Source organism: Gouania willdenowi, chromosome 4 (genome assembly GCF_900634775.1).
Source record: "Gouania willdenowi chromosome 4, fGouWil2.1, whole genome shotgun sequence".
Taxonomy (NCBI): domain Eukaryota; kingdom Metazoa; phylum Chordata; class Actinopteri; order Blenniiformes; family Gobiesocidae; genus Gouania; species Gouania willdenowi.
Window position 1 is genome coordinate 32562952 of NC_041047.1, and position 261937 is coordinate 32824888.

General features: G+C 38.3%; 10 protein-coding genes across 16 annotated transcripts; 6 read left to right on the plus strand and 4 right to left on the minus strand.

Moving 5' to 3' along the window:
* The first annotated feature begins 10099 nt into the window (after window positions 1–10099).
* On the plus strand, window positions 10100–22744 carry ube3a (ubiquitin protein ligase E3A). 3 transcript variants are annotated; one of them, XR_003673915.1, is made up of 13 exons: window positions 10100–10340; window positions 12318–12363; window positions 13183–13460; window positions 13545–14713; window positions 14798–14942; window positions 15658–15863; window positions 16057–16221; window positions 16364–16519; window positions 16590–16663; window positions 16734–16877; window positions 20810–20882; window positions 21378–21410; window positions 21692–21833. XR_003673915.1 is itself a non-coding variant. In XM_028444745.1 (11 exons), coding segments are annotated over exons 2-11 (2460 nt in total). In that variant the 5' UTR covers window positions 10100–10340; window positions 12318–12361; the 3' UTR covers window positions 21813–22744. The 3 variants fall into 3 exon arrangements, 1 of the variants encoding a protein (XP_028300546.1); XR_003673914.1 differs by having other exon boundaries at window positions 20810–21410; XM_028444745.1 differs by lacking the exons at window positions 20810–20882; window positions 21378–21410 and having other exon boundaries at window positions 21692–22744.
* Window positions 22745–25393: 2649 nt separating this feature from the next.
* cnga3a (cyclic nucleotide gated channel subunit alpha 3a) lies at window positions 25394–36644 on the minus strand. The gene is made up of 10 exons (XM_028445452.1): window positions 36626–36644; window positions 33837–34054; window positions 31042–31166; window positions 30901–30936; window positions 29143–29316; window positions 28059–28118; window positions 27408–27602; window positions 27202–27303; window positions 26967–27073; window positions 25394–26890 (listed from the first exon to the last, which is right to left on the minus strand). Exons 3-10 carry the CDS (start codon window positions 31140–31142, stop codon window positions 25494–25496), a joined length of 2172 nt encoding a protein of 723 aa, XP_028301253.1. The 5' UTR covers window positions 31143–31166; window positions 33837–34054; window positions 36626–36644; the 3' UTR covers window positions 25394–25493.
* Window positions 36645–54668: 18024 nt separating this feature from the next.
* On the plus strand, window positions 54669–105097 carry tmem131 (transmembrane protein 131). The gene is made up of 41 exons (XM_028443915.1): window positions 54669–54916; window positions 62505–62566; window positions 62887–62930; window positions 67185–67253; window positions 68030–68150; window positions 69915–70031; window positions 70111–70233; window positions 70310–70390; window positions 71933–72083; window positions 72177–72233; window positions 72318–72379; window positions 72468–72576; window positions 72981–73089; window positions 73190–73343; window positions 73434–73604; window positions 74360–74470; window positions 76018–76152; window positions 78706–78810; window positions 78902–78988; window positions 79071–79223; window positions 79307–79382; window positions 82643–82748; window positions 82841–82979; window positions 83293–83402; window positions 83481–83553; window positions 83703–83854; window positions 83922–84064; window positions 85295–85481; window positions 95860–96045; window positions 96136–96291; window positions 96823–97262; window positions 97352–97539; window positions 97626–97756; window positions 97832–97953; window positions 98029–98181; window positions 98251–98407; window positions 102166–102281; window positions 102351–102432; window positions 102813–102916; window positions 102993–103147; window positions 104237–105097. The coding sequence occupies exons 1-41, from the start codon at window positions 54796–54798 to the stop codon at window positions 104501–104503; spliced, it is 5385 nt and encodes a 1794-aa protein (XP_028299716.1). The 5' UTR covers window positions 54669–54795; the 3' UTR covers window positions 104504–105097.
* Window positions 105098–105576: 479 nt separating this feature from the next.
* On the minus strand, window positions 105577–111763 carry LOC114461927 (probable uridine nucleosidase 2). The gene is made up of 6 exons (XM_028444428.1): window positions 111630–111763; window positions 110628–110820; window positions 110359–110541; window positions 107964–108075; window positions 107766–107902; window positions 105577–107701 (listed from the first exon to the last, which is right to left on the minus strand). Exons 2-6 carry the CDS (start codon window positions 110808–110810, stop codon window positions 107336–107338), a joined length of 981 nt encoding a protein of 326 aa, XP_028300229.1. The 5' UTR covers window positions 110811–110820; window positions 111630–111763; the 3' UTR covers window positions 105577–107335.
* A 585-nt stretch (window positions 111764–112348) lies between these two features.
* LOC114462513 (basic immunoglobulin-like variable motif-containing protein) lies at window positions 112349–125547 on the plus strand. 2 transcript variants are annotated; one of them, XM_028445403.1, is made up of 10 exons: window positions 112349–112596; window positions 114630–115157; window positions 116220–116349; window positions 118460–118555; window positions 118651–118755; window positions 118837–118931; window positions 121566–121698; window positions 124617–124700; window positions 124776–124872; window positions 124950–125547. In XM_028445403.1, exons 2-10 carry the CDS (start codon window positions 114686–114688, stop codon window positions 125253–125255), a joined length of 1518 nt encoding a protein of 505 aa, XP_028301204.1. In that variant the 5' UTR covers window positions 112349–112596; window positions 114630–114685; the 3' UTR covers window positions 125256–125547. The 2 variants fall into 2 exon arrangements, with proteins under 2 accessions (XP_028301204.1, XP_028301205.1); XM_028445404.1 differs by lacking the exon at window positions 112349–112596 and adding an exon at window positions 112605–112713.
* A 1324-nt stretch (window positions 125548–126871) lies between these two features.
* On the minus strand, window positions 126872–142755 carry LOC114462417 (homocysteine S-methyltransferase YbgG). The gene is made up of 8 exons (XM_028445225.1): window positions 142247–142755; window positions 140190–140257; window positions 137314–137471; window positions 137112–137224; window positions 132016–132177; window positions 131735–131937; window positions 129205–129287; window positions 126872–129119 (listed from the first exon to the last, which is right to left on the minus strand). The coding sequence occupies exons 1-8, from the start codon at window positions 142364–142366 to the stop codon at window positions 129034–129036; spliced, it is 993 nt and encodes a 330-aa protein (XP_028301026.1). The 5' UTR covers window positions 142367–142755; the 3' UTR covers window positions 126872–129033.
* A 61-nt stretch (window positions 142756–142816) lies between these two features.
* On the plus strand, window positions 142817–176794 carry nme7 (NME/NM23 family member 7). 4 transcript variants are annotated; one of them, XR_003673948.1, is made up of 13 exons: window positions 142821–143104; window positions 145960–146061; window positions 153593–153759; window positions 155458–155568; window positions 157536–157586; window positions 157712–157919; window positions 158017–158122; window positions 165933–165997; window positions 166929–166997; window positions 167568–167669; window positions 175869–175976; window positions 176267–176395; window positions 176503–176794. XR_003673948.1 is itself a non-coding variant. In XM_028445222.1 (12 exons), exons 1-12 carry the CDS (start codon window positions 143102–143104, stop codon window positions 176138–176140), a joined length of 1152 nt encoding a protein of 383 aa, XP_028301023.1. In that variant the 5' UTR covers window positions 142821–143101; the 3' UTR covers window positions 176141–176375. The 4 variants fall into 4 exon arrangements, 3 of the variants coding, with proteins under 3 accessions (XP_028301022.1, XP_028301023.1, XP_028301025.1); XM_028445222.1 differs by lacking the exon at window positions 176503–176794 and having other exon boundaries at window positions 176081–176375; XM_028445224.1 differs by lacking the exon at window positions 176267–176395 and having other exon boundaries at window positions 142823–143104.
* Window positions 148190–153112, plus strand: LOC114462415 (uncharacterized). The gene is made up of 8 exons (XM_028445220.1): window positions 148190–149295; window positions 149810–149924; window positions 150104–150387; window positions 151252–151415; window positions 151596–151739; window positions 151835–152069; window positions 152188–152486; window positions 152612–153112. Exons 3-8 carry the CDS (start codon window positions 150177–150179, stop codon window positions 153095–153097), a joined length of 1539 nt encoding a protein of 512 aa, XP_028301021.1. The 5' UTR covers window positions 148190–149295; window positions 149810–149924; window positions 150104–150176; the 3' UTR covers window positions 153098–153112.
* Window positions 176577–184423, minus strand: atp1b1a (ATPase Na+/K+ transporting subunit beta 1a). The gene is made up of 6 exons (XM_028445226.1): window positions 184038–184423; window positions 180620–180748; window positions 179212–179367; window positions 178799–178983; window positions 177946–178029; window positions 176577–177863 (listed from the first exon to the last, which is right to left on the minus strand). Exons 1-6 carry the CDS (start codon window positions 184129–184131, stop codon window positions 177606–177608), a joined length of 906 nt encoding a protein of 301 aa, XP_028301027.1. The 5' UTR covers window positions 184132–184423; the 3' UTR covers window positions 176577–177605.
* A 30814-nt stretch (window positions 184424–215237) lies between these two features.
* On the plus strand, window positions 215238–229490 carry dpt (dermatopontin). Its single transcript, XM_028444490.1, has 4 exons — window positions 215238–215608; window positions 228338–228463; window positions 228710–228817; window positions 229041–229490. Exons 1-4 carry the CDS (start codon window positions 215334–215336, stop codon window positions 229105–229107), a joined length of 576 nt encoding a protein of 191 aa, XP_028300291.1. The 5' UTR covers window positions 215238–215333; the 3' UTR covers window positions 229108–229490.
* Window positions 229491–261937: the final 32447 nt, after the last annotated feature.

The window sequence follows — 261937 nt, forward strand, 5'->3', positions numbered from 1 at the left end:
AAAAGGCCTCAACTTTGACGATATTGGTGTTGAGTCACTTGCACTTGAGTGTGAATAAATATGATCCCTTTGGTAAAAAAGTTAGTGTAAAACATTACCAATAGGTTGTGTTGCAGTCATAATTGTTCACCTATTTTAAATGATATTCACAGAAGTGTTCTCGTTCAATGTAAACCTTTAATGAGCACAGTATTAAGTACTTTAATACACTACACCATCAAATCTTAAGTGTTGGGTTTCAAGGAAATGTTAACAGTTCATCTGAGTTCAAGTCAGATAAAACAATCAGTGAACGTGATGTAGCCATTGTAGCATTTTCTCCCCCTAATGTTTGGATTTATATTTTCCCCAAGTTATTGCATTCAAAAAGCTTGATTACCAAAGTAAAGGTTGTTGAACCATCAACCCCAATTTAAAACCAACTGAAGGCAATAAGCAATGTTGCTCATCCATTAAAACTGATAAAGAAAAGACCCTGGCTGTCACTCTGTGAAGTCCATTTGACTCCTTATACCTGACACATGATTTTGGATTGTGGGAGAAACTGGCTTACCTGAAAAATACAAACATGCATTGGAAACCAACTGAAAAGCAAGCCCCAACTTAACACTAATATGCATATTGATCAGTAATCAAAAACATGTGATTGTATTAAGATGAATTTGTTCATCTTTAAACAAAGTCAGGAACCATTCTGATCCATAGGGGTTGATGTGAGCAGAGGCAATTTAATTTTTTTTTTTTAGTGTGAGCTCTTTTGATTTGAGTTCGAGTGAAAAATCTTTATCTTCAGACTTTGACATAGTCCCTTTAGGTGAATGATTGTTTAGTGGAATTGGTTTTGCCACTACAGTAGCCAAAAATACCAGTTTAAATGGCATTTTTATTGGTGATACAGCATTAACCTGTAACCTAGTGAAAACATCCCAACTAAATTGGTTTTATTCACACAAGAATCTACACTAATGCTAAAAATGCATCTTCTCAAGCACCTTCAGAAACAAACACCTCTTTGTTTCCTCAGACAGAGCTGACATTCTTACACCCACCTTGACCCCCTTACCACTCTGTTTGTTTTCCAAAAAAAAGCTCCACTCAATCAACCCTGACGTGCACGCATGCGATAAAAAGCCATCATCAATGGATCAGAGATGACTCGAGCTGCCATGGCAACCACTATGACAAGCAATATGAGCCTGTTCTAAAGGTGCATTCAGTCTTCAGTGATTATAGTGGTTTAAATCATCCATGATTAGTCACACTTTTTGGTCGCTTCATCACTTTATTGATTCAGTGACGTGACGAGCAGTGAATAATATGAATAAAATGTGTCTGAGGAGACGTGGCAGCAGCAAAGGATGGCTGCACAGAGAGCCCTCCTGTTACACTTGATATAAAGACAGTAAATGCCGGTTGCTATCATAATTTACATTGATTTTTAATGTGATATTGTTGCCAGAGTCATCTTGACGTCCTAAAAATGTCATATAAAACACTGAAGCAGGACGCGAACCCGCGACCCACCGTTTCCAAGAGCAGCGTTACAAATCACTGCACCATCATAATTTCAAAGATGCATGATCTACAAATTTAACTATAACAATATAAAACAATAATTGAGCCTTAAAAGTGGATTTATTTAAATTCTCATTTTCTCCTTTATATTATCCACAGGTTTGTATTCAGGGAATTTTAATGTTTTAATGCAGATCAACCTCTCAGACTTTCACTATATGCTCTGCATCCACAATGTTACAAAGAAAACTACCATTTCCACAAAAAAAAACGTAAAGCACCACAACATTAGTAATGATTGGCTTAAATTTGTGTTAGTGAGCACTTCTCCTTTGCTGAGATAATACATCCACCTCACAGGTGTGGCATATCAAAATGCTGATTAGACATCTCTAAAGTATGCAGTTAAATCACACAACACAAGGGGTGCATCTGAATAATCCCTCCTATCTCCTTTTCTATCCACTGTTCCTTCACCCCCGGAAGTGTTTAAGTGGCGGCCATGATAAAAATTGTTTTTAAGCTAAGGAATGGAGGCTCAATGCATTCTTTATAACCTTCTTTAGCCTAAGAAACACTGATGCATCCTTTACCAAAGGAGACGAGATAATGCTGACCCACAATTCCTTGCAGCGACAATATTTAAAGGGAAACACACGATGACCGAAAAAGGACAGAGTTCATGCAAGTTACCAAGACATATTATCAGATTATAACTGACATAAAACAGACTCTGTGGTTCAAGGAAAAGGAATCAGAGACATTTTTAGGCACATTGTTTTATTCAACATAATTTATGTTTCTGAGTGGAAGGTGAGTGTGAACAACCATTCTAAATGTGATGTTCTTTTAGTTTCACTTTTGTTCCTTGTAGCCTGGTAGCCTCTTTTCCTTTGATTTACATTCAAACCATGTGATATTTGAGATTATATCAGCAGAAAGTGTTATAAATGTGCTTTTAGTCCATTTTTGGAAATTTGTCGTTTGGATTATTATGTCACCTCTTGGAAGTGCGTCTGATTGTCAAAACAAATGTAATAGCCTTTTCCTAACTTCTTTAGGAAGTCCCCTAACACCTTTCCTTAACCCCATGACATCATCCACGGGGTTAAGGAAAAGTGGATAGGAAAGAAGATAGGAGGGACTATTCGGACGCACCCAATGCCTCAGATGTTGCAAGTGATGTTGAGGGATGTTGAGGGTGCATTTGGGCTGGAAACGGTCCTAGTTCCCCTCTTGAAATTTACATTTTACTAATTATTTTCCCTTTAAAAGTATCAATTCAAACAGGCATCAGAAAACCTGCCAAAAAATTGTGCTTTTTATTGACTTAATGTTGTACAACAAAAACTGTACGTCACGGTTTAAATTCATGGAAACTCCTCTTGCACCACATATTGTTTACAGCTATAGTATTGAACAACACATGGGTTGGCTGGTGATTCAATGCCAATATTAAATCAGATGTTAAATCTTGAGACAAAAGTTGGATCAGAAAAGCACATATTCATGTGAAATATTTGATTTTCTTACAAATAGGGCACAAAATGCATGTACATGTGTGTGACTTCTCTTTTTCTCCTTGCAAGAATGAATTTAATCAAAAGTTATCAAGACATTTTTCATGGTGAAGCTAAAGGAAAACTATGACATCAGTAAATCTGCCCATTATTTTCTGCTTGCACAGAGTAAAGTTTGAAAGCCCATGATAAGTAATCTAACACTTCTACCTCTAATGAGTATCCATCATATATTTGAGATGAACTTTGTAAATGTTGAAGTATAACACAGCTGAGGTTAAGGCTATTGGTCAATTTAAATGAGGGCACTGCAGAAAAATCTGCACCTCTGGATACCAGGAATATCATAACACAGTATACGACTGTATCTTATCATTTATCTCTCAACACTAACTTCCCATCATTGGTTAAGAATATCAGCATCTCAGTGACTGCACAAGTTATATCATCGTCACTGAGGACCATTGTTGGAGCCATTCTACCCAGTAGATGCTAAAATGGAAACATCAGGAGTTATCTTTAAACATTTAAATGTTTTCATCATTGTAAAAACACTGTGGCTGCTTCAATGAGAACTAGCAGTGAATTGGAGAAAATCTAAATTGATTCCTAAAACTATAAGAAGCATAGCCATGGTGACTAATGCACTGCAGTAATATAGCAGAGAAACATATTTTCCAAAGGGTACATCCATGCTATAAAGACCTTGAAGCATCAGCAGATTTCTTGTTTTTGCTTAGTCTAGTTTCTGCTTACTGAACAAATCAGAGGACAATTCACTGCAGTGTTGTGTTGCTGTCAACATTTCCCTTCTGTTGAAATATAAAAAAGCTCCTGGGATGATGTGCTGAGGTCACCAGCCAGATGTGAGATCTTCTTGTGAAAGCATCTGTTCCACACTGATTGGAACAGTGACCCTGCCCTGACGCTGCTTGCTGAAAGAGGCACCTCCAGGACGTACTTAAAAGAAGGGTTGGGTAATATGGAGGTATATAATGTGACCTAAAATAAGGTTGAGGGGTAGGAGGTCTATGTAAAGTTTATATTGTATCGGTTAATTTAGGAAATTAGAAGTTAAGTGGGCAATATTGCCTTGATATTGGATATTGCTACAAAGCTATTACGAACATATCTTCCTAAAAGCACACTTGATAATTCAAGGAAACCAACCAATCCATTATGAAAGCAATGGATGCAACAACTTCCACAGTGAACATTGATAATGATTCAATATTACGGACATGAGGTCTTGATGTACAACTACTGCCTGGGTTAGCAACGTATATGCAACAGTGAATGTTTGTGTCATCAGCCCATGTTATTTCTTTAGTTTCCTGTGCTGGTTAAGGTTTAGCTGGTATATTTATAAACCTATACAGCAATTATGCAGCGATCTGATAACAATCATGGTTGTATTGATGACTATTAAAGGTGCAGTCTGCAACATGTGAAAACTAGGACAATTTGAGCTAGCATGACCTTATTTAAACTCCACCCCCTCTTCCCCCTCCCATCAGTGCTCTATCCAAAACAAAACAAATATTTACCTTTCCAACATAAAGACAAAAACCTCTGCATTACTTTTCAGGCACTTCAGATCCTCATTTACTTCCACCCTTCAAAAGTCTGCTAAGAAATGTGGAAGAAGGGAGAACAGAGGGGGGCATCGGCAAGATGAGACATAAATGCAAATGATTGGTTCTTTCTATTCAAACCGAATGACAGGTAATGGCCAAGTTTTTTTAGGATTTCAGCTGCTACAGAGGTCTAACTCTTTTTGTTCCTTTTTCTGAATACTTAGGAGCGGATTCACTAAAGGTTTAGGGGTAATAAAACGTTTGCAAATGTCAGTCCATACGCTAATAAGTCGTACAAATCCCAGGGAATCAGGAGTACGCGTTTCCCTCTAATGTAAACATATATAGTAGGCGGAGCTCACAAGGGGAGCAAAAAATGGGAGGGGGAAATGCAAATAAATGTATGCAGGGAAAGCAATGCAATTCATCAAAGCAGTGCTGACAGTAGTGATATTTGTGAGGAGGCATGGCAGGGGAGAGGAAAGATGAATCTATCTCTCTATCTACAGTATCTATCTATCTATATATATATATATATATCTACAGTATCTATCTATCTACAGTATCTATCTATCTATCTACAGTATCTATCTATCTATCTATCTATATATATATATATCTACAATATCTATCTATCTATCTATCTATCTACAGTATCTATCTATCTATCTATATATATATATATATATCTACAATATCTATCTATCTATCTATCTATCTATCTATCTATATATATATATATCTATCTATATATATATATATATATCTACAGTATCTATCTATCTATATATATATCTATCTATCTACAGTATCTATCTATCTATCTATCTACAGTATCTATCTATCTATCTATCTTTATATATATATATCTACAGTATCTATCTATCTATCTATATATATCTACAGTATCCATCTATCTACAGTATCTATCTATCTATCTATCTATCTATATATATATCTATCTACAGTATCTATCTATCTACAGTATCTATCTATCTATCTATCTACAGTATCTATCTATCTATCTATCTATCTATATATATATATATATATATCTACAGTATCTATCTATCTCTCTATCTATCTACAGTATCTATCTATCTATCTACAGTATCTATCTATCTATCTATCTACAGTATCTATCTATCTATCTATCTATCTATCTACAGTATCTATCTATCTATCTACAGTATCTATCTATCTATCTATCTATCTATCTATATATATATATATATCTATCTACAGTATCTATCTATCTATCTCTCTATCTATCTACAGTATTTATCTATCTATCTACAGTATCTATCTATCTACAGTATCTATCTATCTATCTACAGTATCTATCTATCTACAGTATCTATCTATATATCTATCTATATATATATATCTATCTACAGTATCTATCTATCTATCTATCTATCTATCTACAGTATCTATCTATCTATCTACAGTATCTATCTATCTATCTATCTATATATATATATCTATCTACAGTATCTATCTATCTATCTATCTATCTATCTACAGTATCTATCTACAGTATCTATCTATCTATCTACAGTATCTATCTATCTATCTATCTATCTATCTATCTATCTACAGTATCTATCTATCTATCTACAGTATCTATCTATCTATCTACAGTATCTATCTATCTATCTATCTATCTACAGTATCTATCTATCTATCTACAGTATCTATCTATCTATCTATCTATCTATCTACAGTATCTATCTATCTATCTATCTATCTATCTATCTATCTATCTATCTATCTACAGTATCTATCTATCTATCTATCTACAGTATCTATCTAACTCAGGATATTGAGCAAGAGAATGACGCTCTCAATAATCCATGGTGTTTTGCTACTTGTACAAATTGTTTTGAGAAATGCACTTACTGTTTTGCAAACGTCGAGGATGATTCGAGAAATATACCAAAGCCAGTGAGAAAAACTGTACAATAAACACTAATCATTATTTCATATTATCAATAAAATAAAAATAGTGGAAAAGCAAAATGTTTTTTTAGAAACTGTAAACATTGGCAAAGACAAAAATGACATTGCACAAAAAAAACTGAAGTACAAATTCCTTTTTAAACAGAGAGCTGTAGTGGTGCATTCTAAGATCACAGTGTTAAATATAAATATTGGGCTTACTTTATTACGTATCTATTTATATACCGTATAAGGGATTTTGGGGTCTGTTGGTTGCTATTGGAGCTTAAACACAAATGTTCAGATAAACACACCCTTCCACATTCAATTAATATAACCCAATATATTTTGTACTGTGTGAAAAAACTTGGCTACCTGGAGAAAAAGTGTAATTGATATACAACAAAGTCAAACCCAGGGCATTCTTGCTGTGATGCCAAAGAGCTAATAATAATGAGTAATCAAAGTTTTTGCCTCTATGAGCTAGAGGCTAAAATGTGTCCATTAAATTGGATAAAAAATGCATTTTGATTAAAAATAACAGGTTTTAGAACATGACTTCAAGATACTTTTTTGTGGGTCTTAAAAAAAAAAAAAAAAAAAAAAAGTGAATGTAACCATGTCGGAAATAAACTGAATAAATAAATAAAAAATAAATCATACTTAAGTAGGGTGTTGCGTCACCCTCTTTAATCTCTACAGACTGCTTCAACACACAGACCGATATGGACCGGGATCGAGCCCTCAGCCTCACGACCCCGGGGTCGACCACTCTGCCACCTGAGCCACAGTCCCCCCACCCCCCTATCATCTTATAATAAACAATGCAAAGCTATCGAGTGCTCAGTGTGCAGACAAGGGAGAAAAAAACCAATATAATAAATAAACAATAAAAGACCGAGTTATACCAGAGTTACGACATTCCTCTTAAGGCACCACAGACATAGAAAGCTTTAAAGTTAAATTGTATTTTCTTTGCTGTATTTGCACGACCTTTGCATCCATGTAACCTTGTTTATCCTGAAATGTTCTTCAGCTGTGTCCTCTGCTTTAAAAGGCTTGTTCCACTTACTTTTGTAGTAGATGGCATTGGCGAGCACCAGCCTGGTCATAATGTCCACCACTACTTCAACCAGCATGTCCACGATTTGAATTGTTGAGAATTTATATGCAGGGAAGTTGCAATTCATTTTGATTTATATTGCACTTATGATGACACAGGCTTCTCATTGCTTTCGGGTCAAAACCCTAAAAAAAGATTAGAAAAAAACAAATGATTGACTGAAACACAACTCCACTTTCCTTCTTCTTAGAATAGAACAAAATTATTATTTTTCTTTATTTAACACATAAACAAAAGAACACAAACAATTGAAAATAAAAATAAATTAAAAAAATTCCAAAGAACATCAACAACAACAAAAAGAGAATGCATTCAATATTTGCAGGAAGATGCAGAAAACCCACAAGGGCTGATTTGTTTTAAAAATGACATGCATTTACAATCAGATAAATAGCATTAAGAACCTATACACTGTTACTGATTACAAGTTTTGGCCAACATATTTCTTTATATCTTTTTTTTTTTTCCATCATTGTAGATGAGTTATTATTAAGCAAATCAGAAAATTGACACCACAATTTACAATATCTATATATTCAATTAAACTGGGTTTTGGATGTCACACACTTTGGTAAATAAAAGTCTTTATTATGGTGAGTGCAGTATGAACCTTTGAAATAATCCTAAAATAAAATATTAAATGCTTAGGTATTGTGCTTTGATTAAACTGGATTTTATGCATATAAATACATTTTTGATATATAGTAATATTATAAATATTTAGAATACTGGGTTTATTAAAAATAAAAGCAAATGATGTCAGTGGCTTTGAATGAGTTACAGTTATTATGAAGCGCTTTTATAACAATTTAAATGTTGTTTAAAGTAGATGTCACGGGTAGCAGACAGGACCCAATTGCAGGACTCAGAGGCAGGATTGTGTTACAAAGTCTTTATTTTAACCACATATAGCACCGACTGACGTGAGGAACAGGGCGATCCTCAACCTGGGGTGTGCGGCCGACCTGGACTCCAGACTGACGAGTAGGACGGACCAGACGTGAAAGACTAACAGACCAACAAGGAAGATACACACAGACAGGATATATATAGGTGACGTGATTATAGCAGATTGACTACAGGTGTGGTGCTGACAGGAACGCCCAGAACATGTGACCCTCCCACTTGCTGAAGGTGATCCTCAGCCTAGTCCCTGACAGTAGATGGGTAAGTGCTAGCCCAAACTATATTACAGTATGAAATGTAAGGATAAATTAAACTGTAATATAGTATGAGGATACATTTGGACTATTTACTTTTCTTATTATATCAAATAATTTGTTAATCTTCCGAGTTAATTGAACAGAAGAAATTAAAAGTAGTTAGAAAAGTTTTTTACCACTAAAAATAATATAGTTTGATTTTTTAATGTTAATAAATAATTTGTTTAACTAAAAACATGTATCAAAAGCAGATAATTCCACATTGGCTTGGTTAATAGATGGTTTGAGTATTTGAATTTAAATTAGATATAACTAAAGCTGTATCATAAGCAATCATTATTGGAGACATTACATAAATCAAAATAATAATGGTCCTAATATGGATCCCTGTGGAACACCAAACTGTCCCACAGGGACAGAATTGCAACCGTTGATGCAAACAAACAGATTTATTACTAATGTAATTTTGTAACCATTTGAAAGCAATTCCCTGAAAACGATATTTTTTGAAAGAAGAATGTTATGATTTACAGAATCAAAGGCTTTTGACAAATCAAGAAAAATGCTCCAAACTAATTTATTCATCTCTAATTCAGACTATTTAGATTAACTAAGGCTATTTAAGTTCTATGATTTTTATGAAAACCATATTGATGCTTACAAAGAATTGACTTTTGGGTTAAATGTATGTCAGTCAAGTGTGTGTGTGTAATGTGTTTTGTTGTTTTTCCTTATGTATTTTGTAATTATTTATTGTCTGTTTTGCTGTATCTGTCATTTGTTGTAATCTTGAGGACCCCCTCGAAAATGAGATAATTGATCTGAAGGGGCTTATCCTCTAAATAAATAGATTTGAAATGAGAGAAAATCCTATTATAAATAACTTTCTCTAATACTTTTGAGAAACATGGTAAGACAGATATAAGTAGGTCTATAGTTTTTAAAAACTTCCTGTCATCTGCTTTAAACAAAGGAACAGCTTTTGCTATTTTTCCATCCTCAGGTATACAACTCCAGTGTTTAAAGAGAAATATTTTATTATTGTTATGATGATTATTATTATGATTAATATTATGATTATTATTATATATTTTATTTTATTTTTTTAATGCTATTTAAACTAAGGATAGAAAATAGAAAATGATCCATAGGTAACAGGTAAACACAACTAAGTAAATATATGTTTTCTTTTTAAACCATGGTTAAAACATGTTTCTTGCTGACAGGAGCGCTGTGCTGCGTTCACAGACCGCAGGCTCTGCTGTTACAAGGCTTCGCGCTGCATGCTGGGATAAACAGAGCTCTTGTTTACGGATTGTAGAGCAGTGTGTGTCTCGGATATAGAAACACTTATTTACTGTGCTTACACTGCAGTCTGACTTTGGCTCATTGCACTGCCGTTAGAGGCACCGTTTTGTGGGCTGGACGTGTCCTCTGCTGTCCCACAAACTGAGGACATTTAGTTTTTGCACCGTCACCGTCACACAGGACACAATCACAGGTTTGTACTCGACAGGACTGCGAAAACAACACGTGAACGCAACACTGCTCTAGTGAGCTTTGGAAGTTTTATGTAGATTACATTGTGCTTCTTTTGTGATTGCTGTTACACTTAAGAGTCTTTAAATGGGTTTAAAACACTTCAAACTGATTCAAATCATAGTGATTTGCTTAGTTTTTTCAGTCTCATGTTAATAGTTCAGGTCTGACAAATATAGCTCCTTTTTACATTATTGTTTTGTTTTTATGATATAGTTATTGCCTACCAGTAAACATAATTAATAATGTGATAATATAGTTAGAATTATTAATAATAATAAATAATATTTATTATTATTGTTATTATTATTACTAGGGGTGTGTATTGTATGGAAGCCAGTTTCCACCACTAAAAAAAAAAAAATCACCAAGGAAAGTCATAATTATGGAAAACAAAGTCATAATTATGAGAAATAAAGTCATAATTATGAGATGGAAAGTCATAATTATGAGTTAGTAAAGTCATAATTATGAGATGGAAAGTCATAATTATGAGTTAGTAAAGTCATAATTATGAGATAGAAAGTCATAATTATGAGTTAGTAAAGTCATAATTATGAGATAGAAAGTCATAATTATGAGATACTTAAAGACATTTACAGCAGCTTGTTCATGTGGTGAGTAGCTGACACTGAGCGATGGCTGATAAGACTATTAAAGACTACTTTAGACGGGGCTTTACAAATGATGAAATACTTTTGTTTGTTTGCAAATTCACATAGAAATATGCTGAGTAAACGCACCCTTGAAAATATACTAAGCAAAAAGAGTCTCTAGCGTTGAAAGGATAAAACTGATGTGGCTGAAGTAGAGCATGGTTTATTCAACAACACATGGAGATTTCTGGTCAGTGCCATGGGTACAGATGGATGTACCAAAAATGTTTCTATCTCATAATTATGACTTTACTAACTCATAATTATGACTTCCTATCTCATAATTATGACTTTCTAACTCATAATTATGACTTTCCTTGGTGATTTTTTTAATTTCTTTTAGTGGCGGAAACGGGCTTCCATAGTATTGCTTGGCATCTGGCGATATGATTCGTATATAATCTGCCTGTGGCTTTTAAACCAACTTTGACTTTAGTGCAAAATTACTTTAGTGCAACTTAACTGAGGTATATGCCTAGAACAACAAATACATGCAGAAAATTAGTACTTTCTTTTTAGATTTTATTAAAAAAAACACAAGCTGGTCAACATGCAAAGGTTTCAGAACACTTCTTTGTGCGGTTACAATGTCTCCTGCAGTGGAAAAGACTTTCCTGGTTAAATAAAAGTTAAAAAAAAAAACATTTTATTTTTTTTTAAAATAAAAAAAATTAAATAGATTAATTTAGAAACAATCCAAGAATCTTGCGACGTTTTATCATGGAATATCGCCGAATCAATTTTTTTCAACACCCCTAATTATTATTACTATGGTTGTTGTCAGACTATAAATATGTCAATTCATTTCATGTATTTATTTTAAGTTAAAAATTATTTTACTGTGACTTTGAACCTTGCTTTGGAGTTTGCATGTTTTCCCTCGCCTGTGTGGGTTTTTCTCCAGCTTCCTCCCACAGTTCAAAAACCAATGCTTTTAAAGTTGAACATAAAACTACAGAGCATGAATATGATGATTTGCATGCTGACATTTACATTTGTCAGTGGCTATCTGTATGGTTGCCGTATCAATATACCAACATTCTATTGTTGAACTATGTTATGGTGCTTGTAAAGCAAGAGGAACCACCACACTACTGTTTTTTTTTAGGTTTTGTTTGTTTTTTTTATCTGATTTAGCAAATAATACAAATGAATCACTATATTTTTAGATTATTGTAATAGTTATGGTTTGCAGCCATAGCGTATCACAATATTAGTAGTAGTAGTACACAATTGTTCCTATTGTATAAAACTCTAACAATTGTGTTTTAACTTTCTTTCAGAAAAATAACCAACACGTTTCAGGAAGATATCTTAATCCACCCGAATGTAAGTCAGTATTTTTAAACCTTTATTTATATTTATTCAATGTTCCATGCTGTTTTATACTTGTTCAGTTTTTCTTGGCTATTATTGATTATTGTATTGCCTCTTTTAAGTCATGATGTTTATTAAATAGGTGAAGGTGAAGCTCATTGTTTTTCTAGTTCCTTTGTTTTTCATTAGGTTTCTGCTCAATGTCATCGTAGATATGCATGAGCAGCCACGGGGCAGAAAGCAGGACATTTCTCACTGATTACAGAAAATGACAAGGAGTTGTGTTGTTAACTGCATAAACCAACAAAAGAATACATTGTTTAAAGTCCTGAGGGGATCGCTTCCCTTTGTTAAAAGAAGATGATTATGGTTTTGAGAAAATCTGAGGCACTCAGAGGGACTGTAGTTAAAAAGCCTTTATTCCATGAGGGCTACAGAATCATCTGCATCCCCTGAAAGTCAGCTGACGACAGGTCCCTAGCTATACATACATATCTGTCAGAGACTCAGGTAGTTCTGATCCAGATTCTGATGCTGTGTCTGAGTCTTTAGCTGTGTTCATTGATGTAATTTTATGGATCTATAGATTTATATTCATTCTGATTTGTGACGCAATGAAGGACAAAGAGATTTTTGAAATCTCTTTGTCTATGAAATTACGTTTTATTACATTTGAGTCAGGGAGAACTTACAAACAACCTACATCTACACTGATATCAGTAAAGTCTTTCACCCTGTGGTTGCGCGTGCACCACCTAGTATTGTTTGTAGACGAAAAAGTCATCTATGATTTTGAATCCGCTTTGACTCCTTTTTGAATGTCTTGTACAGGAACAGAGATACTGCAAAGCGTCTCATTGAGCGCTACTTTCGGCAGTTGACTGAAGGTTGTGGAAATACCAACTGCACAAATGAGATGTGTGCATCATGTCATGAGTTTCGACCTTTGGATAACAATTCAGCAGCTGCCAAAGCCCTGGAGCTGTTTAAGATGAATGCAGAGCTCTGTGACTATCACCCCTCCATCAGTCACACCATAGGTGGAAATACTGAGACAGATAATAAGATGAGCAACAAGGACCCTTGTTCCCCCACAGAGGACTTTTCTGGTAGCGTTGTATAAACTTTTTACTCTTAAAATCACTTACTTTTAACCAATCCCTAATCTCATTGTTGTCTCTATGTTGTTGCAGATGTTCGTTACCTCACAGAAGACACATTGTGTTTGATCCTGAAATTCTGTGAGGAACAAGGAAATTATAATGTTCTTGCTCGTGTCATTGGAAGAGTTTTTTCAAATGCTGAAGCTCTGATGAAAAGTTTCAGGAAGGATAATCCAAATACAAACCCTGATCTTGGAGAAGAGAATCATGGAACTTCAGCCACCTCCTCATCAGCTACTACACCTGAAGAGAATCCACACAAAGTGTTCGACCCCAATGAGGTTACAGTTGACGTCAACGCCATTAGAAGAGTGTACGACAAGCTGCTGTGCATTGAACAAGTGGAGAATGTTCTTGTAAATGCAATGACATACCTTACTCCCAACGTAGAACTTGATCTGGAATATCTTGATGTGTACGAATCAAATCCAGACTATCTGAATATTTTTATAATTGTGATGGAGAATAGTAACCTTCACAGCCCGGAGTATCTTGAAGTAGCCTTACCGCAGTTCTGTAAGGCAATGAGCAAACTTCCTGTGGCTGCTTTAGCTCGGTTAGCAAGGCTTTGGTCGGGGTTTGGTCTTCCGCACATCCGCCGTATGATGGAAACCTTCCAGCAGCTCATCACGTTCACAGTAGTTAGCAACGAATATGATTCAGATAACCTGGTTAATGATGATGAGACGGTGGTAGCTGCAACCCAGTGCCTAAAGATAGTTTTCTATGCGAGTATCCTTGGAGGAGAGTTGGATAGAGAGCACAATGAAGAAGAAGAGGAAGACTCTGATTCAGATGAGCTGACACTGCATGAGTTGCTTGGTGAGGAACGTCTCTATAAGACAGGACCTCCAGTCGACCCTCTCGAGAATGAACTGTGCATCCGGTCTGTAGATAGCAGGAAGCCTCTCATTCCTTTTGAAGATTTCGTCAATGATTCGCTGAATGATGTGGTGGAAATGGACAAAGATTTCACCTTCTTTAAAGTGAATGCTGAAACCAAGTTTTCTTTCCAAAGCTGCCCGTTTATTCTCAATATCGTGACTAAGAATCAAGGGCTTTACTATGACAACAGGATAAGGATGTATAGTGAGCGCCGCCTCACTGCCCTTTACAGCATGGTGCAAGGCCAGCAGCCAAACCCCTATCTTAAACTTAAAGTGCGCAGAGACCACATTATAGATGACGCCCTCGTGAGAGTGAGTTCACTTCACTGTCACATGTACTTGGGAATTAAAACAAAGGATCTGCCTTGTTTGAACTAAGTCTGTCCTCTGTTGTAGCTGGAGATGATTTCTATGGAGAACCCATCCGACCTCAAAAAGCAGTTGTTTGTAGAGTTTGAAGGAGAGCAAGGTGTAGACGAAGGAGGAGTTTCAAAGGAGTTTTTCCAGTTGGTTTTGGAGGAAATTTTCAATCCAGACATTGGTGAGGATTCTGGTTGCAATTCTAATAAACTTGCCATCTTGTTTCTGCAACCAAAAAATACAGAACATAAATGTTCAAAACACAAATTTACTAATGGTTTTGTCTACACACAGAAATTAATATGCCTTTGAAAACGGGAAAGCACTCAGAGAGCGCAGACCTGTGCCATGCCATGGCAGTCCCCTATATTGCATTGTCACCTAGATTTGGGATATTGATCTAGATCATCCCCAAAATTTAGTCACTTTTTTGAATCTCATTTAATATTTTTTCTAAAGATTTAATCAAAATGCATTTATCAGTTTTTCAGTTAGACTGTTCTCAGATAGAATAAACGCAGGCAAAAACATAGTCTCTTAGGTAAAGATAATGATGTCACTGCAGCATACTTCTATTTTATTTTCTGTAACCTTTGTACAGAAACAGATGAGTCTACATCTTGGTTTGTATAGCATATAGGCTAAAAACACATTTCAAATATATAAAAGCTATCTTGTATCTGTGTTTTTTAGTCAGATTTTCAGCTCTTTCCTTTATGAACTAAATCATGGCTTTTTGCGGTAGACAGGTTTACAAAGGTGTATCAAACGTTATCCCATGCTAAGCTATGCTAATAGCTGTTAGTTCCAACTAAATATATAATTAACTAATATGTAAATAACTCAAATGTTTGAGTAGTTGTTAATACCTGTTTTCTCATCATCTCTCTTCACAGGAATGTTCACCTATGACGATGAGTCAAAACTTTTCTGGTTTAATTCTTCGTCGCTGGAAAACGAAGCTCAGTACTCTCTTATTGGAATTGTTCTCGGACTCGCAATTTACAACAACTGCATCCTTGATGTCCACTTCCCTATGGTGGTTTACAGGAAGCTCCTTGGGAAGAAGGGAACCTACTTGGACCTATCAGATTCACACCCTGTACAGTAACTGTATAGTCTAATATTGCATATCACTTCAGTATTTGCAAAACGTGCATGTACACATCAGGAAACTCCATGTGTTTTGTATTGACAGGTCAAAGTATAAAGAAGTTTTGCACTTTTTTTTTAATACGTTGAAATTGTATCTTTTGAGGGCTCAATGGACAAGCTAAACACATCTGATGTTGCAGGTTCTCTACCAAAGCCTTAAGGGAATACTTCAACATGACGGTAATGTGAAGGACGACATGATGCTCACCTTCCAAATATCACACACAGATCTTTTTGGAAACCCAGTTTTATACGATTTAAAAGAGCACGGAGAGCAGATACCTGTTACTGAGGAGAACAGACAGGTCAATGTTTTTACTGGTATTGTACAATTAATGTAACAGCTTTTTACCTATTAACATTTAGAAAAGCACAGCTCGATCATAAGTAACTCTCAGGTATAAATGAAATGTGTTCCTTATATTTGCCTTAATGTTCCTTTTACAGGAGTTTGTGGATCTTTTTGCTGATTACATTTTGAACAAAAGTGTGGAGAGGCAATTCAAAGCTTTCAAAAAAGGTTTTCTGATGGTCACAAATGAGTCCCCGCTGAAACATTTGTTTAGACCAGAGGAAGTTGAACTGCTCATCTGTGGAAGCAGGGTAAGACAATTCATCTTACACATGATTCATTATTTAACCAGTCCCAGTGCAATCTTCTGTCACTTCACAGAAACTCGACTTCGAAGCTCTTGAAAAGACGACAGATTATGACGGAGGTTACAACAGAGAAACCCAAGTTATCAAGTAAGTGTGACCTAAGAGTTCAATCTTCTATTATCAGTGTCTCAGAATTTTTCTTTTTGCTCATTTGCAGAGACTTCTGGGAAATTATTCATTCCTTTGGAGATGAGCAGAGGAGGTTGTTTCTTCAGTTCACCACTGGCACAGACAGAGCTCCTGTTGGAGGACTCGGCAAATTAAAAATGATAATCGCCAAAAATGGGTCAGACACGGACAGGTATGGCTTATTATTCTTGCACACACTATAATTTTAATCTTTGGTTTTATTAAGAATGCCTTGGGCATTGTTATTAATAATATAATTATACATTGACAAATGATTTTAAGGTACTACCAATAAATAATCATAAACTATTCGAATGCTCATGTAAGCCAGTCAATTCTGAAATACTGGATCCAATACACAAACCAAGCTCTGGTATTGTGTAGTATATACATTTTAGAACACCCTAATTTTTCCAGTTATTTATTGCAATTCAAGTCAGCAAGTCCAATTAATAGCTTGAATATGTACAAAGGTAAGTGCTGAACAGCCAGGGGTAAAAAAAATAAAAGGTTTGGTTACCCAAAACTGAAAAATAATGTAACATTTCAGAATTATACAAATAGGCCTTTTTCAGGGAACACGAAGCTGTTGTGCAGCTGAAGGTTGAATCAACCTTAAAAGCTGGTGCTACTAATTCCTACAGATGTTCCAACTTTTCTTGATTACTTCCAACCCCCTCTGTCTGCATAAAAGCAGTGTTGGAACACACTGTGGTACCACACCCTCATGAGCATCAGTTGATTTTTCAACTCAAATTGGTTATTTGTTCTATGCTTTCATTTTAGACTGCAATGACACAATAAACTCAATAATTGTCAGTAAAAAACTGGAAAAAGTGTGGTGTTCTAAAACCTTTGACCGGTAGTGTATACACTATACTCCTGATCAAAATTTTAAGACCAGTTGAAAAATTGCAAGTATTTAAATTTTTCACTGTTGGATCTTAAGAAGGTTCTAAGTAGAGCTTCAAAATGCAAAGAGAAGAAATGGGAGTGAAACAAAAACAAAAAAATTGCAAGGAACAATAAAAATGAAACAGTCTGTTCATCGGTTGATCAAACGTTTAGGACTGCAGCCTTTAAAAGCCAAAGTTTGTGCAAAATGTGGATTCAGTGTCATTTTCTGTCAGTTATTCACACTGTGATGACCTCCTAATGGTAAAGGCAAAAAAGTGTTCTCTCTTTGAACGTGGTCGGATTGTTGAGCTGTATATGCAAGACCTCTAGCCACGTGTCATTGCTGCTGAGGTTGGACGCAGTCATTTTGAACTTCTTAAAAGATCCTGAGGGTTATGTAACAAAAAAGTCAAATGGTAGACCCAAAACATTTTCCCTGGGCCGGAGGATCCGTTTGGCTGTCCGTCAAGGCATGGGATGATCCTCTCCCCAAATTAAGGTAGTTACTGGTCCCGACTGCAATTCACTACATCAGACGGCATCTGCAAGGGAAGGAGGCACCATCATAATCTGGGGTGCCTTTTTCTTCATTGGAACAATGGAACTTTAGGTTGTGCAGGGGCGTCAAACAGCGGCTGGCTATGTGGAGATGTTGCAGGGGCTATTCCTCATGACTGGAGGCCCTCATCTGTGTGGTTATGACTGGTTTTTCAACAGGACACCACTGTCGTTTACAATCCCCGCCTGACAAAGGACTTTTTCAGAGGAATAATGTCACTCTTGGATCATCCTGTGTATTCCCCTGAACCCAATGAGAACATTTGGGGATGGATGACAAAGGAAGTTTACAAAAATGGACATCAGTTCCAGACAGTAAGTGCCTTCCGATAGCCGCTAGCCTCGTGGAAATACTATTAGCATGCCGAAACACATTTTTGAGGTGATTAACAAGAATGTGCAGCAACTCATTTTTGAGGTATGGTCCTAAACTTTTGATCAGCTGATGAACGGCCTATTTCAGTTCAATTCTTGTTTACAATAAATTGCTGGCTCAAATTTGTTTTTGTCTCACTCCCATTTCTTCATTTTGAATTTTGAAGCTCTACTTAGAACCTTCTTAAGATCCAACAGTGCAAAATGTAAATTTTTGAAATTTTTCAACTGGTCTTGAAATTTTGATCAGGAGTGAGGAAAACCATTGTTTTCACATTTACAAGCGTATTAGAAGTACTTCATAAGAAGAGGCACATGTACAAGGCCTTTTTCTTTTTTCCTGGTTCAGCCGATGATCAGTTCTTAGAATTGCTTGAACTACTTTGTGGTGCATTCTGATATTTGCAGGCTTGTTCAAAGCTGGGCAACGGAAGGTTTTAGTACCTGGTTCTATTGGTCAGAGTGACATATACCGTACTTTTCAGGTTCAAACATGAAAGTAATGCCTATTTGTTCTAAAACTGAACCTTGTGAAACTCCCTGATTAACTCTGGTGTACACAGAGATTATTAGCATGAACAAAGTGGTATCGTCTGATAAGTAGGATTTAAAACAACCTACTGCTGCTCATTTAACCCCAGTAGCCCTGGGCCGGAACTGGGACCAATTTTTGTCTGATGACTAATCCTTTGTTTGAAGACAGCAGGATGAACTGGGATTAGTTTTCTTCTGTTGAAGAGTAGAAATAAGGTTAAAAAAAAAAATTACAAAGTGTTGACAGAAGTGTTCCTCCACAGATACTAAAAGTTAGTTGAATGCAGCTGTAGGAAGCAGAAATCCCTGCGAGGCAGATGAGAAGTCAGGATGCAACATTTTAAAAGTTATAATTCAGTTTATAATGATGTAGTAGTACTCAACTGTCCTCATTTTAGGACTTACCAATGTTATCAATACTAAAGTGCGTCCTAAATCAAAGAAATTATCAATAAAAACATCACAGTGGGGATCACATTGTTGGGAAAAAAGTTCAAACCAGGATGATTACAGGGTGAATTATTTTAAAAGATATTTGAATAGTCTAAAAGAGAAAACTATTAAATAAAAAACAAGAAGGTATTAGTATGTAATAATATGCAGCAGTTGAATACTGCTAATAATGGGTTCAGACCCTTCAGTTGAGGACCCCCTGCAGTCACTTATATACTATTACTAGGGCTGGGCGATATAACGCTGTATCGATATTCGTTGAGATTTTTGCTTATATAAGTCTGAAAAGTCACAGAAAGCTCAAATGTTTTGTCACAAGTAGTCAACATGGTTTAAAAAATATGTGTACGGTAATATTAATACAAAAAGCTGTTGCCATTGCAGTGCACTTCTGTTGTCATTTTGTGTATAAATATTTATTTTTGTGTATTTTGAGTCATTTTTATATTTTTTGTTGTTTGTTTTTCTGTAATGTTTGTTTTATGGAGTAATTTTGTGAGTTTTTGTAGCCTTTTTGTATATTTTTGTTAATCTCTGTTGTTTTGTGTACTTTTTGTAGAAATATTCTTTAGTTTTTAGTTTTATTTTACTCATATAGTATATTTTTATTATAAATAGTGTGTGTGTGTGTGTGTCTACGTGTCTACATGTCTACCTACCTCCATCTCCTTCGTGCGTTATCTCTCACACACGTGTGCGCGTCATGCACATAATTTGTCGCAGGTTGTTGGGAGATTGAAAAAAAAAAAAAAAAAAAGACACACGGTAGTACCACAAAAAATAAACATTTTGCAACACCAAAGTCGCAACTCTCTCTCTCTCTAAACAGCTCTGTGTGAGTTCAGCATGTATATCCCGGTGTAGTGCACGCAGGTGCATCAGCCATGTGTTTACATTGTAGCTGCTAGCATCTTTCTTAACATAATAATAATATAAGAAGAAACACTCACCCTTGCGCAGAACAAACAACAATGATAGTGGAGCTGTGTTGTGGACCCATCCGCTCACAAAAACGTTACATTCCTCTGTTTGAAGAAGCAGAATGTTTGTGATATGGTCGGCTAATGGCTGTCAGCAAAGCCGCCGCCCACAGTCATGGAGACGGAATGTATATCACTGTAGCAAAACCAACTTAATGTAAATTTTTTCATGATACTGCTCCTTTATTTTCTTTTTACATTTTTTTTTTTTTAGCTTGGTTTAGTTTCTGATAATAAATGTAGCAGTCGTTACTTACCGAACTGTCTGCCTCTAAACTCCTCTCTGCACTGCCTCTCTCTCTCAAAGCACAAACTGCTCCCGCCCTCTCTCACAAGTTTTGCTGATACAACATGGCGACTGATAAAGATGGCACTTGGAGGTGTGTGTGCTTCTGTGTCTGATGTTGATGAGAAGGAAGTTAATGAAAAGGAGAAACTTGTTTGCAAGAAAAGGCACAACAGCTCACTTATTTGGATTTCAACTATCTCCAGAAAATGCCAAAATGAAGTTCCTAAATGTTCAAGCATCTACAACAGCTGCATAAGTTACAATAGAAAGAGTGTGGTTAACAGCTGCTGCAACCCAGACTTACGCTACAGAATATTCTCATTGGGGCTGTTCCTTATGGGGAATATTGGTGTCACGCGTTGACATTGTGCAGTTGACTTTTAATAAAAGATGCACAGTCATCTTTCTGGTAAGACTTTATTGAGCAAAAACATCAATGGATGTCGTATATCCATAGTATGATTTTTGGTTCAAATCGCCCACCCCTAACTAGATGCTCTCACTTTTTTTTTTAATAACATTAATAATTTAATTTTCCATTAAACCTTTCTGTTTGATGAAAATAAATGTTTCCTATTTTCTACAGCATCTGTTTGAAGCCATTGATTCCTCTGTGATTGTGAGTTCGTCAACACATAAAGAGACAGCAGCCTATGTGATGATGTTGTTAACCTGGTTTAATGATGTAGATGAGCAAAAATTACCATCAAGTAATGATTTTATTGTAGTCAGTAACGATAAGCTATATGATAAGAAATGCAATCAAGTGTTTTAACACACCATGGTTTTTTGTCTCATGACCAAACTGAAGTTACCACTTCCACCTCCTGATACTCAGTCAGCATTTTGATGGATCGTTGTAGTAATGCTCGGTCTGTATTTTTTGACTTTTTTTCACAGGCTACCAACCTCCCACACTTGCTTTAATGCCCTGCTGCTTCCTGAATACTCCTCCAAGGAAAAACTGAGAGAAAGGCTCCTTAAGGCCATCACGTATGGCAAAGGCTTCGGCATGCTGTGACACACCCACTCAGAAGTTTTCAGACTGCAGTAGAGTAACTGCCAAAAAGGAAGTGGCAGTCACCCCAGTGGTATCTGTCATTGTGTAATTGGGCAAGACACTTCACCCTCATTGCCTAGTTTGAATGTAGTGTGTGAGTGAGTGTTGGTGGTGGATGGAGGAGGAGCTGGTGGAGCACTATGGCAGCCTTGTTTCTGTCAGTCTGCCCCAAGGCAGCTGTGGCTACAATAGTAGTTTACCACCACTAAGTGTGGAGTGAAAGAATAATCCCTTAATTCTGTAAAGCGACTTTGAGTGTCCAAAAAAAGCACTAAATAAAATTGATGTATTATTATTATTATTATTATTAAGTATCAACAAATTCAAATGCCACACAGCAGAATGCTGCTGCACCTGTGCCTAAATTTAGTTTGACACGTGAGACTTCTAAGCACAAATGTGTGAAACTATTTGGGAAATGTTCGAGTGTCTTTGTGTGTCAGAGTTGAAACAGCAGCTCTATAGTAACATTTATTTTATGTTTTGTTTACAAGGAGCCTGGAAGCAAAGTCGGTCGGTATTTGAGCAAACTGTGAATCTGTTTTAACTGAACACATTTTTCGTAGTTTAGCGGGAGAAATTACAAACAGTAACAGCACTTAATCTGAGAAATGATTATAATGGAAGTAAGTAAAGAAATGATAATATAAAGAGATCAAACCCTCTGAAGCGGAGCACTGTTGTGTTTTGATGTGCATGCCTAAAACTGTGATAACCACAGTGTCAGATAATTTATACAAGTGTGTTGTTTTGTTTTTCAGTTTTTAAAATGCAACAGTTTTAACATCTCAGGCTTGTAGTGTGTTGTACTGATCAGTATAAGGCTTGTTTTCAAATGATATTTTAATGGTGGATTTTTAGTTTGAATTAAATAAATTTGAGCTTGATGTGAATGTGATTGGATTGTTTTGTTGCGACATAGAGGCTAAAAACCCTTTTCTTTTGTTGTTGGTTCGTTTACTGATGCCAAGTCGAAGTGTTACAGAAACTTTACTTAGTGAATTATCTCCATTGCACAGAGAATGTGCAGATAATGTGGAAATTCTCTGTAAAGATACTGTTATACACAAAAATAAAAAAACCTGAAGATTTGTATATTTTGAATCTTTAAACTTTTAACATCTAAGCTGCCCCACAACAAATAAGACACGATTGCAACACTTGCCAAGAGATGGTTGAAAACTAAACGTTCTATTAAAAAAGTTAAAGAGATTTTCATAAATAAAATGAAGAATAAACAAGTGTTTTCCCCCACACTCAGAACCAACAGAGGTTCATAGCAATGTGTAAATGTAGTTCACTGGTTAAAGCTGACCAGCTGTCATATATGGTTAGTGTGGGAAATTGCACTCTATATATCAGCTCTACATTAATTTAGGGCCAGCCTTAGAACATGTGCATCCGGACCACACTTGAAGCCAGCACAGAGCACATGGCATTATGACAAATTCTATTGTCTTTCTATTGGGCAGTCAACAGCAGTGCTCTGTGAAAATCTGTTTTCTTGGCCCAATTATAGAAAAAGTGCTTTAACCCCCTAAATATGTGAATTTAATCTACATATTTCAGTTTCCTCCAACAGGAAAATATTTATCTAAGTCTTCTATCGCCACAGACAGTAAAGTTTCGAAGGTGTGTTCACACTGAATGCTAATCTGGTGACGAGATTACATTCAAAATCAATGTCAATGACACAACGTCAAGAGATGCAGCTCGTGTGATTCCAGCGACTTAATCACGAGATCTGAGTCACTGGAAGTCGCTCAAAGTTGAAAGTTTTGAACTTTTTAAGCAAATTTGCGTGACGCTGTGTCGCAACATCCAATCGGCAATGAGTTTCTCCCCCGGTTGTCACATCACTGGGGTAGATGAAGCCAGCAAACAGCACGACTATGTTCAAGTGACTCATCAAGGGCGATTTAAGCAACTATAGTTGCTGAAGTCGCTTTCGGTGTGAACGCCATATCTGTCAAGTTTCCCGTTTTGGCTGGGAAACTACCATATTTTTTTTTAACCCCTCTTTCTCCTAGTATTAGTATTTTCCCCAAAATATCCAGTATTGTAATGTAATAATAAAACCTCTGCCTCTCCAAACTGAACGCTGTCACGAGCTTTACAAGAACTGCCAACCACAGTGGCCTGGGTTGCAAGATTAGTGCCGACAAACCCGGAAACAACTAAGAAGAGAGATGGATGGATGTGAAGAAGGTGTTCCTGCAGAAAAAAAGACAAGGAAGTGGTGTAAATTCCTTGAAAAATCGTACAGTGAATTTACTTTCTAAAAGAGGAGCAGGATGGGGCACAGTTACGCCTTCTGTAAGTTTTGTAACTCAGATCTTAGCGTCTCCCACAGAGGAAGGAATAAGGTTAAGTCAGCATGAAAAATCCACCAAGCACAAGCACCACAATTACACTCCTCCCAAAAAAGTGTTAGAGAATGTAAAGTCTTCAACAAATCTGTGTAATAAGTCATTAGTGAATACCAGTGAACCACACAAGTGAGCATGAGAAATTAAAATAAAATATGTAATAAAAAATACATTTAAATGTCTAACTTAAACAAACTATAGTAAATATGCAATGTGTTGACTTGTATATAAACATGTAAAAAGTAAGTAAAGTATGTAAAAAAAAAATTTAAAAAGTGCTTCATATACCGTTTTATGTTTTCATTCAAGCTGTATAATAATGTAGGAATGTTCACAGCTTTTCAATGTCAACAAAGGTAGGCCTCCCACATTCTAATCACCTACTGTAATTGTATTTAGTAAATGGTTGATGGGTAGGTGATTTAGATTTAATTTCTTGTATACCTCTTAAAATAAGGGATACTAGAGCTTGGTTGGGGTGGTGGGAAATTTCCCATATTTTCAAATCCAAAATTTGGCAGGTATGGTAAACACACCTTTAGATCGATCAGTCAGACAAGTCAGATTCAGAGTCCCAACCAATGGCATGTGATAGTAAATAGATGTTAGGTAAATAACAATAATTAAAGCTAATGTGGGATACCGCAAACTGCTGTTAATCCCTCTGACGTCCCGGCTTCTCTTTCTTTTGACAACTTTTGGTCAACAAAAAACAATCACATGAACAATGTTAGTTTAAATCCAGGGTCTTGAGTCATATTTTTTTTTAATTCCTCATCTGAAAAGGTGATATATACTAAATTCCATCTGTTTATAGTTAGTTCTCTCTCTCTCTCTCTTGCACAACCTTAATAGTGACCATTCAGCGTTTTCACACCAACAGTATATTATATTAACATTTTAATATTTTCTTAAGAATTACCACTGAAAGCAACTTAAAGGAGCAGGTATTTCACATTATTTACATTATCATACAGTATCAAATAAATGTTGCATTTTCATATAAGAGTTGTTCTTCATGCTTAACAGATGCAATAAAATCTCTGACAAAAATGCAATTACTGATTAGGAAAATAAAAACACATTTCTTTTCATATTTCTAAGGCTAATTTCTTTTTCTTTTTTTACACAGATTATTCTGCTTTAGCATTCTTGATCATGACAATTTGTTGCATGCACTGTAGACAATTTGACACATTAGAACATGTAGTAATAAACAGGGTATAAATGCATATAAACATGGGCTTGGGAAAAGTCCTTGTGTGGATCAAGTTCATTGGACCTTTTTGTCTTTGTCAGCCACCACCTCAGAAAGGTCTTCTGGTTTTATGGATTTTACTTTGGCTTCCATGTTGGTGACCCTCTGCTTCATCCTCATTTGACTTGAGGTGAATTCTGCCATTAGCTGAGCAAATTTGGATTGCATTACATCTAGATTACTCTGCAGTTTGACAATTTTCTCTTCCACGTCTTTTGGGTCAGCGCCTGCATTTGCAACAGCCTCATCAATGAGGTTATCTTTCATCAGAATGGCTTTACCTTTTTCCTCCAGAGCCTTCTTGGCATCTGGGTACTCAGTAAGAGCTTCCATTAGGTCGTCCTTGGAGAGAGCAAAGAGATCGGAGTAGCCTACGCTTCTGATGTTGGCTGTTCTTCGGTTGCCAGCTTTGCTTCCCTTGATACCTAAAATGCTAATTTCGCCAAAATATGCACCATCACTGAGCACTACAAATTGTGTGACCCCATCATCTGCTACCACTGCTAGCTTCCCCTCTTTGATGATGTACATCTCTCGACCAATATCTCCCTTCTTACAGATGTAATCTCCAGGACTGAAGACTTGTGGCTGGAGCTTGAGCACTAATTCAATCAAAAGACCAGCTTCGCAATCCTGGAAAATTCGCACTTTCTTTAGGGTATCTAGATGCACATTGATGGCAATTTCAGCCCTCAGTTTGTCAGGAAGGTTCTTCAACACTTCCTTTTCATCACAGGTCTTCTTCTCTGTCCAAAGGTAGTCAAACCACTTAATTACTCTGGCTTCAAGATCTTTGGTGACTTTTCGAAACTGCATGTACTGTTTAATGGAATCAATCTTTGCCTGGAACTCAGCACGGGAGGCATTCATATTAGAGATCATGGCACCAACGTTACCAACAATACTAGCAAAAATCAACACACCAGTGAGAAAGTCAGCAATGACAAAAAGGAATTCGACATCTTGGACTGGTGCTGGAGTCTCTCCAATAGTAGTGAGGGTCAACGTAGACCAGTATAGCGAGTAGATGTACTTTCTTGCTAAACGGCCGTGCTCTGGGTGGCTGATATTAGGGTATACCCAAGTGTCTGTCCCAAATCCAATGGTCTTTGAAATGGCAAAGAACATACAAGCATTCCAATGAATAATAACCAGGATGTAAAGTACAAGGTTGCTAATACGGAACATGTTTGGAAAACTGGTTCTGGTTTCAGTCCGCTCAAAAAACTCAAAAAGCCTCGCAATTTTGCAAAGCCGGTTGAATCTAAATTCTGGATTGTTGAATCCGTATTGCAGAAACAACAGATCAGTGGGGATCATAGAAATCATATCATATTTGAATTGAGATGTTGTTTTGTACTTTGCTCGGAGCTTGGCTGCGTCTTTTACCAACAGGCCTTGTTCCAGGTAACCTGGATGCAAACACAACATTAGAATTATACATTACAATGATAAACAATTTGGACCATTGTGTTTTTAGACTCTAACCTGTTCTTGACCTGACAAATGTGTCTCCGTAGTAGATTATGTCTGCTGTGTAGTCTAAGACTATCCAGAGTTTTGTGTAGGAGTTCTGGAGTTCATTAAAGCATGACCTAGGAAAACACAAAACGTGACTCTGAATGGTTTGCATCAGATAAAAAAAGTAAACTCTAGAATTATGCTTTTTGCTAAATGGTGAAACATCCTAAAAGAAAAGTAGTAGTACTAGTTAGGTTGTTACCTTGTCACGATCATCATCAGGTTATAAAAGACTGGGCCAGCGATGACTGTCAACCATCTATAGTACTGGTCTGTGGCTGGATCCATAATCCAAATTTCTTTCCTAAAAATAGATCATTATTAGTTGATTCTTAGTTGATATTATTAAAACTAATGTTTTATTCAAATGGACTCAGCCTGCTGCTATTAACCCAAGGAGCTACTCACGGGGGCTCCTCTTTTTTTTTCTCATCTTTCTTATCGTCTTTCTTTTCATCTTTTTTCTCATCTTTTTTCTCATCTTTCTTTTCATCTTTTTTCTCATCTTTCTTCTCGTCCTTCTCGTCTTTCTTCTCCTCTTCCTTCTTTTCTCCTTCTTTCTCCTCCTTTTTCTCCTCCTTTTGAATCTCTGTGTCTTTTTTGCTAAGGATCACAAGTTGAGTTTGGAGGGATTGAGGACATTAAGGGCTTTAATGAAGGACTGGTAGAAGGATGATAAACTGCAAGAAGGTAGCTACAGGAATGTCATTTCAATCCTTTGAAAAATTGCTGGAAGATGTGATGCAGGCCACACTTTTGTCCAGAGGGCAGCGCTATATTCCAATTCAGATACCCTCAGTTTGCTAGTTTGATTTTTTAATTTTTTTTAACTGTAATTTTATGGTTAAATCTATGTTCAACCCACATCATAACTTACAACAAAACATTTCATGTAAGGAGAGCAGCAGAAGATGTTTCTGCAAGGAGCATCAGGAACATAAAGTTGGGTTTTCTGGTATTATTAGCTATGCTAGCTGCTGGCTACAACAAAAGACAGTGATAACACTTTGACTGCTAGACATTTGCTAGGAGAATGTGTGTTTGTATGTGCTTACTTACTCATCTGTGTTGTTGCAATTATTCATGTTGTAAGTAGCAAAGGGCCACTTATTAGCAAGACTTGAGACAAAAACACAATACATACATTTTTTTTAGATGAAATATTTCCAATAAACAAATGTTTGGACTCTGGTTTAATTGGAAACCTTTAAAACAAATGTCATTGTTTTGTGTGCTGTTACAGTGACTTGATTTGCATATTGTTTGAAATTAAAACTGCAGTATGTAAGTTTTTTTGTTTTTTTGCATCATTTAGTCAAAAATATTGTTGCATATTGTAATCTAAAGTGTTCTGAGTGCACAGGGAATCTCTTCTCCTTCTCCTGGCCCTGTAATTGAAGTTTAGAAATCCAGGAGTGTGAAGCTGGATGTCAGCCAATCCAAAATCTTTCTACAAACGCGTGTGCTCCATGAGCTGTTTTTGGGCGTTACTATTGGCTGCTCGAGTTAAGTCAGGCACGTTCTTGTATCATTGGTAGTAAAAGTGTAACAGCGGATGTTCCAGCAGAAGTCTCCATCACGTCGTTAGACCCTAACCCTAACCCTAACCCAGCAAAGCAAGAAAGAGTTTAAAAGCTCAAACATGTTCCGGAGAAACGGACCACTTTGCGTCCTCACGGATCCCCGTGAGTGCAGAGGGTCTGCCCCACATTCTGGCATCAGAGAGAGTGTGAGAACAGATTGGATAATTTGTGTGCAAACCTAAGGAAAGCAACTTTAAGGTAAAATAATTTTACAGTCTAGATGCGGAGTGATGGTTGTCACTCTGCCCTTAGCGGCAGGCAGCTCTGTGTGCTTGTGGCTGGGATGAGCTGACAGCAGCAGCCGCTGTTGAGAGCAGTAACTACAGTGATATGTGCATTCATGTCAGAGTCTCTGAAACCCCAGAAAAATCTCCAATAACACAAAATAACGTCCATACTTTTGTCGCTAGTCTCTATTGTGAAAAAGATTCGAAGAGCATTCACAAAACATACCGGTAAGAAAGGCTAAGTTTCAGGTTCGGCTTCAAAACGGAGCAGAGACAGGATTCTACATACTGCAGCTTTAACTTCTTGCGTGAGCACAGCTACACCATGCTTACTTTGTCTTGCGAAGTGCGTCACTGTTGTCGACAGACTTGGCAATGCTGTGTCGACTGGAGGTTACTTTGAGCTCAGGGCCTCTGAAGCGTTCCAGAAAAGAGTCGTGTTGCTCTTCTTTGGGTTTCATTCTGTGTGATGCCCAGTTTTGCAGCATGAAGAAGAAGTAAGACACCCTAGAAAGTCAGCAGGAGGTAAAACAGTACAACGTGACACCCATCTACACTATGAACAGCCTGCTGGTCACATCAGGTCAGCTTTTAAGAAAATATCAAAAGTACAGGAATGGTTTGGATCATATTTGATAAAGAAATTAAAAGAAAGGGAAAGTACTCTATCAGGAACCCTGAGGATGGGGATCTAACTGCTAAGATAGTCTAAAGATTATCAGATTTTGTTTTGTGAAGGTCATAACTACTGTAAAACAAATCTGGCTTTTAATACTGAATCAAAGGAAGAACACTCAAACTTGCTTACAATCAATGTTCCCTTTTTCCCACAGCTGGTTTTTTCATTAATGCTCTGATCGAAGCACTCTTTACTCTGTTTTATTTTTGAAGGAAGTTTCAAACTGAGATTTTGACTGTGAAACAGCATGTGCATTGGCGCCTGTGCATGAGTTTTCCCTTTTTGTAATTATTAAATATACAATTATTTATTTGAAATATTAGGACCTATATGTTTTATATGTATTTTTATAATATTTGTATCGATATTTTATACCTAGAGAGAGCAAAGTAGGCAGTATTTTATGCAATATAAATTTACAAGGCTCTGGTATTGACATTAGTGTGGATGATAAAAGTCTAAACATTATAAAGGGTTAACTGGTTAATTGGTTAACATTAGGTTGCCATTTAACCCTAGAGGTCGTTGTAATTATGACGGCTACAATGGCGACAATTAAGTTAGTTATAAAGAGGACATAGTTTACTTTAACAATGTGTTGGATAGGTGTAACATTTGGGTTATAACATTTTAATCCAAAAGTCATTGTAGTAGTAAAGTGTGTTAACCTTTGTTGACAAATGGTATTGTTCATAGACAGATGTAGCTGGTTATGATTTACAGTCCGCATAAACAGGACTGAATCATAACATAACTTAACCACATAGGCTTGTCTATAAACGGTCACATTTACAGACCCTGGAGGCGCTGTTAGCTTACCAATAAACAGGAAGAGATTCATCACTTTTATAATAAGTATTGACTAGGTCACTGGGAATGAGGCCCAAGGCCAAGACAGGCTGACTTGATAGTAATGTTTTTCTGCAGTCAGTGCCTTCTCCGCGCCCTTCTCTGTTTCAGGTGTTGTGAAGCTGCGATCTGTGGTTCACGGCTCAAGTCTGAGACACTCTGATGTTCTATCTCTCTATCCTGTTCTGTTGGTCCTTCCATCCACGAGCCCCAACCAGTCGATGCAGATATCTGCCACCTCTGAACCTGGTTCTGCTGGATATTTATGAGTTGTTTCTTCCCACTGTCACTAAATGCTTGTTAATGTGGGTCTTGTTGGGTTTTTTCTTACTTATTATGAATTTTATATTTTGATACGCGCATTGAGATTGAGACTTTGTTGTAAATTGCGCTATACTAATAAAGTTGAAATAAATTGAATTGAACAGATATCATAACAGTAAACTCACAATGTGTTATATGTGTGTTACTTGGGATCCTCAAGTATTTGAGCAGCCACTCTCTAAAGCACTGCTGTAGTTAATACCTGCTAAGAACTTAGTGGGATTGCTACAGGCTTTTACCTGGCCATTGCTCCAGCACCTGTAAAAGAGTGTTCCCTATAAGAAAGAAGCAAAAGTTGTGACACAAATTACTCCAATCTGTCAAACTGTCAAATCAAAAACCAATAGCCAATACTGCCATAATCAGTAATAATATTGGACCTGTTGTCTCCATTTTCAATCACTGCCAGCTCGTCATCAGATGTGTTGGTGGACAGCCTCTGCCTTGGTGAAAGAGACTTTTCACTGCAAACTTTTGCCATTTCTTCCAGTGTGGTTTTGCTGGCCTACATGATAAAGGCAGAGAAAGGAGTCCTGCTATATCACATTGATCTAAAAAATACACAGGAAAAATGTTTGCTGTAGCTACACAATAATGGCCTCTTTAAATGAATCCTTGTCATGAATAAAAGTGGAGGTCAAAAGCTTTCTGTTATCATAGTGGTTTGAAAGATCATACCATGAACAGTACCATACTTTTTAAAGCAGAACATTTTTCTTTCCAGAGTCGATGTCTATGAGATCCCTTTGCTTTCTAATAGTTGAATAAAATACAGGCCTTGGGTCTGTTACCATCGTTATAGCCTTTGTACTTGATGAGGCTTTTGGTAAACATATGGTAAACATATGGTTCTTAGTTTGGTTTCCCTTAATTTCTTAACCTGGAAAAAAAACCTGGGAACCATTCCTGACATATTCTGGACTCAAAATCTCCTCCATTATTAAAAGAGCATGTATATGGTATATGGTACTAACTGTATGAATGGGCCAATTGTTATTTTTGTTTGTTTTTTGTATGTCCTGTTTTATTGTATTCTGTTTTCACCAAAATCAATAAATATATATTAAAAATAAATAAAAACTACTGATGGGATCCTGAACAAATCTGTTATTTTTTATTATGCTGTTATGGTTTGAGAAAGCTTCTGTGGTGTTGAGAAAAACATCTTATGGCGTGGACAGAGTTTTATTTTGATCTTCAAAACATGTGTATTAAATGTCAACACTAAATGCTCTTAATTAAACATTGAGTCTGTGTTTCTCCTCTTTATCAGTACTTATCATTGCATGTAGGCATTAAAGGTTTTAGCTAATGAGAAGGTTTCAGGTCTAACCAGCTTGAAATGCGTTTGTTGATTTTTAACAGCTCTCTGTTCAATTTTGTCCTTTGTTCAAAACCACTTACCACTGTATCTGAAACAGTGGCCAGATCTCCACCTCAGTAAAGTGTCCTGAGATGACTGTTGTTATTGGCAGCATAGTAAGATTGATTCTTGGAATTGTAATCAAAATGAAGATGACGTCTTGATCTTTGTTTGCATGTGTTCAATCGCTTGCACTGAGTTAGGTCTACGTACTCCAGTTGTCTCTGCACAATCTATAAACTTGTATGTAAGGTTCATTGTAGTTTGACTGAATCTGTGCAAGACATTGGTCATGTCTGCATTGTCAAAGGTATAGCCCAGTTGGCTGGGATTGGCTCCAACAACCAATAACCATGATCAGCATGATAACCAAACACAAGGTAGAATGTTTAAAACTTTTAATTATATTATATATGTTTTACTATTACAATAGTAGCTTTTCATTGCTAAGAATGTGTGACTGGGAGGACACATAAGTATTTTCTTCCCATTAATAAATGATGTACAGTGTGGGACCTGTGTCGTGAATTAAGCAAAAATTAAATAAACAATAACACTAGTGATTCAATAGAATTTTTTTGATTGCTCTCCAGAAGCCCTGATAGGAATGACCTTAAAAACCTGTATGATGGAGCAAAATGCCATCTCAAACCTGTAGGACCTGAGGCCTTTGAGGACTGGACTCTGGCACCTCTGGCTTAGGTGAAAGCCACATTAAACGGTGAGTCTGAGAGTAGCAACTAAAAATACAACCCTGATTATGTCCCTAAATACTAAACAGGATCAGAGGCCTCTCTGTCAACCATCAGCTGGCTTTAAAAGAACTAAGCTTACTGCTGCTGCACTGTGCTGTGCCTGGTGAACAGACACAGGTTAAGTCCATTAGAGCACCACTTAAAGAACAGGTGAATATCTGTGGCTGGTATAGTCTGGTAAAAAAAATAAAATGGTCCAAAATTGATGTCTCATTTGCATTTGACAGAAAGAAAGAAGCAAAGAAAGTTTAAAATCTGGTCGTTGATGTGTATGTGTGCGCGTTTGTCTGCGTGTGTGTGTTTTGACACTTTCAGTTTAATACCCACAACAATACACAACACAATAATGATAATTATTTTGATGTGAAGTCTTGTTGTTTTAGACCTGGTTCAGTGGTAAATAATGATTCACTGATCCCTGGGAGGCACCAGTGGTTGTAACACGTGCACTCCTGTAGATTAGAGCTAATACCAGGGAGTTAAGCAACCCCCACTAAATGAAAACACTCACTGATTGCTGGTAGGGTGACGAAAGGTAATAGCCAATGAGGTGTCTGGGTTACATCATCATCTGCTAGTCACACTGCACTTTTGCTGATTTGGAAGATGTAAGATATGTAAGCATGAAAGAGTGTTTAACTGAAGCCTCACAGCAATGGTACAAACAATGTTTGAAACAATGAACATGTTTTACCTGAACATAAAGTATTGGGGGAATTGAGTCCTGTGTTTGAATATAAAGTGGTCATTTAATCAAAACGTGTTTCTGATCTTTGTTTATAATGAAATAGCGTCATCATTAACCTACCTCTTGTGATAGATGGTTTGATTATTGTTATTGGATGATCCAAAAGACATTTGTTCTAGAAGGGCACAAAGAACCTTCAATGATTGTAAGAGCTCATATTAAAGCATTTCTAAATTGCTATGTGGTACATTGAGGATTTTTTGAAAATAATTATGTTTTTCTTAAAATTAAAAATCCCTTTGGTGCTGATTTTCCTTTACTTTCATTGTAAAACAACAGCAGAATGCACTCAGTCAGAGGAAAACTCACCTGATTGGAGCTCTTCTCACACTGAGTTTTTTGAGCAGATTAAAGCACAGATGCTCCCCTGATCACTCCGGTTAAATCCCATCTTTCCAAATGGAAGTGTAAGGTTAGAATTTAAGTGTTTTGTTTCCTTAAGATCCAGTGGGATATCTCCTTTAGTGCAAAGTCAGCAACAGGTAGGGATGCAGGCAGTCCATGTTTGTCTGCAGAAGCTCTGAATCCTGAATGTGGAAAGGGATGAGCTGAGAGCCACAGATCAGAAACAAAGGGGAGGAGCCCTGTGTGCACACACCAGCCTCACATCACATAGAGCCACGGTACCACAGCTGTTCATAACATCTACAGTATATCACAAACTCTTTTACATGTGTGGAACTTGGAGACTTCAATATTTATAACTAAATCCCAGAAAAAAATAAATGAAGTGTAAGTAGTACAAGTTCATTAAAGCTGCAGTTTGTAGAATCCTCTCTTCACTTTGAAACAGAAACCGAAAGTACACTTACCAGTGTCTTTGTGAGCAGGATTTGTGAAAAGATAAACATTCATTTTAAGTCTTTCAATGCTAATGAATTATTTTTTACAGTCTATGGTGATGAAGCATTCAAAACCTAAAAGAATCAGCCCACACACATACAGTATCTCCTGATTGCCTTTAACAGAATCAGAAAAGTTTTATTCGCCAAGTACAGTTTAAAACCAGTAGAAGGAATTTATTTTGGTGGATGGTGTAAAGAACAAAAAACAAACCAAATAATAATAATAATAATAATAATAATAATAATAATAATAATAATAATGATACTGAATATAAAGGATAAATATATACAAGTGCTACAGGTGATACTGCCTTTATGGAGGTGTAATGGGGGGAATTCTCGCAAAGCAGCCGCTTAATCTGCTTAGTGGGCCGGCTCTGATAGTAACGTAAGAAAGAAAATTGTCTCTTTTCATGAAGCAACATTATTTTTGAGAAAAATCTTTTTTAGATAATTAATTTTTTTGTCTTTGTGTTCCTGTATTAATAAGAAAAATTGGCAGAATCAAAACTTGTTTAATAAAACTATTTTTTGAAAGTTTTTTTTGGCCCCAATAAAACAAGTGGGGGGCATAGTTTAGATGGATGTGCATTTAGATCACCATAGAACATTTTACTAAGATGTTTGTAACTTACACAAAGACATCCATTCATTTTCAGACCCGCTTGTTCCTTTTTTTCAGGGTTGCGAGGATCTGCTGGTGCCTATCACCAGCGCTCATTGAGCGTTAAGCGGGGGTACACCCTAGACACGGTGCCAGTCCATCGCAGGGCAACACACAGAGAGACAACCACTCACATTCAGTCCTGTTGGCAATTTCAATCAACCTTAAATTGTGAGAGGAAGCTGGAGTCTCTGGAGAAAATCCTTGCTAGCACGGGAAGAACATGTAAACTTCACACAGAAAAGGACAAAAGTGTCCATCCAAGGGCATGAACCCAGGCGTGCTAACCACTACCACCGTGCTCCTTCAAAGACACGTGAACTTTAATGACATCCATTTGTTTGCTTGGTGGTGGGGTGGACTATTGTGGTGGACTATTACTTAAGTGAATACAGTATTGCTAAAGGTTGCATACCCCCAAAATAGGGTCCAATGAATAGGAGAGAGCGTTACTGGGGAAACAAACCTGGGAGGACATTGACGTGATTTAAAGTGGGAATAGAAAAATGTGCCAGAGAAATACATGTCGGCGGAGGCTCCGGCACAGCTACTGTAGGTTCAACAGCTTGACATCACTATCAGTAATGACCGCCATGTTCCCAATCTTGACTAACCAGGACTTTTCCCTAATGGCTGTTCTACAAGAACTTTTAAAGAAAGTTACTAATTGTCTAGTATAATCTTTTGATAAGCCTGTAATTAAAAATTACTACACGTACCCTTTTAATGTATGATGTCTTTCATAGATCAAATAAAAGGGAAAATGCTGACAAAAAAACTGTTGTAGGCGTTTCCCTAAAAATCAGGTGTGGTGTCGGCGTGCAGTCCATTATGCACCATGTGGTGTTACATGGTGGTAGTTGTATAAGCTTACGATGTTCAAGCAAAGCCTCATCTATCATCTTATGGTCACAGATTAGAAATAATGGTTCTTAATTTATTTCATTAGGTTTTCGACATACGATAACAATTTCTATTTTACTATGTAGAACACACTGACGTTTAAGTAAATGGAAAAAACAAAAAAAGCAAAAAACAACAAAAAAAATGCAAGAGTGGATTGATCATTTCCGCTTGAGTCAACATTTTTGAATAAATTCATTTAAAGGGCCGTCAACAAGCCTGGAACCAACAGGTCCTTGGACCGGCACCAGTATGTGGCACGGAGGTTGTTCTTGTGAGATGGCTGAATGAGCTATTACTGAGCTCCTTTTCCTCCCTGTTGTTTTTTAATGTTCATTTTGATAAATTTAATTGGAATTTAATATACAAAAATAAAACCGGCACTTTTATAATTTAAAAAGGCTAAACACTTTTCCATATTTTCATTTATCGCTATTCAAGTTTAGTTTTTTTCCCCAGCTAGTGTATGTGGCTCGTTAGTTGAAAATCATTGTGTTATAAGTTATGTTTAAGCAGATGTTGAGTATTTTTCTAAGTATGCTGAGGTTGTTTTGATGCCACTCCATGCATTCAGTATGTTCATTCACATGCTACATGATAATGTTATAGAGGACATAGACTTGATCTGAAAACAGCGTACTAACTTACATATCCATCTACCCCAAAACCCAAAACAAGTGCCTTACCTTTATCTTTAGAGTGTATTTCCTCCTCTGTTTTCTTCTTGTTGCATTTTTCTGCTTCTCGTGATAACTTCCAGCCTAGTCTCTCAAAGTTTGTGACGATGACACAAAATAGACTTTGTTCCCTAGAGATCGTGTTGTAACTTCTTTTGATAACATTATGCCTTTTCACATGAGTCTTCTCTCAAACATTAATAATCTATCTATCTATGTCTATAAAGCAAGGAACCTGTCTGTCTGTGTCTGTCTGTCTGTGTGTGTGTGTTCCTTAAATATCTCAGCGCACCAGGATCAAACTGACCTGAGAGTTTCAACATGGCTGCTGCTTGGTTCACGCCCTACTTCCTGAGTCGACGGACTCAGTGATGCATCAAAGCAATAGTCCTACCTCTTAAAAGCAAAGTTAGACATCAAAGCAAAGTTAGACATGAATGAGAGCAGACGAATTCATCAACTCTCAACAAAACATAATTTTCATTTGCCAATATTAAACTGAATCCTGTAATTTTTTTTCTTTTGCAGTCCAATTTTATTTTCACCTACCTGTGGATGTTAACATGCCAAAAGCCAATCATACAAAGAGAGAACAAAAAACATCAGGCAATGCACCGGGTGTGCATCTAAACTGACTGTTGTGGATTAATGTCACTAAACGAGTCTGTTCCGGTCTGAGGAGATCTGAATCCACGAGGACAACAAACTAAAATCAGAATAGATGGGGTTCAACTCCCTACAGTGTCTTTGCTGAAAGCCAAAATATATGAAAACACATTAGTTATCACTACACATTTCACAGCAAACCTAAATGTCCCTGACGTCCCACCTTCAAACACAACCTCATTTGGCCATCCATGAAAAAGCTACTTAACCTCCCACTTTTCTATAGCAATACATACTTCCTACGGGCACTGGTCTAGTCATTCCAATAATACATGTTGAATGATGTCACACAGCATGACTTGGGACACCAACATTTTCTTTTATTTTTTATGTCCTAAATACATTAGTCACAAATTATGCTAGCCATTTATTATATTCTGATAAAAAAAAATATATATATATTAGTTTTACAAACAGGTTTAAGTAATTTCCCTCAAATGAGAACTTAACTTTGGAGGCTTTGATCCCCGGGCTATACCTGTCTATGTGGACAAAACACTGAATACGGAGTTGCTCCCAATGATTGACTAGCACCTTGCATGGCAGGTCCGTCCATTGGAGAGTGAGTGTGTGAATGGATGAATGAGCGAATATTGTAAAGTGCTTCAATTTACCATTTTATTATGAATCAAAATTGTTGACATGATTCCAAATACACATGTAATCAGACTGTTAAATGTGTTCAGGTTACATTAAGTATTACGCAGTAACTTGATTAGCTATAATGTGAGCAGTTAAAATGAGAATCATCATTCATGCTCCCTCAGCCCCTCCCCTCTACATCACCTGCAGGCATAAGGTTAAAGAGAAATCCTTTGGCAGTATATGGAGCTCCAACACTAATCCCAGCTTAGACCTGGGTGCCTATTTCAGCCAGCTAATGCTCCCTCACTTTAAGAAGAAGAACATTGTCCATTTTATGTCAAAATTCTATAAAAACCTTGAACTGTCACACAATTGCAGGATCACCATGCCTGTTATAACATACTCATCAAATAACTTGCTCAGTAGTACAGTCATGAATTAATAATTGCCTTTGGGAGTGAGAGTTGAAGGCAATCCAGCTATAAGGTGTATTGACTGCTTCACATGATATTAATTTCATGCAATATACTTTTTGGCCTTTTTCATGCTTGAACACACGTTTTCACAATTAAACATAGCCGCCACAGAAGCACTGCTGTTGGAGTGTTATATTGACACGTGAGCCTTGAAAGTTCCTTGCTCTCAGACTAGTTCTTCCTCCAACCGCGGCTGTATGTCATAAAAGAGTCGAACTCCGGCTCCGGGAGTTTTACCACCTTAATAAACATGTGTTGCTTGCTCTCTTTGTGTCCAAGCTAAGGGTAATTTAGTTAACGGGTGGAGTCTGAAAACCCTGTGAAAGATATATGCGCTTCTCTCCTGATTTTCCTCAGAGTGTGATATGACCTCCGATGCTCTCACAGGGCCTCTGTCTCTGGTTGTTCTGTTTTTTGATTCTGCTTGTTTTAATAAACTTTGTATTATTTTGCAAGTCAGTTTCAACGAAGACCTTTTTTCCACACTAAACCTTTTTTACTATTTACATCATCACCTGGGGGAGTCACGACAGGTGCTTACACTGCACAGTAGGAGATAGTTTATTACACATGATGCTCTTTATGCACAAGGTTTCTCTGCTTTGAAATACTACGTTACCTTTGATTCAGCACTCAATACTGATGTCTCTTTCTGGAAACCACTTGGTTTTGAATCCCAGCTGCACATGAGTGCATAGAAAATGTCAAGCTGTAGGATTTTGATAATCAATGGATCCGTACACCTGGCACTCCACAAATCTCCTACAAGCCGGTTCGTCTAGTCAATCAGATGCAACAGCCTATTTCAGCTGTAACCACCACAAGGCACTCATCGATTCAGCAGCTGGCAGCAAACTCACTCTGAGCAAAGAGAGGAATCCACATGTATCGGAAAGTTTTTTAAGACCACTGACAATGGAGATCCCTTTTTGTTAGCAAAACCAGTTTTTATTTGTTTTAAGGAAAAAAAGTTATGTTAGTTAGTTAGCTTTAATTCTATTTATTTATTTTACGTTACTGTTCCACTGCACTGTCTACAGTGATGACCGTCTATCTAATTTTCTTCTTCACCACAAGCAAGATCTTTGGGACCAATAAAAAAAAAAATCTGTGCATCAGTGTAGCAATGACTTGGCAACCAGTGATTCAGTGTTTACTTTAATAACACTATAATTTAACACATTTAAAGGCTATGACAATGAAACATGTGGCTTATGAGTAATGTGCAGAGTAGATTATTACATGACATGACAGGATCTGATGATACAGAGTAATAATCAGCAATATCAGCTCTTTTCATCTATAAATATTTTAGATTCAGCTTTCTACAGTGTAACAAGAAACATCTCCCGGTAATGCTTGTTTTTTCCTCATTTTTTTGTTTGGGTTGGCTGACATTGGTTCTAACTCTTTACATATTGGTGACTGTAAAAACTGGATATTAGGTATGCACAGCTTGAGACACCTCTTCAACCTTTATAACTAACTCCCAGCACAAAATAAATTAAGTGTAAGTAGTACAAGCAAAACTAAACATTGCGGGGTTAAAGCTGCAGTTTGTAGAATCCTCTCTTTGCTCTGTTTTGAAACAGTAACTGAAAATTATCCTCTCTTACCGGTGTCTTTTTTTTTTTTTAGCACTTTTAGCACTCAGTAGAAACTAATAACAAATGTATGGACTTTATCTTGTGTTATTGGATATTTTTTCTGGTGTTTTAGAGACACTGACATTAATGTACATGACACTAATTCTGTCCTGTAATTTCTGTCCTGAACAGCGGCTGCTGCTGTCAGCTCGTCCCCGCCGGAGAGCTCACAGAGGCGGCTGCACTGATCCTAGCAGCCACTCAGCACAGAGTGATAACCATCACTCCGCAACCAGACTGTAAAATTAATTCACCTTGAATATGCTTCTCTTAGGTTTACATGTGATTTATCCTGTCTGTTATCACTCTGCCTCTGACACCAGTGTGTGGGGAAGACCCTGCACAGTCACAGGGATCCGCAAGAACACAAAGCGGACAATTTCTCCTGAGTATGTTTGGTTTGAGCATTTAAACTGCTTCTTCTCCACCCCGGTCTGCCTTTTTCCACTTGATTTGCCGTGTAACTGTTGTGCCTAACCTAATGATGATTTCTGCTGGAACTCACACCATTACAATTTTACTGAAGTTACTCCGAATGGTACATGAACGCGCCTGACTTCTGTTGATCAGTATCAATAGAAATGCTCAAAACAGCCCACGGAGCACACGTGTTTATAGAAAGATCTCTGATTGGCTGACATCTAGCTTCACGCTCCTGGATTTATAAGCTTCATTTACAGGGCCAGGAGAAGGAAAAGAGATTTACTGTCCACTCAGAACACTTTGGATTACAACGATTATTATGGATTTTTGACCAAATTATGCCAAAAACAACTTACATACTGCAGCTTTAACATAGGTTACTGATGAGATATCAGGTCTGCAACTGGCCTCTGATATGCCGAACATGCAGACTGACATGAGTAAGGGCAAAGCTATCATCTGGGCAAGAGGCCAAACGGAGCAGGTGATCAACAGTGATCAACATAAGAGCATTTTTTTGTTTTGGCTTAAAAATACATAAGAAGAAGAAGAAGAAGAAGAAGAAGAAGAAGAAGAAGAAGAAGAAGAAGAAGAAGAAGAAGAAGAAGAAGAAGAAGAGCAGTTATTATTTTTCTATTGTGCAGATACATTAAGTTTTAAATCCTGACATCTAAATCAGAATTGTACCCTGGAGATAGGCACCAATAAGGAGGTAGATGTGCAAGAGCAGCCAATGTAAGCTCAAGTGTTTCTGATGCAGCTGTGAGTCCTCTTGGACTGATGACTGATTACTAGCCTATTCTCCTCTGTCATCAACAGTGGAGGTGACTTATTCTCTGCCAAACACTTGACATGGTTACCATGGAAACCTGCATTGCAAAGAAAAAATAGAAAAAACAGAGTGATGTAAAGTGTTACCAGCAATCACTGCCGTTAGTTACTTTTCATTGATTTCAATTAGATTTCACTGGGGAGGCGGTTAGTAATTCTGCATCTCTGAGGGTTGGTTAAGCACCCAGCGTGTCTGCAATCTGTTTCATTCAATGAATGATTAGTGCGTTGATGTCACCGTGCACCAAGTTTGTCCCATTGTAGATTGATTGTAGCACATTTTACAGTTCATCTACATGCATCCAGCGACCCAACACTGGCGCTGTCATTTCCTGACGTCTCCTAAATGTTTGTGTGCCAGGGTCATAGTACATATACCTGTGCGCACATTTTCACGCTGTTTATTTTTATAAATCACAAAGTTTGTTGTGCACATCTTTTTGGCCATGTGCATGGTTAGAAATTGAGGTTGTTGGATATCCATCCCTTTTCTGACCTGCTTGCTCTTTTTCAGGGTTGCGGGAGTCTGCTGGTGCCAACCTCCAGTTTTGCTCACACCCTGGAAAAGGCACCAGTCTATTGCAGGGGAACACACACAGACAATCACCCACACTCCTACGGGAATAGACTCCATCAATCTAAAAGTCGTATTTTTGGAGTGTTGAGAGGAAGCCAGAGTACCCGAAGAAAACTCATGCAACCACAGGGAGAACATGCAAACTCCACACAGAAAGGATCCAAGTATTGAATCCGGGGTTTGAAAGCAGGACCTTCTTGCTGTGAGGTGGACGTGCTAAATGCTGTTTTTATTTGGATCGGTTACTACAGTTTATGTCGGTACCAGTGCCATAATTGCTACCCAATACTACAAAAGGCCATTTAGCGTGCAATGACAAACTACTGACATATAGGAGAAGGAAATGATGTATTGTTTCCTCACTCATATATGGAAGCTGTACACAGCATAACTCACTTTAAACAGTGTTTAAATGTGGGAATCTAAAAGCTCCCAAGTGTGCACCCTTGGTTGAGCTATGAAACAGAAAAAAGGAAAAGGTTATGTTAATTTCACTATACAGTTAAAACCGCTGTCAGAGGGCAAAGGTTTGATGAGTGTTGTGTCTGCCTCAGCGCTGTGTATATATGTGCCTATTTGTGATGCATGCTGCCAGCGGTCAGTGACAGACTCGCTCCAGCCCATTGCAACAGATGGAAGAATAAAAAGCAATTCACATGACACCAGATTTAATGCCAGTATTATTGACTTTTTGTCACCTCAAAGTAAAACAGGCTCATTTAATATTCAAACACCATAAGATGTATTATTTCTATTACGACTATGCATGGGCAGGCCAAGAACATAGCTAATGGTAGGATATACAGTAGAGACCGCTACTCCACAACTGGACATCTGTTCTGTTAAATTTCACAGTCTGATTAGGTTTTTTGAAAAAGTTGCTCAAAGATAACTGTTTAGCCCGTTTAGCCATCGAGCTGCTCCAGTAACCCGCGTTCTGATTGCTTGTGAACTTAAGTTTTGCCCCGACATCGGTCAATCACTTTAAAGATTAAGTTTGTTTTTGTTACCGGTCCCAGATGTGGCGACCACAATAACAAAAAGATTAAATCTGTAAAATAAAGGCAGAGTCACGGAGGAAGAAACACACAAACATGTTGCATCTCTTATTTCCTTTAAAACACAGTTACAATTTAACTTTTTTCAAACACATTTACAATTTATATTTTGTCTATAAATCTTCATAACATATATTCAAACCATGTATATACATACATTAATTAGCTTAGTTTTCTCAGTACATTAAATGAACAAAGAGTGCATATTGGGCTTTCAAGTCACATCAGGTAGTTTTAGGAATGAACTAGAGCGCAAACTGACGAACTCTCGCGATATCAGCGCCGCTCTGTTTTACTGCTGTTTTATTAAACCTCTACAAAACGGTCCAAAAGCTACATAAATCATCACTACATTACCTACAGCTTCTTTTAGACAGTTTTTCTCACATCACTATTGACCCTTGCACAGCAGTTAGTGTATTTCTCAAAACAATTAGTGCAAACTGCAAAACCTAGTGGACAATCTGCAAAAGCATACCACTTGCTCAAAATGGGTAGTCCATTCCTCAAAATCAAGTATTCATGTCAATGAAACTGCCAGTGTCATCAAAAAGAGAAGTCTTGACACCATCATTTATGAACAAAATAGTCAAATGGCTTCGTCAGGTTTTCATTATAACAGTTTATTCTCATTGTTTTCCAATGCAAAAAAAAAGGTCAGAACTCGGTGACACTATCTGAAAATGCTCAAGACAGCACTATACACTACTTGAATTTCTTTCAACCTTATTGCATTGTTTGCAATCACCATTGAACAAATGGCTTCCTCTTGCTGTGGGGTAAAAAGGGGTCCTCTTACACCTCTGCGAGGTTGTCTTTCAAACCTATGTGGTGCAGAATAAAATTACAGTAATGTACAGTAAGCATGACATATTATGAGATGTTGGATTACTGTCCAATACTACACATACCTGTTCTCCCTATGAGATGTTTAAATTATTGAATTCACAGTGGTTCTTCCAACATTTGGTTGTACCCTCCGACCAGCCTCAACCATTTTGAGGCCGTGATTGACAACATGGTCCATAACTGTAGCCCTAAATTAATTAGAAATCTGCCAATGTATTTGGCCACTTCTCCCTCTTCCCCTGTTTTGTCCCCTTCCCCTCCCTCTCCGCATCCTCACCCCTCTTCCACGATGCTGTCCTTCCATTTCTGTGTCACAGAATTGTAGAAATAGTACACACCAATCCTGCTCGGTTCATATATGCTTGCCAAGTGAGGGTTCATGGGATTCATTTCTAAGTGACTGTGAACAAGTGGCTTGTCACTGGTTACAACTAATACTTCACACATCTCCTTATGAGTGAAAGCTGAAGTTCACCTGAGAGCAATTGTTCAATTGAGGAGACATTTCCAGGAAAAAATGATGAAGAAAGGTACAAAATTAGCTTGCATAATTCGATAACAAGTTCAACAATTTTGTATGTAATAACTCAAGCAATGACATGAAGACTAGTAGTTTTAATGGAAACAACTATTCAGCATCCATAAGTATAAAGGGTTTTTCACGGCGCATCATCAACCCGAAAGTCACCATTTTGGAGGTAAGCAGCCGGTTTACAAACAGCACACGAACAAGCAAATCCTGAATTTTGAGAGGAAATGGTGAACTATTGCCATGTTTTTGGCTGTACTAATCGGTCAGACCATGAAAAACATGTGGAGTTTTATAGACTGCCAAAAGTTCTAACAGATCAGAGAAGAAAAATGCATTGCAATACATTTTATAGTCAGTAGTTCTACATCAGGAGAGCAGTGACATGAGATTAGCTCACCGTTGTTGCACCAGTTGTTATTGGTGTATATGCAAACACCGTCGGCCTCATCTCCCATTTTGCATTTAAATCCAGAACACAGTCTCCTCCGCTGGCGGACACCGCTGGTACTTGGCTCCGCGAATTTGCAGGCTGCTGGAGTAGCACAGCCTCATACCAGCGGTGTCTGCTGTGAAGTAACGGAGCCTCGTATCAACGGTGTCCGCCAGCGGAGGAGACGTAGGCAGTGTGATCAGAAGCAGGAGCGGGGATGCTGAGCGGGGCTAGCAACCAAGCTAAAAGCTAATCCTCAGAGAACGGCACTTCCTTCCATCCTGTGTTCTAATGGTTGCTCCCTGGAGAACAAACTAGACTACCTGAAGCTGGATTTAAATGCAAGACAGGAGATGAGAACGGCGGTGTATACACCAATAACAAGTGGTGCAACAACGGTGAGCTAGTCTCATGTCACTGCTCTCCTGATGTAGAACCACTGACTATGAAATACAGACATTGTTCTTCCTTGATCTGTTGTAACTTTTGGCAGTCTATAAAACTCCACGTTTTTCCACGATCTGACCGATTAGTACAGCCAAAACCACGGCAATAGATCACCATTTCATCTCAAAATTCGGGACTTGCTCATTTGTGTGCTGTTTGTAAACCCGCCGCTGCTTACCTCCAAAATGGTGACTTCCAGATAGTGAAAACACTCTATAGTTCATTTTGACTGACATGACATAAGCAAATGATAATGTTATAAAACAGCAGAGAATTATATTAAAGCAACTGATACATGTCCAAAAGCATTTGCTTTTTGTTCAGAGGAAGGAGAAATTGCTACAATGATGTGCACAAATGACTAAATGTTGTGGAGGTTGAACTCGTAGTTATGAGAATTTTCATTCTGATCTGAGAAAAGCACCAAAGCGACTGAGAAAAACTGTAAGTAACACAAAGCTTAACGCTTTCATTTATGGTGACTTTAACCAAGTACTGACCTGTGAAGACAGAGAAACACAGCAGGAACCAGGAAGTGCATCCACTACGGTGCTAAAGGTTACACTTACCATTCCACTCCTTTATTCTCCAGATTTTACATCGAAATTTGTCTAATAAATCTAGAACAAAGCTAAAATTCACAGAATATATTTTCACAAAATAGAATTATTATAATATTTTTTTCTATTTATTTTTTTCATGACTCTCACTGAGTGGGCAATCTGTCAATCTGGGTCGGCCTGTGCACATGCAGGTCCACCATAGTTCCGCCCCTGGGGCCATGCAAAGTTAAACAGGCACAATACACCCAACTGTGATTGGTAGGTTGTGCAACAAAGGGGCGTTCCACACATAGCGTCAAAGTGCCATTCACATAAAACTTGTGGGCCCCACTAACATTATATTTTCATATCAAGGTGGGGGCCACAAAATATAATGCGGCCTAGCCTGCGAGTTTGAGAGCTGTGACGTAAAGCAATAAAACATGACATATCACAAAATAAAATAAAAAGGAATATTTAAAATGTATTTCAAAATAACAAAAACTGCTAAATTAAAATCAAAAGGAAATAACATAAATCCAGCCTGCATTACTGTTCATCAATAGCAGTAAGTCATCTGTAAACGTAGTAAATACATATTGGTTTAATGTTTGTTGGCATTGAAAAATGCTTTTAATCCATGTTTTACCACTGACATGTTGTTATTTGTTTTCAAAACTTTATTGCAGTTCAACAGCATTGATAAATGTGAAAAAACAAAGCAAAGCAAAACAAAACATTTTAACATGGGGTACATACATTCAAATCACGGAGAGGATTTTAAAGCTACAAAAAAGTTTATAGTCTGGATGACTGACATATTGTTCTTTTTTTCTTCTTTAAAAAATAAAATAAAAAATAATGTGACTTTTGTATTGAATTTCAGTAACAAACAATAAATGGAAATATTTAAACAACAGTTAAAAAAGTGCAAGTCCTGACATGTTGTACTGTACGGGTGGTCCAAGTGTTGTGTGACATCAGACAAATCTCGGAGAATTAAGGTGGTGTCTTACAAAATCATACATAAATATTATCCAGCTAACCATTACATGCAAAAATTCAAAAAGAACATTAATACTAACAATAACTATTCATTATTGCTTATCTCTCCAAGTATTTTATTTCATACTGGGAAAATGTTGTCTTGGCTTTTCATACGTTTTCTAAAAATGAAGAAAAATTTTACCATTTAATAAACTTACTTTTGCTTTTAGTAAAACATTTTATCCATAAATGTAAATATACTAAGAAAATCTCTCCATTTGTTTTCTTTCAGAAAGATGTTGAACTTTATTTTAAATATATTGCAAAGTCACTTAATGGAAAGGCTGACAAAACATAGGTCCTTTGTAAAATGTAAAGCTGTTTGTGTGATGTGGAGGGGGTTGAGTTGTTGTTGTTGTTGTTGTTGTTGTTGTTCTCTATATACTGTTTGTGCAATGCTGTTGCATTTAAATAAATAAAAATGGCCAGAGTAAGTCTGTAATGGGTTGGTGCCCTGTCCGAATAAGCAGGTCAGAAAATGAATGAATTACAAGTCTGCTCTCTGTTGGATTTCTATGGTATTACACTCTAAATCAGGACTCACATGGCCCATCTCATTTGGGTTAGATTGGAACAATCTCTTCATTTTTTATTTTTTTTTTAGGAAAAGTGTGTATTTTCAACATTAATGTGCCCAATTTTTACTTCCATGGGTGACATTTACTCTAGTCACAGGAAGAGAACCACTGATGCCTACGAGCATTAATGCAAAGCAGAAGTAAAACGTGAGTGTGGTGCATACAGTACAAGGGTTTAGGTCACAAATAGACAGAGCATTTCTGTGTTCAACCTCAGCAGCACTATAGTTTGCTATAGCATTACTGCTTCAACATACTTACATCTGTTTATGTGAAATACAGTTACACCAAGAATCAAACAGATAATTCTCCTTCCTACTGGCCGCTGTTCTTCAGGTGCAATGAGTTTGTAAGGTTTTTATTTGTATTTGTCCTGCTTTGCAACATTCACCTTGACATACACAACAACCATGCCCCATTGCGACAAAATATCCACAAAAAGAGTAAAGAATTTAAACTTTATTTTAAAAATCAGAAATTGTGTAACTTAAAAACTAGTACAGTGCCCATAGGAAGTATGCATTCATGTGGGAGCTTAAGTAGAGTTGTCAATTATGGCAAAATGAGTGTGTTTGAAGGTTGGATGTAAAGAGGTGTACATACTCTGTGCTCTGTCGTGTTATAAAGGGGTATATCTGTGGGTAGTATTTATGATAAAAAATATACTAAATGAGTAAAATAAAACAACAAACTAAACAATATGTATACTAAAAGCACACAAAATGACAATAGAAATGCATAAAAATATACAAAAAGGCTCCAAAAACACACAAAATGACTCCAAGAAACCAACATTACAGAAAAATACACCCAATAAAAATATATGAAAATGACGCAAAATACACAAACCTAAATATTTATACACAAAATGACAACAGAAATGCATAAAACTACACCAAAAAACACACGACTGAGTAAAATACGCCAAATGAAAAAAATACAAAAATGACTAAAAAACAAACCATTTATCTTGCACATGTCACATAGAATTATACCAGAGAAATCGCGCACGCTATTTTACTTTGTACCCTCAAATATACCCCTTTATAATGCTACAGAGTATGTTAGTATTATTTTGACTATAAATGATAACTCTACTTAAGCTCCCACTATATGAATACATACTTCTGATGTACTAGTACTTAAAAATAACAAAATGTGCACATTAAATTAATAATACACTAGTCACTCACATCAGTCATACCAGTGGTGGTACAGACCACCACCAACATTCATCCACAATTAATACCCATTCACAAGAGGCAATGTGGGTAAAGTGCCTTGCCCAAGGACACACTGACAATACACACTTGGATAGAGCAGAATTCGAACACCCAACCTTTCGGTCATTGGACAACCAATTGGAGAAAATGCAATACTTTTCCAATAGCATTTGGTAAAATATTCCCTGATATACTACAAAAACTTTGGAAACAATTGATTCTTTCTGATCTGGGAAATTGTCTTTTACTCAATCCGGATTGTATTTCAACAAAGACATATATGCTGTAATTACGCTTATCTCTGTTTGAGACCAAAATAATCAAAACATTGTTGGAATTGTAGAACCATTTTTTTTAGCTGTGTCAACAGCCCATGTCTTGAGCCATAATCCCTGCTTCCCTAGACATCTCCTTGATCGACTGGTGTATAGAGATAGTACGTTGATGGCCAGGTTGCTCATCAGTTTTACAGTGGTTGTTGTAACAAATCCCCAACATCCAACTTCTACTCTTCAGCCTCTTTGTTCAGCCTCTGCTGTAAGTTTGTAATGATGGAGCTTTTTCCTTTCAAGGGCCTCATGCACAGCATCCTCCCAAGGAAATCTGAGCTCCACCAAGTATGCCCTGCACTGTGAGGTAGACTACAATACCAGAGGGGTATTCTATAAAGTGGGTTCAAACTCTGAGTATGTTCGGGCTCAAATGAGGGAAACTCTGAGTATCCCATTCCTTAACGTGAGGTATGTTCTTCTCTGAGTATGTTACCATGGCAACATTGTCCGTAAACTAAACCTGGTTGCTGGCAGGTTTTATCGAAGAAACCCTAGGTTTCTACCTGGCTCTGCCCACCTGAACACTTAAATGAACCTGAACCTTGACACTTTTCTCTGAAACACATTAGTAACATCACATACCACAGACGTGTTCACATCATTACTAATGTTGTGGTGCTTTATGTTTTTTTTTTTTTTTGTGCAAAAGGTAGTTTTCTTTATAACATTGTGGATGCAGAGCATGAAGTGAAAATGACTGAGAGGTTGATCTGCATTAAAACATCTACTGACGTCTGTAGTAAAGTTCCCTGAATACAAACCTGTGGATAATATAAAGGAGAAAATAACAATTTAAATGAATCCACGTTTTACAGTTTGATCTATAGATCACATACCTTTGAAGTTATGATGGCGCAGTGAATTATGACACCGCTTTTCAAAGCTTTAGAATGCGGGTTTGCGTCCCACTTTAGTTTTTTTTATGACACATTTTTAGGACGTTGAGATGACTCTGGCGAAAATATTACATTAAAAAATCAATATAAATTATGTGACATCAAGCGGCATTTACTGTCTTTATATCCAGTGTAACGGGAGGGCTCTCAATGCAGCCATCCTATGCTGCTGCCACGTCTCCTCAAACACATTTTATTCATATTATTCCCCACTCGTCATGTCACTGAAGTGACAAAGTGATGAAAATACCAAAAAGTGCATCTAATCACGGGTGATTTAAGCCACTATCGTCACTGAAGTGCGTGCACGAAAATAACCCATGGTTTACATACTCAGGGTTGATTGACCCACTTCATGCCAGCTGCAATGGAATCCGATACCCAGAGTTTCCCATCGCAGGGTATGCTGACCCAGAGTTTAAGGATAGACTCAGAGTTTGTGAACGCTCCTTTATGGAATACCCCTCAGGTCAGGCATCAGGTTTGTTGTTTTCTCAGGTGGAACAGTGAGTCGTTGGCCCTCCAGCATCTGTCAATCCCAAGCTGCCTCCAATTTACCATATCTGGCCCTTAACTGGAGCTTGTGATGGCCTTGTGCTTCACTTTGAACAAAAGCAATTGGTAGACTTTGAGCTTTTCTGGGTGGCAAAGCATTGATGGTGGTCCAGGGTTGCTGCCAGGCATTTCAGCACTTGGTTATATCTCGAATCACACAATCTTTTGAGTCTGAAATGGTCAACTTGAGCCTCACTTTGGTGCAATTGAATTCTGCTGTGAGGCCAGAGAGAGATGAAGTTGGAGTAGACCATTGCCATACAGAGCTATTCTACTCAGGTATCAAGCTGTTCCTAACCTCTTTCTCATATAGAAACTAACTTTCCCTTTCATCTTATCAAAGGTTATGAGGGTAATTTCATACATAATTAGGGGCCACGTGATGTGAGGTGATAGCCCAAACTGCAGGCACCAGACTTTGAGTTCGCCGGGCCTTGTTGCGGTTTAATTATCTTCGTTTTTGCCTTGTTTATTCCAGGGTCTATAGTCAGGATATCTGTCCATGAGCCTTCTTTTGCCCCCACTTTTGCTGGCTCTAGGGCATACTGTATGCACACTTCTATGAATGCTATTTTTGTTAATTAGTGCAATGTATACCCACACTTTTGCATGTGCATCTGTGTGTTATGGCCATGGCGACCCTGAATATAGTTAGTCAAATGGATACCTCACTTTCACAGGGGGCCACATATCTCTCTGTTTGACAAGTTTTCAGCTGGTTCCAGGGTGGACGAGCAAGACGTCGAAGGTGAGGGAACAACAGCCAACCTTTGCCACTCTTATCAAATGACTGCCATTGATTAGTCTTTTCACTACAAGTTGTGTTGAGCAACAAGGTTAACTACCAGGATCTAAAAATCTATCTTCTTATCTGCAATTTCAGTTTATATTAGCATCCATATCTTTAAACTATCCAAACAGAAATCACAACTCAAAGAAGAGTTAATTTAAATGTCTTACTCTTTTAAGGATAAAGGCCAAGCTCTGACAGAAAAGCAAAAAGTCAAAGACAGAAACGAGTTCAAGATTCCTGAGGAGCAGATCTGGTTTTATCACATGCTGCTCTTGTGTTATCTTAGTTACTCCTGCGTTTATCCATAAACACCTTTTGTCAGCAGTAATCTAGATTTATCTCTATCAATCATTACTCTGGTTTCAGTTTCTCCACTCTTTGAAAACCTTTCTTTGCCCCATGATCTGTATGAAATATCTTTCATGAACTGGTAACAAGAGATAAGGATATGATACATTGTGTGATCACAAAGGTCATCAATAACCAGTCAACATGCCACTTTATATAAAGAAGTTTGGTGGAAATCTATCTACTAAGCTAAGTAGCAGTTAATACCAGATGAAATTGGCGCACACATTATTTTTCTAACAGCATGTAACGTTATATTTTATTTATTTATCCAATCAGACAAGTCAACAAGTTCTCATTTGCAATGATCAAGCAGTTACGGTTAAGAGCATGCTCAATTGATGGCACAAGTGGTATAGCGAACCTTACCATACCTTACCATTGCTGCTACATCTTTCCCAAGACAGCATGTGTTTTAAGGAGACATAGCCAATGTCCACAGGTCTCAATTGCTGCCAGAAAATCTATACTAATATTGTTGAAAACGATCATGTCCAAATCTCATATCTGGGCTGTGCAGGCTTTTCTAGATTTATGTTTTTTTTTTTTTAAACTTGTTAGTTAATGTACAGATAGGATTTTAAAAAAAATGTAATTTCATGATGATGACATGATTTGACTCTCCTTGACGTTAGGATGGATGGATGCTACAGTATATCCAAAAGAAAGTCCATGTTCACAACTCACTTACAAATGTCCCTCATTACGAAAAAGGACAACTTTATATTGGCCCTCCATCCCCCCTCCCTCCACTGTAGCGGCTGCAGCATGGAAGAGTGCGGCGCCTACAACGGCTGCTCGTGCGCGCCCCCCAGCGGCTGGCTGCAGATGGCTCCCCCATCCTTTCTGATTCTGATTTAAAATGTGATGTATTCCATATGGCTCAATATTGGCCTTTGACTGTTAAATGTGTAAATCCAGTATATGTCCACTTGTTTGGTATATGTGATTAGGTAAACAACATATAAATGCAAAAAGTAGAAGGAAAGGATTTTAGTTTAATCAATTCCCAAATTGGAGTATTTTTAGAAGTGGTGTGAATAGGATTAAGGGAGTAAAAAACTTAATGCCATTTAAATTACATTAAATATCCAAGTTTACTACAATAGACTTGATTGAAGTCAATATTGATTAAAATGTAAGACAAATATATCAAAATGTTTAACCAATATTGTGTGAATAAAATGGAACATTGGTCTATGAGTATAAACATTAAACAATCAAGTAAACACTTACCAGTGCGCTATAATAGACTCGAAATATTAATGATTTGATGATTGAAAAAAGATCATTTATAAATAAGGACATGCTTTGGGGACATTAAAATATACACAATGAATAACAAAAATATCTTGTGTCATGAGTTCAGTATGTGCTCTCCATCTGTGAAGATCTGTACTTTCTATACTCCCTACCTGTGGCGTTGTTATAAACAAAGCAGTGTTAGAAATCTCACAGTGCTCTATAACCACAGCATAAAGCTGCTGTTGAGAGCTTCAAGAAGTTCCAGTGCCAGCCATGTGTTTGTCAGTGTCAGCCGTGGTATCTACCTGCTCTGCTTTAAGAAACCTGATGTGTAGATGTATGTGTGGGACACCTGAGTCAGAAAATGACATTATGATGGTTTTACCTAACCCTGTACACAGCTCTGTCAGATTTCCTTTCAAACTGTGGAACCATTGGCGAACTTGCCTGTATGTTTGACACTGACAGAGGTGACAAGTAACAAAGTACAAATACTTTGTTACTGTACTTAAGTAGTTTTTTCTGGTATCTGTACCTTACTCGAGTATTTATTTTTTCTGATATCTGTACTTTACTTGAGTATTTATTTTTTTGGCAACTTTTTACTTTTACTCCTTACTTTTTCAAACAAAAATCTGTACTTTTTATTCTTTACATTTTAAAAATGAGCTTGTTACTTTTAAGACATTCTAAGCTTACGCCACAAAGTGTAAAGATGCATGTTTGTAGTTTGAGCTTTTTTGTGTTTGGTAGGTCCCTTAGTTTTATGGTTAACATTTTCAAGTTTTTAAAAATTTTAAACTCAAAGCTGCTCTGGGTTTTATTGAGCATTTGAACTTTTTTTCTTGACACATTTAATTTACAAATTGTATTTATTATGAGTGCTACATTCTCCAGCTATTCAAAGGTAACATAAGAACATATTTAACTTGTTTCCATGTACCAGTTTTTTTTTTTTTTTTTTTAAGAAAAGATTTGAAATTTGCTGGTTTAAAAACCCTGTTTTATTATTGAAGGGACATTTGTTTTACATTTTACTTTTTTCTTAAGCACATTAAGTAGCATATATTTTTTGTTGTTGTTTCTTAACTTTTATTCAACTAAGGAAGCAACTTCAATACTTTTACCAGTCATTTTTTTTCCAAGTATCTATACTTTTACTTGAATACTGAAGACTAGTATTTTTGCCACCTCTGCTCAATACCAGTGATGACTCAGGCACATTGTGGTTAGCTTAGCACATGGCTGCACTGTCTGAGCAGGGTAAAAAAAAAAAAAGGAAGGTTATTATTGAATAGAAATATGCAAACACTCATGTATTGGTATCTGTTTATAATCATTGGTGATTTTGTCTCATGTGAAGGGCTCCACTGCCTACAAATGAAATGGAATACTGCATCTTAATTGGAGAGCCCAGTTGAAAACATCCAGCCATGCATCCACTGCACCTTTCTTGACAGATTTAATTTACAAATTGTATTTATTATGAGTGCTAAATTGTCCAGGTGTTCAAAGGTAACCATGTACCAGTATTATACAAGTTCTTAAAAAAATAATATGGAATTTGCTGGTTTGGAATTATTGAAGGGACATTTGTTTTACTTTTTTACTTGAGTACATTTAGTAGCGTGTACGTTTTTTTTTTCTTTCTCACTTTTACTCAAGTATGGGAGCAACTTTTATACTTTTACTTTTACCAGAATAATTTTTTATTCAAGTATCTAAACTTTTACTTGAGTACTGAAGACTACTGTAGAACTTTTGCCTCTGGACACTGAACATTGTGGATCTTCTTTTTTACGCTGCTGTTTACTGTTGTGTTGTTTTTTTTTTATTGTGATATAGATCCTCCTGATTCTGAAATAAAGATATATTATTTATTAAATTAATTTACATTCCAATAACTAAAATAGTGGGCGCAGTTCCTCGTAGCACCGCGCGTGGCCCAGTGACAGTTCCCGCTGTGACCGGTAGAGGTGGGAGAGTGTCGGCGGCCTGCCCGGTCTTGCTGCCTCTCAGTTAAGTGTTTCTCGTGGACATGATTGACAGAGTCAGCGGAGGTTTTTTGTCGGTCGTTAATGTAACGGACTGAACGATAGCATGGCGAGCCGAGAAGGTCCCAGTTGTCACTGCTTGCACACGAGCAGAAGGACGGCGTGTGCGGGATTACTGAGGATGTTATTTATTGCTTTTATTCACTCGACGCGGGCTAACAAACAAGGTTTGTAACTTAGCCTACCAGGCTAACTTCCGTAGACATTTCCACTGAGTGTGGCTCTACGTTAGCGTCACCAGTGCTAACGCTAGCGTTAGCGCATCTAAACTTGTGTTGTTTATTATTTATGGGCTTTTAATAAGGGGCTTGTTTTAACATGTGAGAGGAGAAGTGCGGCCTGAGACCTGGACAGCATAGTTAGCTTCACGAGTTCCTTGTCGTGTTTTGGTCTCTTCCTTATAAGGCTAATTCAAGGCTAAATCAAGTGCTAACCCTCAACTTGTAAACTGTTATTTGGAAGAAAAAAAGGCAGCTCATTAGAACTGGGGCAAATACAGATGTTGATGAACAGCAGCTTCTGTATGAGGGGACTTCCTCACACCCGGGTTGTGTCCTGTGCTGTAAACGTGGCTTAGCCCTTTAATTTGTAGGCTGCAGTGTTTACCCAGCGGCTCTGAGGCTTCCCTGCTGTCAGATCCGCTCATCATGTCAGGTCACAGTGACAAGCTGTCATTCCAGTCCAATGCAAGCAATGCCACTTCTGAAACAGTATGGCTCATTTTTCTTTAATAAACTGTTTTTATTGGATACCGGACACTTGCACTATGTTCTCTAACCACATATCAGAATAGAACATTACACTGGAAAGTGAAAAAAAAAAAACAATATCCTTCTATCATTGCCTAACAATTGTGTAGATCTATTTGCAGCTCCATGGTATAAAATTACCATGTGATCTATAAACGATTTTAATGTTAACACTTCCTGATTTCGCTCTATTGAGCAATGTAGTAAAACTCATAGTCGTACTTGACCAAACTTGTGTCCATCGTTAATAACCCAGTAACTTCCGGTTTAGGTTACTAATGCTACTTGAAGTAAATCCATGTTCATGAACATGTTGTAAACATGCATTGGTAATTTTAGTGACATTGAAAAATGTATCCCTCAAACACAGTAATGCATAATCTTAATGTCAGTATAAGATTACAATAACAATTTCATTTAGCGGACACTTTTATTCAAAGCAACATACAACATGAGCAGTTAGGGTTAAGGCACTTGCTCAACATCCCACAGTGATGACCCAGGTTGGAGTCGAACTATGAACCTCCGATTACAAGCCTGCTTCCTTAACCAGTGCACTGCTACCAATAAGACAACTGACTAGGACCCCTTCCACTTCCTATAATGGTATCCTCCAATTTCAAGTATTGGCATCAGGTGTTCCCAGCTTCTAAAAAGCATACCTGGAAATTAAGCTTCAAAACTTTAAGCATTTTAAATTTGCAAAATAAAACAAAACATATTCTGTTGAAATGTGTGCATCTTGTTTCAGTGAGGGAAAAGCCTGTCATTTGCCTTACACTATTAAAAACTATGTATGGGGTAAATTGTGTAAAGATGATTGCATGATGTGCTAAGTAGTAAATATTTAGGGTTTATTCTTCGTAAGTTATGTTGCAACACCTAATCCTCAAAGTATTCTGCATCACAGTGTCTTTCTGATGAGCCATATCATACTGTCTGTACTTCAACACAACAACATGTTTGGAAAAGAGGAAGACTGAACATGCTTTCCTATGTTTTGTCTGCCATCTGCTGTGAAAGACCGGCAGATTACTATCGACACAGAAACTTATCTTTACAAGTAATACTGCTCGTGGTTCAGTAAGATAAGAAATCCGTAGGGCCCTATAAAATCCGTTTTATTTTTTCCAAATTTCTTTTTTCCACTTTCATTTTTTAAATTCTGTATTTTTAGAAATATTTATAATTTTTTTAAAAGAAAATATTAGTTTTTTACTCCTGTTAGGAAACCGAATAAATAATAATAAATAAAAAAAACTCATAATTAAACAAAAATGTATGTCAAAAATAAAGTACACACAATTAAAAGGTAGATATGTTGTAGTGTCATGGACTATTCTGACTTCACCTTTTTAATTATTTATGTCATATAAAGATGTATGAGAACAGCATTAATGTCACCTGATTTCTAGTGTTGTAGTAGTCGAGACCGGTCTTGGTCTCGAGACCAAATTTTAAAGGTCTCGTCTCGGACTCGAAACATTTTGACTCGGTCTTGTCTTGGACTCAGGCTGCCCAGACTCGGGAGTTTCCCTCAAGACCGTTCGAGACCAGCACTAATTCCTGCTATTTTTAAACTTTTTTATAATATGATAATAACACGGAGAAGAGCGGGATAAAACAATCCTTTATTCATTCTTTAATCCACCCCGTATAATGACCACAACCTTCCTGTGTTTGTGTTTGTGTGGTTTCAGTTTGGACCGCGGAGCGCAAGAGCGATAGAAACTAATTACCGGTAAAAAGCCCAGTAAAACTCCAGAAAACAATCACCAGGAAAAATATTTGCTCCCCGGTAAATATAGTAGCTCTAACAACAGGTAAAATGATAAACTGATGATATTACAGCCTGTAATGCAATACGAGGACGCATTTACTCCGCCTCTGGGTCCTAGTGCCTGCCGGCCGGGGAAAGCCTGTTCCGTTTACCGAGGTCCGTGTGTATTTAATAGGTCTGTGTGTGTCCGTGTGAAAGTCTGCATGTTGATGCCTCCGTCCATCCACTCTTTTCATTATATCTATGTCTTTTAAGGCTCTTATTAAACAGTGTCGGCTGTAGTCCGGGCCGCCACCATCTTGGATTATGTCGTCACCAGCGCGTCATCGCCGCAAGTTGCACTCACGCAGAATGACCCAAATAACTGTAAAGAGGTCTTCTATTAGTCTATTTTTTTTTAAAGTGGTGTTTTTGTAGCTTTAGACTCCAATTGCATTAAGTTATATAATATGTTCCCTACAATATAAACAGGTTCACAATATAACTATTTTTATAGTTTCTGTTTCCACTGTATCCAGAATAATAATAATTCTCAACAAGAACTATTGATTGATTTGTCACATGACTGTTCCAGGGTTTGAGTTTGTTTTATTTAGTTTCACATCTACCTGTAGCATTTTGTTTTTTAGACTCATGCCAACTTGTTTGTAGTTTTATTTCAGCAAATTTCACTTTTACAGTTACAGTTGGGGACCTTTGTAATTGAATACCCTAGTTACATTACGGCAACCAAATTAAACTATATCAACTAAGTGAATTAATAAAAATGGCCTGTGTAAAGGCTTTTTCAAACTAAAAAAATATCTTGTGAAATCTGTGACCTGTTGACCTGCACAACTCAAAGAATCAGAATCGAGAATCGTTATTTCTTGGCAGAAATACTTTTAAACACTTGCTGTACATTCAGCTGGCATAAAAATCTTGTTTTCAAATATGTACAGTAGAATAATTGTGATTGTGATTTATCAGTCATTCAAAGAGGATTGAATGAAAATCCTTACAGCGTTTCTCCCCTGCACATGCACACGCACAGAACAGCTCTCTCTGTCTCTCAGAGAGAGAGACATGTCAACAAATGTTAACTTTTAGGGTTTCTTCAGCTTCACATTTGTTTACTTTGTACTTATTAACTAGAGTTCTGGTATACGTGGGTTTGTTCAGACGTGGTGCTTGGTAGACAGCGGTATGTTTCCGCCTGTCGGAGATGTTTTTTCTTTTTTTTTAACCGTCAGTGACTTCACTGAGTGTTTGACACTTTCTTGCTGTATTTCATTAAAAAATAAAGGTAGTAGTGGTATAAACTTATTTAAGTTTTTGATCTATTTTTGTGTTTTTTGTTTTTTTTTTTTTTTACTGTGGTCATTATTGCATTTTATTTATTTTTATTTCTACTATAATGTTTATTTTGAACCTATATATACACTGTATATACACACACACAAATGCTGCTCCACGTTGTGCGTATGGATGTAACGGTTACATCCTTGTGTGTGTGTGTATATATATATATATATATATATTTATTTATTTTTTTCCTGTGGTTATTGTTAATGTTGCATATTTGATACATTTGTGCTGTGACTTGTTAATGTTGCACAGTTTTGATGTCTGTTTTATTTACTGTATTTAATGTTTATCTTGCAGTTTTTTATACTTGTTAATGTTAACTTTGCAGTGTTTTGTTCAGGTAGTTATTTTTAAGACTTCAATATATAACAAATCTATTTTATTAATTTGGTGAAATTATTTCAATTTATCAGTGTTTTTTCAACATTTTGAAGACATTTTAAAAATACCACGGTATACTGATAACCATGATAATTTTGGTCACTAAAACCGTGGTGTGAAATTTTCATACCGTTACATTCCTAGTTGTGTGTTTATCACATCAGCAGTTGAGTCTGTCATCTGTTTCAGACACTTACAGGAATAGTCTATTTAAGATGATAATCATTTGTTTTGTCCTACCACTGCGTCGCATTGGATCACAAACATGTCAGATCATGTCAAAGGCGGTACGAGGCGTGTAACAGCTACTAAAAGTGGAACTGATTGTGAGAGCTTCGGATTATCTATATACTGGATAATCTATTTAGTGAACGTAAATATTTTATCTGTGGATAAAGGGACAGGGAGCAGGCATGTAATCGGAGAGTCATTGGTTCTTATTTCCCTGGTCCATCACTGTGGGATGTTGATTAGTCCTTTATATTAACACTAACTGCTCCATGGGCGCTACACCGTGGCTGCTCACTGATCCCCAGGGACGGGTTAAATGTAGAAAACACATTTTGTGTTACAGCAAGTCTCTGAGTGAGCTAACAACTACACTAGGGCCCTATCAAATCCACGTTAATGGAATCACGGAATTGAACAATGAAAACGGAATCTCCTGTTGAACGCGGAAATGATGGAATTGGGTTTAAACGCCTTCATCGTGAGGAAAAGGACGTTTTTTTTACCAGCCTTGGTATTTTGCCATATGCGTATTTGGCAGCAAGCCTGTCGGCTGCAGAGGCTAGTGTTAGCAATGGATGTTAAACAGCAGATAACTCAGTCAGTTCTAAGAATTTCTCAGTGAACCTGCAGGTAATTACTCTATAATAGTATACCACCGCCACGCAATCTTAGATTAAGGTAAATCCAACAGTTTTAGTGCGGTAGATGCGGCAACTGTGGACCTACTACGTAGCTACGGATTGCTACGCCGACTACACCCAGTGGCGTGTGAGGCAGCGGAGCCTCTTACCCACGGTGTCCGCCAGCGGAGGAGACATAAGTGGTGTGGTCGGAAGCAGAAGCGGGGATGCCAAGCGGGGCTAGCAACCGAGCTAAGTCTAAGTATTTGGTTTTCCCTCATCTTTTGCCTCCAAACAGGCTGGGTGATAAAGGGGTTTGCCCTCAGCACCTGAGCATGTTTGTTCCATAGTGGAATGAACGGAGTGAACTATAAACTATTTGGTTCATTCTGTATGGTTTAAGACTGAATGAAAACGGAACAGAATGAAACGGGGAGGCGGGGCCGCTAGCATTGTTGTTTACAAAAGTTCTAACTAGATTGGAAGTGTTACCTGTTTAGGAATGTACAACTATATACTTCTGTGCTTCAATGTTTCATATTTATTGCAAGTGCAATTTTATTTTTTGAGTGACTTGATAGCCATTTTATTTATTGCTTTGGTTGTGTGTGATTTTGCATTTGAGGTGGTTTTAACAGAGAGGGGGTCTATTTTATTGTTTTTGTTTGTGATATTTATTAAAATGCTTTTTTTTTTGCTAGCAGAGACTGAGTTCATTGTATTTTCAATGTTTGTTTTATTAGTTTAAAATAAGTTCTTAACATTCCAATTACAATGTTAAATTAAAAATACTAATGATAAATGCAAGTTCATTGCATTTGAAAGGGTGTGATTGCATTATTATATGTTATCATTACATTAGTGGTTAATTTAGTCTAAAAAAATGTCAACAATATTGTTTATCTGCAATAATTTGTGGGACAATATATCATCCAGCAAAATCTGTTATCGGCCCAGGCCTAATGTATATTCTATATTAAACCGTAGTGTTTGTTTTACCTGTGAGGTAGTTTGAGAGGGAGGAGCTCACATTCTTATGTAGGGTAGGAGCAGCCAGGATTGTTGGGTGGAGGAGTTTCTGTGTTGTGTCGTCACGTGACAAAAATCCAACTCGCCTGTTTAGAGCTGAGTTTTTACAAAATGGAGGGAGGAAACAGAACTTTTCCAACTTTGGTCCTCTGAATTAGGCTAAAGGAATGTGTATCACTGTCGCAAAAACAATTATAAAGTAATTTTTTTCATAATACTGCCTTTTTAAAAGTTAATTAATTAGGAGCAGTCGGCCATTCCTTTTTCATATCTAAGATTCAAATTCCACATGTTAAAAAAACTTTTTTCAAAATTTTCCCATTTCAGATATCAACAAACTGAATAAATGTTAATACCGCTTGCCAGCACATTTAATCTGATATGTGGGTTAGGGTTACACATATCAGTACATTCATTTCGGATATGTGGGCGTGGGGTCAAACTGTTTAGCCATTGGTTGATTTTAAAATCAGCCACGTCTAACTTAGAAATATTCAACAAATGCCGATTACTGGTGTCACAAGGAGGAAAGCATGAGTGAGCAAGTTATGAATCAAATCAAATGTAAATGCTTTGTCACTGAACAGGCATATACAGTGGGGCAAAAATGTATTTAGTCAGTCACCAACTGTGCAAGTTCTCACACTTAAAAAGATGAGGCCTGTTTTTATCATAGGTATACCTCAACTATGAGAGACAAAATGAGAAAAACAAATCCAGAAAATCACATTGTAGGATTTTTAATGAAGTTATTTGCAAATTATTTTAGATATCTGCAATGCAATTGTAGATATCTAAAATTACATTCTCACTAGTTACATTCTCAAGATGACATATCAACAATTAACGTTATGATTAGTGAGAATTGAATTGTTATCTACAATTAACATTAATACTAGTGGGAATAGAATTGTACAATTACAATTGCAACTAGTCAAAATGATGTTCTGGATATGTTGCCTTGGAATTGTAACATGTCAAAATTGAATTGTAGATATCTGAAATTAAATTTGAATGGAAGTCAATGGAACAACTAGTTGTAATGAAGTTTCAGATATCTTATCTACAATGGCGATTTCCATAAATGAGAATTGAGTTGTTGATATCTACAATTAATAGTGTTTAGTAGTGCAATCACAATTATAGATACCATTCATTAGAATTGCAACTAGTCAGAATTACATTGTGGATATGTGGACTTAGAATTATAACATGTCAAAATTGAATTATATATATTCACAATTACAAGTACAGCTACTTATTAAATGTTAAAACAGCTTGCCATAGCGTTCATGAGTCTTACAGATTCTGCATACTGCAACTTTAAATAGGCACACGCTGTTTTGGGTATTCTAAGGGTGACCACTATTTTCCTGTTTTCAATGTACTTTTGAAATGGTCTGCTCATTGCAATGACAGACCATTTCTGTTCATATGTTCACAACTAACATAATAAGCCATGGTTTTCAATGCAGATATCACGTTCTTCAATATGATTGTTTTGCATGTTCTGTTGCTATAGCTATAATCTGACTTTCGATTGAAAACTGTCACAATTAAAATCTAATGATGATCAGAGGGAAAGTAACTCATTGTTGGCCTGTTTTTATTTTTACAGCATTCATTCAGTCAGACACTATTCTAGAAGTTCTACATTTTGGTGAAGGAAGCCTTTTACAGGTAAGAAAATCTAATGATTTTATTTCACTGCATTAAAGCATTAAAAATATATATTTTACAAAAAACCTGATTTCAATTTTGTTGAAAAACTTCTGGCTTTTTCCACACTTGAATTTGAGGAAAAAAATGGCAAAAACAAAAACCTGCCTATTTTTTTTTAACAAAAAGCACTGCAGTAAATTTTATAACCTAATTATCAAAACTAAGAAATCTTAACAACATAACTATTTTGAGAAAGTAGCTCTAGAGTGAATCTGTCACATCCCAAACTTCTGTTATACTGGTTACTTAAAAATAATATTGTTCTTTATTTTTTTTAGGCAGAGTCTGACATTGATTTTACTAGTTTATATCATCAACAAAGGTAAGACATGTTTTATTTTGCAGCACACCTCACTTAGTACATGTAGCACAAGTTAAACCCCAAAAGAGTTTTTTGAGATTGTAAAAACTTTGACTGGATTTAAAACCTCATAACCACTTTCATCTGCAAGGTGATAAAGCTGCTTCTTGAAAGCAGCAAGTTGGCAGCATTTTGCATCCACGGCTTTTTTCTCTGTTGAAACATGCCATTGGTGGCATTAGTTGAAGGAAACTGCTCTGTGCGTGTGTGTGACACCTGTTGTTGGACCCTTCCTGGGTGGATATTTAGAAGGATCTGTTTCTTTTAGACGTCTTTTATAAGAGAAAAAGTTTAGAGGAACCGATATAATTCTCTAAATATTTTGGATTTAAGTTGGGCGACCGTGGCTCAGGTGGTAGTGGGTCGTCTTCTGATCGAGAGGTTGGGGGTGGTCGACTAGCGCCTTGCATGGCAGTCCTGTCCCACTGGTGTGTGAATGTGAGAGTGATTGGGTGAATGAGCTGATATGTAAAGCGCTTTGAGACTGCTTCAGTGTGGTGATAAAGCGCTATATAAATCAAGTCCATTAACCATTAAGTTAGGCTTACTACGTCAATTGTATGGACTTCTATCCTCATGGTTTGTGTGTCTTCAACAGTCAGCGATTAGTCGCTAACTTCAGCCACCAGAGTGTCAGCCTGCGCACTGAGCTCTTCTTCTCTGCTTCTATGTCTGCTACGAACTAGCAGTGTTGGAGCTGTCGCCCCCTGTGGTCATAGATTATTTACATTGTTTACATCGATGACTTTAACTTTTCCTGATAATTTAGAGCAACCAAAAGCAGCACAAATTGGCATTTTGACAACAAAAGCTGCTCAACAATCTAAAAAACAAGGCTGAATGCTTCACTGCAGTAGAAAACAATGAGATGTTTACAGGCAAATGGGTGTGTGTGATGTCATTAACTCATTCACTGCCAGCCCTTTTCGGAACAGCCAACCCCATATTTTAAGACCCACAGAATATTTTGTTCTATGATATCTGAAACCAGATTCTGAAAGATTAGACCCTCTAGTTACATCAGAAAAAATAATTTTGTTTTTAGCTTGATTTGTTCTTTCGCAATCAGCAGTTGAATAGAGGCAAGTTTCACACAAATCGCCAGTTTGTGACAAAAAGCTGAAAAAAAACATATTTTTCCTAACCTATTAGTGACTTTGAAGCCTTTTTTTTAGCTTTAGTGACACCTCAACATTGGTTTCCTTCTATAAAAACAACACTGAGACTGGGCTTTTGATCGCAAAATTATTTTTTTTTGCTATCTAGGTCAGAATTTAATGGATTTCTTATGTATTTGGGCCTTCCTCCAAGTCTCTCCCCCGTCATTGTCCACACACGCAACTTTCTACTCTTCCTGGACATGCCGAGTCTCACCGTTTGCCCCCTTTTTTGATCGTTTTCCCTCACATCACGACACGTTCAATAGTCCACTTAGTTCCACACATGCTCTGGTTGAGTGTGCGCTGCTGTGAGCTGCTGGGAACTTCAAGCATCAACTCTCGTAACGCCATTTTCTGTCTTGCAAACTTATTTCCTCTTTCTCTGAGCTCTGCCCAACACGGGTAATTTCTCATCCAAAGGTGCGCTCCTGCCACCTACATGGCACCAGTTGGTTACTACATCATGATACAAGCTCGATAGCAACCCCAGCCGAAAAACACAATTCACGTCTATAGATGGGAATGGCACTCCACGTTGCTAAACCAAAAAATGTCTTTAGACATCTTTGGCAGTCAGTGAGTTAATTACGTGATTTTAAAATGACAGAATGCAAGTTTTAAAATGGTAAAGTCCCATTTTTAAAAGTTAATAAAACAAATATGGTGCATAATGCATTTTGTTAGGCATAGATCTCAAAGAGTTTAGGCCACATTTGTAAAAAGATTGGAGGATCCCTTTTGACACAATCATCCATTTTCCAACCCACTTGCTTCTTTTCTTGGTCATGAGGTTTGCTGGTGCCTATCTCCAGCTGTCATTAAGTACTAGGCGGGTGCACACACTGGACAGGGCACCAGTCTATCGCACAACAGTCATATTCAAAGAAAACCTAAATAGGACTCCGCTTAAGGCTGCACAATATGTCGTGTGAGCATCAACAATGCAATGTACGTGTGCACAATAGTCACATCGCAGGTAGCTTTCCTCAGCTTCGCGGTTAACTCCCTTGCTTCACAGCAGTCATTGAGTATGTCATGGGATTCCGGTTTAATTCAACAGCTGCAACGTTTTTTTTGCCAATCACTCAAAACGGCATACAGTTTATAATCGATCTGCTTCGTTTTCACACGCTCCCTCACTCTGCACACTGGTCGAGCGGCCAGCGCATTAATTCGCAGTTACACACCCACACACGCACACTCTGATAACAAAGGTTATGTTCAGATCCTGCATGGAAATTCTTCAACTCTTCCACTCCCTCACAGTCACAAGACACTGTTTGATTTTCCGTGAAATTGTATCAGGTAGTACCAAAGGAATTTGGTCGGTACCTAAAAAAAAAACAAGCTGAATTCATATGATCTGAATGATGCTAGTTTTTTTTAAACTCACTGATTGGTGATCGGCCCAAAAATCCTAATTGTGTAAAGCTTTGTTTTTTCTAATATCGTGCAGCCCTAACTCTGCTGTTTTTTTCCCAAACTTTTGTCGTAGCCATTAAGCAAGCTGGCAGAATGCAACAGGTGACGCCACAGACCATGAGATTCTGTTCTGCTGCGTAAACCAGCAGAGCCAAAAAAATAGACCAATCTAACAAGCTTATGAGTAACATACTTTTACAAAGACAAAAACAAGGATGTTATCGCTGGAATTTAACTTTAAGTCAGTTTTGTAAACACACAACACAGTTTCAGTTGGTTATCATCGTTTTTGAAAAAACATTTTTTACTTCTAGTTTTCATTAACTATAATAACTTTGGTTCAAGAAATATACAATTTGCACTAAATGGGAATTTAGCTCTTAAAGCCGTTAGTGGCAATTTAAGTTTTTGTAAAGACATTGCACACAATGTTACCTGTATGGAGGTTGTTCACATTCTACAGGAGTGCCTGTAATGTCTTTGACAGCTTTTGATGTTGTGAGGAGCCTAATGTATTTTGACTTTGTCCGTGGAGCACAACTTATGACAATTATTATTATTGATAATTATTGTTTCGATGGTGACAGACTGTGTGTGTGTGTGTCATGTTGGAGTGTACTGTTTGGGTTGGCCCTCCCTGCACTTACTAAAGCCTGCAATAGTGAACACATGCAGATCTAAAGCCCAGATTCACCCCCACCCTTCCTCCAAACGACTTCAATTACACACCAGCATTCAACATATTAGCTCTGCAGTGTCAAGCAAAAGGGAGTGCACAGTTCACAGCCAGGATCCAGTTAAATTGTTAATCCCTGAAGAATTTTGTCAGTACTTGTTATATTAAATGGGAAATGTGAGGACAGAGTTTAAGATGACAGATATTCTGCATAGCTGAGAAATTAGGGCAAATTAATCCTTTCACCTGAAAGTTTGGCTATTGTCTTGTACACGAAGCAATGGTTGTAAGGAGTGAAATCAAACTCCCTTAAAATGTCTGACTCCAAGGTGTTGTTACCTAATAATGGATGGCATTAACACTGCTGTGAAACAGAAGCATTGGTGGATGAAAAATGTTCAACTGTTAGTAAAATAGTTTCTGGATTTAAAGTGGTTGTTTTTGGGTGGTTTGTCCACATCTGCAAATGACAGTTGTACAGTCCTGTTAAAGATTGCCACGTCTACACTTATAAACTTCCTGTTCCATTGGATTTACCTACTGGCTCTAATTACACTGTTCTGTATTACCAGCAACAAAGTGGTGAGTTTCCTCTGTGTGAGGACTGCCTCTTCTATTGTAAGGTACACCTGTTGTTAAACGGGTTCAGTGAGATGTCAGGGTGGGAGGGTTGTCTGCAATCTATGTTCATAAGTTACACGGAGAGATCTCTTTTTCCAGCTGCCTTTCATTAGGTCCCTCTTCATCAGCGTATAGATTTTCATGGAGATTTTACATATGGAAATAGCTCATAAGAGACGGGAGTGGTTCTATTTTCAACTTCTAAAAACACTGGGAGTAGGACCACTGTCTGTGCTCATGTGTTTAGCCTCTCTAGTTGTTTGAAATACACATAGACATGGATACTACTTTTTTCTGCCTGCTTTTGCTGCTGTCACACATTGTTTACTTCTCCAGCACGTCCATGCACCGTGGGAACTGCCGACCTATACGATTTGAACCTCCAATGTTGGACTTCCACGAGCAGTGAGTTTGATATATGTGAAATATGTGTTTCTGCTGTGAGTTACTCTGATTCTCATTTCTTATTTATTTTACTTAATTTATTATTCCTTCTATGCCAAAGACCTGAACAAGTTAGCATTAATGGATTAGATCAAATCAATGGAATGCTAAAGCGTCACCTCGCTTCACGATGACTAGTTTTTTAAGAGCACATTCCACCTTGATCAAGTGTGCACTCCCAGGTTTACAGTGTGTTATCAAGTACAGATTCAGGCCACTTTGAGGAACAGGGCCATGACGAGAGACCCAGTTGTCTCACCCTGCCCTCTCTAGTCGATCTTCCTCCACAAAACAATCCACTTATTAATTTTGAGAAATTCTAACCCTGCCTATGATGTGTCAAGAATAATCAAAGTATTTGTAATACCAGTCCCTATAGATCAAAGACTGGCCAGCCTAATGATAGAATGATCTTTAAAGAAGCATACCAGCCATTGTTTTCTCTTACAGTGAAAATGCAGCAACGTTGTTAGATTATGTAATCTATAAGCAATGGCATGCTGGCCATATTTGGGAGAACTGCTTATGTGTATTATGTAGCCATGAGTAAATTATCATCGTGTTTTGTAAATCAAGTCATAGTCCACAAGAAATCCATCAATAAAGTTGTTGTAGTTATTCAGTGTTCATGTGTTGTCCAAAAGAATTTGCTTCAAATAATGATTTTTTAACGACAATAATATTCTTTTCTGATCTCTGAAACATCCCTTGCATCACCTTCTTCTCTTCTGTTACAGGCCCGTTGGAATGCCAAAAATGGAGAAAGTTTATTTACATAATCCTAGCTCAGAAGAAATTAGTTTGATATCAATATCAGCAACAACAGCACATTTTCATGCATCATTTTTCCAAAATAGGGTAAGTAGTGAACATTGCGAAATCCTTAACTGATTTAATGCTACTCTTCTTTGCAAATTGAATCAACCTATTATTCTCAAAACAATCAGATGTTTTTTGTGTAGCAGCCAGTTTGGCACTTTTCAAGTGCTAGTAATGATCATAAACACTTCAACTAAGTAGATACCGCACCTATTTGTCTTTCAGATAAGCCTTTTGTATTAAGTCATCTGCAGTAAACTGGTATGATGTATGGAGAGTCACAAAGCAAAATCATGTGTCACTTCAACATGTCATTATTGTTGAGTGCCGCTGTTAAGAAGTTGTGTATAAATGAGTTGGTGTGTGAGTAGACTGTGGTAAAGACTTAAATACATAATAAAGAACCTTGGTGGTTTATACCATACTCATGATGCAGTGATACATTGATTGCCACTCCCTTCTACAACATAATAACATCTTTTGGAAAAAATGTTTTCAATAGGAATACTGATTTTAAAAATGTTAAAGATTTCATCTCTTCCTACATTCTTGTTTGCTGTAACTGGCTTTTATTGAGAAATGCAGTGATGTGATGCCATGTCACTGTAGCTTTAAGGCGTTTTATGCGCTTGAGATTTCTCCTGTAATCACATGCTCTTGTGACACATATGCTTTGCATCAGCACTGGGATAGAGCCTGTCATTGTGTCCCAGCTTCATCCTATGTATGCAAACACTAGGTGTTTTGTTTTTAACTCTATGCTCTTTGCTTTGAGCGCACACATTGCATGCAAGCTCGTGTGGGTGTAATTTTTACCAGACATAGAACATACATGTTTTCTTGATTTTCCTGCTTGAAACTCTAAATGTGCACAATTCTCAGTTCAAGGCTTTTACATTAGAGAAAGTCAGAAAGTTTTATACATAGCAAAGTAAATTCCTTTAAATTTAAAACAACACACAACAAACTACCAATGATTAAATATTTATTGTTTTATCTATCCACGAGTGGAGAAAGTTAAATTCACTGTTTGGTTTAAGAGTCAGTTTTTAGAATGGCACTAATGGAAAACATGACATTATTTGGTGCATTTAAAATGAAAATGGAAACTGACAATTAGGACCTGCTGCCAAAATAAAATAAAGCCACATTTTCCAATTTTAACCATTGTCACTACTGAAATGCTAAAGTTGTCATGGGACAATACACTGGGTGTATGATATGGTACAAGATATTGGGTTCATTAGATAGATATGATATTTAGATTTTTTTTTTAAATACCAGAAAAATAAAAATTATTTTGACTTCTAACTCTGTATGAGCTTGTCAAGATTCAAACTGAATGTAACAAAAATGTAATAAATAAGACTTTTTTTTTTTTTTTTTTTTTAAGTGCCACTGCCATGCTACCAATTCATGCCAGTCTAAAACTAAAACTACACAGCTGATATGTAGTGATCATCATAATGACATCCTTTAAAAAAGACAAGTCCACCCAGTCTACACCACAGTATTTATGGTGCACGTATACAGTAACTTTGCTCACCTGTGGGGGCAGCAACATGCCTCTGCTGCATCTAGTTTACTGGAAGAAAAAGAACAACAACGCAGGGTAGAGAGAGTCAGCATGTCAGTCTAAAGTGAAAAGGTAAGCTGCCACGAGACAGCTTGAGATGTGTTCATATCAGGTCTTTGAAAAAAATAAGGCTATGTGTTTGTTGGTCATAAGAGAAAGACATCTGATATCTTATGTTGGTACTGCTCTCAATTTATCTTGATGTCTTTGTTTATCTTTTTTAATAGATAATCCCCCCTGGCGGAAACACATCATTTGATGTAGTGTTTCTTGCTCGAGTAGTTGGAAATGTAGAAAACACTTTATTTATTAATACAACACACCATGGAGTGTTTACATACCAGGTACAAACTGTTCCTTCCGTACACTTTTGGATTTTAGCCTCCCCTGGACAGGACTAATGTTCTTTTTTTTTTTTTGAAGGTTTTTGGGGTTGGCATCCCAAACCCTTACAGACTGAGGCCCTTTATTGGGGCCCGAGTCCCAGTAAACAGCAGCTTCTCACCTCTAATAAGCATTCACAACCCATTCAGTGAACCACTGCAGGTAATGTTGTAGAATTCTGTTTCCCAATTTTTTTCTAAATAAGTTCCAATAATGGTCTTTGCTGTCTTGCTTTCAGGTTGTTGAGATGTACTCCAGTGGTGGTGATCTGCATTTAGAGCTTCCTACAGGCCAACAAGGAGGGACTGGAAAGCTATGGGTGAGTTTCTCCTTTTGTTCCTGTAGTTTTTTAAAATGAGACCTTTATTTATACAGGTAGTCCTATTAAAGCTGCAGTATGTACTAAGAATGTGCGGTATATTGTTCACGATATATCGTCAAAAACATTCTCACAGGTAAGAATATGTCATCCCACGATAGAAACGACAAATTCCCATGTCGGAAATTAGCGAGGTCCAAGGGCCATTCGTCTTTTAATTAGCCAAGAATGCCCCTAAAGACTTTGTTCCACGGGCCAAAACAACAACTTATTATTCTCTTCACAGACTGGGCTAAGAGCTATAGCTAACCGCTCCATATAAGGAATAGACCAAATGAAAAGAACACATCTTACTGTCATAAAACCACAGAGAGCCACTGATTTGTTTATGTTAAGATTTAACGCTTGTATTGAAGAATACAAGCTAAACATGTCACACGTTGTGTGAAATAAATATTAGCATAAATACTAATGTCACTATTCATCCGTTCCAACTTGTGAAACGCAATATTTTTTAATTATATTTCACGTGTTCACAGACAAAGCTGGTCCCATTAGACTAATGTAACTATTGAGATTATTACACCTAAATATACTGAATGATTAAATCATCAGCTTGATCTGGTTTAATTATAGGAAATCAGAGAGATATTTATTAACCATAATTTTATGTAACTCATTATCAGATAAATGAGATAAATTCAGCAACAGTAAAAACACTAATGAAGTTATTATTGCTTTTCATGTGCTTTTTTTAAGAAAGTAATTTAATTTTAAGTGAGGAAATAAATTAATTACATACAAAAACACTAATAGAGTGACCCACATGCACTAATATATTCCATGAAATATCAACTCTTGAGCTCTTTGAGTCAGCAGTTATTGAAGCCTTTTTTAATGTGTCTAGTGTTGATGTATTCTAATATATTTGTGTATTCTAATATAGACAGTGTCTCCATAGTCCATAGCAGCTACAAGTAGTTTACTGGTATTAAAAGATAGACAGAATTTATTTCTAAAAACTAACCCTAGCTTTACCTTCGCTTTCTTCAAAAGGTTTTCAATGGCGGCTTAAAATAGAGATCCACATCAAAGTGGAGTCTCAAGGATTTTTAAGAGTCCACAAAATAGAGAGGAACACCTGTATTAGATGTGATGGACTTGAGTACAGCTAGCATATTCATCTTCATAGAAAACAGCATTTTATTATCAGCAATTAGCACCAGTTTGACCTGGTAAAACTGATACTGAATGATGCCAAAGGCAGACTGTAGATGGCGGAATAACTGATAAATTGTGTTTGTACGACAATAAACCACTGTGTCATCTTAACAATGATTGCAGTTTTATCAAACCGATGTTTGCTTGTAAATGCTTTTCTCTCTGATGATTTGATGATATTGGGATTCATTAGAGAATTTAAGTCTTTTGCATTTTGCAAATCTAATAATTCACAAACAATAGAAATGTAATAATTGGAAGGATTGAAATAAATGAAGACATCCTGCTTTCTGCTGACATACTCATATGGTCCCCCTCCAGGAGATTCCTCCTTTTGAAACAAAAGGAGTGATGAGAGCCAGCTTCTCATCAAGAGATGTCGACAACCACACAGCTTTCATCAGAATTAAAACCAACGCTCCCAGTGAGGACCAGTTCATCATCCTCCCCGTGGAGGTGGAAGTTACATCAGGTGTCATGTCAAAATATCAAAATAAATCCCCATTAACTTCTGAGAAATGAATAGAGCACAAACAGTCATTGATGTTTTCCTCTGTGTTTGCAGCCCCTGGTATATACTCATCCACAGAGATGCTTGACTTTGGTACTCTTCGATCACAAGGTATGAATTCTTAAATCATGATTTTGCCCTGTCTTTTTACTGATGCTGACTCTTACTCTATTTTCTACATTAACTTTTCCACAGATCGACCAAAACTGCTGAATTTACACCTTTTGAACTCAGGAGCAAAAGATGTTCCAATCACAGTGCGTTTCAACACTGTGCCTTTGTAGGCAAAGCTTTACAAATCAATGTTAAACCATTTATTAATGCCAACTCCTCTTTGTTTTTCAGAGTATACGCACAACACCATCAAATGAAGCCGTCACAGTAGACTTTAAAGCAGTTACTCTCAAAGCTGGCGAGAGCAGATACACCAAAGTTGCAAGCATAAGTTTTGATGGTAAGTTATGATTTTTCTGTTAATATGGTAACTTACATATTTGATTTTCTAAAATGAACAGCTTGAGTCGACTGGAACTGAACTTTTTTTAGAAACATTTTGCTTCTGAGCAGGAAACTGTTCACAATTTCTTTGTTCTTGTTTCCCTTATGACCTAAATACATGACTTGAAACAAAGCTGTCATCTTAGGACTTTGACTTATCAGCATTTTTAATGGGGGGTTTTCTCTCAGTTTCCGGCAATGTAAAATGCTAAAGTGAAGCTTCTGTTTTTCTCAGATGTTTTCAGTAACAGTATTTAGTTACTGTCACAATCTTTCATTTTTGCATAACTTCCTCTTTTCGTGGTTTTTGTCAGTTGCAGCACATTTATTCCCCCTTTCAATGATGTGTTACCTTTGCAGCCTCAAAAGCAAGAAGACCATATCAGTTTGCAGGTAAAATAACTGTAAAAGCAAAAGAGAAAACTTATTCCAAGCTTGAAATCCCATACCAGGCTGAGGTTTTAGAAGGGTGAGTTGGTTTGTTACTAAGAGAAAGAAATATTAATTCTGTACTTAATTTAGAGAGTCATTGTGATTTTACTTTAATTGCACTTTTCCTCATACAACAGTTACCTGGGGTTTGACCACACAGCAACACTGTTCCACATCAGAGACAGCCCTGTGGACCCCGTGGACAAACCCATCTTTCTCACAAATGCCTTCAACTTTGCAATCCAGTTACACAATGTTTCGCTGCCAGAAGAGGCCAAAACTATGTTCAATGTGAGCTGAATTGTGTTTGCATGAAGTTACTTTAAAGGTCAGATTTGGACAGAAAACAATTTGTAACTTTCTCTCTCATATCTGTTTTAGGTGCAGAACTTCAGCACAGCCATTATCATCCCCCCACATGAGTCTCGCTACATTTTCTCCCTCCTGTTTCGGCCAGTCAGACCGTCCATCCATATTGATGGAAACATACTTCTCATCACAAATGCATCAAAGTTTCATCTGCCCGTTCGGGCTTACACAGGCTTTTTAGAGGTCAGCAAATTACAGCTGCCTTCAAACTGTTTAAAGCTTGTTTTTGTAGTTTGGCTTTCACACATTTTTTCTGCATGCCGTGCATGTTAATGTATTCGCCAAGTATTCAGAGAAATCATAAATCTACAGTATCTATTTATTGCAGTTTATCTAGCAGTCAATATGTTTGTTTTTGGTTCAATTAATGCTTTAATTTTTGTTCCACATTTAACAGGAAGTGTGACTTGTAAACTAGACGGTAGATAGCTTATCAGTTGTCAAAATACTTTGAACAGAAACTCCTGCTATATGGTGACACCTTAGTGCTAGTAAGCAATGATGGCCAGGCAAGGACTAAAAAATTAAACAAAAAAAAAACTTTGCATAGTTTAACTTATTTAAAAATGTTTGTACAAATTTTGGTCTTTGAAATTTTATTCGACAAGAAATAACAAGGTCAAACAAACTTTATTTTGAAATTTTCTATTTTTTTCCATTTCTGAGATGTTCAAAATAAAAGTTAAAGCAAAAACGCTTTTCTTAAATTTTTTTCAACTGACATGAAACAGTAAACCAGTTATCAAAGTTCCAACAGTGGTTATAAAAGTGGCTTGTAGTTACTTTCTACAACACACACATTTTGCACATTTAAACAATAGTGCATTTTTTTCAATTTTAGCTGTAGTCGCAAAAGCCCCTTAAGTTTCATTATAATTTATGACTGGGGGTTTTTCACACTGTGTGAATGTTTCAAGACGTGTTTTGTGTGTTTGCAGCACCTGGTCCTGCCTCCTAGCTTGAAGGATAATCTACTGGACTTTGGTGTTCGCAGTGCAACAGACACCAGCAGCATCATATTTGTGGTGGTCAACAGTAATCCCATAGAGGTGAGAGGTGAAATTAAATGAAAGTCAATTTAAAGGTCCAGTATTATGCTATTTTTCACCCATCTCCATTTGTTCTTAGAACCCCAACAACATAGTATTTGAGGTTTATTTTCACAAACTCGCCTGTTTTCCGCAGCTTGTGTAGATTCAAACTTCATGCCACAGCTGATCACCATAGCAATTTTCTTTGCTATCTACACACTCTCGTTACGGCACATTACAGTAAAACACGTCAGATAAGGGATGTAAAGATTAATCGGGAGCCAGTTAAAAATTGGTTCAAAGGTGTCACGGTTTACATTGATACTCTGAAATTGAAATCGCAGTACTTTAAAAAAAAAAAAAAAAAAAAAAAATTAAATGTTTATTTTTATTTATTTATTTTTTTAACAGCAAAGGGCACTATCTATTTAGAATTTGAACTTCAGGACTCACCACTGTGAAAGGCAGAAACAAGAGAGAGAGAATGAAAGCGACAGTTTTTTTATTTATAATATTTCTTTGATATGGGATTTGTTTTAAAGTCCAATTGTTAAGGCACAAAATACATTTTCAGTACTTTTAAAAAGAAGAGGATCTGTTATGCAGTTTTGCATATTTTACTGTAGAGCCAGAATTTAAATGAATAGGCTTCTTCTTCATGTGTACTATTTCTTTATTTCAGGATTTGTTTTTAATTAAATAGCATTGTTTTGCATAGTTTATCAAGGGATTCTTTTGACAATGAAAGACAAAAGAACATACTACAGTAATTTTATTTTTGAAGAAAAAAAAAAAAATTTTCAGTCATGATTTGTCTACAGTCTCATTTTGTAAAATAAATTGTGAGAGAATCGTATCGTGAATCGAGTCATTGGGAGTTGAGTGAATCGTTACATCCCTACGTCAGATCATGTCAAAGGCGATACGAGGCTACTAAAAATGGAACTGATTATGAGTGCTTTAGATTATATACTGAACGTGAATATATTATCTGTGGATGAAAGGACTAGTGGTTAAGGGAGCAGGCGTGTAATCGTAGGGTCACTGGTTCTAATCTCCCTGGTCCATCACTGTGGGATGTTGATCAGTCCTTTATATTAACCCTAGCTGCTCCCATGCTCCTCAGGGAAAAGTTAAATGCAGAGAACACATTTCGTGTTGTATGTAGCTTTACATATATGACAAAGTAAGTAACTGTGGAATAACAAAGGAGAGAGTAAACAACTTTTTCAATGTTGGTCCAATGAATGAGGTTAAAGGGATATAAGTATATCACTGTAGCAAAACCATTATAAAGTGCATTTTTCATAATACTGCCCCATCAAGTCTTTATTTTCTATCGTAGTGTTCAATCAGTATGTTTTGTAAGGTGTGTGTGAAGTCTTTCTGTTGACTTTGCTTTTGCTTTCAAATGAGTTTGTGGTTTGTCAATGTGAGCCCTTCTTCCCCCAACAGCAAAGACTGATAAACTGTGAACAAGTTATAGTACAAGTCACATAGAGTTCACCCAAAGGACAAACACACTCCTTGTCCCTAGAGAATGATATACTGTTTCTGTTCTGCAGCTGGAGATTAAGTCCTGGCTGGTGACGGGAGACAGTCTGTCAATGGAGCTGCTAAAAACAGAGAAGGGAAACACAAACGTGGCCCTGAGTCGCCTTCAAGAACTGCAGAACACTTCAGTCTCCCATCACAAGACGGTAACCTCTCCATATCTTATCTCATTCCAATAACAATTTATTTTCCAAATCCCATGAAACCCTTTCTTTGTCTCTTCAGTAACACACATGGGTTTTAAAAACATTTGTTTTAGTCTGGTTCAACGGTATTTTGTGATGAGCATCTTTGCAGTTTCACATTAGCTCTCAAAGTGTCATTTAAACATACATTTTACAACTGAGGTTCAACATTTCTCTATTTAATCACCCTAATTTGTAACGGCCGTTTGCTTTTATAATATCAATCTCAATCAATCAATCAATCAATCAATCAATCTTTTATTTGTATAGCGCCAAATCATAACCAATGGTATCTCAAGACACTTTACAGTAGAGCAGTCTTAAGGACGGACTCTTCATTTTATGGATACACACATATGCATATATACGTATATACACATGCATATGTATCCCACACCCAACATGAATTCATCATGGCGGCAAGGAAAACCTTCTGTTAAGCAGCAGGAACCTTGTGTGGATCCCATTCCTACCTTAAAGGTAGAGAGGGTGTCTGCTCTCCGAACCGTGGTTGGTAGATGGTTCCAGAGAAGTGGGGCCTGATAACTGAAAGCTCTTCCTCCTATACTACTTTTAGAGACAAATGGAACAACGAGTAGACCAGCATTTTGAGAGCGTAGTGTTCTGGGGGGATTGTATGGCACTACAAGCTCCTTGAGATAGACTGGTGCCTGTCCATTTAGGGCTTTATAAGTGAGAAGAAGAATCTTGAATTCTATTCTATATTTAATAATAATACAAACATGCAGTGAAAATGTTAAAGAACAGCAGTAGATATTCGTCTCTGTCCTTCAGGATGTGCGTGTTCTGTGTCATTTGAAAGTGCCGCTGTTTGTATCCTTGAGGTAAAGACAGCTGCAGTTGTTTTCTAGAGGCTTTTCAGATTGTACTGTTCTTGGTGTTATAACACTTGACAGACCCTTGGGAGAAGATTGCAAAGTCAATGCACTCTAAAGCCCTATTTGCACGGGGTTAGTTTTACCTAGGGACCACATGTCAGTAATTTGTAAAGTGAAAATTTCCCCACATATTACCTACTATATTTTGCTGAACTCCGAGATCCTGTGATAATACTAATCCAATGTGAATAGGCATCTCTGTGATTTGGACAGAAATGGGCAGGTTCTGAATCCATATACCCTTCGTTTTTTTGTTTTCTGGTCCTTTTCATGTTTTCATTCAGTGTGTGGATGATTTAGCTCGTAAAAAGCTGCTCACGTTTATGTTTTGTTTCGCGGTGTTACGGTCCTGTTGGTATCCAAATAAACTGGTCACTATCAACTGTTAGGCTGGTGTGAGGAACAATAGATGTTAGAACTTCTGCCATTTGACACTTTTGCAAAAAACAATTACAGCTTTTTTGAGGGCACTATAATGTTTATTTTGCACATTATAAATACCGCTAACAGTAGCCGTCAACACACATGGAAGTTGATCGCAAGAAACGAGGAGCACCAGTAGATTCGTTACACCGCCTCAGGTTCCACGTATGTGCATGTTTTACGTAACATCCATTTTTATGTTTTAATTTATATATGTATTAATAACGTTTCAAATCACCAGTAATGTGACTTATGTGTTGCTTTGTTTTATGTCCGGACCGGGAGCAAAAGTCACCAGTTAATCTGGATACTATTTGGACCGTAACACTGTTCGGTAAAGTTGTCAGATATTCACAAATTCGGACTTCCAGCATCAATAACTCTTTCATGAAATGTCATCGACACACAAATGACACTTCTGCCATCAGTGTGAGGTGGAAAACATGATACAAGATAATTTTTTATCAAACCCAGCAGAGTAAAAGTCTGTCTGTCGGTCCTCTCTGTGTGGTGAGATTAAAACATACTACTAGAACCAGATTTAATTTTAAAACAGAAAAACGCTGCTTGTTTGTTTTTTTGTTTTTCTGGTTTTAAATTAATAAAACAAAACAATTCGGTTTTTATATTTTTTATATTTGGTTTACATTGTGTTGACATCATATCCGGGAGATGTCCGTAAATTTCAGCAAAATCTCTGGCTTCGGTTATCTCGTGCGAATGCGTCACATGAAAAGCTGAAGTTGGGAGGTCATATTTATTACATGTGGTCCCAAGGTAAAACTAATCCTGTGCGAATAGGGCTCAAGATGTGTTATTTACTGTCTCCACTGAATATGTGCAACAGATTTGTTGTGAGTTGATCCAATAACGTTGCAAATAAGCTGAATTCAGTTAGTGTATCAAACAAGCAGCCTGTTATTCTCTTTACATTTTCATGCTCTGAGACTACTGTGTAATTAAAAAAAAGAATAATTCAGGTGAGTATTTGACATGGGGGATGGTCTGCTGGATTAATACATATCTGCAGCAAATGAATAATAAACTGCCACATTCATACTTGTTTTTTAATTTAAACTACTCACAGATTTACAAAATGCTTTTATTGCAAAGCCTGGAAATAGTCTTTGTCATGCATAACCCGTGTCATTCTGTATGTACAAAACAAGTCTGTTTCTGTCTTTGCCTGCAGGTAATATTAGCATCAGGCTTCTATGCAGCCTTCAGAGTGACTTTGGTGGCCAAAGCGCTGGAAGGCACTTACGATGGAGCCATACACATCACCACTGATTATGAGGTAGGCTCACAAACCATAGAGATTCTCACCTTGAATTTACATTTTTAAATGAAAAACATTTATATTTGGCTTTTGTTTTTTGTACCTTCAGATATTGACCATCCCAGTAAAAGCTCTGATTGCAGTGGGAACATTGAACAGTTCTCCCAAACACATGATTTTGCCCCCTTCATTCCCTGTGAGTAACGTGTCCTGTCAAACCCCTGTGGTATTACTAGAGACATAACTGCATATTGATTTCTAATTTTTTTCATCGATAGGGGAAAGTTGTTCATCAAAGCCTCAACATTCAAAGCTCTTTCACACAGAAAGTTAGACTCCAGCAGATCCGCTCCCTCACAGAAGACATCCGTTTTTATTACAAACGGCTCCGCAACAACAAAGACGAACTAGAGCCCAGACGCAAATCAAAGGTGGGAAGTCCCCACCAAGAAGGGAAAAAAAGTCAGTCACAGTTGTTTATACAAACTTATTTTTATTTCTCCTTGTTTTCCAGGTGGCAAATATTTATTTTGACGCTGGCTTGCAGTGTGGTGATCACTGTTACGTGGGCCTGCCATTTGTGCTTAAATGTAAGTTTTGTTTTCTGTGTAACATTAAGATTTTGTGCAACTAAAGCTACTTAAAAGGCATTGAATTCATGAATCTAAAAATAAAACATTAATTGTCATTAAAATGTCTTAAACTAATGTTTCCAAAGTCTTACATTTTAACACACAAGTATGATTTTTATGATTGTAAGTAGTCTCACATTTCAAAATAAATGGTAACTAGGGATGGGCGATATTGACAAAAAAAATGATCCCGATAATTTCTGGTATTTATCACGATAATGATAAAAATCACAATAAATGAAAACTATTTTAAAAAAAAAATCACAACTTAGTGTAAACAGGTTCCTTACAAACAAATAAACCTGAATACATCAACACTAGACACATTTAAAAAGGCTACAATAGCTGCTGAGTCAGAGTTCATGAGCTGATATTTTATGGAATATATTTGTACATGTAGATCACTCTATTAATGTTATTGTTTGTAATTCATTTATTTCCTCACTTGAAATAAAATAATTTAAAAAAAAAGCCTATGAAAAGCAATAATAACTCCATTAGTTTTTACTGCTGATAAATCTTGTTTATTTCATATTTGATAATGAGTTACATAAAGTTATGATTAATAAATATATCTCTGATTTCCTATAATTAAACCAGATCAAGCTGATGATTTAATCATTCAGTATATTTTGGTGTAATAATCTCAATAGTTACATTAGTCTAATGGGACCAGCTTTGTCTTGTGAACATGTGAAATATAATTAAAAAATATTGTGTTACACAAGTTGGGACAAATTAATAGTGACATTATTTATGCTAACATTTACTTCACACAACGTGTGACATGTTTAGTTTTTATCCTTCCATACAAGTGTTAAATCTGACCATAAACAAATCGATGGCTCTCTGTGGTTTTATGACAGTAAGACGTGTTTTTTTTTTTTACTATTCCTTATATGGAGTGGTTAGCTTTAGCTCTTTGTCCAGTCTGTGTGTCGGTGGGTTAGCTTAGCATAGTTAGCTTTAGTTGAATTTCCAGTTCATGATAGTTGCTGTGGGTTCATCTCTGTCCCCGTGTTTGTGGAACTTTGGGTGGATCTGACGGAGGAACTTGAATCGGTTCCCTTTGTTGGATGGTCTGAACCAAGTAGTGGTCCATGATGTATCGCAGCTTCAGGTAGCCGTGACGAACACCTCACTCACACACACGGACAACAGTGTGTGCAGGGGCGGTGGCAGAGCTTCCTTAAACAGCGTTCTGCTCCAGAGAATAATAAGTTGTTGACAACAAACAAATTGAGGGACAAATGGCCTGTGGCCCTCGCTAATTTCCGACATGGGAATTTATTGTTTATATCGTGGAATGACATATTCTTACCGGTGAGAATGTTTTGGACGATAAATCATAAACGATAAAATATCGCACATTCCTAATGGTAACATTAGTTTTTGTTAAAAATTTAGAATTTAGCGTAACATGGCGCAATCACGATGGCGGAATCAATTACAAAACAGTGACGTGGTTGCAGTGGGATGAACAAACAACATAGGGAAATGTAAATTTACAAAAATTGCCTGTCCAACAAAGATTTTTTCTTAATGGTTATTATTTATTGTATTTTTGTTGTTGGTTGATAGATTTCTCGCTATTTATTTTGTGTGTTTTTTGACTGATTTTGATTATTTGAGTTTGTTTTATTTGTCTATTTTACTATCATTTTGTGCATTTTTGTGTTTTTACTTTGTGGGCAGCCAGTTGCACGTCTGCACTAGAACACTTGAAAAATTGCCCTATTCTGTAGTTGATGTGGTGTTTTTCCCCAAATTGTATTTACTGTGAAGATGGTCTTAAATTTAATTTGAAATGGAAATAAAAAGTCTTGAATGTGATTTGACTGAAGCTGTAGGAACCCTGATAAAGTCATCCTTGCATCCTATAAACAGTTCAGTCATCACGCAGGAGAACCTTTGTGTGCAGAGATGATCTTAACTCTAGCCCTGTATCAAAGTTTTAAGTTTTATTTACATCATGCAACCATCGTCAACTATCCATGGATCCATTTTCTGACCCACTTCTCTTCTTTTCAGGGTCCATTAGCTACTAATTGATATTTTTTTGGTGACTTGGAAATAAAAGGAAGAGTTGTTGTGCAACTTGATTCTCAACCGCTTGGATTTTGGTAGTGTAATGTCTCTGTCCCATTTTGTTTTTGAAAATCTTAGCTTTTGCTGTACACATTAAGGGGCATAAAAAGATCTCAAATAATAATAATTATTTTTTTAACAGTGAGTGAGCAGCAGGTGAAGTTCCTTCTTTGCTTTGAACAGATGATTACACAAACACTAATTTATTTTGTGAATACATTTAATTTATTTAATTATGTAGGCTACAAAATAAATGTAAATGAAAGTGCTGTTACTTGAATGTTATTTTCGAATTTAATATTGCCTAAATGCATTTTAACGTCTGTAAGGACCTCCAAAAACACACAAACAGCAAAAATACAAAGAATTGCTCTGAAGAACATACACAAATAAACAAAATGAGAACAAAAATGACTTAAAAACACAAAATGACAACAAAGTTAATATTAGAAAATATTATCCAAAGTGACTACAAAAGTACACAAAATGACTCCGAAAACAAAACTAAATAAATGCACAAAATGACTCCAATAACACACAACACAAAAACACATAATTGTACAAAAATATACAAAATGACAAAACACTAAACCTTTTATTTTGTTCCTTGTATTAATCTTCAGATTGATCTTTATTCTAAATGCTGAGATGATATTCTGAAATTATGGCCCTCGGATCAGATCACCTTTTTGTTGCCCCCACTATGATCAAATTTGCCCATTTTTTATGAAGACATATAGTTTGATTTCAGTCATTTTTTTAGTTTATTTTTGATACCATACGATACGTTTGTACACGTTTTTATAGGTGCAAACCATTCATAAGTCTGCCCCTAAAGGTTTTACATTTTGAGGTTTCAAAGTTTTCACCGTGTTCCCACGTTATTGTAGTCGAGAGAATGCTGAAAACTTTGTTAATCCACACAATTAATCTTTTTTTTGGTTTCGTTTTTCAGTCTTTCGGTCACGCAAGTTCTTTGATCATCCAATGTTTATATACTATTCAGTACAATTAGCTCAGCTATCAAGGTGCACACTCACATATTTTATCTCCTTTACTTGTATTATCATGCCCGTTAAAGTGAGGTTTAGGAGTCTGCATGGCTTAGTAACATGTTTATTCTTCCTCAGCCGAATCCAAACCTCATGGGCTCGTGTTGCAGGAAGATATCTGGGATGCTGATGTAGATCTTCACCAGAAACTTCTCAGACGATGGAAAGAGCTTTCTGCACACAAGTACGTTCAATAGTTATTTCTGTGTAGTTACATGTCATCACTTGGTTGTTTACCAAATTCAACAAGCCTTTTTATTGTTTTTGCAACCACAGAGTTGAAGCTTTTTTTGAAGTCAACACAGACCTCCAGAAAAACATACAAGCGAAAGTAACGGCACATTTGATGTGGCCTTCATTGGTTAATTCTTCACAGCAAATCGTGTTTCCTCTCACCAACACAAATGGCTCCTCGGTAAGTAGAAACCTCAATATGGTCATCTTATTGTATGATATCATGCCGCTATTAAAGAAATGTAGATTTTTATTTGTTTTGTGGCTTCTTGCCAAAGTGTTATGGAAGTTCTCATGGTTGAGCTATTTAGACATGGCTTGTGTAGCTGTTTTCCCTCAAGCTTTCAGTTTAATTGTACAGTTTTAAAGGGAAATTATTTAAAAATAAACAAGTATTCATGGTTTTGGTTTCCTATGTGGCACACAAAGCAGTGCAGGTACAATTAAAGGTGCTTGCTTTCGTAAATAACCTGGAGCCTAAATGTTTTTCACAGGATGAGAACGTGATTCTGCAAAATCCTGCAGATGTTCCTGTATATGTTCAGGTTCTCCCTCTTGCTCTGTTACCTAATCCCTCTGTGTTTTCTGGCAAACTGGCTGACAGGTGAGAAACCTTTACAAACCACCTACTTGAAATTCTCTATATTTTTCTATTTTTTAACATCAACTTTTTTCCCCCCAGACTGCTCTTAGGAAATTTGTCAAACATAAACATTGACACAAACACCTTAGAGTTCCAGGTTCATAGAAATCAAGTGAGTACCTGCATGACTGCCGAGCCTCTTCACCATTTTGCTCATACAATGATCAGCTGATTGCTTGGATAATCACAAACTTCTTGTGTGTGATCGAGGCACCATGTGGAAGCTGTTTGTCCCTAATAAACCCGTTGCTTGTCCTGCAGAGTACGGTAATGAAGAGCAGTACAGGTTTTGTAGAGGGTTTAAGCAGACCCTTTGTGTACAACCTCCTCCTCCTGCCTGGTGAGGTCAAGTCCTTCAGCGTGAAGTTCACTCCCATCAGCAACCACAGCGTCCATTCCGTACTCATAATCAGGTAACTCTCCAAACATAAGAAGCTCTGCTCTAGATCATTTCCCACTAAAATATGTCTGTCTGTTCAGGAATAACCTGACCGTGATCGACACCATTGTTCTTCATGGACGTGGTACAACGGAAAGCCTGAAAGTTGCAGGGAAGCCTCCCGGCCAGGGCAGCTCACTGAGGTTTAAGATGAGCGAGGCACTGCTGAAAGACTGCTCTGACAGTAAGTTCAGAAATGTAGACAAACCACCAGAAAAATCAGAAGCTCAAGTGCTTTTTATTTGAGGTCTTGGCTTTAGTGGCATCTGATTAAAATTAGTTTCACTCTCTGATCTGAAGAAAAGGCTCATGTTCTGTTTGGTTGCTTGTTTGTAAAGGAGTAAAGGTAGCATTTTCCTTCATGCAGCCGTTATTTGTGTAAAGAAAAAAGACGTACACATATTTTACACTAAAGGCCTGTACTACGATCTGGATTTACTCTTTATCATGCTAACTTCCGGGATTTAATCTGTGTGTGCTGTACTACGGCGGTGGATAACTTCTTACCGGGCTAAATCAACTTGGTAACTCTACTCGGCTCAGCTCTACTCTCTTTTTGCGCGTTTCCACTGAGAACCTGGTGCTGCTTTTTTTAGTACCTTGTTTGTTGAGGTTCCGAAAAAAGAAGCCCTGGTCTGAAAATGTGACGTACGCACAAACCAGACACTGACATCACAGCGAGGAGGCATTTGGCCGCCATTGATCAATCTTGTGCGGATGGCAGCAAAAAAGTGCAATCCGTGGAGTCTGGCAGTTTCGCGTGTCAGGTTGGGGCTCAATGGAAACACTCTGGAAAATCAGTATCGGGTCCCGAAAGCGAGGAGTGTAGAGCCGATGCCGCCAATGGAAACGCGCCATTAGGCTGAACACCTAACCTGGTCGGGACCAGTTTATGAAGTGGATAAGATCTGAGTGAGTAGGAAAACCCCACCTCCTGATCAATCAGTTCTCTTAGAAAACAACCCGCCCAATAAAAGGTGGATCATTCTGTGAAGACGCCGCTGTGTGGATCTGACAGCTGACAGGAGAGAGAGAATATTTAGACATTAATGCAATCTTTTCATTTACCTGATGACATCCTATAGGAAATATATCAATTTATCAGCTGTTGAAGTCCGCCTGCATTGGGCGCTTTCAGACCGATAAATACATTCATTCATGTATTCTGTGGTGACGCAGAGAGCCTCAGTCCTGTAAGATAGTACAGTCTGTATAAAATACAAATATTGTCCACCTGATGATGTAGGCTGAGCTGTAGAAATGCAGCATTAGAGTAAAAGTGAATAAATTAAAATCAGGTTTCATTAATGCGTGATTGGTTATGTATACAAGATATTGCAATATTGATGTTCGCATCCTCCAAATTCTTTATTGAATTTTCACATTGGCACACTAAAAGCATATTTTATTTCAGAAACAAAGATCAGAGAGCCAAACTTCACCCTCAGACGTACGTTCAAAGTGGAGAACACAGGCCTGCTTCCCATCACCATCAAGTCGGCCGAAATCAACGGACAACTGTGTGAAGGATATGGATTTAAAGTTCTCAACTGTCAAGAATTTGCACTGAAGCCAAACGCTTCAAAAGACCTCATCATACTGTAAGTGAAAGGACTCTTGTCTGTGTGCTTGTGTCAATTGTTTAATTTATAGTCGTTCAGGGGTTAAGAGACTGATAATGTATTTTGACTAGGGCTGAAGTGGATCAAATAATTTGAAAATATGGGGGAAAAAACAAATGGGACCTTTTGATTAAATATGAATTTGATGACATTTAAATTACCATAATTAATAGTAGTAGATGCACCAAATTTTCGGCCTGAAAATGGCCGAAATGTGCGTTTTCGGAAACAAAAAAATACCATGGTCAGCGCACACACTTGTCCACAAAGATGGAGGCTGTTATATAAGTGGTATTTATGTTTCTGTGTCATGTCGACACTGTATTTACACGTAGCCCTCCAACAACATGGACCTCAACACGGCAGCCCGACACATGGCTGTGCATCTGGTTTCAGAATCAGTGCACGTTTCATAGAGATGCTCTGGTATGCATAACGACTGCACTTGGTCCGCATTATAAAGGTCATTACTTGGATGGGAATAAACCAGCACACACAAGAAATGATGGACGCCTCAAACATAGCACACAGAGCGTGTGCGTTTCTAAGAACATGCTTGGATAATAAATACAGCAGAGAAGGCAGATCTTCACCAAGAACTTTAATGCACTTTGTGTTTTAATGAGATAACGTATTTCATTTGATTCTCTTTCAGCAGCCCAGTCAGTTATAGGTCTGTACAATATTATTTATTGTATAAGGGTCAATAATTGGGTCAAGTTAAACATTTTATTTTATATTGTGCATTGTTGGAATGTCAATGCTAAATAGATACTTTCATATTTTTTATTGATGCTTTGAAGCATTAATATTAATTCAAACAAATGCAGTGTTTTAATTTTTGTGAGGTTAGTACAGTACACATTCAGAGCCATAAATGCAACGGGACAAATATTTTATTTCGATGCTTTATTTTCGGCCTTCCCTAATTAATAGCATTACTATATAATATTGCATGTCTAGTGCATGTGTTAAAGATTAGTGTACTTAGTGTCACCATTTTGGAACATCACTTGTAAGATCACTGTGACAGAGTTGTTTGTTATGCCTGTGCGGATGGCGCTGTTGTCTCTTCGTGGTTTCACTTTCAGAAAGGGCCACATTTTTCTTTCCCGAGGCAGCCCGCGTAACAACCAGAAGTATCTGAACCTGACCCGAGCCCAACAGGCAGTAGGATAATTCTGTCAGAGACTGACAGTTAAAATTCTTCCTGCTTCCTACTAGGCCTGGGCATTATATTGAGAGTCAAGATATTTCGTATCGTGATTTCTGTTTTGGTAATATAGAAAATTACAAATCACCTATATCGATACATTTTTGTGTTATAGCTTATTTTGTATTAAAATACTAAGTTTAGGTGTTGCTGTTTTCACCACTTCTGAGAAAAGCATGAAAAGCACAGTTGGATGGATTTCTGAGTGCGTCCTAACCCAGACCTTTCCCTAAACTAGCCACACTTCAGAACTCACATGTAAAAGCCAAAAGTGGTGTTTGTTAATTAATGTGCCTGTGTGGCAGTTTGCATCAGCAAATGTAACCCAGAATTGTCTTTCTGGTAAGACTTTATTGAGTTAAAAATATTGCAAATTATATTGTATAATGTACTGTATCGCTATTTTGAGATAAAATACAGAGATATTAATTTTAGTCTGTATCGGGGCAAAAAAGCTCATGTTAACACAAGCGCGCTGATGTGACCAAGCCAACACTACGCCACACCATTTAGCAGAGAACAAAACTTTGCTTGTGGTTGTGCATGGGCGCACACACCTATGGCACTGTGAGAGATAAAATGTGCACTACAGCCAGTTCTACCATCTCTGTGGTTAGGAAGATTGTCACATTGTAATCCTTTTATCTCTAAGATCATCATATCGCACACCACTAGTTTCATGTGTTTGAGTAATGTGGAGACTCAACCAACAATTGGATTCAATTTCAATTAAGAAAAAAAAAAAAAAAAACTCAATTCAGAGATTGGGTTGTAATGAGGCACTTAACTTTATCAATACTGCGTTTCGGTACCGATATGGCACCGGTTCCAGCGTAAATGTATCGACAAATAAACACCAGGCTGAGAACAGCTGCCACCTATTCTCATATTGTATCCTTGTAGAAGGATCCCTGGCATTAAGGAGTGTATAGAGGACAGAGTCTGAGCACTCACCTAGTAGCGGTTCGGGCCCTGTAGTGGCCATACCCACAGATGTAGGCGATAAGGATTGGGATGCCAAATCTGACCTTCCAGTTGGGACAGGAGGTCTGGCCTGTTGGGTAGACTCCAGGGTGGAGCACAACAAAGCTGGCATAGCAGGGGAAACACGTCCTGCCTGGCCAGTAGGGGGCCACCAGAAGTATCTTGTGGCCCTGCTGGAGAGCCCTCTGGAGCACTGCTGGGATTACCAGTAGGGGCGGGAAAGCATACAGAAGCCCTTCTGGCCAATCGTGTGCCAGGGCATCCTTTCCAAGTGGACTGGTGTCCTCTGTCCAGGAGAACCACAGGGGGCAATGTGTTGTCTCCTCTGAGGCAACGAGATCTACCCCCGCCCTGCCATACCGGCCCAGATATGAAGTACTACCTCTGGGTGGAGCCTTCATTCCACCGGATGAGGGCTGCTGTGGGATAGGAAGTGTGCAACCTGATTCATCCGACCTGGTATGTACATCACTCTCACACTGGCCAGGCAGGACACAGCCCAAGTCAGGAGATCTTGGGTTACGTGCAGCAATTGGGGTGACCTCGTGTCCCCTTGGCGGTTGACATGGGAGACAGCAGCAGTATTGTCTGCCCGAATCAGTACATGCCTGCCCCTGAGGTAGGGCAAAAAATGCCTCAGCGCAGCATGCATGGCTCGCAACTCCAGCACGTTGATGTGTGCTGGGAGCTCCTGGGCCGACCAACGTCCCTGGGCCGACCAACGTCCCTGGGCTATGCAGTTTTCCCAGACCGCTCCCCACCCTGCTAGGGAGGCATCTGTTGTAATAGTTTCCCTGTAGGGAGGGCATATGGGTATGCCCTGGAGTATGAAGGACTGATGAGTCTATTCCGATAGGGCCTGGATGCACTGTAGGGTTACCTTGACCTTTCTGTGCTTGTGACTGTGCAGCCTGGCATCCAGGCCCAAGCCAATTAGCCAACATGCCAATAACGGTAGAGGGGAGCGGAACACACACTAACTTCACCTATAAAGGCTTATGAAAGTACCGGTTTAAATGGCAACAAACAAAGCAATGCTGTAAACAGAGTAACTAATGAAGCACCCGCAGAGGAAGAGGGAAGCTAACACACTGCCTTTACCTCTGCAAGGTGTGTACCAAACAACCTCCACACGGAAGCAGCGCATGCACCCCCTGGGGAGACGTGAAAACGGGGAAACAAAAAAAGTTGTACTCACAATTTAGCGGTGCGTCCTTAATCGTCTCGGCAAGGAGTGAGCTACATCTTATCGGTACAGCTGCTGCAGCTCCTGGAGGGCGGGGACTCCGCTACTCTGACCGTAATATGTCACAGAGCTATCCGTGAGCCGCTACGAGATAAACCACGGGCTTCATTTTCAGTGAAGCCACGGGCGCTCTCAAAACACAACCCGCAGATTCAAGAGACAGAACCACGGACGGAACTGGAAGTGACTTTGTTGGTATTAGACTCGACCTGCGTCTTCACGAGACAGTATCATTCAGTGCTTGAAGCACCGCCTCTGGCGGTCAGGAAGGGTTAAATAGAACCCAACCGATACCCAACCCTACTTAACTCCTGAATTTAAAATAGTTAAAATACAGATTTTCTTTGTTTAAATTGTCAAAAAGAATTTTTTAACTAATATATTTTCTTTTTATAACCTTCTTACAAACTCTTTGAACTGTTTAAACTGATGAACCAAAATAAACTGCACATTTCTTCATTATCACCATGCAAAGTTAAACAAAAAATATGTATATATATACATTACAAATATATAAGATAAAAATGTGCCAATTATTAAGGCTGAACCGTGATGTCAAAACAAGCAGCACTAAAACAGTCACAACACCTCCTATTGTTTAAGCAGAGTATCTATGCACATACTGTGCTGTATCGAGTTTAATCCCTTCTTAGTTGCATCAACTTTGAGGTGATTTAGGATATATCCTTGCATCCCAACGATTTAGCATGTTTTATCTTTTTATTTTCACTTCAGTTAAAGGTTCTACAGAATATATTCAAGTATGCCCAGAGTTAGTCAAGTAATAACATGGTTATATTTCAAACTGCATTTTTTAATGGTTTTTTTTCCCCCAATTCAAAAGTATCGTACCGTATCGTTATCGTGAGCCCAATATTGTATATTGTCCCATCTCGTGAACTTTGTTTATTGTCCCACTCCAATGCATAATAAGAATGATAATGGATTGGATTTTATATAGCGTTTTATCATAGACACTCAAAGCGCATTACATTGATCAATCAATCAATCAATCAATCAATCTTTTATTTGTATAGCGCCAAATCATAACCAATGGTATCTCAAGACACTTTACAGTAGAGAAGTCTTAAGGACGGACTCTTCATTTTATGGATACACACATATGCATATACTGTATACGTATATACACATACATATGTATCCCACACCCAACATGAATTCATCATGGCGGCAAGGAAAACCTTCTGTTAAGCAGCAGGAACCTTGTGTGGATCCCATTCCTATGATGAACAGCCATCCACGTTATGCTGTGTTGGGTGTGTGCAGAGGAAAGGGTGGAGACAGAGTTGTTGAGTCTCTGTAACTCCACACTGAGGATCCCACGGACCTGCAAGACAAAAGCCAGAAGGAGTACAGGAGCAAACACACAAGGGAAGAAGCAGACATAGAGGGAGTGTTTGAGAGAGGAATGGGACCCTCTCCGGTCTCTCTCTAACCTAAATGACCTCTCTCTTAACGCCCTCTCCAACCTCTCTCCAACCGAGCATGCCAGACCCCCCCACCGGCAGTCTATGCCTATTGCATCTTAACTATGAGCTATGAGCTGGTTCCTAACTAAAAGCTTTACCAAAGAGGAATGTTTTGAGCCTAACCTTAAAGGTAGAGAGGGTGTCTGCCCCCCGAACCGTGGTTGGTAGATGGTTCCAGAGAAGTGGGGCCTGATAACTGAAAGCTCTTCCTCCTATACTACTTTTAGAGACAAATGGAACAACGAGTAGTCCAGCATTTTGAGAGCGTAGTGTTCTGGGGGGATTGTATGGCACTACAAGCTCCTTGAGATAGACTGGTGCCTGTCCATTTAGGGCTTTATAAGTGAGAAGAAGAATCTTGAATTCTATTCTATATTTTATGGGAAGCCAATGCAGAGAGGCTAATACAGGAGTAATGTGATCTCTTCTCCTAGTTTTAGTCAGTACACGTGCTGCAGCATTTTGAACCAGCTGAAGTGTCTTAAGTGACTTGCTCGGGCAGCCTGCTAAAAGAGAATTACAATAATCCAGTCGAGAGGTAACAAAAGCATGGACTAGCTTTTCGGCGTCGCCCTGAGACAGGATAGATCTGATTTTAGCAATGTTACGGAGATGAAAGAAGGCAGTTCTTGAAGTTTGTTTTATGTGAGAGTTGAAGGATAAATCCTGATCAAATAGAACCCCCAGGTTTCTAACAGTTGTGCTTCGTGCCAGAGTAATGCCATCTAGGGCAGTTAGGCTAGCATAGGTTTCACTAAGGTGTCGTGGGCCCAGTACAATGACCTCAGTCTTGTCTGAGTTAAGAAGAAGAAAATTTTGGTCCATCCAGGCCCTAATGTCCTTTAGACAGGCCTCAAGTTTAGATAGCTGATTTGTCTCACCTGGCTTCATTGATACATACAGTTGGGTATCATCAGCATAGCAGTGAAAGTTAACAGAGTATTTTCTCATAACATTACCAAGGGGGATCATATAGATACAGAAGAGGATTGGACCTAGCACAGAGCCCTGAGGAACCCCGTAGCTTACTTTAGTGTACACAGAAGACTTATTATTCACGTGTACAAACTGGTACCTATCAGATAGGTAGGACTTAAACCAGTTTAGGGCAGTCCCTGTGATTCCAAGTAATTCCTCTAATCTCTCTCGTAGAATATAGTGATCTATAGTGTCAAAAGCTGCACTAAGATCTAATAAAACCAGCACTGAGAGTCGTCCTTCATCTGAAGCCCAGAGTAGATCATTAGTTACTTTAACTAAAGCAGTCTCTGTGCTGTGTTGAGCTCTAAAACCTGACTGGAAGTCCTCGAACAGGTTGTTGTTTTGAAGGAAGTCACAGAGCTGAGCCGCCACAACTTTCTCAAGAATCTTTGAAATAAAAGGAAGATTAGATATAGGCCTGTAGTTTGCTAAAGTGCTGGAATCAAGAGTAGGTTTTTTGAGAAGGGGTTTGATTACAGCTACTTTAAAGGACTGTGGCACGTAGCCTATTGATAGGGATATATTTATTGTCTCCAACAAAGATGGGCAGACCAGGGGAACAACTTCTTTAAACAGCTTAGTTGGGATCGGATCTAAAAGGCAGGTCGATGGTTTGGAGGATGAAATAATAGAGTTAAGTTCCTGAAGTCCTATATTTGTGAAACAGTTTAGGTTAGGCCTATTTACATTTAATGGTACAGCAGGCCCAGGTGAAGGCAGGGAGTGGCTAATTTTATCTCAAATCTTGTGAATTTTATCGTTAAAAAATGTCATAAAGTCCTCACAGCTGAGGGCTAGAGGAATCATGGGCTCAATAGAGCTCTGACTTTGTGTTAGCCTGGCTACAGTGCTGAAAAGGTACCTCGGATTATTTTTATTTTCTTCAATTAGTGAGGAGTAGTATGTAGATCGACTATGTCGTAAGGCTGTCATGTATTTACTATGGCTTTCTTGCCAGAGTATTTGTGACTCCTCTGTTTTATTGGAGCGCCACATTCTCTCTAATTTACGGGTTTTTGTTTGAGTGTGCGAGTTTCAGAGCTAAACCACGGAGCTTTCCTCTGACGTTTAATAGTTTTTTCCCTCAATGGGGCAATTGAGTCCAAGGTGGATTTTAGTAGACTAGCAGAGCTATCGACAAGCAGATCCAGTTGAGAGGGGTTATAATTAATATCATAGTTATTTATTGGATGGTGCACTGAGTTTAAGGCAGCAGGAATGGCCTCTTTAAATTTAGCCACAGCACTATTGGACAGATTTCTACTCGTAACTATTTTATTGCACAGTGCAAGATCCTCTAGGATAATGTTAAAAGATATTAAAAAGTGATCTGATAGCAGAGGATTTTCAGGGTAGACTTTTAGTTCATTAATATCAAGGCCATATGTTAGAACAAGATCAAGAGTATGATTTAAACGATGAGTAGCTTCATTAATAGTTTGAAAAAAGCCAACTGAGTCTATTAGGGACATAAAGGCTGAGCTCAGGCTATCACTATCTTTGTCAACATGGATATTAAAATTTCCTACTATCAGTATTTTATCAGAACTGAGGACTATGTTTGATATAAACTCAGAGAATTCTGATAGAAATTCAGAATAAGGGCCTGGAGGACGGTAAATTATCGCAACTAAGACTGGCTGGCAGGTTTTTGATTCGGTATGAGATAAATTTAGAACCAGGCTTTCAAAGGAAGTGTAACTGGCCTTTGGTTTAGGATAGATTAGGAGAGAGGAATGGTAAATAGCTGCTACACCACCTCCACGGCCTATGTCTCGTTGTGTCTTTCACTCCACCTACAGTGGTGGCTGCCCTGGGGCAGACTGACAGAAGCGAGGTTGCCACAGTGCACCATCAGTTCCTCTGACCACCACCAACACTCACCCACACACCACATTCATACTAGGTAATGTGGGTGAAGTGCCTTGCCCAAGAACACAACGACAATGACATGGCTAGAGCGGGATTCGAACACCCTACCCTTCGGTTATTGGACGACCCACTCTACCATTGACGTTAAAGGTTTCTGCCCTCTGTCTTTAACTGTGCATCAAGTAGAGAAAGCAGGAGCAAATACTGAAAAGCAGGAATGAGGTTTTTTTCATAGTTGCAAACACTTCAAACAAATTCAACTGATTGCATAACTCAGACAACTCAAAGTAAAGCAGAAAAGTGCTATGAAAACACCAGGGTGCTGATACGTCTTCAACCATAAAACCACACCTAGCAGCACTGGTTAAGTAGCGTTTGAATGAGCTCATCGGAAAGAGATCCACAACAGGCCAGTCAGAAGCATGTCACTCTGTGTGGGAGGGGCTTCAGGTTTTCTAAGAAAGAGGAGGAGTTTGTTTGGGAAGGATCACACATTAGAGCCACTTGTCAACTGGCTCTTTTTCAATTGATCAGATTCATTTACTTTTGGTTTTATACTGATGACTAATAAAATATAAAAGACAGGTAACAAATGTAAACAATTTGATTGAATAGAACTGCTTTATTCAAAACCATAGCTATTACAACAGACACCAAAGAACTTTTTATGATCTTAATTTGCTGTTCTGACACATTTCAGTGAAATCACATTACATAATGTAACTATATATATATATATATGCATGCTGATGAATATTTGACATAATTGGCGTACTGTAGTTTTGTATGAAGTAAAGATTGACAATGACATGATATATTTGCTAAATGTTTTCAGGTTTTAGTGTCAATATTAAGTTTTTCTGCAACAAGCAGTGGCTGAGAAAACACGTAATTTATTTTATATGGTTTTAAAAGAAGACGTAACAAAAAAATTGAAATAACAGCAAAGCATAACAACAGGTTACATGTATTCTGTTTTTTATTTTGCATAAATGCTGTACTTGAATTAAGTTAACAGTAGCATAACCAATTTAGCATCTGCATTGCTTCACTCCATGGAATTAAATTCAGAGGGTTCAGCTCTTATAGGGGGGTCTTCTAACCCTCTTCCCCTGGTCCTCCTGGAGCCGAAAAAAATGCCCTCTCAATGAAGACAATAGTGTATTAAATTATATACAGTTAAAATTATATAGAATAATGTTTGATTTTATTTATATTGATCATGTAAATGGCAACTTAAAAACAATAAATTGACATCAAGAAATAAAACAGTCTTTTGCATCTTCAAATTCTAACGCATCTCAGTTTACATGAACACAATGTTATATATATATAAGATTTTTTTTAGTTAATGTATTTGAAAGGCTACAAAAAGTAACTTGAATTTGATACACATGATCATGTGGTCAACACATGCTAATTGCTCATTTCTTGCCACACATAAAGCATGCATATTTAACCGGCACATTTTCCCCACACAATTAAAATCTCTATTTTCTTCCAGAATAGTGTTTTTGTTGGTTTAGTTATTTTACCAGGGATTTAAAACTTAAGTTTATCCACAGGAAAGTTGATGGTCTGTAGATGTTGCAGGAGGTGAAGTAGGAAGGTGCTGAGTCATTGCACAGCGTTATTTATTTTTAGGTTAACAAATTGTTATATCTTGACTTTAATTGTCATTAATCATTAATAGCCTCTGTATAAAATAAAATTTATACTATTTATTTCAGTAGTTTTTTTTAAGCTATAGGGGGCCATTGCAAAAGAGTCACAGGACCACATTAGGCCCCAGAGCCGCAGGTTGCAGACCACTGCTCTGAGAGACCCACAGCTGAACATCTGGCCTGGTATCATAGTCCATCAGTTCTGGTGTCTCTATGCTGATTCTGATGAGCGTGTACGCTCTATCACTGCGCTCAGCACGTTTTTCCTTTTTACTGTTGCCCTCAATGTGAGCGTGCACTCAGTGAAAGACTCGTTATGCCTGGCTTCGTTCACGACTACAAAGGAGCTTATTCGTGTTTATACTTGGTGCATTCACCGTTGCATTACCCGCAGCCAAGTTCCGTGAGCGCGCATCGTTTCCTCACCCGCAACGCGGAGCGAGCGAGCGAGAGAGAGAGAGGGGTGCACTCTGTGGGACGTGACGGGGCACTCAGCCGTTCCGTCTAAAATGAGGTCACCTATACGCACTCGCACGGATGCAACCAGATCAAATTTTCACTCACTCACTGAAAATATGCTCGTATATGCGACCATTTTGGTCGTAGTCTCGAACCCTGTATATATTACATTACACATTATTAGGCTTAGAAATTGCATTATGTATTAAAACACACCTAAATTATTTTTGGGGGAAAAAACACTGAAGATGAATACTCCATTACTCATACACCTGTTTACAAATGCTTAATCCTTCAGTCACTGTTGCAATAGGGAGTGGTTAGTTTCAGGGCTCTTTGTTTTGTCATTTTAAAATAAACATAAATGGCTTACAGACGGATGACTGACAAACTAAACTCAGATATCGTTGTACTAGCCACCTAAGGATTTTTTTTCCCTTCTCTTTAGGTTTACACCTGACTTCACCTCATCCCGAGTGATCCGGGAACTAAAACTGATAACATGTGGTGGCTCTGAGTTCATGTTTGTCCTTAATGCCTCGTTGCCATATCACATGTTAGCTACATGTGCAGAGGTCCTGCCCAGACCAAGCTGGGAGCTGGAGCTCTACATTATAGTGTCTCTTATCATGAGGTGAGTAGCACATTGCCCTCTGAGATCACACCAACCTCAAAACCCAATATCATGGTTTGGGTTTAATTTCATTTGTTGATTTGTGTACAGTTCCATGTTTCTGCTGGTGATTGCCACAGCCTACTTAGAGGCTCAGAGCATCTGGGAGCCTTTCAAGAGAAGAGTGTCTGTGGAATCTAGCTCCACGTTGGAGACTGGGAGACCCTTCAATCTCAGGGAAATTGGGCAAATTTACAGCAGCTCACAGTAAGTGAATTGATTATGGATCTGCTGTATTTATATATTTTACATTGATGTGAGGAACTGCTCCAAATCAGGCTGACTGAATGAAATTGTAGAATAAACTTTGAAATGACTCTATCACTTTGTAATTACTATGTTTGAATCCCCATTAAACCATAAATCATTTGTACAAAATGATGGACTCTCCACCCAGCTAAGTTTCAGTACTCTGTGTACTAAAGAAGGTGTCACTTTAATAGGAATTCCAAAGTACTCGTCTTTAAAAAAATGTTAGGAATAATAGTAGTTTAAGTTTAATGGAGCCCTCACTGAACATGCATCTTAAGGGCTGTGAGAACAAAACTTATCAGGGACTGTTATGCAAAGCAATATTGTTAATGTATTTTTAGAATCCATATGGCATGGCACATGTAAGTAGCAGTTAACTGTTCGATTAGTATTAATAAAAATCAAAAGCAGCTGAATTGAATGTTACCCAATAGGCAGAGATGCACTGTGATCACTTTGACTAAAGAGTCCTTTCCTAACACTCAGGTTAAATGAATACAACGACTCAGCCCAGAGCTCCAGAGGATCATATGCATCCAGCAATGGAGCAGCACGAAACGGAGGCCGACAGGGAAGCAACCGCACCTTAACAGACTTGGACAGCCAAGACAAGAGACCCAGAATCAGCTTCAGCCGCACACCTATGCAAGCAACTTCCTCCACTCTGACCAAAGGAAGTTCGTCACCAAGCCAGGAAGGCTTCTCTGGCACCTGCCAGCTCACCAACCGGAAAGCTCGGACCCCCAAACAGGTTGATCCCCAGAGTCTGAGTTTTTCAGCACTATCAGCCCCTCACAGAAGCCTCTGTCCTGAGGATGTAGAGTACATTAACCTCATAGGAGCCATGGACAACGACCTAGAGCGTCCAGAAGCTATCACCACAGATGCTCTCCAGAAGCAGAGCTCTCAGTCCATACAAAACAAAGGTGACATCATCTGTTTTCATCAACCAACATAGGATCCCAGAGCATCAGCTGCCATGCATTAACCATGTTTGTTTGTTTGCGTGTTTCAGTATTGGAATCCAAAGGGAAGCTGCGAGGTAAAGCAAAAGCACAGAAGAAGAAGGAAGACAAAGAGAGAAAGTCAACAGCAAAGCCTCAGGGAGATTCTGAGCTCAGAGATAATCTGGTTGACAATGATGACAGCTCCTCCACCACCACAGAGACCTCCAATCCAGATGTAGAGACCAACATCAAGGAGGTAGGAAATAACAAGTGTTCTGCAGTCCACCTTAGGGATACACTCGGCTTTTTCATTCTTTTAACAAGGTGTTTAAACTCTTTCAGGAATCAGCAAAAAAGAAAGGAAGGACAGGGACCACAGGGAAGGTGAAAGAAGAGACTTCAAAACAACTTGTTAACCCTAAAGGCAAGAAACTAACCCCCACAAAGAAGGAGCCCCTTGCAGAAAAGTCAAGGTTTGTGTTACTTTGTTATCAAGGTTTTGGCTTTTTTCCTCACTCCTACTTATTCAAATATGCATTGATCCTTAGTTCATTGGAGCTGCCTTATGTAACACCTCTGGAGAACAAACAGCGCAAGAGTTTCCCAAATAAACCTCTTACCCTTCCTCTCACCAACATCCCAAAGAGCAGACCCCTCCAGAAACAGAGATGTAAGTTACACTGCTTATATGTCATTAAAGTAGCATTGTATTACAGGATGTTTCTGACTTTTTTTTTTCTGAAAGTGGATGGAAAGCTGGACGATGAGCGAGCCTCGCTTTTGGCTAAATTGCTGTCGGGTGACACTCAGCCAGAGCTTGGCCACAGTAGCAGCTCAGAGGGTGAAAAGGAATTTGTCTCTCCTGAATGGGACATCCCTTTGTCTGAAACCAGCACCCGTAAGTTAACCTGAAGCTGCCAGCTGTTTTACAGCTGTTGTAACAGAGCTGCCTTTATTTGTGCTTCAGTTGCAGATGCTGACAGCCTTCAGCAGATCTCCCTCCAAACTTTAAACGCTGACCCATTCCTGAAGAGGTCGCTGTCCTCTGGAGCCAACTCGCCTCCACCCACCTCCCCCAGCTTACTGCCCCGGGGCACCTATAGCAGTGTGCTCAACAGTAACAGGTAAAGCTGACTAGAAAAATTTATTTAATCGATCTTGAATCGATTTCATTGAAATTTTCCAAAATTGATTCATAGGAACTGAAATCTATTTTTTTTTAATATACTTTAACCCCAGGATACTCATTTTATAGTCTGGTGTTAGCAAAGTCGACGACTGCGCTTGCTCAAAGCGAGATTGCAATCAATTCAGTGCACACATGACAGACGAAGCTCGCCTAGGGGTGTAAGGAAAAAATCTATTCTGCGATATATCGTGATATTTCACCGCACAATTATCGTATCGATCCAAAAAAAACGACCAAATGTTTTTTTTAAATTTAGTTTTTTAATGAAAAAACCATTTGATGTCGCTAACATTAGCATAGCACATAAACTCCAGGTCACTAGGTGTCAGTAATGCATTTTAGCTTTATTTTCATAAAACATACTAGGCACTTTTATAAATATGTGGTTATTTTTGATTAAAAAGAATTTAAGAACTTAACAGAATCAGAATATGTTGTAGAAACAAAAGTAGTGCTGTCAGATTAAAAATATTGTGTGATTAATTAATATGCTCTGTGATTAATTTATTTAATCTTTTTTTTAAACTGAGAAATGCCCTCAAATTGAGGTGTTTTCATTTAAATCAACTTATTGTGGCAGATTGAAAGATTGATGTATAACAAAGTGGCTTTATAAATTCATTTATTGTTTTTAACAGACTTGAATCATTTCCATTCCTCTGTATGCGAGACTAGACCCAAGGTTCCAAATAATAGAAAATAGAAATGAAATAGGGCATCAGGTCCATATGTAGTGTTATAAGTTAGCACATCATTAACAGTAAGAACAATTTTCTGAGCAATACAGTTAATAAACAACAAACTTGTTGCTTTTTCTCTCCTTCAGAAAATATATAATAAATAAAACAAACCCATAAATTAGAGTGCTGTAAATTAGCACATCAAAAATAACATTGTTCATCACAAAATAAAGTCCTGTTTATAACATCAAGTAATCACTTCTAATAGTAGTAGCCCCGCCCACATCTTCTACCACCCAGAGTGGTCGACTGTCCACTACAATTGACTTGTTGCACCGGGCAACGAACATTTACTTCCGCATTTGACGGTGTGAGGCACCACACTTCCAGTCCTATGACGAGACAGTTTGTTTATTAGGATCCCCATTAGCCACAGCGAAAGCTGCTGCTATTCTTCCTGGGGTCCGTAAAAACATACAATTACAGAATATACAATTACAGAAAGATAAACAAAGTTCTGGACTTTAAAATGCATAACTTGTACAACAGTTATCAACATTATTATCATGTAATGTACAAGTAATATAAAAATGTGACATTGTGACCAGCCGAGTCCCCGACAGCTCTCGCTGCACTGTGCCCCATATGACGGTGCATAAAAAAGTGTTTTGGATTTTTGACAGTATGTGATGACTCTTTGACGCTAGCAGCACTGAATGTTTATGGAGTTGTCTAGCAACTTAGCTCTAAACGCGTCACGCTTCCAAAAAAAATTAAATATGACGCATATTTTTTCTGTATAGTATTAGTTGAAATGCTTTCAGTCAACGCAGTCCACCCCAAGTCAGAGAAAGAGAGTGAGAACAGACGTGTGGACGGAGTGTGTGTGCTCTGATCTGCTCCAGCTCGGCTGCTTGTGTGTGAGCAGCAGCGCTGACTCTGAGCCTCTACTGTCCTCACAGCAGTGAGTGATACGTGCTTTCATGTCTCTAAATCATCAGAAAACTTTCCAATAGCGCAAGATAACGTTCCTACATTTTGTAATAGTCTCTATGGAGAAAACAGTCGCAAACAGTTTCACAGTGTGCGCATGCACTCAAGTTTTGTTAAGGAGGGGATGAGGGAGCGTGGAGTGCCTCACAAAACTCACGCAGTGCAGCTTTAACTTTGAATACTAAATGCACCTGTTACTATAACTAAATATAGAATATAAAATGCAAACTCACCTGGTATAATGGTGAATTTGGTCATCTGAGTAAGCCAAGCGCTCCAAAACATGTCCGAAGCTGCAGCCATTTTATTTGACTCAAATCGTCTCCGCAGGTCCTTGTTTTCAATTTGGTGTAAGCACATTATTACTGGGTAATAAATGCCAGCTACACACTCTTGTCCCTACGTGGAGTGAAGTTATCTGTCTGGATTTTGACTAGCCATTGCTGACGCCCTGTATTATCAGCAGGGAAGCAGTTGAAACTAATACAAGAATTATATCATTAAAAAAGTTAGATCTAGGTACACAACAGTGTAATGCTGAACCTCCAACTCTTTTTTCAGACCAATCACCTCTTTTTGACCCTGAAAATGCTCATTTTTCCTGGCTTCGTAACAACAACAATGGACTGGAAGTCAGAGCCCTCAAAAAAAGTGGCAGGAAGTCTTTGTGCACGTAGCCAATTATTTATCCACTGACTCAGTTCATTTGTCACTCATGGATTTATTCATTTCGGCTCTGAACCCTGTCATCTCATCCAGTGTGGATTGTATGGGCCACTCTGTCTGCTTGGCCTAGTGAAGGAGCGCTGTTCGTGCGAGCTGCTATATAGTTAGCATTGAGGTTGGAGAGCTCCGCTGGAGGCTAGCAGGGCTCCGCTGAACCACATACTCTTTTTTGCACAATTTGCACACAACTGGGCTTTAGTTCTCCATCTTGTGTATTTTTTAATTAAAATGAACGTGCTCAAAGACTTCTCCTCAGCTTCTATCATTGTAGCTGGTGCAGCAGTATTATGGGTATACCGGGAATGCGTGCAATGGAGAAAGGTTCTGCGCTGTTTGCGGTGCAAAAAAGAAGCGATTAATGCAATACATTTTTTTTAGTGCATTAATTTTTCCTGTAATGAATGAATCGCAATTAACAAATTAAAGTGACAGCTCAGTGAAACTCACCGAGGTGGATGTGTGTCTGGTGGTTGAATGCAGCATTAGCCACTCAGGACACAGAACACAATGCATGTTCATATGCTGTAAAAAAAAAAAAAAAATGCATCCAAAATTGCACTGTAAAAAAAAAAAAAAAAAACATGCGAAACACAGAGGCCGCAAAAAGTGAACCGTGATTTAGCGAGGGACTACTGTACGTGAATTACAATTAGTTACCATTTACTTGTTCTCACAAGGTAAAAAAAATGTAATCATTTGAATGTCAAAAATTGTAATATATTGGTATTGTGATATATTGGACTGTTTAATATCGGGCTTTATTGGGATGTATCGTATCGTCAGATCCATGGCAATGCACAGCCCTAAAGCCAGCCCAACCTAAGTCAGAAGTTTGGAACCATTTCATAAATATTTAAGTAAAATGTGAAAGATCAATACTGAATCAAAATCGAATCGTGATTAATCAATTCAAAACCGTATTAAATGAAATCGAATCGATTCTGGAAATTGGCCATGGTCTGAGTTGAATAGGAACAATTCAAATGAATGTATACAAACAGAAAAAGTATAAACCTATAAAATGTTCAATGTGTCCTTAAAATTTAGATATACTTCACAAATTCAAACTGAGGATAAAGAAAGTCTATTTGAATTATTCTGCTCTCTGCGTGTAATACTGTTACTACCTGTCACTGTGATTGATCTTAGGCTTGAAGATCTTTTTGTAAATACTCACTCATTCAGAAAGTGTGAGCAAACGTTTCATAGAACCTCTCCCCTATTTGTTAGCAGTTAGTAACAAACGATTCCTGAATTTTTGCTCTCATTGAATTCATTAACTTTCTTCTGACAGCGAGGGTCTTCAGAAAAAAGCCCCTGGTAATAAGATATCAGCAACCACTCCACTCCCTGGAAAAAATGGAAACCCAACTTTTGCTGCAGTAGCTGCTGGTTATGATAAAAGCCCAGGTGAGTGTGCAGCAGTGAACTGTTTATACTGTCGTATGTTTTGGGGTTTTAATGTTGTCCATTCATCAGGTGGATCAGGTCCAGGAAAAACTGAAAACCATAGCAAGACCCTGGCACACATGACCTCAGTAGAAAGTGACAGCTCTGACAGGTAACTGGAGAATTTAGACACACGCACACACGCACACACGCACACACACACACACACACACACACACACACACACATCCCATAAAACCCAAGCACGACTGAGGAGAAAATGCAAACTCATGGGCAATTATGGGCACACCACGGCTTTAGCACACAGATATTCAAACATAAAAAAGGTGTGGAACCTGGGCTGGGCTAGCGCTTCGAGATGATTATGTTTGTAATTTGCGCCATATAAATAAAGTTGAATTGAATCATCATGAGATGCAGGACAGGAAAGTAGGGCAGGAGGAGAAATCAAAATAAAAGCATGCCAATCTAATTTAACTGGAGCTCTGGACTCTGAGTTAACCTGAGTGGACTTTGGTGTGTTTTCCACAGCTCTGGATTATGGAGTCCACTTGATGTCACCAGTAGTCCGAGCTACCATTCTGCCAACTCATTCTCTACATTTGGGCCCAGCAATTCCTTCAACCTGACGGGAGGTGAGTAGACGGCCTGAACGAGCTACAGACCAATGCTCTGAGTCACCCAGCTGAAATATGCATGTGTTGATTTTAGTTTTCAGTGGAATGAATCAGCCAAAGATGCCTGAGCCTCAGCAGAGCTGGCCTGAGTTTCCTCCTGTTCCACCCTCCTCCATCTGGCAAATACCAAGCAGTGACCCTCTGCACTCCTGGCCCAGCAGCTCCAGCTCACCCACTGCACCCACAGCAGTAAGACCCCCTGCTTCTAGTCATATTAGGGTTCACTAAAGTCATTTAAAAACATTCTACATTAAAAATGCCACTTCTACGAAGCCCAAGACATGACATGGTGAAAAATAAAATGTATTAGTGGCCACGAAATACTAATTTGTGACCACAAAATACTAATAACGTTCCTGGTGGTTAGTGTGACTGGTTGCTGTAGCAACGGCAGATGCATTTCTATGTTGTTTGTGTTTTATAATTTACAGTCTCTACTATAATTTGATGAAACAATGAACACGTGTACAATATGTCTAAAAAAATAAAGTTGCTTTAACGGTGTGACAGGGTGCCACCCTCCACCAGGGAGTTGGCAGTGTCTCTGCTATGGCGTCACATTAGTTTAAGTGTTGGTGCTTGAGTGGCAGACAGTTGGTTGTGTATGAAGAAGAGGAAGCACCTGTAGGTGTGGTTAAAGGAGCTTGTTTTCCTTGGTGGGCGGTGCCTGTTTTGTGCACCAGTTCCTTTTTCAATTTGATTTTGGGGTTAAATATTAAGTGTGGGTGAACGACGCTGGGCGGGGGCAATTCACTTCTTCATTACAGTGGGTTCAGTCAGTCTTTAGTCGGTCCGCACAGTGTGTTTGTGCGTCGCTGTGTTCAAAAGAGGAGCAGGAGCAGAGCTCTTCCTCCAGCCTGTACGGGTCGTATCCCATGGAGGTTTTGCTCTGGAAACCCTCTTCATACCAGCCAACCTACGAACTATTGTTTGAATAAAACCTGCATCAAACTTTCTGTCTACCTAAGTCCCTTCATCAGGATCCTACTGGATCTGTTCTACGCAATTGAGGAAGAAAATGAAGCAGCAACAAAACAAAACACGTAACTTCCTGTTTAAAACAGCCACAGTATTATTTTGTGGCCTCAAATTATTTTTTTTAACATGAAATGCCTGGGGCTCCGTACAATTTAATAATAAATGAACCTGACTTTATTATTCATAACCATGTCTGATCTTTGGAAATCAAACTCCTACTATTAGTTTTTATTGATTTGATTTGGAAAATATGTTTTTATCTATTTTACTCAGTTTATATGCTGTGTTTTTTTTTTTAAGTCACTCCTTGGAAACGCCCGCAACCTGTGGTCTGCAGCTACCCCCTTTGGCAGCTCCATTTGGTCAACAAGTGCTGAATCGACCTTAAATCCCTTTTCTGCAACAACCAGCTCTGCAGCTCTGCCTGATCTGGTTAATAGTTCCCCCCTGTCCCCTCCACCCCCTCCATCGACTGCTTCTTCCTACATCCCGTGGAACATGTGGCGTCCCAGCTGGAACCGCCGCAGCTCTGAGCCCTGGCCGAGCACCTCCGACAACAGCAACTGATCAGCCCCAAACAGAAGATCTGTGCGCTATGAAGCAGGTTTGCAGATGAGAGAAGGTTTGAATTACCTCTGAAGGTCACCAGCTCTACAGTTAGCTTTCTGCTGCTTTTATCCCAACCAGGCAGAAAGGCTACTTTTATTTGGATTTATTTTTAACAGGTGCCCAAACGTAAAACATCTTTAGTGTGCTGCTGAGAAAAGCTTGTGTAGCTTCATTCCTTTACAGTTGGATGCCTGTCACAGAAGGTCAGTATTACACAGGAGAAGACGTCACTTTTTTTACTCATCCTTTGACTTCCATTCGGTTCAGAGTTTAAGTTCATTTGAAAGTTTACAAGAAGAATTGATAAGATTTTATTTGGTACCATACATCAATAATGAATATTCCGTTCCAATTGTTTATCATCAACATGCATCAGAACGACAAGCTTCAGGAGCATTCATATTCTCTGTTTTAAAAATGGACTCTGCCTTACTAACGGCCAAGTCACCTGTGGGAATAAATTGGTCTGGTGATTTAAAGTATTTGAGGTTTATATTGTTAGCCTCTCGCCTCTGTTTGGAAGCAAATTTAAATAAACTATTTCAGCAGGCATGTTTTTTTTCTTTTTCTTGTAATGCAGTGATCTTTGTGATGAGGATCCTAATGTCCACACAGTGAGGCAACTGGGCACAGTTACTGGTCTGGTGATTTCAGCAAGAAAACACGACAACATTTAAAATATCTTAAAAACAACTTTTTATAGCAAAGTCAAGCACTGAAAATAAAGCATCACGGAGAGGAGGAAGTAATTCATTTGCTGCTGTTGCATCATTCAACGACTTGAATAACATGATGCAGCCTTGCGTATCGACTGATACCGATATTGATCCGATACGATATCAGCATGAATCATACATGCCTTTATTACTTTTTTTTTAATTAAAAAAAATACTTATTTTGTAGTGTTGAATGTTAGAAAAGACTTGATCAAGTGATGTTACTCAAACAGAGAACAATAGTCAGCAACAGTAGGTATGAGAAAAACTGACCCATTTATTATTGATCTATTGGTTACATACATTTTAACCTCCAACATAAGATCTACAGTATTCTACAATTGAGTAAATTAAATAAAAAATGAATAGGGGGAAGAAAAAAAATGGAAATTTGAATCCAATATTCGTTTTGATATTGTATCCGTGGACCCCTACAAATATATGGATGGTGGAAAACTGACAGAAAAAAACCTAATATTCCCAAGTAATCACCACAAGGACTACTGCTGTTCTGGTTCATCTGATCCCGAGTAATGACGGTATAACTTTTATTTGGCTCAAATATTAGTACGTTTACATTTACAGATATGTTTCTACTGGCTACCAGAAACATGAACACTCCTCAAAGCAGGACATCCTTGTGAGTAAAGGTTAAATAATAAAAAGCAGACGAGTCAGGCACTATTTTCCATTAACAGATAGAAAAGCTTCTACTCATCAATGATAAACCTTCATCTAAAACTTCAGTATAAATTTCACCTGCATCACTAACAACCCTTCACACATTTAAAGCTATTGTGTATTAATGCTGCTCTCTGGTGGACAGAACTGAAAAAATAAAGTCCATTTTACTGTCGAGGTTGGAAATAAGAATACACATAAAATACGACTGTTTGAAGCTTTCTCAAAACATTAGGGATATAATCATGAACTTAAAATCTTGTTAAACAAAATACATTAATCTGGTTTTCCTTTCTTTGCGCACTAATGATGCAAGATTTTTTACAAGCATGCTTTAGATTTGAAAATAAATTCTCATGTTCTCTTTCTAGGTTCTAATAAATGTATGGGTTTGTATCTCAGATTTTAAACCATTAAATTACTTTTGTAAGGCTTCCTTCTTACGATGATCAGCACCAACACAACAGCAAATCTTTTGGATTTTCTCATCCCTTTGTAGACTAAAGTTTATACATTTGTATAGCAAATTTTATACACAAGGCACTAATGTGCTTTACACGATTAACCCTTGGGGCACCTTTGGGCGCCAAACGTACCTTCACCTATGTAATAATCGTGCTGTGTCTAATCAGCGTCTTGATATGCCACACCTGTGAGGTGGGATGGATTTTCTCTGCAGAGAAGTGCTCACTAACAGATTTTGACAGATTTGTGAAGAATAATTATGAGAAATAGGTAATTGTGTATATAAAATATGTTTTAGATCTTTGAGTTCAGCTCATGAAAACATTGAGCCTAAACAAAAGTTTTGCTTTAATGTTTTTGTTCAGTGTATAATAAAAAAAAAAAAACCTTTATATCTATGATTAGGTCTGGAGTTGTTGAAAAGATCTGATGAGAAAAAAAAGGGGACAAAATATTTATATATATTTTGAATATGCTTTTAGGAAGGGTACCATTTTGGTACCGAAGCTCAAAGAGTATGGTTTTTCCATAAATACTCGTAGCTCTAAAAGTAATAATGCCTCAAAATCAATGTGCCTATCATATATTGACCTACTCAAGTCTGTAATAACTTCATATCAAATATTCCACTTTGTACCCTATTTTTGAAAAAAAAGAAAAAAATGCACATTTTGTGTTTTTGTCATTTAATGTTTTTTTAATCAGAAAGGGCATTAAAGCATTTAAAAAAAATGCAGAAATAAAATAACTTTATATCTTTGGTGAGGTCTTGAGTTGTTGAAAAGGTTTGATGTGAAAAAACATACAATATTTTTAAGACAGTTTTATGAAAGGGATCGTTTTGGTACCTAAGCTCAAAGTGTGTAACTTTTTAAAGTTGCCCCAAGGGTTAAAGGAGCAACAGAAAACATTTTTACTCTTCTGGGTGTTATTTTTTACATGGCAGCCTGAGGGACTGAATAAGCATTTGACTTAACTTCACTACATCACATTTGGTCATCACAGATGCATTGTTGGTCTTCTTGAGTTCATTTGTGCGATCAAGGACCATCATGCCACGCCCAATTAAACCCTGCAGCTCCACACGAACAGCACAATTGACGCTCTCCATCACAACGCTGTTATCAATGCAGGCGGCCATGGCGTACGCGTCATAGGAGACGAAGCAAGGCCCAAAGTACAAGTCTCTTTTATTCTTCAGAGCATCTTGAGAGTAGGCTGAGCATTTTGAAGTTATGTTCTTCATGAAGCGAGCGGCCGGCGTGTCCTGGTTGATCAGCTCGTCAAAGAAATCCTATAAATCACTGAAGTTAGTGTGATAGGCTACTTGTGTATTTGTACTCCAGTGCCATTCTTACCCATGTCAGCCCATTCCTGCATGCAAATTCCCATGACGCAATGTGAGTTGGGCAATGGAATTCTTCTAGAACAACATAAGCAGACTCTGGATCCATTGCAAAGTTAAACTCTGCACAGAGTGTCACATTTCCTTTTCCTGCAAAGACAGAGGACCATAAAAAAATCTGAGCATCTCCACAATCTGTGCCGTAGCCTACCTTCTGTGTTTCCACCCATGATGTAGAGATCTTTCAGCTTTTGGGGGTAAAGTGGGTCCAGTCTAACAGCCAAAGCTAGATTAGTGAGAGGTCCCAGTGCCACCAGAGAGACCTGTGGAAAGCATGGTGACAAGTTTCATGGCACAACAACTGAGGACAGGTCAATGCACATTCAAGAGAAGAATGTTTAATTCCCTGTCAAAACATCAGTTCCATCCAGACAAGCATCGACTCGGTGCAAACCTTTAACATCTGGCCTCTTAAAGGACCATAGGGCAAGATTTGTGAAAAAATAAAGATTCTTTTTAAGTCTTTTAATACTAATTGTTGATGAAGCGCTCCCTATTGCTTTGAACAGATTGTGTGATACATTTTGTACTGATGTTCCGGTGTCACGGACTGAGTTTACCTCCGTACTGAGATTGTAACCTAACCCTAACCCAATCCAATAAACATTAAACACGTGTCTGTTCACTTTGAAAACAAAAATAAACAAAACTGAAGATATATATATATATTTTTTAATAGCAAAAATTCACATTCCAGTAATGCGCATGTGCATATAAGCTCATAATCGATCTCAGCACAAGGTAAACTCAGTCAGTGACACTGGGTCCAAATTTCCTGCGCAGTTCTGCAGACGTGATGTCAAATGAAAATGGTGCGTGTTCTCGATGGCTTGGAGAGTCGTCCCACTACCGGAAATAAAGAAGAAGAAGGACGTCTTGGAGACTGAAAGAAGTCAAGCACAGTAGACTAAACTACTGTTTGGTGGTTCCACAGATAAATGCAGAGGCATGTGCACAAGTCTTGCAATAAACAGTCACATGAACAACGAGTAAATAAAAAAACCATGTCACAGTTAGAGTGCGGATCGGGCCACATTTTCTCGTCCGAGTCCGACCCAACAGTGAAAACCTCATCTTTCTCTCGAAGAAATGACATTTGTATGTTTGTTTTAGTGGTACACACCAATTTTATTAACAAACAACTGTTAATGTCAACATTAGATCAGCGCACGGGTAACAAGAGGCCTTTAAACATAAAAGGGCGCAGTGCACGCAAGAGACCCATTGGATCTATTTACATAATTCATGTATCAAATATATGGATAATCCATGTTATTGTGCAGAAAAAGGAATATTTAAACGGTGTAATCCCTTATAATTGTCCTCCTTTGCTCCATTCTTCCTGCACCACAGATCCTGTTCGCATCCTCTCGTCTCACTGTGCTCCGGTGCTAAACAGTTGATGCGCACCCCTGCGGCGGCTTGGCTGATGGCTGCAGTTACCCTACCCACCGTGGTGTCACTATGGAGTCTGATTTATAGATCCTGCTCTATGCTCCTTTAATTTACACAGATAACATATTTCAAATAAATAAGTTGACCTATAGGGCGCCGCCCCACCACTCACCACGTTAGAGTATATCTGTATTTAGATCATCAGAATAAATATTATATAGATAATGATTATAAGTAAAGTTGTTTCGCTCATCTGTCTGATTGGTGACGTTTTTCCGCCTTGAGACGCACTATATGTTTACCATTCACTCTTGTTAAAAGTTGTACATGCGCTGTAACTCCTCTTCATACAAGTCTATGGACGGGGGCGGGAGCGGTGTGGGGGTGCAGGAGAAGCAGAATTATTTAATTTCTCTTTCTTCATTTTGCTTCTCTCCTTCTATCGTCCCACGATGTCACCTGTGACGGACCACTGTGACGTCTGTCACCCCACCCCCCACCCCGGCACATTTTGGAGTTGTGTGTGTGTTTAATGCTAAACTGGGGAACCATGTTACAGTTCAATGTACAGTTCTTCACATACTGTATGTAGTTAACAGTTATTATATGTTCCATATCAAGCTTTCCCACATTTTACCATTTAAAAAACCTTAAATCAAGGGGTATACTGACAGAAAAAGGCTCAGGCACCCACACCAAAAATATTAAAACCTATATTTTCATTGATTAGGAAGTCTAACAAGATAACAGAAAAGAAATTAGATTATAGATATTTGTTTTTAGTGTATTTTACAGATGATTTAGGGCCAGTTATCATAAGAGACGCTAACAGAACGCTAACATGAGGAAGGTTAAGTTTGATTTGGTTATATATTTCAGGCGCAGTAATTGTGATTAATTGTAATGGAACTTTAATAATTGAGAATGCAATAGTAATTGACTTTCTGAGAATAAAAAATAATTGGAATTGGAAAAAAATGCTGGTCACTGTAATCCTAATTGAATTGTAATTGAACATGGATAATTGAAGACGTAATTATAACTGAAAAATGTAATTGATCCCAACCGTGGTTATCAGCAATAAAAGTTTCAACGTATCTATTAGCAGAACAGATAATCATTATCAGAGCGTAACAGCCGCTCACTCTTACCTGATCCTTGTTTTCAGAAACCAATCTAAGCATTGCTTTGACCGCGTGCTCTCCCTGAACTTTCTGCTCCCACTGTGGATCTTTGTCCACTATCACGTCTCCAAGTCCATCACTGCCAAAATGGTCACTTAAAGAGTAGCTGGCTCCAACCAAAGGACCAGCAGAACCTCGAAACACTGGAATCTGTTTGGGAAAATGAGTCTTTATTGTTGACCCATATCTAAGAGTAACATTGATCAACAGCTGAACATTTGCTTCTGTAAAGGTACCTCGGTGCGCTCGCAGACAGAAAGCACCTTCAACACGTTTTGACACACGTTCTCCACTGTAGCATTTCCAAACACGCAAGTGATGCCCAAGACCTTGATGCCAGGTGCTGCCAAGGCCATCATAATAGCTTGAGCATCATCGATGCCACAGTCTGTGTCAATGATCACGAGCTTCTTTGCCATCGTCTGAGCTCTGTAGAAGGTTTAAAACACACAACACACACATATAGTACTGTTTCAGCTGTTACTTCATTTAACAACAACCATTATAGAGTGTCTTTGGGCCTCCGGAGAGAGAGAACATTAAATAATGAGGTTTGTCTCCTCTGTGGATCACTGTTGATTCACTCAGTACAACTCATATAGTATGGGATATCACACCACATAACATTTTGTTTTTAGAAAGTGTCTATTCGTACGGTTAAATGTTCTTGCCGCAAGGAATTGTGGGTCAGCATTATCTCGTCTCCATTTGTAAAGGATGCATTAGTGGTTCCTAGGCTAAAGGAGTTAAAAAAGGAAGCATTGAGCCGCTTTTCCTGAGCTTAAAGAGAACTTGGACGCTCTTTAGCATGGCCACCACTTAAACACTTCCGGGGGTGAAGTAGGAAAGCTAGGAAAGGAGATAGGAGGGACTATTCGGATGCAGCCATAGTCTTAGTCCACTAAAGTGACTTTTTTTTGTGTGCGTCTTACACGAAAAGATAAAAAAAACATTAAACTTGTTCTAATATTGGGGCAAAAACTAAGAATAGTAATCGATTTTCTAGAAAGAAAAAGGTATTTAGGGTATATTTCAACGCTGTTAAACACCAATCTGAGGACCACACAAGAATAAATGGACTTTGAAAATGTTTCTCCCGTTAATAAAAAATAACACCTGATAAATTATAACCTTTGTGTTTTGTACCATTGTTAATTTGAACCATGTCTTAGCATTTCTTCTAAATTATCAGGAGACGAGGTTTAAAAATCATGAAGAACTCCGACCGACACACTTACGTTGTCTATGGACTTTGAGTGAAGTTGTTGTGAAAGAAACATCTTCTGTGACCGCAGGGGGCGACAGTTCCAACTTTCCTTAGTAGACAATGAAGCAGAGAAGAACAGCTCTCCTAAGGGACCTTTACTGCTCCTTAAACAATACAAGGATGACGCCCTGGTGGTTAAAGATAGCATTTTTTGATTTATAAAGGAAAAATAATGTATTTTACAGCGTTCGTGTTCAGGTGCCCACCCCTTTTTGCTCGTAATGGTATAGTCCGGACACCGGAAGAAGACTCAGACCAATGTTGCCAAGTTTGGCTGAATTACGTGTGTTCCGCTCACTGATCTGTGTTGTGAATGTCGAACGTGTCAATTCAATTCAAAACAGCTTTATTGGCATAAGAAACAAGTTTACATTGCCAAAGGAAGTGTGACATAGAACGATGTACACACAAAAATAATAAATATTTAACAAAAAAATAAAATAGCTGCGTTATTCTCTCTTTATCTCTGTGATCTTGGCAGTTTTTCGGTAAAACAAGATCCGAGCAGTGACTACAGCTGTTTACTTGTGCAAAACTCCCCTTAGTACACAACAACAATTGTCTCTGTACAACAAAACTGGCTCAGATTAGTTATGTTGTTTTAAAAAATAAATTAAAAAAAAATTCGCCTGCTGAGCAAATACACTGCTCTTCAACAAGGAAAACATTTGCTGTATCTGGCAACATAAGAAGGGTCGAGAGGACGTCTTCTTGACTCGCGACTCTCGCCTCAGATCTGACATTTCTGGGTCTCTAATGACTGTCAGTGTGTGGATAGTTTTAGCAACCAACGGCTTTTAGTCGCTACCGAAGAGCCAATGAGCAAAGCAGTGTTTTTGCATGCTGGATGGAGCCTAATGCAGCAGCTGATCGGACTGTGTGTGACTAAACAGACGGTCTGAATCTGAACCAAGGCTGATCGTTGAGAGAGATGCTGAGTGAGTTCATATCAATTGAAAATGGGATCAAAGACCGCAGGGAATGATGCTGTCATCTCGTTCAGGGCCGGGACTCTGATTTAAGGGTACCTTTAGAGGAAATTCATATCACAGAGGGTGAGATTATTGCAAGTAAACAAAATATGTTCATATGTATTTAAAATACGCATTTGAAGTAATATTTTGCACGGTTTTCACGGCACGTTATCAAACCGAAAGTCGCCATCATGGAGGTATTCAGCAGGTTACCAAAGCAGATCCAAACGTCCAACGAAAGGAAATGGTGAATTATTACCATGTTTTTGGTCAGACCATGAAAAACATTTAGAGTTTTATAGACTGCCAAAAGTTAGAACGAATCAGGGAGAACAATGTCAAAAGTTAACAGAGGAAAGGAGGCGCTTGTGGCTAGCGAAGCTAAACCAGGATCTACGAGATAAAAATCTGAATGTTCCAATTTGTTCAGCACATTTCTTGTCAGAAAAGTGAATTGTTGATAGCAGCGGCTCTTAACTAATAACTAATAATTTTGTAGTGTGATAATAATATAATTCATATCAAGCTACTGCATGTGGTTTTATTGACGTAATATAATCACATTTAAATGCCTGCTACAGTAGCAACACAGTTTTTAAAATGTAGAGGTAAAATGTGCTGTATTTCTCATTGTATTCCAGGTAAAAGGTTTGATGTTTATCAAAAGGATGACCCAGATTGTGTAAGGGTTAAAACCAGGTACTTGATGATATCAGGATACATAATAGACAGAAGACTCTCCGGGTCGTCATTGATCCAAGACGAGGGAGCCAACTCGTGTCCATCTGCACCACCAATAAACCCTAACTTTTCCAAGTCCTTCCCTGTATGCCTTTGCATTTATAATGCATTTTGAGGAGCTTTTCTGTGGTTTATCCATTGCAGTGCCTCCAATATGGCCGTGCATCCGGGTTACCGCCCAGAACGTGACGTCGGTGAAAACCCTCTACATTAGGATACTAACCGTTGGGAGCAGCCATTATCCCTTTACATGGGTTCCCACGTACCTGATTAGGCTACTCTAATTTTCATTTTTATTAACGTTTTTGTTGTACTTTTGTCCAAAATTGCGTTTTTTTTGTTGTTGTTTTTTCATGGACAACACAAAGATGTGTGTCAGAGCTATTTTGGACGTGTCTGTTGTTGTGAGCCGTTGTTTTGAGGTCTTGCTGCTCATTGTTGCAGCCACAGCCGTTAGGTGCACTATGGCAAGCCATTTTCACATTTAATAAGTAATTGTAAATATTTATAATTCAATTTTGACACATTGTTTTTCCAAGTCCACATATTCATAATGTAATTTTGATTAGTTGCAATTCTAATTCTTGATATTTACAATTCTGTTCTCACTATTACTGTATATATCATCAATTAAATTCTCACTAGTTGAAAATACTATTGTACGTATATATCTGAAACTTCATTATAACTAGTAGAATTGATGGGTCATAGATTAGGCAGTGGCTATCCGTACGGTTGCTGTATTAATATACCAACATTCTATCGGTACACAGGCCCCTCATTGGCCAGTTTCGGTCACGTGACTAAGACTAAACCTTACCCTGAACCTAACCCTAAGACGCTACGTACGTGTACTTTGGTAAACGTACCAATAGCACCGGGGGTTGTCCCTACGACAACCGTACAAATAGACACTTTCTATATAATATGAACTTTACTGACAGTCTTTTAGTCTATTTTAGTTTATATTTATACTTTTCTTACATTGAAGTATTGAGCACTGTCACCACTGTTTTGTTGTTAAGTCTTATAATTTATGTTGTCGAAAGTACTTGACATATTGCAAACTGAAATTGTCTATAGCTACCAACAAAGTTACCTGGACTTTTACCGTAAGTTTCCTAAATGATGGTTTTGCATGACCTTTTTGTTATTTTCTATCATTATGTGAAACAAACTTTATCATCCATTCACAAACTTCTCTTCTTTATGATTGTGATCAGAAAATGATTAATAGTTTTTTTGTTGTTTTTCAGGTAAGACACTGCCCTTTTAGCTCTGCTTAGGTCCGTCACCCATCATCTGATCTTCAATGCCCAACACATCAAACCTGTCTGGGCCAGCAGAGCCGTCGAGCCCTCAACGACCCGCTGATGGCGTAGAGGCCCACAGTTTGATCAGGTCCCTTGCCCGTGATGCAATGAGAATGAGGCGGGCTTCGAGTGCCGAGCTCCACCTACCGTGGACCTGCCCGGTCACACACTCCCGTGAGAAGTTCTACACAGTGTGTTCTGACTATGCATTCCTGAATCAGGCTGCTTCTGTGTACCATCCACCAAACACAGCCAGAGAGGCACCTCCAAAAGAGCTGGATGACAGGCCACTTCTGGTTAAGTCCAAAACCTCCACTGACTTCACTGACGGTCCTACCGGAGGTTCTCATGTGGGATCTGACGAGGACTGTGACATAGGCGATGTGTCATCTGCTCACACCAAGCCCATCTTGGCCTGGGAAATTGATACAGCTGACTTTAATGCTGTGTTCACCAAAAAGATGAGAGCAAGTAAGAAAAAGGTTTTTTAGATTAAAGGGGACATATTATGCATCTCCATCTCCATTTGTTCTAAGAACCCCAAAAACATAGTATTTGAGGTTTATTTTCCAAAACTTGCCTGTTTTCCAGAGTATTAGCCTCTGAAAAGTCACTTTCTGAGCAGTTCTGAAACCGGGCCAATTTGGGGCCTACTTATGCATATTCATGAGTGGGCGTGTCTATAGACGCTCACTCACTTCATGTCTATCTCTTTTACAGGGTGATCAGTGATCACCAAAGTGATTTTATTTTTGCTATCCACACATGTTTTCAGTCAAAAAACTGCACATTACATTAAAACACATGGCCATTTAAGAGGATATTGTTATTTTGAGTCCGTCTCAGCACTTCAGGGTCTGTGCATCTCAGCAGCAGTCATTCAAACTCTCACTGGAGTGTTAAGCTGCTAAGTCACTTTCTCCTCCTTCGCTGATCCTCTAACTACAGGAATAGTGCATTTAAGGTGATGATCATTTGTTTTCTCCACCTGCTGCATCAGATTGTGTCACAAACACGTCAGATCAGCGATACGAGGCGATATAATTGGTTCGCTAATTCACAGTCACAAGAGCGGAGTACACCTCCACATGAACAAATAGTGCTTACACTACAATGTACGTCCACTGTGGAGGCGCGGCACCAGCAGAAGTAAAGTTCTGTATTTAGTTAGCGTGACAAACAATAGTGGACTTTTGCAAAACTTTTCATCAGGTTGAGGGTGGAGTTACCAGCGGAGGGGTGGGATTTGACTTGTGACGTCACAAATCTGGAAAATTTGAAACAGAGCCATTTTCTTTATGTTGTAAGACTTACAAAGACCACAAAAAAAACGACTGGATGGATTTATTTCACATTTTGTGTGCCGGTGGGCACTTAAGTTACCTCATATTTGATCAAAAAACTGCAGAAGTGGATTTTTCATAAAATGTCCCCTTTAAATTCACTGTGTTTTTAAAGTATATTCATTGTTTTTCTACCTGCTCTGCAGCTGTTCAGTTCTTGTTATAGTCATTTCTAAATATTGTGTTTCAGGCAATGGGAAGAAAAGCAGCACCAAGAAGATGAAGTCTTTAGACAGACCAAGCCATAATCTGCATGACATCCTGCCCAAAGGTTCGCTGGAGGAGCTCAAACAGAGGAAAGTGCTGGATCTCAGACGATGGTAATTAAATAGTCTATATACTTAAAGCTGCAGTCTGCAACTCTTATAAAAGTAACTGTTTGTCATATTTGCTAAAGTTGTCACTATGTAAAGACAGCTTTACATAAAAAAACAGGCTCATTGTTTTTATTGTGTTTATTTTAATGACTGCCCTGTACAGTGTCCTTGGGTGTTTTGAAAGGCGCTTTTAAATAAAATGTATTATTATTATTATTATTCATTGAGCCCCCCCTGCTGCTCCTGTAGCCTTTGGCAGATTGCCAGAATGCACCGCGACCGAGCAAAAAGAACCAATCAGAGCCAGGATTGTGTTTGACGAGCTGTCTGACAGCTGTTGCTCACAGGCCCCGCCCCTTTCCCGGGCTAGAGCATCGTCTTTTTTATAGCGTATGGTCTGGGGGAGTAGAAGATGGAATTGGTGACTTTTCTGCTTGAAAGGTAATTACTGCTGCTTGATTTATATTATGTTTGATTTGTAGTTTTTACACTAGAACTCTGTGGTGCATGTGTTGTGTGCACGCAGCAGAATACGTTTGGGCTGCTGTAAGTGATACTGTGTTGTTGCTGCTGCTGCTTAGGTGTGTGCACATAGAGAGAGAGAAGCGTTGCAGTAATATGCTTTTAACAGAGCATGTTATATTACTGTTAGCTTGTTAGCTCCTCTGAGGGAGGGACTTTGAAAAGTTTGGAGGCAGGGCAAGAGAGCAGCGGGGAGAGAGGGATCTGAGAGTTGTGGACTGCACCTTTAACTCGCATTGAGCTGAGCCTCATTTGTGGATGGATTTTGAATTTCACCAGTGTTTTATCCTGAATGAAAAAAGAAAAATATGCTTAAAAAGCTGAGTAAAAACCTGTTGGACGTTTGTAGACCCCGTCAATAATTTGCAGTTACTGGAACACAAGAAAAAACAAAACATGCAAAAATAGATCTTTGATTAGCTGCTCATAAAAATAGAGCACAATATATTTTTTTCTGTATTTGAAATAAAAGGATTCAGTTTTGTTTTAGTCTTTTATACTGCTCAATAAACTGTTAAATTACCTTTATTTTTATTTTTATCCCCTGTGTTCTTAACATCAGACGTGGCAAAAGTACTAGTCTTCAGTACTTAAGTAAAAGTATAGATACTTGAATAAAAAAAATTACTCTGATAAAAATATGGAAGTTGATCCCTTACTTGAGTAAAAGTAAAAAAGTACATACTACTAAATGTACTTAGGTAAAAAAAAATGTAAAACAAATCTCCCTTAGACAGGGTTTTTAAGACAGCAAATTCCATGTTTTTTTTCTTTTTTTAAGAACTTGTAGAATACTGTTTCATGGAAACAAGTTAAATCTGTTACCTTTGGAAAATGTACTACTTATAATAAATAAACTGTGTCAAGAAAAAAAAGATGCAAATGTTCAATAAAACCCAGAGCGGCTTTGAGTTTAACATTTTTAAGAACTCAGGAAAACATTAAATCTGTTACCCTTGATGAAGTCCTGGATGATTTAAAACAAGCACTTATAGATACAATTTGTAAATAAAATGTTTCAAGAAAAAAAAATGTAAGTACTCAATTAAACCCAGAGCAGCTTGGAGTATAACATTTTTTAAAAACTTGAAAATATTAACCATAAAACTAAGGCACCTGCCCAACAGAAAAAAGCTCAAACTACCAACATTTTCCAATTTTAACAAAGACTAACTCCACACGGTAGCCAGCTTCTGCCTATATAGTGTAAATAATCAGCACACCTATCAAATCTGTCACATTAAAGAACAGTTTTGGTCTTGGAATGTGGTAAATTAAAAAACTGATAATAAAAAATAAATTATAATTTAAAAACCAAGGTTAAAAATACATGACACTTTTTTTTTAAACATGAGCAGAAGCTGGGTGTGTTTAGCCCTGAGAAGAACAGTGTCAACTTTTGGAGCATTTCAACCATCAGGTGTATGCTAAACTTGTCCTATCCCCTTTTTTACACCCATGGTCACAACATTGCTAAATCAGGAAACCTCCTGTTTTTGGTCACATTTGGCAACCATTACATGGGACCTTATGTGGAAACCGCCATTAAATCACTTTTAAAAAATGATTTATTTGATTTTATGTTTTGCAGGTACTGCATCAGCCGACCCCAGTACAAGGCTTCTTGTGGAATTTCCTCTTTAGTGTCCTGCTGGAACTTCCTTTATAGCACTCTGGGTGCAGGGAGGTGAGTCACACACAGTCTGTCCACATATGATGTCAAAGCCATGTCAAAGCCATTTCAGTGACGTGTGTAATATGTGTTTGTGGTTGTGCTGTTAGTCTTTCACCAATCTCTCAGGAGGAGGCTCTGCACATTCTGGGCTTTCAGCCGCCTTTTGAGGAAATCAAGTTTGGTCCTTTTACTGGAAATGCTACTCTGATGCGGTACATAAACTGTTGCTGCATGTCTTTGAAAGGACACGTAAAGTAAGTCTGCAGTGCTCTTTAATTGTAGCATTTTTCCAGGTGGTTCAGACAACTCAATGACCACTTCAGAGTGAGAGGTTGCTCCTACATTCTATACAAACCACATGGAAAACACAAGACAGCAGGAGAAACAGGTGAGTGCGTATGCGCTAGGGATGCAACAATATTCGGTGATTTACCGAACCGTTCAATACGTCCTGTTCGGTTCAATGTTCAACGGCAAACAATGATATTTGTGCAGCAACGCATGCTGTGTGATCCCCTCAGGAGCAGAGACATGAGAGCAGCACATTGTTCAGGCTCAGTGCCATGCGCTGCTCATGCCGCCTTAGGAGCCAATCAGAAGTTTCCCAGTCTCCTACTGGCTCCTGGGAAACTTTCTCCACTGTCAGAACATTGTGTTTGCGGCACGGATGAACCTGTTAACCTACTTTCTGCTGGGCGTTTGTGCGACTTTTCACAACCGTCCACTGCCGACAACAGTCCGCAGCCAGCCCGGGAGCTGGCGTGGATCCTGCTGCATGTGTTTCAGACTGGAGCTGCAGGAGCCCGTCTATAGAGCTGCATGTACATGGACCCTGCGTGCATTAGTGATGCGCGAGCAAGGATTTTTTCAACCCGCGGGGCCTCGCATGTACGGCAAAATCTTACCTGCACCGCCCGCCCCAAGCTGCTGCCTTTATTTTCAGAATCTGCCCCGACCCAACCCAACGTAGAGTTCAGTTTGTGTAAAGAAAAAATGTTAATGCCACATGATGTGAGCTGTGGGCCTGAGTGCCACACAGCCAATCAGCGCTGGCTCACAGCTGCGATGCATTCACGGACAGTTGTAAAATAGCAGATACCTATACTTTCAGTTCATAGGATTTCCCGAACCAAGATTATTTGATCATTTCTTCACCCGCACCGCCCCACGGTCCTTGCGGGTAGTCCGCTGACCCACGCATCACTAGTGTGCATGTACAGTGGGGCAAAAAAGTATTTAGTCAGCCACCAATTGTGCAAGTACTCCCATCTAAAAAGATGAGAGAGGCCTGTAATTTTCATCATAGTTATACCTCAACTGTGAGAGACAAAATGAGAAAAAACATCCAGAAAATCACATTGTAGGATTTTCAATGAATTAATTGGTAAATCCCTATTTGGTCACCTACAAACAAGCAAGATTTCTGGCTCTCACAGACCTGTAACTTCTTTAAGAGGCTCCTCTGTCCTCCAGTCATTACCTGTATTAATGGCAGCTGTTTGAACTCGTTATCAGTATAAAATAGTCACACTTGTTTCTGGTGTCCTTTGACAGCTCTTTGGCCAAGACCAAAGAGCTGTCAAAGGACACCAGAAACAAAATTGTAGACCTCCACCAGGCTGGGAAGACTGAATCTGCAATAGGTAAGCAGCTTGGTGTGAAGAAATCAACTGTGGGAGCAATTATTAGAAAATGGAAGACATACAAGACCACTTATAATCTCCCTCGATCTGGGGCTCCACGTAAGATCTCACCCCGTGGGGTCAAAATGATCACAAGAATGGTGAAAATCCCAGAACCACACGGGGGGACCTAGTGAATGACCTGCAGAGAACTGGGACCAGAGTAACAAAGGCTACCATCAGTGACACACTACGCCGCCAGGGACTCAAATCCTGCAGTGCCAGTACATGTCCAGGCCCGTCTGAAGTCTGCTTGAGAGCATTTGGCTGATCCAGAAGAGGATTGGGCGAATGTCATATGGTCAAATGAAACCAAAATATAACTTTTTGGTAAAAACTCAACTTGTGTTTGAAGGAGAAAGAACACCATACCTACTGTAAAGCATGGGGGTGGTAACATCATGCTTTGGGCCTGTTTCTCTGCAAAGGGACCGGGACGACTGATCCATGTACAGGAAAGAATGAATGGGGCCATGTATCGTGAGATTTTGAGTGAAAATATCCTTCCATCAGCAAGGACATTGAAGATGAAACAACAATGATCCAAAACACACCGCCTGAGCAACAAAGGAGTGGCTTTGTAAGAAGCATTTCAAGGTCCTGGAGTGGCCTAGCCAGTCTCCAGATCTCAACCCCATAGAAGATCTTTGGAAGGAGTTGAAAGTTTGTGTTGCCCAGCAACAGCCCCAAAACATCACTGCTCTAGAGGAGATCTGCATGGAAGAATAGGCCAAATTACCAGCAACAGTGTGTGAAAACCTTGTGAAGACTTACAGAAAACGTTTGACCTCTGCCATTGCCAACAAAGGGTACATTACAAAGTATTGAGATGAACTTTTGTTATTGACCAAATACTTATTTTCTATCATAATTTGCAAATAAATGCATAAAAAATCCTACAATGTGATTTTCTGGATTTTTTTTTCTCATTTTGTCTCTCATAGTTGAGGTATACCTATGATGAAAATTACAGGCCTCTCTCATCTTTTTAAGTGGGAGAACTAGCACAATTGGTGGCTGACTAAATACTTTTTTGCCCCACTGTATATATGTATGTTTATGCAGATGATGGTTTATGTGTGTCTGCGTATATGTATGTATGAATTTATGTGTTTTGTATGTGTGTGTGTATAAATATATACATATATACAGGTATATTAGGGCTGAACGATTTTGGAAAATAATGTAAATGTGATGTTTTTTTTTCCCTCAATATACCGTGGCCCAAAAACCGTGATGCATACCAAACCGTGGGAAAACTGTACCATTACATCCCTAGTATGCACTGAGCTGCTGTGTCCACCATAGGTCAACTTCACCTTCTACCTCTGTCTATGCAGCGGAGGGAGCTCTGATGAAGTTGACAGATGGACTCAAGGATGAGTCCATGGCCTACATCTACCATTGTCAGAACCACTACTTCTGCCCAATGGGCTTTGAGGCCACACCACTCAAAGCTGCTAAGGCTTACAGGTTAGACTTTTTTCATCTGTGTGAAAGCTACAACCAAATACTGGCCCAAATTAGCCCACATGCTAATACTTCAGCAAACAATGGCCACGGCTACATGATGTTTTTTTTTATATTTTGGAATTAGTTATTTCGAATTAAATTTTTCGGAATTAAAGTGTTCTTTGTGTCGACATGGAATTAATAATTCCGAATTGAGGTTTACATAGAAAACCGTTTTTTTCAGCTTTATTTAATTCCGCTTTAGGTCTGAGGGTTGGGAAGGGCTCTCATGTGACGTATTCACGTCTATCGAGAAAAAACACACAACAGTCGTTTTCTTTTTGGCTATAACATAGATAGAAGACCACATGATAACTGTGTTCACTTTATTTTGATTGTAGTTTTGAAGGAGCAGCTCGTCAATAACACACTTCACTTAACTTCGGTCCACGGAGCAGAAGAAGGAGATAGGGCAGCGGAGAATCAATCAAATGTTATTTATAGAGCACTTTTCATATATACAATATAATTTAAAGTGCTTTACATCATTAAAACCTTACATACAATAATAAATACCCCACGCAAACAATCCACAGGAAAACCCCCCAACAAAATGCACCTCAAAGTGCGCTCACAAAGACAACAACTAACAGAACATCCACTCCTACAAACCCCATCCACCGCGCACACACACACACAGGGTAAAAGAAGGACAATGGCACCTGGCTGGGTACAGAGGATCTAGGTAAGGAGAGATCACAAGGAGCCGTCCGCACCAGGAGCAGGACACAGACCGTGGGCACAGGACGACAAGACAGAGCCCCCAGCACAGCAAGATAGCAAGGGGCGGGGGGCGACCGTGGCTCAGGTGGTAGTGGGTCGTCTTCTGATCGAGAGGTTGGGATTTCGATCCCAGTACCTGACTATGTGTAGAAGTGTCCTTGGGCAAGACACTGAACCCTAAGTTGCTCCCAGTGGTCGACTCGCGCCTTGCATGGCAGTCCTGTCCCACTGGTGTGTGAATGTGAGAATGATTGGGTGAATGAGCTGATATGTAAAGACTGCTTCAGTGTGGTGATAAAGCACTATATAAAATCAAATCCATTTACCATTTACCATTCACTATCACTGAGGGCCCACGAGGCAGAGAGCACCACTGCAGCCGCGGTCCATCACAACCACTAGTGCAGACAGCTCCATCCGAGGAAACACTGGGACAGCAATCCTAAAAGATAAACCTAAAACTATAAAAACAACATAGAAGATAACAATCCTAAAACTATAAAAACATAAAAGATAACAATTCTAAAATGAATGAATAATTAATTAAGCTCATTTGAAAAGGTGGGTCTTGAGCCTGTTCTTGAAAATATGACTGTTCTCTGCAGCCCTGAGGTGCTGGAGAAGGGAGGCAGATGACCTTCGGTCAATCAAAGCCAGTGGTTAATGCAACGCCTGTTCTACCATCAGTATACAGGACGTTGAGTAAAAAAAATCAAGTTATAATGTTCCGCGTGTCATTAGTGAAGGCTGGGGGGATGAAAGACCCATAAACCATAAACTCTTGTATTACCCTCAGAGGGACTATGAGAAGGATTTATTAAAGGTGCCGTCCTTTTTGAAAGAAATAGCTGTACTTTCTACTCCTTACATTTTAAAAATGAGCTAATTACTGTCAAGACCTTGTCACTCAAACTAAACACACCACTACCAGTTTCTGCTGCTTGTGAGACCAAAAAAGGCGTGTTTCTATTCTAGAAACCTGGAGAAGATGATTCTATTGAGGCTAAATTATACATGTTGGTAGTTTGAGCTTTTTTCTGTTAGTCAGGTCCCTTAGTTTATGGTTAACATTTTTAAGTTTTTAAAAATTTTAAACTCAAAGCTGCTCTGGGTTTAATTGAGCATTGGCATTTTATCTACAAATTGTATTTATTATGAGTGCTAAATTCTCCAGGTGTTCAAAGGTAAGCGATTTAACTTCCATGTACCAGTTTTTTTTTTAAAGAAAACATTTTGAATTTGCTGGTTTAAAAACCCTGTCTTATGATTGAAGGGACATTTGTTTTATATTTTACTTTTTTACTTACATTTAGTAGCATATACTTTTTTACTTTTACTTAAAGCTGCACTACCGGATTCTTGAACCATGACAGAGGGGCATGGCTGAATTTGAATCGTAAATCCCGTCCCCCACTTTGATAATCCTTCCCAGTCTCCTCCTCTCACAGAAATGCATGAAATTTTGCATGAGAGCTGAACGTGCACTACTGGTGAAACACGTCGCCACGCATAAGGATGCACACAAAATATAGGAAAATGGAACATTAGATGACCTCTAGAAGGAAAACAGCCACTTGCGCGTCCAAAGTTAGTCCAAGACTGAAAACAAGTTTGCACTGTGCACGCGCTTCACTATATATCGTGGCAGCCAATGAGGAGGCTCCTTCGTGGGCCCTGTTTATCCTGCCTTTCTCTAAATCCTGTGATTGGAGCTGGAGGGGGTGACAGCCAAGATTTTGTTTTCCGGGGGTTTATTAACTAAAATACTTAATTTTAAGGCACAGACAGCACACAGACGTACAATTCTTTCAGAAATTATTACTTTTACGATATACTATATGATGCTGATAAGAATTTTTTTTGAATTAAAGAAAATAAATCGAGTACCCCAGCTTTAAGTAAGGAAGCAACTTCAATACTTATACCAGTCATTTTTTTTCCAAGTATCTATACTTTTACTTGAATACTGAAGACTAGTATTTTTGCCACCTCTGCTCAATACCAGTGATGACTCAGGCACATTGTGGTTAGCTTAGCACATGGCTGCACTGTCTGAGCAGGGTAAAAAAATGTAGGGTTATTATTGAATAGAAATATGCAAACACACATGTATTTGTATCTGTTCATACTCATTGGTGGTTTTGTCTCATGTGAAGGGCTCCACTGCCTACAAATGAAATGGAATACTGGATCTTAATTGGCGAGCCCAGTAGAAAACATCCAGCCATTCACTGCAAAAAGTAGGTGGTTGCTTTGGTTTGCGTGTTTTGTTTTCCTGCTGTTGTCTAGCTGTTAACCTGACAGACATTTCATAGATGGCTGGACATTGTGACTGACCTCAACACACAAAATCCAGAGTACCTTGACATTCGCCACACAGAGAGGGGGATCCAACACCGCAAAACCAAGAAGGTCATCTCAACACAATGATCTTTATAGAAGTGTATTCATCCGTGTGTGTGACTGTTGGATTTTTGCCTGGTTTGCAGGTCGGCGGCAACCTGCACTGCATTATGGCCTTCCAGAGAGTAAACTGGCAAAAGCTTGGCCCCTGGGCACTCAACCTGAAGAACCTTCATCAGGACTTTTACCACCCGAAAGCAGAGCGGGCACAGGGGAGGGCGGTCGAGGCCAGCGAGGAAAGGATGACGTCCTCCAAGAGGCCAACACATTTGGGACGCTCACAGAGCATGGGAAGTCAAAAGGACAGCAGATGGAAACAGCTGTCCAACAGCACAGAGCACAGACAGAGAAGCTCCCCCGAAGACAACCTAGAAGAGAACATCACAGACTGAAAAGGTTGATTGGACGATGGGAGGAAAACCAGGCAGGCACCAAGTGGTTTTTGTAGTTAATTGTCAACAAATGCCACAAAGAATCACTACAATCAACTATTGTTTAAACATTGTATAAATGGGAAACCAATACTGTGCTTTCAGGTGGGCTGGATCAGAGTAATCCAAGTTTTTTTGTAAAAGAAATTTGAAAATTTTTGTCATTTATAGATAATTTACAATTCATATCTTGGAATATGTAACAAAACATTAGTCACAAAAATCAATAAAAATGTTCTTCAGAGCTGTCAAAGGCTGTCACTCATTTCTACTTGTGCCACGTTGACGCTTTAAACAGGTAAGAAGACATCCTTACCAACTAATACACCATGTCTGTCATAAAGAAACTTCAAGTAATTAATATTAAAAGAAGACATGATGAACACCATCAATTTATTTACAAACGTCAAAAATTCAACTATATAATGTTTCTTCTTATTATGTATTACATCTGACAGCAGTGCACTTTAGATTCAGTTAAAAACTTCACACTGATGACAATGGGGCAAATTGCTCCTGTGGATTAAAACTGATGTAGTGCTTCTACAGAAATATTGTTTAATAACCACAAATTCTCCAAATAAGTAACTGTAGTGTTTGCTAACTTCATGTTGGTAAAACTCACTTTGAGGTAATTTAGTTTGCAGATTATCTGTTTATTCAAGCCTGTATTATGTGTTCATGTATCATGATGATAACATCTTAAACTGCTTTTACTGCTAATTTTCTGTTGCGATGTTTAACGTTTGGTCTCATGCAAAACTATTTACAACTGATGTGTGACGTCAGCAACTGTTTAGATTATTTATTTAGTATTGTTTTTAAGAAAACAAGTTGTTTAGATATCATTTTGTGTAGCTATCAAGCAAAGGTCCTGCAGGTGCAGCAAAAATGGTTATCAAGAAGTTTCCAGTTGAACAAAAATAAACGTGTGAACAAATACAATTCCTTCAAAGCACAATAATATAATGATTAACTAACTGCACTTTTACATTTTTTTTTTTTATCAACACCTTTTTCAGGTTTGTTACCCATCAGCTGTGATCTTTCACTGCAGGCTTTAGCTACCCTGTTATTCATCTTTGCATGAACTGTAATTTAATCACAATTTCTGTCATTTTAAAAACCTTGTTAAATAATAACTATTTACCTTTTTGTAAATAAAGTGTGGCTCTTGAAACACCCCCACACATCAACTGGTTCATGTGTTTATGGTCTGATGTGACACACACACCTCTGGGATTTGTTTTAGATTTTTCCCATGAGCCCTTTCTTTTAATACAGTCAGTTCAGCTTATTGAGCAACACTGACTATTGCATTGATCCAGGAGTCAGTCCTGTTCTCTGGTCTCATTTCCAAATATTCCTGTTGGGGGTTATTTGCTGCTGCATAGCCATGGCTGTCCTCTAGTGCAGTGATTCTCAACTGGTGGGTTGGGACCCAAAAGTGGGTCACGGACCTGTACTGAGTGCGAACAGCTGGTCAAAAGTGAATAAACACATGTTGGACTTGTCTTTTATTTTGAAATAAACTTTTCTTTTCTTTTGACAGGCATGCTGTGAAGTGCATATTACACAGGAAAATATGTAGATTTATGTTTTTTAAAAAGTGTGTGTTTTCAACAGCTGTTTTTGAAAAACGTGGGTCGCGATTTAATGGCCGTGGAAAAATGTGGGTCCCACTGTTAAACCAGTAGAGAACCCTTGTTCTAGTGAACTGCTCACGTAAACAGGAAAACTAGTGGTTTTCCTGTTGATCATTGAGAATGAAATGATTTAAAGCACCTTGTGGCAACTTTAAGGTTTCATCTGGACACAGATTCCTTGGCTCCATTCATTTAGGAAACCTTTGCCATGTCCTGTATTCATTTGCATGCATCAGATTTAAATTCATTGGGCACCAGATCCAAGATGATGGCCGATTCCTTTTATTTATGAGAGTGTTTGGAAATAACTTTTTCAGACCTAACCAATAAAAGAAAACTCAACAAATATCCAAAACTTACAGATGTTTGTTTACTACTCCAACAGTATTAAGGGTGTACCTAGTCGATATCGATATCGGTCCAATATCAGCCAGAAAACGAATATCGGACTGAAGCTAAAATCTCCAATATAAGCGCTCAGGCAAGTTTTTGGCCCCGCCCTCAGTTGTTCCCACCATATACTGACAATAAAAAATAACTGAAGTGATCTTAAATCGTTGACTATTGTTCTCTGTTTGAGTAACATCACTTAAGCAAACCTTTTCCAACAGTCCACACTACAAAATAAGTAATGAAAGTATGTATGATTTGTGCTGATTTCGCATTGCATTGATATCGGCTGCAATATTGATATCGTATAGGGAGTGAAAAAGTTGGATCAGGACATCCCTAAACAGTATATTACAAAATGGAATATATATAATTATATATGTAGTTTTTAAATAATATAAACTCAAACAGCATTGTCTCAAAATGCCATTGATTGTTGCCTTGTTGCTGCAGCTCAACCACTTGAGCCGGCTGAATTACATGCATTATGACGATGCACCTTTCCTCTTGTGTCAGAGTTCCTATTTATATCAGTAAAAGCTGATGGGAACTTACCGTTATCCTGCATCTTTCTTTATTCTTTCTTCCTTCGTTGGAGGAAATGATAGTTCCCATGCAGAAATAATCACCAAATTCTGCAAAAAAGATCCAGTCCCATGCCAAATTGCCTCAGCTACAAAATCAAGCCAAAAGTCTTAAAGGTTCTACAGCAAGCCTCTAATACTGAGGAAACTTTTGTACAATACCCTATTGCAAATTATAAAGTCTATTACTGTTTTTTTTTTTTTTTAAACATATCTAACTTATTTCCTCCCACAATTTTCAACTGACACCAAACTTGCTATGGCACATCTTCTGACTGGCTAAGACAGTCAAACAATGAGACAAATGATACAGTGCATCAAAATGTTTGAATGTAAATGTATACCTCCCAAACTATACCTGCCAATGTGTCCTTGGGCAAAACACAGAAGTCTTAAGTTGCTCCAAATGGTTGACTCGTGCCTTACATAGCAGCTCTGTCCCATTGGTGTGTGAATGAGTAAAATGCTTCATCATAAAAGCACCATTTAAATTTAAACATTTGCTCAGAATTGCCTGGCCCTGACCACTGCTACGCAGTAGCTATAATTTTTCCTTTAATTAAGCCCCTGCTCTATCTTTACTTGACCTGCACTTATTATTTTGACAGAAGATTGTAAAACACACACGTATGTATAGCAACTAGGTGGTGTTGCTAAATAGTCGTGAAGTAAAACGATTATCTTCATTACTGACACAATTTACATATAATATAGTAGATAGTAAATTAGTTTTGGAGTCAATTTGTGAACAGTGAGAAACAATTTCAAAATATATTTGCCCAATAAACTGACAGACCACTAGGGGTTGCTTGAGGGCCACTCTGACAATTAACAAAATGAACACATTTTACTTCTTCACAAACATACATCAAATCAATTACCCTTTGACGTTAAAGTTACTTCTCTCAGGTTTCTTGTTCTATTTAGTTCAGTCTTTCTAATGTGTTGCATAATAATAACAGTGAAAAGTCTAAACAGTCAAACATGAGGTTGATTTTTGAGTCACATCAGCACACAACAAACATGATTTAGAACGTGTATCATCAAATCTTTACTTTGTGATAAACCCAGACATTGAAAGAGCAAATGTCTATGTTGCTGGAGAAAGTCAGTGTGGTGTTAAAAGTCCAGCAATGATTCCTTGCCTCCTTTTAACTGTATCCTTAACTCTTCTATATGATCGGGGCCCACCTGACAGCACCCACCTGGAGGACGAAAAAAATAGAAGCCACATGTGAGAAAAACCTGCACCACATGAGAAGTGGACCAAAGATAGAGATGAAATGTTACCTATGAGAGCAGCTCCTTGCTCCACCCACATGTGACTCAGTGCAGGAGCCCATGCGGATGTTCTACCAGAAGTTTGCCACATTCTGTTAGAGACAAGAGGACAGCTATCTATAAGATAGGCAGCAATACAGCATTCTAAAATTACTTTGCTCACAAGTTTATTCATTTGTTTAAAGAAGTTTTAGCCTACAATGTCCTTTAATTAGTCCCATCCTCTTAGTTTAATATTGGAGGTGAAAAAAGGGACGTTTTACAGACAGTAAAAGAAAACAGGAGAGGTTATAATGATGATATGGCAGATTGCTTTTTATACATTAAGTAGTTTTTCTCATTACATTGAGTATACTCAGCACACTTATAATGTTTTGCTGCCAATTGCCATTCAGATTTGGCCTTTGGTGTTGTGGCATGTCTAACTTTTACCCAAACACTGCCACCCCCAGTGACCAGATTTAGAATAGGAGGTACTTTCTATGATTAATTGTCCTCAATGTAAGCTCTACAACTCCCCGTAGGCCGGATTGGATGCCCTGATGGGTAAAGTTTAACATCTCTAATCTAGAACATACAGTGTTTTCCAAGGTTTTAGAGTTTTTCTATAAACTCATTCATTTGACGATTGCTGCCACTTGTCCTGGTCAGGTCGCAGGAGCAGCATTCCAAGCAAGAAAGCATAGATTTTCCATTTGCCAGCCTTTTCATCCAGCTCGTGCCAGAGATCCCAAGGTGTTCCCAGGCCAGCCAAGAGACATAGTCTCATCTTTTCCTCTTCTGCTTCTCAACGAAGGCAGTCGCACTCTGTTTTTCCCTCCCTTCCGCCATTATCTCTCCAAGCTGCTGCTTTGTCTGGTCCTGTGAAGCCTAACAAGAGCCTCTGTCTGCGACTCATCCAAAACTGGAATAATGGCCAAGGTTAAAGCCAAGGTTGTCTCATCTCTTATCACCACAAAATTTCTGACGGCGGCTCTTACCCCCACTCCCTCCCCCCGCTCCTTCCCTACATTCCCACTTGGAACTGTTGATGCTGAGCTGTTGCCACACGTTATCTGGCAGGTGTCAGTAGCTTACCTACAGGTCTTCAATTTCAAATGCCTTCGTCGGCCATCTGCCCGCGCCCCCTCCCATCCGTGCTACCTGGAGACGTGGTAGCAGCGCCCACCGGCAGCACGCCCATGTCCCTAAATGGCTGGAACCCTGCTCTCCCCCAGCCCACCTCCTACCCAACCCTACCCATGTGCCTGGTCTTGTGTTCTTTGACTGTGACCTGCTTACATTTATGTTTGTAGAGGTGGTTTTTTTTCCTGGTTTCACACTGCCTTCTCTGTTTAGGGAAATCAGTCTCAAACTGCTCGTTTTTCCCCTCACCTCTCCTCCTGTTGTTTATCCTTTTTTCACCTAAATATGTAGGCGCCGCAAATGGCTGCTCCTGTGTGTTGATGTGTATTCTTTCGCTGCAACTACCAAGTCTAATTCCTAGTATTGTTCTAAACTGTACCTGGCAAATAAAGATTCTGATAGTCTCTCCAGCATGTCTTGGGTCTTCCTTGAGAGGAGTTGGGGACTGGTGGCTTCCTTCCAGTCTCACCTCTCCGTGTCTCACATTGCCAACGTGAGTGTTGAAGTCCCTCAAAAGAACGATGGAATCCCCAGAAGGTGCACTCTCTAGTGCTCCCTCTAAGGTACCCAACAAGGCTGGATACAATACTTTGAGCTGCTATTTCGCCCAAAGGCACAAACGACAGTCAAGAACCGTCCCCCCCACCCAAAGGGAGGCTACCCACTCGTAAACTCCAACATACAAGCACGGAGCCAGGAGGCAACAATTATTGCCACCCCTGCTCAGCGTTTCTTACCAGTGGCAACTCCCGTGTGGAAGAGAATCCAACACCTCTGTGTCAAGTTGAGGTTATATTTAGTGTTTTGTCTGATGGTCAATCCACACCACATCAGCCCCATATGATTCCTAGAGCAAGCCTGCCCAACCGGGTCCCATGTGCAGACATCTGGCCACTCCACACTCACCATCAAGCCCCAAAATGGTGCCCTAGTAGCACAATTCCAAGCATTGTACGGCTTATTAGATTGTTCATCTTCAAATGTGGCTTTCGAACTACTCTTAGTCTGACCCATCTCCTGGGACCTGTTTGCTTTAAGAGACCCTACCGGAGCATTAAGTTCAGGGTACCTACAACCCTCCTCTACGACAAGGTGACGGTTCATGGAGGAGCTAAAAACTCAAAGTACTTTTTTTAAAAAAAAAAAATCAAAAAATAAACATGATTTAAAGAAATATGTTGTAGTATCATCCATAACAATGCTCTAATATAGATTTATATTCATATATTTAAATAAACGAGGAAATGAGCAACATTCAATCACAAACATTTGTGGCTACTTAATAACTAATGTTTCCCTGTGATTTATACCTAGGTTGGATGATATGACACATGTATGCCATTTAATGGCGACTGCATGATGTCACAAATGGTATAATTGCTAATAAATGATAGAGTTGATTCTTAGACCTCACCCTTTCTCAGCATCCCACTCCCCACTGTTAGGGTAAACCACCCAGCTTGCATGTTGGCTCAGCTGAGACTTGGCAGACTGCAGCAAAGGCTCCACATCTGCTGCAGGACAGCAGTTAACTCCAACAGCCAGTAGCTGTAAAGACCTACAGGCGACCTGTACAGCATCCGCGAAGAGGCTGCCGTCTGATATACACTGAGCATCCTGAGAAGTGGGTGGGATAGTGAGCTCAGCAGACAAACAGACTAACGACTATTCTGCTCTTTAACCAGCAGCAGTTACCTTACAGGAGAAGGACAGCCAGGCTTTAGAGTTTGGGAACTCTCTGAGCAGATCCACCACTGCTTTAGCTTCTTTAATACTCGGGATGGTCTCGAAAGCAATAAGATCAGCTCCTGCTGCTACTAAACAGTTGATGTGAGGCCGGTGCCAATCTTTCAGCTCCTACAAAAAACATCTGTCAGCCAACTATCAACCTGTAAACATAGCACATTACAGTACAGTGTTAAAGGCAACTGCACTACATTTTGTAAAAGATGGCCAAGGATTGTTGTCCTCTTTAGCTTAAAGGGCCCATGTTAAGCTAAATTGACTTGTCTGTGCTTTAAACATCATAAAAGCGCTATTTGGGCTTCATACACATGCCCAAATTGTTTTTTTCATTGATTTCCTCAATCATTAGTTAGAGGGTGATTTGCTCCTTTCTTACTGCAGGGCGAGCACAAACACCTCGCTCCAATATGGTGACGCGTTCCCACTTTAATGACGAATTTGACGCTGTACTGAGCTGGACAAGCCGCGCCTCCAGGAAGCTCTCTGCCGTGATTGACATGTAAACAGACACGCCCATGAAGGTGAGCATTTCAGCGTCCTTCATGCAGTGCTATGTATGTATTTTGTGAAAAAAGGCATGACATGGGACCTTTAAGATCAGTGTAGTTTATTCGCAGAGCAGATGGAACAACCCTGTTCTCCGGTTTAGACCTAAGCGCTTTTTTACGACCTGCACTTATTTTATTTATTTATTTTTTTTCCTTGTCTGCACATGCTGTCAAAGGTCAACACTACAAGAAGTGCAATCATTATGAGACAGCAATGCATGTTTTGTTATTGCAATAAAATAAATTGATTTATTTTATTGCTTAATTGTGACCATCACCAGCCCTCTCTAAGGAAGGGAAAGAGATCTTTTATTATAGAGAGGATGTAAAAAGGGAGAGCAGTGTTACACCTAAGTGGAGGGAGAGGGGGAGGGGGAGGGGAAAGGCAGCAGGGAGGAGAGACCCAAGATAGGAAATAGAAAGGGTGGGGAAGAATAGATTGTTATACAGTGAGGGTGAGATGTGAAGTTGTAGAACATATTGTGCTTATTATGTTGTGTAATCAAACCAGTTAAGTGACAAGTGTGAAGCTTAGCCATAATGGTGGTGGCTGTGGACAGAGGGAATGAGTGAGTGGCAAAACCTAAAGGTATTTGGGATCAACATGTCTAAAGTTAAGCCCAGTATGAGTTTTATCCCACATCCCAAGGCGTGCCAGTGCATTGTAGACCAGTATACAGTATGTGCAAAAACCATTACCGCAAACCCAGGAACTGTCCCGGGCCCGCAGATGCAGCCAGGCCAGCAGAAAGAGTGGGGGCCAGGGAGCCCCAGGCCACCCCCCCCACGGCCGAGCAACCCCCCAGACGCCCCCAAGATCCCAGGCTGAGAAGCAGCCACTGCCCCACACACACATCCGAGGAAGCCCCAAGCAGCCGAGCACCCAGCGCATCCCGCCACCAACCCCAACATCCAACCCCAAGGCCCCCCGCCAGCATCCCGCCATCCCCACCCACCCACACCCAAGCACCCAACCCCCGAGGGGAGGGCCCAGAGAGCCCCCCGCCCAAGACCCCAGCAGAGGAGCCAAGGCCCACGCCCAGCAGACGGCCAGAGCCGCGCCGAACGGGCATGCCAGCGGGCGCCGGCGGGCCCAGAGCCAGCAGCCTGCAGTTATACGCCTCTCTCCTGCACGTATTCTCCGGTCCAGGTTCCTGACACGCCCACTGTGCGTAAATTGACCAAAAGCGCGTAGTCTGTGAATGAAGGAAGTCTGAAGCAAAGAGAAGGCGGACTGGGCCATGATGTCATTTTTTGGGCTGTCTAGAAATCACGGAACATGGAGTTTTCCTAACGCTTGTAAATGGAATTGAAAATGATAAAGTGCACCTTTAATTTAAAACGCCTTTGTTAATAAACAATATAACAGGTTTATTTGATCAGATTGTTACAGGGTGAAGATCGAATGCATTTTTCTGTTTAAACCATGGTTAAAATCTCTCTTTTTCCCCCCGATACTAATGACAGATTAATGTTTATGTGGAAAGCCTGATTTGATCAACTTCTTACATTCCTTCATTTAGGCACCATCATCTGTCATCAATGTTTCACTTGTTATTTACTCTTTTAGTGGATCAAACTGTGGTTTTACTTTATACATCGTGTTAAAATACAGTAGTTGGACATCAGTCTGACGTCTGTCACAGTTTCAAGCTGCAGCCGATGTGCACACCTCGGGTGCACACACACAGCTGATCAGCTCCGCTACGCAACACCCACCCCCTCGCAGGAAAAGAGTGGATGGCACAGATAAAATATAAGTGAATGTAACACATTTTGGCCCGTCTAAAACTGGTTAATGTGAACATAATAGAAATGTTGCTTGTAGCTACCTCAAAATCCCCCCGTGACAGCACAACAGTGTCAGTTTGGATAGGTTCTTTCTGGGAGTCTCTTTTACAATAGTGATTGTGGCTTCAATTGTAACTGAGTCCAAACTTCTAATGCAATATAAAGTTTCACATTATTGGGGCACTAAGTTCCAAGTTCAGAAGCACGTAAAAGGAAAAGAAGTTACGCAGGCCGGAGAATACGCGAAAGCTTAGATTTGATGGGAACGCCCACATTTCAGGGCCGCTCCACCCAGAGTGCGTAACTGGAATCAATGCGCACAGCGACAGATGGGGAGAATAGCGCGCAGCTAAAAACAGCACCGCTGCGCAGCTTTTCTGACTTACGTGGTGGGGAAAATAGAGCCTATAGAGAACAGCACAGTAGACGAAACAACCACTGTAGGTCCCTGATGTCATGATCTGGCTCCCAGACTACCGTAAGGCTGAAGTGTGTTGGATGTATGCACAACACACCTGAGTTGATATCGCTGTGCTTTTGACTCTGTGGCTAGCCCTGGTAACCACACTGATGACTCAACTCTCAACATTCTATCAGTCTTAATGCCCTTGGTGTATTTTCTCTAGGATTTTGGCTCTCACTGACCTTGGCACCAGTAGTAATTTTGATTTAGTTTTAGTCATAGCCTTTAAACTAAAAATGTAGTTTTTTGACTAAATTTAGTCAGCAGGATTATTTTAGACAGCTGTACTTTTTATAGACTCAATTTGCATTTATTAACCTGGGATGGCATTGTTTGTAAATACACACTGTTTTGATGTGATCAATGAACAAGACCATGATCACAAGTTATGATTGGATTCTGTCCAATATGACAAAACTACAGTTTTGTTTTTATTAGTTGACTAAAATAAATATATTTTGATATTGTTGTATTGAAATTTTTGTTTGTTTGTTTTTAATTAGTCATAGTCTAGTTATTGTCAACTAAAAAAATGTTGACGAAAACTGACAAAAAGTTTTAGTTGACAAAATTCTTGGCACAATCCTGCAACCTTTGAAGATTAGGTCGTTCTCTTTTGAGAGTTTTGTCTTCAATTTAATGAACTCCCTGGCATCCAAAGGAATGCTGCTGGTATGTTCAGGCCAACCTGACATGATCTGATCAAGTTCCTGACTGCTTGTACATTTTTGTCGGCCTCTGTGGATTTTCTGATGTCTTCACATTTTCCTGGGTAATCCTAGGATGCCTCCCACCTAACAAAACAGGCTACAGCAGTGCATCATGTACATCCTTCCTGAACGTCCAAGCATGTACAACTTCAAGAGTCATTGGTGCATACTTGGCCACTGGACTGTATCTTATGAGCCTCATGAGTAGACATTGATATCTGAGAGGAACATTCAATGAGATTTGTTTATTAATGACTAATCAGACCATAATCTGCTTTTTATAGAAGAACAGAGAAACAAACATTGCAGCAGCTGACCGCAGTCCGAAACAGAGCTGTCAATCAATGCTAATTGACTCTGAAAGATGAGTCCATCCTACCAGCTTTAATACGAGGGGTGGGGCCACCAGTGCAAGCTCGTGACGCAAGAAGACCGAAAAACGTCACAGAATCTTCGATTAAATTGTAATTGCCAGGTTTCATCCCACAAAGGCAGTCACTCTTACATTTTACAACAAAATATACCAAATTGAAATAATTTGACTAAAATGTTATGGGTTGGATTAGGATCCATCAACAGCACGACTTATATCCAAATACACAGGTTCTGTGTGCATAATAAAGTGGTTTTGGGGTTTAATGACTCTTTAAAAGGGAAACATCAGTAGACCAACATTAGTCTAGATCAGTGGTTCCCAATTTTTTCCCAATCCTGTACCCCTTCAGACATTTAACCTGAAGCCATGTACCCCCTATTCCTGCACACCTAAAAACATAATAATGTAATATACAATGTAGCCCTACAGTGAAATTTGTCTGAATTTTACCTATCTTGTTAAGGAAAAATATGTAATCAAAAAAAATGATCTATAAGCACACAAAAAAAATATGTTATTCAGAATTATCACTTGATTTATTTAAATAATGAGCCTACTGGCAATTTCAGTAAGAAACAATCTTTTATTTTGGAAAAATAAATCTACCAACGTTGATGTTGATTGAACATATAGCAGTAATACAACATATTCATCACCCTGAAACTGAAATACAACTCGCTACAGCTTTAATGAGAAGGGTGAGGTTGAGAGGATGAACAGAACTCTGCAATGTTTGGATGAATTTGAGAGTGTCTGCAATTGTTTTCCATGCAGAATCTTTTTCTGTATTTTGTTTTCATGTTTGTCAAAGCTGAAAATCCACTTTCACACAAGTATGTGGTGACAGAGGGCGTCAATCACGTTTGTCTAGTGCAAAACAATGTACTTTTTTGACGAGATTGTTTCTCTGTCACCACTAGAAGGCAGTCAAACAGAGGCCAATGTGTATTTTGTGGCAATTCATGGAGGCTCCTGACTGCTACTCTATTTATATTCTAGTTTTCCAATGTTGTCAAGCCATTTAAAAAGAAAAAAAAAATCACATACCCCCAAAGACCTGGGGGTACCTGTACCCCACTTTGGGAACCTAGTAATTAAAGCGATCATCTCCTGTTATACATGATGACCTAAGCAGCATAGACTGATGAAACACTCACCTCAATGCTCATCCTGTCAGCATACGCTCCACTGTATTCCGAGCCATTGTGCAAAAAAGCTCCGTATGGTCCGATGGAGCCGGCCACCAGCACACGTCGGTTTCCAGGACAAACTAAGAAGCAAAGTACAAAGCAAGAAGCTTAAATCTAAGTTAAACTGATGTAAAAAGCCAAGCACATAAAAGTGTAAACTGTTGTGTACCAGAGTGAAACTTCTTTACCGACTCCTGAGCCAGGAGAACTCCAGACATCAACAGCTCTCTGGCACGGTCAGCGTTCACCTTAAGGTGGCTGATGAATCCTGGAATACTCGCCTGGTAGGTTGCTGTGGAAATGACATCAGCACCACTGAGGAGGAAGCTGTAGACAACACATGATAAAGCACTGTCTTACATCTACTTTAAAAATAGATTTCATGAGCATTAAAACATGTTTTGTTACAGAACTGTACCGTCTGCTGATTCGGCATTCTTCATTTATTCCAGTGGTTCTGAAACTTTTTTGGCTCTAACACCCCTTTCTCTTATTTCTGAATCTTTTGTCTGACTACTACCTTTTCCTCAGAATACCAGTAACGTGATAACATTTTTAAATATGATCATTTTGTAAATAAGTGGAGTTCAACAATATTTAGTGCAGTGATTCCCAACCTTTTTTGGACCGTGACCCCATTTTGATATCAAAAATTTCAGGTGGCCCCAAAGACACTTTTTTCTTCTATAATTAGCTTTTAATAATGTTTAGTGACAAGTTGCATCAGCTCAGATATATTTGTAGTGCATTTTATTTTAAATAGATTTATATTTGAGAAAGTGAAAGTATATAATAGTTAAGATTGTGTGTTGTTTAAAATGTAAAGAATATATCTTTAATCAGTATTTTTTAAATTTTTTTTAATCAATTACTACATATTTCAGGCGACCCCAGATGGGATCACGACCACAAGGTTGAAAAACACTGATTTACTGCCTCCAGAATAGATTTATTTCTATAGTTTTTTATCATTTGCGGTCATCTCGTGCCTGGTGTGGGACAAAGACTGACCATTGTATTTTCATTTTAGGTTCTAATCAATATCATTTCCAGCATAATTATTATGCTTATCATTTTCAACTAAAAATAAATATTGTAAAATCCATATTTTTTTAATACACTCTCTTTTTCTGTCTCTCAAGTAACCCCTGTAGTGCCACTGCATACCCCTAGGGGTACACGTACCCCCATTTGAGAAACACTGATCTATTCTAATAGGGTGAACTGGACAGAACAGTGAAAGCAAAGCAACCTCGTGCCAAAGTGCCACACATTTATGGAAACTTCTGGAACAGAGTTGGGAAGAACTTTCTGAAGATTATTAGATTTCCATTGTAGAAAGAATTCCACGCGTGTTCAGGTGTATCGGCCAACTTTGGTTACATTAAAGGGTACCTGTAGGGAAAATGTATGTAACAAAAAATGTGTATAATATAGGCAGTGGCTATCCGTACGTTTGCCGTGTCAATTAGGTCATGTGACCTAAAGTGGTCAATGAGTTTAGGTCACATGGTTGGGGGGGAGACTGATTCCTAGGGCAGGTGGGCTTTATACACATGATGAGTTAAGATCAGGAGTATTGGTAATTGATTGATGGTGCACAGCTGTGTGCCACATGGGCGCCAGCCAACAGGAACCAGAAGACAGAGTTGCTGAGGATCATACACTTATTTTATTTATGCCTTTTATATTGTGTTGTTTAAAACCATTTTTGACTGATATTCTGTCTATTGTAAAAATCAATCACAAACCATCAAACTCAGACTTCGTTAATTTCTTTGTAAGTCGGCAAATGTTAAAATTACAATCTCAATTATTCAATTTCAATTACAATTAATCACAATTACTGTGCCTGAAATAAATAAGCCCATGTAACGTAACCTTCCTCTTGTGTTAGCATCTCTTATGATAATGGGTCAGTTTTGACCCATGTCTTAAATATACAAAAACAATAATAATCCATCATCTTATTTGTTCTTCATATCTTGGTTATCTGATAAGGCTTCCTTATCCATGAAAATATGGGTTTTAATGTTTTTGGTGTGAACGTTTGAGCCTTTTTTCTGACAATATACCCCAAGAATTTTTTTTAATGGTAAAAGGATCTTCAAGAAAAGTCATATGAAAACATATTTTAATGATTAACTGTTAATGTGTAAACTATAGAACTGCAACATTGTTCTCCATGGTTCTCAAATTATAATTGACATTTTTTATAATCAGTGATTACAACAGCGGCAGTTTTTTTCAATTACAATTATAACTAGAAATGTGCACAGTTATGAAAGGTGGCCAAGCCTTCCCATGAGACTTGGTCCCCAGGTTTTGCAGAGCCCATAGACCCCCTATGAATGTGACCCCCTATGAATGTGAACCTGAACCTGTCTCCATGGACACAACGGTAGAATCAACAGAGAATCCATGCAGTGATGATGTCATAAGAGCCGATACACTAGTACACCTTAGTTATAGCCCCCCTGCTGGCAGACATGTAATTTTTTGCATCCGAGGTAAGTGGAGGGGTCTGGACCAACCCTCCAAATTGCATAACTCTCCCATGCACGGTTTAGCCTGCAGCACCACTTTTACCAACAGAAAAATAATCAAGAACGATTACAATATGGTTCCACAGCACATTGCACTGGGAACCGCATATGCTACGCATAAATGCGGCTTCCAGATCCGTGGGCTTGCCCCCTTAATTACACCATGATAATAATTAATTATTATTACGCAATTACAATTATAATTGACTCCAACCCTGTTGTATTAGCGGTACTTGTTTCTTGGAATGTTGAGCAAGTCCCTCAACCCCGAACAGATCCCCAGGCGCCGCAAAATGGCTGCCAACTACCCCCCCAGGGGATGGGTTAAATTGCAGAGGACAAATTCCAATAAATATGTGTAACAACATATATACATGACAAAATAAAGGCTCAAAGCCCAGTTTAATTTAATTTAATTTCCTATCTTGTTAATCTTACATAGCATGTAAGCATGTAAAAGTACAATACACTTACAATACATTTTCCCACTTTGTCTTACCTTTGATGAGCATCTCTCACTGCCTGAGGATTAGTATGCAACAGTCTGGCACTCCACAAAGGATCTCCCTGAGTGAAACACACAGAAACACAAACAGTATAGTTTAGTAATGGACTAATGACAAATGTCGGTGCCCAATCCTTTCACGGGCCTGATTCTTTCAGAATCCTTTCAATACATGCGCATAGACTAAGTCACTTCCTTCACTCGCAGTTTTTACGACCGAGCTCCTGGGACTTGATACTTGAATGTAAACAGACCATACAACGTTTGTTAAATATTTTAATAGTACATATGTAAATATGTGACTGTTTTGTGGTGTTCTTATTTCTTAATTTAAAAAAGACAAAAAGGAAAAAATACCACAATACGATATATACAAAAATGGATCAAAACAATACACAACATTGGAAAATGAAAATATAAACCAAAATGAATCGTAATTCACTCAAAACATACATTTCTAATTCTTTTTAAATAGCAGGGTTTAATCTTTTAAATAGTGCACAAACCACCGTAAAATAGGGCGAACGGATGGGAAGACATGTTGAAGGGATCTGAAAAGATTGGGCCCGCGAAAGGATTGGGCACTGACACTGAAATCTGTGTGACTAAGTTGAATACAATGTTTCAGACAATTCCTTTGAAATACAGATGATCCAGAACCCACTAATGCATGTTCCTTACAAATGTGGAACCATTTAAAAGGGAAATACACAAGCTTTTGTAAAGAGTTATAAGATACTCTCGTGTTCAGTACCTGAGATTGCATTCAGAGAGACATAGTCAGAGGTTTTGCTTTGCGGAATCAATTAATTATTACAGATGAACAGAAATTAATCAACAAGTCATATCAAATCAATAGGACATAACAGGCACTCATCTAATGCACAGCTGTGGGCCTCAGGGTCTGCTCACTCCTGGTCCCCGAACATAGTTTTCTCAGCATTTTTATTCCATGTTGTTACCTTGTCTCTCCTCCCGTTGCTTGGCACATGACTTCTTTAGTTATGATACGTAAAACATTTGTGATTGTCAGGGTCAAACACATGAACTCATCAAAAGATAAAGACATACACAAATTAGTTTATATCTAACAGTATTATTTGAATTAGAAGATGTTTTACATTTAGAAATCAAACTATCAGTTATTGTAGTTAGTTAAAAATGACATTTACTGCTGATTTAAAGCAATACAAATTATGTTCATATTGATTGATTGATTCATAATTATTTATCATTTAGGGGTCCATTGTGTCTGCTTTATTTGATTTATTAGGTATATGTATATGAGTTGTTTAATGTGTATTAAGTTTAATATTTAAAATAGAATTATTCTTATTTCTTAATAACGATTTAAATTTTGTACATTTTGCTCAAATTGTCTTTTTTAATGTTAATCTGAGTGTCTCAGTTATTTATATCAGATTTGTCTCATTGCTTACGTACTTGCTTGTGTCATTGTTAGATTTAGATTAAGTTGAAATCAGATGTTCTGAAACTGTTCAAATAATAATAATAATAATAATAATAATAATAATAATAATAATAATAATACTAATAATAATAATAATAAAATAGGCTTTGTGAAAGTTGAACTGAATATATTTTATTATGGGTAAAAGGGAGATATTGGACATTTAATACTAATATGTTAAAAAGAAACCGTGAATAATAATCCATATTTACAACTTCCACCAGTAAAATATTTATTTGATAAGGCAAAAAATAATAATACTACAGGTCATTATTATAACACAAATTCCCTCTTTTTGTGCTAGGTTTAAAATCAGCACAACACAGTATTACACAAAACGACATAAAAAACAAATTATTCTGAAGAAGATAACAGTTATCATATTGTGCTTGAGAATACACAAAAAGTTACCACAGTATTACAAGTCAGGGTCAATAAACACACCAAATACATTTAGCAAAAATTACGTATGAAGTTTAACAATTGCCACCATATAAATTGACATAAATGATGTCATCCATATAATGTAAAGGTTTGGCTCAGGCTATGTGCAGTGAAATGAGATGATCTGATGTATTACCTTCAATTTGGCTCCCTGAACTTCAAGAAGAGTTGCCAGACCACCATCCAGGATCAGTGGTCTATGCTTAGTGAGGAACCCTCTGAGATCGTCAGAGGAGCTCATGGACAAGCTTGTCATGTCAAAAATCAATCAGGATATGCATGACAACGCAAAAAAAAAACAAACAAAATAAAACAAAAGCTAAAAAACACACACGGAGGATAATAAACAACTCACAGCAGACAATATACTGTAAGTCTGTTATATATCTCTATATAACCTGTACTTAACTCGCAAAATCAGTTAGTCAGGATTTATAAAAATCGCATTTTTACGGCGCTTGCCTTGCGTCGACGTTGTATATCCGGGTCATTGTGGTCGTCATGTGTTGCATTCATGACGATCGTAAGTCAAAAAGTCATTTCGACCAAGCATTACCAGTTACGCCACCACCACTAGATGACGACGTATATTATATGCATTAATACATTAACTCAAAGTCCAAGAATGTCTCTGTAGCATAATGTGGTCCAAGTCCTGAAAGAGTCACTTTAATTACTTAGTTCCCTTTCGTGTAGAATAAACAGAACATCAGATATAATTGCGTTGCACAAACGAAACTTTAAAAAAAAGAAAAAAGAAAAACGTTACATTTTACGGACTACACAAAATAAGGAATTTGTTCAATCCAAAGATAATTTACAATTGCGTAATAAGTTTGGGAGAACCTGTTGTTATCTCACAAACATCTGATGTCCTGAACGCACCTCGGTTAGTCACTCTAAGTTACCATAGAAACGTAGTATAGCCTTTGCAAACTCTTGCTAACTATTAGCAACACTGCTCGATGAAGAGGTTCTTATTATTGTAAAAATGGTGAGTGGAAAACATTTTATCTGCTAACAAAGCATATTGGAGTGCAACAGTTATAACTTCTAATTGAGTTGAATCGGAGGAGACGGACGAGTTTGTTAACTTTAGCAGAGAAGCTACACAGGGGAGTAGCACACCGACTATGCTAATGCACTGACTACACGACATAGAAGGTTCATCTAGTTACTAGTGTATCTATTAACTGCTACAACACAATTGTTATTTAGTAAGTCAGCTACGTAACCAACACGTTGCGAGGTTATTTTGTCTGCCTGTTATCTAAATGTGTTTAGTAAATAAGACATTTTTGCTTTATTTCCAATGATAAATTCACGTTGTAATCGTGAATGCTTAATATTATCAAGTAAGAGTGATTGTATATTCGTGTGTTCATCATAGAGTCAGTGTGTTTCTTAGCTCTCTGTATGAGTTGACCTTGGTGAATTACAGGATGATTTAAATAGGCTAAAAAACGATTCAAACTGCCCATGTAGATTAAGCAAATCTGCTGTACATATGCAGTACCTACCTACCAATGCTAGCATTCAGCTGTGTATAGAATGTTTGCATCAAATATTTCTGTCACAACTCTCTACTGTAGGTTCTCAGACCGAGGTCTGGGGACTATTGTAGGGCCTCTCTATAGAGCCTGTGATTGTTTGTAAACATTGTGACGTATTTTGTTGGGCGGGGCTTAGCCACCTGGTGGCAAAACCACAATAGTCATGTTTTTTCTGAGAACGAGTGTCCGCTGGAATCCTATAAAACTTTAATTTACTCCCACTAACGTTATTCTTCCTATTCTGGCACCCAAACACACAAGACGACATTCTAAAGCTGTAACATTACTAGCCTTCACAGTCTTTAGCCAGCGGTTTCCTGATTTTGCCTCTAACTAGAGTTGTGAGCCAATAAGGGGTCTACAGATAGTATTCACTGACGTCACATTCGGGGGAATAAGTGCCATGGTTAGGGGCACGCAACGCAAACATCATAAACCACATATATGATGTTCATGAGAGCGTGTGTGGTGCGCGGCTGCTTCAGAACAAATATGGACAAATCAGAGAATAGTCAACACTATGGCTGTCACAACACAGAGCAGTCAAACTTAGCTTTATTCAATACCCAGGGTAATAGTTTACCAGGGACTACTGGCAGAGATGGGAGACTTGGTTAGCCAGGATAAAAAACTTTGAACCCATCAGACACACAAGGATCTCTTCTAATCATTTTGTTCAAGACACAGTATTTATTTACTTAATAAATCAATTTCTATTAAAATAATGTGCCATTCAGATGATCAAATTTGACTTTAATTTCTACACTGTAATCCTTTTATGTAATGCAGTTTTTGACAAGAAAAGCATACAAATAATCCCAAATCATTTTTATACTCATACTCAAGCAATTATGTTGTGTAGTTCAATACTATTATGAAATTAGCCCATTCAGCATGAATGTATCCCAGGTACAGCGTCTTATGTCCAAATTAACCAAATTTACAGTGTGCATTGAATGTATTGGAGAGATCAGGGAATAGCTGCACACAGGTAAATTATAATATTCTTCAAATTGTTGTTTGTCATACAAACACTGCTACATGCTTTTCAAAAACATAGATTATGCACATACATATTCAACATTCTAGGGATTTGTAAGCTTTTAAAATTAGCAAGTGTATAAACACTCCGTGTGTTTACTCGGTAGTTCATGATGTCTGGAAAAGAAACATAATCACTGGGTTCCATGTACCTGATATGGGAAAATATCCCCTTCAATTATCTGTAGTTTCTCCAGATGTCTTTGCCTGGCAGCATTGCACAGTGTGTCAACATTTAGCTCAGCCATTTGTAGGTGTTTTGCAGCTTTAAAGTTACAAGTCGGTTTGTGAACAACAAGCGTTGCTTGCCCCCAAAGATGGCGACCGAAGGTGTGGTCACGTGGGTTGGCGTCAAGTCAGCACTATCTATACGTGTGTTGTGAGAAATCTTTTTGTCTCTGTCAGGCTGTAGTTTGTGCGGGCACCAGGTGATGACGTGAGTCTAGACCGTAGCTTGTAGTGTGACCATTAACTAAATGTGAACTATAAAACTGGCAGCATTAATTGCACCTAAAGATCGGACCAATGAACTCCATTAGCAACATGGGCAATCATCTGAAAGGATATATTGTGTACTTTTTGGAACACACAGATAAAGGTAAGCAGACGTGAATGAAACACCTGTTGAACACCCTTGAAAGGATATTTATGACAAAGTTTCAAGTTCTCTTGGCTTGCCTGGTTTTGTACTGTGAGAGGGTCCCGAGGTAATACAGCATCAAATCAAAAGATTCACTGATGTCAATTGCTTCTAGTTTGTAATGTTAGTGAAATCAGGTCAGTTACTAACAAAGCAATAACAGTAAATGATTTGAAGACGCTCCTAATATCTTTCTACAGTACATCCATAAGCTTATTACCTCCACGAAGCGCAGAAGCGGTGCGGTTTTGTTTTACCCTCCGTTTATCCTTTTTTTCCCCATCCACAATGTAGAACTTCTTATATATGGGTTAGTTGACATTGGCTGAGAAAATTAAGGTTACACAAAAATTACACAATTGTTGTTGTTTTTGTTAACAATTTGGCTTACTTTAGATTTGCACATTCAGCAGTATCAAAAAAACAAAACCTGTATTTCACTGTATCATTTCCCAACTTTATTTAGATCTGTAGAGATTCCTCTAAGCTTGATTTTTTTTTTTTTCTTTTTTAGCTAATAAAGCCACCAATGGCTCATTATTTTTGACAAAACTGTTTACACACATACATGAGCCTGTCTTCATAACTAAGTTGGTTGCATTTGGATTCTTTCAGGAAGATCGCTATGCCTTTCTCACTGAGTGGTATGACCCAACTGCTGCTCTCCTGCGGCGCTACCAACTCTTCTACTACCCCAAAGATGGCACGGTGGAAATGGTAAACACTTGGTTTTCTCAGGGGTTGTTTTGCTAACCTCATTTAAAAAAAAAAAAATACAGTTCAGTCAGGATCACTTTAGGCCGATAGCTTTATTTAGCATGCATTTTAGATTTGGCGGTAAGGCTCTGTTCTGGGACCTCTCTGCCCTTTCCAGCAGCTTCGTAGTAAGCCCAAAGCAAAAGGAGCTCCCATTTGCTTTTCCATGAGCTACATGGAGAGGTATAAGCAGAGAGACTGGTCAGCAGGACCCCCGGAACAGAAACACAGATGTTCTGCTTCCGGTTGTAACATGCGGTAAAGACAAACCAACTCTGCGTAAAACCAACAAAAAGTGAAGTTTATGATTTTGACATAACCAAGACTGATGCCTATAAAGACAAGACGAAGGATTGCAAAGAGCAAGCAGTCCGCAAGTAACTATCTGGACAACTCACCGCCGCTGGGGAACATGCAGCACAAAGAGGGTCAGCCCGTCTTCGGCATTTTGGAGAGGAGATACACCGGCTCAGGCAGGAGCATAAAGAAGCAGCAACGGAAAACAAACAGGCACTTGCTAGAGTGGAAACAAGTATCTAAAATGTTGTGAAACAAATGTCCAGACTTGAAAAGTGAACGTCGGAGTTGGAGACGCGAGTGGGGAACACGGAAGACAGAATGACCCATTTGGAAAAGGCTGTTGTTTATCTGCTCCAAAGTGAAGCTAAGCTGGCGCTAAATGCAACGAACGAGAGGCAAGAGGGGGAAGAAAGAATATCTGAATACAGCGAGCTGAGTAGAACAACTTTGTGGGATTTGTGAAAGAGCTCATTCGTAAACAAGAAAATGAAATAGAGAAATTATTGATGACCAAGTTAGAGAATAAGAAGTTAATTTCGAAGTTCTACAAAACCCTGCAGGCTGAACAAGACAATAATATGGACATTACATATAAATGGGAAACAGAAAGAAATATTATAGTTGCAGATGAAAATTGGGAGGAATCATTCAATGAAGGACATCAAATGTTTAGTAGTATTATATGGAAAGAGTTTGAATGGAGAGTAAAAATGCGATATTTTCTGGTACCGTTGCATATTTCAAAATATAGTAAAATGTTTGAGGCGTTCAGGGCACGTCCCTCCGGAAGGAGGCCCCGGGGAAGACCCAGGACACGCTGGAGAGACTATGTCTCTCGGCTGGCCTGGGAACGTCTCGGGGTCCCCCTGGAAGAGCTGGAGGAAGTGGCCGGGGAGAGGGAAGTCTGGGCCTTCCTACTGAGGATGCTGCCCCCGCGACCCGGAAACGGCTAAGCGGAAGAAGATGGATGGATGGATGGATGGTAAAATGTTTGACAAGTGCTTGGAGGGGTTGTGGCCAAGTATGAGACTATATACATATATTCTGGGAAAAACATTAAAAAAAAAAATAGATAGAAAGAATTGCTAATGTAAAAATGTATTTGGATGTACAGTTGTTTATACTGGGTATTATCCCCAAAAATGTCCCAGTAAAGAGAAGGAAAATTATTAGGATGTTAATTACAATAGCAAAAAAAATGATTACAGTTTGCTGGCTTGAACCACAACCCCCTTGTGCAAAGCAATGGTGAGACAGAATGAAAGATGTGTTGAATATGGAAAAAGTAACCGCAAGATTACAGAACAAAATGAAAGAATTTGAGGACCTGTGGATACCCTCAATGCGAGAGACAATGGAAGTCTAACCACCCCACAAAAGGTATTATTTACAATATTGTAATATAGATTATTTATCATATTTGGAAAAAACTTGTTTTTATGTTTAACCTTTGCTGTTGTTTTTGGTTTAGTTTTGTTAGGTTTAGTTTTTTTGTTTTGTTTTTATTTTGTTACACTTGTAAGTTATTTGTATGTTTGCAAATAAAAATAAAGTAATAAAAAAAACCAAAAAAAAAACAGGTGTTTAGATGGCAACAAAAGACAGTGTTTAATTAGACAGAAGAGGAGGAGCTGGGGTGGGGGTGGGTTGCGAAGTGTTTGCTGACGAAGCGTGTGGTAGGTGTGTTGCCGTGATTTAAATGCAGTGCTGAGACCAATGGGAAGCACAGAACATGATCAGCTGGATGATTCACTGATTAGGGGATAGATGCTGTCAGTTGTTACAGGGTTCCCGCGGGGTCTTAAAAAGTCTTAAAAGCATTGAATTTATGAATTGGGAAATAATACCTTAAAAAGACTTGAAAAAGTCTGGAATTTTGATATCCGGGTCTTGAAATTTGTGCAGTAACTTCAGGTATCACATTTACCTCTCTAAAGTTTCCATTTGTCAACCACTATTATTTTGATTAAATAACGTAATAGCCTAAATAAACAGTGGCGGAACCAATAATTGAGAAAGCAACGCTGCCCGGATCCGAACACTTCACTTTGCGACAGACTGACCTAAACTTCTCTCTCAACGTCCTCTCGTCAACGTCGACTGGGACGCACATCGCATGTAGACCCACTTCATGCTGAGGTTATGGGGAAATGTAAATTTAATGAAGCGTGGCAAGATAAACAAGCATTTTGTCACTGGTTAAAACCGGTGGACAACAACGTATTTGAGGCTTTTTGTACAGTATGCAAAAAAAAGATTCAGCTTGGTAACATGGGTGTGAAGGCTTTGTAGTCTCATGCCAAGTCATGTAAGCACATCAACTCTATCAAAGCTAAGGAGAAAACACTTTCCATCGACGGAGTGTTTCAACCTGCTAACGTTAGCCAGCTAACTGTTAACGCGCCTGAAGCAGAAGATAACGTTAACCAACCAGCTGCTTGCGCTAGCACAGCCCCTCCAGTTACGACCGCAACTAACGGTAGAGTGGATCTGCGCACAACTTTTGGATTCACACCTACAATGAAAGCAGAGGTGTTGTGGACTCTTAACACCATCGCCAAACATCAGTCCTACAATGGAAATGAGGGTATTTCAGAGCTTTTCAAAAGCATGTTCCCTGATTCCGACATCGCTACCACGTTTACTTGTGGGTCCGACAAAACGGCATACATAGCCAAGTTTGGTTTAGCGGTTCACATCAAAGAGGAATTGGTGTCCAAAGTAAACAAATCGCCGTTCGTTCTTATGTTCGACGAGAGCCTCAACGAGACAACAAAAAACAAACAGCTGGATGTGCATGTTCGCTTCTGGGACGAGGGACAGGTTCAGTCCAGATACCTGGGCTCCCAGTTTATGGGACATTCCACTGCACAAGACCTGCTGTCACATCTCAAAGTAAGCATAACCTTTTTTATTCTAAATGTTTCTCAATCTATATTGATATAATTTTGTGGGCACACATCGTCCTGTAAAAGCAATGTCACATGACCAATTATGTACTTGCCTTAACAATGTTTATTTTTTATGTTTATGTACTTGGCAGACACTTTTATCCAAAGCAACATATAAAATACATAAAAAACAATCACTATAAAAATTCTAATAACTTATGGAAAGAATAATGTTGGTACAAGTAGAATACATAAATGGTCGTCTGTAAGGTTCCTAATCAGTCCTTTTTCATAGCACAGATGCACAAGTGAACAGATGTGTCATGTACTCTAAAAATGTTGGAATTGATTCAGTAAATTTTTTTGCTCTTTTGAAAATCTAAAATATAACTGACCCAAGTATACAACTGTGCCTTATAGTATAATGATGTGTAGTACTAGTATAGTGTGTGTGTGTGTGTGTCTCTCTAACAATGTGTGCTGCTCATCTTGAGTAATCAAATGCATCCCTTTTTAAGGAATGTATGGACAAACTGGACCTCAGACACTTGGTGTCCATTTCAATGGATGGGCCCAGTGTGAACTGGAAACTCTTCGACATTTTCCAGAAAGATCAATCTGAGCAGTACGGAGGTGAGGAGTTTATAATGCCATTACTGTGTGTGCGAGTATGTATATGACCCATTTGTAATTATAAAAATTAATTTTATTTGTTGTGCACTTTTACATTGAATAAACTATTTAAACGTGCTACAGAGCATTGCTACATAGAATTTGTTTTTTTAATATCAAGTTTCCAATGAAACCTTCAGGTGTTCAGCTCATTTGTGTGGGGAGCTGTGGCTTACACACGCTACACAACGCATTCAAGTGTGGGTTCAGTGCATGGCAGCTGGACAAGTTGCTGAGAGCAATGCACACATTGTTTCACAATGTGCCTGCCAGGAGAGAGGATTACATCACCATAACCAAGTCCAGTGTGTTCCCCCTGTCTTTCTGTGCCCATCGGTTGTGGAGAGAGCCTTGGCTGTCTGGCCATCACTTCTCCTGTACATGGAAGCTGTGAAAACAAAGAGACTCTCCAACCCTGGGACAGGTAGGCCCTTCTTAAATGCTGTGAATAGGTCTGTGACTGTGTCCTAATCAGTGGTGGAAAGAGTACTGAAAATCTGTACTCTAGTACAAGTACTGTTACTTTGCTAAAATATTTCTCAGAGTAAAAGTACTGGTGTTAGAGAAATACTCCAGTAAAAGTCCAAAGTAATCAGAGTATTAGTTCCTTTTAACGGCTGATGTCACCATCACTTCTCCAGACTAGGGCTGGAAATTGTGTGTTTTCCTTTACCAAAAGTTAAAACACCAACAATCTATTCATCATTAATCATTGATAAGATACAAAACAAGTGTTTTTCCCTCATTTGAAGTTTTTATTTCCTTATTCAGTAAATGTCTCCGGCAGACAAAAAACTAAATGACATGAGGAGCCGCGACTATTGATTAAATATCCATGAATCCATTTTAACTGGTTAAATTCTTCATTCAGAATCAATGAAAGATCAATCATTAACATCCATTTTTTGTTTGGTTTTGTTTTCCGTCCTCATGACCCGGTTTCCATCGGCTTGTTTGCTATCAGATCACCTTACTGGCTACAAAAATGCAGATAAAAGCTTTGGATAGGAATTAAAATTGGACTCAGTACTCAACTATGATTTTAAAAGTAACTTAGTAGATTACATGGATTAATGAATACTTAAGTACAAGTAAAACTACAGACTTGAAAATCTACTCATAAAAGTACAACTACCCCCAAAAAACTACTTAATTACAGTGATCTGAGTATTTGTAATTAATTACTTCCACCTCTGGTCCTAATCCTGGTGTTGGTATGGCCTTGTCATAGTTTTTGTAATATGGCTAAGTTGAAATTCTCCTGCCTCTCTGTCTGTCTCTTTCTCAGCATCCTATGACACAGTTGCAGCAGCCATAAAGGATCCACTCATCTTGGCCAAATTGCAGTTCTACGCAGCACTTGCCAGGACCTTCACTCCCTTCTTGAAAAAATATCAGACAGATAATCCTGTGCTCCCATTCCTCCCCAAGGATCTCACCGAGTTGATGATGGTGATAATTTACATAACGTTATAATAACCACTGATTGGGCTCAGTTGATACATTTTAACAACATGGGGTTTGTGGTTAGGATGTCTAGAAATAGTGGCTACATTGTGCATCATCATCAGACAATTTGATGTTGGTGATTAATGTGCCACACCCGACATTTCTGTGTTTGTCTGTTGACAGAGTCTACTCAGACGTTTCATAAAGAGAGAAGTCCTCCACGATATCACTGCCCTGCAGCTGACCAAACTGGATGTTACAGACAAGACCATCTGGCTCAGCCCACAAGACATCAGCATTGGTCTAGGTGCAGAGTCGGTCCTTAAGGTAGTGTGATGTTTTCAAAAGATCGTTTAACAAATGGTTAGGCTGAACCAGGTCAGTGAAGACATGTTCTATATTCATGGCTAATTTCTCTGTAGAGCATCAAAGGTGCAGAGCTCAGGGTGCTAGAGTTCAAGAGAGAGTGCATGCAGGGACTGTGTAACATCATCAGGAAAGTGCAGGACAAGAGCCCCCTCAAGTATCTGACTGTTAGGCAGTTGGTGTGCCTGGATCCGTCAGTAATGTACAGAGAACCCGAAAGATGCAGGAATCACATGAAAGGGCTGGTTCAGAGGTTTCTTCAGGATAAACAGCTAACTGATACTTCTGCAGGTAGGAATAAGAGGCAAATTATAGACTTCACAAGAATTTATCCTCAATCTGATTTGCTGGTAATGCCCAATGATTTATCAATGTTTTTCTCTATTTTTTCTCATCTGTTTTGTCATAGGGGACGTCATACTGCAGCAGTTTGACAGTCTCCTGTCCTTGAAGAGCAGGAGTGAGGACTTCCTCTCCTTTCCTCCCATGCAGAAGAGGCTGGACGTCTTCCTGTGCAGTGCCATGGAGCCTTATCCAGAGCTGTGGGCCTTCTGCAAGAAGCTGCTCATCCTCTCCCACGGCCAAGCTACGGTTGAACGTGGATTCTCCATCAATAAAGAGGTTGAGTCAGATAACTTGAAGGAGGACACTGTGGTCACACGGAGACTGGTGTGTGACTACATCATACAACATGGAGGTGTTACCCAGGTAAGATGACCCCTGCCTGGACTAGTAATATGTTGTTGACTTAAAAGTTGATAGAATCAACATACATAGTTGGTCTCTTGAGTTTGTCACTGACTCTGGTTCTCTTTTCTCAACCCGATACCCAGGTTCCACTCAGTAAACAGCTACTGGCAAGTGTAGCAAGAGCTAGGACAAGGTATCGTATCCATCTTGAGACCAATAGAAAGAACAAGGAGGCAAAAGACCAGGCTCTCAAGAGGAAGGAGGCAGAGGACTGTCTTCAGGAGTTGAAGGTGAAGCGAAGATGCATACAGGAGGTATCTGAGGGTCTGGCTAGGGATGCGGACAGGCTGGCTGAGGAGGCTGAAGCGAAGGCAGGGAGCAAAATGGCTGACCTGACACCAGGTCCAACATCCTGCGGAGAGGCCATAAGGAGAAGTTGGCAGAAATGGCTCTCCTTGATAAAGAGATCACTGCTGAGAGTGCAGAACTTAGGGGTTGATTGTGTGATCGTAATCTTATTTATTGTTGAGTTTATTTTAATTGTGTATTGCTCAAGAGTGTACTCCCCATATTCCCAGCATGGAATAAGTAGATTTGTTAATGTTAGCAATGTTAAAAAAACAACTTAACTGTGTTAAGCAATCTTTTTTTTTTGTGGTCTGCTGAAAATTTCTTTGGTTTTTCACACCTCTGTTTGGCTTGTTGTCTGTGGTCTGTGCTGTGGTGTTGTAGCGTAAGTAGGCCTACTCACTATTATGCTGCAATATTACATAATTCTTCCATAATGCTTTACGCAGTCCACATTTTCACATTTGTTTGAGAAATAAATGATCAAACAAAAAAAAGTGTTTTTCTTTGCCGGTAGGTCTGTGAAATATGCCGTGAAATAGGTATTAAATTTTTATATAAATGGTCTTAAAAAGGACTTAAAAAGACTTGAATTTGACTTGAAGAAACCTGTAGGAACCCTGTGTTAACAGCTACTGACAGATGAAGGTGCTGGACTAGCTTGACTTCCATGCCTTCCTGAACTAACGCAATGCTCAGTTATATAAATGATGTAATGCAATCTTTACAGTTAATAATTTGACACTGTTTTATTATGTTTTTTGTTTTTTTTGCAGTTTGATGTAAAGAACCAAAGAATGTTTTTGAGAAGAACCAAATACAGTGATATTCATCAGGAGGACTTGTTTGTCGGAAGTCGAATAAATGTCTTTTCCCGGCAGCTGAATCTGATAGAGTATGGAGATCAGTATACAGCAAACAACTTGAGCAGCAAAAAAGAAAGGTACACTCTGAGCTGGATGCTATTATTATTATTATTATTATTATTATTATTATTATTATTATTATTATTATTATTATTATTATCCTGTTCTGTGATTATTATTATTATTCATAAAAGTTGCTCTTTAAGGAGTAATGAAGAAACGGTTTAACCAAACACAACTTAACCTTTACAGTGCAATGTTTTACTTTTAAATTGATAGGCTGTAATATAATGTGCTCTTGAATTAAGAGAAAAGTAAATAAATACATCCATTCTACATCAGAGTTTCTCAAATGGGGGTATGCAATGGCACTATAGGGAGTACTGAAAGGAGAGAGGGCAAATGTAACAAAAGAAAGCATTAAAAATGTGTTTTATAATATTTATTTTTAGTTAGAATGACAATCATGTTACATTTTACCAGCAACTCAGATAATGACAACAAAAACATGCAAAAAAGGAGAAAAATATACTGAACTCGAAAAGCACTCGGATAGCGATAGTGTGGATGGGAAAATTAATGGGATATATATCTATATATTTTCTTTTGGTTGCAAGAACATCACCAAAATGTAATCACCTGTTCCTTGTCTTATTCTTCAATTTTCCTGAACATTTCATCCAAATCCGTTCATAACCTTTCAATTTATCTTGCTAACACACTGACTGACTGACTGACAGATAAACGGAGGGTGAAAGATAACCTAATGCTGTGTGCTTGGCGGAGGTAATAATAAAAGGAATAGACAAACAACAACAAAATACACAAAGTGACAACAAAGACACACTAAATGAGAGAAAAATACACAAGATCGCTACAAAATACACAAAAATAACAGAGAAACATTCAAAACGACATAAGAAACAACCAAACAACAAAAACATACTCACACAAAATAAGAGAAAAATATAATGAATAATTAAAAAAAAAAAAAAAAAAAGATAAACAACAACAAAATAGACAAAATGACACCAAAAACACACACAATAACACAAAAAACAAACATAATGCAGATAGAAATGATCTTGATTAGAACATGAACTGAAAATACAATGGTCAGTCTTGGTCCCACATCAGGAGGGAGATGACCACACATAATAAAAACTATAGAAATATTATTCAGGAGGCATTAAATACTTTCATTCAATTTATTTACAAAATTTGATTCTTTAAAATGTGTGTTATCACTCATTCATTCCATTATTATAATCTGTAGTTGTTTTTTTCCCACAGAATTCTGAGTAAAAGGTTGTAGTTGGACAAAGGGGATACTTGGATTGAAAAGTAAGAGAAAGGGCGTACTTGAGTTAAAGAAGTTTGAGGACCAATGTTCTACATAACACTGTAGGATCCCTACTTTTAAGAATGGGCATAAACCCTGAAAGAAAAATAAATGATAAATGCAATGTGACAATCAAAAGTTATGCAATAACAAAATATGTTTGTTCAGTGGTTGAATAACGCAAGAATAAAGTAAATCAAAACATAATATTGATTTAATTTATGGTAATTAGATTGTGACTGTAAAAAGAGGATGAAGACACCACATTTTAACCATAAAGTTAGGGGGTTGTGGAACACCAACCACTATCTTATCCCTGCAGTGACCTCACACCAGGTTTCAGACCAGACTCAGATCTACACAAACTAGTTTAGTTTTATCCAATTGTTGTCTATGATATCAGATGCTTCCTGTTTTCCTCTCCATTCTGCAGAACTCTTGCTTTGATAAAGCCAGATATGATCACAAAGATCGGAGATGTCCTTGAACTTATCTACTCCTCCAACTTGATGGTGACCAAGGCTAAAATGACCAAGCTGACACGGTAAGTTAAGTAGGGCGTGTTATAATACAACTAATAACATACAGTAATAACAGACACTGTGGAGTGAAACAGAAAGAGGCCGTTTGGTGCCAGTTTCTTCTTTCAGACAGATGGACCACAAAGCTCTGCTTTCCAAACATATGGCATACCAAGGTCAATCAAGGCCACATTACCTGCAAACTGTTTGTTTTATCAGCTGCTTTTAACCAATTCAATCTTAGCCTCAGATTTTACATTTTACTTTTCGTAGCAAAAGTAAGTACAAAAGCTGCCCTAATGCCTTAAAGACCGTATTTGTGTACTTGTGTTTAATTTTCACCTTTTCACTGTGTACTCAAACAATTGAAAACCCATTAAATGCACAAAATAAAATTGTCTTTTCGGCTACTAGAACAGTGCCTGTTGGAAGTATGTATTCATATAGTGGGAGCTTAAGTAGAGTCATTTATGGCCAAATGAGTATGTGTTTGAAGGTTGGTTGTACAAAGAGGTGTACATACTCAGTACTCTGTAGTGTTATAAAGGGGTTTATTTAACCAGAAGTACCGCAGTCAATACTGTGCTCAATACCGCGAGGGAGGTAATCTCAAGATAAAATTAAAATACTCCAAAATAACGGATGCACACACTCGGGCTATGTGGAAGCTGTTGACAAAGTTTCAGGTCAAACAGAAACACACCGCGTCGGAGAGAAATTCGCTCAACACACACGCACACGCACACAGAACTTCCTTGCTTTTATAGAGAGATGACGTTTTTCAGGTAAAAAAAAAATATAAAATCAATAATCTTTTTCATTTTCCTGTTAAAGGGTAACTAAACCCCCAGGTTTTTGCTGACCTGCCACTAGGAAGGAAATTTAAAAAATGCCGCCATTATGGGCGCTACTCCTGGGGAAGTTATGACACGCCTAGTCACAGCGGCCCTGCCCCACAGTGGTGCACAGTGCACAGCTGATCTGTGCTCAACCCCCACACACACAAACAATCCCGACGTGACGCTCAACCACTCACATACAACCCTACAGACACTATAGCGTGCACGAGCAAACAGCACCTGCTCTCCACCCATGAGCCCAAAAACCAACTCAATGCACACACATACCAGGGAGATGGTCACATACATATATGTACATACACACACAGCTTGAAGAAGCCACTGATTAGACCAAAATCTGCTCTTTATAGAAGCACAGAGCAACAATTGTCACCACAGCTGAGCATTAATAAATAAATACATTTTTTAATTTTTTTAAGAGAAATGGAGAAAAAAAGACCAAAAAAGCTGTCAAATGCATTCACCCAGAACTAATCTAACTAGGAGTAGTTTTTTTGAGGTAGAAGCAACCAAAAACTTTGTGAACATAGTAGACTAAAGTTAAGAAATACTTCTGATGACTAGATGATTACTAAAACAAAGTAAAACATTCCTCAGAAGATTCAATCTAAGACTTACCACTGTTAATGTCATTGGATTATAGCCACTGTGATATAGTATGTGGAGCATTGGTCAGAAGAAGGGATGCTTTTGTGCTTGCTTTAAATAGAGCTGCATGGTGATCAGAGGCCACTGTAACCTCAAGTGTAAGCCTTTCTAAGGGGAAATTTGTACACACGTAACACCTTGTATGACGTTACCTAAAAGCCGCTGTTAATATAGCAAAGCTATAAGGTCAATTATCCCTTTGCACTTCAAAGACATACATTCTTGTGTACTCTACTGAGGTCCTCAGATGATTTAAATAGGGAATATTCAAAGCATTTTCTGTTTAAGAAACTATCAGCAAAGGACCAAATTATTCAGGAAATGCATTTTGATTTTTTAGTCATTAAAATAACTGTTGATGTGAATGAGGTGTCACTATCTTTAAGAACTGTAAGTACTGTTTACAGAAAAGACAATAGACATCTAAAGATACTATGCAACCCCTGATGAACTCTACATTTTTTGGTTTTGTTACTTAACAGGAGTCAAGCAGCAGACTTTTATGTGGAGCATCAGTCAAAGCCTTTATTCAAGTGAGTGCCTATTTTCAAAGATCAGCAAGCGTCCAATCAACAACTTCTATCTTGACTGCAGCTGATCAGTGACACCTCTTCTGTTGTTAATCACAGAGTACTCCAGCGTTGCTTTGTTGTTGCAGTAACCTCGTGCAGTTTGTGTCCTCGGGCCCAGTGGTTGCCATGGAGCTGATGGGTGCCGAGGCCTTGTCTATCTGGCGGAGACTCCTGGGACCAGCAGACTCTGCTGTGGAACAGGGGGAAGTGCCGCAGAGCATCCGTGCACAGTGTGGAACAGATGGCATCAAAAATGTTTGCCATGGCTCCGATTCACTTGCTGCAGCGGCAAGAGTGAGACCTTTGAACCTTATTCATTTTCCCATGCATGCTTAGTGTCCCAATCACAAATGTTACCAAAACTTATGAACTTTTACTGTTATTTGTACAGGAGCTTGAGTTTTTCTTCCCTTCCACAATCGGCCAAAGTGTTCCCAACACAGCCACCTTCATTGACTGCACTTGCTGCATTATCAAACCTCATGCTGTGTCAGAAGGTAAGCAATCCTTATTTGCTACAGGGTTATCCACTTCATTCTATGAACTCTATCCTGTTTACCTTTTATAGTACCTGTTTGTGAGATATATTTGGCAGCAAGGGAAATTTTGATCCTTAAAGTTGAAATGATAAAATCACAGTGCTCTAATTTCAAGATATTTTTCATGCAAAATGATCTGAGCACAATAACCACATATCAGCTATGTGAGTGAGAGAAAGAACATTATATTTTAAACATTAAAATGTAATGATTGTTTATTTATTTTTTAACAATTTTTGAATTGAAGCAATTTTGAAAAGCTAACAAAAATCATGCTGACACATCAAACATTCACCATGCAACTTTGTATGAACAAGGTAAATTGCATTTTTCAGTTACAATTACATTTTTAATTACTAATGTTCAATTACAATATGTTTTTATCCTCAGAAAGTAAATTACCTTTACATTCTCAATTACTAAAGTTCAATTACAATAACCACACTTACTGAGCCTGAAATAAATAACCTAATAAAAGTTAACTTTCCTCTTGTGTTAGTTTTCTGTTAGCATCTTTTTATGATAACTGGTCCTAAATCATCTGTAAAACACACTAAAAACAACAATCATCTAATTTTTTTCCTATCTCTTGATCACCTTTTTAGGCTTCCTAATCAATGAAAATATAGGTTTTAATATTTTTGGTATGGGCATCTGAGACTTTTTTGAAACATATTTTAGTAATTGCTAACTACATAAGTATAGAACTGTAACATAATTTTCCAGTTTTTCATTAAATTATAATTGATATTTTTTATAGAATTTTCAAGGCAATTACAAATACAAAGTCAATTATCATAACTCAATTACAATTACGTTTATGACAAACTGATTTTTTAGATTACAATTATAATTATGCCATAATTGTAATTTATTAGCAATTACACAATTATAATTGACCCCAACCCTGAATACAGTTATATAATACAACATAGTATTTGTTATTTGCACCTGGAAAGAAACTGCATTTTGATTTATCATATACATTTTGTGGGTTTTTCTCCACGACCTATCACTGCATTCATTTATGAGAACCATAGTGTTTATATTGCTGTATAATGACATTAGCCAACTGCACAAAAACAACATATATCCATTTTCTTTAAAGGAAGTTTGCAAGTTTGCAACTTGTACGGTAGAACATTCAAAACCCTCAGACCAAGTTACCCAAAGCAAGCTAAACCTTTTTCTTTAGATTGACAGGCTGATCTTGAGGTTTTATTATCCATGTGATTCAGTCATCTGTACCAAAGGCAGTAGAGTATCAGCATGATAGATCCTCCACCATGCTCTATAGCAGTGACTCTCAAATGTTCTTGCTTTGGGGGCACACTGTCACCAATTAACAAGCCATTTCATTAAACAATATTCCGTCTTGACCCTGAAATGATCAGATTATCACAGTAGGGCCAGGACTCTGAGGCATGCAGGGAAGATTGTGGCAGACCCCTCCCACCCTGGACACAAACTGTTTCAATTTCTCCCCTCTGGAAGGAGGTTTCAGTCCATTAAAGGGGACATATCATGCTAAATCCACTTTTTTAGCCCTTAAATGCATTTTGTTGTATATTTAGAGTGCTTAGAAGTACAGAAAAAATCAAATAAGTCTCTTCAGGTGCTCCGTAGATATCTTTATATTCTGTTTTGCTCATATTTTTCAATCTGTTTTGATTTTTCTATTCTCCATTACGTTTTTTGAACTATTACATCACAGTATTTGTAGCGGAACTGCCAAATTAGTACATCAACTCCAGGTCCAACACAATCCGCCATTTTTATTTCTCGCTTATATTTTGTAGTCCAAGATCAAGGATGCCGAAGTTACGAGAGGATAAGTCAAAATGTTGGGTTGTTGGATGTAGTAACCCACACGCTTCATTACACCGTCTCCCAGCATCAGAACCTTTTCGAAGTGCCTGGTTGAGTTTTATTTTTCACAGAAATGTACCCACATCTGTGGGTTAGGTCATTTTTGTGTGCGCGAAGCACTTCAAGGATGACTGCTTCACCAGTATAAAGAAGGATTTGCCGAAAGACTTTGTCTGATTGAGGGGTCAATTCCTTCTATTTTTGGAGACGACGAACAGAGCACTTTGGTAAGCTGTAAATAACGCTAAAAAGTGTGATGATAAGACGTCCCTGTCATTGTTTTGTTAGCATTAGCAGTTGCACCGTCTTCAGACTTCATATGTTAGCGCTGTGTGCTCGTTTTAGATCCTTGGTGATATGGCCTATGTGATTTAATTTAAGTCTAAAGTTTTCATTAGTCATTTCATTTTGCCCTTTTTGTCTCCGAAAAGACTGTATTAAAATGCATTTTGTGACGTTAGCTTGGCGCTAGCGTTAGCTCGGTGCTTGTGTTAGCTCACTTGTTAGGGTTCTGCAGGTTCATCATCTTCATTTTCATAAATAAATAAAAAGTTTATGCGCCGCTACATAGCCGTATCTCTTCTATCAAACTACAAAAATGGCCGAGCAGGGTGGAGTTGAACCGAGTGTCACCTGAAGAGGGGGCGGGGTTTGGAGTGTCTCATTTGCATTTAAAGAGACTGCACCAAAATGAGTTGCTCTCAGAAGTACATCAGAAAAGGGGTAGAAAAGGGGCCTGTGGAGCTATAATAATGAGGATTTCAGACCCAAGCATTGCAGTTCCGCTTTATATAGACCACAACTGTATGATTTATATGTAAAAAGGAAGGATTTAAAACCATGATATGTCCCTTGTAAGACCAGAACTTTCAGACACATAAACAGCTTCTTTCCCTCTGCCACCAGCCTCATGAACTCAGCCCCAGTTCCCCAATCTAGTTTGATAACTCCAGCCAATCAGACGTAATATTTTTAGACCTAAATATCTAGATTTTGCTCCTCACACTCACAAAATCACTTTATTCAAAAATGAATTTAAAAGCTCTTTTCAAAATAAGGAAAAGGCGATACATTTACGCCTTATGAGTATGTAAATAATGAAAAACACTACTTCAAAAAACACCCCAAGGCACATACCTGTAAGCCACTGAAAAAAAGGTCAATAACCCACTTTTGGGCACCTACCCAAATAGTAAGACCCATTAGATTACAATGGGCATGCAGTACTTCTCTTACTGGGTTTTGTTTGGTCTACTAGGAGCACACAGATAAACTGCATTTCTACCAAGCCCCATTTCAGTTTTAGCTGTGATAAAGCTTTATCTCGGAGCCTCTGTGGCTTATCTCTTTTAGCTGCTGTAAACAGTTGTGCCTTTCTCTGTGTAGTGGTGTTCTCCTTAGTTTAATTTGAAGACTATAGCACTACTCCTTCTGGCTCAGCTTAAAGCTTATTCCAGGCCTTTTTTAAAGAATGTATTACTTGGTTTAAACATTTTATGAAAACTTTTGTATTTAGATTAACTGAATTGACAAGTATTAATATCAGTATTTTGCTGTCAATAATTTATAAAAACTTTGCCAAGTAGGTATTTCCAGCTCTAATGCTCATAAGTAATGCATCTGTACTCTCTTGCATAACGGTGCCATCCTGTAGATATGAATGTCTTTAAACAAAGACACAACGAGGTTCCCAAATTTTGTTTCCTAAATCCCTGGCCCTGATCTCTGTTGTTGGAGCATGCCGCTGGAGCTCTGACCTGTGAAATATGAACTTCTCCGTACAGAGCTGAAGTATGCATGCAGAAAGTTGTTGACTGAGGATAGTCCTGAGCTCAGTGCTTTTGACATGTAAGCCCCAGCAAAGAAACTAGCTCACTGCAGGTCATGCATCTGTCATTTTATATTTCTGATTAGACCTTAGTGCTTGTCCTTGGCGCTTATTAGTTTAGTGTCTGATTTAGACTTAGCTTCCTATTGACTGCTATTTATAGCAATGGAAATAACAGTGGATGCCTTTGTTTTCTGTCTCTTGACCAGTGCAACTAGCAGCTCCAAAGTCTGTGTTCCTCGCTTTGAATTATGTTTGTAAAATCTTTTACCCCGCTGTCATATTGGTTGCCGCATGCACTATACGACATGGAACAAAACAGAAATCATGCTGGAATATTGTGGGCTGAGTGTCTTTTTGATTAATAGTTCTGAGTCAGAGTTCACTGTTAGGTGAAAAATAAACACAGGAATGATACCATTGTTTCATTTTTTATTTTGCTTTTCTGTTTCCAGTACCCAACCTTCTCTCATGGAGAATAACTCAAATAACTCTAGTTTTTGTTACTATGTGTGTGAGTACCATAACTCTGGTAATTCGTTCTGTTGTGACATCCAGCTATACCTGCATGATTAAAGCTACGCCATTGAAGGTAACCCCACCTTAACCCTTCTTGCTGAAACATGTTGAAATCTTTGCTGTGGGAAAAGTTAATGAGAGGACACATGGACAAAAAAGTGGAAGGATGGGCATATTTAATTTGCCTTTGGGGATCATTAAGCCTGCAATCAGATGCCATGAAACACCTCAAATCTAAAGTATGCCATGACAAGTTTCATTAGATATTCAGACCTCAGGATAAGTTAATTTTTATCCGTCAATCCTTCTTATATATATCCTATATTGCGCTCAGGCTAGCTGACTCAGGACAAAAGAACACCAGCCTGTTACATCAGAGAGAAAGGCAATTACATGACATGAAGCACATATTTTTTTTGTCTACTACAAACCTGTAACAGCAGGCATCAAGACTTAATGGGGCAGTATTATGAAAAAAAATCACTTAATAATGGTTTTGCTACAGTGTTATACAATCCTTTCGCCTCATTCAGAGGGCCAAAGTTGAAAAAGTTGTTTCCTTCCTCCGTTGTTATTCCACATTTTGTAAAAAGTCAGCTTTAAATGGGCGAGTTGGATTTTTCTCGCGTTGTGAATCACGTAAATTCCTCCCCCTGACAATCCTGGCTCCTCCTAATCTATAAGAACCAGTTTAATTTTTAGTAGCCGTTATACCGCCTTTTTGACATGAACCCACCCGTGACAAGACAGCAATGTAGCCGCTCCGGTGAGTGCTTGCAGCTGAAACAGCTGACTGACTCCGTTGCTGATGTAATAAACACACACCGTGGGGCAGCGTTTGTCTGACTCACAATCACAATAACTGCTTGAATAGTCATGTGTTTTACTGTAATGTGCAGTTTTTTTGGCTAAAAACAATAACAACAGTGTGTGCATAGCAAAAAAAATTTGCTAGTGATCAGCTGTGGTGTGGAGTCTGTGTCTACAGACACGCCCACTCATGAAGGCCCCAAAACTGCCTGTTTTTAGAAGCGTCATTAAAGGGACTTTTCATAGGGCTAAAACTCTGGAAAACAGGCGAGTTTGGGAAAATTAACCTCAAATACTATGTTGTTGGGGTTCTTAGAACAAATGGAGATGGGTGAACAATAGCACTGGACCTTTAAGGTCAAATGATCTTGTGTTTGTTTGCTTTTAGCCTTAGACTCGAGAGATCAAACATCAAATCAGCACATCTTATTAACACCTTTTGCTGTTCTGAATTGGTTTTAATTTAAATCATTTGTTCTACATGAAGGCGATGTAGTGGTTAGCACGTCCATCTCACAGCAAGAAGGTCCTGGGTACAAGCCCTGAGGTAAACACTTGGGTCCTTTCTGTGCAGAGTTTGCATGTTCTCCCTGTGCTTGTGTGGGTTTGCTTTGGCTAGTCCAGCTTCCACAATCCACAATCCAAAAACATGACTGTCAGATTGATTGGAGTCTCTAAATTGCCTGTAGGAGTGAGTGTCAGTGGTTGCCAGTGTTTACCTGTGATGGACTGGCACCCTGTCCAGGATGTAACCCCGCCTAACGCCTATAGAGAGCTCGAGATAGGCACCAGCAGACCCCCGCGACCCTGGAAAAAAGGAGCAAGCGGGTCAGAAAATGGATGGATGGATGTTTTACATGAGTTCCTATGTGAATTAATTATCAATCAGCATTCTAGAGACTTCAAATTAGTGGTTTTTTTTGGTATATGTACACATGAAAGAATAAGCTCATTGTTGCATGAATCTTGTGGCATTGCACCACAAGAAAAAAAGCCCACTTACTTGTGAATCACTCAATAGTGCCTGCCTTAGCATACACACATATAACACATACAGAGCGGAAACTAATAAAGGAAATCATAGTGCCTATAAGACCACCTACTTTGAAGGCATAGATGCTTTGTCATTTGATTTAGTGTTAATTACTTGAAAATATAAGAAATGTGCCTTTGCTTTGATTTGCGATATCAAATAACTTGAGTGGAACAATGCTGCATTTAGGAAAGACTGTCCACTGTGTGACTGATCTGAAATGTTACATTTTCTACTGACCTATCTATCAGGGATACTTAATCTTCAGAGTTGACATGCTACTTTAATCTGGCAGTGTACACATTAACAAGTTTTTTTGTTTCAAACAAGAACCCTCAACAAAGTAGATGGTAGATAACACACACACACACACACACACACACACACACACACACACACACACACAGGGACAGTGCAGGCAAACAGTATTTACGAGAGAGATAGGACTCAGTTGATCTCCACACAGACTTACTTTACACATAAGGTAGTGTAAGAGACTGGGGCACAATCATGTTTCTCTTAATAATCTGGATTTTTATAATACGGCCAACCTGAGATCAAACTAGGTCGTACATGGTCCCTGAACTGAAATATGTTTGACAGCTCTGTTGTAGAAGGTCCAGGCCTACAGGTGGGGTTGTGCTGTCATAAACAAGCCAAACTGCTCAAAATACAAAGCTGCCATTGTTTTACTGTCACCACAAGGTATTTACCTTCAGACGTTAGGTGACATATTTGGCATGAGCTAAGAATAGTTAGCGAGAATGTTTGAGCTGCTGAGATCAACAGTCGGTTCAAATTCAGACACTAAAGCACCTTGTTCTGAAGTGCTCTGAGAATCACCTGAAAAGCTTATTTGTTCCTTATACGTGCACAGAGAACAGCCGTTATAGAGGAAGTTGTGACTGAAAATGCTCTCAGACATGACTGGAATCAAGAGGCCACTGTTGCCAGGCACCCAGAACTGGATCTCCTAGCAACAGCTGCTTTGGGGAGCTGCGTTGAGTGTGTGCGCCTGTCTGAGACACGTGGCAGCTGGCTGGGGAGGGCACAGAGCACTCAGGAGGGGGTTCCTTAACCAATGCAATGTAACCAGACTGTGACAGAAGCAGAGGATAATTAATCTACGCTCAGTGTCACCTGATCCTACATGAACGTTACTATTGCGTCTTTGAATTTTAATGGAAGATGTCCTCTTGGACAGGCTGCTTTTTATCAGATGTCAGAATGAGATAATGACAGTGGCGCCCCCGTTTAAATGTGTGTGTGCAGCAGTCTGACCTTCAGTGGCCCTGGTGTACCTTAGTGGGCTCAGCCGTACAATTTCTACAATAATGCATCACCACAGTGACAAAAGGTGCAGCTCTTTATCTGGCTTTGTGCAGGACAGACTCTAATAATAGCTCGGACATTTGTAAGACAATCTACGTGTACTCCACCCAAAGGAGACAGTGGTGATGACAGTCCTCACCACTGTGAGGACTGTCATATGTGAACTAGCTTTTTTGCACATAAAAAAAAGGCTGTGTTTATTTGTATTAACTGTTGCGCTTCAGTCAATTACAGCCACCATCTCAGTGATTGTTGTTGGATTTGGATCAGTTCCAAGAGTCTATTGTCACACTAAACACCTCACTTATCGATGTGTGTAAACTTTAAGAGAGCTTGTAAAAATGTGTAGATATGATGGACCTTTGATGTGTTGACAGGTATAACTGGGAATATCCTGAACTCCATATCTGCTGCTGGATTTGAAATCTCAGCTCTACAGATGGTAAGAAGTTAAACAAATAATTGTTTTCTTTGACATTAGCTTAAAAGATTTAGCTTATTACCACTCTGTAAGTGGTAGTTATTGTAATACACGCTATTGGCTGTCATTAGGCCCTCATCAGAGTGCCAATGAAGCAAATTGTGACCCTGTTCAGTCCATTTGTTTTGTTCCAATCAAGGAGGTGATGCAGGTCAAAATAAATAGATGTGTTTTCTAACATGCAGTGTGTTGTCTAGTAAAAAAAAAACATACACATTTAGTAGTTAATGTTAAAATGTGTGATCGTTCCCCTTTATTGTCATATATGTACAGGAAGATTTAGATTTAGACAAATTTATTTATCCCAAAGGGCAATTTAGTTTTTGCAGTCCACCAGGCCATACATACATTCAAAACAGCAGACAGCAGACAAGACAACAATAAAAGTCAGTACATTAACAGAGATACTCATTCCACATCAGTTTCTATCCACCGTGTAGTTCAGCATCCACAGACTGAAAATAAATAAATAATAATAATAATAATTATAATAATACAAATTGATCAGTCCATAATACTCCTATCCAGTCCATAATACCTCCTATAATAGCCTGATGGCAGAATTAATAATACATACATGGAATGTGTTCTCTGCTATTAACCAAACTCTCAGGCAACTACAGTGTAGCACTTCGGGGAACAGTTAGAGTTAAGGAACATGCTCAAGGTCCCACAGAGAGGGCCCACAGTGGATTCGAACCAGTGATCGTCCGGGTACAATTCAATGAATACTTTTGTTCCCAGCTACATCCTTTATTGTTTCGCTTGACCAGTAATTCATTATAACATAAATTCTTAGTCATCAAAGTTTTTTTAAGTGATAAGGTTTAGTTTTGTTTCTACAATACAACTTTAATGTTCCATATGACGTGTGCGGTTGGTGTTTTCTCAGTTCAGCATGGAGCGGGCAAATGCTGAGGAATTCTACGAAGTGTACAAAGGCATCGTTTCTGAGTATCCTGTGAGTATAAACACCACAGTGTGGTGCCATTACAGCATCATTGTTCTGTCAGCTGCTACTTTTGATTGTGTCCAAACAAATGCTCCACGATGCATGAAGCTGAAGCTTAGAAGGGTTTAGATGCGTGACTAAAGATAACAAAGACAGACAGATTTTAGTTGTAGAAAAAAGGTGCATGGTGGTGTAGTGGTTATCACAACCTCCTCACAGCACAGGTTCCCTGGGGTGGACAATAGGGTCCTTTCTGTGTGGAGTTTGCATGTTCTCTCAGTGCTTGCGTGGGTTTTTTCTTGATACTCCGGCTTCCTCCCACAATAAGAAAAACAAAAACATGACTGTTGGGTACATTGTAAGAGTGAACGGGAGTGTGAATGATTGTCTATCTGGGTGTGTGTTGCCCTGTCATGTCCCCACTTTGCGGCTGAAGAAAGGTGGAGAAAGGCACCAGCAGACCCCATGACCCTAAAAAAGAGCAAGTGGGTCAGAAAATGGATGGATGGTTAGCTCAGAAAACTGGTGTGTTTGAGTTATGGTATTTTGAAATTAATTGATCATATATTTTCATTGCAGAATATGGTGACAGAGCTGTGTTCTGGACCATGTTTGGTCCTTGAGATCACCGGTGCCAACGTAACCAAGACCTTCAGGGAATTCTGTGGACCTGCTGATCCAGTGAGTCTGTTTCTCTTTCCATTCGCTAGCAGCAGCAGCATGTTATTCAGCCAAAGGTCACAAGTCTTTTTGGATGCAGTGACAACAGTCAATATTTCTTCTGCAATCAGTCCTCTGTCATGCTTTCTCTCAGTGTATTTTTTTAACATTGCAGTGAGAATCAAACCACATTCTCACCTATTACAGAAACACAAAACATGAAGAAATGAGTTCTGACAGCAAAGCATTACTAAGTCTAAACATCTGAAAATTCTAGTCCTTTTAAATCTGTAGTACATACAATATAATAAATAAAGTTTTTTATTACAATTTTTGATTTCTATATATTTTCGAAGAAATCCTGTGCGATTAGAGAATACTGTATTTTATTATGAAGGAATTGTTATTTTATTAATACCGTATATGTATCACTTGTCCTATTTCACTGTGTTTCATCACACCTTTTTTTTTATGATTTGCTGTGTTTGCATCCAGACATTACTTAATAGATTGTGTCTCTATGAGGTGAGAAAAATCTCTTTTTCATGAATTATTGTATTTCAAGGTGAAGAGGTGAGGCATGGGCAGGAAGTACATTAGCTGTGGCCAAGGTTAAGAAAAGGTTTCTCAAAATTAATTAAAGTCAATGTCATTGTCTGCCGAAGTAAAACAGGATTATCCAAGTGTTTGTGTTTGTATGTGTATGTGTTTGTATGTTCCTGCGTGTTCAGAGCTGCAGGGCTGTGCTGGTGCGTGAGGTGAAACCTAATGACATGAAGCTCTGCTCAGTTACATCTGCCACAGTTTGTTCCTACCAGGTGCCACAGATGTGTATGACTCAGCTGTGGAGTTTGTTAGAAACACATTTCTAACTCAGGCTGTCTGTCCTTCGGCTGCACACTCAAATGTTTGACAGGCTGTATTTATCAGACCTGCTGTTCACAGTCAAACCATTACTGAGGCTGCAGCCACACAGCAAAAGCAAAAGCTTTTCATAATTAGGGGCCAGTTTCCCACAATTGGTTTACACCTTTTGTTATTCTGTGTATTCTTTTTATTTATTCATTTCAAGAAAAGGCGTTTTCTTTCTTTCTTTCTTTCTTTCTTTCTTTCTTTCTTTCTTTCTTCTTAGAAAATATTATTTCCATTGCGTGATCAATCACCAAAATTCGCACAAAGGTCCAATCCCATGCCAGATTGCCTTTTTGTGTTTTGTTTGTATTATTTAAATTATTCTGTGTGTGAATCTTTGGGTGTCGTTTGGTTGTTTCTCTGTTATTTTTGTGTATTTTGTAGTGATTTTGTGTGTTTTTCTCTCATTTTAGTGTGTCTGTGTTGTCTTTTTTGTGTTGCTGGTAATAATAATAATAATAATAATAATAATAATAATAATAATAATAATAATTTTTTTCTCTTAGTGTTTGTGTGTTTTTGGTGTCATTTTGCGTAATTTGTTCTTTTTATTATTCAGTATATTTTCCTCTTATTTTTGTCGTTTCGTGAGTTGCTGGTAATTGTTAGCTTTATCATTTTTAACAAAAAATAAAAAGGAAAGGAAAGAAATACGTTTTAGTGACAATATTAAATTGTTCTGCAACAAGAGTGGCTGAAATAACACAAATTTTAAAAACATTTTAATTAAACTAACCCTCTTCCCCTGGTCAGGGGTCTGCAAAAACAAGCTATAGGGAGCCATTGCAAAAGAGTCAAAGGGCCACATTAGGCCCCAGAGCTGCAGGTTGCAGACCCCTGCCCTGGGAGAACCACAGCTGAACATCTGGCCTGGTATCATAGTCCATCAGTTCTGGTCCCTCTTTGCTGGTTCTGATGAGCGTGTACGCTTTTTTTACTGTTGCCCTCAATGTGAGTGCGCACTCAGTGAAGGACTCGATTTGCCTGGCTCCATTCATAGTGGATCGCACGCACTCACAATTGACATTGGTGTTTCTACTCAGCGCATTCACCGTTGCATTACTCAGAGCCAAGTTTTGTGTGTGTGTGTGTGTGTGTGTGTGTGTGTGTGTGTGTGTGTGAGAGAGAGAGAGAGAGAGCGCTCAGCCGCTCTGTCCAAAATAAGGTCACCCATACGCACTCGCACGGATGCGACCAGATAAAATTTTCACTCGCACACACTGAAAATATACTCGCATATGCGACCATTTTGGTCGCAGTCTCGAGCCCTTTTGTGGGTCAGACACTGAACTCTAAATTGCTCCCAACGGTCGACCAGCGTCTTGCATGGCAGCTCTGTCATATTGGCGTGTAAATGTGAGTGTGACTGAGCTGATATTGTGCATGTCCACACTGTGGAACTCTTTGCGACTGTTTTCTCCATAGTGAGTAACAAATGTAGAGACTTTATCTTGTGTTATTGGAGAGTTTTCTGATGTTTTAGAGACATAACGGCACGTATCACTCCCTGCTGTGAGGACAGTAAGAGGCTCACAGTCACAGCTACTCCTCACAGAAGCAGGTGCAGCTGAGCCCAGCTGATCAAATCACATCCACACTGCAGATGATCTTTCCACCTTAGACAATGTTTCTTTTAGGTTTACAAGCTATGTATCGCATCTGTTATCACTGTCTCTCTCTCTGAACTTTTTGAGTGTGAGGAAGATTTGCCATCCACTAAACTGCTATATCTTTCTACTATTTAATATGTCACTATCTGTAATACAGTATATACTGTACATAGTTTCAAACGTGTAAACATATGAATTCACAATCTGCTACTTGTGCTATCATATTGGGAGTATCTACAGTACAGTATCAGAAGCAGATCAGAATTGAAAGTGTGTAATTTCTTGGGCTCATCTATGAAGCGATGCATTGTTTTCTCACTGCTTAGAGGTCACAGGTTAAAGCTCACTGGCCCAGGTCTTTTTGTATAGATATTGCATGTTTTCCTTGTGTTTAAGCCTATCTCAGATAAAGCACCCCTTGCTACCTGGTGCATGATAATTAGACATTGAATAAATAAAAAAATGTATTACCGTATTTTTCGGACTATAAGGCGCACCATCAATGAATGGGTCTGACCGGGTCTATTTTCATACATAAGGCACACCGGACTATAAGGCGCACCAGTTTGTTGTTGTTGTTATTTTTATTTTTATTTTTATTTTTATTTTTATTTTTATTTTTATTTTTATTTTTATTTTTTTTATTAAGGCTCATTAAGCGAAACAAAATAGTCAGATGACTCAAACTTTATTCAACTCATTAACAATAATTCTCAACATTGTTCAGGTTTAACACATAAAATATAGAACATTACATTCACTTTTTCAGTTCAGTATGTTGAAGCACAGTACTGTACATATCACTTCACGAGGCGTCTGACTACGGTAGCCCTGAAGCGCCAAAAATCCATCAAGTGGTGCAGCTTCGTAGTTTACCAAAGTTGTACTAAAACATTTTGACATAATAATTTCATACACAAGGCGCACCTGATTATAAGGCGCACTGTAGATTTTTGAGAAAATTAAAGGATTTTAAGTGCGCCTTATAGTCTGAAAAATACGGTACTTGTCTTAGTACTGAAAATATTCTAAAGTATATATACTGATAGAGAAATGCTCTCTATTGTATAATGCACATTCAAACAGCCCCTTTATTCAGCTACAGTTTTTAAACATTGACCTCCTTTAGTCAGACATAATATGGTCCAAAATGCAGTCCAACTCTCTTTGGAGTTGCTTGTTGTGAAAATAGACTATTGATAAATTCATGCTGACTAATCTGTAAATAGCACAGGTCCAGTGTGAACTAAAAAAACAGATGAATCTGCAGTTGCACGTGCACAGCTAAATCCACTGACCTCAATCACATTTCACACTTTCAACGTTGATCAATTTGGTTATGCTGGGTGTTTTGTATCTGAAGATATAAAACTCTGTATAAACACAACACTCCCTCAGTTGGTTTTCAAACACTTTCTGTCATTAAGTCGTGATCCAGCCTGTTTTTGTCTCCATTAAGCTCTCTATATCCATTCCATGGGACAACCCTCTATCCTTCAATCGGCAGTCTATTATAAGCATTTGCTAGACATTAACAATGCACTGTAGTGATCAATGTTGGTTTAGAACTGTAGATATTCCATATAGAACAAATAAAACTGGCCTGACTTTTTTTGTCACACGAGCCTGAGATCTGCTTCTTGCCTAACATGATTGGGAAGTATGCTTTTCCTATTGATTGTGGAGTCATAATGCCTTTTGTGGAAAACTATATCAGCATCTGGTGGCCACTGCTCTAAATATAGTGCACTATAGTAATCTCAGAAGGACTGCTAATGGTGGGAATGTAAGTAGCTATTGACATAGTTCCAGTTTAATGTTTTGTTTGATTTGATAGCTTTTAACTAAGTTCTTTAAAAGCACTGAGTAGTTTTTTATTAAAAAGTCTTCCTACAGTCCTACCATGCCCCTTTTCTTTAAAAAAAAAAAAAAAAAAACCACAGGCCAATCAGAAGATGAGTTTACTGACTGTTGTTGTTATAAACATGTTTTATCAGCAGTGTTGCTCTAAATACTCAAAATGACTAAAACAGGATGATTAAATGTACCTGACAACTTTGTATGCAACACTAACATAGATTGTTTGCATGTGTTAATCTTCACCTTAAAATTGTGTTTAATGGGTTTATTTTGACATTTTGATTTTTATTGTTTAACATTATTCTGCGTCGGCCCCTTTGTAATAGTAGTCGATAAAAATCCCCCACTTTTTGATGTCAGCTGAGTGTGTCATGGCTCATCCAACTAAGGTGTCTGAGCACTATTCTTATGTGCTCAGACACCTTATTCTTATGTATATTAAACCAAACTCTGTCTTCACAGTGCTGAGATGGCATGCAATATTGGGATTTGCATTTGTTGCCCAAAATGCGTGCCTGATGAAGGCATATTTTATTCCTGAATATGTTCATATTTTTGATCCATCTAAAATATACTGTAATTCTGTTCTAGATCTTTTTTTCTTTATCAAGACTGTGTTTCGCTTTTTCTTTCCCCAAAACAAGGTCTCAAATCTCAATCTGCAATTATGACATGATTACAGAATAGTAAGATTCTGGGAGCTTATATATTTTGGGTGCTAAAACGGTGCTTACTGACTAACCCATCTACCTCTAGAATGAAGACCTTTCCCCAGAACTGTCTTCCTACTGTTAGAACCACAGGTGTACAGTATATCTCATCCTGGGTTGGTTTATCAGGGTCAAGGAGGGCACCTACTTGGCCATGACGCATGGCTTATAACGTCCTCATCTAGTTTGTTGATTTTGCAGTGGCACACTTTGTGTTAGCTACTAACTACAACTTTGGAATGTGCTGACAAACAGTATTTCTTAGTGTGTATAATTTGTTCATGTTCATTGTACCTGTATGTGCCAGAAAGTCCAAAAAGTCCTTTATTTTGTTGATCAACACCAATCAGGATAAAATAAAAGATTAAACTAACTAGCAAATGCTGCATTAGGTAAGTTGTACACAGAGTACTAACACTATTTGAAAATTGGCTTCTTTAAAGCTGCAGTATATACAGTAAGTTTTTTGTATTGCTTAATTTGGTCAAAAATCCATAATCACCTTTGAGCATATTGTTATTCAAAGTGTTCTGATAGCCAACTGGACGTCTGCATCTTCCCTTGGCCCTGTATAAGAATGTATTTGAAATCCAGGAGTGTCACGCGACCTTTCAACCAATCAGAGATCTTTTTACAAATAGAGTGCTCCATGAGCTGTTTTGGTGTGTTGCTAATCAAATTAAACACTGACAGCAGGTTAGTCAGGAGTAACTCATGTAATTACCAGAGGGCAGTGAGGAGCAAAGAATTGTTTTATAGTTAAGAAAATCTCCCCTTTGGCTTTGTCGGCTTCAGCCCTTTGTGAAACAGCATCTTAAACACGCACTGCGCATCTAGTGTGTGTATGTCTTTGCATTTATCTTGTCTTAATTTAATTATTTTAGTTGGCTATATTCTCTATTCTCTCATGTTACTTTTATTATTTTTGGTACTCGGTCAATATATCCTATTACATTTTCAATGATTTCGAGAGTGAGAAAGCAGCTAAACTTGTCAAAAGGTTTGTAACATGGATATGCTCATCTTATGCTGACTTTTGCATAGTTGTGAGGGAGTTCTTCAGACAGGCCTAGTGTGTTTATATCCTTCAATGTTGACATTTATAAATAACATAAATTGTACAAAAATACATTTTGATATTATTATACCTCCTAAACCTTTCCTTAGAAGTCATGACACTGAGAAACTTCATTCCAACACTTTGTTTACCTCCCAATTTAGATAAATACACATTTAAACCTTCTATCATTGGCCCTTTCCTCCATCAGGACAATATGTTTAACTTCAGACTTAATATTATTGATGTCCTACAGAGAAGGAACTGTGTTTTTTGTTTCCATTTTTGCTCAATGTCTTCTACGTATGTCCACACTTTGGATAACTGCGTCTATCATAACTCTTAATTGAGAAAGAATAAAATCTATTTAAAATAAATAAATAAATTACAATTGGGGTTATTACATCAAAAGCATGATTACAACCCAAATATTATCTCTATAATCAGTGGTTAAATCATTGTTTTTTTTGTTTTTTTGAGCTTGTGAAGAGATACTTGGCTAACAGTAGTATCTAATTTTGATACATCACCAAAGAGATGGTGATGAATAGATCAAAAGATAGATCAAAAGAAAAAACATTTCTGTTGAGAAAATGAATGTTTTAAATCGCTTTAAGGATTATTCTAGGTAGGTTTATGATGTTCAAATGTGTATAGCACAGGAGGAGAAATGTCTAGTCACTGTAATGCACTCCGCTGTGAGAAGCAAACCTGTTTTTTTTTTCTTCCTTGCTGTATTACAATTGATACGGGAAAATATATGATTTTTCCAGCATATCAAATAAATGTGTCGCACAACACACTATTGAGGGGTAAATAGTTCACCCCGTGATTTAATTATTCATGTTGGGCCGCACCTCAGCTCAGACCCTTTGAGAGGGAAACACTTCCTGTTGATGCAGAGGGCACGAGAGCCTGGCTTTGACCTTGGGAGTGGCTGATGTTAAAGGAATGAGACAAACATGTGATTTAAATGTGCTGCTGTTTGTGTGTCATCATAAGAAATGGTTTGAAAGACAAATGTCTGTTGGTAGTGGATATGTTTGGAAAGCCTTAAAGCCTCAGAGGTTTTATACTGTATGCTGCTGTAGATGACCTTTTAGTCGGTGATGATATGCTCCACGGAAAGACTACATTTCTGCTCTTGAAAAACTAAGTTAAAGTAACTTCATATTTATATTTATTGAGAATTTGTCAATAAAGCCCATTTTGTAGCAAATAAAACTTAAATTAAGCGTTAAATTGATGTCACATGGGCCTTTAAAAACTGAACAGACTTCATTTTATCTCTTCGGAAACATCTGCAATGTTATGCTTTTAATTTGTGTCTGAAATAGTGGAAGCATCAACCTTTTTAGTTTCAATAACTGTATTGGAACAAATTATAAACCAAGGTCTACCTCTTTGTAATAGTCCTTTATGATATAAGCTGGGATAGGCTCCACCAAAAATTAAACCTTTATCAAAGAATGATGGCAGGACATTTTTCTTTTTTTATACATATTGACCCCAACTCGTCCCTGAAGCCAAATTTGACAAAGACTACTTGAGTGATGGTTTAACCACCTAACGCCTGGAGCCACTACTTCCTGATTAAGTGTTCAACTATTGTGTGTTTGATAAATATATATATATATATATATATATAGAAGTAGAGGTTTTGTTGAGTTAAAAAGCAGCATAAATCTCTTTATTGCTATATTAAAAAATCTACAAATATTAGGTCTTACTACTCTTACTTATTCAACTTCACTTTATCCCAACACATTTTTTTTCTTTATCTTGAAGTATTCATTTTAGTGCTGTAAAAAATAAGTTATATTTACAATAAAAGAAAATAAGTAAGGTTTGACAAATGTTCAAGTTCTTCCCCATAATCTATGATCACATGTTTGAATGCTGAGTAATCACTGCCTTAGTAACACACACCAGAACAGGATGTTAGGTTTACTAGCTCAGCTATATCATCCACTCGTGATGTGCTTTATCACCAAGCTGCTAAAGAACAAGTTTTTTTTGTGTGTTTTGACTTTGAAGATGATCACTAATCAGCTCGTCTCCATTTGAACAGGAAGTCGCCCAGCATCTTCGTCCCAACACCCTCCGAGCACTTTACGGCAAGGACAAAGTAAAAAACGCAGTCCACTGCACAGACCTTCCTGAAGACGGAGTTCTGGAGGTGGGTGACACGTGCTCTCAGTGCACTGCACGAGACACCACACCCACATCCTCTTCTATGTGTAGTGCCATTCATCTCACTGATGGGTATTCTCACCGTCTTAGGTTCAACACAATCACAACTACCTTTATCTGGAAACTGAAGAAAATAACACCTTCCACTGATGCATAGAAGTGTATTTAGACTGGTCTCGTGACTCCACTCCGTAGTCCGGGCAACCTTAGATCACAGTGGCTTTAAAGAGAGTGAGACTGGCAGAAGGAATTTGAAATAAATCCATTGTTTTCCAGGCAGTGGGTTTGACCCATCGAGCGCCATTGTTTGGTAAAACTCCTGATCTGTAGCTCTGGACAAATGCCTCTTTGTTAAACATTAGCCTGTAACTGACTGAGCTGCCATTTTCCCAAGACTGGGCCATGGTAAGAGTTGTGGAAGAATTACTCTGTGAATTTTATACAATAAGGTCAGAGAAGTTTGGTTATTCTTGATATTAGGTGTTTAATTTTTCTTTAAATTGTTTTTCCAGGTGGAGTATTTCTTCAAGCTCTTGGATGGATGAGATGGGAAAGATGGTTACGGCCACATATTCACACACTTCAGTTGTCTCAATTTTCTGTTTATTGTTTTAGCCTTATTCAGATTAAATAAAGTGACAAGAGCAGACTCCTGACAAATGTTTTGATCTTCAACATTGAATTAAGTATTTTCACACCATCTAAACATTTTTACACAAGATACTGCATTGCCTTTTACGGTTTCTATCTTTTTGACCAGCGACTTTGGTTTTGGATTTATACAATACACTCTGGAAAAAAAAATGTACAACTGCATAAATATAAAATTCTTTCACCATGAAAATGGCTAAAACATTCAAGAGTAAGTTGCATCACATTGCGTGATGACTCCAGCAAAAACAGGTTTTAAAGCACTGAGTTGCCACGGTTTCCATGGAGGTGAGTCTCCTAGGCTGGACCCACAGAACTCTACACTATGAATTAAGAATGAGCAGATGTAAGAGTATCAAACAAATTGTCATCAAACCAAATCTAAACAGCTAAAGGTGAACAAAATGTGTACAAATGCATTTTTTACTAACACATGGGCTTTAGAGGGTCAGAGTACCATGCTAGTATTTCAGTTAGTCAGAGCACATTGACACACACTCCAGGCACTCACATAGACACGCAAGCTATGTAGACACAAGCGTACGCACACACACACCTTGGACCTTTAAAGCAGACATAAGACAAAAGAGATTACAACATAACTACAGCACTAGACACTCCAAAAATATATAGAAACAACGTTAGAATGAAAGACCTTGAGCAGGACAGAAAGACAACTCGCTACGCATCAGTAGTGAAATTGTGGTTTTACAGTAATAGATGAACACGTCCCATGGCTCAAGGAACAATTTCATTTACAGTAGAATAAATATTTGCTATTGCTACTCTTGCATTTTACATTCTAACCCTCGACAAACACACAAAAGCTAGTGTAAAGCACACGGATTAAGTGTAGGTCCTGTATAATATGAATGTTCAAAGACTAGTGGCGTTTTCTTAACTCTTGTATTTTCTCTACATTTTGTTTCTCTTCAAAATGAGAGTGCTTTGATCATGGCTGAGGTCACGAGTTAACCGTGAGCTTAACATCAAAACGTCCCTGATAACGATCTTTCTCACTGTAATTAATGTTGGCTCCGTAGGCTTTGCACTCAATGCGAACTTCCTGACCAATGGTGATGTTGGTGAACTGGATGGCCACCAAAGGCTGCAGGTATTGGGGTTGCAGCAGTTTGCCATAATACGGGTAATACTGGAGGGGGAATCCATCACCAATTCCAAAGTACTTGATTTCTCCAATCTTCTCTTGGTCTTCCTCTCTCTGTGAAGATAGGTGTGGTGCTTTACTTTTTACTCTGATAAATTCTGATCATAGTAGCTCAATGCTGTCAAGTCAACCATACCTTGTTTTTGCAGTGAATGGGGATCAGGTTGGAGAGGGCTTTGCTCTGCAGAGGGTCTGGGAGTGACTGATTGTTGGATGGAGCCTGAAAATAAACAATGAGCAAATATGGTTAATTGTGTTAGGTTTGTGGTTTAAAGCAGAGGCACAATAACCAAATGAAATAATTTATTAACAACTAAATTATGGTTTCGTGTTTAATGCCTGCAAGAACAAGCACAACTGTAATCATATTGTTTTAACTTGTTTACTTACTACATTTCTCACAATGCAACATAAATGACTTAAAGCTTGCTCAGAAACTCAAAAGCAAGTGAAACCATCTAAAGTGGTGGCCATTTTTTTTTTCAACAGAAATGATGGAGTGAAATGAGCCTGTTAAATGCAGCTCTCTGATTGTTCTTTGCACTTTGGCTCTGTAAAATGTGATTAACATTCCAACTAATGTTTTAGAGCTACTTATAGGAACATTTATGTATTAACCCCTTTCATTCAAATGTGTAATCAAATTGTAGAGGTTTAACACAGCTGGGCTGTTTTGACGAGATAACTTCAATAGAACAATCTGCCATATATTCACAATGAGACACTTTAAATATCAAAGTCTATTGGTATCCCATAATTTTCTTTCCATTTCCTCAATGGTTGATGCCTTGCCCTGCTTTGTAGTCTTGCATTATTTAAGACTGTGTGAATTGATGAGCAAATTAGATCCATCACTAAAACGCAAACCTTCTGCCAAGAACGCAACGTTCACCAAACATTGTCTGCATTTATGCTTATTTCTTTAAAAATATGTATACAGGTATATATATAGTTTTTTATTTCAAATTGTTGCAAAAGGGGAAACATACCCTTGGTCTGAAGTTGACAATCCTGTTGAGCTTGACAATCATACACGGCTTTCCAGTCTTGAAGCCAAAAGTTTCGTCTGGTTTTCCTGAGCAGCCATCAAGCCAGTCTTTGGAAAAACGACACGCTTTCCTCTGTTCTTTATCATTTTCCACAGAGCCACGGTCTCTGTATGACTGAGGATAGACTGGAGACATACAAAAGAACAGTGGCTTTTAAAAATTTGAGTAGATACCATTTGCAAAGTCATTTAGGTAATATCAATCCTTTAGTTACTGTCCCGTTACTTTTAAGGTTACAAATTGATTAACGAAACAGAAATATGGAAAGGAAATGAAAGAAGCTCAACTGACAAATGTACAATCAGAAGAGAGCCTGTGAATATTAAACAGAAGATTCTAGAAGTTCTACTTGCCTCCACAGTCCTCATATTTCAATTGATCAGTCTGATGTTCCTCTTCATAAGGCCTAAGGAGATCTTTAATGCTCCTAACGTACTTGCCATATGAATCCGGGTCTGACATGCTGAAAGAAATTTCTGATTTTTCTGAGCGAGGGTTGTGTGACAGACCTGAAAAACAAGCAGTGTTGGTCAGAAAGCTCGAACATAATGACACGAATAAGTGCAAACAACAGCTCTGGACTTTGAAAAAGTGAAGTATTAAAAGAAGTGAAGTTGTTTGTGGAAGCTGTGCTACATGGCGTGTGAGCCATAGTGAGACAGTGGTTCATTATCTTAAACAATGTGGGGTCTTGGGGATTTCCTCCGATGCTCTCTACTTGTTACAGCAGTAATTTTCCACAGACGTGCGCATGAGTCTGGGCGAGGTGTGGCAGGTCGGGTGTGAGATGAGAAAGGTGGAGGGAAACACACCATGACATTAATGTACACTTGTTGCTTTTAGATTAAGTTTGTAGTTTGAACCAGCCTTAAATTGGTGGCGCAACAGGGACGGCGAGAGCAACATAGATATGACTGAACGCTTGTGAAAGTTCACCGATCCCCTCCCCCCACCCATTCACTCTCACAATGGAAACTTTTAGCCTGAGAGTGGGAGGCGGGCTTTTGCTCAAAGCAAGCAACCAAGAGAGAATAATCCTAACTATTCTCTGCTTCCTGGATCGTGCCACTGCTGGAAACTTGCATTAGCTCAAAGCTCTCTGCACTTTTTCAGTTGTGTTGTGCTGCCTGTGCTAAGCTCAACATTTTTCAGCAGCAGTAGGCAGAACTGATCGGGTGGCATAGGCATTTACAACACCTCCTAAAAATACAGCCAAGGTTGAAGCTTCCACAAGTACTGCCACAACAAGACAGGAAGGCTAAAAAAAAAACCTCCGTCTTCTAGCTCATAGGAAAATATTAAAACACAAATGGTAGTTTTAAATGCATTGAATTCCCACAACATTCTAAACATGAGACATAAGGGAAAAGAACAAGCTTTGAGAACTCATAGAGCAATAAAACTCATTCAACAATATATAAACTACAAACTGCAGCCATGCTTTTGTTATCTGTGACTCATTATCAAAACCCACATGAACTGTTTCAGTTCCCCTTAGCCTGAGGGGAGAAACATTGACTGGCTGAGGAGTGAAGGACAAAATGGCTGAACCTCTGTAAGGTCAGAGACTCCCGATAGCGAGGCAGCTTGCAGGCACACCCCGACAGCCAATTTCAAACGCAGATATACACAAAGAGCAGCACCATTACTGAGAGACCCAAAGAGCAGAAGCAGCTCTTTACTGACCGTTTGGGTAGCAGTTAATTTGTACAGAGTTCATACGAAGACAAAATAGAGAAATGCTTCAAGGGATGTAGTTACCTGGGGGTGCAACTCTGTCCTGATAGGTGGGTTTGTAGTTACTTAATGTAAGCAGCAGAGCCTGAATGGTCCCAACAAAGATTCCAGCCAAACACCCGTAGAATATCACATAGAAAATGAAGATTTTAACTGTGGGAAAGAAAAGAAAAACAATGTTACAATGTTTCAAAGTGGACTTAAACTAACACACCAAAACTTCTGTGGGAAATCATTATGTGTGACAAACCAAAGTTTCTTAATGTGAACTTTTGGATTCATTAAACATTATTAATGTGGGGGGGGGGACCAATGAGCTGCATCTGAGTGACAGGAAAATTTCCCATAAATTTAAGCAATTAGTTTCCAGATTAAATTTTTCTGTCATCCTTATTGTAGTGCAATATATTATTTTTGAGATGTACATTTTAGAAATAGTAAATAAACAACACAGCAAATTGGCTGCCTACCCCTCAAAAACAACCAACTCCTTGTTGGATTTCAGCATTGTTCCAAACCTAGTGTAGTTCCAGTAACATCAGAAAATATTAGTTTTTAAAACGCTACCTGATTCAAAATGTACTCCAATTACGCAACAGCGGGGGGTGGGTTTCCAGTGCAACAGGATGAGTCACTCCCGCCCCCCTTCCCTCCACTGTGTCACATTCAGACAGGTTTGCAATAAAAACTTGTGAATGTTTTAAGGAAGGGCACATAATGGAACAAAAACGCCCTAATTCATGTTGCTGTGGTGGAAAACCTGTTCACCCGGTTTGAGTTGAGCTCCATGGTGTCTGTGGTCTACTGAAATCAAACAGCAATCCTGACTGTGAGCTCAAATAAACAATGAAAATAACATTTGCCTAATCCTGTGGTGTCCTCTTAAAACAGCACTAGGACTTGTCACTTTCTCACAGTTTATTGTTGTCTTCTCGATTAGCTGTGCACCTCTTTATGCCGTTTGTTATGAGCAGAGCTAGTATTATAAACAATAAGTAAATTAACGGTTAGCCCTTTTCAGACTTTTCTAATCCAAAACATGAATCCTTTTAATCCCATTGTGTTTGCAGCTGCTGTATCCCAACCTAAAAACTCACTAAATGTATGTCCAATCTGCAGTCTGTGAAACCAGTTGGGTGAGTTTAGTTGTGTTTGTTGTACTACCACGAATACATCTGCATGTGCCAACTATTAAGCTGTCCTGGAAGTGTGAACACAGTTGGTCTGTTCGTCCATGCCTTGCTGTGTCACCGTGACTATTTCAGCCGTTAAAGTGAACTGAAGTGCAGTCACTGTACATGATGAAGAGCAGTGTTACTCCCTTTTAGCAATGGCAGGTAGCCATGGCAGTGATACCATCACATGGCCTGAGGAAGGAAATGCTACCAGCTCTCTGGTTAACACCTTAAAGTCCATGACAAACTTCGGTCTCATTTCCCTTCATGGCTATAATCAACCAGCTAGCTACATGTGGCCTGGACCCAAATAGTTTCCAAAGGTAACCTCGATTAGATTTTGCTGCTAACAGCTGCGAAATGGGAGAAACAGATTTGCTAAACAAATGACATGCATTTTTACGTGTGCAAGTTCAACTCAGGTGAGCAGGTTTATCAGACTATGGAAAATTTAAACCGAAACTACTACTTATGCCAATATTTAAATTTAAACCTCAGACAATTTAAAAAAAAAAAAAAATTCATAAAAAATGTTCTTAAAGTTTAGGCTAAAAAGACGTTCCTTGGCTCTTTAAACATGACCAGATGGGTGAAATGGCAGTGATTATGAATTAAAAAAAAGGGCAAAGAGCCCCGCGTGTAAAAAGCACAGAGCCTGTCCTGGTGGGTAGTTTGAAGGGAAAGCCCCTCCCCCACACACTGCGGCAGCGTCTCCTCGTACATGAACGTCTCTTCACTGCCATAACTACTTGTTTTTCAAGAGTGTTTTAAGGGGACTTTACGAGGGCTCACTGTCTGTTTATGAAGCACAGATCACCCAATAAAGGCCAACATCGCACTAGGAGACTGTTACAACCAAATTCCTGACTTTTTTTAAGTGTTGACGGATCACTTTAAACGCAATCTGGCCCGATCAGAAACCCGATCGTGGAGTGATTCGTTGGATCATTCGTAGTTGGAGCGCAGACGTACCTGTTGCTTTCAAAGAAAGCGGCGCCTCACTTTTAGTTTAATGCGACATTTGTCTCCCTGAAAAACAACAATGACGTCTGTGACAGCCGATCGGCTAAGTTTAACCACAATGTGTAGTGTAACATCCGCACAGTGAGGAGATTTTTACTCTCAAGCAGCTCTGAGTAAGTTCGCCATTATTATGCACGACACTGGAACTACCACATCTGTGTGAACCTATTTATAAACGCCCACATATGAGGGCTTTAATGGATCGTTTTATACTATGTAAAGGGTAAAAAACATCCAGATATGTTGGAACATGAAAATAACCGGGACACGTAGGGGATGGGCGGCCCCTGAGACATGTGAGTCGTGATCAGTGTGTTACCAAGCAGTTTCTACACGCACGGATGTGGCCCACACCGGATAGACAGGCACAAAAACCCATTCCTGCTTTAGAAAAGGGTTCAACGTGCGTAGTAGGCGCTGTGCACTGGTGGCTAGTTGTCCAATCAAATCATCAAACACTGCTGACCATATTAGTCCAGCACACACTACTGCAAACTGTTTAAAAGCGATTAGGATCCTGTAAATGTTGGGTTTAAGTAGTGAAAGGGAGGTGGGGTTAGTGAACAAGCCTCCATACAGTAGTCACAGATCAGCCACTCATTATAGTTTCAAAATGAGTGAAAATTGTTCATTTAATTGTTGTGTCTTTGGTCAAACAGACTAGACTATATAAACGAACACAACTCTAATCACCGGGTTTAAAAAAAGAAGCCGTGGCCCACCTCAAATCGTCCTTCAGAATGACCTTTTCATAAGGGACAACTATGATCAATGAGCCAATTCGGTGCTACGCCTCGTGACCACCATCTATTAGTGCCCTAACCATAAACCTAAGGTGGAATCTTATTTAAATACTTAGAACGATTATTTATTTAAAAAATAATAATAATAATAATAATAATAATTAAAAAAACAAACAGTGAACTTGTTTATAGAGATCCTAAATGAAACCCGTTAGCTTTTCAGCTCCATCAGCCTGGAGTGTGTGTGCCAGCCTGGCCCACACAGCTCGGGTTTTTCTGATTTACCAGAGCCTCCATTGAACAGCCTGTAGTCACGACGCAGCGTGTCAGTGCTGAACTGAGCTCTAACAGGTGCTGTCTGTCTGTCTGTCTGTCTGTCTCTGGTGTCGGAAAATGGATGAAAAACACACACACCAACACTGTTGAAACACACACATCCCCTTTCTTCGTCCACAGCCGTTAGCAATTAGCTCGTAGGAACAGAAAAATAAATGTACTTACACCAGCTGCACCCGGTTCGTCCCAGAAACTCTCTCTTTTCTGAATTCCACAGAAACGTCCTCCATCCGCCGTCAGCGTCTTTATTCGCCGACATGTTAACCCCCCGGTAACGTCCTTCTCAGTTGTAGTAGTTGTTTTTTTCCCGGTTTTACCTGCTTTGACAGCTCGGCTGAGAGGCACTTTCAGCTCACACTCAATGTGAACTGTCTCTCACAGGAAACAAGAAAAAAACGCCCTCGTACCCGGCTCTTCAAATTTTACCGCACACCGTTTATCTATCGTGGAAAGCAACCCCGCCTGCAAACTCCCGTAATAAGTTAGCCCAGAATGGGGGAGGAGGGGGCTGAGAGCAGCCATTCACCGCCGCGCTCCGTTCTTTGCGTAAGAGGGAGGGAGAGGGAGAGGGAGGGGGGGGAGGAGCCTTCAGAGGTGTCGGGGTGCTACTGATCACGAGCCCACCGTCAGTTTTTATAGGATGCCGCTGCCATAGTAACCGGTCCGTCTACGTGCGTCTCAGAGGTCTCAAATTCCTTCCTGATGGAGAATAATGACACTAAAGGGCAACACCACTGACTCTAACAAGCTTTTGATATGATAACGTGCTAAAATATAAATAGCTGGTTTAACACATGGTTCTATTGGCTATATTTTAACTATTCATCTTAGATCTGCTTAAAGTAGGGCTGGCTGATATATCGAGATTCAAGATATATCCAGTTTTGTATTTTGGCCATATAGAAAATCACAATATTGCCTATATATATATATATATATATATATATATATATATATATATATATATATATATATATATATATATATATATATATATATATATACATATATATATATATATATATATTCTATAACTTGTTTTGTTTTAAAATACTCATTTTAGGAGGTGCTGCTTTCGCTACTTCTCAGAACATCATGAAGAGCTCAGTTAGATGATCACTGAGTTCTTCCTAAACCAGACCTTCATTTAAACAAGCTACATAACAAAACTCACTCACACGTGCTGTCCTTTAATCGGAGAAAAAGCCCAAAGTGGCACAAATTGTGCAGCTCTTTGTTAATAAATGTGCCAGAAATACACAAAAGGACAACAAAAATACAAAAAAAAAGCAAGAAAATCACAAAAGGTTAATCCAAAAACACACAAAATGACTACAAAAAAAAACAATTTGACTACAAAAATATGAAATTAAAATATTGCCTATAACAATATACTTTTATTTTATATCTTGTTCTGTAATAAAATACTCGTTTTAGGAGTTGCTGCTTTCGCTATATTTCAGAGCATTATGAAAAGCTCAGTTAAATGATTTCCGAGTGTGTTCTAACCCAGACCTTCCCCTAAACAAGCCGCACTACAGAACTCACTCACACATGCTGTCACTCATTCTTACTTTTTTCAAGTGACAAGAAAGGTGAAAAACCTTTGAACACAAAACACAATGCAAATAAGTTCATAATTTTCCATCAAACAAGATAAGTACAAATAAACACAATTTCAGGTTAGTACATTTAATTTGGTGAAAGCATATTTTAAACGTTTTAGATTGAGATCGACACCCTTTATATTATGACAAATTATAATTTAGATTCAGTAAAACCATTTATTCAGAGATATCTACAATGTATTTGGTGATTTAGCTCACAATTGAACTTGAACATGTAATTTTCACCTTGATCCAAATCATAGGCAGAGTTTGAGATTCTTGCCAGGGGGCAAAAAAAAAAATCAAATTAAATATATAGAACATCTCAATATTCACGGCAACCACAATGTGTGCAACATAAACAATAATGCATATTGCATATTGCAATATAAAATGATACATAAGGATTAAAAGCATTTAAAAGTCCAACAACGTAGATTATTCCACCTTCGCTGAATGCTGAATACATGCACACTCCCGTGGCAGCCAGGGGATGCCAATTTTGCCAACAAAGGGGGAGTAAATTGGAACAACACCGCTCAATCCACCGTTTAAATCCAGACAAGCGTGCACTGATCGCTGTGTTTGCTCGTTCGCTGTTTCAGCCGCTTGTTTTCTCGGTGCATCACTACGAACAACAGACTTATGCGTCTACGGAGCAACCGCGGTGTACGCCATGTTGTAAACAAAACTCTGAGCTGCTACGGGAAGCAGGAGGGTCAAATGTCATCGCACTGCTGCGGTCATTTAAAACTTTTTTACTTGGTTTTATTTCGTGAAACTTTTATATCACTGTTTTTTTTATTCCCTCGTCACTGTGTTTTTTGGCACTAAAAATATTTGTATTTTATGTAAATTATATTAAGAATTGGGAAAAGTGTAATGAAAACGTTTGACCACTGGGGGGGCAATACCCCCTGCAGCCGCAAACTCTGCATTTGATCAAAATCCTCCGGTTTTGTCAGTTCAGTTACTTTTTTGTGCTGGGAGGGAAACAGTTGGTGGAAATCCAGTGTAACTCACTCAGATGATCATGTGTCACTAAAAGATGACACTATGCTGAGTCGTCGGAGCGTGACCTCAGACAATAAATCCCAGCTCAGCCATTGCTGCCTTTTAAAGAACAATTATTACAATCAATGTAAAAGCAATACAAACCATGTGAAGAAATAGATTTTATTACTAAGTAAAAGTGTTTTTATAGAACACTTTTCAAGAATATGTTACAAAGTGCTTCAGATAGTGGTTCAGAAAGTAAAAAACGAACAAACAAAAAACCAGAGATACACAATTACAGAAAGGCAGCTGACCCTGTGTGCTGTAATTTTTATACCCTGCCTTGTGACTGATGTGAGCTGGGATCCTGTACAGGAACAAGCTGGTACAAAAAAAGAATGAGTGATATCAGATGAGCTCGTCTGGGTATTTCAGAAACTGCTGATCTACTGGATTTTTTTTTTTATATCCACGGGATTCACGAGAATGATTATGTAAATCCACTGGAGTCACTGAATAATTGGCTAATCTCCTGTTTTTTAGTAGTTCACTAAATTGATGCAAATAAAAAGACAAAAATAACTTAACTTTCCAATTGTGGCAAAAGATGATTTCTGACCTCACATCATATCAAGTTTTGCAGCAGGGTTTTTATTTTACAGTAGCAGAGGACCACCTGACACTGAGGCTGTAGTTACACAAAATCTCTCTGATTTCTGATTGTAAAATCAATATCTAATGCGTGTTTCCAGAATTCTGCTTTAGAAATAGTAAATAATATTAAAGCAGGATTCTATCCTACCTTGTATCCACAATAGAGAACCTTTTGAATGTGAACGAGACACGCAAGATATATTTTGAAAAACGCAAAGGTGAATTTTTAATAAAATGTAATCAAAATGAAACAATTGCATGAAATGGGAGAAATAACGTGTTTCTACCTTTTTATGCTACTACTACTTATGTTCTTATTATTTTACTATCTAATTAAAGTGAAGCCATGAGAATGTAGTATTTAGGAAGTGCTTTTCTAACTGGCAGCCGTTCAGACTAGACAGTACCTATGAAGTAGCTCATAATTTCAGAAAGGTTGGTGACCCCTGCTTTAAAGAAAGTGGAGGAACTAATGGTCATGTTAAGCACTGACAGCTGATGTAAGAAAAAAGAGCACAAATGAGAGTATCCATTCCAAAGATAGAGGTTACAAGAATAGTGTGCCAGTGCAAAAGACTAAGAAATGCTCAGTCAGTTTTAAGAAAAAATATTTCCAACCACCACAGGAATATACCAGAGGTGTTTGGACCCAGGACCTGTCGTAAACCTCAGTATTTCATGTTTCAGGAAAATATTTCTAAAAGGATAAAAGAAATACCTCTTTATCACATCAATCAGCAAGTCTATTTGAAGTGGTTGAACAGTCTCTGTTATGTGCTGGACTGTTTTGAAGTAAACAATGTAGTACACTCCTTTTTAAGACAATTGATTCTGCAGTGATAATATAGCAACCCACTGTTTACACAGATCAAGTGTTTGCCAAGATTACTGTGAGGTGCTGCATTCTGACACAGGTTGTGTATTGGATGTGGTATGCACAATGTAAATTGGACTCCTGCACAAGTTGCTTAACAGAATAGACAGTACAGTAAATTTCATACCAACACGGCCCTCTACTATAAATGGACAACAGAACAATATAGAGGGTTTATTTTTAGTCCATAATCTAATTCCAGCTCAGAACAAAAATAAACAAAAAATTGTAATCTGTGCAATGTATTTACTTTTCTACTAATTTTGATTCATAAGCCAACTAATGGACATTTCGTTCTTATGACTGATGAGACAGAACAACCAAATAAAGTGGAATAAGAAAAAAATATACAGTGAGATGAGTAATATGTTAGATATGGTATATAAAATAATAAATGTTGGTAATGGTCAAGGGAAAAAGGAACCTTCACAATATAAGGTTGGTAGGCAAGTCCTCTCTTGAATAAACACATGTATAGGCATATGGATATAAACTCCTACAAAACATTTGCTGTCATCTTTGATATCATGCACTGTATATGTGCTATGTTGTCAGTTTTTTATCACAAGGATCATTGGAGGAGGGGCCCACATGCCCCACACATCCTTTTTTTCAACAACAACACATGGACATTTTGGGGTCATGTGGTTTGACCTTTGCATTGATGTAGAAAACTTCACTCTATGTGCAGGCCTGACTGGTATGCTGTGTCACAGGTGAATAAGCAGGACTTAGCATGAAATCCAACTGTGCATGAAACAAGGCTCAGGAAGTGCCTGACCAAAACAACTAGTGTGGCTTTGGTTATCAACAAACGGAAAATGTTTTGAGGATCTCAACAAATGGTGATGAACAAACACGTCACATTTTTAGTAGGGATGTAAACTCAGGCTGTTTTTACAAATGGTAAATTATTAATATATTGCTTGGTTTTAGTTTATAGAAGTTTTGTATGTTAAGTCATATCCTAGATTAGCAAAGCAGCTAAAGCTAATGCGTTATAGTTAAGATTATCCATAACAATATGAGGTAGGTTTTCTTCAACAATAATTTCTTACTTTTGCATATTGCTTACAATTTAAAAAGACCAGCTGAGTAACAGATATAATACTAGGTTTAATATCTTTTGCTACATACTACAGCAAGGGAATGGACAAAATCCCAACCCCTTTCATTTAAAAAGATGAACTAATTTCCAGTCTCAGGCATAAACATAACATAATTGCACAATTTATGTAACAAATGCTAGATCAAAATTATGGTTATGATTGGGTTTAGTTATGGTTTGTGGTGGCATTTGATCAATAGAAAATCATTTGCAAATTTGTAAATTTTTCTGAGGGGTTGGGATTTTGTCTTAGATTTACTAAAGCCGTGAAACATAATTTGTTTCTTTTTTTTATTTAAAGGGGACATATCATGCTAAATCCACTTTTTTAGCCCTTAAATGCATTTTGTTGTATATTTAGAGTGTTTAGAAGTACAGAAAAAATGAAATTAGTCTCTTCAGGTGCTCCGTAGTTACCTTTATATTCTGTTTTGCTCATATTTTTCAATCTGTTTCGATTTTTCTATTCTCTATTACGTTTTTTGAACTATTACATCACAGTATTTGCAGCGGAACTGCCAAATTAGTACATCAACTCCAGGTCCAACACTTCGAGCAATCCGCCATTTTTATTTCTCGCTTTTATTTTGTAGTCCAAGCTCAAGGATGCCGAAGTTACGAGAGGATAAGTCAAAATGTTGGGTTGTTGGATGTAGTAACCCACACGCTTCATTACACCGTCTCCCAGCATCAGAACCTTTTCAAAGTGCCTGGTTAAGTTTTATTTTTCACAGAAATGTACCCACATCTGTGGGTAAGGTCATTTTTGTGTGCACGAAGCACTTCAAGGATGACTGCTTCGCCAGTATAAAGAAGGATTTGCCGAAAGACTTTGTCTGATTGAGGGGTCAATTCCTTCTATCTTTGGAGACAACGAACAGAGCACTTCGGTAAGCTGTAAATAACGCTAAAAAGTGTGATGATAAGACGTCCCTGTCATTGTTTTGTTAGCATTAGCAGTTGCACCGTCTTCATATGCTAGCGCTGTGTGCTCGTTTTAGATCCTTGATGATATGGCCTACGTGATTTAATTTAAGTCTAAAGTTTTCATTAGTCATTTCATTTTGCCGTTTTTGTCTTTGAAAAGACTGTATTAAAATGCATTTTGTGACGTTAGCTTGGCGCTAGCGTTAGCTCGGTGCTTGTGTTAGCTCACTTGTTAGGGTTCTGCAGGTTCATCATCTTCATTTTCATCTCGCTCCGCCTGGCCAGACTCTGGCTCGAACATGTAAGGCTGGATGGACAAGTCTTCTGTTGTTGACATTTTGTAAATAACCTCTGAATAAAAAGTTTATGCGCCGCTACATAGCCGTATCTCTTCTATCAAACTACAAAAATGGCCGAGCAGGGTGGCGTTGAACCGAGTGTCACCTGAAGAGGGGGCGGGGTATGAAGTGTCTCATTTGCATTTAATGAGACCGCACCAAAACGAGTTGCTCTCAGAAGCACATCAGAAAAGGGGTAGAAAAGGGGCCTGTGGAGCTATAATAATGAGGAATTCAGACCCAAGCATTGCAGTTCCGCTTTATATAGACCACAACTGTATGATTTATATGTAAAAAGGAAGGATTTAAAACCATGATATGTCCCCTTCAAGGTGCAACACAAGTGTAACCGTAAGATATGAAGAGTTTAACATCATGTCGGTTGAATTCACATTCCAGATTAATGAAATCTCATCTTGCCTTCTAAGGTCTATTTAGTAGTACTGGAGGGGAGGGCTCACCGGATAGTCAAACCCCCAGATCCAGTTCTCGTCCCCTGATCCAGGGCCGATGGTATTGGACCCCTTGACACGGAATAACCCGTTCCCTGTATCAGACATGAAAACACCAAAGGCATGAAAAAGGTGACAATAAAAAATCCATCGTAGGAGGGTTTGGGGGGATCCTCCCCCAAATAATTTTTTTGATTTTAACACAAGCAATCTTGAACACTCTGAGTACAGAGTACAATAAGGGAAAATACACTATTTTTTTCAAGAAAAAAAAAAGTATTGAAATGCAACATCTCTAATAATTCTAATAGGTCTATCTAAAACTATACCTAACTATATCAGATGAAATGTGTGGAAAAGTGTGACATTACCTTTAGCTTGATAAGCTGTGAGAAATCAGATGGCTCAATAATTTATAAAATATGTTCTGGTTGAAGTCAACCTTATATATCAGTAGTCGTGTTTCCATTACCCTTGGAAATGCACAAAATCTAAATAGCGCAGTAAAAACTGGTAATGGAAACACCAGAATTTCGAAAAAACACTGAAATATTGCTAAAAAGTTTTTACGCTTTCATGAGGAAAAATTTCCGACGTTTTGATATTGATATTGAAATGTGTTGCAAAAGTGCTATGGAAACACTTTATCCACAATTACAGGTCACAGAACATGACTTACCTGGTCTCATGACATGAAGTCCTGGCCACATGACCACTGGTCTTTGAGAAGACATGGCGCGAAAGAGGAGACTGGGACATTTTTTAGCATGATACTTTAAAAGTATAACTGCCACATTAGACATGAAACAACAAAGGAATGCAGTATTCTAAGGAATGTTAACCTTTCCTGTGTCTCGTCTTCAGACACAGGGGAGTCTAACTTTGCTCCGGGGGCCGAAGCTATCCTCAGCTTCAGGTTAATTCCCTTGCTTCACAGCAGTCATTGAGTATGACATGGGACTCCGGTTTAATTCAACAACTGCAACGTTTATTTTGCCTATCACTCAAAATGGCATACAGCTTACAATCGATCTGCTCCGTTCACACCCGCTCCCTCACTCCATACACTGGTCGAGCGGCCAGCGCATTAATTCGCAGTTAAAGGGCCACGCACCCACACACAGTCTGACAACAGAAGGTTCTGAGCGTCCGTCTTTCTGCAGCAAAGTCTCGCGGGATGAAATTTCATGGGAGTTACAAGGTTCCCGCCCAAAACAACGTTCAATGGAAATACGTTCAAAGCGCAATTATACTGTACTTTGTCGACATTTAGAAATATCACTTATTGTGCAAAAATCTGTAATGGAAACCCAGCTAGTGATCTACTACATACCGTTTAGTTTCTATTTACAGTCCTTGCCAGGTAAAGGAAAAGCTCTGTTACCTTTTATTTGCAGACATCCGTCTGTCTGCCTCTCATACCTGCTCATGTGGAAATTTGTCTGCAAGTTAATGATTGTTTGAGAATTTTTTTTTACAAGTTTAGTTTCAGGATGTAGAAAGGGAGGGAATGCAGATGGTTGGTAACTGCAAAGATGATGCAAAGGAATCAAGGAAAGAGATCATGACTGGTTGAAAGATAAAGTGTAGATATTTCGCAAAAATGAAATAGGAAAATGTTTATATATATATATATATATGTATTGGTGGTAGTTGATATTAGATATTAGACTTGAATGCTCATGCCTTTAGCTATTAGCAAACCACATTCAGTACACTGTCTATCTCACAAAACCAATACTTATGTCTGATTAATAACAGTCCGTGACCAAAGCTCTGAGTGATCTGATGAGCTGGATTTTGACCCTCTGCTGCAGACTGTACTGAAAGTCTGAGCCGGAAGGGAGAAATGTTTGCTGTGGAGCGCGTTGATGGAGAGGAAGCCCTCCAGGGTTGTCTGAGTTACACAGCAAAATCAATAAATAACACTTCTCATTTTTTCCACTTCCTGTTTAGCTGTACTGTTTGTACTGTATGTTCAGATTCTCAGTTGGCCATACTCCTTAAATAGTGATAATATAAAGTGCAATGTTTCTTTATTGTGATTTTGTGTTATCAGGGAATGAAACAGCATGTATTTTGAAGCCCATTTCCTCCCTCTAGTTATGGTAGTTCCAGTACAGTCAGTCAGGATGAATGCTAGTTTCATGTGTTGTTCAACTCCCATTTGTTGTTTCTCCCAACGTCCTTTTATCTTCAGCTGAAACAGCCTGAACCATTGTTCTGTCTCTCAGTTGTAGCATATATTCTATATTGACTATATATGCAGTTGTGAGGGCTATATTTTCATTGTGTGTGTGCAGTGATGACATGCACCAGAAATGTGTGATAATTCATTTTGCTGTGTTTATTAGAACATTTGCTTTCCTGTATTTTCTTTGTACAATTTTTCAAATGATTGGTGCATGTGATGTAAACAAAAACACGCTGACAATGCTTCTTCTTCTACTGTTTTACCGTGTTTGGCACGGCATCCCGCAAAAATATGTAGCGCCACTGTAAACAGGAAGTACACTGCAGCTAGCAAAGTAAGGGACAAACGCACCGTATTGTAACGGTAACGGCGTTATTTCTTTAGAAAAATATTGCGTTACAGTACTAGTTACTGTCACAAGTGATGTTGGGTAACGACTTGTTGGGTTACAAGTAACGTGCCCAACACTGGTTATTATACAGAAGATGAGTGTGAAAGTATAAATAAAAAAGGAACATTTTCAATATTTCACATTAATGACAGAAGTTTCTATGAAAATTTCACACAAATTAGGAGTTATATTGGGTCACTTTAAACAACGTTTTAGTATTGTTGCTATTACTGAAACCTGGATTTATCTGAATAAGGAGTTTTTTCATGTAGATCGGCAAAACAAGAATGGTGGAGGTGTAGCTCTTTATGTGCACAAAGATTTAAACTGCAGAATTAAGAAACAAATGTCAATCACTATCGACAAATTAGTAGAATATATACAGTAGAAATATATGACCAAAAGAATAAGCATGCACTAATTAGTTGTGTGTATAGAGCTCCTGAATCAAGTATAGAACAGTTTACAGAATGGATGGAAAGGATGTTTACGTTAAGAAATCATAAAACAATCTTTATATGTGGGGACTTCAACATTCAACTATACAGTATGCACTTATACCCAGCTATTACCAGACCTACAAGAATAACATCTCATTCTGCAACTCTTACCGATAATATTTTAACAAATCAAATTTTGAAGAAGACTGTAAATGGAATATTGGTCAGTGACATTAGTGACCATCTTCCTGTGTTCACAGTATATGATAAAAACTTTCGAGTTAAACAGGAGACTACATGTTAGAGTTATATCTGAGGATTCATTAAATGTTTTAAAAAAGATTTGAGCAAAACTGGGACAATATTCTAAATGATAATAATGTTAATAGTGCTTATAATATTTTTATTCAAAAAACTTTATAACAGAACCTGTCCACTAAAAAAACAAAAGAAAAGACCAAAATTTAAAGATTGTCCATGGATTACAAAAGGATTGCAGAAAGCATGTAATAAAAAACACACTCTACAAAGAATTTCGTAGATTGAAAATAAAAGAATCTGAATTAAAATATAAACATTACAAAAACAAGCTAATTAATATTTTACCAGAATGCACCGAGACCAAGACAAGACCAAGACTTTCGGGAGCCGAGACCGAGACCAAGACCAAGACCATAAACATTTTTTTTTTCAATTTAAAAAAATATATAAATAAATAAAATTATGACAAGGTTTGACAGTTAAATAACATTCTCTCTTTAATTTTAGTTTATTTTAAATACATTTGACGGACAAAAAAGGTGCCTGCAAAAAATGTACTAAAATATGAAATCTACTACTGCTACTGATAAATTCACAATTATTCTACATATTTGAAAACAAGATTTTTATGTCAGCTCAATGTACAGCAAGTGTTTAAAAGCATTTCTGCCAAGAAATAATTATTCTCGATTCTGATTCTTTGAGTTGTGCAGGTCAACAGGTCACAGAGTTCACAATATATTTTTTTAATTGATATAGTTTAATTAGGTTGCTGTAATGTAACTAGGATATTCAATTAACAAAGGTTTGCAGCTGTAACTGTAAAAGTGAAACTTTCTGTAAAACTACAAACAAGTTGTCATCAGTCTAAAAAACAAAGAGCTACAGGTAGATGTGAAACTAAAATAAAACAAACTCAAACCCTGGAACAGTCATGTAACAAATTAATCAATAGTTCTAGTTGAGAATTATTATTATTATTATTCTGGATACAGTGGAAACAGAAACTATAAAAAATAATTATATTGTGGGATTGGAGTATAAAGCCACAAAAATACACCACTTTAAAAAGATAATAGACTAATCTCTCTTTACCTCTTTACAGTTATTTGAGTCATTCTGCGTGAGTGCAACTTGCGGCGATGACGCGCTGGTGATGACATAATCCAAGATGGCGGCGGCCCGGACAACAGCCGACACTATGTAATAAAAGCCTTAAAAGACATGGATGGACAGAGGCATAAACATGCGGACTTTCACACTGACACACACGGACTTATTAAACACACACGAACCTCGGTAAATGGAACAGGCTGCACCGGACGGCTGGCACTAGGACCGAGAGGCGGAGTAAGTGCGTCCCAGGCTGTAATATCACCAGTTTATCATTTTACCTCTTGTTAGAGCTACTATTTTTTTTACCAGGGATATAATATTTATTCATGGTGATTGTTTTCTGGAGTTTTACTGGGATTTTTTACCGGTGATTAGTTCATATCTCCCTTGCACTCCGCGGTCCAAACTGACACCGTAGCAAGACACACACACACGCACACACACACACACACACACACACACACGAGTGTGTCACACACATCACTCAGTCACATTAAGGAAGGTTGCGGTCATTATACGGGGTGGATTAAAGAATGAATAAAAGATTGTTTTATCCTGTTCTTTTCCGTGTTATTATCACATTATAAAAAAGTTTAAAAATAGCAGGAATTAGTGCTGGTCTCGAACGATCTTGACAGAAAATCATGAGCCCGAGTACGAGACAAGACCAAGTCAAAATGCTTCAGAGTCCGAGACAAGACCGAGACCTTTAAAATTTGGTCTCGAGACCACCGTCTCGACTACCACAACACTACCCTGGACAGCTACCGATTTTCTGCAAGCAGAAAGGCTGATGTTACAAAAGGCTCAAGAGGACTGTTTGCTGAAGAATTAAGCTGATCGTACTCTGCCTTCAGACAGTCGTCTCGCATCTCTGTCACCAGAATAAGAAGGAGCGACGGAGCTACTCAGAGTCAGTGGCAGGTTGAGGCATACTGGAGGACTAGACCTGGATATCATTCACCCAGTTATCCTGGACCCAAGCCATCCCGTGACAAAACTTATCATCCAGGATGCTGATGAGTCACTGCTTCACCCTGGGCCCGAACAAGTTCTTGCTGAGCTCAGACGCAGGTTTTGGATTACTTGCGGTAGAGAGGCCATTCGGAAGCATCAGCATTCATGTCTGGAGTGCCGACGATGGAGAGCAAAACCTGACGTACCAAAGATGGCCAATTATCCACCAACTCGACTACGACTCCATAAACCACCGTTCTATTCAACCGAAGTTGATTGCTTTGGACCTTTCCAAGTGAGGATCGGTCGCCACATCTAAAAAAGGTGGGGCATTGTCTACAAATGCATGATTACCCGATCGGTGCATCTGGATCTGTTGGAGAGCCTTGATACAGACGCTTTCCTGCTGTAACTGAGAAGGTTCATCTCTCGAGTGGCAAACCGTTCGAACTCCTCATGAACAATGGTACCAACTTTGTCAGTAGAGAAAGAGAGTTGCGTGAGCCGTTGCTGCCATGGCACATGAGTTGAGAAAACAACTAGCTGAACACCAAGTATCCTTCCAATTCAATCCTCCAAGTGCGTCGCACTTTGGTGGCACATGGGAGAGGGAATTGAAATTTATCAAGACTGCACTACGTGTCGTCCTCAAAGATCAGACCGTTCCTGAACCTGTCCTGATGACAACCCTAGTGGAGGTCAAAGGCATAATGAATGCAAAACCCCGGGGCTACTTGTCATCAGATGCCTCTGATCCCCATCATGCCAAACATCCTCCTTATGGGTCGTCATGACTCGTCGCTTCCTCAAGCAGTTTACAACCCCAGTGATCTCAGGAGAAGACGTTAGAGGCACAGCCAAGCCATCGGCGATCGCTTCTGGTCAGCTTTCATCAGTCATTATCTACCTGGGCTGCAAGAGCGCAGTAAGTGGAGGAAAGACGGTAAAGCAATCTCCAAGGGTGACGTCTTAATTGTGAAAAGTGAAAAACCGCACCTACATTCGTCCAGTCGCCCGGCTCATCCTGCTCCCAGCTCTTGAGGACAAGGACGAAGAAGAGATTAACAAATATACTTTCTCCTACTCTTTCAACTGCCATGCAGACGGTTGGGGGCGGCCTTGTCTGAAAGCCTATTTGTTCAGCGCTGAGTTTTCCTAAGTGCGCTTGAACGCCTCATCACGTGAGCTGAGTACTGATTATTTCCTTTTCTGTACTCTCTGTTTAGACCACACTCACACAACTTGTGCATGTTACGTTCTGCTGCTGAAATTAAAGCTGATAAAGGATTCTCTGGCTGGAATCTTTCTGTAGTGCTTCCATCCTAAACCGAACCACGAGTCCATACTTTACAATTAAAAACACCATATAACAGTCACATATTTGAATGTGTACTATTAAAATATATAACAAACCTCTTAGTAGTGTTGTGGTAGTCGAGACCGGTCTTGGTCTCGAGACCAAATTTTAAAGGTCTCGGTCTCGTCTCGGACTCTGAAGCATTTTGACTCGGTCTTGTCTTGGACTCAGGCTGCCCGGACTCGGGATTTTCCGTCAAGACCGTTCAAGACCAGCACTAATTCCTGCTATTTTTAAACTTTTTTATAATGTGATAATAACACGGAGAAGAACGGAATAAAACAATATTTTATTCATTCTTTAATCCACCCCGTATAATGACCGCAACCTTCCTTAATGTGACTGAGTGACGTGTGTGTGTGCGTGTGTGTGTGTGTGTGTGTGTGTGTGTGTGTGTGTGTGTGTGTGTGTGTGTGCGTGCGTGCGTGCGTAAAAATCCCAGTAAAACTCCAGAAAACAATCACCATGAATAAATATCATCTCCCTAGTAAAGATAGTAGCTCTAACAACTAATAAAATGATAAACTGGTGATATTACAGCCTGTGCATGCAATGCGGGGGACGCACCTACTCCGTCCTCGTGCCAGCCGTCCGATGAAGCCTGTTTCATTTATCTTGGTCCGTGTGTGTTTAATAAGTCCATGTGTGTCCGTCTGAAAGTCTGCATGTTTTTTAAGGCTTTTATTACATAGTGTCGGCTGTAGTCCGGGCCGCCGCCATCTTGGTTGGAGAGAGGTTGGAGAGGGCGTTAAGAGAGAGGTCATTTAGGTTAGAGAGGGACCGGAGAGGGTTCCATTCCTCTCTCAAACACTCCCTCTATGTCTGCTTCTTCCCTTGTGTGTTTGCTCCTGTACTCCTTCTGGCTTTTGTCTTGCAGGTTTGTGGGATCCTCAGTGTGGAGTTACAGAGTCTCAACAACTCTGTCTCCACCCTTTCCTCTGCACACACCCAACACAGCATAACGTGGATGGCTGTTCATCATAGGAATGGGATCCACACAAGGTTCCTGCTGCTTAACAGAAGGTTTTCCTTGCCGCCATGATGAATTCATGTTGGGTGTGGGATACATATGTATGTGTATATACGTATATATGCATATGTGTGTATCCATAAAATGAAGAGTCCGTCCTTAAGACTGCTCTACTGTAAAGTGCCTTGAGATACCATTGGTTATGATTTGGCGCTATACAAATAAAAGATTGATTGATTGATTGATTGATTGATTGGATTATGTCGTCACCAGCGCGTCATCGCTTCAAATTGCACATGCGCAGAATCACTCAAATAACAGTAAAGAGGTCTTATAATAGTCTATTTTCTTTTTAAAGTGGTGTTTTTTTGTGTCTTTAGACTCCAATTACATTTATGTATATAATGTGTTCCTCACAATATAAACAGGTTCACACTATAATTATTTTTTTTTATAGTTTCTGTTTCCACTGTATCCAGAATAATAATAATCTTTCTCAACAAGAACTATTGATTGATTTGTCACATGACTGTTCCAGGGTTTGAGTTTGTTTTATTTAGTTTCACATCTACCTGTAGCTCTATGTTTTTTAGACTGCTGACAACTTGTAGTTTTATTTCAGAAAGTTTCACTTTTACAGTTACAGCTGAAAACCTTTGTTAATTGAATATCCTAGTTATATTACAGCAACCAAATTAAACTATTTCAACTGAGTGAATTATTAAAAATGGCCTGTTTAAAGGCTTTTTCAAACTAAAAAATTATCTTGTGAACTCTGTGACCTGTTGTGACACTTGCTGTACACTCAGCTGACATAAAAATCTTGTTTTCAAATATGTAGAATAACTGTGAATTTATCAGTAGCAGTAGTAGTTTTAATATTTTATTTAATTTTTTGCAGGCACCTTTTTTGTCCGTCAAATGTATTTAAAATAAACTCAAATTAAAGAGAGAATGTTATTTAACCGTCGAACCTTGTAATAATTTTATTTATTTATATATTTTTTAAAATTGAAAAAAAAAATGTTTATGGTCTTGGTCTTGACTCGGTCTCGGCTCCCGATAGTCTTGGTCTTGTCTTGGTCTCGGTGCATTCTGGTCTCGGGCAAGTCTTGGTCTCGGATAGTGTGGTCTTGAACACAACTACCTCTTATTGTCCATTATATCACAGAGCAGTTCCATTTCTAGTGTCCAACATTTCATGGAGCAGTTCCATTTTTAGTGTCCATTATATCACGGAGCAGTTCCATTTTTAGTGTCCATCATATCACGGAGCAGTTCCATTTTTAATATCCGATATATCAACTTGTATCTCCTTTGACTTGATCTGACATGTTTGTGACACAATGCGATGCAGCGGTTGAACAAAACAAATGATTATCACCTTAAATGCACTGTTCCTGTCGTTAATAGAAGTAAGGAGGAGAAGAAAGTGACTTAGCAGCTTAACACTCTGGTGTTTGAAGCAGCTGATCTCTGCTGCTGCTGTGATAAACACAGTGCTCACAATCACAATAGCCGCCTAAATAGCCATTTTGTTTACTGTAATGTGCAGTTTTTTGGCTGAAAACAATAACAACAGTGTGTGGATAGCAAAAAGAAAATTGATTTGGTGATTACTGATCTGCCTTGCAAAAGCGAGACATGAAGTCAACGTCTATAGACACGCCTATACATATTGCATATCCATAAGTAGGCTCCAAAACAGTCCGTTTTTAGAACTGCTCAGGGCTAAAACTCTGGAAGCTACTCTATGGGCATTCTGTCATGAGGTTTCTTTGAATCTACAAAGACACAATGCAGCTCCAACTGACCTAACTGTACTTCTCTGTCAACACAATCAAAGCAAACACTGTAGTACTCTTTCTGGGCATGAAACCATACTGCTGCTCACTAATGCTCACTTCTTCTCTTTGTCCCGCTTCCACTACTCTTTCTTATAACTTAATTAAAACTGATCAACTTGCTGTGGTTGTCTAATGTCCAGTCATCTGGAAGTACCCCTTGACCCCCCGAAACCTTTCTCAACTCCTCCCTGAAAACCACACAACACTCCCCTTTTCAGCTTCCACCACTTCTTCCTATGATCTGAATTTGTCTGGTGGTGAATGACAAGGCAAAAGTATGTTTGGTGACGTAAGAAGCCACCAAAACCCCACAAACCACCATTCTTAGCCAACTGTTAAATTTGATTGTAATAGCCAGATTTCAACCCACAGACTGATGTTACTCTTATATTTTATAATGTGCCAAATTGGAAAAACTTTGACTTAATTGTCAAGAGCTGGACTAGGATCAATCAACAACACAACTTCATATAAAAAATTGGTTTTGGGGTTGCAGGGCGCTTTATTTTTTTACTTAAACACCGCCCTCCACACATATTGGTCAACCTATAGAGATAGAGATATAATCAATATCAATAGAAAATATGTGCGATAAAATGTTTGATAAGTTCACTGAATTCTTTTAGAAAAAAACCTGGAGACAACCCCCGACCCTGGGGATGGAGGTAGATGAACAGCTTGAGCCGCTCCAAAGTAGCTGTTTACATTAGTAGTTTCATGTTTCACCACCTAAAAGGATGACCCGAGCGAACGCTGCTTTATAGATAGATGTGCTGAACATTTTGTTTGATTAAGCATTTATTTAATGTCTATATTTGTACATTGAACAGTTTATTTTCTAATTTGGCTTTTTTAGTTTATTTCCATAGTTTTCTTGACCTCTTTTTAAATGTTAAATGTTGTTTAAATTTGGCCTTTTTTTTCTTTTGGTCCTTATAGGTAAAAAAAACCCAAAAAAAAACCGAATCAATAATTATTGATATCAACTGATATGAAAGACTTATATCGTGATACACATTTCAGGTATATCGCCCAGCACTTGTCAAGCTCTCCCTTAGCACTGGGAAGAAAAAAAAAACCTGGTGTGGTCCCTGCCCTCTTTAAAATCTTCTTCAGTAGATCAACTGAGAGGAGATGCATGAAAACAATAAAGATGCCGTGTTGATTCATTAGGCTATAGTTCTCTTATAATTGCTTAAAATCAAATCCTTAATCATTGATAAGTGTGCGTGCTTCCCCCACCCATCCGAACAAAAATACCGCCCACTCTTGCCACCCCCCTCAGAAAGTAGTTTAGACATTCATGTAAAGTAATGACACTTTGCCACTCACTTGCTTTTCATTTACGGTATTTGTGATTCTACTACTCTGCTGTCCTTGGGAGATAGGCAGGAGTACACCCTGTACAGGGCGCCAGTTCATTGCAGGGCAATATGCACACACAGACAAACAACCAATCACACTCCCTCTATGGGAAATATAGAGTCTCCAATCAATGTGTCATTTTTTTGGATTGTGGGAGGGTACCTAGCACTTGAAACTTCATGTTTTACCAAATAAGTCATTGAGAACAACTTCTCATTTAGGATGAAAACCTGGAAGCAGTTAATCAAATATTATAACAAAGACTCAATGACAACGATTAAAGTGTTTTTTTCCCAGCTTATTGAATGTTTTGTTTGTTTAATTTTTTTTTTTCTTTCAGTCATTAAAACAAAGGCTTTACATCAAAAAGAAAAAAGCAATGAGAATTTCTATAAATAATGGCTGAAGGGGTCAAGGCTGAAGTACACCACTTATTGATGCCTTACCCCATGCACACAATTCCAAAATACACCGAAACAAAACAGCACACAAAATGATGAAAAATATAACAGCTTACAAACGGTTACAACTGAGAAACAGCAGGTAACAGGTTACAGCCATCAAACATGTCCAAATCCAACAACTCAATGCAAAGGATAAACAGTAAACATTTAACCCTTATTTATTTCATAATTTATATATTTATTTCTTCACCCTGACCTCCCCTCCTCTTTAAATGTCTTACACACATACAGTACATACAAAATGTAAATGGTGAAATTCTGCTTACACTATTCAGTGATTTGTCCAAACCTTGTTTTGTCATTCTTAAAAATGATTGCTCCTGCCAGGACTGGTCTCCTCCCAATATCTCCTTTCATGGCTTAGTCACATTGATGTTTGTTGCCAGTGTCCCAAACCCTTTTAAATTTGCTACTTTTTTTTTTTTTTTTTACAAATAAATAATGCATTTATAATGCTCTGTTTTTAATCAACATCATGCACTGATCCTGTCCTGTCCTGTCATTGGACAAGCATTTCTTATATATTACATTACTTCCAAGGTTTTAACAACTCATCTATTTGCATTAACAGGCTTCCCATTAACATGATCCTTTGAGTGGATTGGCTTTATTTGCCATGATTTTACTGCAGTATTATATTACAGCATAATGAGGTTGTTTGTGATCTCCGTCTTTGCTTTGTCTCCCTCTGAATGCATTGGGCCTGTTTGTTCCCTTGTTCTTGTTTGCATATTAACTTGTTTTTTTAATAAATCTTTCATTATCTTGTTCAGTGTTTACCCTGGTTTTTAAACCTGACGGACAGTCATATTTTGCTTAGGAAGTTTAAATTGGCAATAGTACATTTTTAAATAAATGTATATTCTTATATTATCTCATTAGATCTCGGATGCTAAGCAGGTCTGGGCCTGGTTAGTAGTTGGATGGGAGACCACTGAGAATTCCAGGTCCCACAGTGGTGGACAGTCGCTCCAGTGGTATCTGTCATTGTGTTCTTCGGCAAGACACTTCACCCACATTGCCTAGTGTGAATGTAGTGTGTGAGTGGGTGTTGGTGGTGGTCAGAAGGGCCAATGGAGCAAAATGTAGTCTTGCTTCCATCAGTCTGCCCCAGGGCAGCTGTGGCTACAATAGTAGCTTACCACCAAAAAGTGTTGAGTGAAAGACTGTCTTAATCCTGTAAAGCGCTTTGAGTGTCTATGATAAGGTGCTATATAAATCCAATGCGCTGTTATTATTATTATTTTTATGTTGAAACCCATTCTTACCTCTTTTGCTATCCTAGCCAATTTTGTATTTGCAGTCATATTCCAAAAACCCCAACCATGTTCAAGTCTAATACTAATTACATGCAATTCTATGTGTTTACATATTAGGGCCTGTAATAGCTACTAATAGTCATTATTAACTAGTTGTTCTTGACATAAATACATTTGCCAGCTTAGGTTATAAAAATATTTTAAATTTTGCATGAATGATAAGTTTTGTTTATCCTTTTTGGTAATAAATCTCTGGGCGGACCTCACTAAAAATGTACGTGCTTCGTCAAGATCTTGCTTGTGATGATACTAAATGCAAATACTGATCTGGTGTGCCATGCTGTTGTATGATCAAAACAGAAAGTGAAACATAAATTACGACTAAAGCAAGGGAGGCACAAAGTCACCAGTAGAAGGTGTTGTAGAACCAGCTCAAACAGCTGAATGTAGGAATTTTGTGTTTTTTAACTATACTGTAAATATTATTGATATGAAGTGGATTTTACCTTTTAAAGCTGAATCTACTACACAATTCAATTTTGACCTCTGGTCTAATGGAAGCATTGCCCCCATTTGAACTGCTGAACGGTCGTCAAGTGAGGGGAACCCTTGACCTACTAGGCCCAGTTGTTCAGAAGGTAATTTGATCCAATTTTAGCTAATGGGTTGGATCAAACACTTGGTTTGTGTTATTGAAAAGGTTAGAATAACTTTAATAAAAAAAAATAAAATCACTAGTATTATAATACAGGGGCCCAGTTGTTCAAAAGTTGTAATCTGGATCAAAACTATCTATATTTTGAGACTTTAGACTTGGCATATCACATAACATCACAAGCCATGAGGGATAAAAACATACACTCAGTGCCATTGAGGAGAAAACTCATTCAGTTGCGTTTTATCACTGGGATCGCTTAGAAACACTGTGATGGAAGTCTCCTGTAATTATATTGCTTGTTGGTTGATGTAGTGACCTTTTGATGCCCTAAAGGTGGCAGCAGCATACCTTTAAATGAGAGATTTGCTTACCATTTAGGGGAGGGAGAAGCATGGCCGAGGGAGAAAATGGCAGAAATATGGAGCGATATATATATATATCAAACAGCTCACAGCAGCTCAAACTAAAACAGAACATGTGTGGACCTGAGTGGATTATTGATAATGTCGCGATCATAAGGGGAAACCATCATCAAACTGATCCAAACGAGTCGACTAGGTGTGTCGCGGAGGAAGAGGAAGTCACGTGTGTGCATAATGACGGGGGAGAAACTTGGAGGATATATATATAAAAAAATATATGTCTCTGGTCTTAGGAGAGTCGTCTCTGGTCTTCGCTCCGATAACACGACCTTGGGAGATTAACAGCTTACAGCTGTAGCTGGACAGCCTGAGAAATAACACTTGGGCCCAAGACGAAAAGAAAAATGGTTAAAAAACCGCCTGCAGGGCATACACAACCTGATCCGGGTTTGGAAGAGGTCAAGGAGATGATACGAAACCTCAAAGATGATCTATCGTCTATCAAAGACGATCTATCTGCACGGGTCACAGCCGAGATAAAGTCGTTGGAAAAGACGCTGGAAAAATCACAGGAAAGCCTTCAAAGTGAAGTAAAGGTACTGGAACAACAGAATGTAAAGGATGCTGAAGAGATAAAACTGCTAAACGCGAGGGTTGAAGAGCTGGAACAAAAGGAAAGAGAGAAAGATGTCATCATTACAGGCCTATAGATAGCACCCAGGTTGAGACAGACAACGGAAGCGAGTGACGAAGACACAAAATCAATTGAACAACAGGTCATTGATTACCTGGAGTCAAAGGACATTGTCCTGAACCCTAACAACATCAACTCCTGCCAACTCTTGCCAAAGCGTGATGACACAAGAGCTGTAAAAATCACCTTCACGAATTTGAAATTTAAAGAACTATTGAAGCAAGGCAAGAAATTGAAAGAAACGAAGGTTTTCATGAATGAACACCTGACAAAACAAAACGCAAGCATCGCATGGAAGGCACACCAAATAAAAAAAGGAGGAAAAATTCTGAAGACGTGGACAAGTAACTGCAGGATTTATATCACACCACTGGGAGAAGAGAACGGAAAACCAATCTTCATCAAAACGATGGAAGACTTGGGAAAATACGAAGGATTCACCTAAACAACAACATTACTGATGGTAATCATGGACATGGACCCAGATCAATATAAACACTGGAAACAAGATTCAGACTGTGCTTACTTTTCGGAGACTGAATTCAATGTAGTACTGTCAGAAACTTGGCTAAATGAACAAAAAGGTATGAACTTTACGATAAAAGGCATTATACATAAATGATAACAATGAAATGGAGAATGTGTAACAGTAAAAATAACAAGACCAAAGGGAGAGAACAAATTAATCTGTTGTTTGTATCCTGATTGCAAAATAGACATATTTAATGAGAACCTAACCAAAATGATAGATGGAATATTAATAAACGACATCTCCGACCATTTACCAATACTTACAATATTTAATACTAACGACAACATCCACCCAGAAACATACGCAAACATATGCAAAAAAATAACAAAATACATTATATAAAAAACATCTTAAAGACAAAACATTGAAAACAGAACTACATCCTATGGAAATTACAACAAATACCACATACCAAAACACTGAAGATAATCTATTCTTCCCATATTGGGTCACATTGAAATTACTGCTTATAAACTAAGATATTTTAATGTGTTTATACGAGAAAGGGTTAAATCTAACATTGGAAAACACAGCACTGTCAATAGCTATTAACATCTAGAATAACCTTGATGCAGAGACAAAACAAGGAACTTCGAAAGACGATGAAGTTTTCTTTTGAACTGGAGGAACGTAAACAAAGTCGGGGAATGAAATCTGCAGGGAACAAGGACGACACGAACAACGATGGAGAGGAGGAATGAAAAAAGACAACACTGACTACAGATGAGGATAAATCCTACATAAAAAAGGACAAAAAAAGGACAAAAAAAAAAAAAGGAAATTGTGTTCAGAACAACCTAAGACTGTTTGACCAGAGAGACAAGCTTTGATGTAAATTTTCTGTGTACAAAACAGGGGACGGGACTTGGATAAGCAAACTGCTTCTCTCGTCTCCTTTTTCGGTATGTACAAAAAAAAAAAAAGAAAAGAATAACAAAACATCTGTGAATGCAACCATGTCGGAAATAAACTGAATAAATAAAAAAATAAAAAAAATAAATAAATATAAAAAATATATAATTTTGCCATCAAAAGTCTGGTCTCAGTGTTTTTTTTGTTTTTGTTTTGTTTTCTCAGCTTTTTACTCTGAAACTGAAGATTTGTGTGAAACTTGCTGTATTCAATGGCTGATTATGGGAAAACGAAACAAGCCAGAAAGTAGAGACTTCAATCTTTCAGAATCAGGTGTCAGATTTTAAATTGCCATAGTACAAATTATTCTGTGGGTCTTTAAAAATCAGACAAAATGCTCAAAAAATGGCTGGCACTGAATGAGTTAATTACAGCTGTGTCACACCTGCATCCAAATGTGACTTAACTTGTTTGTGCTTTTAAGAAACTAAATTGCACCAACTAAAAATAAGTTCTATTTTCAAAATGAATTGGTAGTTCCTACCACAAAAAATTAAGCAACTTCAAACTTTACTTTTGCCCTGATCTTAGTGTCCGAGCTCATTCTTGTTCTTTTGGCCTGGCTTCCAGGATCTGTTGGAAAAAAAATAGTTATTGCACTGTGCAGCTCTTTGAAGCAGAAAATGTATATTCATTTGTAAGCAGCAGCACCAGTCTTCAAAATCACAAAAACAAATTATGAGATTTTGGAAACATAAGATAATTGTGTGGTGGGGATGTTACATTTCTGTTCTTTAAATTAATGACAATCTTTTCTTTTTTAGTACCAGTTCCAATCCAACATGAGCAATCACTGTGGGATGTTGAGCAAGTCCCTTAACCCTTTCACCGGATTGGCACTGGATCCGTACTGGATCTGCAGCGCAGTATGCAGTCCAGCAATTGCCACCGCCTCCATCTGTTGCAGCAAGGACTCAGGAGATCTCGATAATTCATATGTAATCGTACGATATAGCGAGTTGTAGTCAAAACTAAGAGAACCACAAAGCCAAACAAACAGTTCATTGTGTCCTTCAAGAGGAGCAGAAGTAAATAAACTCAGTCCTGCCCTCTAGATCTTCTGCTTTTGTGGAGATTATTGTGATTCAACCAAGGATAAGGTCAATCTTTATATGTGAAATACAAACCACTGCTGCCCCGTCCAGGGTGTTATTAACACCGCCTAGTGCCTGAAGAAAGCTGGAGATAGGCACCAGCAGATCCCCGCAACCCTGAAGGAGCAAGCGGGTCTGTAAATGGATGGAATTATGATCCGCCTTGAACAGAGTATTTTATTTTTAAAATAAATCACATATTTTATCATGTGTCTGTGCACTACTTCGTGTCACGCACAGCTCAGGCATCCGGCAAAAATAGAACGACTGCATATCTGCTACAGAGGGTTCCGAGATGCTGCAGCAGTTACACAGTAGATGTGGAGCAGGTGCAGATCCGGTGGAAATTGGGGGTAACTGCTCTTGCATGTCAATTTGGATAAAATTGTCTAAATGAAATTGTAACTGTGTTGCATCATTGTGGCCAAATAAATGATAAATATCATGCATTTGAAATACTTGGGCTTTGATTTTTTCAGGGTGACTAGTCCGGCTGAACCATAATCAGCACTGTCAGTGAGGCTTATCTCTGCCTGCCTGCTTTGTCGGCCATGGCTCAGAAACATCCTCAACCATTAACATTACTCTAATGAGTTTACAGCCTGAAGCCCACAATGATTTGTTTTGAAGATGTTATGTTGGCCTTTTGGCTGGCCCCCTAATTTAATCAGTGAAGGGCTATTAAACAACAAAGGTCTTATGTGAAGATGGCCCATGCTGTGAGACCTTTACCTCACAGTAGTCGTCGCATAACCTTACAAATCCAAGAATGTGCTTTTACAAATTGTACTCCTCTCTTTTGATTCATAATGAAGTCACTACACTGTATGACAAATGCAGGCGGTGAGTAGTAAAGCAAATCACAAAAACATCTTAATCAAAATATGACAGTATGTTCTTCAAAAAAACGTAACTTACAAATTACATGATGGATGACAAATAACAGAATAGTTGAAAATGTAGAATAATTGTATGAATATTTTTTTTTTTTTTATGCCTTACACCGGATTTCCACTGGATCAGTAACTGCTCCGAAACTGCTCCGCTATGTAACTGCAGCACAATCCGCGGTCCGTCAATCCCCACCGCCTCCGTCTGTGGTGCACATCTGTTGCAGCAAAGACTCAAGATCTCGATAATTCATGTGTAATAGCGCAATATAGCAAACAGTTCATTGTGTCCTTCGAGAGGAAAAGAAGTAAATCAACTCAGTCCTGCCCTCTAGATCTTCTGCTTTTGTGGAGATTATTGTGATTCAACCACAGAAAAGTGCAATATTTATATGTGAAATACAATCCAATCCCGCCTAGTGCCTGGAGATAAAGCTGGAGATAGGCACCAGCAGACACCCGCGACACTGAAGGATTATTTTATTTTGAAAATTTACCAGATATTTTATTGTGTGTATGCACTACTACTTTCTGTCCCGCACGGGCATATCTTTGTTGAATTGCTGGAGCAGTTACGCAGTTGTGCTGGAGCAGATTTGCATGCGGTGGAAATTGGCAGATTGATTTTAATGGAAACCTATCAGCTGGAAATTGGGGATTAATAACTGTCATGTTTTACATTTGTTTATGAAATCTGACCTAAATAGGAAACCAACAACAAACAGCAACAAAAAACACTGCAGAGTTAGACACAAGTTGGACTTTTGTGTGTGGCCAGACTTTTTTCTTTGTGCAAACATAAAAACCTACTTTGTGGTCACATCAGTGTGTTACTTGCACAGTAGTAGTTTGCAACAGAAACTTTTTTGTTTCAGAACAGCCTCTTTCAGCATATTTAGCAATAATTTTTTTTACGCTCGCACAAAACATGGTGACTGACAGAAGGCCAGTAGTTCAATTTAATTCAATTTACTGTAAATGTTTGAAATTTTGTGTTCATAAAATTTAAATGAAAGATTAAGTGGGAAAAAAATGCAATAATCAAAATAAGTACAAAGTAAAGACCAAGAAAGGTTCAAACCACAACCAACCAAAATTCAACAGGAACACAGAACAGGAAATAATAGAGTGGGATGACATTACATTGAACCAGCAACCATTTTGTGTTTCAACACTACTTTGAATAGTGAGGGTTTGCAATAAGGAGATGAGTGCACGCCTCCCTAAAAACAAGAGGGAGAGAGGGGAAACCTTATTTCCGCATCTACACAAGACGGGGTGTCCATACAGAGAGAGTGAAAAGACTGAACAAATACTAACTTGACAAAAAAATATAACTAGGTTACTTAAACCACTTTGGTTTAAACCCAAATTAAACCAATTAAATTAATCAAATGTGTTACCCAACTAACACAAATATAAAAACACAAAACACACCCGACAATCCATATTGTCACAGTAACATATAAAACTAAACCTGTCCTTTATATTGACTAACCCATTTTTCAATCCATCCATCCATTTTCAGACCCACTTGTTCCTGTTTTGTTTTCCTGCAAATTGATCCAAAATCCTCAAAATAATATAAACCATTAGGACAGGCCTGTAATAGACCCTTTTACTGTTTACAAAGAGTGATGACATTGGTGTGGTGGATGCACACACATCTCATTCCCATAAGATGGCGGAGTTAGAGTGTTTATCTAAGTACTGAAGGAGATAAACAACAGAGGATCCCAAAAGTTACTTTTGAAAAACAAGCTTTATTATAAAACAGAAATGATAGCTTTAGTAGACCAATGATGATATCTGGGAACTTCTGATTGTGGACCCAGATGCTGCAGTGCTGACTAATTTGGAGAACAATGACACATAAAAAGCAGAATCAGACACTGATACAGAGGGACATACAGGAATTCCAGAGCCCTTGACGACTGTTTTTAACAGTACATAGAGGGAACTCTCACCACAGGAAAAACTACTGGTAAAGAGCAAGGTATGGTAACATTTCACAAATTAAAAATTGCTAAAACTACCAAGTCATCTTTGTGAAAAACTTGAATGGGTAAAACAACAACAGTCAAGGTCAAAGGAAAAGCACATTCATAAAGCTGGTTGGAACACAAGTACCAAATCACACTGACTAAAATCAGTTAAAATGTAGTTTCTTTTAAAAGGATGAAAAAAAATAGTGTTTAGGGCCATTCTAATGAAAAATAAAAAACCTTAAAAAAATTAAGTCAAGTTTATATTGATTAGTCACGTCACTTTTAAAAGAAAAAAACTTCATATATATGGTGACATCATTAAAAGGTGTCATGCATTCAGACAACGTATGTCTGGAAATATATTAAAATACATATGAATAGAAATAATAATAATAGTAAATAAATAAATCATGTAAACACTCTAGTTTTAATACAAACAGTTTGTAAGTGAACCCCTTCCGCTTCCTTGTCATTAGCAGCACAATGGCAACAAGAGAAAACAGAAAAAATGTATGTCGAAACAAACAAACTACAGATCATATACAGTATATAAACCAATCAATTCTGAAAATAAAGTTTTTTACAAGAATTGTTTGTGCCCAGGAGCAGTTAGCACTGTGGGACTTGCTCAGAATCCCACCGTGATTCGAACCAGTGGCCTTTAACCACTAGGACACCACGCAACACACCTCATCAGAATTTGTGTCCACACACCTCGCTTTTGGGACAAGGCTTTGATGATTTGTGCTTTTGCTACAGAAATAATGTTGCTTTTGGCCTGGATTATGGATTTTGTTTCCTATTCTTCTGAAGAACATTTGTCTCACATGAGCTGTTACACTGCTTTCTTGTCCTCCACGCCTCTTATGACTAAAGCATTAGTCCATTTAGGACGATAGTCCATTGTTTTGTCCGACCGCTGCGTCGTTTGGGTCACAAACTTCAGATCATCTCATAAAGGCGATACAAGGTGGTATAATGGCTACTAAAAATGAAACTGTGAGTGCTCTTTGGTTTATCTATATACTGGATTATCTATACTGAACAAAAATATATTAACTGTAATACCAATCTGCTTTCGCTATGTTTGTTTTACCTGTGAGGTCGTTTGAGAGGGAAGAGCTCACATTCTTATATGGTAGGAGGAGCCAGGATTGTCAGGAGGAGGAGTTTCTACGTTGTGACGACACAACGCTAGAAAAATCCAACTCTCCTGTTTCGAACTGAGTTTTTACAAAATGAGGAATAACAAGGGACGGAGGAAACAGAACTTTTTCAACTTTGGTCCTTTGAAGAACAAGGTTAAAGGAATGTATATCACTGTAGCAAAACCATTATAAAGGGAACTTGTCATAGAACTGCCCCTTTAAGTTATTTAAACAAACATATCCAGCAGGGGATTTATTTCCCCTTGTTGTGTGTGTGTAGATGACTGAAAACAAGTATTGAGAAAGTGAGCAGACTGGGACCAACTGAATGGTGGCGTGCAGGGATTTTCCTGTAGCTGATCCCCACTCTTATTTTTACCATCATTTTCAAAAGTATCTTTATGTCTTTGAAAAAGGATTGAAAATGTTCCTGCTGGTTTTTGCATGGGGCCTGGGGTCTGCAAACATTGTGTAACCAGTCATGATGAAGAGCAGATGCTGACTGAAGCTCACAAATATTTAACTTTGAAATAAGGTTGTATTCATTTTTGCACATCTGACACAAAGATGGCTTTTCTTCATTGTTTTAATCCTCACAAACGATGCCGGTATTCATCAAAATCTTTTCATAGTGTTCAAATTTCTTATCATGAATCATTTTAAAGCTGTTTAAGTGGAGCAGATTGAGTCGATTCGCACAGGGGAGCAGGACTTAGGTCTCATAGAGTGAAGGACTATGGTTTGATTCACATGGAGGAACTGGGACCATTCAAGGTCAAAGTCAGGGTCAAAGTATTGATGCACATAATGACTTAAAAAAACATACATTACAGAAAAATACAACAAAAATATAAAAATGGCTCAAAATACACAAAACTAAAAATTTATAAAACTAAATATTTACACACAAAATGACTCCTGAATCACACTACAATGACAACAAAACAATAATTCTACAAAAAATGCACAAAAACACAACAGAAAGATACAAAAATACACGACTCAAAAAAACATACGTTACAGAAAACTACACCAAACAAAAAAATATAAAAGTGATGATGAAGTCATGCACATGTCCCATAGAATTAAACCAGGAAAATTGCACCCACAAATATACCCCTTATGCTCCCACATGAATGCATACTTCCGGCGAGCACAGTACTAGTCTGTCTAAAAAGCAAGGGGCGTCTGTGTGTGTGCGTGCGTGCGTGTGGAGCAAATATCTCCCCGACGCTGTGCGAGTTCGACCTGAAACTTGGTCAACGGGTTCCAAGTACCTCAAGTGTGTGTATGTTATTTCTGTTATTTTGGAGTAATTTGATCATTTCAAAATGTTTATTTTAATTTTATTTCTTCTGGACGGCCCCGAAATGAAACCTATTCAACTTTTGACCTCAGGGTGTGAGGGGACGCTAGCGCACCATCTATATCTATTGCTACTTCCGGTTCCGGGACCGTGTCGCAGTTGTTTGGGTTAAAAAAACGCTAAAAGTCATTTAAGTTAATAATTCATGGTTATTTAATGTTATTCCTGTGATTCCAAACTTACTTTAAATCTCGGGTCACAGACTTCACTTCCTCCTTCATCTCCATGAGTGTGGGCGGTGCCTGTGCTGACGTTCGTTAGCCGACTTTATTGCAAACATTCTGATTCTTCAAACAGAGGAATGTAACGTTTTTGTGAGCGAATAAGTCCACTATGATTATTGTTTGTTCTGCGCAACGATGAGTGTTTCTTCTTATATTATTCTATATGCTAAGAAAGATGCTAGCAGCTACAATGTAAACAAACACACACACACACGGCTGATGCGTGTGCCCTACATCGGGATGTACATGGTGAACGCACACAGAGCCGTTGAGAGAGAGAGTTGCAACTTTGGTGTTGCAAAATGTTTATTTTTCGTGGTTCTTTCGGGTCTCCCTCTCTCTCTTTTTTACGCATGCGCACACACACACATTTTATACACATATTATAGTTACTGGATTTTCATTATATTATTTTGTCATTGTTATTGTATAATTGTACTACTATTGTATTGTAAAGTTTTTGCTATTCTTATAATTAGAATTATATTCTTTTTCATTATTAATATATATTTTCATTATAGTTACTGGTGTTCTTATTGTATTATTAGCATTGCTATATTATCATTATATCACCTTATAATAATTGTGTATTATTAATATTGTTTTTAGTGCATTATTACATTATTTTGTTATTGCAATTATTACCATTGATATCATTACAACATTACTTTTATTACTATTACTACTTTCACTGTTAATATTATATCCCTATCAACATATTTATTATTATCAGGGCTCTACACAAACTTATCCAGTGGTGGCACTGGTGTGACAAACTTTCTCTGTTAGTCGAGGGGTTGTACAGCATAGACATACATGCTGATGAATAGTTGACTTAACTGGCTACCGTAGTTACCGTGTCTCTCTTAACAACCTGCGACGGATTATGTGCAAGAAGTGCGTGCGCATGTGTGATAGATTACGCACGGAGGAGATGGCTGGCACACACACACACACACACACACACACACACACACACACACACACACACACACACACACACACACACACACACACACACACACACACACACACACAGTATTTATAATAAAAATATACTAAATGAGTAAAATAAAAATCAAAACTAAACAATATTTATACAAAAAGTACACAAAATGACAACAGAAATGCATAAAAATATACAAAATTACTGCAAAATACATACATTACAGAAAAATACACCAAACAACAAAAATATGAAAAACATTTATTCAAAAAGTACACAAAATGACAACAGAAATGCATTAAAATATACAAAAAGGCTCCAAAAACACACAAAATTACTCCAAAAAACATACATTACAGAAAAATACACCAAACATCAACAAATATATGCAAATGACTCAAAATACACTAAACTAAATAGTTATACAAAAATACACAAAATAACAACAAAAATGCACAAAACTACACTAAAAAAGATACAAAAATACACAAAAAGATTCCAGTATCACACTGCAATGGCAACAAAAAACAATAATTATACAAAAAATGCACAAAAAGACAACAGGAAGATACAAAAATACACATAATGACTTCAAAAACATACATTACAGAAAAATATATCAAACAAAAAAATATATAAATATTAGTAACAAAAACAATGATTATACAAAAAATGCACAAAACCACAACAGAAAGATACAAAAATACGCACTTATACCCCTTATGCTCCCACAAGCATGCATACTTCCGACAGGCACTGTACTCGTAGGTTTAAAATACAAAGTAATATTATGTATTATGATGGTATACAAGTCAAATATTGGTCCAGACTAAAGACAGTTTATATGTGACTTAAAAGCCTGCTGCTTCTTTAAGGTAACACCACAACTAGAATAGGATCTTGTTGATGGCTGTGCAAAGAGTCCACCTTAAAATAGGAGGTATTCAACTTTGTTGAATTTGTCCCACAACCAGCAAACTACTTATCCCTCCTGGAAGACATCTGGACTGCAAAACTGGGGAAGCTGTGAAAGAGAGCAGCAGACAAACAGATAGAAGAATCTCCTCGCCATGAATTCCATTCCTCGGGTGTTGGCCTTTGCACTACTTGCCACTGTGGCAGCTCAATCTCCAGACCACCAAGATATGAACTGGATCAACAGCTTCCGCCAAGGCTTTAACTTCCAGTGTCCACATGGGGAAGTTCTTGTGGCCATCAGGAGCTACTTTAGTGAGATGGATGGCTCGGATCGTTTGTGGTCATTTGAATGCCAGCCCACACCGGAGGGTCTTGGAGCGCCAAGTGACTGTTGGTGGGATGACCTTAACCATGCTGGAATGGAATGGTTGGTCTCATATGTTACCTCTTTTTATCTGTTTTCATAGAATTCTTCCATCTTTGAAAGACAATACACACTATTTACAATTAGTGATATAAAGTATTTTACTGGGGCTGGCCAAGTTTAGCACTTTTAGAGGTGGTGGTTTATCAGACACCAAGGCAAGTGTCCTAAAAAATTATTTCTGTTTATCAAAAACAATTTCATGTTTTGTCCATTATTGATCATAATAATCACTATAATTACAGTGTTAAAGAATAACTTAAGTGATTACTGGAAAGCACAACAGTGATGTGATGAAGTGTCAAAAAATGCCTGATTTGCCACTCAGTTAACTTTAACCTTTCTCTCTGCCTCTCAGGTTGTTGGTTGAAATGCACGTTTTAAAGCCTGTAGTTGTAGTGGAAGGGTTGAACCTCAAGGACCAATTAAAAAGTTGACAATTTATATGGTTTACCTTTAGTCAGTGCTGATTTTAGCCAACTCCAACAAGTACAAGCATACTAGGGCGACCGTGGCTCAGGTGGTAGTGGGTCGTCTTCTGATCGTAGAGGTTGGGGGTTCGATCCCAGTACCTGACTATGTGTCGAAGTGTCCTTGGGCAAGACACTGAACCCTAAGTTGCTCCCAGTGGTCGACTAGTGCCTTGCATGGCAGTCCTGTCCCACTGGTGTGTGAATGTGAGAGTGATTGGGTGAATGAGCTGATATGTAAAGCACTTTGATACTGCTTCAGTGTGGTGATAAAGCGCTATATAAATCAAGTCCATTTTACCATTTACTAGTAAAATATGTTGGGGCACGGTGGTGGGGGCGTGGAAAAGCCATGATCGACAACCGATACCTGATCAAAGTATTGGGAAACCCTGCTCAAGAGTATCATGGATGCTGACAACAAAACATAGTGAAAACTGAGTTGCCTTTTTACATTTCCTTTGACATCCTAAAATTTAATATTAATCGTCTTCAAAGTTGAATACCAAGTAACTATAGATTAATTGTATTTCCTGGAGAAAACTCAAGTGAGAATGCATAAGCTGAAACCCTCAAAGTCAGTATAACTCTTCAGAGTCAGTGTAACCATCAGTATAACCCCTTGGAGTCAGTAAACCCCTCAGAGTCAGTCTAACCCTCAGAATAACCCCTCGAAATCAGTATAACCCCTCAGGGTCATTATAACTCCTCAGATTCCAGTGTTGGGAAAGTTCCTTTTCTACACAAATTAGTTCAAAGTTCAGTTCACACATTTTCAAATGATCTACTTCAATTATTAATTCAAAACTTGAACTAAGTCCTTTCCAAAATTGAACTAGTTCCGACGATGCGATTCTGTGGTGGCTGGGGTATCCAAATTTGGTGTTTTTATCTACATAATTAAAGTCCATTTACCACATGTTTTAGCCAGGTTTCTTTGCCTGGAAGCCTCTATAAAAATCTGGCACTCTGCTGAACAAAATTCAGAGTGCCGTTCACACACGTCAGAATGAACATGCTCACAATAATGATTATCAGGCAGAAATACTGTACGTTAAGCTCACGTTCGCCCAAAATATGAACAAGTTCATTAACAATTGTTCATTGTACTCGTCACCTGATTATTTACTTTGGGATAGTGCATAGTCCCTTTAAATGATTTCATCTACCTATAAGAGCAAGGAATGTCTGTGTGCGTGTGTGTGTGTGGAGCAAATATCTCCCCGACGTGGTGTGAGTTCGATCTGAAACGTAGTCGATGGCTTCCAAATACCCCGAGTGTGTGCATCTGTTATTTTGGAGTAATTTGGTGAAGCAAAACAGTCAAAACAATAATTTTATAATTACGCTCCCTCTGTAAGAGCACGGTATTGAGGGCGCTACTTCCGATTCCGGGTTCATGACGTCACCGTGTCTAATATTAAAAATGTTTTTGTATCGCTAAAAGTAATTTAACTTAATACTTCATGGTTATTTAATATTATTCCTGTGATTCCAAACTTCCTTTAAATCTCCGGTCACGGACTTCACTTCCTCCTTCATCTCATGACTGTGAGCAGTGGCTGTGCTGACGGCCGTTAGTCGACCTTATCACAAACTATCTGGTTATTCAGACAGAGGAATGTAACGTTTTTGTGGGTCCACAACACGGCTCTACTTTGATTATTGTTTGTTCTGCACAAGGGTAAGTGTTCTTATATTATTCTATGTGCTAAGAAAGATGCTAGCAGCTACAATGTAAACACACACACACACGCACGCGGCTGATGCGGAACACACAGAGCCGTTTAGAGAGAGTTGCGACTTTGGTGTTGCAAAACGTTTATTTTTTGTGGTACTTCCGTGTCTCTCTTAGTAAGACATGCGCATGTGTGTGAAGATAACGCATGGAGGAGATGGATGTAGACACACACACAGACACACACTCCATTTGTTCTAAGAATCCCAACAACATAGTATTTGATAGTGTTGTGTTCAAGACCACACTATCCGAGACCAAGACTTGCCCTAGACCAGAATGCACCGAGACCAAGACAAGACCAAGACCGAGACAAGCCGAGACCGAGACCAAGACCATAAACATTTTTTTTTTCAATTTAAAAAAATATATAAATAAATAAAATTATGACACGGTTCAACAGTTAAATAACATTCTCTCTTTAGTTTTAGTTTATTTTAAACACATTTGACGGACAAAAAAGGTGCCTGCAAAAAATATACTAAAATATTAAAACTGCTACTGATAAATTCACAATTATTGTACATATTTGAAAACAAGATTTTTATGTCAGCTGAATGTACAGCAAGTGTTTAGAAGCATTTCTGCCAAGAAATAATTATTCTCAATACTGATTCTTTGAGTTGTGCAGGTCAACAGGTCACAGAGTTCACAAGATATTTTTTTAGTTTGAAAAAGCCTTTAAACAGGCCGTTTTTATTAATTCACTCAGTTGATATATTTTAATTTGGTTGCTGTAATGTAACTAGGATATTCAATAAACAAAGGTTTCCAGCTGTAACTGTAAAAGTGAAACTTTCTGAAATAAAACTACAAACAAGTTGTCATCAGTCTAAAAAACATAGAGCTACAGGTAGATGTGAAACTAAATAAAACAAACTCAAAACCCTGGAACAGTCATGTGACAAATTAATCAATAGTTCTAGTTGAGAATTATTATTATTATTCTGGATACAGTGGAAACAGAAACTATAAAAATAGTTATATTGTGAACCTGTTTATATTGTGGGGAACATATTATATACATACATGTAATTGGAGTCTAAAGCCATAAAAAACACCACTTTAAAAAGATAATAGACTAATATAAGACCTCTTTACTGTTATTTGAGTCATTCTGCGCATGTGCAACTTGCGGCGATGACGCGCTGGTGACGACATAATCCAAGATAGCGGCAGCCCAGACTATAGCACTATGTAATAAAAGCCTTAAAAGACGTGGATATAATGAAAAGAGTGGATGGACAGAGGCATAAATATGCAGACTTTCACACGGACACACATGGACTTATTAAACACACACGGACCTCGGTAAACGGAAAAGGCTTCACCGGACGGCTGGCACTAGGACCCAGAGGTGGAGTAAATGCGTCCCCTGTACTGCATTCCCAGGCTGTAATATCATCAGTTTATCATTTTACCAGTTGTTAGAGCTACTGTCTTTACCAGGGAGATAATATTTATTCATGGTGATTGTTTTCTGGAGTTTTACTGGGATTTTTTTTACCGGTGATTAGTTCATATCTCCCTTGCGCTCTGAGGTCCTCATTATACGAGGTGGATTAAATAATGAAAAAAAGATTGTTTCATCCCGCTCTTCTCCGTGTTATTATCATATTATAAAAAAGTTTAAAAATAGCAGGAATTAGTGCTGGTCTCGAACAGTCTTGACGGAAAATCCCGAGTCCAGGCAGCCTGAGTCCGTGACAAGACCGAGTCAAAATGCTTCAGAGTCCGAGACTAGATCGAGACCTTTAAAACTTGGTCTCGAGACCGGTCTCTACTACCACAACACTAGTATTTGAGGTTTATTTTCCCAAACTCCCCTGTTTTCTGGGGTTTTAGCCCTCTGAAAAGTCACTTTCAGAGCAGCGTGTGTGTTTATCACAGCAGCAGCAGCAGCAGCAGCAAATCATTAACAGTCTTTCTTCTCCTTCTCTGACCACAGGAATAGTTCATTTAAGATGATAGTCCACTGTTAGTCCAACCACTGCGTCGCATTGGGTCATAAACACGACAGATCATCCCATAAAAGCAATGCAAGGTGGTATAACGGCTACGATAAATGAAACTGATTGTAACCGCTCGCTCTGCGACACAAGGAAGTAAACTTTCAACTATCAGCTGAGTCAGCTGTTTCAAACACGCACATGAGATGCTGTTCCGCTTTCTTTTCCTCCATGCCTCTATTGACTACAGGATTAGTCCATTTAAGACGATAGTCCATTATTTAGTCCAACCACTGCGTCACAAACATGTCAGATCATCCCATAAAGGTGATACAAGGTGGCTTAGCTGTGAGGTAGTTTGAGAGGGAGGCGCTTACATTCTTATGTAGGGTAGGAGGAGCCAGGATTGTCAGGAGGAGGAGTTTCTGGGTTGTGATGTCATAACACAGAAAAAATCCAACTCGCTTGTTTGGGGCTGAGTTTTTCAAAATGTGGAATAGCAAGGGAAGGAGGAAACAATTTTTTCAACTTTGGCCCTCTGAATGAGGCCAAAGAAATGTATATCACTGTAGCAAAACTATTATAAAAGGAATTTTTCATAATACTGCCCCATTGAACCGGGAAACAGAGTTGCCTTGAACGCAGCAATACGTGTTTCTCAGTCAGCTGCTTCCTGATTGGCTACATTCCTTTCCACGTCAAAAATCACGGGGTCTGGGCCTGTCGTCCTTCCTCACACATGAGGAGTTTAGGTTCTACATATTGAACAAGTTTAATCTTTATGATTGTCTGCCCCGCCTCGTTTCAGGACAAATTCACTCAGAACAATCCTCCTGTTAGAAGATCATCTGATGAAACAGATGATAATCTGATGTTTGGAGTAAAACTGAGGTTTATCTGATTAAATATAAACCTTTGGTATGCGCTACACCTGTGATTTGATTGGTCACCCAGCAAAATCAGCTGAGTCGTTATTGTTTTAATAGTCTGGCAGTTCAACCCCCAACCTGAGGAGCAGCATTGCTCCAGGACTGAGTTTAGTCTGCAGACACAGAGTCAGGTTTTTGGATAGATATCTGAACAGTCATTTAACTTTAACCAAACCCTGCTCAAGTTTGTGCATGACTTGCGTCTGAATAGTCCCTCCTATGTCCTTTCCTATCCAATTTTCCTTAACCCACGTAAGTGTTTAAGTGGCAGCCATGATAAGGTGAGTTCCAATTGTCTTAAAAGTTAACTAAATGAGGTTCAACGCTTCCTTTATAACCTCCTTTAGCCTTGGAAACACTGATGCATCCTATACCAAAGGAGACGAGATAATACTGCCCCACAATTCCTTGCAACGTCAACATTTAACGGGACACGCTCATTTGAGCCTTCACAGAAACTCACGATGACTGAAAATGAACACTTTGTGGTTCAAGAAAAAGGCATCAGAGACATTTTTAGCCACATTATGTTATATTCAACATATTTTATTCACGTAGGAATGCTTTGTGTGGTTGTACATTTGTACGTTATGTAGGCCTATATCTTGCATAAATGTAACAATTTCATAAAATTATACTTATTTTGAATTCATGTTGATTTCTGAGTGAAAGATGAGTGTGAGTAACCATTCTCAATGTGATGTTCTTTTAGTTTCACTTTAGTTCCTCGTAACCTGGTAGCCACTTTTCCTTTGATTTACATTCAAACCATGTGATAATTGAGTGCCACAGACAGCTTTCAAACATGGCAAGATGAATCAGGACCAGAAACACAAGAACTGACACAACAAAGTCATCCTAACTCTTATATTCAGGGAGGTAGAACCAGAGAGTAAAAGCTAACACATGCATCTATCAAAGGCATCAAACATGTAAATGTTCAAGTGATTCCTTCCCTTGCACAGAGGTGAATGCTCTCATCAGACAGAAACTTTCAATATGAGCTCAAATATGGAAGGAACGCCGACCTGAACAGAGAGAACATTTGTTCCTCATTTTGACTTTCAAACTGAAAAAGACTTTTCAGCAGTGTTGGGCGGTTACTGCCCCAACGTTACTTTTGACAGTAACTAGTACTCTAACGCAATATTTTTTAAAGAAATTACGCAGCTACCGTTACAATATGGTGCGTTTGTTGCAGTGTACTTCCTGTTTACAGTGACGCTACATATTTTTGTGCTATGCCATGCCAACCTTCATAAAACAGAAGAAGAAGCAGCATTGTCGGCGTGTCTCTGTTTACATTGTGTGCGCTAATCAAGGCGAGTCAATGCGAGAGCAGGACGAGCTTCTCAGAGTGAAAATAAGCTAATTATTTTACCAATCTGTCTCCAAAAGATACATGCAAAAGAGGCTAAGCTAACGCTGCATTGGTGGACGTGATGGAAGCCTCTGCACCAAAATAACAGCGTATGGATTTTAACGGACTGTGACTGTTATCCAGGGAAAGATCAGCCAAACTATTGCAAGGTATGTTATTGTAAATAAGAAGTCTGTTGCTGCTGCTGAGTCACTGCTAACAGCAGCTCGTTAGCCTGATGTGTTTAGCATTGTGTAGCTGAGAAAAATGCTGTGAATTTGGTTTTCCATATTTATTTTTACAAGCTTTTTCAACAGCAGAATGTGCACCGGGAATATGCACAGCTTACTTTACATTACTGTGCTAAGGATGAAAAATTGCAGTTTTATATTTTGAGTAGCTGTTTTGTGCTTTATATGCACATAAGTTATGGTTGTTTTTAGGGCTGAACGATTTTGGAAAATAATCTAATTGCGATTTTTTTTCCTCAATATTGCGATTGCAATTTAAAATGCGATCATTCTTTCAAGGGCCTCTTGTCATGTATTTTTCAATGAACACAAGCAATAAATCAAATAATCAATACATTTTAAAGCACAGATTACAACAATAAAGCAAACAAATCTCTGGCTTTACCTCTTTAACATTAGGGATGGATATACGACTACTATTATCGATCTGGTACTTTATTGATACCTTAATGTTTTTAAATCAATGGCAAAACACAATAACAACAAAACAGATAATGAACATCAATCTGTTTATTTTTAAACATTTTTAACAATATGGCACACAAAATGAATGACAAATACAAAATAAATAGTTCTAAATAAAACACTATAAATGTATAAATAAAACAGTAAAAAAAATACTGTATAAATAACTTTTTTATATTAACAAAACACTAAACCAACTATCTAAACAATACAAATATTCAAATCAAGCATATCAAACATAACAATGAAAAATTGTGCAAAAGGAGAATTAGTGAGCTGCGCCTCTGATGGCTGCGGCTGCACTGGCTCGTGACAACAAGCCTAACTATGTTGATTTACCTCCGTTTTACCGTATTAACTCGCATCGTTTTAGCTGTAAGATAATATATATGATCGCAAGTCATTACTCCAACTAAACGTTGCCGGCAGCCGAGGCACGGTAGCGGCCGATGTGCGGGGAAACCTACCGCTACGCCGAGACGACCCAACGTCCCACGAAGCAGCAGGTTTTCCTGCCAGCATCGCTGCCACTGGAGCAGACAGAGAGTGACAGATGGCGGAAGCGTGGCTGCTGTGGAGGACTGTCGGCTAGGCTCAAGGCTAAGCCGTCGAGAACACCGCATGGTGCACACATACAACTCATCTGGTTCTGCAGTGACACACTTTTCTGACTCAAAATCACAATAGCCGCTTATATAGCTTTGTGTTTTACTGTAGTGTGCAGTTTTTTGGCTGAAAACAATAATAAATGTGTACTCATGAAGCGGGTTCTTAAGAAGGACTGACAGGCAGCACGGTAGTATCAACGCTTGTCTGAGGCTTGAGGATTAACCCCACCTTAAAAATACTGGTAACAGGGCCAATAAGGATGTAGCTTGTCAGTCCAAAAAAAAAAAAGAAAAGAAAAAGAATAATCGTAGCCTTTGCGATTAGAAAATCGCATTTTATGATTTCGCAACAATATCGCAAACGCGATTAATTGTTCAGCCTTAGTTGTTTTATAGCAGTGTTTGTAAAGCAGAGTTGGTCAAAATGTATTCCGATTGTTATTTCAGATTGCTTTCATTTATTTATTTTAGAAGGTTTTTTGTGTTTATGTTGTACATTGTTGCTTGTTTCTGTACTTAAGCTGTAAAGGAACATTCCAAAGGCTAAACACAACCATTTTTTTACGATGCTGAAGCCACTTTAATTTTTGATCTTTGATTCTGAATAATATTCAGGTTGTTTTGTGCTATTTATTTATTTCTTTAATTCTAAGTAACTCAAAAGTACTTTTTCCAGTAACGCATTACTTTTTGGTGTAAGTAATCAAAGTTACTTTGTGAATGAAGTAACTAGTTACTTTTTTTTTCAGTAACTAGCACAACACTGCTTTTCAGTGTATGACCTTAAAACTAAAAATATATTATAATATCCACACATTGTTCCTTCACTTATGAGTCATGTTCTTTATCCCTTTAAATATTGACATACCGTGTGTGTCTGCGGCGATTACATTGTGCAGAGCTGAATATGTCGTGTGTCGTCAGCTTAAATCTGATGTCAAACACTTTGGAGAAGTGGAATTGTTTTTTTCTGGCCTTTGGTTTAACTTTAAATATTCTTCTCCTTCTGTTCAATCCCTGCCTTACTGAGCTTTGCTGTGCTTTTGTTGGCAGCCATTTTTTAATCACACCATTCTTCTTTATCTCTAATTCCTCAGTATTTTCTCCATTTATCCCATTGTTTTTTGTTTCACTCCTCACTCTGTCTCTCGTCCTCTTGCCCGCTGGCTTGACTTGGAAGATCTGAAGGAGTTAGCAGCTGATTAGAGCGACCAAACCAAGAGAAGCCTGCGTAATGCTCTGCATTTTTCTCCTTATAAACACAAACGCACACCAGGGTTAGGATCAATGTAATTGATAATTACAGTTATAGTGTAATTATAAATGTAATTGTAAATCAAATAATCTGTTGCTGTCGTTATCGTAATTAAGTTCAGATAATTTATTTTGTAATTGTAATTGTAATGAAAATTCTATAAAAATTGTCAATTATAATTCAACGCAAAACTGGAGAACCATGTTACAGTTCTATGTACAGTTCTACACATATGTGGTCAAAAAATTATTAAATATGTTTCATATTAAGCTTTCCCACATTTTACCATTTAAAAATTTTTAAAACCTATATTTCATTGATTAGGAAGCCTAACAAGGTAACCAATAGATAGGAAAGAAATAGATTATTACAGATATTTATTTTTTGTGTATTTTAGAGCTGATTTATGACCTGTTATCATAAGAGATGCTAACAGAAAGCTAACACAAGAAGAAGGTTAACTTTTATTAAGTGATTTATTTCAGGCTCAGTGATTGTGATTAATTGTAATTGAACTTTCATAATTGAGAATGTAATAGTAATTGACTTCCTGAGGACAGAAAATAATTGTAATTTGATTGTAATTGGAAAAAATGCTGGTAACTGTAATCATTTTTGAACATGTCTAAGTGAAAATGTAATTGTAACTGAAAAATGTATTCGACCTCAACCCTGACACACGCACACGCACACACACTATTTATAATAAAAATATGCTAAATGAGTAAAATAAAACAAAAAACTAAACAATATTTATACAAAAAGTACACAAAATTACAATGCTCCAAAAACACACAAAATTACTCCAAAAAACATACATTACAGAAAAATACATCAAACTAAAAAATAAAATAAAAATGAGTATGAAAAACAACAAACACATTTATCATGCACATGTCCCATAAAATTAAACCAGGGAAATCGCACACGCTATTTTACTTTGCACTCACAAATAAACCCCTTTCTATCACTACAGGGTACAGAGTATGTACACATCTTTGTACATCCAACCTTCAAATATATTGTCATCTGGCCATAATTGACAACTGCACTTATGCGCCCACATGAATGTATACTTCCAACGGGCACTGTACTAGATGGATGTAGACACACGCACACACACACACACACACAAAACTAAATATTTATACAAAAAATACACAAAACTAAATATTTACACAAAAAATACACAAAACTAAATATTTACACAAAAAATACACAAAATGACTCCTGAATCACACTACAATGTTAACAAAAACAATAATTATACAAAAAATGCACAAAAACACAACAGAAAGATACAAAAATACACATGACTCCAAAAAACATACATTACAGAAAAATACACCAAACAAAAAAATATAAAAGTGAGTAAAAAAAAAACAAAACAACAAACACATTTATCATGTTCATGTCCCATAGAATTAAACCAGGAAAATTGCACCCACATTTTGCACCTGCAATTATACCCCTTATGCTCCCACATGAATGCATACTTCTGACGGGCACTGTACTAGTAACAATAATGAAAAGGGCTCAGACGACTGTCCCGCACAAATCGATGACGTCACACAAAAACTGTCTATAGGGTACCTGTAGTGAATTTTAAGCTCTATCAAAAGATCATATAACTTCTTCTTTTGGATAAATAAAATATGATTTCATATAAACATAGGTATATGACTCCATCCGAGGGGATCGTAGTAGCTGCTTTGACTCATGGCTAGTTAGATTGGGCAAAACTGCGGAAATGTTGCAGTAATTGGAGATAATTGCAGAGCCACACAGAATTTGCATGGATTGGTTTAATTTGCAATAATACTTGCCATCGCAACATTTCACATTTCTTGAGGGACTGGTAAAATAAGCCCAATGCTAAATCACAGATAATCCCGGACTCACATACTGGGACAGGACAAGGGATAGAATAAACTAAAATCAAGACTAACCAAAACTAAGACAGAAAGAGTTCTAAAATTCTCTCGAAAATAAAAATATAAAGAAGAAAAATCGGGGCTTTCGCCTTTTTTAATCGTAATATATGTTTTTTTGCATATTCACAAAACCTAAAAGAAAATCTCACAGAAATAAACGTTTAACAAATAAACCATACATATAATCCATCAAGCCCAAGGCCATGAGCTGAACCTAATTAAATTGTGGTAGTAGAGACGAGCATATTGAGTACCTGTCCTGTATATAATATATGTATATATTTAACTCACTGTATTACAACTTCACAGCGATTCAGCACTGCGTCTCGACCAGTATCCATATCCTTTAAGTGCAAACTATGTTTCTTCATTATCTATGTTGAATTAACAAAACTCTCCTTGTTTTGTTGTAAATACTTTCTGCAAATGTTGCCTCTAAAAATGCTAGGAACTGTGCCACAGAAAACAAACAAGTGAGATCATAATGATACGAAAGTATCTGTCCACTGACGCAAGAGGAGAAAACATTCCGATTTCTTAAGTTGCACATTCGGACTATTTATTTTACCTCATTTCCAATGTTTTCAAATGTTTTGTTTTTTTTATCTCAAGACATGGGTTAACTTCAGTAAAAAGGACCTTTGAGATGGAGGATTGTAGTTTTTTTGAGTAAGCAGCCGAGGTACCAATACACCCAAACACACAGTCTACTATTCTATTTACACTAATTTTGTGTGGATGTGTGTTTGGCAAATTTATTGAACATTACCCAGCCCATTTCATAGCTCAACAGTATGTGAATGCTTTTTATCACTGCTATTCCCCCCTTTGTGTAACACAGCTGCCTGTTTGAGTAACACTGGGAAGGGCATTGCCCTGCAGGGAATCCACCTCCATTGGCTGGATGGGTGAAGGCTGAGTCCATGTTGCCATGACAAACAGCTCTACACATGATGTCTTCCTCACGGCCTGGTATTCATGAATTTGTTTTGGTGACAGTAAGATGTATGGGCCAAAAACAAACAGTAAATTTAGAATACGAGTAGTCACATCAGGGTAGTAAACTACATACATCCCTAAATCCTCTTGTGGCGCTGTTTCCTCACCTGCTGTGGGGAATTCACTAACATTGCGTGCGAATAGGTGCACATACAGATGTTAAGATCGACCATTTTAATTAAAATTTTGCTTGTTCAACGTAGAGAGGTGAGTGCACAGAAGCAGCAAATGAATTGTGGGCACATTGTGATGCGCTGAACTCACGCAGTCTGGATTTCCTGGGGTTTTTGCCCCTTATTAGCCCGTGGAGTGACGTTGGCACACGTTTTAATACGATACCTTTAGTGAATCCGCCCCTTAATGTATATTTTATTAATCATCGTAGTGAAATTTGTTTGTATTTTACCCATATTAGTGAAGGGGTAGCAGTGAGCTTCAATTTGGAGCTGCTTGGGTGAAGGATCTTGGTCAAGGGCCCACAGTAGATTTGAATCAGTGACCCACCAGGTACAAGTCCACTTCCTTAACAATCGTGTGAAGGCTTGAGTTCATTTACTTTAGCTATTGTGTCCAGGATGAGACAAACTTTCTGTCCCGAGTGAGCAGATCTGAGTAAAGTGCCACTTAGTGCCACTAACAGGTGATTATGTTGTTAATGTATGTTGTATACTTAAAAGCAGTTATGTTTCTTTTACCACTTATGTCGATGATATGAAAAAAAAAATATATGTGATATGTACGTGCCAATTAATGCCGTTTAATGTGTTTTTGCAGGACTTCGACTTGCACTCGTAATGGTCTGGTAGCTGGAGTGGAGAGCAAGTACTTTGAGTCCACTCTTGACCGAGAATGGCGGTTCTACTGCTGTTACTACAAACAACGCTGTCCCTACTCCTGCATGTGCGTTCACCCAGAAATCAGTTGAAAAAGAACTACATTTCTCCATATTCACAGTGCAGCCTTTGACCGTACAGCTTGAACAAGCAGAATACATTAACTTTAGACCAATAATGAAAGGGAAGAGTTCACAACTCTATCAGGCTGTGCAACAATAAACTGAAGACAATGTATTTAAAAAATAAATTAAAAAATACGACTTCCACTTATTATATTTCCTGTCTTTGTTTTCATTTATACTTTTTACAGGAAGACTAATGACATTCCTGAACATTTCCGAGAGGAGGGAGAGATGGTGATCCCAAGTTATGGCTACTTTATCCGTGGTGCTCAGACTACATTCAGTGGAGTGTTAAGGTTTGTTCAGAACAGCTGTTCTCTTTTCTTCTTGAATTACTTCTAATCCCATGTGGCTGCAATCTGGAACTGGACACTAGTCAAAAATAGCTAAGGCTAAACTGTTTGTTACTTCTGGGAGCAGGATCTATTCAACGTTCAGAGAAGAAGCACAAAAAGCCAGAAAAATGTGGTGATTTATGACTTTCGAACTGACAGGATTTTGTCTTGTCCTTTGTTGCAGGGACCGCCAGTGGAAGTACATCCTTTGCCGAATGACCAACTTTGACTGTGAATTTGAGAATTTATAAGACTCTAAAGATCAATTATTGATGCATTAACAACTTTAACATAAACCATGCTTAAACAACACAAACACCATTAGTTAATGTGAGCATCTAAAAACAAAATGACCTATTTTAAGGATTTACACATACTCAGGCATTTTGGGCGGCTTGAAGTTGTTGCAGTTTGTTTAATAAGCAAAGGGGAAACCCTAATAAGATGCAACCCCGCTTCAAGAACTCTTACCTCATTTGAGAAATGGTTCTAAACTAAAGTCTGCAAACTATTATATCAGGGTTCCACCAAAAAGTTGCTAGAAATCTTAGTTGTGGTGTACCAATAAACAAAGCAAAAATAACACATTCAAAGCTGAAGACTCCAACATACAAGACAACATAGATATTATACATATAATGTGATTTATACACACAGTAACATCTGTAGACTATATGGCAGTAAACATGTTCTAATACAGAGGTTCTCAAACTGAAGTCTGCAAACTATAGATTAAGGGACTACCAACAAGTTGCTAAAAATCATAGTTGTGGTGTATTAATAGATGAAGCAAAAAATAACACATTCAAACCAAAAACTCCAACATACAAGACAACAAAGACATACAGTATAATATGATTTATAAGCACAGCAACATCTGTAGTCTGTATGGAGATGTATTGGAGAACTTACTGAACCATCTGATTACAATGTTCTCCTTGGCTCTTTATAAAGCATTGTATGTGAACAAGTTTGTCCTACCTGAGCATTTTAATCAGATGAGCAATTATGTGCCTATTCTTTGTAAAATTATGTATCTTTTGTCTTTGTTAATGCAATTAAAAACATTCATTCATATCATACGTATATTTTGTGTTTAATTTTACCAAAAAATGTGCATCCAAATAAAGGGATCACTTCATACCTATATTTTGTAACTGTAGGGGGACAAGGGGATTTAAATGATAATATTTATTATTATTATTAGATTAAGATTTGCCAAAGTACCATCTAGGATTGAGTTAAAGTGTCCTAGATCACTTCATGAATTATTAATACCTTGTCGGGCGCACGGTGGCTTAGTGGTTAGCACGTCCGCCTCACAGCAAGAAGGTCCTGGGTTCAAGCCCTTGGGTCCTTTCTGTGTGGAGTTTGCATGCTTCCTCCCACAATCCAAAAACATGACTGTAAAGTTGATTGGAGTCTCTAAATTGCTCATAGGAGTGAGTGAGTGAGAGACGGAATGATGGACTGGCGCCCTGTCCAGGGTGTACCCCCGCCCAGCGCCCTATGAGAGCCGGAGATTGGCACCGGCAGATCCCCGCGACCCTGTTTAACGGGAATAAGTGGGTATGAAGATGGATGGATGGATGGATAATACCTTGTCCTTCAGGGTGTGAATTTTTGTCAAACTATCTACTTTTTTATAGCAAAACAATATGGATACATGAACCACAGAGAAATAGTTAAGTTCATCAAAGTTAAGTTAAGTTCATCAAAGTTAATCAAACAACACTAAAGAGCGCTACGCTCACTAGACTAAATAAAAATGAATGAGAAATGAAAAGAGAAAGTTTAGTGGAAGAAAGAAAGAAAGAGAAATAAAATCAACATAGAAGCATATGTTGATTAGGTGTGTGTTTGGAGTTACAGAATAGCTCAGGTTCTGATGAAAGTGGTCTTCTCTTTTGCAGACTGCGTGTCCGTTAGTAGAGTCTGAATGGGAAAGCGCTGCTCGGGACCACAGAGTGGTCGGATGTGTCCTGTTCTTGCTCTATCGGCCCCGCAGCTGGTTCCACAGCTGCACCGAGCCCTGTACGCTTCACGGCTGAGTTCTATAGCTGATTCCAGGCAGGCCTTTAATAGGAGGCTTTTCTCTGGAGTGCGCAAGATGTTAAGATAAAGTCTAATAAACAAAGCACTGTGATGTTTCAAATATATATATATATATATATATAAAAAACATAGGTGAAGACATTGCGATGGCTGCACGGTCGCTTTTACCATTGTGATGGTCATGATTTATGCTGATTTAAGCGTTTATCATTGATTATACGTTTATACGGCGGCCATCAGATAGATTTGTGTGGGTGTGTTCTGGTCACTGATTCATGTGCGCCTGTTTCGTGAGTGTGTGGAACACTTCTTTGGGGAATTAGGAGAAAGAAGTTGAAATACACAGGTGCACGGTGGCTTAGTGGTTAGCATGTCCGGCTCACAGCAAGAAGGTCTTGGCTTCAAGCCCTGGGGTTGGCACTTGGGTCCTTTCTGTGTGGAGTTTGCATGGTCTCCCTGTGCTGGGGAAGCAGTTAGATTACAGGGTTTGGAAACCTACCCTCTAAAGGCTCAAACATGCTCAGACGGACACCAGCAAAGCGGATTTAGCCAGGAGTCCGCCAATTAAATGCAAAGCTCAAATTTTACTTCCGCACGGACTTCTCAGCGTAGTTGGTGTCACACAAAACACTGCTCGACATTGTATCGACCCGCATTAAATGTCACACCGACCTGCAGTTCACCTTTCTGGTGAAACAGAGCAGGTGAGGTGAACACAAGCTTAGAGGAGAGACTGGCAGATGAGTTATGAAAGAACCAACACTTTTAAAACAAGTCCCTGGAGTACAAGGACTACAGAGAAGCGCTAAGAATCATGGAACATGTAGGATTTTAATGGAAACTATTACGCGGCGGTGCGCCTGAGTATGTTTGAGGCTTAAAGCTGCAGTTTGTAACTTTTTTTGGCAGAATTTGGTCAAAAATACATAAGCATCTTTGAGCATATTGTAATCCAAAGTGTTCTGAGTGGACAGTGAATCTATTCTCCTTCTCCTGACCTTCTAAATGGCATTTAGAAATCCAGGAGCGTGACGCTGGATGTCAGCCAATCAGAGATCTTTCTACAAACATGTGTGCTTAATGAGCTGTTTTTGGCGTTTCTATTGGCTGCTCGACTGAAGTCAGGCGCGTTCAGGTATCATAAGTAGAAGTGTAATGACGGACGTTCAAGCAGAAGTCTCCATCGCAGCATTAGACACAGCAATTACACAGCAAATCAAGCAGAAAAAGGCAGACCGAGGTGGAGAAAATAAAGTTTAAAGGCACAAACATACTCGGGAGGAATGGACCACTTTGAGTCTTCATTGGACAACTGCGTAGGGTCCGCCCCCCACACACACACTGGTGTCAGAGAGAGAGTGATAACAGATGGGATAAATTGCCCGTAAAACTAAGAGAAGCTTATTCAAGGTGAATTAAATTTGTAGTCTGGATGCAGAGTGATGGTTGTCACTCTGCGCTAAGTGACAGGCAGCTGGGATCAGTGCAGCCACCTCTGTGGACTCTCTGGAGGGACAGTAACTAAAGAGTGATACATACATTCAAGTCTCTAAAACACCATAAAAATATCCAATAACACAAGGATGAAGTCCATACATTTGTCACCAGTGTTTATTGAGAAAATAATAAAACATTGGCACTTTTAGTCTGTGCTAACATAAAAGGGGTGGTGTTTGCGGCATCCGACCAATCAAAAAATGCAGCTCAACTGTGCAGAGCAGCCTGTTACTTTGGACGAACAGGTCATTATTCTTAGAAAATATTAAGAATTAAAAACCATCCTGGTCAAAATCAACGCTGCTGCAGCAAAAGCCAGGAAAGAATTCTGGCAAATTGCAAATGCTGTTATTGCATAAGTTTGTGAGATTATACGTCATTGAACCATATGAACGGACAGCACTTTGATCAGTTACTTTCACTTAATTACAACACTGACGTTTGGGACAGAGCTTCCTTAGGACCACAAAATACAGTTTATGAACATGATAATTTTACATTTACAGTTGTCATACCCTGCACAAGTTCTTGCAAATGGCAGACTCTGAAGATCTGGAAGTCTTGAATGGATTTTGAAATAAATTAATTAATTAACATTGTTTCTTGTTTTATGAACCATCTCACATGCCATAATAAAACACTAAAATCTGTACAACCACAAATGTTTTAAAATTTGCTTGCTTAATTGCAGACATTGTAAAAAATCAGAAACAGATCCAGTGCCTTCCTGAACTGTTTGGTAATGACATCTGTTGCCTTGAGAGTGGGCCAAACTCTACAGCTATACTGTACATCGTGGTTCCCTGAGCCAAGGGCTGGTGGCCAGTCACACACCCCTAAGACTCATTCCCTCAGTAGAAAAAACAGAGATAATCCAAAATTCTTTATTAGATCATTGTTTTGTAAGATTATTTATCGCTTAGAGGAACATAAGCTCCATTAATGTTCCAATGAATATGTGATGGTGGCTGAAAAGAAGGCAGCTGCCTCTGTCTTCGTTCATCTGTAGCGCTGACACCTTTGTGCAATATGCCACTTGACAGAATAACACCACTTTTTTTAATAGTGAAATACAGTAAGAACAAGCTATAAGTCTATGACTTAAGTCCTGGGTTTTTACTCGAAAGCAGAAGTAGATTGTCGAAAATGAAGCCTCTGACTGTAAATAAACTTTATCCAAATGCTTCACCCATAGAAATCAAGCTCTTATGTGGTAGTTTATCGAAATAACAATTAGTTTAACCTATAATCAGGAAATAGTGGCCCATACAGTGGAACATTTTCAACTACTGTATTTATCCAGGAAAGTTAAGAATCTCTTTTTCAAGATGTCCGAGAAGCAGTTCAAATCAAGGAATTTGCTTATAGTCCCACAGTGACGGTCCACAATAAATTTGAACTGGCGGCTCTTTCGGTTACAAGCTCACTTCCTTAACCATTAGGCCACCACTGGGGGATTCTATCTGCTTTTAAACATACCTAATTCGTCAAAATATGTTTGGACGGTGAATGATTTGTATTACATTTGTGCCTTCAGATGACTGTGTTGGCTCCACCAGACATTTAAATGCTCACCTTGGCCAACAGAGGACAGTAGTAGTATTGATAATAATAACCGTATTGAAGGCAGAATTGTCCCCAGGGTTCCATCACATGCGTGTTCTGGAAGCTGAAAGAACCCATCGTTCCTCCTCTTCCACCGGGGCCGCCGCCCCTCCGACCTGTATCAGTAATCAATGTGTGTGGGATCGGGTGTGCACCGTTGAGTGACGTGACTGTATGTGTTAGCGTAATGCGCAAATAATGTCCCTAAATATCCTTCCTGGTGACATAGAACCAATCGCAAGTTACCAAACATGTTTTTGTATGTGTATACTTGTTGTGTACGCTTGTCTATGTCTTCGTCTTTGTTATTGTGTTTTTTTTTTTTTTTTTTTCTTTTTTAAATATACATGACGCTGGTTGTATATTCAAAGGAGACCAAACAAATCCTACAAAAGAAAAGGGATATTTTAAATGATTCATCTAAGTCTTAATGTTTTCCCCTCTTTCTGTTTCTGACTGTTTCCGAACAGAAAATGCCACCGCCTTTTCGACTCCGATCCTGCCTCCTACAGCCGTCATGCCTGGTCACTGCTTCTTATGATGAAGGATGAGAATTAAAGGGAAGTATTGTTCATAACTATAACTGAGAAGCAAAGGGGAAATAGATTGAAATAGACACGTGACAATATGACATATTGTGAATGTTCTAACATAATATCTATTCCAGAGACTACAGAGACTTCCAATCTAACTGCGAAACTGGACAAATCTTCAAATTTCCAAAAGGAGTGTACAGTTGACCCTGGCGTTGACCTTTATGGCTGAGGAGGAGGAGGTTGAGGAGGCTGGAGGGCACAAAAGCAAGCGGGCACAAGAGAGAGGAAAACGGAGACACATCCAAAATGATCAGATAAGTGATTTTCCAATTATATTTATCATATAGTTTTAAGAATCCAAAAGTATTCTTATGTAAAAAAAAAAAAAAAAAAGGAAGGGAGAGGGCCAACGTCCCTCTGATTTTTTATTTGTATTTTATCATAGGAAAATGATTTACCTCAAAACCCCCCAACCCTTTTCTTCCCCCACCAGCACTTAGCGTGCAATGCCACAAAACACTTTCACTGGGTTTAGACATTTTTAAGGGTAAAATTAAAGTTCTCAACATTGGGTTGATGGCCCAATCTGGGGCGCCTGAGATTTAAAGAGGGTCCTCCTGAAATTCTTAATAATTGATCGATATAAATGAGATAGTTTAAAGTTAAGTAACTTCCGAGCATTTAAGGAAGCCCTCCAAACCGTGCTATGGCTTGTCACTCCTACGAATGGGATAAATGCAGAGAGCAAAAGACAATATGATTGTTCGACTCAGCTATACTTTAATTCTGTCTAACCTTAAAAGGGCCAATAATCTTGCTTAACTCTGGTTCAGACTCAGAATAGGAGACACTTTTGCCACCAATTTAGCTTCAAAATTCAGCTATATAAAAATGATTAGGTTATGTTATTAGGTGTGGAGTGTTATCGTTATTCAGAATAAATAGGATAGAGTAAGATTTCTCCTTCATAAATAAGAGATGGCAAAAAAATTAAATAAATAAATAACATTATTTATTTATTTGGTTGAACTTGTTTGGCTTTTCACATCTCCATGTCTCCCAATTTTATGCATTCATCTTGGGAAGACACACGCGCTACACTTTTCCGTCTGACTTGCATGTCCTTCTCCTTCCGACTGGCATGCCCTTGTAAACAATGGTTCTCAAATTGTTGCTTCTCACCAGGTATCAGCGTACCACTAGTACTAGACGTACCACAGTTTGAGAATCACTGCAACTCCAGCTACGCTTTTCCTTGCTCCAGGAAAGGAGAATCGAATTAATACTTCCTGCTTTTCTTTCAGCCTCATATTTTGGCTCTGGCTGATGATTTTGCTTATCTGGATGATAATAGAGGTTTTGATTTTTCATGATTCCTGCCATTGATAATGATGACGTTTTTTAGGGTTTTTGCTTATTTCCACATTTTTCTTGCTCTCTCAGATATGTGTGTCTCACAAAAGAAGAATATATCCAATGTATGACAATAACGATGCTAATGGTTAACCCTGACAGACAGCAAAGGGTGATCCAAGGTTTGCTACTGGAATATAATAATTTTGTTTCTGGATTTGGTCATTGATGGCGACCAAAAGTGGGGAATTGTTATGGCAATTATTATATTAATCATCATATCATCAAATGTGTGTTCATGTGTACAATTTGTCATGTGTTTATACACAATGACTGCATTATATCATACTTTTGAACGGAGACGTTGCTCCTTTGCTGAGTCATGTTAGATTAGATTACCCGCAGTACAGACGGACTGTGCTCTATTCACAGTGCCAGCAACAAACAGTCTCTGCTGAAGGTCTCATACCAAAGCTTTGATAAACAGAGCTCTGTAACAGTGCCTACGAATAATAAGATGTGATTCTTGTTTCATGCCTTTCACAGGGTTTAGATGGCCGACACATTCTTTCACCTAAGCACACAGATAAGCTGCATCAGACCAAGGCCAAACTCAAACTCACATGCAGATACACACACACACACATACTCACTCACATTCACATCACACACACACACATACATACACACACACACCAACTGACGCACACACATTATCAAGACAGGTATCATTGCTCCAACGTCTTCACTGTGGGGCATCTGACCCCCTCTTTTTCCTCTCATCAGGGTGGGACTTTTCTCTATCTGTATGAAGTTTAAGCTGTGGAACTTTCCAGTTAGTTGCTGGCCGCCTTTCCTTCCTACAGGATGGAAGACCTTTTTTGTACTCTTTTTCATTTAGTTTATAATAAATCCTTTTTTATTAAATCATCATGCTTTGACTGGTCATCATTCAACCAGAGCACAAATCATGTCTCCAAATGACTACTAGCAGTCCCACTCACCCAACCAAGCTCCAGTATCCCTTATATTTTAAGATAGGTGTACAAGAAATCTAAAATACCCACTTGTCAACCACTCACTAAATACAATTATGTGATTAGAATCTGGTAGTCCGACCTTTATTAACATTGAAATGCTGTGAACATTCCTACTAGGGCTGGGAACTATGGACCAAAACTCATATTTCAATATTTTTTCTCAAAATGGTGATATATGATATAAATCTAGATAATTTTATCAAATAAAGTCTGACCAGAAAGACAATTCTGGGTAAAATTTGCTGATGCAAAATGCCACATAGGTACATTTATTAGCAAACAGATGCACAATATGTGCACTCAGAAATCCATCTATCTGAGCTTTACATTCTGTTCTGAGAAGTAAAAGCAGCGACTCCTAAAACTAGTACTTTGATACATAATAAGCTATAATATATATATGAAACATTATAGTTTTCTATATCGCCGAAATAGAAAACTCGATACATCTTGAATCTCGATATATCACCCAGCCCTAATTCCTAAATTATAAAACAGCCTAAATAAAAACATAAATGTGTATATGAAGCACATGTGTTTATTTAATATACTTACAGTTTTTATACAAGTCAACGCATTCCATATTTACTGTTAATTTCACATTGCTTGTCTTTAAGTTAGACATTAACATTTTATTTTCATTATATATTTTATTATAATTTCTCATGCTCACTCATAGGGTTCTCTGGTATTCACTAATGACTTATTAGACACATTTATTACAGACTTTATTACACAATATTACAGACTTTACATTCTGTAACACTTTTTGAAAGCAGTGTATATTTGTGGTGCTTGTGATTGGCTGTTTTTTCATGGTGACTTACGTCGTTCCTTCCGCTGTGGAAGACGTTAAAATCTCAATTATTAATCTAACAGAATATGTAACTGTGTCACATCCTGCTGCTCTTTAGGAAGATAAACTCTCTGTCATATTTCACTACGTCTTTACAGCAGCTCTTTGTTTTTTTCGCCGGATCGTCTTCATTCATCATCTCTTTTCTGAGTTGTTTCTGGGTTTGTTGCCACTGTCAGCACTAACCTCGCGAGAACTGCTACTCAGGCCATTTGAAATGGCAGTTCTCGCGAGGCTAGTGACGGCGTTCAGTTTAGTAAGGCATCTTTTAATTGTTATTACATTAAAATACAGGATATTTACGGGAAAATACTAATACGGGAAGATGGCGGGAAAGAGGGATAAAATACGGGAGTTCCCCGACCAAAACGGGATACTTGACAGGTATGGGCTTAACCTTTGACACGTTGATCCCAAATACCAGTTTTAGGTATAACCACTCACTTCTTCCCTCTAGTCAAGGCCACCACCATTATACCTGAGCTCCACACTTGTCACCAGACTGGCTGAATGGATTTCACAACACAATATACACAACTATAACATCACATCTCACTCTCACTTTAAAGCAGTCACTTCTTTCCCACCCCTTCGATTTTCTACCCTGACTCCCTCTTCCCTTCCCCCTCACCTAGATGTAACACTGCCCTCTCTTTTTATATCCTCCCTATAGTAAAGTTCTTCTTACTCTTCTTTAGGGAGGGCTGGTGATGGTCACAATTGTGCAATAAAATAAATTCATTTATTTAATTGCAATAACAAAACTTGCTGTCTATAAAAGATTGAACTTCTTGCAGTGTTAACCTTTGACAGGGGGAACATAACCATAAGACGTGTAGATAAGAATCATCTGTTCTCTGGGTGCACTGAGCAGATGTCTGTTGGAGAAAAGCCCATTTTATGTATTTTCTTTTGGGTAATGTGGGTTCTGTGGAGGACCTTGTATTGAATTAGCTGAAGGTTTGTGTTTTTTGTCATCTTAAAAGTATTGCAACAAATTTCTCACCTGTACAGAGTTCCTGTTGGCAGAGGAATCAACTGCCATGGCAGTTTGCTGTCCTCAGCCTGGTGGAAACAGATGAGAAGGTACAGGCCCTTACTTTCAAGCTCTCCTTTACCTCAGAGGCCTGCTCCAAACTGATGACAGCCCTGAGCATCCTGGAAATAACCCACATTCCCACTGCAGTGTCTGCATTCAATGTAATGGAGGCCAGTGCAAAAACATGTGGTTTTGGTACAAAGACAGATGAACTACTGAGAAATGGGGATGCGAGAGAAGAGGGAGGTACTGGACAATCTTCATGATGCTTTCCATTTGGCTTTCACAAAGTTTTCAAAGCACTGGGACATGCATCTAGCTAGAGAGGTCTACAGGCTGCTCAGAGTGTTTGATCCCAGACAGGCTCCACCAATGCAAAAGCAGATTGATGCCTACTCAGATTTGGCAGCCAAGGAAAACCCATCGGCTGAGTTCAGCGAACAGTGGATCGCCTATCAGCGCTGTATGTCCAGGGAGCCCCTGCTCACTAATCACACAGAGCTTGCTAACTACTGGAGAGGGCTAAGTGCAAGATTTCCAAAAGTTGCTGAAGTGGCCATAACCTACATGTACTTCCCAGTCAGCTCTGTTGATTGTGAGAGGAGCTTCAGCAAACACAAAACTCTTCTCACAGACAAGCGAGAAGCACTCACTGAGCTAAACACAAAGAGGCTGACAATCATGTACTGTACTTCAATGGTGATGTCACTGCAACGAGGGAAACCTAAATGGAGAGAGGTACCTCAGAAGGACTGGCTAATTTTTCTTAGTTAGTTAGCTAGTTTGTTTTTTCAATTTCTGCAATATCATGAAGCCCTTTTGTTCCAAATAACAGTTTGTTTAGAGAAACAAAAAGTTTATTGAACACTTTTTGTTTTGTTTTAAAAATTTACTTGTTTTTACATTGAATTATTTATTTTACTTGAACTCTTGTAAAAAAAAAAAAAAAAAAATGCATCTACTGCTTAATGCACAAATTTTTTTATGTTACTTTTTTTTTTACTGGACAAAAATGTGCAATGATGTGTTACAGCAATAAAGTGTTTTTGGATTTCTTTAATGGTATTTGATTCACTGACACAAAAAGAACACACTTTATGGTGGTAAAATAAGTGCAAAAGGTAAAAAACGAAATTTTAAAAAAATTAAAGAGGAAAACATGGAATTTGGGGGGGGGGGGGACAAATTTGGAAAAAAATCTAATATTTTTATAGGGCAATGGTGAACATTTAAACCAATTGCCACCACTTTCACTTTATTAATTTGTCCCTTGAAGAGCAATTTGATTTGCAGCAGACAAGAGACGTCAGTCTTACCCTCAAACACAACATAGCATACGTCATAAAACAACATAAGAGGTGAGAGCAGCAGCCAATTGGGAGCCAGATTTTGCTATGTGACATCATAGGACAACTCCTTTGTCATGGCTCTTTTGATTGAATGATGTCATAGGTTGCGCTGAGATACAGGTTCAGTGTAGGAAAAAAAAAACAATGATTACGTTTATCAGCTCATGTTCATCTAAACAGGCTGTACAATGTAATATATAATGTACAAGTGTACAATGTGCCATTTATAACTTTTTTGTGTACAAAATTTGCAGACTAGAGAAAAGTTTGAAAGCAATGAGATTGATTTATGTTAGAACAAAACAAAAAAAGCAATCTTGAAAGCTCAAGAAATTTCTTTTAGTAATGTGTTTTAATTATTTTATTTTAATTTTACAATAGATCCACCCTTAACCTTGTTTTATTCATCCTAATACATAGTTTTAAAACTATCCACAAAATATTTATAAAAGATGAGGTTGAAGGATTTTTTTGTCCCACAAGTATAGGAAAAAACTGGATCACCCAGAGTAAACCCAATAATATTTTTTTGTATGTCTTAGAGGATCTCATAACAACCAACATCCCATGCTAATTTCTGTTTATTAGAATATGCTATTCCCACTCTCCCCCTTAAGATGTCAAGCCTGAACACCCCCAGGGTTAGTTTAGAAGCTACAAAGAGCTGGTTTAATACTTAAATCACAGTGTCAGTGAGCACTATGACGCTGTGGTTCAAACTACAGCAAACCTTTTAAGGTATACAAAAATGTGATTTTAACCATGAGTGAGCCACAAAAAAAAAAAAAAAAAAGAAAAGAAATCCATTCCCCCGTAAACCAATGGTAAACTTATGTTGCTTTAATGGCTTTAGTGTAGTGGAAATGTATCAACAAAAAATATGTTTAATGCATTACCAATAAACAAAATATGTGCTCCTTCAAAAAAAAAAAAAAAAAAAAACCACACATTAAAGTTCATTTATTACTGTTAGCTGTTGCTAGGCAACAGTGTTCCTTTGGTAGCATTTATTTTGCATTCCTAAGACAAATAATGACAGCAAGTCAGAGTTAGCCAGACATTGGTTCCATCATATCAGTACAGGATACACACGTTTCCTTATTAGAAGATTTATGTCTAACAAAATGTATTATATTGCACCATATTCGTCTTATTAACCAGGATTCACTGCTGCTCATTAGAATCAGCAGTACTGATTCCTGCGGATCCTGGTTACCATTAATTACATGCACACAGAGCTCTTCTTTCCTTAATGGCGTCTCCTTTGTTATTCCACATTTTGTCAAGTCAGCTCAAAACGGACAAGTTCGATTTTGCCGAGCAGTTGACGTCACCTGTCGAAACTCCTCCTACTGACAATCCTCTCTCCTCCCTCTCCAACTATCTAACAGCTAAAACAAATATAGAATATATACTTCATTGTCATATAGGTAAATGCCAACTGCACTACTGGACGCCCAAACTGCGCCACTTTTTCTGCTGCCGATTGTGTTGAGAGTCACTGCTTGGAGCCACGGCCATTGTTCACACACATCAGCTGTTAGCATTCTGTGCTAATGTTACACCAGCCTATGCAGCGAGACCGACATTGCTTGTGAACTGAGGAGGAAACGATGGGGATGTTTACGGATTTGTGGCTCACAGCGCTAACAAAGGACTCGGTTGTGGAATTGCTGTTTAATTCCACAAGAGAGTCTGGCTGTTTGTGAGTGGAAGGGAGGAGATGCTGCTGCTGCTCTTGTTCTGCAGCAATGCACTAACACCTTTCTAACTCAAAATCACAATAGCTGCTTAAATAGTCATGTGTTTTACTGTAATGTGCAGATTTTTGGCTGAAAACAACACAAGAGTGTGTGCATAGCATGCCCTGCGATGGACTGGTGCCCTGTCCAGGCTGTATCCCCACCCAGTGCCCAATGAGAGCTGGAGATTGGCACCTGCAGACCCCCGCGACCCTGTGAGACAGGAGCAAGTGGGTTTGAAAATGGATGGATGGATGGTGTGCACAGCAAAAGAAAATCGCTAGTGATTGCTGTTGTGTCTGGAGTCAGTCTACAGACACGGTCATTCATGAATATGCAGCCTGTTTTGAGAATTGCTTTGAAAGTGGCTTGGGAAAAAAAAAAACCTCAAATACTATGTTGTTGGGGTTCTTCGAAAAAAGCATCATACTGGACCTTTAAACACATTTTTTGTTCTATGCATTTCCACTACAGGTACCCTTTAAAGGATCCCCATTAGAGAAACACGACTGAGCCTCTTCCTTATCACACAAAGCTCTCTTAACAGCTTCACATAACTACCACATTTGCGTTGAAGGTTTAGGATATTTTCTTTCTTTTTTCCCACATTCATGAGCAGCCTCAATCATCTTCACTGTACTCACAAATCTCCCGAAATTTTCTGAGTATTCTTCCATTTAAACCTGCAGCTAGCGGGCGCTGTGTTAATGTTGTCCACGTAGTGTAATTTCATCTCAATAATTTTTGCTTTAAATAATTTTTGATCATTATCCATCACCAAATCACAAAATTTCTGAATATCTTCCTTCAATCTGAGGCTTTCAATATCTTGCAATCTGATCTTATTCTTCAGTTTGAACACAACTTGTTGAAGAGATTTTATTTTTTGGCATTTGTAGTTATTCTTCACGTTCAAATTTTCATTTATTTTATTTGCAATGGCAAGACTTTCATATGAGATTTTAAGCTGTTTCTTCGTCTTATTAAAACCATCTTCCAGTCTGCTTCTATCCTGTTGGCCGATTGCATATAATTCTTCAAAAATCAAAGCTTTACTTTTTTCATCTTCGTACTTTATTTTCAGACTTTCTAAGATCTGCGTTGATAGCTTTTCAGTCTTTTCTTTTTTATCAATGGCACTCTTCAGCGTGTCAATTTTACCTTTTGCTTTTTTACTCTCCGTTTTCATTTTAGAAATTGTAGCTTCCAAGCTAATGATATCATACTTAAGATTTTTTATCACATGTATTTTATCTTTTATTTCAGATCTGTGACTGTATAAATCATTTTCTATTTGCATCTTTAACTTAGCATTATCTTTTCGCAATTTTTCATTTTCTGCCAAAACTTTCTTGTTTTGCTGTTCTAGAGATTCGATCATCTCCTCCATATCTACTTTTGCAGTTGTGTCCATTTCCTCTTTCTGTGTTGAGCACAGTGTGTTAGTTGCGTGCTCAACAAAGCAGAGTGCAGAGTGCTGACATCATGGCTGAGTTCTATATCAATGACAGTCAGTGAAGACGATTACATCATAGGGAGTTTTCCAATTTCCGTCCAATCAGTTTACAGCATGCAGTATCACACAGCCAATCACAGCGCTGAGCGCCTTCATCTGTATCCCAATAACCAGATTTCCCGATTATGAACTGGAAACTCAACTAAAGCTAACTATTCTAAGCTAACACACCAACACTTATACACAAACAGTATATTAGGACATACAAAATACAAGAAAAGAGTGCCAGGGGGTTCACATACATTCAAACATTTTAAAAACTGTACAGATGTAAATGGTTTTCTGAGCCTTTTTATTTTCTGATTTTTTAATGAGATTTATGTAATTTATTATATAAAAATGAAAGTGAATGAAGGTTGGTTTTTTATTGCTGTACTTACACTTATGGATGTAATATTTCGCCAAAATAATCAAGAGATTTATTATAAAAAAGCATTTTCATTAGAACATTTAAAAAAAAAAACACACAAGATATTATCCTCACATTTTAGTGCAAAGTCTTTGTAAAGATGGATAATGATAAATTGACTGAAGTCCTTGAGTGTGAGCAGGACCAGAAGAGGTGTCGCACTGTTTCTGGGTCGGTTCCACAAAAACAACAACAATGTCTCTTTAAATTAATTAATTAATTAAATCGGGGCTTTCGCCTTTAATTGGCCATGTAATGTTAGTACATTATTGGAATTTGTCTTCTGCACTTAACCCATCCCTGAGGAGCAGTCGGCAGCCATTTTGCGGCGCCTGGGGAGCAGTTCGGGGTTAAGGGACTTGCTCAGCATCCCACAGTGACGGCCCCGGTGAGGCTTGAACCGGCAACCCTCCGATTACAAGCCCAGCGTCCTTAACCACTAGGCCACCACTCCCCCATGACTAAACTTGGTCATGAAATGTTTGGCTGGGTAGTACTTATGTAATATTTTAATCAGAATCAGAATCAACTTTATTGACCAAGTAATGTATTGAATACACACGAGGAATTTGTCTTGGTGAACTGTGCTCTCTCTGATAGTGTAAACATTAAATAATAACAATCAACTAGAATAAAGAAAAATCAATAAAAAAGAAGTATAACATAAATATAAAGAGTAGTTAGACTAATAATAACAATCAACTAGAATAAAGAAAAATAAATAAAAAAAGTAATTAGACTAATATGTGCAAACTAAATAAAATAAATGGACTGGTAAATGGACTTGATTTTATATCGCGCTTTATCACCACACTGAAGCAGTCTCAAAGCGCTTTACATATCAGCTCATTCACCCAATCACTCTCACATTCACACACCAGTGGGACAGGACTGCCATGCAAGGTGCTAGTTGACCACTGGGAGCAACTTAGGGTTCAGTGTCTTGCCCTGATAACTGAAAGCTCTTCCTCCTCTACTACTTTTAGAGACAAATGGAACAACGAGTAGGCCAGCATTTTGAGAGCGTCGTGTTCTGGGGGGATTGTATGGCACTACAAGCTCCTTGAGATAGACTGGTGCCTGTCCCTTTAGGGCTTTATAAGTGAGAAGAATCTTGAATTCTATTCTATGTTTTATGGGAAGCCAATGCAGAGAGGCTAATACAGGAGTAATGTGATCTCTTCTCCTAGTTTTAGTCAGTACACGTGCTGCAGCATTTTGAACCAGCTAAAGTGTCTTAAGCGACTTGCTCGGGCAGCCTGCTAAAAGAGAATTACAATAATCCAGTCTAGAGGTAACAAAAGCATGGACTAGCTTTTCGGCGTCGCTCTGAGACAGGATTGATCTGATTTTAGCAATGTTACGGAGATGAAAGAAGGCAGTTCTTGAAGTTTGTTTTATGTGAGAGTTGAAGGATAAATCCTGATCAAGTAGAACCCCAAGGTTTCTAACAGTTGTGCCTTGTGCCAGAGTAATGCCATCTAGGGCAGTTAGGCTAGCATAGGTTTCTCTAAGGTGTCGTGGGCCCAGTACAATGACCTCAGTCTTGTCTGAGTTAAGAAGAAGAAAATTTTGGTCCATCCAGGCCCTAATGTCCTTTAGACAGGCCTCAAGTTTAGATAGCTGATTTGTCTCACCTGGCTTCATTGATACATACAGTTGGGTATCATCAGCATAGCAGTGAAAGTTAACAGAGTATTTTCTCATAACATTACCAAGGGGGATCATATACAGTGGTATGAAAAAGTTTGGGCACCCTTGTAAATGTTCATGATTTTCCTTTATAAATCATTGGTTGTTTGGATAACAAATTCCAGTTAAATTTATCATATAGGAAACAAACACAGTGATATTTGAGAAGTGAAATAAAGTTTATATGATTTACAGAAAGTGTGCTAGAATTATTTAAACAAAATTAGGTATGTGCATAAATGTAGGCACCCTTGCATCTTATTGATTTTAATACTCTTAGCACTAATTATTGGAACTCAAAATTGTTTTGGTAACCTCAGTGATCCTTGATCTCCATACACAGGTGAATCCAATCATGAGTCAGGGTATTTAAGTAGGAAAATTCTAGGTGTTTCCTCTTTGCATCTTCTCTGATTAGTGGCAACATGGGAGCCTCAAAACACCTCTCAAATGACCTGAAAACAAAGATTATTCAACATCATGGTTTAGGGGAGGGATACAAAAAGCTATCCCAGCGATTTAAGCTTTCAGTTTCAACTGTGAGGAACATTGTGAGGAATTGGAAGACCACAGGCACAGTTCTAGTTAAGGCCTGAAGTGGAAGACCAAGAAAGATCTCCGAAAGGCAGCGGCGCAGGATGGTGAGAACAGTCACAGTCAACCCGCAGACCAGCTCCAAAGACCTACAACATCAGCTTGCTGCAGATGGTGTCACTGTGCATCGTTCCACTATTCAGCGCACTTTACACAAGGAGATGCTGTATGGAAGAGTAATGCGGAAAAAGCCTTTTCTCTGCACACGCCACAAACGGGGTCGCTTGAGGTATGCTAAAGCACATTTGGACAAGCCAGCTTCATTTTGGAACAAGGTGCTGTGGACTGATGAAACTAAAATAGAGTTATTTGGGCATAACCAGGGGCGTTATGCATGGCGGAAAAAGAACACAGCATTCCAAGAAAAGCACTTGCTACCTACAGTAAAGTTTGGTGGTGGTTCCATCATGCTGTGGGGCTGTGTGTCCAGTGCAGGCACTGGGAATCTTGTTAAAGTTGAGGGGCGCATGGATTCCTCTCAATATCAGCAGATTCTGGAGAACAATGTCCAGGAATCAGTGACAAAGTTGAAGTTGCGCCGGGGCTGGATCTTTCAACAAGACAATGATCCTAAACACTGCTCAAAATCTACTAAGGCATTCATGCAGAAGAACAAGTACAACATCCTGGAATGGCCGTCTCAGTCCCCAGACCTGAATATTATTGAAAATGTATGGTGTGCTTTAAAACGGGCGGTCCATGCTCGGAAACCATCAAACCTGACTGAACTAGAGATGATCTGCAGAGAAGAATGGTCCAAAATACCTCCCACCAGAATCCAGACCCTATAGGAAGCTATAGGAAGGAGGCTGTTATTTCAGAAAAAGGAGGATCTACAAAATATTAAGTTTTTTTTTTCTTTTGTGGTGCCTAAACTTATGCACATGCCTAATTCTGTTTAAATAATTCTAGCACACTTTCTGTAAATCGAATAAACTTTATTTCACTTCTCAAATATCACTGTGTTTGTCTCCTATATGATAAATTTAACTGGAATTTGTTATCCAAACAACCAATGATTTATAAAGGAAAATCATGAACATTTACAAGGGTGCCCAAACTTTTTCATACCACTGTAGATACAGAAGAGAATTGGACCTAGCACAGAGCCCTGAGGAACCCCGTAGCTTACTTTAGTGTACACAGAAGACCTATTATTCACGTGTACAAACTGGTACCTATCAGATAGGTAGGACTTAAACCAGTTTAGGGCAGTCCCTGTGATTCCAAGTAATTCCTCTAATCTCTCTAGTAGAATATAGTGATCTATAGTGTCAAAAGCTGCACTAAGATCTAATAAAACCAGCACTGAGAGTCGTCCTTCATCTGAAGCCCAGAGTAGATCATTAGTTACTTTAACTAAAGCAGTCTCTGTGCTGTGTTGAGCTCTAAAACCTGACTGGAAGTCCTCGAACAGGTTGTTGTTTTGAAGGAAGTCACAGAACTGAGCCGCCACAACTCTCTCAAGAATCTTTGAAATAAAAGGAAGATTAGATATAGGCCTGTAGTTTGCTAAAGTGCTGGAATCAAGAGTAGGTTTTTTGAGAAGGGGTTTGATTACAGCTACTTTAAAGGACTGTGGAACGTAGCCTATTGATAGGGATATATTTATTGTCTCCAACAAAGATGGGCAGACCAGGGGAACAACTTCTTTAAACAGCTCAGTTGGGATCGGATCTGAAAGGCAGGTCGATGGTTTGGAGGATGAAATAATAGAGTTAAGTTCCTGAAGTCCTATATGTGTGAAACAGTTTAGGTTAGGCCTATTTACATTTAATGGTACAGCAGGCCCAGGTGAAGGCAGGGAGTGGCTATTTTTATCTCTAATCTTGTGAATTTTGTCGTTAAAAAATGTCATAGTCCTCACAGCTGAGGGCTAGAGGAATCATGGGCTCAATAGAGCTCTGACTTTGTGTTAGCCTGGCTACAGTGCTGAAAAGGTACCTCGGATTATTTTTATTTTCTTCAATTAGTGAGGAATAGTATGTAGATCGACTATGTTGTAAGGCTGTCCTGTATTTACTATGGCTTTCTTGCCAGAGTATTCGTGACTCCTCTGTTTTATTGGAGCGCCACATTCTCTCTAATTTACGGGTTTTTGTTTGAGTGTGCGAGTTTCAGGGCTAAACCACGGAGCTTTCCTCTGACGTTTAATAGTTTTTTCCCTCAATGGGGCAATTGAGTCCAAGGTGGATTTTAGTAGACTAGCAGAGCTATCGACAAGCAGATCCAGTTGAGAGGGGTTATAATTAATATCATAGTTATTTATTGGATGGTGCACTGAGTTTAAGGCAGCAGGAATGGCCTCTTTAAATTTAGCCACAGCACTATTGGACAGATTTCTACTCGTAACTATTTTATTGCACAGTGCGAGATCCTCTTGGATAATGTTAAAAGATATTAAAAAGTGATCTGATAGCAGAGGATTTTCAGGGTAGACTTTTAGTTCATTAATATCAAGGCCATATGTTAGAACAAGATCAAGAGTATGATTTAAACGATGAGTAGCTTCATTAATAGTTTGAAAAAAGCCAACTGAGTCTATTAGGGACATAAAGGCTGAGCTCAGGCTATCACTATCTTTGTCAACATGGATATTAAAATCTCCTACTATCAGTATTTTATCAGAACTGAGGACTATGTTTGATATAAACTCAGAGAATTCTGATAGAAATTCAGAATAAGGGCCTGGAGGACGGTAAATTATCGCAAACATCAGGACTTGACGTGAAACACAGCACATTTTCACGCTCACTGCAGTACTGATACATCCAATTTTGCCGTGGATTTTGATGTACACACGTTTTTGGGCATATGTACCTTTTGTATACGAGGCCCCAGGTCCTCATATGCTAACATTTGTCTTACTGTATATCACACTCTTTGATTATTGAGATCAGTAAATACAGAGGCTTTGGCCAATTGGATGATTAAATACAAAAAGGAGCATGTTTAAACACGTTTAAACCTCGCCTGAATTGAGAACAGGTTATTATTGTTGATTTGTTTTTGTTATGATTCCTTCCATATTACTTTATTCTGTTTTTCTGCCACTGTGTCTGTAGTACTTTGAGATTGCTCAGTGTAAAGTGCTTTACAAATTAAAGTTATTATCATTATTACTCATATTTTAATAGCAATGAGATTTAAACACCCTCTGAAGTGGGATGATGTTACAGATTATAATATTGATTTATTGGATTTATTGAAACCTCTATTATCATGTATGTAACTTGGAACAGGGATCCAGTTGTAATCTTGTGTTTTGTGACTGTTCTGGTTGCCAGTCTTTGCTCTTGGGAAAGATTCCTTCCATAAATGCATCAGGAGGGAGCATTGAAGTCAAGTGTACAGTCAATACGGGTTCACAAAATTGGTGTTGAATATTAGTGTCCAGTGAAGATTTAAAGTTAAAAACCAAAGTTAAGAATAACAGCTTACTCACAACTTCCCCCCTCTGATCCTGAACAAAAAGCTGATTCTGGAAAGTAGCCAATGCATTGTGGAAAAAAGGAGTGTAAGGCAAAATGGGTGACCTACTGTTTCCCAGTCATCCCATTGGTTTTCTCACATTTTCTACTGGCAACGCATCTCCAGACAAAAGCATCATTATTACTGTTGGACTCTGCTGCTGGGCTCTCTGTAGTGAGGCAGCACAGAGAAAATTAGATGGTTTATAGGCTATGTGTGAGCTGGCTGAGTAAGTCCATGAAGAGCCATAATCCTGTATTTTGGGCGGCCTTGGCTAGGTCGGTTCATATCCCACTATGCCTGTCATTGCTGTTGTGACTTGAGTAAGGCACTATACCCACATTGCCTTGTATGATTGGGTATGAATTGTGCATTATTGTTGGTGGTGGTCAGAGGGGCCGTAGGCACGAAATGGCTGCAACGCTTCTGTCAGTATGCAGCTGTGGCTACATTGTAGCTCATTACCACCGGTATGTGTGTTGTGATAGAATGCTGGTTTGTGTAATGTGCTGAATCTCATTGAAAAAAGTGCTTCATAAATCCAAGCCATTATTAGGGCCCGAGCACCGAAGGCAGCGTGAATGCCCTGTTGTTTCTGAGCGGGTTTTTCTTCTTCTTTTCCTGCCCCGTTACTTGGCAATTTTGGCAGGAAATTGGGCAGGAGGGTATAGTTTGTTTTTTAATGCAATTTTTGGACTTGTTAGTGACACCTAGTGTTTCTAACTTTTCACTGGTTTGAATTAGTGTGATGCATTTCACCGTGACTTGCAAAAAAATATTTTGGACATGTAACCTAAATTTAACAGGAAGTTTGCAATTTTGAAATTAGGTAAATTTTTGGCCAAACCACACTGTGTTTAAAAGCAAACTCCTCCTATAGCAGGGCTGCACAATACATTGATCGTGATCTACCGGTTGATCCCGCACATGTTTGATTAAGAACAGCACAGTCACATATATCAGAAACTAAACCTATGTAGGGGGACAAGGAGTGATGAGAATGATTATATGAATTATTATTAATATTACATGAATGTGCCTAGGGTGCCATCTAAGATGGAGTTTATAGTGTCTAATTTAATTAGTTATTAAATACCTTGTCATCCAGGGTGTGAATTCTTGTCAAACTGTCTACTTTCCAATAACATACCATATTATATTGCATGAACCACAGACAAATAGTAAAAGTGTAAACTTTTATTAATCAAACAAGTTAAACCTATTTACACAATAAACTAAAAGAGTGCTCACTAAGCTAAGGATAAATGCGTGAGTACATAAAAATTTAAAAGAGAACCTCATTAGAAGAAAGAAAGAGAAACTCCACAAAGTGTGATTCCATTGTCTGAGTGTGTGTGTAAAAGAACTATGATGAGATTAGAATGGAGATATGAACTATGTGACTGTGAGTACTTAAGGCCTAATTAGAATTTGAGATCCAATGTGTACCTCGAGTTTTGATGAAAGAGTCTGTGGTCGTCTCTTTGGCAGACCAGGTTGGTGAAGAGTCTGAGGCCGTAAAGCATAGTTGTGACCCATGGCTTGCGTCCGAAGTGTCCGGTTCTGGATTTGGTCAGACTTTCGCTGGTTTCACAGCTGGTTTCAAGCCGGCAGGTTTCAATGCTGCTTCTAGGCTTGTGATCTTCACCACTGGGTTGATAACTGACTTTGAGTGGACTTCTTCCAGCTTCAGCGTGCTTCGCAATCGTGTCGACTTCAGTTGTTCAGCTTACATCAGTGTGACCGGAGGTTTTTCTCTGCAGAACGCAAAGTTTAGTTAAAGTTAATAAAACAAAACACTATGATGTTACAAAGAAAATTGAAAAGTTAAGAATACATCAATACATCACAATAGGGTGACTCAGCGACCCGCGCCTATCAAAGTCCAAAAATTTTTGATTTGGTGGTCGGTTTTATCGTGGTTTAAGTGTTCCTATTGGTCCATTTTTGCGGCAGCCAATCAGCTTGTTTTTGGAAGGTTCATGGGTTTGTGGTTTGTTTGTGGGTGTGTTCTGTGGGTTTGGATAAAAAAATGGAAAAATAAATTTGAAAAACACTAAGAACACAGTTAGATTACAACCTTCAAAGCCAGATGAGTGCAGAGATCATATTTTTCTGGTCAGTTTCACACTAAACATGATATGTTGCTTGCAAGGTTACTGGGAAATAATCAATAGGAACACTTAAACTGTAACTTAACTGTATGTGACCTTTTTGTAAGAATTTCATGATTTCCTGTGAATAAAAGAGATAATGACACAGTGTTTTCATTGTTTATTCTTGGAGCAAAAGCAGAGTGTCTGCCTTAGTTCTAAACAAGCAGGGGGAGGTCGTAAATTTCTGCAGCCACTCTTGTTCTCAGCCTGGGAGAGCAAGAGATAGTTCAATTCATTGTTCCTGTAGTCAACAGGGGTGCTGTGTTATCTGACAAGTCACAGACATGGTTTAGATTTGTTTTGGTATGCTTGAGAATTACTGGACTTCCTACCCGCCACCTGAGCACTATGTATGAACAGCAGACATGTGGCCGAGCTTGTCGCATTCTCAGTGACTCATCTCACGCTTTGTTCTCATCATTTGAGCTCCTCCTTTCAGGACACAGGTTACACTGTCCAGCCTGTAAGGCCCAGAGAAGGAGGAGACATTTGTCCCCAAAGCTGTTGGCCTTCTAAACATTCAAGGCCAAGGGTTACTATAATCACTATTTTTACCACTACTCAGAGTATCTTACAGCTGGTCTGCCACTGTCATAAAATAAAATCTGTTTACACATGTACTGTAAACATACAAGAATAAGAACTTGGCACCTTATTCTTCATTTGAACCTTGTTATTCAGCTTACAACGTCCTTGTTTTCTGCGAGGTGCAGTGGCGGCTCCTGACAAATTTCTCATGGGGTGCAACTGTTCTGATAATGACTAAGGTGACCCGTTATATGGGAAAAGAATAGGCAGCAAGACAATTGCCACATCTTGTTATCTTCTGGTCAATATACACAGCAATACCAAATGTGATGGCAACAGGGAAAAGTTACATCCAGGCCAAACAGTACCACAAGGAAACCTAAAACTCAGGACACTTTATTAATGATTTATGTGCTTTGTTAGTTTGTCCTGTAGATTATTATTTTATCACCTACCCCAAACCCTGTGATTTTCTTTATTTGTAAAACTAAATACTGCTGAGCTCCAAACAGGTCTGCAGTGTAACCTATTGGACACGTTTAATTAGTTTTTAAAATGTGAAAAATGAAAGGAACTGATATAATTTAGTATTTTGGACAGCAGTGTTCTAAACCTTTAATTTTTATTTGAAATAACTTCCACATGTGCAGTTAAAACAACACCTTTGTATTGTTTCACAGGTATTGTTCAATGTTTTACAATAAAATAAGATGGAAACACTTAAGGTGTTTGATGTCAGTTATTAAAAAAAATCGGGATTGGCCAAAATCGGTATTGGCCGGTCAGGCTTTTAAAAAAATTGGTGATGCAATTGGTGCACCCCTACTTGCTTTACCAAAGGGGACTACATACAGTCAATAAAAGTATTTAGCATTAGTATTTGGTTCTTTAAAGTAGTTCTTTTAATTACAAATAGTTTATATGAATCCAAATAAAGGGGTAGTGCATTAAATTTGTTCAACATTGCACAAACAATACTGTATTTGCAGAAACAAACAGTAAATAGTTGAATTAGATTATTGCTAAGGTGTGATCATCACCAGCCCTCCCTAAGGAAGGTTAAGAAAAACTTTATTAAAGTGAGAATGTAAAAAGAGAGGGCAGTGTTACACCTGAAGAGACATTCAGTGACCTCACCTATCAGGCAGTCAAAACAAAGATAAAGTAAAAAATTGAGTGAAATGTTCTGGTTCCTATTCATGCCTTCAGAGAACCTGACCACAAGGTAATCAAGGCTAATGGGGCAGAGAGTCTTAGCTGCCAGTGGAAACATGGAGATGTAACTTTTACCGCTAAAAGTCCAAGGGACGGATCTAAAATACAGGGTAGTAAACCACATGCATCCCTAAATCCTTTGGTGGTGCTGTTTTTTCACCTGCTGTGGTGAATTCACTAAGATTGCGGAGCAAATTGGTCCGCGTATGTGGTTGAGACTGCCCTATGTACATCATGATAGACATTCAAAGTCAAACAGCTGTCAGACTCTGGACATAGTATATCATGTACTATGTAACTGTATCAGTAAAGAAAGAGTTAGTGAATACAAAAATAGTAATAGAAAAAATTAAAAAAGAACACTAACAATTTGTGTCTATAGCACAAAGCCCCTTGTAAGAATAGTGGAAACATTCAGTCCAATATATGACAGAAAAGGTTCCCATGTTCTGCAGAACACATCATCTTTGGAGTGCAGTTTACATGTTAAGTAGTCCAGTGGAATGTAATCAATTATGACTCCCTGCCATTGTACCTTGGAAGGGGCCTTGTCTGTGATCCAGTTTAAAAAAATACACTTTCTGGCACAAAAAGTTAACAACTTATAGAGTCCCCTCTTATATCTGTCAGTAATAAATGTGTTAGATATACCAAGAAGTAATGACAACGACCCACCATCTGTATCAATATGTAGGATTTTGTTAATTTATTGCTCTATGATGTGCCAAAACAACTGGATTTTCCTGCAAGACAAAAAGCAGTCAGTGAGCATACCAATTTCTGTCTTACACTTTAGGCATTGTGGTGATACATTGGAGTTAAATTTATGGCGGAGGGAATGAGAGATGCCCTGTGCAGTATCATTAAATGAACTGACTTTAATATGGTAAATGGACTTGATTTATATAGCGCTTTATCACCACACTGAAGCAGTCTCAAAGCGCTTTACATAACAGCTCATTCACCCAATTACTCTCACATTCACCAGTGGGACAGGACTGCCATGCAAGGCGCTAGTCGACCACTGGGAGCAACTTAGGGTTCAGTGTCTTGCCCAAGGACACTTCAACACATAGTCAGGTACTGGGATCGAACCCCCAACCTCTCGATCAGAAGACGACCCACTACCACCTGAGCCATGGTTGCCCAACTCTATTACAAACACTTAAGATTTTTGCATTCTTCCAAGCATCATCCCAACTATCATCTGTAATACCAACTCTGAGCTCTCTCTCCCTTATGCCTTTCAAACATGATGTTTTTGTCGTGTCAGTCTCTTTTAGTGTGTTGTAAAAGGAGCCAACAGAGTTGGCATTTTTTAAGAACAGCTGCCTTTCACAATCTTTAATATTTGGACTTTGGAGTATTGTGGTGCCCCTCCTGATATAGTCCCTCAACTGCAAATAATGGAAAAAATATTTTTGTTGAATGTTGTATCTTCCCTGCAGCTGAGCAAAGGACTTCAGAGTGGAGCCATTTAGTAACTTAAGTAATTTATGCCTCTCTCTGGTGAAGATTGGACACAATTTTCTGTCTGAGCCACAGTTAAAATCTCTCTTTTTCACCTCATATTAATGCCAGATTAACATTTGTTTGTGTTGAAAGCCTGATTTAACCAACTTCTTACATTCCTGCATTCAGAAATGATCAGCGCGCATTAGTCGTCATCATCATCTTTCATCAATGTTTCACTTGTTATTTATTCTTGTAGTGTGATCAAACTGTGGCTTTACGCTGTACACAGTGTTAAAATAGTTGAACATCAGTATGACGTCGATGCGTGCACCGCGGCACACACACATTAGCCACGCGACGCACCCCCTTCCAGGACAAGAAGTGAAAGGCAATGGCACGGATAAAATATAATTAAGTGCAACATATTTTGTCTGGTAAATGTGAACATAGTAGAAATGCTGATGGTCAATCCATTGGCATGCTTGTGTGACTCCCCCCAGCCCCGTGACAGCGTGACAGTGTCAGTTTGGATAGATTCTTTCCGGGAGTCTCTTCTGCAATATGATGAGTCCATGTGGCTTAATTGGTAACTAAGTCTATACTTCCTGTGCAATATAATGTTTCACGTTATCGAGGCGTTGCACTTATTCCAGGTTCAGAAACACGTAAGAGGAAAAGAACTTAAGCAGACGGGAGAATACGCACAAGGCCAGATTTGAATGGGAACACCCACATTTCAGAGCCGCTTGACCCAGAGTGCATAACTGGGATGGAGGTGCGCAGCGACTGACTTAAGTACCAGGGGAGAATAGCGCGCAGCCAAAAACAGTGCCGCTGCGTGGCTTTTCTGACTTACGTGCATGAAAGAATAGAGCCCTAAAGGTGTAGACGTGAAAGCACAGAAGCGCAAAATGACCTTTGAAAAAGTTAAATAGGAGGTGGACGTCTGCTACACAAACATTCAATAATGTGGAAAACAAAATAAATAAAAGTGTGTTTGTTTAATGTTTAATGAACTTTTAAACCTAATGTTATTTCCTCCTAGTTTAATGTGGCTGCTCCAATAGTTCCTGTGACTGCTCTTATCAGTCCATGAAAAACAGGCAGCTTTTGACATAAACCGTCCTATTGAGATGTTGATGCCATTGATCTGAGTTACTGCAGCAACAGAAAAATCAGTCTGCACCACTTGAAGATGATCTACTGACATCATCCAGCAGGTCTGAGCTCCTGAGTAGAGCTTCTCATGCACACGCTTGATCCTTGTGCCATTGCTCCGTAAATTACGCAGCTGGTCATCTGATTCTGGCCTGAAGCTCCTTGCCATCAACACGACATGAGAGTTTGGAAATGCTGAATTCTGGCACTTCTTGGACTTACTCAGCCAGCTCGCACACAACCTATAAACCGTCTAATATTCTCTGTGCTGCCTCATCACAGAGAGCCTAGCAGCAAAGAGTCCAAGAGTAATAATGATGCTTTTGTCTGGAGATGCGTTGCAAGCACAGAAAGTAGGAACACCCACTGGGAGGAACTGGGATGGCTGGGAACCAGTAGGTCACTGTGCTCGTCTTACACTCCTTTTTCCCACAATGCATTGGCTACCTTCCAGAATCAGCTTCTTGTTACAAACTCCACAAGATTGGAGGGGTGGAAGTATAAGCTGTTATTCTTTACTTTGGCTTTTACCTTTAAATCTTAACTGGACACTAATATTCAAAAACAATTTTGTGAGCCCTTATTGACTCTACACTTGACTCCAATGCTCCCTCCTGATGCCTTAATGCAAGGAATCTTTCCCAAGATTGGCAACCGAAACAGTTACAAGATTACAATAAGTTCCCTGTTCCAAGTTACATTCATAATCATTGAGGTTTCAATAAATCAATATTATGATCTGCAACATTAGCCCATCATAATAACCTGTATTAATCATGCCCCTTTTTTGTATTTGATCATCTGACTGGCAATCGAATTACAATCTTTATTGTAATTTCAGTGTTAAATGAAATTTGGGTACTGTCCCACAAAAGGTTCAAAATACATCTACACATCAAGATTAAAAAACAAATACATAACATATACAAATCTATACATGCACATGTTTACATACCTACATATACACGTACTGTATATATACATACACATTCCTACACATACACTATTGTGTATGTGGAGAATAGATATTACATGCAAAAAAGTTATTAATCATTAATATAAAGGATTTTCCTTGGAAAATGGTGTACTTTAACAACTACAAAAAATAAAATAAAAAATTTTACAAAACTGAAGTAAAGAAGTTCAAGAGAAAAAAACATGGCTACAAAAAGACAAAGAGAGATGCCTTGATCTTGTTTTGACCACCAAAAAACTGAGATCCAAATGGTTGACTTTCACATATTACTTCACTGTCAGACAGCATCTGAGCCATTGAAAGTGTGGGTGCTTTGTTTTAATTTTGGGGAGCATTGTTGTGATTGGTCTATTTTAGCGGGAGTGTAGACAAAGAGAAAGAAAATGATTTTTTTTTTTTTTTTTTAATGTGTAACAGCAAAAATCTTTTTTTCAGACAGTGTGTGTTTAGGAATGTGATATCATGATAAAAGTTAAATCTCAGATTATGGTTAAATGATTTGACACTAGCTGTGTTTCCATTTCCATCAAATATTGCTAAAAAGTTTTTATGCTTTCATGAGGTGGGATTTCAGATGTTTCGATATTGATGTGACATACCTGGTCACATGATGACTTCTCTCCGAGAAGACATGTGCGTGTATAGTACGTGTAAAAGAAGTACGTGTAAACAGAAGAGGAGACCGGGACATTTATTATCTTTTTACTTTAAAATGATTACTGCCACATTAGATGTTAAACAACAAAGAAATATGAAGTGTTATAAGGAGGTTTGGAGGGTCTGTCTTTTTGCAGCAAAGTCTCACACAAAGAGATTTCACGGAAGTTACGAGGCACCTGCCCAAAACAACTTTCAATGGAAACACGTTCAAAGCACAATTATACTTTGTCGACCTTTAGAAATATCGCTTTTATTTTTCCATGACCAGTAGGGGATTAGAAAATGAATTTGGCTATGGAAGAAGGTGTTTTAACATTGCAAACAGGGTCCGGTGCAGATCGCAGACACAATGCTAGTTTTCACTTGCATTTAGGTTTTTAAATATCTGTTTCTTCTTTTTTTGTTACCACACATAGGGCTGGTAGCAGTCCTTAATGAAGTAATCCCCCTGTGGTCTGCAGTGGCAGGTCACAGTCAAATCACACATTGATTATTTATAAAAAGCACAATTAAAATAATTTTAAGTTTACATTCTAATTGTCTTTAGCACGATTTCTTGTCATGTTTCCTGCTGAAAATGAATATATTTAGGTAATAGGCACATAGTTTTATGATTAACATCTTGTCATTCTTGATAGGAGAGTAAGACAGAGTGGAAAAGAGATGGAAGCAAGCAGCAGGAACAAAATATTACATTTAGAAATTATGCATGTGTCATGACATGTCTGCAATAGAGCACAAATGTTGCATCATTGTTTACACAAGGGAGTTGTTTAATGATTTTTTAAGGGATGATGAGGGATCCCTCCATAGATAGTCCTCTTAAAGTTGTCAATGAAGGGGATTGTCTACATGCCTCTTGAAGAATCTGTCTCATGTGGTTCCTCTGATTTTCCTTTTAAATGTAATTTAAATTTATATGGTTGAAGGAGACCGAGTTAAACTGCACAGTACATTTTGGTCTGTTCTGAATAGAAATCGTGAACAAAAATTACTTTTGGTATGTGGGGAGAAAGATTAGTGCATAGAGTTTGCTGTGGTTGCAAAAGGTTAAAGAAAAGATTGGTTTAAGCAGTTAAGTAAATTATATTTCACTTTTTAGTCAGCGGTGAAAGAACAGTTTAAGCCAGTCTAGTTTATTAGCTCATGTTTTCTTTATACTGTATACACTGAAGATGATCACCTCTGCAGAACTGACACAGATGTAGAAAAACATGAACTAGGCTCGGCGTGGAAACTGCTTTGCATTTTTTCGGCTATATGTGATTCCTGTTTTGTGCATTTGTGCTAATGTGTTTGTGGTGCGTCAGCTTTCTTGACACACAGTATAATTTTATACATCACTATATTTAAGTGTCTTGAATCTTGATACACGGAATGATATTTTTAGGATAGTACTATTTTGTGATCACTCAACACAAAAAAATAAACAATTTTATATTATTTGACACTTTGTAAAACTTTATACTAAACCCAACAGATTTAATGTTAACATTGTGCTATTATTCTTTGCATTTAGCTGATGCAACATTATTAGCCAGCAAACCTGAGCAAAGGAAAATAAAATCAACAGAAGAAAGCAACCAAAATTACAAGGCAATGTTTAAGCTTCTGGGTTTAACAGCTACATTAAACAAACGGGACATAGTCTGTAACTTATAAACATGTTAAACATCCTGCAATTTGCTGTTAATATGATTCAAATAACCTTACTCCCAGCATTCATAAACACACTCAGCAACACGTGGAGCAGTGTGCCAACAGCAACTGCTGAGAATAACCAGATTAAATCTCTGCCTCTAAGGAGGCAACCCACTCTAGTTCAAAGACAAGGCTTTACAAAAGAGGGGGCAGCAACACTTAACACCTCTTCTCTGAACTTTGTTAACAACAAGGGGAATCAGTGCATCTTGCATAACTGCACAAAACACTGCATTCCATCTACTGAGGCCAATGAGTGACACATATGGACACTATTTGGAGCTGAAGCTGCAGCTCGCTCTGTGGAGGCGGTGGGACAGAGGAATGCAGTGCTGAGACACATTGCTGACTGGTGTTTGGTGTCAGGTTTGGTTTGTTACCCATGGATGAGCAACAAAGTGTGTTGGCTCTCCTTTCTTCTCAGTGAAATTCTGTAAAGTATGTAACATGGGTAAACTGCTGAAAAGAGTGATTCCTTTGCAGTGCACCTTGAAATTGCTTCAAGTGCAACACAAGATGCTTTATTTTTCATTTAGTTAAAAAAAATAATAATTCCGACCAGAAATGTTCTTGATTTAGTTTCAGTGAATATTTAGTGTGTAAGTCAAAATAAAGCATGTAGAACGAATAACCACCGTTATTTGCAATATCTATCTATTTTTTGTTAGTATATTTTGTTACTGTCTATTTCTTTTTTCTTGGACTTCACTTTGATGGAATAATTTTTGGAGTAAAAACAAAATTTGAAAACATTAGCGCTTCGTTGTTGCTATATAACTATGTAAACTGCGCCATCGTGTGTCAGACATTGGTCATTACGCATTTTTCGTCTTCAACTTCTTTTTAGTCTATAGGCTGCGTCCGAAAAGTCCCTTCTGTCTCCTTTCCTATCCACTTTTACTTAACCCTGTGGATGACGTCACGGGGTTAAGGAAATCTCTTAGGAAAAGGCGATCACGTTTTGTTTGACAGTCAAATGTACTTCTACTAGGTGACGTAATAATCAGACGGCCGCGAAGGTTAGTGACGTCTGATGTGGTGAAAAACTACAAATTTCCGAAAATGGACTAAAAGCACATTTATAACACTTTCCGTCGATATAATCTCAAAAATTACAAGGTTTGAAAGTAAATCAAAGAAAAAGAGGCTCCCAGGCTACGTGGAACAAAAGTGAAACTAGAAGAACATCACATTTAGAATGGTTGTTCACACTCACCTACCACTAAGAAATATAAATTATGTTGAATAAAACATAAAGTGGCTAAAAATGTCTCTAATTCCTTTTCCTTGAACCACAGAGTGTCTGTTTTATGTCAGTTATAATCTGATAATATGTCTTACATATAATAAGATATGGGTTTTAGATTATTTATTTAAAGTTGTTCAAGGCAGATAATTTCCGTCGGTCATCGTGAGTTTTTGGAAGCACTCGGGTGTGCGTTTCCCTTTAAATGTTGTCGCCTCAAGGAATTGTGGGTCAGCATTATCTCATCTCCGTTGGTAAAGGATGCGTCAGTGTTTCCTGAACATTTACAAATTCAGAATAACTTCACTGTCTACTTTTTGTTTTGCAAAAGGCAGAAATATATCTTTAGCTTGTATGTGCAGAAATCTGGAAAAAGGGGTAATTAAAAACAAACCACATCGAGACAGTACACATTGAAAACATATTTATTATGTTTATACATATATATAAAAATAGATATTAGATGTTTACTATGCACGAATGTACCAAGATAAATTCATTAAATAAATGTCTAACAAAGTCAGAAACATTAATAACTTGTCAATGCAATTTGTCTGAGCCTTTCATATGTGGTGTCCTTGCAAGTAGTCGCCACCATAGTTTGCTATGCTGCATGGGGATGCACCAATCGCTCCGAAAAAGGAGTGAAAATGTATGGCTTCCCAACCGAACCAGAGAGGAGAAAGAAATGGTTAGCCTAGGTCAGCAGAAGTTATCTCAAAATAAATCAGGATTATAACTATTAAAAAAATCTGTGAGGTAATCATATTCAAACACTTCATTTGCACTTTTTCTCAAATGACAATTGAAAAGCTTACTGTGTGATAAAAAGATAAAATTAAAATAAAGATATGTAGCCTGTGTGGGTAGATAAAATTAAGTTGTGTGTGTGTGTGTGTGTGTGTGTGTGTGTGTGTGTGTGAAATAAACTCGTTATTCTGCAGGCAGATTTTCAGGCATTCATTAATTATTATTAATATTAATTCATTAATGTAATTTAATTTATTTTACTACAGAATAATAAATCACGTTTAAAAATATTTTCTCCAATTCCACAACGTTGGATGAAATGGCATTAATAAATGTGAACCTTGTGGTTAAGGCTGTGTTGCTAACTTTAACATTAATATATCCGTTTTCTGCTAATGATCCCTTAATCTATAGTTTAGCTGAGGAAAATCCACCAACATGCTTTAATGCACACATAATAATAATAATAATAATAATAATAA

What these genes read in the sequence shown, in the direction of transcription:
- ube3a (XM_028444745.1), top strand. An exon ending in AATTTTCAATCCAGACATTG is followed by an intron (nt 14,943 to 15,657) that starts GTGAGGATTCTG and finishes CTCTCTTCACAG; the next exon opens with GAATGTTCACCTATGACGAT. An exon ending in AGAGAAACCCAAGTTATCAA is followed by an intron (nt 16,664 to 16,733) that starts GTAAGTGTGACC and finishes GCTCATTTGCAG; the next exon opens with AGACTTCTGGGAAATTATTC.
- cnga3a (XM_028445452.1), bottom strand. Translation starts at nt 31,142, where the DNA reads ATGGCAAAAGTTTGCAGTGAAAAGTCTCTTTCACCAAGGCAGAGGCTG. An exon ending in GGTGCTGGAGCAATGGCCAG is followed by an intron (nt 29,317 to 30,900) that starts GTAAAAGCCTGT and finishes CTGACTTTCTAG; the next exon opens with GGTGTCTTACTTCTTCTTCA. An exon ending in GACGCACTTCGCAAGACAAA is followed by an intron (nt 28,119 to 29,142) that starts GTAAGCATGGTG and finishes TTTTGTCTCAAG; the next exon opens with TCTTGCTAATAAGTGGCCCT.
- tmem131 (XM_028443915.1), top strand. Translation starts at nt 54,796, where the DNA reads ATGGCGAGCCGAGAAGGTCCCAGTTGTCACTGCTTGCACACGAGCAGA. An exon ending in TCAGTCCATACAAAACAAAG is followed by an intron (nt 97,263 to 97,351) that starts GTGACATCATCT and finishes TGCGTGTTTCAG; the next exon opens with TATTGGAATCCAAAGGGAAG. An exon ending in CACCCACTGCACCCACAGCA is followed by an intron (nt 103,148 to 104,236) that starts GTAAGACCCCCT and finishes TTTTTTTTTAAG; the next exon opens with TCACTCCTTGGAAACGCCCG.
- LOC114461927 (XM_028444428.1), bottom strand. Translation starts at nt 110,810, where the DNA reads ATGGCAAAGAAGCTCGTGATCATTGACACAGACTGTGGCATCGATGAT. An exon ending in CTGTCTGCGAGCGCACCGAG is followed by an intron (nt 110,542 to 110,627) that starts GTACCTTTACAG and finishes TTTCCCAAACAG; the next exon opens with ATTCCAGTGTTTCGAGGTTC. An exon ending in TTTCTGAAAACAAGGATCAG is followed by an intron (nt 108,076 to 110,358) that starts GTAAGAGTGAGC and finishes TGCTTTCCACAG; the next exon opens with GTCTCTCTGGTGGCACTGGG.
- LOC114462513 (XM_028445403.1), top strand. Translation starts at nt 114,686, where the DNA reads ATGCCCAACACATCAAACCTGTCTGGGCCAGCAGAGCCGTCGAGCCCT. An exon ending in GGAAATGCTACTCTGATGCG is followed by an intron (nt 118,756 to 118,836) that starts GTACATAAACTG and finishes GCATTTTTCCAG; the next exon opens with GTGGTTCAGACAACTCAATG. An exon ending in CCAGCCATTCACTGCAAAAA is followed by an intron (nt 124,701 to 124,775) that starts GTAGGTGGTTGC and finishes GACATTTCATAG; the next exon opens with ATGGCTGGACATTGTGACTG.
- LOC114462417 (XM_028445225.1), bottom strand. Translation starts at nt 142,366, where the DNA reads ATGACAAGCTTGTCCATGAGCTCCTCTGACGATCTCAGAGGGTTCCTC. An exon ending in GGTAAAGAAGTTTCACTCTG is followed by an intron (nt 137,225 to 137,313) that starts GTACACAACAGT and finishes TTTGCTTCTTAG; the next exon opens with TTTGTCCTGGAAACCGACGT. An exon ending in GCAAGGAGCTGCTCTCATAG is followed by an intron (nt 129,120 to 129,204) that starts GTAACATTTCAT and finishes TTCGTCCTCCAG; the next exon opens with GTGGGTGCTGTCAGGTGGGC.
- nme7 (XM_028445221.1), top strand. An exon ending in ACCTCATGCTGTGTCAGAAG is followed by an intron (nt 158,123 to 165,932) that starts GTAAGCAATCCT and finishes ATGTGTTGACAG; the next exon opens with GTATAACTGGGAATATCCTG. An exon ending in AAATCTCAGCTCTACAGATG is followed by an intron (nt 165,998 to 166,928) that starts GTAAGAAGTTAA and finishes GTGTTTTCTCAG; the next exon opens with TTCAGCATGGAGCGGGCAAA.
- LOC114462415 (XM_028445220.1), top strand. Translation starts at nt 150,177, where the DNA reads ATGGCAGCTGGACAAGTTGCTGAGAGCAATGCACACATTGTTTCACAA. An exon ending in ACTCTCCAACCCTGGGACAG is followed by an intron (nt 150,388 to 151,251) that starts GTAGGCCCTTCT and finishes TCTCTTTCTCAG; the next exon opens with CATCCTATGACACAGTTGCA. An exon ending in ATCTCACCGAGTTGATGATG is followed by an intron (nt 151,416 to 151,595) that starts GTGATAATTTAC and finishes GTCTGTTGACAG; the next exon opens with AGTCTACTCAGACGTTTCAT.
- atp1b1a (XM_028445226.1), bottom strand. Translation starts at nt 184,131, where the DNA reads ATGTCGGCGAATAAAGACGCTGACGGCGGATGGAGGACGTTTCTGTGG. An exon ending in GAAATATGAGGACTGTGGAG is followed by an intron (nt 178,984 to 179,211) that starts GCAAGTAGAACT and finishes GTATGTCTCCAG; the next exon opens with TCTATCCTCAGTCATACAGA. An exon ending in CCATTCACTGCAAAAACAAG is followed by an intron (nt 177,864 to 177,945) that starts GTATGGTTGACT and finishes CTATCTTCACAG; the next exon opens with AGAGAGGAAGACCAAGAGAA.
- dpt (XM_028444490.1), top strand. Translation starts at nt 215,334, where the DNA reads ATGAATTCCATTCCTCGGGTGTTGGCCTTTGCACTACTTGCCACTGTG. An exon ending in CGCTGTCCCTACTCCTGCAT is followed by an intron (nt 228,464 to 228,709) that starts GTGCGTTCACCC and finishes TACTTTTTACAG; the next exon opens with GAAGACTAATGACATTCCTG. An exon ending in ACATTCAGTGGAGTGTTAAG is followed by an intron (nt 228,818 to 229,040) that starts GTTTGTTCAGAA and finishes CCTTTGTTGCAG; the next exon opens with GGACCGCCAGTGGAAGTACA.